We start from the raw sequence: 288358 nt of genomic DNA, 5'->3' as shown, positions 1-288358 counted from the left end.
TTAAGCCTCGGCCTGTGGCTCTGGCATCCCTTGGGCACCGATTTGTGACCTGGCCGCTCTTCTTGTGATCCATTTCTCTGCTAATAGCCTAAGAAAGCAGTGGAAGATGACCCAAGGGCTTGGGCCTCTGCTCCCATGTGGGAGATCTGGAAGAAGCTCCTGGTTCCTGGCTTCTGATCAGCCCAGCTCCAGCCATTCTGGCCATCTGGGGAGTGAATCAGTGCATGGAAGACCTTTCTGTCTCCCCTTCTCTGTCTGTAACTCTACGTTTCAAATAAATAAATCTTTTTAAAAATTCATTTTTCCATAATAAACTAACCTTATCTTCCTGTAACTTTAAATAATTTATTTTTTCATTTATTTATTTATTTTTAATATAAAGAGAACAGATTTACTGTAGTTCATAAATACACATTTTTTTTTTTGACAGGCAGAGTGGACAGTGAGAGAGAGAGACAGAGAGAAAGGTCTTCCTTTTGCCGTTGGTTCACCCTCCAATGGCCGCCGCAGCCAGCACACTGCGGCCAGCGCACCACGCTGATCTGAAGGCAGGAGCCAGGTGCTGCTCCTGGTCTCCCATGGGGTGCAGGGCCAAGCACTTGGGCCATCCTCCACTGCACTCCCGGGCTATAGCAGAGAGCTGGCCTGGAAGAGGGGCAACCGGGACAGAATCCAGCGCCCCAACCGGGACTAGATCCCGCTATGCCAGCACCACAGGCGGAGGATTAACCTAGTGAGCTGTGGCGCCAGCCATACATTTCTAAGAGTATAATGATACTTCCTTTCTCCCTCCCTCTTTCACTATCTCCCTCCCTTCTGCCATCATTTCTTCCTTGCTTCCTTTCTTCTTGAATTTTTGAGATAGCGTATTTTTACTTTACATTATAATCAGTCTTAATTAAGATTTCAACAGATAAACAGTAAATGCACTGGGGCAGGCTCTGGTATAGTGGGTAAAACCACTGCCTTCAGCACTGGCATCCCATATGGATACTGATTCAAGACCTGGTTGCTTCACTTCGGAGCCAACTCCCTGATAACACACCTGGGAAACAAGCAGAGAATGGCCCACGTACATGAGTCCCTGCACCAATGTGGGAGACCTGGAAGAAGCTCCTGGCTCCTGGATTTTGGATTGGCCCAACTCTGGCCATTGCAACCATTTAGGGAGTGAGTCAGAGGATGGAAGAAATGGAAGATCTTTCTCTTTCTCTCTCTCTCTCTCTCTGTGTGTGTGTGTGTGTAATGCTATCTTGCAAATAAATAAATAATTCTTTAAAAAACAAGTAAAAATACAATAGTTCATGCAGGAATGTAGGCAAGGACTGTAAACAATAATCAAATGAAAGATGTCAATTTTTTTAAATTCTTGACCCTAACATTATCTTAAAACAGAAACAGCTATATGTGTGTAATTTTTTCTATGTATCCTTGTTTTAGCAGCTTTTTTATATTTTAAAACTTTTTACTTATTTTTTAAATTTTAAGTTCTTTATTAAGAGCTAAGATATAAACACACACACACACATTTTAGCCAAAGCTTACAGAGTTAGAATTATCAACATTCTGGTCTTCTACCTCTGCATCCTGTCCCACTGGAAGATCTTTAGGAGCAGTACATGAATGGAACAGCAATGCTCTCTTCTATAACACTTCCTGAACTACCTTCCTGAGGCTGTTTTACAGTAAACTTATTGGTTTTTATTGTTTTTTAAATAATTAGAAATAGTACACTCTAAAAAAATAAGGTTATGATGGTTATGACGTTTACAACATAAGTAGACTATAGGAATTTTTTAGCTCCATCATAATTATGCAATCACTGTCATATGTATGTACACATATGAAAATAAATACATATTTATACATTGATCAAAGCATTTTAATTGGTTGTACATAACTCATGCTGTGAAAATAAGTTGGCTTAGGGGAATTGAGGCTAAGATTCATTCAAGGAGAATGGTCCCAGATAACACTCAGCAAGAACATGGTAGTTGAGCTTTAAGGCGTACTGTCAGTTTTCAACCACAGAGTCACAGTGTTGGTACCCAATGGGGACCACCAAGACAGCCTCACTATGGACTGGGATAAGAAAGGGTAGCTGAGAAGTGCTGGACCATTGCCACCTGTCTAAGAGCCTTAAATCATGTTCAATTATGACAATGTCAGACAGGCATAGGCAAGAGCAGGCTTGGATGGACAATGCTTAATGCTTGTTTTCACTCTTCAGGTTTTTGGAATAAATTAAACTTTGTGCTTTGAATGAGATCGTTAGGTTTTGGTAGCATGGAGGTAGGAAGAAACGGAGAGCTGCAAGAGAGAAACATTAACTTTCTGCTGGTAACGTAGGTGTATGGCAGGTATTAACTGAAGAAAGAGAAAAAGGATGAAATGAAGTGTGAGGATAAATATATGCCAGTCTTTTAATACTAATTATATTTTGCCAACCTCATTGGAGATCTTCATAAATTCTTACACAGAACTGAGAAAACAAAATCATATCATGATGCCAATATATTCATTATTTTTTCATTAATGTAACAAGGATTTACTAAATGTTTACTGGATACTAAGTGCCTAGAACAAGTCAAGGATTGAGAACGAAGCATGAACAAAATTTTCCATATTAATGCTCCATGGAAGCTGTCACTCTGGAAAGAGCCTGGCAATAATACAATAAGGAAGTAAAATGCACAACATGTCAAATTATGAAATGAGATATGAGGGAAAATGCACCAGGAAATTAGGGTTAGGACTACTTACTGGGAATAAATTTTAAACAGGGAGGTTGGACGAGGTCTCGGAAAAGGTGATACTTGAAAAAATATCAGAAATTTGTGGGAAACAAGCCATGCAAATGTTGAGATATTAAATCAGCAGGAGACCATTAGCTTGAGGCTGTTTCCATGCTTTGAGTCCCTATAAAACAAAATGAAATCTAACTTTCTAATAAACAGTTGGGTTTCAGTCAATTGCAAACTGCAGAGATTCAGCCCGTAACTGGCTGCCAACTTATCAGACCATGTCCAAACAAAGCCGATGCCAGCCAGGTGTTCTCTTTGCTTCTATGTTTAAAGCTCGGTGCTCATGCTTTCTGCTCATATTGTTGAGTGGAGCTCTCAGAACTTTTGGTTCTCAGTGCTGTCCAACTTATAAATTAATTTTTGCTCAAATAAGATCTACTAAATTAAATTTGTCTAAATGTTGTCTTTTAACAGGGGAAGATACTAGAAACAGCAGGTGCAGAGGCTCCCAGGTGAGAGTCGGCCTCAGTGTTCAAAGAGTGGCTAGGGGGGCCAGTGCCGTGGCTCACTTGGTAATCCTCCCCCTGCGACACCGGCATTCCATATGGGCACCGGGTTCTAGTCCTGGTTGCCCCTCTTCCAGTCCAGCTCTCTGCTGTGGCCCTGGAGGGCAGTGGAAGATGGCTCAAGTGCTTGGGCCCCTGCATTCACATGGGAGACCAGGAAGAAGCACCTGCCTCCTGACTTCAGATCAGCACAGCACCAGCCATGGCTGCCATTTGGGGAGTGAACCAACGGAAGGAAGACCTTTCTCTCTGTCTTTCTCTCTCTCTCTCTCACTGTCTACTCTATCTGTTCAAAAAAAAAAAAAAAAGAATGGCTAGGAACAGCATTATCATAACAGTGAGAAGGGGGAGGGAAGGTAGGAGGTGAGAGAAAGGAGGTAAAGCAGAGGAGAGACCTGTGGATCCTTGTCAGCCATTGTAAAATTGCTGGCCCTGAGTCACATGGGAGGCACTGAAGGGTTTGAAACAGTGACTGGCATAATTTGTCTCCTATGTTGACAATTGAATGTACAGAAGCATGAACAGACAGAGGAAGTCAATTAGGAGACCACTGCAAATACACTGAGGGTGGAGAGGATGCAGACATGTTTGTAAGGTAGCCAGGTGAGTTCCTCACGACTTGGATGTGGAACAAAGAAAATAATTAAGAATGCTTCAAGTGTTCTTAACCTATGCCTCTTCCATTGATGCAAACGGAAAAGGGTGTGTTTGGAGCAGATTTGTGAAAGAAGAGCATACTAAGATGTGTCTTTGATGTTGCATAGGCTGCTATAATGTTCAATTATGACAATAATGACATAATGACAATTATGACAATAATATGCTATAAAGACAACACTGAAATTCAAGGGAGAGGTCCAAACTGAAGATGAGGGTGAAGGATTATCAGCAGGGTATAGATGATACCTAAAGAAATAAGACCAGTTGGGATCATCAAAACAGAAGCAGACAATAACATGGCCAAGTACTAAGCCTGCAAGCATTTCAACCTTAAGAGATTGAAATGGAAGAGTAGGAACCCGGGAATGAGAAAAATAAGGCGTGCATGTCCTCCTGGAAGTGAAATTAAATGAAATACATTTCTAAGAGGAAGTAGCCGTCATTGGATTAGCATTGTAGGGGTCAAGTTCGTGTTTGAAACAATACCCAATACTGAGAAGTCTGATACCCCAGGATGGATATAAATCCTCCCTGGGTAGGAGGGAACTGTGAAAAATTTGAGCTAAAAAATAAAATCATTAAAAAATAAGATCTTTTTTTGGTGCTCTAAAATCTGTGATCCACAAACTAGTAGCACGGGTATCCCTTGGGATAGAAATTCAAAATCTTGGACCCTGCCCTAGACCTACTGCATAAGAATTGTCTTTATAACAATAATCCTGGATGATATATAAACATTTAAAGTTGGAGACTCGCTACTTAAAAACACCTGGACCTGGGTTTCTAAAATGCACAATACACACAAGATGCTGATGGCACCTTGACTTTATTCTAACCTTCCTGAAGTAGGCCTCTACCATGACCATGAAGGACATGAGGGAGCGGGAAGCCCGGGTTGGGTGTTGGAGTCAGGAAGAACTAAGTTTCAAATATCATACTTGGTAGTGAGTATTATTAGATTTTAGAAAAGATGACAAAATTCTCTGTTTTACCTAGAAGGAGGGAGGGAGCAAGAGAGGAAAGGGTGTGTGTGGGGAGAGAGAGAGAGTGTGAGAGAGAGACTACTTATTCGTTCACATCCTAACAAACAGCCAGCAAATGCCAACAACTCAGGCTGGGCCAAGACCAACCAGGAACTCAATCCAGATATCCTATGTGGGACAGAAATTAATTGTTTGATTCAACACTGCTGATCTCATTAGCGGGAAGATGGAGGCAGGGGCAGGAGCCACAGATTGTACCCAGGTACTCCAAGGAGAGACTCGAGTGTCTTAAAAGGTGTTTTAACCATGAGGCTGAATGCTTACCCTGTTTTTCTCTGTTCAATTATGTTCATGATCTCGCCGAATCTGTGTATCACCATGTCTATTTCAACTCACAATGTTCACTACAGCTTCCCTACTTCTAAGGAACGCTAGATTACAATGTATCCCTCTCCATCAGGTATGGAGGCCTAGACTGACTTGCTTTGAACTCCTGAATTCCTGACCGACATATCTGCACTGAAGTGCACTGATCAGCCTTGACCTTCCGTTTGTGGCTCCCAGTCCCCATTCTGCGATATCTGCACCCTGGTTTGTTCTTAGAATACAGAGATGCACTATGTCCTCGTAAGGCTCCTGTCGTGAAATACATTTGAGACACAGAAGAGGTTTTGCCTCCTCTTAGAAGAACAAAACACACTGAAAGGCCCTACAAATTTAATGAAATACAGAATCCTCATTCTTCTGTATGCAGTGTCTCCTGCTAATTAGGATTTTCAAATCTGTGGAACAAAATATTCTGTGGACACACCCTGGGAAATAATAAATTGCAATACATTTACTGTTTACAAAAGTCTTGCCTAAACCTTATTATTGCTGATATGACCTAATAAAACAAGAAAGAACAGCCAATAAATCAAAAGATGGGCTGTGTACCTGCACTTTACAACTTAGGATATTAACCCCTGCAGTTTAAGTGCAGATCCATTCTTTTATTAGAGCAACTGGAACTTCAAAAGTTTCTTTCTGAATCAATTACTTTACTGTGAATATAAAATACACGTGGTACAAACACCAAAGTAGAACTTCTAAACTGGAACTAATTTAAGCCACTTTTAAAAATTTAAACAAAGATTTAGCTTGGAGTATAGTGATATGTGCAACTAGACTCCTATTTTTGTATAAAAATTGCATGTATATGTTTGCATTTTTGACGATTTGGGGGGAATATAGTGAGAATTTAATATTTTAATTTTTATTTTACACACAATAATTGTATGCCCCTCTGGAATATTATGTGATATCTTGATGTATGTATGCATTGCACAATGTTCAAATTAGGTTAAGTGTGTCTATCTCCTCAAACATTTATCATTTCTTTATGTTGAGAACGTTAAAATGCTCTCTTCCAGCTTTTTGAATAATACATCACATTATTGTTATCTGTAGTCACCCTACTGTAACAGAACACCAGAATTTATTTCTTCTATCTTAATGCATCTTTGTACCTGTTGACCAACCTCTCCCCATCTTCCCCAACTCCTGCTCACCAGTCTCTGGCAATTACTATTCTACTTGAGATTCCTGAGATAAACATTTTTCAGATTCCATATATGAGTGAGATCATGTGAGGCATTAATTTTATGGATGTGAATATATATTTGCATGAAACAGAATGTACAGAGTACTGTATAAGAAGATACTACAAAACATTTTTGAAAAATGGAATAAACTTGAACATTTTTTCATGGAAGATAAGCTTATTTTTAAATCCATGCCTAGCTTTTTCATAATACACACTTTTCATGAGCTGTTTGAAGACCCCTCATAGTGTCCTGAGAGCCCTTCCTGTAGGTTATATTAGGGAACGAGTTTAGAGACAACAAAATAACTGCAGAGACATTGATTGAAAATAACTGGGGTTCTCAGCATGGAAAGAGGAGAGAAAGATAATGATAAAAGAGCATATATAAAAACCCTGTAGTCATAAATTTGATTTTGGAAATGTCAGCAGGATGTCATGGTGCATTTAGTTATTAAAAAATACAGATTCCCTAGCCTTGTCCACAAAAACAAACAACCACCTAGAGAAACAATGGCCAACTAAGTGGTATTGAGAACTCCTGGTGCCCAGACTGTGTGCTATAACTACTACTTCCTGTTGAAAAGAACAGGGGCTCTGAAGAAATGGCAGATTGCAAAATTGCACAAGATGGGACCAGAACAATCTTGTTATTCAAACAGAAGGGTGTCATTATTTCAAAAAACCAGGAGCCAATTTAAAGAGGCTTCCACTGACAAAAATGAGGCAATTTGAGAATCAATAAGAGCAGTGACTGCAGTTGTTGTTGAAACACATCAGATATGTTTGGATCTGTGCATTCACATTGATGCTAAAATCATAAATATTGGAGTATGCTGCTGAAAACTGGTAAATAAAGAGAAAGAACCAGGTCACATCCAGTCATTCCTGTAGACTGCAGCAACAGACATTTCAGAGTAATGCTTCTTTATTACAAAATTTAACTACTGCATAAAGGAATTCCAAAACTAGAATATCACCATTTACAATTCCAAAACATCTAGTGAATCTAGGTATTGTTCACCATTGCCTACTAAAATCACACACACACACACACACACACACAAACGGAAACAACTGGATATTATGTACTTCACAATGAAAGCATGTAACACCACACATCAAGTTGTCCTGCCAAAAAAATAAATAAAATATAAATCAGGCCTCTAGACCCATCTATCAATTTTCAGGGAAAACAAGACATAGGAACATACCAGTCGACACTTTGGAAATGGTCTCTATAAAATCCAAACTGTGGAAGTTATACATGACAAATTGTCAAAGAGAATACAAATTGTGTAAGAGAATAAAGACAAGAGAAAATTGATTAAAGAGACTGAAAAGATACACGTGGCAAATGCAATATGTACAGTCAGCCCTCAGTATCCACAGGAGATTTGGTTCCAGTACATGCTGAAGTTCCTTATACAAAATGGTACAATGTTACATGCAAGCTACACTTAGCCTCCTGTATGCTTTAAACATTTTCCATATTATTTATAAGGGGACTTCAAAAAGTTCATGGAAATTGCACTGAAAGATAAAAATGAAAAATAGAACTTTGTTTCTCCAGAGAGACTTCTTCAAGTTCAGTATACTTTTTAAAGCAATGCTACTAGTCATTTAGTTCATTCCTAAAGAACTGAGGGCCCTGGGAAAATAACCATGCTAATACAGTCTTTTATACTTTATTAACTGAAGAAAAAATGTTAAAATATTTTAAGATTAGGAAACAAAAAGAAGCCATAATGAGCCCAATTAGGACTGTAAATTGGATGTCCAATGATTTTCCTCCAAAACGCTCATCAGGGGGAAGGCATTGGGCTTAGTAATTAAGACATAGCTTGTGATGTCCCCATTCCACACTGAAGTGCCTGACTTCAAGACCCGGCTCCCCTCCTGGCTCTAGTTTCCTGATAATGTGCACTCTCATATGCTGAAAGTGATGGCTCAAGTATTTGCATCCTTGCCTTGTGGGAGATCCAGATTTTATTCTCAGCTCCTGGCTTCACTCTCATCCTGCTTTAGCTATTGTAGGCATTTGGAAAGTGACTCAGCAATGGTAGAAAGCACTCTCTCTCTCTACAGCTCTCTCTCTCTCTCTCTCTCTATCTATCTATCTTAGATGAATAAAATAAATAATAATATTTAAAATTCTTTTCTCTCAATGTTCTTTGTTTGATGAGGGGAATCAGCAAGATAATTCTTTTCATGGAGAAGGATGCTCTGGTGCTTTCTTGGGCACTTTTCTGCAAAAACTTTGGCAACCATGTTCAAGACACTCTCATGATAAACAGACATTACCACTCTTTATCCTCTAGAAATTCAGCAAGCAAAATGCATTGAGTATCTCCCACAGAAGTTACATGACCTCTGCTCTTGCCCAGACCATTTTTGCTGTGACTGGACAACTTCACCTTTTGGTAGCCATCACTTTGGTTACTTTTGTCTTTAGGATTACACTGGTAACGTCATATTTCATTGCTTGTTACAATTCTTTGAAGAAATGCTTCAGGATTTGTATCCTAATTCTTTAAAATTCCCATTGAAAGCTCTGCTTTGTCCAAATCTGATCTGGCATCCATCAAGCAGAAAGTTTGCTCCATTTTAATGTCTCAATCATAATTGTGTGAGCTGAAGTAAGTGAGCTGTTTATCATGTTGGCCATTCTATTGCAGTTGTTACTTATTTTCAGTTATGGCATGGTCACAATTTTTCCTCACAAATTTATGTGGATAGTCTGCCAGTGCTGTCTTCATCTTCAATGTAATGTGATCCTTTCTTAAATTGAGTTGTCCGTTGAACAGTGCTGGTTTCTTTGGAGCATTGTCTTCATCACCTTTTCCTAAAGCATCAGTGATTTCACCATTCCTCTACCCAAGCCTTACCATAAATTTGATGTTCTTTTTTTCTTGCTTCAATTGTAGCAGACTTTCCATGCTCTGTTAGGGATTCTTTCCAAACTGATATCTTATTGTCCTTAGTGCCTCAAACTAGATTTTGTTCAGATATGTTATGACAAGTTAGTGCAAGTTTATTTTGATGCAAACCTTTTTAAAATTCATGCATGGTTTTTACATAATTTGCATTTTTCCATGAACTCTTTGAAGACCTCTTGTACCTAAAGGGATATAAAAACTATATAGATAATTACTGAATTGTTTAGGAAAGAATCGCAAGAGAAAGTCTGCACGTGTTCAGTACAGACACAACCACCACAGGCTTAATTGGAGAGAACAAGAATGAGACATGAGGTGAACAATGCTTAGACCGTAGTACTGGAGCAAGTCTGAGAATCTATGAAATGGCAGAAGTCACTGCAAGGATTGCCTTGTCTGCACATCTATTCCATGGATTCAGTGCAGTACTGGGCATGCAGCAACTATACTTTTTCTTTCTAGAACTTTAAATTTCTTATTTTTTCCCAAATATGTTCAGTGTGAGATGTGGAACTGCTAAATACAGAGGACTGCTTCTTTTTCCCTTTGGATCTCTATTCGCAAAGCTGAAACTATTACCAATCAGATCATTTAAAATTTAAACAGTAATTGGGAGGATATCAGTATTTTATTTATAATTTTTAGATGTGAAGACAGAATTTTGGTTGTTTTTTAAGCCCTATCTTTCAAGGATGCAAACTGAAATATCCATGAATTGAATGATGTAGTGTCAAAGATATGGTTCAGAATAACGAGGAGGTAAAGTGGTTGTGAGTACAGATGAAGCCAGACTGACTATGAGTTAATAATTATTGAATCTGCATGAAAAATGCATGAGGGTTCATGAAACTGTTCTGTCTCTTGAGTATGTTTGCATTTTCTATTGTAAAAAGCTTAAAAATGTATGACGCACATGCATCAGCTATCTACCATTTCTCATTTAGAACAATAAAATGCAGTTTAAATAGTTGACTGTTTCATTTTTTTAAAGAATATAAATAAGTGCACTCATTAGAAAAATATCAGTGAAGCAATATTTAGATATGATATGGCTAAAATTCTTGAAGTTCATGAATACATCATAAGAATAATTGTTCTGCTAATGACATAATAATCAGGGAATAACTTTAGGGAAAATTTGAAAACATTTTGCTTAAAAATATTACTAATTTCAAATATGTTAAAAATTCATTACTTAAAAAATGTTTAAGATAAATTATATTTCCACTTATACTATAAATCAGTTTATCAGCCAACACATAAATAATTCTTTATATTTATAATTTAGTCATTTTTACATGCTCCAAGTGTCCCAAACTGGGCAATATGCACGTCCCATCTTCCATGTAGTTTTCTCATGTTTCATGTTTCTTGAACTTTGTAAGGTAAGAAGGACTAGTTAAATAATTCAAATTGTGGATTGTGTGGCTATATCATAGAGCCTATAACGTTAATTATCTCAGAGCATGAATAAAGACCTATTTTTTCATTACAGCTATTACCCCATTGACTCTGGTACATTAGTGTGGATCTAAAATGCATCCATCTGAGATGGTTTTTACCTCCAAGCCAGCCACTCCCCTGAAGAGCCTCCCACTAGAAATTACAAGACATTATAATGTTGAAGGAGCAGATCCTTCTTATCCTATTATTTTTACTTTAAAAAGTATTTGTTTTTGCATTCATTTGAAATGGGAGAGAGAGAGAGAAAGAGAGAGAGAGAAAGAGAGAGAGAGAAGGAGAGAGAGCTCTTCCATCTACTGGTTTACTTCCCAAATGACTACAGTAGCCAGGTCTGGGCCAAGCTGAACTCAGGAGCCAGGAACTCCATCTGGGTCTTTCATATGGGTGGCAGGGTCCCAAGTAGCTAGTCATCTTCCCAAGTGCATTAACAAGAAGTTGGTTTGTAAATGGATCATCAGGGACTGAAATGGCGCTCTGATATGGAATGCCAGCATCAAAGAAACAGTGTAACCTGTTGCACCACAGTGTGGACCCTTGTCCTATGAGTTCTTGCATATTTACACCCCTTTGTCTGTGTCAGTGATCACTTCTTTATGGTGAACATAAATTTTACCTTATCATCAGGCTGGCATCTTTTCCTGTATTCACCAGTAAGTTATATTGGTTATAAAAAAACATAAAATAAATTTTGTAAAAGCAAACAAATAAAGCACACCATTTATGCCTATGTAGACATTTTCTGCCATGTCTGCTGCTACATCCTCCACAATGACTGGCATGTCAATGACAAGAACTCAAGAAATACCTTCTCTTTGATGACTGCACTCAGCCTGGCATAACTGGATGAGGAACGTGAGTCCTGACCTTCCATCAGCTTCTGTGGATATACTCCTCAGACTGCTGGATGGATGTTATCAACTTTTCCCCAGTTAATGTAAAGCCTACTTTGATGTCATATTTGTAGAAGAATATACCCTAGTCCATGTCTTCACCAGCATTTATTGTTTATTGATTTCTATTTGAAAGTCATTCTAACTGGGGTGAGGTGAAACCTCATTGTGATTTTGATTTGCATTTCCCTGATGACTAGTGATACTGAACATTTATTCATGTGTCAGTTGGCCATTTGGATATTCTCTTTTGAAAAATGTCTAAGCCCTTTGTTCATTTCTTAACTGTGTTGTTAATTTTTTTTTTTTTTGTAGTGGAGTTTCTTAACCTCTTTATATATTCTGGTTATTAATCCTTAATCAGTTGAACGGTTTGCAAATAATTTCTCCCATTCTATTAGTTGCCCCTTCACTTTCCTGAGTGTTTCTTTTGCAGTACAGAAGCTTCTCAGTTTGATATTATCCCATTGGTTAATTTTGGCTTTGGTTGATTGGGCCTTTGGTGTCTTTTCCAAGAACTTTGCCTGTGCCAATATCTTACAGAGTTTCCCCAATGTTCTTTAATAATTTGATGGTATCGAGTCATAGATTTAGGTCTTTTTTTTAACTTTTATTTAATGAATATGAATTTCCAAAGTATTGAATATGGATTACAATGGCTTCCCCCCCATAACGTTCCTCCAACCCGCAACCCTCCCCTTATCCACTCCCTCTCCCCTTCCATTCACATCAAGATTCATTTTCAATTCTCTTTCTATACAGAAGATCAGTTTAGCACACATTAAGTAAAGATTTCAACAGTTTGCTCCCACACAGAAACATAAAGTGAAAAATACTGTTTGAGTACTAGTTATAGCATTAAATCTCAATGTACAGCACACTAAGGACAGAGATCCTACATGAGGAGTAAGTGCTCAGTGACTCCTGTTGTTGACTTAACAAATTGACACTCTTGTTTATGGCCTCAGTAATCACCCTAGGCTCTTGTCATGAGCTGCCAAGGCTATGGAAGTCCCCTGAGTTCACTGACTCTGATCATGTTTAGACAAGGCCATGGTCAAAGTGGAAGTTCTCTCCTTCCTTCAGAGAAAGGTACCTCCTTCTTTGATGACCCATTCTTTCCACTGGGATCTCACTCATGGAGAGCTTTCATTTAGTTTTTTTTTTTTTTTCCCCCAGAGTGTCTTGGCTTTCCATGCCTGAAACACTCTCATGGGCATTCCAGCCAGATCCGCATGCCTTAAGGGCTGATTCTGAGGCCAGAGTGCTGTTAGGACATTTGCCATTCTATGGGTCTGCTGTGTATCTCACTTCCCATGTTGGATCATTCTCTCCCTTTTTGATTCTATCAGCTAGTATTTGCAGACACTATTCTTGTTTATGGGATCCCTTTGGTTCTTAGCCCTATCATTATGATCAATTGTGAACAGAAATTGATCACTGGGACTAGTGAGATGGCATTGGTACATGCCACCTCGATGGGATTGAATTGGAATCCCCTGGTATGTTTCTAACTCTACCGTTTGAGGTAAGTCAGCTTGAGCATGTCCCGAATTGCACATCTCTTCCCTCTCTTATTCCCACTCTTATATTGGTTGAATACTGTAATCAATACACAATTCTTCTTAAGTGCTGAAACTTAACTGAAAAGATTTAGGTCTTTAATCCATTCCATTTTGAGTGGACTTTTGCATAAGGTGTAAGGTAGGGGTCTTGCTTCATACTTCTACATGTGGAAATTCAGTTTTACCACCACCATTTGTTGAACAGACTGTCCTAGCTCCAGGGATTGATTTAGCTCCTAGGCCAAAATAAGGTGATTATAGATTCTAGGATTGTTCCATTGGTCTATTCATCTATTTTTGTACCAGTACCAGGCTGTTTTGATTATAACTGCCCTGTAGTATGTTTTGAAATCTGGTACTGTGATGCCTCTGGCTTTATTTTTGTTGTATAAGATTGATTTAGCTATTTGTGGTCTCCTGTGTTTCCATACGAATTTCTGCATCATTTTTTCTTGATTTGAGAATGACTGGTATTTTGATTAGTATTGCATTAAATCTGTGAATTTCTTTTGGAAATGTTGACATTTTGATGATATTTATCCTTCCAATCCATAAACATGGTAGATTTTTCCTTTTTTTGTGTTTTCTTCTATTTGTTCTTTAACATTTTGTAATTATCATCATAAAGATCTTTGACATCATTGGTTAAATTTATTCCAAGGTATTTGATTTTTTGAAGCTATTGTGAATGGGATTGATCTTAGAAGATCTTTCTCAGCCATGGCATTGCCTGTGTACACAAAGGCTGTTGTTTCTTGTGAATTGATTTTATATCCTGCTATTTTATCAAACTCTACTATGAGTTCCAAGTCTATTGGTGGAGCCTTTTGGATCTCCTATATATAAAATCATATCGTCTTCAAATAGGGGCAGCTTCACATCATCCTTTCCAATTTGTATTCCTTGATTTTTTCTTGCCTAATGACTCTGGATAAAACTTTCAGGACTATATTGAATAGCAATGGTGAGACTGGGCATCCTTGTCTGGTTATGAATCTCAGTGGGAATGCTTCCAACTTATCCCCATTCATTAGGACACTGACCATGGGTTTGTCATAGATGCCTTTGATTGTTTGAGGAATGTTCCTTGAATGCCCAGTTTGTTTAGCATTTTCATCATGCAAGAGTCTTGTATTTTATCAAATGCTTCCTCTGAATCTCTTAAGATAATTTCATGGTTCTTGTTCTTCAGTTTGTTAATGTGATATATCACATTGATAGATTTGCAAATGTTGAACCATTCCTGCATATGAGGAATAAATCCCACTTGGTCCAGGTGAATGATCTTTCTGATGTGTTGTTGAATTTTATTGGCTAGAATTTTGTTGAGGATTTCGTGTCTATGTTCATCAGGAAATTGGTCTGTAGTTCTCTTTCTTGTTGCATCTTTTTCAGATTTAGCAGGTAAAGTGATCTGGAAAACAGTGAAATAAGTAAAATAAGGCCAGTCCTAAAGGGACAAATACTGTATGTTCTCCCTTATCTGCAATAACTAATAGAGCACATAAAATGTGATCTGTAGAAGTGAAATTGGCACTTTGAGAAGCAACAACTTGAACAGACCTTGTCTTGACTGTTGAGGAATATTTTTTAATAAATACTATTTGTTGAACTCTTAACATAGAGTTAAACATATGTGTATAATGTCAATTAAAAATAGATGTCAGTAAAAAATAAGAGTGGGAATAGTGAGGGAGGAGGAAGAAAGGTTGGAGTATGATTGGGAGGGTGGGTATGGTAGGAAGAATAATCATGTTCCTAAAGCAGTAAATATGAAGTATACAAAGTTTGTAACTGTAAAGCTGTATAGTTCTGCATACATTCCTATGAAACTACTTTGAAGGGTACAGTTGCCATGGGACCCCAAATCCCCTTAAGCGGGGTGGTAAAAATATCATCTTCAGTATTAAAGTGATCATGTGGATAGGATTAAGTGTCTGATAATAATAAATAGAATTCAAAAGGAGTGAATGCTCTGACATAGGAAGCAGTCTACACAGTAGTCTCGTAGAATGATAATTGCTTTAAATATCACTTTGACCTCAGAAACAGCCCTTAAGGCATTCTGGTTGGCTGAAAAGCACAGGAGAACATTTAAGGCATGGAAAGCCAAAATACTGTTGAAAAAAGATGTCTTAAAATTAAGGCTCTCGGTGCTTGAAACCCCAGTGGGAAGAAGTGGTTATCAAAGAAGGAGGGAGTTTTCCCTGAAGGGAGGAAAGAGCTTGTACTTTGCTTATGGCCTTGTCTAAACACTGATGGAGATTGTGGATTCAAAAGGCTCCCATAGCCTAGGCAGCTCATGTCAAGAACTTCAGGTGATCAGTGTTATCATACATAGGAGTGCTAATTGTCAAATTATCAAGAGTCACTGTGTACTAACTTCCCATGCAGGATCTCCATCCTCAAAGAGTTGTATTATAATTATGTCTAAGTGCTCACAAAAAATTTATCTTTCTAGGGTGCTTCTTTAAATTTAATTATGTTTCTAAAAAAATAAAGAAGTGAAATTGACTTCAAGATTCAATGAATTGAGCAGCCTTATCTCAACTTTTGAGGAACAGTTTTTGTTTGTATGTTTGTTTTTGTGCAAATTTTTGATTACCTAGTATATAGTTGGTCTTCTGTGTATAAAGTTAATCAAAATGGATCTTAGTGGAGAATGGGACTGGGAATGGGAGAGGGAGAAGGAGGAAGGGTGAGAGTGTTGGTGGGAGGGTGGGTGTGGTGGTAAGAATCTCTATATTCCTAAGGTTGTACTTATGAAATGCATGAAGTTTGTATTCCTTAGATAAAAGGTTTCTTTGGGGGGAAAATATCATCTTAATAAACAATGGTCAAGAAAAAAAAAATAGAAGATTGCTTCAGTTCTTCGGGATTTTTTGTTTCTCCACATAAAGTTTAGGAGTTTAGTATTGTTTTTTCTAGATCTGAGAACAACATCTTTGGAAGTTTAATTGAGATCATATCCAATCTGTAAATTTCTTTGGGTAAGTATGGGTATTTTGATTTTAATTCTTTCAATGATGTAAATGGAAAATTTTCACTTTTCTGTCTTCCAGTCCCTTAATTTTTGTAACTTTCATTGTGGAGACCTTTCACCTATGTGGTTAAATTTATCCCAAGGTATTTAAATTTTTGTAGCTATTTTGAATGGCACTGAACTTATAATTTTTTCTCAGCCATGGCAGTTTTAGTGTATACAAAGGACATGATTTTTGTATGTTGATTTTACATCTACAACTTTGCCTAGCTTGCTTATGAATTCTGATAGGCTCTTAGTGGAGTTTTTTGGTTTCCTATATATGTATATCATATATATATATATCATATATATGTGTATATAAATATAGGATATATTCTATATATCCTATATATACATAGGATATCTTATGTATATAGAATATATATATATATATATATAGGATCATGTCATAAGCAAACAAGGATACATGTATTTCCTCCTTTCCAATTTGTATGCCTTTGATTTCTTTTTCTAGCCTAATGCTTCTGGCTAGAATTTCAAGAACTGTGTTGAATAGTAATGATGAGAGTGGGCATCTTTGTTTGGTTTTGAATCTTAGAGGAATTGCTTCCAGCTTTTCGTCATTCAATATGTTGCTGGCTGTGGGTATTTCCTATATTACCTTGATTGTGTTGAGTTATGTTCCTTTTATGCACAATTAATTCAAAGTTTTTATCACAAAACTCACAAAACTTTTGTATTTTATCAGCTGCTTTTTCTGCATCTACTGAGATAATCGTTTGATTTTCATTCTTCAATTTCTTAGTGTGATGTTGCACATTTATTGATTTGCTTATGTTGAATCATCCCTGCATCTTTGGGATAAACCCCACTTGGTCCAGGTGGATTATCTTTTTTATATGTTGCTGGATTTCATTAGCTGGCATTATTATGGATATTGGTCTATAGTTCTCTTTCTATGTTGTGTCTTTTTCTGGTTTTGTAATTAAGATGATACTGGTCTCATAGAAGGAGCTTGGGAGGATTCTCTCCCTTTCACTGTTTTGAATAGTTTATAGAGAATTGGGATTAGTTCTTCTTTAAAAGTTTGGTAAAATTCAGCAATGAAGCCATCCAGTCCTGGACTTTTCTTTGTTGGGAGGTTCTTTATTCATGATTCAATCTCTGTTTTGGTTATTGGTCTATTCAGGTTTTCTATGTCTTCATGACTCAATTTTGGTAAACAGGCTGTGTCTAGAAATTTATCAGTTCCTTCAAGATTTCCAATTTTTTGGAATATGTTTGTAAATTCTAACATGCCTTTTCATCTCAGATATAATTAACCTGGATCTTCTCTTTTAGTTTTGTTTTTTTGTTTATTTTGTTGGTTTTTGGTTAGTTGGGCCAATGGTTTATCTAACATTTATTTAAAAAAAAAACAGCTCTTGATTTTACTGATCTTTTGTATGGATTTTTATTTCAATTGTGGTTATTTCTTTTCCAAATTTTATTATTTCTTTCCTCCTACTAATTTGGGATTTGGTTTGTGCATGTTTTCCTAGGTACTTGAGATGCATTGTTAGATCATTTATTCGATACCCTTCTAATTTATCACTGTTTATTGCTGAATATTTCAGTGAGATTCTGTTTGATAATATCATTGTATCTTGTACTTATATTTTGAAGCCACTAACAATGAGGTTTATTTCCCATTTTCTAATCCAGAGGGAGGGGTATGTTTGGGTATATATATGTATGTAACAATTATTGCATAATTTAACAGAAATATATCAATATTATGTTGCAAATATAGTTACAAAGATATATTGTAAAACAGGACTTGTAAGTCATGCTATGAATCCAGAAGATACTGAAAGTATATCATACCTATTAATCATCCCTATTTCCACTCATTTGTATTTCTAGACAATGGAAGGTTTGCATTCTTTGTTGATACCCCATATTTATGATATACGGATCATAACTATGTTCTCAATACTCATTTGTAGCTGAGAAAAAGACACCTTTCTTACTTTTAAAGAAGCTTATAATTTAACATATAAAGTCAAGTTGAACAAGATTGATCTGCACGTAAATGCAAAAAGACAAAGAGAAGAAATGATGAAAAATGAACACTTACAGCGTCAATCTGCTCTGTTTATGCTGTTGGGCCTCTTTGATCAAATGTCTTCATTGAAGAACTTCTGTTTTCCCATTTCTCTGTTTAACGTGGCTATTTTTTAAAGAAAATGTTAATAGAAAGTAATAATCATTACTAGGATCAGTTTAAAAATGACGGCTGATTACTTCTGAGTGCCGCGCATAGGGAATGACGCAGTGCATGTGCTACCCACAGCCAGTTTTCTTCAGTACTGTCTTCAAAGAGTAATCTGTGCAGTCACCACCAGGCAGTCAGAGTACTTGTAGTATGAAATGAGATGCATATGCCATAGCCAGCTTAAACTTAATTTACACTTTTGGAGAATGGCAAATATGTACATCTAGTGTTAGTGTTAATGTTAAAGTTAACATCATGGTGAGTGACTAACCTGTGGTGAGCATCCTTGTCTCAAGCCTCGGTCACACTACAGTTGCAGTATTCCACCCCATAGCATTGCCTCCAGGAGCCAGGGGTTGACCTTAGGGTAGAAATTTCCACCCCTACACCAGCCAGCTGGCAGAGGCTGCTCCTGTCCACTGCCTGCCTCTACATCCAGGATGTGGTTCTGCTCCCCTAGAGGCTGACGTTGTTCAGAAAGAATTCCCTGGCTGATATCACATATGATGATCACCAACTCCAGTACTTCTTTCTGCCCTTTTCCCAAAAGTACACAGCCTTGGTTTAAACCTTGTTGCAAACTATGCCCTGCTATAGAATTTCTATATCCATATTACATAGCAATGCTTTGAACATGAATCTACTGCCACTTGAAAAAGTGGAAGTTGGTAAGTTTCACTGTTACCATTGATCCTAAAAAAGGACATCATGTTAGATTTGCCTAAAGTATAGTAAGTATAAACTGAAACACAGAATCCCAAATGTGCATTTGATAAATTGCTGCCCTCTGTCATCAATAGACAGACACTGTGTTTTATGTGTCAGGTATTTTCTATAATTTATGTGTACATTGAAAGCAAGCTTGAAAGTAGGCATCATTATATTCATATTTCATTGGGAAAAAATGAAGATCAGCAATTGTTAAGAAACATGACAAGAGTGGCAAAGCCTATTCCATTCTGACCCTACCACTGTGCTTGCCTGTGCTTGGACTGCATTAGCTCTCCAGGTTAAGCAGCATCCATCCAGTTAGAGTTCATCCCTACCTTATACCAAGAGCCAAGTCATCTAGGTAACAAAAATCTGACAGCCTAGAGCCTTTTTATACATGAATTGATTTGATCTAAAATTGTGTTGAAATTTTTGTATCTATATCCATGAGGCACAAGGGTCTGCAGTTTTTTATTGTAGTACCTCTGCATGACTTTGATGTTAAAGTAACGCTAGCCCCATAAAATGAATTATAGTGAGTTTCCTTTTCTTCTATGTGCTAGAAGTGGCTGTGTAAAATTGGTACTATTTTCCCTTGTTTTGTAGACATTTCCGTTGAGATCCTCTGGGCCTGGAGATTTCTTTGAGCAAAGATCTTAAACTAAAATTCCATTTTTTTTAAAATGGATATAAAATTATTATGGTTATCTATTACTTATTTTCCTGACAGTCTTTCTGAGGTAAGATTTGTGTAATATAGCATTCATTGTATGTGCAAAATCCAATGAATTATAGAAAATTCACAGTTTTCCAACAGTCAATGCGATCCCATATTAGAAAATTTCTGGGGCTGGCATTGTGTCTCAGCGGGTTAAAGCTGAATGTATTTTCCATCTTTTCCATCTTTGTTGATTTGTCTTTTCTGGATATTTTACGTGACTTAAATAATAAAATAACTGGTCTGTGTGCCTAACTCCTTTAACAGAAAATCTACTGGAAGGTTTGTCCATGTTTCAGCATGCATCAGCATTCATTCCCTTTTATTCCCAAATATCATTCCCTTGCACAAATACACTGTATTTCATTTTTTCACTAACAAACTAAGGTACATTTGACCTATTTTAATTTAGAAATATCATGACTAATTCTGCCATGAACATTCATATAGAAATGTTTGTTTGCATAGAGGTTTTATTTTTTTGATAGATTCCTAGCATGAAACTTATCTTGACCTTAAAAATTTAAACTGTTTTCCATAGTGAATGTTCCATTTTACATTGCCACCAGCAAAGTGTGTAAGACCCAGTTTTTAAATATCTTGGTGAAATGTGTTATTTTCCATCTTTTGGTCATAGCCTCTGTAGTGGGTTGAAATAATATCTCATTGTGGTGTCAGTTTGCATTTCTCTAACAACTAATGATGTTTAACATCTCTTTATGCATATGCACTTGTTTATTCTCTCTGAAAAATGACTACTTAAATACTGAAAAATGACTACTTAAATACAGTAGACATATAATCTGGCAAATGTTTTGTGCCAGTCTGTGTTTGACTTTTAATTTTTTTGATGGTTGACTTTTAATGTAAACAATTTTTTAAAAATTAGAGAATTAACTTTATCATTTTCTCTGTTTTGGATTGTGCATTCCGGAAAAGATGCAGAAATTTTTGCTACACATAATATTATGAAGATACTCCTATGTTTTCTTCTAAAAGTTTTATTCTTTAGTTTCTTGTATTGAAGTCTATGATCTGTTTTGAACTGATCATAATGTATAGGAAAAAGTTAGGATCTAACTTTGTATCTTTATGCATGACTATCTACCTATGCTGATGACAATATTTGAGGTTTGCTCTTTCCCCATCAACTTACCTGTGATCATTGTCAGGAATTAATTATCTCAAAATGTGGAATTTTGGTTTTGGACTCTCAGGTTTGTTCCATCATTATACATCTACTCTTTTGTGTGCAGATCATAATCCTGAAAGACACGATCCTGAGTGCCATATCCTGAATGCTAAAACCCCAAAAGATGAAAACATTCAAATTCTAAAATCCCTAAATATCAAAACCTCAAAATCACAATCCTGAAGATTAAAACCCTGAATGATGACACCCTAAACACTGAAATCCCCAAATCACAACTCCTATTGAGATTAAAAAAAGAGCTATATGAAGAAAGGGTAGAAAGCCAAGTTCTAGGGAAGAGATTAGTGTGGTTTTTTTTCTGTAACAAGATAGACTTCACACGTAGTATCACACTTGTCTTAAAAAAAAAAAAAAGAAAAACAGTCTTTCCATTGGGCACAGTTCTACATTGGTGCAACAGTGAAAAAAGCACTTGGGACAATCATATCCTATGTCAGATTGTCTGGATTTGAGACTCCCCTCCACTTTCGATTCCAAATTCTTGTAATGCGTGCCCTGGGAGGCAACAGATGAGGGTTCAAGTTCTTGGATGCCTCCACCCACATGGGAGACCCAGATTGAGTTCCAGGCTCTTGGTTTCGACCTGGCCCAGGCCTGGTTCCTGCAAGCATTTGCAAAGTGAACCAGTAGACAGGAGATTGCTGTCTCTTACTATCTCTCGCTGTGTCTTTCTTTCAAATAAAATGAAAATAGGTAAATGTGAATTCAATTAAAATCCTTCATCAGAGAATAAAAAGTTTTTAGTGACTTTCTAAACCAAAGACACATAGTTATGTACAGTTCTTCCAGTGATACAAAGCATGTTAACTGGTGAAATATTTTTGGTTCAGGATTTAACTGTAGAAGAAAATAGACTTTTTACTTTTACCACTGAATATAATATAGAAAAACCAGTGCATGCTCCACTTTAGTCAATGGGTGCCCCTTCAAAACTATACCCATTGTCTTTTTGTAATCGAATATGACATTTCATGCCTTTGATAGATACAAAAATTCTAGAATTTACCAATGTATTTATGTGTTAATGTCTGGACATTATTCATTCATTTTTAAAGATTCATTTTATTTATTTTACAGGCAGAACAACAAAGAGAGAGAGGGAGAGACAAAAAGAAAGAGATCCTCTATCCACTGATCCACTCCCCATGTGGCCATAACTGCAGGAGCTGGGCCAGACAGAAGTCAGGAGACTAAAATTCCATTGGGGTCTCACATGTGGGTAGGAGATATTTAGCCATCTTATGCCACTTTCCCAGGAATGTCAGGAAGGAGATAGGTAGGAAGCAGAGTAGCCAGGACTTCAACTGGTGCAATATGGGGTGCATGGGTCAAAATCAGTGGCTTACCATACTGTGCCACAATGCCAGACCAAAAAGTTAGTAACTTTAAAAATACTTATCTGAAGATTTGGTAGATTTTGCAAAAGAAAATGGGTTTCAACTGAATCCACAAATCATAATGACAGTCTTGAAATTAAGTGACGTCAAGGCTTCCAAAAGTGAATTTCAAGGTGTTAACAATAAAGTTTTGTTTTTCCATTTAGCCCAATGCTTTTGGTGGAAAATTCAGATGAATGATTATCCAGGTGATAAGGCAACAATGAAAATGCAGTTTAATAAAACATCATTTGACTACATTGTAAGTCCTTTCAGCTGTTGAATTCCCAGGAGATTCTAGTGGGTTAAAGTTTCATTCGCCTGAAGAAGCCTGAAAAGCTACTGCCCAATTCAAAAATAATACTGCGCAAGGTGGGATACGAAGACACTTATATGATCATGTTGCTGTGTGATTACCAGTATTGTTTCTGACAAATGTGTGGTCTGTATAGGAGTGTGTGTACAATGGGTTTCTACATACTCAAGAAAACATGGAAACATGGTTCAGAAGATGAGGAAATTAAATAGAGAATGCTCATGTCACTATATATTGAATCATAGAAGATTTTCAAAAACAGAAGATCCAAAAACATGAATGTGAATACATCCCTCAAGAAAAGTCATGTTTTAAAAGAAAAAAAAAAGGCAGCCATTCTTTCCAGTGCAAAACTTCAGAAACAGTTAGGAATCCTGATAGTTAGCCAGTTTTTATACACTACATCCATGCACCTGCCATAACTGACACCTGTAATACATTTTCCCTATATCAGATTCTCCTTTTAGTTTAGCTTTTGTTTTTATTTGTTCATTTTTGTTCTTTTCTACTTTCTTTCTTTCACTGTTTTAAAGTTTTTATTTCTCAATACTTTAAATTGCCAGTGTTATTTACAACTTGATATGATGTTTGTTTCATCTTTACAATATTTCTATTAATGGAAGAATAAATTGTGAAAGGATATTTAGAGAATTCTAACTCATTTTAAACAGTTTTTGTAAACTTGATTCTGCAAAAGTCCATTGCAAAAACCTGGCCTTTCTGCATAAGCTTGGTGAGTACACATAAAACACTGAAATTTACTAAATAAATGAGGAAATATCCTTTTTGTACATCTGCATTTGTTAGGGATAAAATTTCTTGAGCTCTCAGTTGTTTGGGTAACTGCTTATGCAGTAGTCACTCATTGTAGTTTTTGTTAGATCTTATCAAGAGAGCTTTTCGGAGCTATAACTGTAGATGACTATCAACCTGAATGATATGTGTTTATATATTTCACCTTTAACCCTTTTCAATGAATATAATCTCTCTGTTCATAGCTGATATATTAGAGTACTTCAAAAAGTTTGTGGAAAATGATGTGAAAAGTCATGTTTATTTGGTGCAAAAAAACTTCAAAATCTATGTACAGTTCTTCAGTTCTTCATAAAATGTGTTTTCCATGAACTTTTTGTAGACTATTTTTTTGTTTTTGTTTTTGTTTTTGTTTGACAGGTAGAGTTACAGACAGTGAGAGAGAGAGAGAGACAGAGAGAAAGGTCTTCCTGGTCTCCCATATGGGTGTAGGGGCCCAAGCACCTGGGCCATCCTCCACTGCCCTGCTGGGCCACAGCAGAGAGCTGGACTGGAAGAGGAGCAACCAGGACTAGAACCTGGTGCCCATATACGATGTCGGCGCTGCAGGTGGAGGATTAGTCTACTGAGCCACAGCGCCAACCCTGTAGACTCTTTGAATACATGGACTTTTAAAATTTTATTTAAGGTACACATGTTTCATGTATTACATATATAAAATTTAGGAATACAGTGATACTTCTAACCATACCCTCTCTACCTTCTTCCTCCTCCCTCTCCTATTCCCACTCTTAATTTTTACAAAGATATATTTTCAGTTTACTTAGTGATCATAAGGTTAACCCTACACTAATCAAAGAGTTCAACAAATAGTATGAAGAAAAAAAAACACTGTTTCTTAATAGAAGAGACAAGAGCTATAAATAATCATCAAATCTCAAATGTCCATTTCACTCAATATATTATGTATTAGGTACTCTATTAGTTACCCCAGATCAGGGAATGCATATGAAGCTGTCATTCCTGATGAACTGACCCCTTAACCATTACATAATGCCCTTCTTTATCTCTTATCAGTTCGTGTGTTAAAGTCTATATTGTCTGATGCTAAGATGGCTACACCTACCATTTTCTGCTTTCCATTAGCACGCAATATCTTTTCCATCCTTTCGCTTTCCATATATATGTATCTTTGTTGGCGAGATGTGTTTCTAGCAGGCATCAAATAGATGGGTTTTGTTTTTTAATCCATTCAGCTAGCCTGTATCTTTTAATTAGAGAGTTGAGACCATTTACATTGAAGGTGACGATTAATAAAGTAGACTTGACCCTAACATTTTTCTGTAAATATTCCTATTGTTTGCTTTGGATTTCCTTTATGCTTTTACTGGGAGATTTTCTGACTTTACATTCCTTCATAGTGATGGTTGTGTTTCTGTGTGTAGCACACCCTTATACATCTTTGGTAAGGCTGGATGAATAGTGGCAAAATCTTTTAATTTCTGTTTGTTATAGAAGGTTTTTGTTTTACTTTTATTCATAAATATGAGTTTTGCAGCTTATAATATTCTAAGTTGACAGTTATTTTCTCTTAAGACTTAGATTATGTCTCTCCATTCACAGCTAGCTTGTAGAGTCTTTGATGAGAAGTCAGCTATGAGTCTAATAGGAGAACCTCTGAAAGTAATCTGGCATTTCTCTCGTGTACATTTTAGAATCTTTTCTTTATTTTTTACTGTTGAAAGTTTGACTATAATGTGTTGTGATGAAGATGTTTTCAGGTCATGTTTATTAGGAGTTCTATGTTCTTTTGTACTTGAATGTCCTTTTTCTTTCACCACATTGGGGAAATTTTTTTAATTATTTCACTAAATAGGCCTTCTAGTCCATTCTCTGTTTCCACACCTTCAAGAACTCCTAAGACTCTATCCTACCAGCCTATCTGTTCCTGAGAGAGTCAGACGTTCAGTGAGTCAGCTGTCCGTGGGTATTCCACCTCAGCAGCTTGCACTTCAGAGCATGTGGTACATTGGGAGGCTGGGGTGCCTCTGAGTCTTAGGAGGGCGCCCAGTCTCCTGTCAATCCTCCCAACAAGGCTCAACATCAGTGGGGACTGCAGATTCTTCCCTCTGCTAGAATCTCTGGATCAACATGTACAGAAAAGTCACTGGCTGAGTGTTGCCCCTCCCTGCCCTTGCCACCAGTACTGTTGAGAAAGTGGCATCCTGTCTGATCCAGTTGTACATGCACACAACGTCTTCTGCAGCTGCAGCCTATGCTGCGGCAAATGGTGCCCAACCTCTGTCAGCTGGGCACTGGGTACTTTTGTGGGGAGGATGCGGTGAAAGCAACCCTGCTGCTTCTATTGGCTCCGTAGATACCTTCTAGCCCCTAGGGCTCCAGGCTGGACTCACCACAGGTTGCTATAATCTGACCTCATCTCCATCTCCAAGCTGGCACCCTCTCTGGCTCTTTGCTGCTAGAGTCATGTGTTGTGTCCACGTTCATGCTGCATGTTGGCACCTCCCACTCAGGTCCACAGCATTCTCCTTCCTTCTGTAGAATTTCCACTGTGATTTTCTCTCTAATTCTGCCCCTGGCAGAGCACTTTATACACTTTTTTTTTTTTACTGTTTATCCCTAGCCTACATGGTCCATCGTTCCCTATTCCTCCATCTTGGAATCATCTCTCCCGTGTCTTCTGAATGCATGGCTTTCAAACACTTTCACTCAAATAAAATTTTTTCTCTAATTTTGTTTTCCCATGAAATGTTTGACACACTTTCATATTTGTGTATGAGTTAGTATAACTGAGCATTTATACTTGTAAAAATATGTACCTCATTGTCGTCAATTTTAGTGCATAAAATGGTCTATGATGTGTTCTGTCAGGTTTTAATGACTTTCAAATAAATCTCATTTAAAAATGTAAATAAATATATTGTAAAGAATTTTTAAAGGCACCACGCCTCAATAGGCTAATCCTCCACCTGCGGCGCCAGCACACTGGGTTCTAGTCCCGGTCGGGGCACCGGATTCTGTCCTGGTCACTCCTCTTCCTGTCCAGCTCTCTGCTGTGGCCCGGGAAGGCAGTGGAGGATGACCCAAGTGCTTGGGCCCTGCACCCGCATGGGAGACCAGGAGGAAACACCTGGCTCCTGGCTTCAGATCAGTGCGGTGCGCCGGCTGCAGCAGCCATTGAGGGGGTGAACCAACGGAAAAGGAAGACCTTTCTCTCTGTCTCTCTCTCTCTCACTGTCTAACTCTGCCTGTCAAAAAAAAAGAATTTAAGTTTTTTTTTTTTTTTGAGGATTCCAGTTTCAAGATTTTGAATTTTGGGATTTTGGTGTTCAGAGAATTTCATCATTCGGAATTTCTACATTTGGGATTGTGGTGTTTGGGATTGTGTCTTTTGAAATAATGGCTCAAACCATGTTTGACCATTTGAATTACTATAGTAATTAATACTACTTGTATTACTATAATGAAATAACGGAGGCAACTAATATAAATAAAACAAGGTTTATTAAGCTCATAGTTTTGTAGATATGATATCTAAATAGCATGATGGAAGCTTTGTCTCTGGCAAAGGCCCAAAGTAGACAGTGCAGTGCACAACAAGCCAGGAAAACACAGAGAGAGAGTGGGCCCAGATTCAGGCTTTTCTAACAATCCTCTCATAAGAAATATCCCCCAAGGGTGCACTCCTAGTGAGGACTTCCTACTATGTCCCACATCCTAATTACCTTCATTGGACTAAATTTCTATCCTCTTATTACTGTTAATTTATGACATTGGGCTTAAAATCTTTCATGAATTTAATGGCCAGATCATAGTCAAACTATTGTAAATGCCAAGCTTCCTTTATATTCATTAATTTTGCATTTCAATTTGACCTACTTTTGAGTTCATTGAGTCTTTTCTCAATTATTTTGAATCTAATAGTGAATCTTCTGAAAATATTCTTCATTGTGTTATACTTTTAGTTTTTATTCCTTGCATTTTCATTGGATTCTTTCTGACAGTTCCTACCTCTTTGCTAAAATTATGATCTGATTTTGTATCTTTTTTATATCAATAAAGTGGTATTTAAATCCCCATATGGTAGTTCCAATCCATGTGTCACATGTAAGTGTTGTACTTATAGTTTCTGTCTCTCTTCAAATTGACTTTGATCTTGCCTTTTTGTATGTTTTGTAATTATCTTCTTTTGATTCTCATGTTCTATATTGGACAGTAATACTGGGTATGTATATTTTATGCTTGGAAATGAGCATGCTTTTCCTTCTGCCAGGTCTTAGTGTGCAATTTCTTGTTAGCCTCTTGAGGAACCTAAATGAGTTCGAAGTTTTCTGTTGCTAAGACTACCATCAGCACACCAGCACAGCAACAAATTCTTCTATCGTTACTTTATGCTTGATTCCTTTCTTGGCTTTGGGCCATCCCTTTAGGCTTCTCCGCAGAGAGACGGTCTCCAACAAAACTCCAAGATGTTTTTACTGCTATTTTGGTCTCACTGTTTGTTAGCCTGAGAGCAAGTGGCAGAAGAAGGCAGCTTCCTCCGACATCCTTGTGAATCTGGCCCAAGAAGTATGGTTTCTGAGGCCAGTGTTGTGGCATAGTGGGTAAAGCTGCTGCTTGCCATGTCAACATCCCATGTGGGCACTGGTTCCTGTCCTGGATCCTCCCTGCTATGGCCTGGGAAAGCAGGGGAGGACAATCCAAGTGCTTGGGTCCCTGCTGTGCTCGTGGGAGACCTTGAAGAAGCTTCTGGCTCCTGCTTCAGCCTGGCCCCAGTGCTGGCTGTTGCGACTATCTGAGGAGTAAGCCAACAGACAGAGGATCTCTTGCTGTCTCTCTCTCTCTCTCTCTCTCTCTCTCTCTCTCTCTCTGTGATTCTTTCAAAAAATAAATCTTTAAAAAAAAAAGAAAAAGAAAAAAGTATGGTCTTCCTCAATGTTCCTTCCTCACCTCCAGATGTAATCCTGTCTTAGCACATCTTCCTACCTTTTCCTTTTTTTTTTTTTTTTTTTTTGACAGGCAGAGTGGATAGTGAGAGAGAGACAGAGAAAAAGGTCTTCCTTTGCCGTTGGTTCACCCTCCAATGGCCGCCACGGCTGGCGCGCTGTGGCCGGTGCACCGCGCTGATCCAATGGCAGGAGCCAGGTGCTTCTCCTGGTCTCCCATGGGGTGCAGGGCCCAAGCACTTGGGCCATCCTCCACTGCCTTCCAGGGCCCCACAGCAGAGAGCTGGCCTGGAAGAGGGGCAACCAGGAAAGAATCCAGCGTCCCGACCGGGACTAGAACCTGGTGTGCCGGCACCGCTAGGTGGAGGATTAGTCTACTGAGCCGCGGCGCTGGCCCCCTACCTTTTCCTAAGAGAACACCTTCTTTTCCTCTGCCCTGGGGCTGTAGCTTTGGTGCCCTTCCTATGCAGATTACAGTTTTTGCTCCTTAGGGGAGATGATTTTTGGTGGAGTCTGTTCTCCCTCCACCCGCAGTGAGATCCCACGCGGGCCCTCAGGTGGCTAATTACATCCTCAGGATCTCAGGTGGCTAATTACATCCTCAGCCAGTACCACCTTGGAGTGTTCTCAAGATTCCCCCTTATCCCTGCGTGTGCATTTTGTTGGAGGAAACGCCTCCAAGAAGTAAGAGCTCTCATAGTGTGCATCACACAGAAGTGTCACAAATTCTCAATATCCCTCACGTGGCCTTCAGCAATTTGTTATAGTACTGACTTGACCAGATTCTGTGGTGTTCAGTGGTATCTGTCCCAGATAAGTAAATACTGGATGTCTGCTTCTTGACTGGAAACTGCTCCTTTCATTTTCATGTTGTTGTTTATTCTACGTCTTTTTCATTCTAATGGGCTTAAAAACAGTTTAAGAACATTTCCAGGGGTCGGCGCTGTGGCACAGTGGACTAAGCCTCCACCTGTGGCGCCTGCATCCCCTACAGGTGCCTTAAAGTCCTGGCTGCTCCACTTTGATTCAGCTCTCTGCCATGTCCTGGGAAAGCAGTAGAAGTTGGTTCAAGTCCCTGGGCCCCTGCACCCACGTGGGAGACTCAGAAGAAGCTCCTGGATCCTGACTTTGGATAGCTCAGCTCCCACCATTGCGGCCATTTGGGGAGTGAACCAGCGGATGGAAGTCCTCTCTCTCTTCCTTTTCCTCTCTGTAACTCTGCCTTTCAAATAAATAAATAAATAAATAAAATCTTTAAAAAAAACATTTCCACATTTCCTCTTGTTACATGGGTTGGAATAATACTCTTTCAGCTCTCTACATCTTTACATTGAAACCAAAAGTGTCTCTTCCCTCTTAAACTTCAGATCTTCAGTTGATATAGTACTGGATATGACATATTAAGTGGAAAATTCTTTATAGTATCTGTCCCTAGAAGATAAAATATTTATTTGGTAAGTGACTTCTTCATTTACTTCATTCATCTTATGCCAAACATTACATTTTAAAAGAAGTATACATTTAATTAATGAAAATATAGACTACTTAGAATAAAAAAGAAATATTGCTGCTTAGTGAGCAAGACAGCATTGTTATATTTTCCAAATATATTTTATGACTACTTAGAAGCAGTGATTGTACCATCTCATGTGATTTAATAAATATAAACATTCAAGTAGTCTTCCCCCTCCCAGTTCTGGAGTGGATGTTGAGTTAACAGAAAAGCATGCTACTGTGACTATTCCAGAATTATGTTTTTAATTATGAAGGAGAAAACTGCAAAGGACTATTAAGTCCAGCCTCTATGTTCATCAAATTTAATCAAAACTTTCTAACTCTACTGGGTATTATTGCAAAATTAGACTGAAATTCTCCTGAGAAATATTTTTCTTGCAAGATTGCAAATATCAGTTTTGCTTTTTGCTTCATTTACTCTTCAGGCCAATCCAGAAATAGCAGATAATTCAGAAATTCTTTATTTTGTGAGGTTTTATAAGTCAATTTTCCCAGTCATATTTCTGTGGCTCATAATGAATAGTTATGAGCAGTCTTTGATAGATGTAATCACATGCATGCACACGTGTGCGTGTATGTGTGTGCACACACACACATGCACACACACTCATACACACATGGTTAGATGGGCATGGCCAGGTAAGCCAAGTGGGGACTAGGGTCCTAAAGTCCAAAACCCTGCATCAATGAGATTGGTTTGATGTTAGTTCTAATCTTCTTTCGAAACACAAATCTTGTGTCTTTTTCTAAACGTTTTGGCCAAAGTCCCTACCCCAAGTTAGACAAAGAGCATCAGGTGTCCCTTTCAGCTACTGTGGCACTAGGGCAGGTCTCCACATTAAACAAAAACGCTTGCCATGGTGATTGCTATGTTAGGCGAGGGGTGGAAAGACAAGTGTACAATGGAAAATTTACTACTTTCATGCCATATTTCTCTGGGCTTCATCTATATCTTGGGTTAAGTTCTTCAGGGGTAAGAAATAGTTGTAACTTACCCTCATTGTGAAAGCAAATCCCTTGTTAGAGGAGTTCTCCCCTGACTCTCAATGTCTTGCTGGTAGGGTTCTAGATTTCCGTATGTGACTATTATTTTCTTCAGTTAATCAGACTCTTGAGGTGCTAGCAGGCATTAAAGACTAAACATAGGAGGGTTTAGTCTGTTTCTTGGAAGATGAACTTTTACCCCAACATCTTCATCACTTCTGTGTTGTGACTGCCCTTTATGAAATAGCCTAGTGTCACTTGTAATTGCTATTTTCAGCAATAACTGTTAGCCTGCCTGTATCCTCAATTCATTCTACACTCAGCAGCCAGAGTGATTTATTTCCTTAGTAAAGAGTAGTCTGGCCATGAGGTACTTGCAGGCAGATCTCTCCAATCTTTCTTCTGCCCCTTCCTAGTTGTGTGATCTTGAGCAAATGATTCAATTCCATTTGGCTTGGTTCATTCTATAAATTGGGGCTAAGAGTTCCTGTCCCATACACTGCTTATGAAAATTAAACACAAAATGTTTAGAATACAGTTAGGCTTGTTTCAAATTCACAAGAAATAGTAGCTGCTGATGCTATGAAGGCCATTATTACTATTGATGCTATTCCACTAAAAATCCCTCAATAACATCCCCTTGTGTTTAAAATTGAATCAAACTCCTACCAAGCACTCTGAGGCCCTGCAGGTCCTCTTTTGCCTCCCCTCTAATCATACATCTCACTTGCATGCTGGACACAGAACTGCAGACCCGCTGTGCTAGTCAGTAGATAACTGTCCTTCTGCCCCACACTGTCTCTGTGGTGCTGACCTGGGCCTGCAGATTCCCCAGTGCTGCACTTCACCTCAGCCATAGCACGTGGCACTCCAGAAGCAACCTCACGGCACCTGGCAGTGTCCCTAGCAGCAACATCACCAGCAGGGCTGTCCTCAGAGGGCCTCAGCTCTGTCTCCTTCCCTCCTCTTGGCTCTCTCCAACCTTCTTTCTGTCATCCGGGCCACTTACTGCATTCCACAACCCCTATGTAACCTATTCCTCAGGTAATTGTCTCTGACCTGTTTTCCAGATGGCACCTTTGCTTACACCATCTCCTGACCTAGAGCATCTTCTCCACTCACCCACCCCCCTCACTCCTCTACCCCTTAACTGACTGGTGCTATGTCTTCCTTCAAGTCTCCACTTAAACTGCCGCCTTGGCCTCACTACCAGAGAGACTCTCACCTCGCTTTGTAAATGCATCATTCAACTCCTTTCATTCTGTGTATTTCTCCCAATCTGTAATTAATATTTGGATTTTGTTATGAGCTGAGCAAGCATGTTTACCTTCCACCTCAGTATGCCCATTTCTAATGCAATGCCTGGAACACTGTAGGTAATTACTAGATATGTCTCCATTGAGGGAATGCATTTCTGCTACCTGGTGACTCTTGGAGCAAGACCCTTATTCCTAAGACTTGACTTTTCATGGTCTGTGCTGACAAGCACAGAACAAAGTGTACTGCTTTGTTTTGAAGAAGTTACTTCCTCTGGGTGATTGAAATACAACTTTTTTTGGTCACCACATATTAAGAATAGACCTTTCAGAATTACATAGCATCATTAAAATGATCCTTTTAGGGAATAAAGAGAGATTATTTTCTTCCTTCTGCTCATTCTAAAATGGGATTAATATCAGTAAAGCAGTTAACCTCCTAGATTGTATCAATCAGTTTTGACAAGCATAGCCACTGGGGTTCAGAAGAAACTGCATTACACCGAATCTTGTTTCTTGTCTTGGTCCTGCAGTAATGTGGGTGTCTCTGTGAGCAGCCAGGAGTCAGAGAGGGATGGTTTAATCAGTTACCTTCTGTTCAGTTGAATGCACTACAGCGCTTTTGAGCATTTTCTGTTTTGCAATCCAGAGTATTTCCTTTTGTAATATTCCCCTTCATTATGAAGTCCTGCTTCATAGGTCACAATTCTTTTTCATGTTGCAATGATATTTATTTCTTGTTAGGCTATTTATGTATCCTATTTGGTAGGCAACCTGCTCTGAGAGACAAATAGATAAGAAATATTTCAGAACTAAAGAGAAGTGTAGAAGAGACCACATTAAGAACAGATTTTCATAGGAATATTCTCACAAATGCAGGAATTGCTGTGACCAGCCCAAGGCACACTCATGGTCGTGCTGTTATCCACTAAGACAGAGAAAGTCAGCCTCTTTTTCCTTCTGAGGCTGGCGTCTTCATCTGCTTTTATTGGTGGATTTTTCTTCTAAAACCTTTTCACAGCTGCTTTCTTGTTCTCTGCGTTTTCTTCCTAAGATACCTCAACAAATCTCTTTTGTACGATGGCTCATATGGCCTTCAAATGTAAACATCTGCCAGACATGTATCTCAGATTCTATGTGGGGTGTCTTCCTTCCAAGCTACCCCCGGCGCTGGTCCTCGCAGTGCTTCTGAAGAGGCGGCACATTCATGGCCCGAGCCGAGATGCGAATCCTGCCACTGCCACACATCCCTGACCCCACAGGCTGCCATTCCCACTCAGCACCTGCTGCTTCTACTCTGCTTTATGTGAGAAGGGTCATCAAACATTTCCATGGAAAGAATGAGATTCTGTTGTTTGCCACAACATGGAGCAGCCTGGAGGACATCCTGTTCTGTGAGATAAGCCAGGCACAGTAAGACAGATACTTCATGTCTCCCATGTGGAAGCTGAAAGAGGCATCTCACTGAAGTGGAGAATAGAACATTGGTTACCAGAGATGGAAAGTGAGTGGGGGAGGGGAGAGAGAGGGACTGTTTTATAGGACACAAAATTACAGTGAGAAAAGAGGCACAGTGCTGTGTGGCACAGTAGGGAAACCATGGGTAACAGTAATTTACCTTATGTGTCAAAAGAGCTAGAAAAGAAGATTTTGAATGTTCCCAATACACATAAATGATAACTATTTGAGGTAATTAGGCTAATTTTAACATTACACGGCACACATATGTGGAAATGTCGCACAGGACAATACAAACACACAATGATTAGATACAGATTTTTTAAAAAGTTAGGAAAACATTTCCAGATTTCTGCTTTCTGGACCCTTACCTGGTCACTTTGAGATAAGGATGGCAGGGCATAGAAGACCCCCAGGACTGCATGCACCATGATGAGTGACAATACCTGGAGAGGGTGGCTGCTCTGTCACTCAGCCTGAGAAACTGAGCCCGGGCTCTCCTAAATGGATCGCATTCACCAGAACCAAATATTTGCTGTTTTGATCAACTAGATTTAGAATTTTTTTATTACATCAATACACAATAGCTCATCCTTGATGATTCTGTTATTTCAATGATATGTACCTCTTGTAAAAAATATGCCTAAACACAGAGCAGCTTCCTACATATTTTAAACCACAAATATGGTTATTTATCCAGGAGTTGCTCAAAAATTATATACTTTAAATTGAAATAGAATCAATAAAGCAATGTGTAAAAGTAAAGAAAAATGTATGCATTTATAGGCAGGTAGAAAATTTTCCTTTATTAGTGTTTGAAACGAAATACACAGTATGGATATACTGGTGTTTTTTGGGCAATGTTCAAGATATAGCTATGTAAATACTAGATTGAATACATTTTCACACACAAAAATACATTTGCTGATTTTACATAAAGAAAAGCTTTATTTTCCTGACACAGCTATTTCTCAGAACCATATAAAGTGTTTGCTTTACTGTATTTTAAATAATGGTTTGTTCTTTTAAAAAAAGGGAGTTATCACTTATTAAAAGCTCTTACTAGTTCAGCATTAAATTAGTGGAGGCAAATTTTGAAAATGATAGTATCTATGAAGTGAAAATAATTTTCAACCCAAGACACAGAGATTCTGTTTGGGGTGAGTTGATGTATCTCTCGTCCTGAAGGCATGGAAGTTCAACCTCATCATCTAGTTGAACAAGGAATGACTGAAATCCTAGGTGAGGTATGGCCCATACACAAGTTGGACTGAAGTACACAGACTTGATGTCTTATTGCAATGAGCACCCCCTTGATGAGAATTCTTCAAGACAGGCACATGGAGCCAGTGCTGTGGTATAGTGGGTAAAGCCACCACCTGGAATGCTGGCCATCCCTTATAGGTGCTGGTTCGAGTTCTGGCTGCTCCACTTGCAATATTTCTCTCTGCTATGGCCTGGGAAAGCAGTGGAAGATGGCCAAAGTCTTTGGGCCCCTGAACCCACATGGGAGACCAGGAAGAAGCTCAGGGCTCCTGGTTTCAGACTGGCGCAGCTCTGGCAGTTGTGGCCAATTGGGGAGTGAACCACCAGATGAAAGACCTCTCTCTCAATATCTCTCTCTCTCTCTCTCTCTCTCTCTCTCTCTCTGCCTCTCCTCTCTGTGTTTAACTCTGCTTTTTGAATGAATGGATAAATAATTAAATAAATAAAAATAAACAGGCCCTGTGGAAATTTCTGTACAGCAAGAGAGGGTGCCTATCAAGTTGTTGATTCTCTTGAATTATGTTTTGTGCACACCTTCCATTCTGTGCAATCCCAATGTCAAGGCAGTGAAAATGTACATCATGAATCACACTGAGACACAGAGTGAGAATCAGGAATAAAGTATAAGATCAAGGGTCTGCAAGTGAATAGAAAGTAGGCTTCTCCAGTTAGCTCTTGTAGCTCCTTTTGTCTCCTGATAACCTTCCAGTGGAAGCCCAAGCAGCTCACAAGAAAATGATTATTTTATTGTGCAACTGAGTGACAATTTGAAAACGAGGGCTCATATTTATAATATCACCCTATACCTTCCTAAGTGTAAAATAAGAGAGGAACTATAAACAACTCTAAATGAAGCAAAGGATCATAAAAAGCTGAGCTCTTCTGATATCACATTACTCCAGGTTTTCTTTTGATTAAGAAACTGCAAGTAGCCTTTTTCCAGAAATAACATTCCATAGGAAAGGAGGAGTATCCCTGGAGTAATGTAGGCATCACCCTGTAATCACAGTTGTTGTTATCACCTCTGGAGATCGATGGCTATGTTTTATTCGATTGTTCATATTCTCCCTTGATCTACTTATCTCAAGACTCATAGCACATGCTTGTGCAGAGGCACCTCTGTGCCTTATCAGATGAAGTCTCTGTCAACTATTTTGACAAATTCTGGGACTACTGGAGTCTAAATGTGCTGATTTCTGCTCAGATATTACAACTTTGCATCTAGATTAAATGAATATGTTTTAGGGTTTGTTTTGTGTTTTAACTCGTCCAGTGGGAAGAAAGCATTGCAAAGTAAAATCTTTTTTTTCAATTTTTTTATTTAGTAAATATAAATTTCCAAAGTACAGTTTATGGGTTACATTGGCTCCCCCCCGCCCATAATTTCCTTCCCACTCGCACCCCTCCCATCTCCCGCTCCCTCTCCCATTACATTCACATCAAGATTCATTTTCAATTATCTTTATATACAGAAGATCGATTTAGTATATATTAAGTAAAGATTTCATCAGTTTGCACCCACACAGAAACACAAAGTGTAAAAATACTGTTTCAGTACTAGTTATAGCATTACGTGAAATTGGACAAGATCGAAGTCGGCAAACTCAAATGGCTTCCATAGCCTTGGCAACGCATGACTAGAGCCTAGGGAGATTACTGACGCCATAAACAAGCGTGTCAAATTGTTAAGTCAACAACAGGAGTCACTGTGTACTTACTTTTCATGTGGGATCTGTCCTTAATGTGTTGTCCAATGTGAAGCAAACTAAAATCTTAATAGGACATATTGCAATTTTTAATGGACACTACATTGAAAAGTGTGTTTATAACATTTATTCACCTTGATTCAAAGTTCATCTTTTTATACCTAGAGCAGTAAAGGAAATGTGTCACCCAATTCCTAAACTAATGATCCTTATTATAATGAGAGGAAAATATAGATTAGGACATATTTTCCAGATTCAATTATTATATATAGCAAATTGATAGAACTCATTGCTTAAAGCATGTGTGGTAATTTTGCAGATTTATATGGGTTTATACATTATAACTTAAGTAGGTTTGTTTAAGGTGAAGCCTTAAATTGGCCATGAATACATTTAGACCTTAGACAACATAGAACTTGTTCAAGCAACAAGAAAGACAAGATGCATATGAATTCTTTTTCATCTGCTTAACTAAGGGAAAAATCTTGAACATTATTATGTTATTCACCAGATGTTCTATTTTATACTTTCCAAATTACTTAATTTTATCCTTCCACCAACCATTTTCTCTATCTAATGGGACTGTCTCTTTGCTTTTCAGTGAGAGGACTCATGAAAAGGAAGGGCAGAGCTTAGTTTAGGATCACGGTCATGGACATGTATCTCTCAGGTTAGGGCTCCATTGCACCCTTCCTCTGTGCCTCTGTGCTGAGGCACAGTTGATGTTTCCCACATCTCTTCATCGGATTTCTTATCATTTTTCTCAATAATGGGTAAATTCAGTTTTATTTTCTTTCACAAAGAGCTCTTGGAAGACAGCAAGTAGGGAATGCTCACCCTTGAAGCCTTATGTTCCAGCACTGGGTGTAGAGCTGAGCACTTGCATATATTTCCTAATTGGTGGGATCTTCTAGACTAAAAGACAGTATCAATGTTTACAGGCTTGTAAACTGTGTACATTGATAAATCTGACAAGGAAATAGGGAATTAACATTGGACTTCCAACTATCTAGTTTGACAAGTAATTATTTTTTTAAAAAATTCCACTTTCCATCATAATAATAATTAGTCACATGGGCAGAGAATAATTTTAGAATTTTAGGAAGCACTTTGTATTTTCTTTGTAGTCTCCTTGGTTTTCTATTGGTTTTTGAACAAAGTGAATATGTTTTCAGTTTTTGTTGTTGACAGACAACATAACATGACTTAAAACAACACAAATTTACTACCTTATAGCTATGGAAACAGGCATGGTATCCCTGGGTTAAAATCAAGGATCAGTTAAGGTCAAGGCAAGTAATCCTTTTCTTTTTTCTAACCTCCCTCACTCCTTGGCTCTGGGCTCTTTCCCTTGTCTACAAAGCCACCAACATCGTGTTGTTCTGACTCCTTTTGTTGTCACACCTCTCTGACCAGGCAGAAAAAGTTCTCTGTAACTGGGCTGGGGCTCCTCTGATCACCTCCCCATCTCAAGACCCCAAACATAATCACATATACAATGTCCCTTTTGCCCTACAGGGAGCTTGGTTACAAGCTCCTGGGATTAGAACTTGGACAACTGCCTCAGAGAGCATTCTTCTACTGACTGCAACTTTCATAACTAAGATTTCTACTGGCTGAAATGCCTGGATTACATTATCCATGAGCGGAAAATGATCGATGGATGAGGTCTGAAGAGTAAGGGAAGGAGAAGCCGAGTAACAGACAATCTTGATTACTGATTTCTTCTGAAAACATTGTCCAGTGCTCTGATATCCTGATAAATGGTCTGGTTTGTTTGTGGAGCTGGACCATTACACAGGATTAGAATTCACACCAACCTCTCATGAAGTCTATTTTTGTAGCACAGGTCCACCAGTGACACTATATTTGTGGCAAAAACAGAAGGAGTTGAAGACAAAAGTGTGTTTCCTTGGAGTGTCTGTGCACCATGTCATCCAGAACAGTGTTGCGTGTAGGGGAACACATTTGCATAGGTTTGCAGTTCGTACCATGATTACCAGATGCGTCATCCCTAACCACACCAGCATTAACGTCCCTGTGGCTGGAGAGGCCCTGAATCATAGTTTCAAGCTTTGTATTAGTTCTTCATTGATTTAAAATTCCTTTCTTCCTTTCTGATACATGTTCTTCCCTTCAACTGTTATGCTACAACGAGTACAGTATTTTCTGATCTTCCTTAATTATAAAATAGTGTTTGCAAGATTTAGAAACTTTTCAAGAGTAGCTGTCATACAGAAAACGTGTCATTCATGCATACTTTCCACTGAAATGCAATTGTGTGCATTTTGAGATTTATGCTTCTATAGAAATCATCACATTTTATATTACATTGCACAATGGCATTTTTTAAAAAAAATCTTATTCCATTTGTGTTATGAAAAGGTACTGAATGTCCTGTATAAGGTCATGGGTTTTTTTTTTATTTCAAATTGCAGCTTTGCAAAGATTTAGTTGCATATTTGTAACCACTGGTGACATAGTGCCAAGTGCTGAAACAATTATTCAGTGAATTCTTTGCATGACACTTCAGGGAAACAGTGAAATTGCTGAAGCTGGGTTCTATTTTAAGATCTTTGGCTGATGACTGCTAGGACTTTCTAAAGGAGCACTGCACCATTAGAAAAAGAGTCAAAAGGAGGAAAAGCAAAGCAAATGTGATTAGAAATAAAGAAAAATTAATATAGAATATAATATACACTGTACTCAAATATTAAATGTATGGTTGAAATTATTCTAATTTTAGAATAAATGTTCCATTTTTATTTAATAAGTTAATATTTGACTCTTAAAAATTTATCTGTTGTAATGTAAGAAAAACACAAGTCCATTATTCTTTATTCTTTGTAAAACCTATTGAAATCTTACTCCGTTTTATCAGAACTTAAAAACAAAACAAGACATTTTAGCCACTTTTAACAAATGAAAGCACTTAAGGGAATAAATTTAAATGTCCGTCAAGGTTTTCACAGTTAGTAGTACTAACAAGAATTATAGTCTTCTCTTTTATTTATGATCTTTATACTGTAGGATGTGCTACCATTAACAGAAACATTCTCTTTGTTAGCCAATAAACTATGTTTATAATAATGACTTAACTTCCCATAATAAAAATTAGTGGCAAATACAAACTCAGTATTCACCTGTCTAAATAGTGTCTTGCTTGTGTATCTATGTAAGAAGTATCTAAAGGAACATTAGAGCACACCAGATTTGGGCAAGATTTTTTTAAAAAGACAAGCATATCTTCTGTGTTGGGTCCAGTAACTTCTAATATGTTGAGAAGAAAGTCTTTAGCAAAATCACATGATTAATGTCTCCAAAAGGGAAACTAACCCAGGGAAAATCAGCTCAAAATGATTTAACAACATAATTTTATTGAGGTATAAATGGCACATAGGAAATATCACATAGGTTTTACATTTGTTCAAGTGGTATATAGGAATTAAAATTCTTTGTTTCTTTGTAAACATTTGATATTATCTGACATTGATTCAAGTTATCCTAGTTAGAGTGAAACCATACCCCTTTGTGGCATTGATTTGTGCTTGCCTGATAACTAGTGATGAAGAGCATCTTTGTATATGTTTATTGGCCATTTTCATGTCTTCTTTGGAGAAATGTCCATCAAATTTTTGCCTATTTTTTTAAATTGGAATCCCTTTTTATTGTTGGAGTGTAAGAATTCTATTTAGACCAGTACCTTATAAGATACAATTTAAAAATACTTTCTTCCATGTTAAGAATTCTATCTTCACTTTCTGGTATCCTTTGATGCACAAAGGTTTTCAATTCTGAAGCAATCCTCTTTGTTTTCCTTTCATTCTTGTGATTTTGGTGCTATAACTAAGAACCTATTCCCAAATCTAAGGTCACAAAGATTTACCCCTATGTTTTCATTTGAGTATTTTGCCACTTTAGGTCTTATATTTTGGCCATGGATCCATTTGAGTTAATGTTTGAATGTGTGTGAGATAAGTGTCCAACTTAAAGTTGAATGTGATTTTGCAAGTGATTATCCAGTTTTCCCCACATCATTTGTTAGAAGCTTATTCATTCCCCATTAGATGGTCTTGGCACCCTTGTTGAAAATCAGGTGACCATAGATAGATAGGTAGCTTCAAATGCTGTAATCAAGGAAAGCAAAGTACAACAGAATCAAAGCACTAGGAAATCTTTAAAGGTTTGATTTGCAATTTATTTCACATCTGAAACAAAGTTTCTGCTGGATTCATATCAAGCAGGCAGTCATTCAGTATGTATTATACCTTATCTATGCCATTCCCATGACAGGCACTTGAACAATGCTGATAAACTGCTCAGTTATATGGAATATTTAACTGTGGAAGTTTGCTGAAATTAGTATTGACTGATAGGCACTGAATCTGCCTGCAAACTTTTCTCTAAGGATGATATTGAGCCATAACTAAAGTGGCCATTGAGGATTGTTTGACAGGTTCATACTCCATCACAACAAGCCATTTCAGGTATATTTGATATCAGATTGTAGTGAATCCAGCTGGGAGGAAAAGGGGTACCCCTGATTAACTTTGAACTAAATGAGATAGGAGTCTATGTCCCCCTTACACAAATGTAATTGGGGTTGACAGTCCTGGAATAATGTAGCCATCACATGTGCAGAGTCCTTCTAGCTCACTGCTCCACCATCCCTAGGGAAAGCTATCATCTATAATGCTGCAAAATGGTGACTCACACTCCAGAAATCGCATCTGTATTCCAGACAAAGAGTGAGGAAGTGAGCAGAGAGTGTTCATTGCATGTCTTTAGGGGATTTCCACAGTTTGGTTGGATTGATTATGAATTCAATGGAAACTTTGTTCCAGATTTGAAATAAAATGGAAAGAAAGAACATTTTAATAAAAAGCTTTGTAAATAAAATTTTCCCAAGTGCTATGTTTTTAGTTTTGTTTTGTTCGATTTATTTAAGCCACTTTCTCATACATCTCAATCACTGAAATTTAATCGCATAGCTACATACTGTTTTGAAGCTGTAGATTTGAAATTTAACAGCAGAGTAAATAAAAGATGAACAAACAGAATTTGATTTACCTCAATTGTGTCATTCTCTATGACCACTTCAAGGTTTTGTGCTTGAAACTAACAAATTTTACTTATAATCAATTTTAAGCCATTTGTGAAATAACTTATGGAATGCAAATAATTCAAAATCTATTATTTTATATTATTACTTTCATTTATTCTTTTTAAAAATTTTTTTCATCTTTTTAAAATTTTTTATTTGACAGGTAGAGTTATAGACAGTGAGAGAGAGAGACAGAAAGAAAGGTCTTCCTTCCGTTGGTTCATTCCCCAAATGGCCGCTACAGCCAACACTGCGCTGATCTGAAGCCAGGAGCCAGGTGCTTCTTCCTTTTCTCCCATGTGGGTACAGAGGCCCAAGCACTTGGGCCATCCTCCACTGTACTCCCGGGCCACAGCAGAGAGCTGGACTAGAAGAGGAGCAGCCGGGATTAGAACCCGGTGCCCATATGGGATGCCATCGCCACAGGCAGAGGATTAACCAAGTGAGCCATGGTGCCCGCCCCAAACTTTTATTTATTCTTAAACTCTAATGTGATTTTTAAAAGATTTATTTATTTATTTGCAAGTCATAGTTACACAGAGAGAGGAGAGGCAGAGAGAGAGAGAGAAAGGTCTTACATCCACTGGTTCACTCTCCAATTGGCCGCAACAGCTGGAGCTGCACAGATCCGAAGCCAGGAGCCAGAAGCTTCTTCCATGTCTCCCACTCGGGTACAGGAGCCCAATGACTTGGGCCATCTTTTACTACTTTCCCAGGCCATAGCATAGAGCTGGATTGGAAGTGGAGCAGCCGCGTCTCGGACCGGTGCCCATATGGGATGTCAGCACTTCAGGCGTTAACCCACTGCGCCACAGTGCCGGCCCCCTCTAATTTTTTTTCTTTTTTTTTTTTTTTTTTTTTTTTTATGATTGTCATACTGAATGAGATGTTCTTTTGTCCAAAAATACATTAATGTGATTCAGGTATATTTTAATGATATATTTTTATTTATCAATATCATATGTATCAGGTTCAATAATAGAACATCTTTACCATCTGCATTTCCTTTCTGATCATTATTATTAGGTATCTCATTTTGTGATTGCCGTAGACTAAATAGTGTGTCACACATTGAAACCCTCACCCCAGTGGTGATGGTAATAGGAAGTAGGACCCTTGGAACATGATTAGATGATGAGAGTGAAGCTTTTTTATATGAAATCAGTGTCTTTATGAAAGGTGCTCCAGTGAGCTCTCTTGCCCCTTCCCCCGTGTAAAGACGCAATGAGAAGGTAATGTCTGTGAGTCTGAGAGCGAGCTCTCATCAAACACAGGATCTTCTAGGCTCCAATCTGTGGGAAGTATTTTTTTGTTTTTTAGAAGCCCCCTAGTCTATGGTATTTCCGTTATAGTACTGCAAACTACCTAAGACCATGGTTACTACTAAAAATAACTTTTCAATCAAAACTTGGTTAGAAAATGAGTGTTAATGAGAAAATAAAATTTATTTTTCCAGGTATGCCACTGGGCAACCAGCATGCTCTGTTATCATTGAGGCCAAACAAGCTAATTCTGAAAATGATAGAAAAGAAGTCATCTAAAAATGGAAGCTTAGGAGAAATTTCACAATTCCTTCCCCCAGATAATTCATTAGAAAGGGACTAGTGATGCTTCAAAAATGGCAGGAGACAGCTACAGGGTAGGGCTCATTCACGTGCACCACACTCTGGATATGTGGACACTGGGTGGAGCCTGGTGAGGACAGTGGACAGAACAATGAGTGCCATTTTTATTTTGCATTAGAAAATCTCAATTGTGACATCTTCCCTAAAGAATAATGAGATGAGGAGTGTGACTTACATGAAGAAGGGTTTCTGTGGTCTCCCTATTCACCCACAAACCTTGCTTGGCCATTTGTGGAAACGTAAGGGAGTTTCTTTCAAATGTTATTAGAAATGAATATAGAAATTTTCAAAAGCCTGATCTCTCTGAGTTTCTCCATTCCCACAGGGCAAGTTAATTAGAATCTAACGAACAATTCATTGCATTCTCCACATGATAAAGGTAGAATAGTTCAAGTGGTCTTTTTACAGAGATCAACATGGTCATGTCAGAAGAATTAGAAGAACAAAGTTTGTTCATGCCAAAAATCAAAACAAAACAGAATTGCATTAACCTATATTCATTTAAAATTTCTACATTAGAAAGATTCTACGTTAGAAAGATTTTTGTTTCAGAAGCTGGCTTTAAAGTTGGAAAATACCTATATAGCTATGTTTTGTATTCCTTACCAATTAGTCTTTTTTCTTTTCTTTAATGACTTAACCCTGGAATTTGGGGGCCATCTTGTACAATTCCAGACAATTGTGAAAAAAGATCACTAGAAAAGAGACTTTAACACTGGATCTTTTTCACATAGGCGTAGCCCTCACCACCCTTAAAGTTTCTTGATATCCCACCTTGTTGATTCCTCCTGATGTCACCAGGGCTGTTATTTTCTCCAGAGTAATGTGATTAATCTGTTATTATATGATGTCAATAATTAGGATATTCATAGAACATCCGGACAGAGAGACAAGTCCAGCACATAAATAGTACAGTAGAGTTCTATGATAATCGAAGTTAATCAGGATCAACAACAATCAGAGAGGGGCAAATCTGAGCATAAAAATAAAAAATTATCCACATTTTCTTAGGAATGCAAATTGGTACCACATTTCTTAGTTTTTTCCAAATCCATAAAAATTACAGTCACCTACAATCTAGCATTCCCACATCTAGAAATCTATCCAAAATACACACTAGTAAAATCATGAAAAGTCTTCTGAATACAGCACCATTATTTAAGACTGAGAACGAAATGTACACAAAAAGGAGTACCATAGTTTATTGTAGGATTAAAATGAACCTTCTTTATCCTCCTGTTAAAAAAGATATCTGGGCCGGCACCGCAGCTCACTAGGCTAATCCTCCACCTTGCGGCACTGGCACACCGGGTTCTAGCCCCTGTCGGGGCGCCGGATTCTGTCCCGGTTGCCCCTCTTCCAGGCCAGCTCTCTGCTGTGGCCAGGGAGTGCAGTGGAGGATGGCCCAAGTCCTTGGGCCCTGCAGCCCATGGGAAACCAGGATAAATACCTGGCTCTTGCCATTGGATCAGCGCAGTGCGCTGGCCATAGGGCGCCGGCCGCGGCAGCCATTGGAGGGTGAACCAACAGCAAAGGAAGACCTTTCTCTCTCTCTCACTGTCCACTCTGCCTGTCAAAAAAAAAAAAAAAAAAGAAAGAAAGAAAGAAAGAAAAAGAAAAAAAGATATCTGCATCTTACTCTCTGTAGGTGTTACTTCAAATTAACAAAAGTCTTTGAAGATTAGTTAAATCAAGGATATTGTAATTGGCCCTTATAAATGCAACCTTGTCAGAGGTCAAGTAATATTTGATACACAGAGAAGAAGGCCATGTGCAGGTGGAAGAAAAAGGAATTGAAGATGCTGGCCTTGAAGACTGGGGTGCCTATAAATTGAAAGCAACATGAAATAAATTAATAAAATTTACTATTTTATAACACAATATAAAAGAACTTCAAAATACCATCATCTGATTGTATTTTATATGGGAATATTTTCAAAGACAAAAGAAGAAGAAAAGGAGAGTAACCATCATTGGTGCACAGTGGGTTAAGCAGCGATGCTAGCATGCCATAATCAGAGTGCTGGTTCCAGTTCTGACTACTCTGCTTCTAATGCAGCTACTTATAATGTACCTATGAAGAAGCGAAGATGGGCCAATTGCTTGGACCCCTACTACCCGTGTGGGAGACAATGGTGAGTTCCTGGCTCCTGGCTTCAACCTGATGCAGGCATGGCCGTTGTGGACATTTGGGGATTGAACCAGCAGATGGTTTCTCTCTCTCTCTCTCTCTCTCTCTCTCTCTCTCTCTCACTTTTCTATCTCTCCAATTCTGTTACTGTGTCTTTAAAATAAGTACAGAAATTTTTAAAAAAATAAGAAAAAACAGTTTAAAGTATTTCCAGTATTGATATTACTGATGATGTTTTTCAGATAATTATTTTTTATAACTTTTATTTAATGAATATAAATTTCCAAAGTACAGCTTATGGATTACAATGGCTTCCCCCCCATAACGTCCCTCCCACCCGCAACCCTCCCCTTTCCCACTCCCTCTCCCCTTCCATTCACATCAAGATTCATTTTCGATTCTCTTTATATACAGAAGATCAGTTCAGCATACATTAAGTAAGGATTTCAACAGTTTGCTCCCACACAGAAACATAAAGTGAAAAATACTGCTTGAGTACTAGTTATAGCATTAAATCACAATGTACAGCACACTAAGGACAGAGATCCTACATGAGGAGTAAGTGCTCAGTGCCTCCTGTTGTTGACTTAACAAATTGACACTCTTGTTTATGGCCTCAGTAATCACCCTAGGCTCTTGTCATGAGCTGCCAAGGCTATGGAAGCCTTTTGAGTTCACCGACTCTGATCATATTTAGACAAGGCCATGGTCAAAGTGGAAGTGAGTACATATTGTGAAATAAAGTAAATGGCTAAATATATTGGAGTCATTGAGAATATGGTTTTCAGCTTGAGAGAAAGGTGAAAGTATATAAGATCTGTTAAATTAAATAGATGATAGACTGAATTTGAACTGTAAGAAAATACAACATGTACTAATTTTGTATGTATGCATATATGTATGTGTGTGTATATGTATTGCAAATGGATTTTGTAGCTCTGTCTAAAATAAAGTTTAAAAGCAATGACCAATTCACTGCCAATAACATATTATAGCATCCAAAGTATGCCTCAAACTAACATTTCCCATTAAAATATACCAGTGCACCAGGTAGAAATGCTAGATTCCAGTCTGGGACAGGAATTGTGTAAGGTGAGTCTGGAACATCAAAGATTATTAATGAACAAGTGCTAGAGGTTCTCCATAGCCAAAATTTGGACAATCTGAGAATCAATAAAAGTAATCCTGGAAATGGAATGAAACACAATCACTATTTATGATTATGATTATATGAATGCTTACTGATATCTTAATTATAGTAAACAACAACATCAACACAAAAATCATAGCTAAATAGCCAATCTTGGAGATGTTCTGGAACTAGTTAATTATATTTCTAGCTGGTAAGTAAAAAGAGGAAATCGATCATCTATTCTGTTTTCCCTATGCAAACTATATCTCAAGGAAAGTAAATACAGTCGTGCTTTTGTTAATGACATAGGTATCATCAGAGAAAGGTGTTATTATGGAATTTCCACATTATGTAAACCTCATGGACTGTACCTGAACAAACCTAGATCATGTAGATCTATCCCTAGATGTGATCTCTTGATGCAATCAAAAGAGGCAGTAAACAGGAAATAGTGAAGGCTACTCCTGGTGTAACATGACATATTGTTTTATAGAAACTTTCTTGTTATAAGAAGAAGGATTATATTCTAAGACAATGATAAAGGACAAATACATACACATATACTATGCAACAACGATAGTATAGTAAATATACAATCCAAAAACATAGTCATTACTGAGTATTATCAAGTATTATGTACTGTACATAATTATATGTGCTATACTTCTATAAGACTGGTGGTGCAGTACATTTATTTATAAAGTTTAACTGCAAACATGTGAGTAATGCATTGTGCTACAACATGACACCTGTTATGTTATCGTTAGGCAAAAGGAATTTTTCACCTTCATTATAATCTTATAGGACCACTGTCAAATATGCCATCTGTAATTGACTGTGGAATCATTGACCAAAGTGTATTATGTGACCCAGGATTGAACTGATGAGAAAGAAGTTTCACACTATAGAAATAGTCCAACTAATGCATAAAGAAGAAATGAATAATTAGAACATTGCTGTTTTGCAGCCCCTAGAGCATTGATGGGCCTATTCATTAGTCACCAGTGGCTGCTGCCATCACAAGGAGAGACCACCAGGCACCCCATCATGTAAGGAAATACCATCACTTGTGACGTAGTCTTGATTTAAAAAAAAGGCAAATGTGAATGTGATCAAGCCTCCCTATTTACAGGGAACACAGAGAACAGAGAAATACATTAAATGACCGAAATCACCAAAATCCAGACTACTGAAAATTTTACAAGACAAAGGAATTGTTTTCTTTGATGAGTAATTGCCAAGAAAAAAATAGAAAAATAGAATCTCACTAATTAAAAGAGACTTAAAAAGACACATCAAACCATGACAAAAGATGCCTCTTTTTCCAATCTGTATTCAGTAAAGTGTAAGAAAAATGAGCCAATCAGGGACACTTGAATGCTGGATTGATGATAATAAGGAACTATTGTTTTGTCATTTTTATGAATGACTGTGGAAAGTAAATAAAATTGTTAAATTTTAAAAATTGTACAATAGATTAGACAGATAAAAATTTGTGATGTTTGGGACTTTCATCAAAATAATCCGAGTGAGTGGCTGCCGCTGCAGCTTAGCAAATTAAGCCACTACCTGCAGTGCCAGCATCTGATGAGTGAAGGTTTGAGTTTCGGCTTCTTCACTTCTGATTCAGCTCTCTGCTAATGTGCCTGGGAAACCAGTGGAAGATGGTCCAAGTGCTTTGACCCCTGAACCCATGTGGGAGACCCAGAAGAGTCTCCTGGCTCCTGATTTCAGCTTGACCCTGCCCTGGCTATTGCCAGCCATTTGGGGAGTGAACCAGCAAGTGGTAGACCTCTCTCTCTCTCTCTCTCTCTCTCTCTCTCTCTCTCTCTCATTCTCTGTCTTTTCCTCTCTCTCTCTCTGTAACTTGACCTTTTAAATAAATAAAATAAATCTTAATAAAAGAAACCTGAGAGGGGGAAGAAGGTGATAGAAAAACTTGGCCGTGAGTTTTGATAATTGTTAAAGCTGAATAACAAGTATTTCTAGGTGTGTAGGATGCACTGTAGCATTCACTCTCTATTTTTTTTTTTTTTTAGAGAGGGAAACAGACAGACAGACAGAGCTCCCATCTGCTACTTCACCACCTACCCTAAATGCCAACAGTGGCTGGGAATATCTAACTAGTTGTTATACTGCATTGTTTAGGAAATAATGATGACAAAATCTTCTGTACAAGTTGAGTACAGAGTACAGCTTTTTAAAAATGCTTTCCATCTGTAGTTGTTTGAATCCATGGATTGAGAAACCATGGCTATGAAGGGTCAACTGTACTTGCCTTAAACAAAGTCAAAACTTACTATAATATTTTCAGGTGAAATAAAAAGAAATTTGCTTCAAAATACACTAGGCTTTCCACAGAAAGAGTAATCTGGAATGGATAAAATGGCAAAACTAAATGAAAGAGATAACACAACTAAATGAGTGAAAATGGTTGTTGGAACCACAGGATGGATTCCTAGGGGGGTAGATCAGAATTCTAAATTCTCTAGTTTTTTACATATTTGAAACTTTCCATTAAATTTTTCGAAAAGAATATAAACTCCTTCTGCTTCCTTCCTCATTGTTAAATATATCAGTTACCAACTGGTTACAAGAACAGAATCAATGTTCAATTTTTTGTTTTTGGAAAAGAGATACAAGTCAAATTCTAATTTAGTTCTTTTCCTTTTCTTCATCTTTATGGAATTAGAGTAACATTTTAGTTTCAGTCATCAGAAGTTTTCAGAATTACAAGAACCAAAGAATATTCATTTCATTTGGCAAAGAGAAACAAAACTTGCTTATTATAAGGGTATGTTTAAAAGCCACTTAGGAACAAACTGATATAAGGAAGCCAGTAAGTCTAAATGTTGGAGAGATTAATGAAAACATCCTTCAGGCCTTTCATGTCTAAAAAAAGAAAATGAAAAAGAAAAAGAAATCCCTCACTCGTGCTTCCATCATAGAGATGGAAAACCCTCACGATGATTCACTCTATGTTCAGATTGCTTCTTCGCAGAAAACTTCTTAACTGAAATCTCATTGTGTGCCTGCTGACACATGAATCACCAAATGTTCTCAGCTGTCTTTGGTGCAGGCTCAGTCCAGACCCTGCTCTGGCCAGGAGCCACACTTCCTAGAACTTGAAAAGGCTGCGTTAACTAAACAGGGACAAAGCTCTTGCATAGGATGACACTGAGGGGCTGAAGGGGTACCTCAGGTGCAGGTGGCCTCACCCCCAGGGAAAAGCAAAGAAAGCAGCGGGTGTCTCTCATCCTGGGAGGACGTGCAGAATGCGGGATGCCTGACACCATGAGCCACCAGTGGTGTAGGTGAAGCACTTCACTGTTAGTCTGTGAGCATCTTTATTATTTTAAAACTTACATAAAAATGAACATTTTTTGGAGTGTGCAGTGCTATGAGTTTTAGCAGGCATATAGATTGACACAGCCAGCACTACAATGAAGATACAAAATAGCTCTCTCTCCAGAAAACCTTCTCACACACCACTCTCCTCAAACACTCCCGGTACCTCTCACCTTGGAGCACTGATGCCTTTGAATCTTTTAAAATGTTCATACTCAGGTTCTTCTCTGGATAAACCTTTATTTTTCTGAACAACTCTTGCTATGTTTATGTACCAGGTAGGGAAAGAGCTATTCCTCATTTTCAGGCGTGATTTTTATGACTGTTAAACTATCCTACCCAATACATTGAAGAAATCATTGTCAATGGAGCCCCCACATTCCACCCATAATGAAACCAGGTATATTTCTATACACTAAGGGCCAGAGAGACAGTAGGGTTGAGATAAGGGCCCTAACAGCCATGCGAATTTATAACTGCTCAGAGATAGCCAGGCAGCAAAGACTCCAACAGCAGTAGCAGACCAATGAACTTGGAAATTACAGGGAAATACACATAACATCAGCCCTGGAAAGTGGTCACCCACTGAAGGCCAGTGAAATTACATAAGTAGATGCCACAAAATCTAGTTTTATAATTAGCATCAAGTTTAAGGGAGATTTCGGTTTGTCAGACATAGGCTATAATTATATGCTTGTGAAATCAGAAAATCTTGGGTAAAATAGAAAGAGGAGATGAATGCGTGTTTACTACATGTCAGGATTTTCTCCCTTCCTCAACTCCTTTTCCCTTCACAGTAAATCTTCAAGGAAAGCAAGATTAGCTTCACTTGCTTCTCAGAGGTGATACATTTGAGACAATGCAAGCTTTATAAGCAGGCCCAAGAATCACACTGAGATTTGAGCCCAGGTCTCCCATTGAGAGAGGGTACAGGGAGACCAGTGAGGCTTTGCTGGGAGAATTTGCCTTTAAATGATTGCACCTCTCTCATTCGATGTTTCCACATTTTTGGAGTAAGGGGAAAGTGAATTTCACAAGCAAGTTTCTCCAAATCCCTTCTTTCTATGGTCGTATATTGTTGGATAATCAATACTGAGCCTTCCAAAAACAGATCCTACTCCAGTTCAATGAAGATGACAGAAGGGATGGGATTGCGATGCAGAAGCAATTGGCGCATGAACCTACAAAATATCACACAAAACCAATCACAACCACATTACTCCATGGCAACTGAAATAGTTCTAATCTGCTCTGGAGAAATCTGAGCCTCTGCAGTAATTCATCTGCTCTACTCTGTTCTCCCTTTTTCATCAGTTCTGTAGAGCATCCACCTGCACAGGAGCTGTATGACTGAGCCTCCTGGCAAACAACTGATTCAACTTACCAGAATTGGATTTCTAATTATAAGAGGGGGGGCAGTTGACCAAGTAACAGATACATGTATGGGTTTCATAGAGTCAATTTCTTTTTGCCTCATGTCAGTGTTAGCTGTGAACCTCATCACCCACAAAAAGCAGCGATTTAAATACCCTTTAACCAATGTCCATCAGCAATTTCTTCTGAATTCAGTCTGGCTGGATGAGTCCTTTGTCATTGACAAAGATGCCAGCCATGGACCCTCCAGGAAATTTTTCTTATATTTTATTTATTTATTTATTTATTTTTATTTGACAGGTAGAGTCATAGACAGTGAGAGAGAAAGACAGAGAGAAAGGTCTCCCTTCCGTTGGTTCACTCCCCAAATGGCCGCTACGGCCGGCACTGCGCCAATCCGAAGCCAGGAGCCAGGTGCTTCTTCCCAGTCTCCCTTGCAGGCACAGGGGCCCAAGCACTTGGGCCATCCTCCACTGCCTTCCCAGGCCACAGCAGAGAGCTGGACTGGAAGAGGAGCAACTGGGACTAGAACCTGGCGCCCATATGGTATGCTGGCACCACAGGAGGAGGATTAACCAAGTGAGCCACAGTGCCAGCCCCTTCATTTTAGAATATGGAACTGACATTCAGGAATTTCACTTAACTTTTGCATTGCCATCAGTCTGATGAGTGAAGCATTTTCCTCTCTGGAGGCTTACTGTTATTTGTGATAAGCATGGCCTTTGTTCTATTTCGGCTCCTTAGTACCTAAGAGAGCAGGTGTTGAATAAAGGGCTTGAGTTTTGCTTGCTAGAGGATGGTTTACTGAGTAAGAGAAAGTGAAGGGGCAATAGAAACAAAGAAAAATGTAAACAAGCACCACAGACAATAAAAATCTGTCAGGAGTTGGCAAAGGGCAGAATCCACAAGGAAGAGAAAGGGTCAGTAAAAAATATAATCCTTCGTTTAGGGTAATTGTAAAATCATAAACCAAAAATAAATACATGAGAAACTTTCTTTGAATAGCCAGTTGTTTTTGACAATGCATCAGTAGAAGCATTTCTGCAAAGCCTATAGATATTCTCCCAAACATTGCTAGTCTCTGATTGTCTTTGCTGGGACCCAGGTCAAGGATACTTGGCTCCAAGAAGCAACCCAGAGAAGCAATGCTAAATGACACCAAACTGAAACAGGCTCCTGGCCCATATAAAACTGGCTTGCCCATTGCTGAGTGACCTATAATGCTTCCTTGGCTCACACAGCTGCCAAGTCCATGGGTCCAAGAATGAACTTCTAGAAGCTTCATTCAAACCTGCTGCCACCTTGCCTGTCACAAGATTTTTACACTCTTCTCAAGTATGAAGGGTGTCTTTCCAGGGAATTGTAACAGGGATCTTGCTGAGGGGAGGATTTGCCAGAGAAGATGTGGATAGGGTCCCCAAGCCGGAACTCTCCCCACCCTATCCCCACCAGGAGCTGCGGAAGGAGGAGAAGGCACTCCTCTGACATAGGAACTCGTGATTTGAGGCAGACAGCTCCCTGAGTCTCCTGAGGGTCACCTTTGAACACATGTTCTGAGGGAGACTTGCCTTGTGTTCCAATGACTGTGGAATTTTCCTGAATTTGTTTTCCCAGAGCTGCCCACTTACCCCAGAGTTATTTTGAGCTGCTGAGTCCTGAGTCCGCCTTTCTCTGTTGGGGGATCGATGTGTAATTGCTCTATTGAGAGTTCTCTGCCTTCCTTGCACATCAGCTTTCCTCCTGCAGCCTCCTGGCCTGCATCATCTCCCTTGCATCTCATACCATGATTATAAGAAAGTACTGGGCCTTCCTTAAGGTCCAAATCAGATTCTATGCCCTGCCTTTTGTTGTAGCCATGCCATCTAGGGAGAGTAGAATGAGTCAGGCAGCTCTTGTAGCTTAGACTCTTGTAAACAACATACCACATTCTCCCCCTCAGGCTGGCTCCTCTTCACAGGTTCCTCATATGACATGGCTGCCTCCTGTGCCTTGGTGTCCTGCTTGACCTGTATTTAACGGTTGCAATCAGTTCATCCAAAATATAACGTGTGCCTCCTGTGTGCCAGTGGGAAAAATGTGGTCCTTACCCTCCAAGAAGTTCCATATTTGATGGAGTAAGGGGGTAAAACAGGTGGAACAATAATGCATGACCGCTTAAAATGTATGCAGAAAACAGGAGCACTTTTGAGTCAGATGATTTTTTTCAAGAGACATAGAATGGTAGCAAATTGGACAAGCATCTGTAGAGTTTCCCAGAGGGGACAGTGTGTAGAAATGCATATAGGTATGGCACATTTGGGGAAATATATGATCATAGAAGTAGGAAAGCAAAGATAATAGAGAAGACAAGGAGTGTCTACTGGCAGGAGAAAGAAACATTGCTAGGGTCATGGGCAGCATTCAGTTGAAGGGAGACTTCTAATAAGAAGGCTCTTGGCAGGATTCCAAGCAATTGAGTGGCATAGTCAAGTGTCTTAGTCCATTCAGGTTGCTGTATCAGAGAACATTAGACTGAAGACTTAAAACACCAGAAACATCTCTCACAGTTCTAAAGGCTGAAGATCCAATATCAAGGCACCAGCAGATTCAGGGTCTGGAGAGGGTCTGCTTCCTGGTTTGTAGACCGCAGTTTCTTGCTATCTCCTCCTATGGTAGAAGGTGCTAGTTAGCTCTCTGGGGCCTCTTTCATAAAGGCGCTCATCTGCTGTTCATGAGGATCTGTCCTCAGTACCCAGCCGCCTTCCAAAGACTCTCCCTGCCTAAGTCAGATCTCTGGAGGTTGGGATCTCGATACACAAATACCAGGGGAATATGGACATTCTGTCTATATCATCAAGTCTGCTGCTGCTAAAGTCTGTCCAGAAGTTTTGATCTTCCCTCTCTTCAACTCTGTATTAGTGCTGTCTAAAACAGAATCATCTTTTTTAAAATTGTTTTTATAGGCTAATATCTACTCTAAGTGACAAAATTAGTGCTATGTGTTACATGGCACCAATGATCACGAGGTAGACATCAGATGGCAGTGCCACCAAATAACACTAGTATAAGTATGGACTTATTTATATTCTGTTCATATAATAGTTTTTGGAGAGCTAAGGATTGCTTATTTGACTCCCATGCAGTTTTTTACAGAAAGCTTTTATTTAATAAATATAAATTTCATAGGTAGAACTTTTGTATTATAGCGGTTCTTCTCCCCATGCCTGCCCTCCCACCCTGAAATTGTCCCACTTCCTACTCTCTCTCCCATCCCATTCTTCATTAATGTTAATTTTTAATTATCTTCATATACAGAAGATCAACTCCATACTAAGTAAAGATTTCAACAGTTTGCACCCACACAGATGCACAAAGTATAAACACTGTTTGAAGACTAGTTTTACCATTAATTCTCATAGTACAACACATTAAGGACAGAGGTTCTACAAGGGGAACAAGTGCACAGTGACTCCTATTGTTAACAATTGATACTCTTATTTATGACATCAGTGATCATCTGAAGCTCTTGTTATGAGCTGCCAAGGCTATGGAAGCCTCTTGAGTCCACAAACTCCGACATCATTTAGACAGGGCCATAATCAAAGTGGAAGTTCTCTGTTTTGACTCCATTCTCTTTTGCACAGAAATGGGAACAGTAAATGAGAAATGAATCCTTCCAACACATTTGTCAGGTAGGTATCGGTATATATGAAAGTTCCTTTAAAAACTCTTGATGGAAGTCAACAGTCTGAGCCTCTATTTTTTTTTATTTAATCATCAGCTTCTGTAGATAGCAGCAGTTGGAGTTGATGTGCCTGATGTTTCTTATGTTTACTGTGGCAGGTGTTGGTGTTCGACTATGCCTGCTAGAAATAACAGAGAAAATGTTGAAAGCAGGTGGTATCCAAATGGCTATGTCCAAGGACCACAGCAGGGTTTTCAAAGCAAGGTTCAGAAACCCTTCTGGATGAACTAGCATGCAGCTCTGGCTGATTCCCTATTCACTAACTGCAACTGCACAATATATTTTGAAATTATAGTCACTACAACTTGAAATGACAGAATTACCTTTCAATATTCCCTAAGTTACTGGAGCAGGGTAGTTGTCTACAGAAAATGTCCCCCTGACTTGTCACTTCTAAAATTCATATTCATTTTTGATAGATACATAGTCACGCATTCATTCATTGAATGAACACTTATTAAATCTCTCACCAGGCCTTGACATACAAGATGAATAAGACATGGTGTTTGTGGGCAAGCGATTATGGAAGGAGGGGGTGAATGCACACAATGGGACATTTGCGCAGATACATACACAAAACGCTATTGGAGCACAGGGAAGTGGTGTGTGCAAGGGGGTAGGGGTTAATGAACTCATTCTGTGGCATCAGGAGACTCTTTTGTGGAAATATGATATCTGATTAGTGTGTTCCTGGTAAATAGGATATTGTCAGGGAAGAGCAAAGTGTGGTAAGAACGGGGAGATGACATCTGGCTAGAGCACATAGATTGCACAAAAGTCTAGATTGAAAGCAAGCAGTTGGCGGGTGGAGCATAAGGTAAGTGGAGAGAAGAAGGCCATAAAGTGAACAGGGAAGGAACAATGCTCTGAAAGAACAAACTGAAACGAAGGAGAAGAAATTTTCTCCTGAGAGCAGTGCAGATCTCTTAAACAATTTCAAAGAAATATCACTCTGTGTATATAGAAAAAAAAAAAAAACTCCATTTCTCCTGTACTCTTACTCAACAAAATCAAAATTGGAGACTTCTTTGGCTGCACAAAGGATAGAGATTTCTCCCCCACTTTCAAGAAAGCAATCAATTCTCTCTCTCTTTTTTAAGATTTATTTTATTTATTTGAAAAGCAGAGTGACAGAGAGAGAGGGAGAGACACAGAGTCTTCTATCTGTTGGTTCACTCCCCAAATGGCTGCAATGGCTAGGGCTGGGCCAAGCCAAACCAAGAGCCAGGAGCTTCTTACAGGTCTCCCATGTGGGTACAGGGGCCCACGCATTTGGACCATCCTTCTGCTGCTTTCCCAAGAGAATTAGCAGGGAGCTGGATCAGAAGAGGAGCAGCCGGGTCTTGAACCAGCACTCACATTGGATGCGAGCATTGCAGACAGAGGCTTAACCTACAACACCTTACTGGCTCCATCAACAAACCTCTTTATAAATGTAAAATGCCTATACCCATGGCCACATCTTGACAATTTCTTGAAATGGTAACACATACTACCAAGGCATTATTACAACCTGTTGCACTATCTAGAGGAACAAGGAGCCTGTGGGCTTTCAATCATCTTCTCCCTTCATCTTTTGTCCAGTATTGTTCCTTACTCACCATTGTTTTGCAGTACATACATGCATCAGGCACAGGTCTTTGAGAATGGGACATAAAATTACCAGTTATAGGCCGGCGCCACGGCTCACTAGGCTAATCCTCTGCCTTGCGGCGGGTTCTAGTCCCGGTCAGGGCGCCGGATTCTGTCCCGGTTGCCCCTCTTCCAGGCCAGCTCTCTGCTGTGGCCAGGGAGTGCAGTGAAGGATGGCCAAGTGCTTGGGCCCTGCACCCCATGGGAGACCAGGAGAAGTACCTGGCTCCTGCCTTCGGATCAGCATGGTGCGCTGGCCGCAGTGCGCCGGCTGCGGCGGCCATTGGAGGGTGAACCAACAGCAAAAGGAAGACCTTTCTCTCTGTCTCTCTCTCTCACTGTCCACTCTGCCTTTAAAAAAAAAAATACCAGTTATACATCACATGAATTCACAAACCAGTATCATACAGAGAGAAGCAAGTTATGGCACATGCCAGTGAAGCATCACACCTTACACAAGGACAAAGGAATCCAAGCACTGGTCCCACTTGACACTCTCCTGCAATGTTACACCAGAGAGTGACATCAGTTCTTGCATAAATGCAAAAATAAATTTTCTCCGGCATTGGTAAATTGATTGAGTCCTTTATAAAGTTGTTTTCTTTTGTATGGATGCAACTAAAAATACACATCTTTAAATACTAAAATTGTTGTCAGCAAAATGTGAATACTCATTCTGTTATGTTCACATCACTGAGATGAGCTGAGAGAATAGCAAGGGATCAGTGACTAAGAAAGCAATGATTTAGACATACAATAAATAACAAATTTTTTGTTGTGTGTGTGAGTACTGGGAGCCTCAAAATGTTTTGTTACCAATGCAAAGTATAAAATTAGCTTCTGTGATGCCCCCGATCCACTTACTTTGCACTCTCCAGGTTCCAATCTGCTCTGGGTCTCGGTTTCAAAGACACTGTTTCATAATGCACCCTGCTTTTGCTGACAGCTCCCTCTCTAAAGAGCCCAAAGATGCTGGGTAAATACATCTTTACAAGAGGTTATGAGGAAGGAGGGCCCAGCTCTGTGGCATAGCAGGTAAAGCCACTACCTGCAGTGCCAGCATCCCACATGGACACAGGTTCGAGTCCCAGCTGCTCCACTTCCAATCCAGCTCCCTGCCATGGCCCAGGAAAGCAGAGGAAGACAGCAGCCATCTCGGGAGTGAACCATCAGCTACAAGACCTCTCTCTTTCTCTCTCTCTCTACCTCTGCCTCTCTGTAACTCTGCCTTTCAAATAAATAAACAAATATTTTAAAAAAAAGAGGTAATGGGGTCTTCAAAAAGTTCAAGAAAAAAAGTATATTATTAAAAACTGCACAAGGATTTCAATATTTTTTCATCTCAGTAAACCTATATTTTTATTCCATTTTTCCAGGAATTTTTTAAAGGACCCTGATTAATGTACTTCGCACCAGAAATGCAGAGAATAATGAGATAGAAGTATTAGCTCTTTATCTAACCCTTATGATAGCTTTCTCAATCATGTGTCCCTCGAATCAGCTGCTACAGAATTACCTGCAGAAGCTGACTGGGAACATGGCTTTAGATTTGTAGCCACTTGGACTCTGATGTAATTCGTCCCTGAGATACCTATACACAAATATCTCCACAGTGACCACCTCAGCTCTCCCACTGACCACAGACGGTTCTGAGAAAGAGTGGACCTGTAGAGGAATGGTTTACTCAGTACCAATTCTGACCTCCAAATTCTTTTCCCGGAAAGGGCAAAGTGAACTGGGGAGAAGGCAGCTCCAAGCTTTCTTCTTATGGAAATGAGAGATGGAAAATGGAGCTTTATCCCAATGTGTTTTTCGTTCACTAATTATAGTGGAAAATTTGTACTTTTATTGAAGAATGTATGTGCATGGTAACTCATGCAATGGAACAGAGGAAATAATGATGGAAGTCACCATTTTACCTCCCTATCTCCACATGCCAACAGCTCTCGTCTCTGCCTTTGTCTCTTTCTTTATTTCATTATGAGAACAATGTGATGACTTCTTCTAGTTACCATGTGATTATTGACTAATACCCATTTATTTCAGAAAATAAAAAATAAAGGTTTAGCTTAAATATGCTAGTCCAATCTTCCCCTCCTTCTCTTCCAGTGCTGGATATATATGTTATCTTTAGAAACTCGTGTATTTTCTTCTACTTGTAAGTTCCTCTGAGTCTGCTCACATCTTCCTGTACATATAGCTTCACTTTACATTGGAAAGTTTATTTACATTTCACTAAATAAACACAACAAACAAGGCAAAACAAAAATTTCTGCTTTGACATTGTATTGACCAGAGTGAAAAACAGAATTTCCACATTCTAATTATATAAATATTGCTCAACATAGAAACGCACTGCAAGATGAGCTGATAGATTATGAGGTGCTTCAAAAATTCATGGAAATGGAATTGAAAGATTCATTTAGTTTGATGCCAAAAATTGAAGTATATTCATATTTTCTATGCTATGCAAATTCCATAAACTCTGAAATGCCTTGGCTCCTAGAAAAATATTCTGAGATTCAAAATTAAATAGATTATTTTCTCATACACTCCATTATTTTCTAAATGCATAGCCCGTATTTTTGTGTATCTGTAAGAGCCAAAACAAGGCTTGATAGTTTTAAGTCTGACGTTGAGACATATGCTAGCTTCATAAAAAAAGAACAGGTGCATTGATATGGGCAGCCAGGAAACCCAGGGGCCAAAGTCACTTTGTGTGAAAGGAGGTGGTACTACCCTACTTGTCAGGGAAAAATCCAAATCGCACATGAGGTGCTCAGAGCAAAGTCTAACTTGTGTGAACCCTGTTAGTGTTGAATATTTTTTAAGGAAAGAATTCCTCAATTTTATTTAATGCTTATTATTTCTATTATCCAATTTTACTTAACAATTCAAAAGATTAATAAAAATTTTCTGCAAGAAAGGCACAGAAATAAAATTTGAATCAGTATAGACTGATTTTTCAGCTTCAAATAAACTTTTTTGCCTTCCATGGGCATACAACTGGCCACTGCTGCTGTAGAAACTGCCAGTACTCAGGTAAACACGAAAATTTCTTACATAAATTTTATTATTTGGGAATTACTCTCATGGGAACATAAGGACTGAGAAAGCTCTCTCTTCTCTTTCCCTTCCTTCCTTCCTTTTTCCCTCCCTCCCTTCCTTTTCTTTCTTTCAATACTTATGAGTGCTTTTATTTTTTAATAATTTGGGGTAGAATAGGTTTTATTTTTGTTTTCCTTTTATTTTGGCTTGATATTCCAAAGTTGTTGACCAAATACTTTTAGAAATTTCAGGAATAAATCTCATTTCTGTTGAACTGTAATCCTCAGGTCTGATATCATTTACACACAAAAATGCCAAATATCTATTAGAAAATGCAAATGGTAAATATGCTTGTGTTCTCTGAAGTTAAGCTTCATGATATAGAAGTAAGAAAAAGCTGATTGCATTTGTTTTTTAAAAAAATCACCCTTCTCAAAGCTGCCAAACAGTAATGCTCTAGTTGATGTTTTGGTAATGTGATTGCTGACTGGAGTCTGCCCTGAATGACTGCAATGCTGACAAAATTGGATGATATTGGTTTCGCTTGCCAATTTCAACATTGGCAAATGCAAGTGATTCTGAAGCACTGATTTCAAACAAAGAAAATATAAGGGCAACAATTGGGCAAATATTAAACACCTATTGTTTTAAAGCAGTTTATTAGGTGGGTTTCAATCTATGCTATCTTCTTGTGTGGGAAAATAACAAATTGATGCCGATGAGGATAATTATTTTTTGCTCTAGGCTCCTATCTCAATAGCATCTGCATTCCCATAAGGAAGGAAATAAATGAGGGTCTTTCAAAAGCTTCCTGGAAACATGGAATTAAAACATAGTCTTCATTTGATACAAAAGTATTGAAATCCACACATAAGTTTTTTCATAATATGAAAACAGCTTAAACTACATTATCAAATAAGAATTCTCCTTCCTACAGAGGGGAAATCTCGCTGATCTTTCTGTCACCGTATAGCAAGACTTCCCCTTCGCTTTGCAGTAATGCAACCTCGCTGCCTCTGAGCCCTCACAAGCAGTATTCTTACAGCCCAGGTTGGTACCAAGAGTCTGAAGCGATTCATGGAGGGAAGTGACAAAGGGACCTGGGAGTATGTGGTTCAGAGGAGGCTTCACAGGAGGAATTAACCGACTCCTGGGGAGAGGAAGGCACCTTAGAAACAGAGGGGCTAGTCCCCTGAACTGAAGATATGAAACAGACAGAGGAAAGTAATCATTTTCCCAGAATGAAGACGAAAAACAAAAAGGAGAGAAGGAAGCATTTGAAAAGAAACTGTATTTGCCATAAGAATAGAAAATAATGAACTCCAAACAAGAAACTTCAAATGTGCCCCATGACAACTTACTGCTGGTATGAGAACATCCAACAGAAATAATCACAAACAAGAGTCCAGAATCCATACAACTCGACTAAAGAAGTAGGGACAAAGCCAGAATTTAAAACTTTTAGGGAGACAAACAAATGTAAAATGAAGATCAAAAACAAGGGAGAGGGAGTGGATAAGGGGAGGGTTGCGGGTTGGAGGGACGTTATGGGGGGGGAAGCCATTGTAATCAATATTCTGTACTTTGGAAATTTGTATTCATTAAATAAAAGTGAAAAAAAAAAGAAACAGAAGAAACCTAGAACAACACACTTAAAAATAAATTAAGCATATTTTAAAAATTAAATATAATTATGGAAATTATCTCTATTCAAAATTTGTGATAGAAATGAGTAAATCATAAAAAGACCTAAAATAAGACTGATTCCAATGAGTAAAATGAAAATACAAAAATAAACTTATCATTATCATGACAGTTAAGAGTAAATAGAGAGGGAACAAAGAAAAACAGCAATGAAAAGACAATGAGGAGACGGGGATAGAAAAACTAACTGAGGTGGAGAGGTAAAGTGATAAATTAGGTAGAAAATGATAGCTATAGAAGATTGACAACTCTGATCCAACATGTAACTAATTGGAGTCCTTGAAAGAAAAATGGAACAATGGAATAGCACCAGTACTTAAAAGTAGAATTCGAGCTGGCGCCGTGGCTCAATAGGCTAATCCTCCACCTTGCGGCACCAGCACACTGGGTTCTAGTCCTGGTCGGGGCGCCGGATTCTGTCCCGGTTGCCCCTCTTCCAGGCCAGCTCTCTGCTGTGGCCAGGGAGTGCAGTGGAGGATGGCCCAAGTGCTTGGGCCCTGCACCCCATGGAAGACCAGGAGAAGCACCTGGCTCCTGCCATTGGATCAGCACGGTGCGCCAACCGTGGCAGCCATTGGAGGGTGAACCAACGGCAAAAGGAAGAAAGGAAGACCTTTTTCTTTGTCTCTCTCTCTCACTGTCTACTCTGCCTGTCAAAAAAAAAAAAAAAAGTAGAATTCAACACATTTTAATAGATGTACAAAATAATATTAAAAAGACTCACTGTGTTTAGAAAAATTGTCTGTAAACAGTAAACTCAAAGAAAAATAATACAAAAAAAGAAAAGCAGAAAGAGAAATAGTTAGTTTAATAAAAAATTAATTGGATATAAATGGTAAGTAGGAGACAAAGACAAGAATAGAAGTCTGAGTAATAAAATTAATGATGAGGCATTAAAAAGAACATTAATATAAATGTTAATCTCTCACACAAAAATGTAAGTCATTCTATATGAAAAAAGGAATAGAAGAAAATAGAAAAAGGAAAGAGAAGGACAATATAATAAAATATAGACTATAAATGTAATAATTCATATAATACACATGAAGAATGAGATAAAATATGTCCATATTAAAATATCATTTAATTAGTATGTGTAAATAGATCAACACACCTACTTAATTGGATAAAATGAGTCTCATTATTTTAAGATGGAAAACAAATGTCTATGCTTTATGTAAAATTATACTTACAACATATAAATGTTAATGTCTAAATATAAAAGTATGGACAAAGTGTAAAACAGACAGAAAGCAGGTCTTAAAATCTACATATTAAACAAGGCTTGTGCCAAAAAGTATGCAGCTGCACAAAAAAAAATCCTTTAAAATGCACAATAAGTGTTTAAAATACTTTTAAAATGTTTTAAAAATACTTTTATGCAAATAATATAACAACTTGTGGCACTAGAAACTGAAATATTTAAGTAGGAAAAGAAACACATTAATAATTTGAGGGTTTTTTCCACATCACTGTTACTAATTAAATGGATAAAAACATGTGAATGTAAATATATTTTGAGTAGAAGAAACAACTTCATGATTTTATCACAGATCTTATGGATATAAACTTTGAACTCAAAATAATAGCGTATAAATCTTCATTTCCAATGAACATTGACATTCATAAAAATGGACCATTAACTTTGAAGAAAACTTTAATGTTTCATAAAATAGAAATCATGTAAATATTTTTATCATAGTAAAATGATAGTAGAAATAAATATTACAATCCCTACCTGGATAGTTTTAAAAATTCTTTTTTTAAAGATTTATTTATTTATTTGAAAGTCAGAGTTACACAGAGAGAGGAGAGGCAAAGAGAGGGACAAAGAGAGAGGTCTTCCATCTGCTGGTTCACTCCCCAATTGGCCAAAATGGCCGGAGCTGTGCAATCCAAAGCCAGGAGCCAGGAGCTTCCTCCAGATCTCCCAAGCGGGTGCAGGGGCTCAAGTACTTGGGCCATCTTGTACTGCCTTCCCAGGCCACATCAGAAAGCTGGATTGGAAGTGGAACAGCCAGGTCTCGAACCGGCGCCCATATGGGATGCTGGCACTTCAGGCCAGGGCGCTAACCCGCTGCGCCACAGCACCAGTCCCAACTCAATTCTTAATATAAAAGCAAAGTTGGTAGGGCATGCATTTGGCCTAGCAATTACGACACCTGCACCCTTACTGAAATGCATGAGTTTGATTCCTGGCTCTAGCTCCTGATTCCAACATCCTGACAAAATAGACCCTGAGAAGCAATGGTGAGAGATCAGATAATTGGGTTTCTGTTACCTACCTGGGAGACCTGGATTGAGTTCCCAGCTCTCAGCTGTAGTCTGTACCCAGGTATTTCAGGCATTTAAAAAGTTAACCAGTGAGTGGGAGTTCTCTCTCTCTGTTCTCTTTCTCTATAAATAAAATAAATAAATAAATAAATATTTTAGATATCTGTTTATCTTCATGTATTTATGTATTTATTTTAATCTGCTTGAAAGAGCAACAGAAAGAAAGGAAGAGAAAGTGATCCTCCATCAGCTGATTCACTCCCAAACCCCCACAAGAACCAGAGCTGGGCCAAGCCAAAGCCAGGAGCCAGGAATTCCATCTAGATCTACCATGTGTGCAGAAGGGGCCAAATCACCTGAGTCATCATCTGCTGGCTCCCAGGATGGATCAGCAGGAACCTGGATAGGAAGTGGATTAGCTATGACTGAAACCAGTACTTCAAAAATAATATGCAGGCATATAAAGTTGTGGATTAAGCCCCTGTCCTGCAACACTCACCCCAAAATAAGTAAATATTTTTAATTTTTAGCAAAATACAAACATGAGGCTCTGTATGATACATTTAAAGCAGTATTAAAAGGCTGGCATTGTGGGTAGCAGGTTAAGCCTCCATCTGTGATGCCAGCATCTCACATGCGTTGCTGTTCAGGACCCAGCTACTCCACTTCTGATCCTACTCTCTGCTAATGCACCAGGGAAAGCAGCAAAGGAATGACCCTAGTTCTGGTCCCCTCCACTCACGTGGGAGCTCCAGGCTCCTGGCTTAGGCCTGGCCCAGTCCCAGCCATTGGGGCCATTTGTAGAGTGAACCTACAGATGGAAAGTCTCTGTCTGGCTTTCTCTCTCTCTCTCTCTCTCTCCCCCTTTTCCCCATAGCATTGCCTTACAAATAAAAAATAAAGAAATAAATAAAAAGGCAGTGTTAAGTGAGAAAATAGACTCAAATTCCAATTAGAATAGGAATATAAAATGAATTAAACCTCTAACTAAAAATTAGAAAAAAGGGTAAGCTAAAAGAAGCAAATCATGAATTACATAACAGAAAAATAGAATTTTGAATCCATTTTATAGACTCTTAAAAGTTACCAAAGTTTTTGTCCCTATAAAACCTAATCAAGACAAAAAGGGAACAAGTAAAATACAACTAGAAGGAATTTGTCAATTAAAATTCAGAAACCAAGTAACTGAAATCACTTTATTGGAAGGTCTTAGGAATTGCAATTCAGCAGACAGAGTCGAGTAACTCTGAATCAGTGTCCCAAGGAAGGCTAGAAAGTTAAGCAGTGCAAAGTACAAATTTCCTTAGGGTCCTTCTACCAAAATTAGAGAAACAGCAGGCGCTGTTTGATATGGACTATGTGGCAAATAGAAGATAAACAAATGAATTCATAGACTCAGTAAAAATGTAAACTGTGAACCCAAAAAACTCTTGCTATACATCTTGAGGATCCAGGCACAGAGTATCCCCTGTCTGCAGTTAAAGGGTGATCAAAGTTCATATTCCTAAGAGCAGGATTCATTAGAATTTCTCAGCAAATTCATAAATAATAAAAAATCAATTTTTACTTAATGATTTTAGTTGTTACTTTACACTTTCGCTTTTTTGCATACATATTGAAATTATTTTCAAATTATTCAAAATGTAACTTTCATAAATGAATTTACCAAAGGTAGGTATTTTTGCTTTGTAGTCTAAATACTGGTAAGTCAAAAGCTTTTGCTTAGGAATTTATGAATTTTCAATATAGTTTATAATTTATTAATGTTCATGTAAATAGTGGTAGAAAGCTAGCAAGTTAATCTCCATGGATGAAATTAAGTAAAAATTTCACAGCAGTACATGTTGTCTTTGCCCAAGAAACAAAAGGAAAATGCACCAAGTTCAAATGATTTACAAGGAAATTCTTTCAAACCCTTAACAATTACAGCATCCTACGGTACTTTAATTGTTTCAAATCATAAAAAAAGGGAAAAATCACATGAATTTGTAACATACATTCCAAACATGAAAAAATATTTTATCAAGAAGAAAAACATGGTCAAATCTCATAATACAAAAACAAAATTCTGGGGCCCGCACTGTGGCACAGCAGGTTAAGTCACGATTTTCAGTGCTGGCATCCTACATGGTCGCTGGATCCAGTCCCAGCTGCTTCCCTTTCTGATCCAGCTCCCTGCTAATGCACCTGAGAAAGCAGAGGAGGATGGCCCAAGTCCCTGGGCTCCTGCACCCACTTGGGAGACCCAGATGAAGCTCTTGGCTCCTGGCTTCAGCCTGGCTTTGGCCTGGCTGTTGCGGCCACTTAGGGAGTGAACCAGTGGTTGGAAGATCTCTCTTTCTCTCTTTTTCTCTCTCTTTCTCCTTCGCTCTGAAACTCTACCTTTTGAATACATAAATAAATCATTTAAAATTGTATATAAAATATTAGCAAGAAAAAAATCTCACATCACATTCAGAAAAGCACAAATCATGAAGAAGGAATTCTAGGAAGATAAGTAATTCAAGAATTTAAAGATAGGCCACTATTGGAAAATGGACTAATACATGATGTGGGGAAATAGATATATCATATATATATATATTAAAAATGGCATTATATATAAATATATATAGCCTTTGTATACATCTCCTGGCATTCAACTCCTAAATTTCTTGGAATCTTCAAAGTGGTAAGTGTTATTTTGTGTGCTATTGAGAAGATTGGCAGCTGGTAGCCCTTAGGCAGGATTAGAGGGTTGGGATCTTCAGTCTAATATTCAGGAATAAAATGGGGGCTGAAAATTAAGTTGATCTCCAGAGCCCATGATTTATTCAGTCATATCTACGTAATGAAGTCTGTAAACACACACACACACACACACACACAAAGGATAGGGCTCAAAAACTTAGAGATAGTTGAAATGTGGAAGTAATTACAAAACAGGCACCCAGCGAGGACATGGAAAACCCTTCTTCCCTCCCTGACACGTGGGTCTATCCATCGCTTCATCTGGACTCTTCACTGGCTTCTCTTCGTTGGCATTCTTTGTAACATTCTTCCTAATAAACCAGTAATTGTGTTTCCTGGAGTTCTGTGAATCAATCCAGCAAATTAATTGAACGGAAAGGGGGCTGTGAGAAGCTGACATTTAGCAAGTTAGAAGCACAGGTAAAACAATTTGGGGCTGGCAGTTGACATCTGGTAGGGGAAGCAATCTTGGGGATTGAGCCATCAACCTGTGAGACCTGACACTACCTCTGAGTAGAGAGTGTCAGACTAAATTGGATTAGAGAACATCCAGATGATGTCCGAAGCTTCAGCACTGCTCACTTAGTGGGTGGAGAAAACCTCTCCTTACCTGGCATCAGAAGTGTGTTTTTGAGAGTTTAGTAGTGGGAGAAACTGACCTTGAATTTGCTTTTTCTTCTGTATTATTACAGTAGATAAATAGAACTAAGAAGAAAAAATAATCAGATGCTTCCATAATCATTAAAATTTTATTCTAAAATGTTTGATGCCCATTCTAATTTTTTTAAAAATGCTTAATATTTACTCTGTTAATAGGTCATAGACAATTGCACTGACAATCTTTGAAATTAGACATCCCTAGTTATTTTTATAAGCTTGACAACAGATGTTCCAAAATAGTGCAAAATAATTCAGAGGTTGTCCTGAAAGACATAGTATAACACATGGAAAAATGTCATATGTATTTGAGTTCATTTGATGCATCCCCTACACTCTTGTGAAGTGTCCCTTGAGTCAATATAAAATTTCATGTATTCCCAACAAAAATAATATTTCTTCTGGTTCAAACTAATTGATTTTAAGTTCTAAATGTTATAGTGAACAATCAAAATTTGTCAGGACAACCCTAAAAATGAATGATGAAAGAGATTAATTCTATCAGATATTAATTACTATATAAAGTACTGGGGCAGGTATTTGGCTCTGCAGTTAAGATACTGCTTGGTATGCCTACATCCCTATCAGAGTGCCAGGAATTTTGTCCTGGCTCTGCTGTGCTTAGGATTCCAGCTTCCTGTTAATAGGAACCCCTGAAGGCAGCAGGTGGTGGCTCAAGTAGTTGCATCTCTGCTACTCACCTGAGAGTCCTGATTGGGTTCCCAGCTCCTGCCTAGCTCTGCTTCTGATGGCATTTGGGGAATGAATCAGCATATGGGAGATTTCTCTCTCTCTCTCTCTCCCCCCCCCTCTTTCTCTCTCCATCTTTCAAAATATATAAATAAAATTTAAAGTACTCTGATAAAATGTTAAAAAGGCATGAAAAGATAGACACATCAATGAAACAGAATTGGAAGTCCAGAAATGATATAGATACATTGGGAAATTCGGGATGAATAAATATGAGTATTATTTTAAGCATTGTTGTGTAGCAAATTGTTATAAATTTAGCAGTTTAAAACAATACCCAGACTTACAGATTCTGGACTTACAGAAGTCTGAGCATTACTTAACTGGATTTTATTTTTCGTAGCATCTCTCTGGGATGTGATATAGGTGTCACCTGGGCTGTGGTCTCCTCAAAAGGTTGACTGGGGGAAAACCTCATATCTAAGGCTGTTGACAAAATTCATTTTCTTGTGTCTTCAGGTCTGAGGTTTTCTGTTCCTTGCTGAAGGCTGCCCACAGTTCCTGGTTGTCACCTTGGTTCCTTTTCACACATAGCTACATATTTCCTGGAAGCTTGCTTCTTCAAAGCCAGCAGTGGAGAGAGATTGGCTGAAGTACGTATCACAGTTAGAAGTACTGAGCTTTGTGCACTGTAACTTAGTCACAAGAGTGATTTCCTACCACTTTTGCCATTCACCATAATGTAATCGTGACAAGGACATCCAGTTATGACTCTTGACATGTTCTGTTGCCTAGAAGAAACTCCAGGGGAAGGATCACAAAAAAGATGTGAATGTCAGAAGAAGAGGATCACCATAGGATCCACCAACCACATGTGGCATTTCAAGTCATAAGGAAGAATGAGTAATTAATAAAAAATATTGTTAAAACTGGACAGCCATATGGAAAACAAAATCTGTGCATCTAATGTTATGCGCCAAAATACAATCCACATAGACTAGAAATTCAAATATAAAAACAGAACCATTGTAGTATTAGAAGAAAATGTGGATGCATGTCTTCATAATTTAACAAAAGAAAAGTGTTTTAAATAATTCAAATTGAGAACTTCACTATGTTTTAAAATGTGGCCCAAAAAATGGATACAGGAAAAATCAAGAGACAATCTCAGAGAAAATATTTACAATTCATCTTTTAGAAAAAATAGATCAATTTTCTCAAAGCATAAAGAATTCTTACAAAGAACAAAAATTATATAACATAGAAACAGGAACAAAGCACAGAAATATGCAAAAATACTTGCAGTAATTTACTTTTATTCATAATAAGAAAATGTGCATTCAAACTATACTGAGATACCAATTCTTCATCTACCAGGTTGGACTGAGCATTCAGTAACAATATCAACAAATACAAAGCTACATATTTCCACTATAACATTAACATGAAAACAACACAAAATTCCAATAACAGGGTTGAATAAACTATGGAAACAAACTGGCTAAATAAATGATGAAATAAAATTCCTAAAAGGTCTCCAACACAGATTCGAAGTGATCCTCAGAATATATTAAAATAGAAAATGCAAGGACAAAATAATGTATGTAATATGCTTCCTTTTGTATTCCAACAAAGACTTTTTGCATATCACTTTTGCAGAGCTTCTCATTCTATATTGTTTTTGCTTACATAGATTGAAATTCCCTGAGGCAGAATTATTGTCAATATTATTTGTTTTGCTTTGGTTTCACCCCGGGGTGTCCAGAGCATATTAGAGGGTTGAAATGGACATAAACAGACTATTTCCTCTCTGCCTTTTTCTCCTCTTTCAGGGATTTGACACAGGTTCTTTGGAGTCTTTCTCCGATTAGCTCTGTGTGCTGCACACCTCATGCTTTGTGCTCCAAGTATCTGAACTGAGTTACTTCTGGGTCCCTGACTCCTTGCCAATGGTTGGAGAACCTCCTCCCACCTTCCCTGGGTTGCTTGGTAACACCATTCAGTGATTAGCTTTATTGCTCCCATGTGAATTACATATCACTGTTCCAATTAATACTTCAAACAAACATTTGAGGAACACTATAGGAATAACCAATCCTTTCTACTTGTCTCTTTGGGAGAATTTTTCTTCTTGCCTTTGAATATTTGCAATGATGGCCTGTAATTTTATTACATTTTCTACATGTGTTCTGTTGCTGTGCCCAGAAAAACACAGCTTTAACTTGTCTCCAAATTTCAAGGTTCCATTTTGTCTTCTTGCTAAATGATTAGATGTAATTCAAAATCAATGCAGCAGAAACCTGATAACCCACCTGGGCCAAGACACTGTTTTATTTTTGGTCTGCACCTTTATGGAAACTGTTTTAAAGTGAAAACGTATTCAATCTACCAATCTGTTTCTACCAAGTTAATTTTCATAACTTTGTACACTAAATAGGTCTATGAGTGTATTCAATTTTCCTTTACTACACTTTTTCTCAAGTATCTATTTCTGTAATCCATGACAGTCTATTTATTTTTCAAATTGTCTAGGTAACAAAATGTTTTAAGCATGTTCAAGATTGCAGTTATCCTGTTCCACAAGGTCAACTGCAGAAAAGAAAACAATAAGAACAAACAGACAATTGTGAGGCGAGTCTGTGAGACAATTAGAAAACGTATTTACCTAATATTAAAAATAAGGAATTGCTGGGGTCAGCACTGTGGCTCAGCAGATTAAGCTGCTGCCTGAAGCGCTGGCATCCCATATGGGCACCAGTTCAAGTCTCAACTGCTCCACTTCCCATCCAGCTCCCATCTAATGCATCTGAGAAAACAATGGAACATGGCCTGATTCCCTGGGCCCCTGCCAACCACATGGGAGACCTGGAAGTAACTCCCAGCTCCTGACTTTAGTCTGGTCCAAGGCCAGTTGATGTGGCCATTTGGGGAGATACCCAGCAGATGGGAGATATCTCTCTTTTGTCTCTGCTCTCTCTGTAACTCTGACTTTCAAACAAATAAATAAATCTTTTTAAAAATGAATTGCTGAGATAAATCAGAAATCTATAAGAAATACAAAAAAAGAGAGGTAGCAGTGGAAACATGGCTCTCCTAGTGTACCTTTTCATGATTAGGAAATCAATAGTTTATTTTCAAATGGTTCAGAGAAAATAGTGAGACAGATAGATATAGATGAGAGATGATTGATAAAAAGATGATAGAGGTATAGAGTATAGATATAGGTGAAGGCTTAACAAATAAATAGTATGGATAATATGGATATAAAAAGGTACAATGGTGAAATTCATAAAATAAGGTGATACTTTGTACAGGAAGAAGACAAAATATCAGATGAAAATGAATCCTCTTAAACCTCAAGTTGAGTGCATAATTTCATAAAGCATAAATACTTATTGAGAGAAACTTCACAAAAACTTCGTTTGTATTGTGGGAAAAAGGAATCTCAAAAAAAAATATCAGAAAGAATGACAACCGTGGTAGAACATTTTCTATGCCATGAATTGACTAGTTTCAAGAAAGAAAGCTAAATTCCTATCAATCTGAAGGAAGGCTTCAAAAGAGAGGCCACACGAGGCCTGAGATTTGAAAAATCTATAGGAATTACAAGGGTGGACCAGTGGGTAGGAAGGTTGCTGTGGAGTTATAAAAGTCATGATGCATTGGGAGATAAAATCACAAATATAAAGGGCTAAAACTCATGATAGGTGGCTTAAAGGTGTACATTTTTTGAAGAGTTATTTATTTAGTAGAAAGTCAGAGATACAGTGTGGGTTAAGGGGAGACAGAGAGAAATTTTCCATCTGTTGATTCGCTCCCCAAATGGCTGCAATGGCTGGAGCTGGGCCAGTCCAAAGCCAGGAGCCAGGAAATTCTTCTGGGTCTCCTTCATGGGTACATGGGCCCAAGGACTTGAGCCATCTTCTGCCGCTCTCTCAAGAACATTAGCAGGGAGCTGAATCAGAAGTGGAACAGCAAGGACTCAAATCAGTGCCCATATGGAATGCCAGTGCTGCAGGTGGCAGTTTTACCTGCTATGCCACAGTACTGGCTCCCTTTTTTCTTTTAATAATGAAAAAATGATAAGGTTTAAATGATAATGACATGACCAAATGTATGTTCTGGAGAGAGATCGTTGGACAGAGGCAAAACCCAGGTTGGACTGAGGTACTCAAGGAGGTAGCTAATAAGAAGGAGGTGAGGTCAACAGCACCTGCTTGCAGCCAGATCTTCACAGCAGCCCTGCCTGCACTGCCCAGCTTCCCCATCTTTCATGCAGCAGACAATCATAGCTTCTGTGTTTCTTCTGTTTAGAATCAGCCTTGGCAGAAAATATGGCTGCTGGTGGCATCCTTGCAACTACCTTTAGTTCATTATAATGTTATTATTTTTTAAACAAATAGGAATATGCTCTTTATTTATTTATTTATTTATTTTTTGACAGGCAGAGTGGACAGTGAGAGAGAGAGACAGAGAGAAATGTCTTCCTTTGCCGTTGGTTCACCCTCCAATGGCGCACCGCGCTGATCCGAAGACAGGAGCCAGGTGCTTCTCCTGGTCTCCCATGGGGTGCAGGGCCCAAGGACTTGGGCCATCCTCCACTGCCTTCCCTGGCCACAGCAGAGAGCTGGCCTGGAAGAGGGGCAACCAGGACAGAATCCGGTGCCCCAACCGGGACTAGAACCCGGTGTGCCAGCGCCGCAAGGTGGAGGATTAGCCTAGTGCGCCACAGCACCGGCCCATTATAATGTTATTATAAGAATATTATCATGGCTGACACTCCCACTCCCATCCTACACCTAATACCATGACACTTACCAGACTTCCAAAACAGGTAAGGAAATGGGCAGCACTCAGGAAAGTCCCATCCCAAACTCCAGCCCCATTTGAAGATTCAAGTGCTGTACCTCCAGATTACATAAAGGCAAAACCCCAAACCTTGTCGACTGCAGCTCTCTCTTGAGCATGCCCTTATTTCTCCTTGAATGTGTATTTTCACTTTGTACATGAATAAATCTTACTTCTCTGTTGATTGTTACCTACATCCCATCCTTGAATTCTTGTATTGCTTTGGAGGTGGGGGGAAACCTGGACTCAGCCACCCTACAACAGGAAGTTGGGGTAAGAGGCACCTGACCCAGGGATGGCCATGGCCTCAAAGTCTGCTCCTTGAAGGCAATGAGGGACTTGTCTTGGCAGCCACTAAATTCTCAGTGCCTGGCACTCTGCCCAGCATGGGTTTTCAAAGCTTTTGATTTAAGTTACTGGAGTAATAGGAATGCTCTTTTTGCAAAGAAGGAGATAGAGGGGAAGGTGCCCTGGACATAGAAAATACAGACAGAAGATTTATTTAGGGCTAAGGATCTAGAAGTAGGGCCCAGAGAAAGAATTAGTGACCCTTGGTAAGGTTGGTGAGAATCTGGAATCATCACTGTGTTTTGTGTACATGTTTTTAACTGTAACTTTCATTGATTGGTTGATTTGAAATGCAGAGAGCTCCCATCTTTTGGTTCACCCACTAAATGCTTACAATGATCAGAGCTGGTCTGAGGTGAAGCCAAAAGCTGGAGTTCAACCTAGTCTCCCACGTGGGTGGCAGAAACTCAGTCACTTGAGCTGTTATTGCTACCTTCCAGGGTGTACAGTAGCAGGAAGCTGGAGCCAAAAGCTGGGGCTGGATATCAAATCCAGATACTCTGAGGTAGGACGTGGGCATCTTAACCAATGTCTCAACTGCTAGGCCAAATGCCCACTCCTTCCCCCTTTTTATTCACAGTGATCTAAATGTATTGTAAAGTAAACTAAGTATCTACATCGATACTGTATTTACTGTATTTTCTAAAGATTTATTTATTTTATTTGAAAAGCAGTTATATATACATACATCAGAGAGAGAAAGAGAGAAATTTTCCATTCTCTGGCTCATCACCGCTCTCCTTGCCAAATGGTAGCAATGGTGGGAGCTTGACATGAGCTGCCTAGGCTATGGAAGCCTTTTGAATCCACAATCCCCGTTAGTATTTAGACAAAGTCATAAGCAAAGTAGAAATTCTCTCCTGCCTTCAGAGAAAAGTATATCCTTCTTTGATGGCCACTTCTTTCCACTAGGATCTCATCCACAGAGATCTTTATGCAGGACATTTTTTGCCACAATGTTTTGGCTTTCCATGTCTGGGATGCTTTCTTGGGCTTTTCAGTCAGATCAAGAGCTTCGGGTGATCACTGATGTCATACATAAGAGTGTTAATTGTTAAATTAACAAGAGGAGACACTGTGCACTAACTTCTCATGCAGGACCTCTGTCCTCAATGAGTTGTATTCTGAGAGTTAACTATAAAACTTTTTATCAAAGATTTATTTTGTCTTAGTGTATTAAGTGGAAGATATGAACATCCCTTGTCTCGACAGTTGAGGAAACCTGTGTGTGTGCAAACTGTTGAAATCTTTACTTAGTATAGAATTGGTCTTCTGTGTGTAAAGTTAATTGAAAATGAATCTTAGTGGATAATGGGTCTGGGAAGGGGAGGGGGGAGGAAAAGGGGTGGGAGTGTGGGTTGGAAGGCGGATATGGTGGGAAGAATCACTATATTCCTGAAGTTGTACTTATGAAATGCATGATTTCTTTGGGGGAAAAAAGAGGCATAGCTCATACTCAGTTCTGCCCCCCTATTAACTGTTAATTTTGTGCTGAATCTAAGTGCTGTATTTCAGAAGATAAAAGAATTAATACATCAGTGGTTCTCAACTCAGGTGGCTCCTTTGAATTATGTGAGGCACGTCACTAATGACAATGATGCCCAACACCTACCCTGAGGCCAATAGCAGAAGGATGTCTTGGGTGGAACCCTGGAATCCCTCTCCTGAGAAATTAGAATGTGCAACTATAAGAAGTGCCACCGTACAATAGTAATAAAACTGATATTCAAAAACAAAGAGATTTCTTTATTTAACTTTAGCAAATGTGATTATTTCATTAATTTTCCCAGCAGAATTTAGAACTTTAATTTGGAGGCATTTGGGGTAATTTTCAATTAATTTATTCTTTAAAAAGTTATGTTGCCTTCAAAATTAAATGAAATCTACTGCTTGAGGTTGATTCCTAAGAGCCATGTTGAGTAATGATTGAATTGGAATAAATGACATGAATCCTTGTTCAGTTCATGATTAAAGGAAGCTCTCCTGTCTCTAATAGCTAATTAGATATAACAGGACTAGGTGCTAATTTAACTTGCGTATTCTCTAAGTACTTTTTATTGAACCTCAGAGTCTGAAAAAAAGGTACCTGGAGAGCAAATATTTTAGATGCCCTTTTAAGTCTAAAGTATTTAGCTTCTCTATGATCTCTTTAATTTGAAAGGGAAATGAGTTATGTATTTTTCATCCATTCCATTCATATTTGAATTGCTTAGGATACAGTTGACACATAAATGTGTAATAAAAGCAATAATATTTAAATGCTCATTTCAAAGGCTACTCTTAATTTTAAAAGATCTAGTGCTATTTGGATACCATGTCTCATACCTTATTCTTAGAAGGAATATTTCTGTTTTACCTATGCACACATATAAAAAAATATCCATTTTACTTTACATGTGCACATACAAATATGCAATTATTGGATGTGTTTATCTTCAACAACATCAGTGATTCATATTACAATTTTGTTTACATTCCAAGTTTGGAGAATTAGAAGGCCTTGGGGTATATTCCTAGGACAATTTTCGTAGAAAAAAGGTAAGATTGAAAATCTCTTTTATGAAATACTTGGAACCAGAAGCATTTCATATTTTGTATGTTCTTCAGCTTTTGGAGTATTTGCATGTACACACTGAGATGTCCTAGGGATATGACCCAATTCTAAACATGGAATTATATTTCATATGGACCTTATGCAAATAGCCTGAAGATGATTTTATACCGTATTTTTACTATGCTTGCATTTTGGCCTATGACCCTATCACTTGAGGTCAGGTGTGGAATTTTCCACCTGTGGCATCATGTTGATACTCAAAAAGTTCTGTATTTTGGAGCATTTTTCATTTGGGATTTTCAGATTAAGGATGTTCAAACTGTATTAAACTTCCTAAAACAACTGCATGATCTAGTTTTCATTCAACACTTTCCCCATATGATCTACCCTTAGCTCAGACCTACTTTCTAATATTTTTAACTTCTGCATTGGTTTCTATCTGTTTTTATTTTAGAGATCTGAAGATATATGAAGCTAGGGCAACAGAATCAGTGAGTATCAGCCATGGGACTATATCAATATCACCAATTTGAAACTTTGGTGTAAATTTAAAACTGTGATGTACACCAATACATAAGGCTATGGAAGCCAAGCTCCAACCATACCACAGATAAGGGAACAAGGTGACACAAGTCTTTTGTGTAAAGGTTTCTACCCTACAAAGTAAACCACAGCCCAGAGGGTGAGGGGAAGCCTGAGGACATCTTCCTCTTGTCTCTGCTGTCAGTCATGCTTCTCATGCTTCCTCTGTCCAGGTGTAAAAATACTGCAAGAGCCTCAAAGAGCAGGAGTTTTTTGTTTTTGTTTTTGTTTTTTTTTTGTTTTTGACAGGCAGAGTGGACAGTGAGAGAGAGAGACAGAGAGAAAGGTCTTCCTTTGCCATTGGTTCACCCTCCAATGGCCACCGCGGCCGGCGCGCTGCGGCCGGTGCACGCGCTGATCCGATGGCAGGAGCCAGGTACTTCTCCTGGTCTCCCATGGGGTGCAGGGCCCAAGCACTTGGGCCATCCTCCACTGCACTCCCTGGCCACAGCAGAGAGCTGGCCTGGAAGAGGGGCAACCGGGACAGAATCCGGCGCCCCGTCCGGGACTAGAACCTGGAGTGCCGGCGCCACAAGGCGGAGGATTAGCCTAGTGAGCCGTGGCACCGGCTACAGCAGGATCTTAAATATCAGCCTCATGAGGATCACTTTCAGGAAAAGTATGCCATGCCCAGTTAGGGAGACCCTCAAGGAACTAGGAGCACTTCCCCCACAGGCCATAACTCTGTGTACATAGGGTACAAAATCTGAAAGGGGAAAGTGGGAAGAGCTGAATAAGGGGTACATAACAACAGGGGTACATAAGATCTGAAGGCTGGGGATGGCATGTGGCATAGCAGGTGCAGCCTCCGCCTGTGATCTTGCCATCCAAAATGGGCGGCAGTTTGAGGTTCTGGCTGCTCCACAAAGGCCCAAGTAAGAAGATGCCTGCACCCGCGTGGGAGATCCAGAAGAAACTCCTGGCTGCTGGCTTTGGATCTGCCCAGCTTCAGTCATTTGGGCAGTGAACCCAAGGATGTAAGCATGCTCTCTCTCCCTCTCCCTCTCCCTCTCTATTTCTGTAACTCTGCCTTTCAAATAAATAATTTTTAAAAAATAAGATCTAAGGGCTTCTGTGATGAGTTCCGTTCCTGTACACAGATGTCAATTCCAGTCAATTGTACACTGACTGCATTTAGGATCCAACTGATGAAAGATTAGTTTCTCCTTGAATCTGTAACATATATTTTATTCACATGATTCACATATACATTTCATCCTTATATGTTCTCTAATTCCTCTACAATGATATCATTAGACCTAAGCACTCCAAGTGATACAATATCAAAAAATTTACGTAAGCTCTATAGTATAGACATGACCAGAAAGTGAGTAAAATAGAACATGATTGAAGAATATTTCTAGCCTATCAAAGAGTCATTTAGATTTTTCTTTTCATTTTAGTATACTAGCTCTCCTGCATGCAATTGAGACTTTGTCTTTTCCCAGCTATTACTGCTGAATTTTAATTCCACCATAGTGGATTCAATAGGGTCTCCTCAAATTTTTATTCTGGTATCTCAAAATTTGGAATAGGATCTTTGCAGATGTACTTAGCCAAAGATCTCAAAGTGTGATCCTGGGTGTAGGGTTGACCCTGAATCATTTGTAAGAGGAAAGAGACAGACTTGAGGGACACACAGAGAAGATAATATAAAGATGAAAGATGGTGGCAGGATGTGTCCACCAGCTTAGGAACAACAAGAATTGCCAACAACAACCAGAATCCAGGAGAGAGGTGTGCTATAGTTTTCTTCTGAGAATCTCCAGAAGGAATCAACCCTGTCCAATTCTTGATTTTGGACTGTTGACTTGAAAAGTAGAGAACTATATTTCTGTCACTTCAAATCACTTGGTTTAGGATAATTTATACGACAACCCTAAGAAATGAATACACTTACCTTTAGAAGTCAGTACCATAGGCACACAGGGTACTCATTTGTGGGGTACTGACTACTTGCTACTGGTTTCTAGTGTCCTTATCCCTGCCCTTTGACTGTAAATGCTCCTCTTTGAGATTCCCAGATGCCATGCTTAAGGTCCTGGGAAGACATAGACATTTCCACATTTGGATATAAACTGTTAATTCTTGTCTAGGACCTCTTTTCACAATAGTTTTCCTTCTGCTTTTCTGCCATGATCAGTTCATGTTGAACCCACGGGTGCTGGAACCAGCCCCAGTATTCTCAGATTTAATCAAAACCTGTCTGGATGGTCCCATCATCCCCCAGGACAACTGTGTCTGAACTTATTTATCCACTCATGTGACTTCTTACACAATCCTCCCTATTAGATACTAATTCTCTTTGTATCCTAGATCTACTTTGCTCTGTGCTTCACGGTAGAGCTTTTTTCTCAGGTCTCCAAATTTGTCTCCTGACACGTGAAATCCAGGATTTCCACATTATGGCTTTTTTTTTTTTTTTGAGTTAGACAGTGAGAGAGAGAGACAGAGAGAAAGGTCTTCCTTCCATTGGTCCACCCCCCCAAATGGCCGCTATGGCTGGCGTGCTGCACCGATCTGAAGCCAGGAGCCAGGTGCTTCCTCCTGGTCTCCCATGTGGGTGCAGGTGCCCAAACACTTGGGCCATTCTCCACTGCCTTCCTGGGCCACAGCAGAGAGCTGGACTGGAAGAGGAGCAACCAGGACAAGAACCCGGCGCCCATATGGGATGCCAGCGCTGCAGGTGGAGGATTAACCAAGTGAGCCACGGCGCCAGCCTCCACATTATGGCTTCTGAGAAGTGTGCTTGAAACTAAAAACTGACCAATTTTTTGTTATTGTAGGTGGTGTCTGTCTTCTCACAGAAGTAATCAGTGCTATTGGTTCAAAGGGTGGGAAGTTGCATGGTAATCTACTTTACTGTAAATTAAAAACACACAAATCATTCATTGTTCAAGATATTACCCACATACACTTCCATTAGTTCATTGATTCCATCTGCAAGTATCTGTTGTGATAGAAACCCAGTAACAATGGTTGTAGTGCTAGGCACATTACACAAACATCAACCATGGGCACAATGCAGTGGCCAGGGAGTATGGACATAGCTAGAAAATACCAATGCCAGCAATAAACTTCATTTGCTAGATTTTATGATTTCTGTTATTTGAAGGTCCCTTTAAATTCTTGCAGGACATGGGTTTATTACTTCTTGAAATCTGTCTTCCTACAAATGAAATGGTGAGCTATGCTCTGCTCAGCACAAGGCCTGTTTCATGTCTTGGCCTCTAGGGGGAGCCCAAGGCTCTTCACCCAAAGAATTGGAAATGAATGATGTGGTGTTTAGGAAGAGGGATCTTGCTTGGCCTCCTTATCAGAATTTGCATCCTTCAAAAAAAGATAAAGTGCCCAGGTTTGCTCTTCTCCCTCCAGGCTCTGCAGCCCAAAGTAGCTCATTCTCTTTAGACTTTTTCTGCCTCCTGCAGCAGTCTCAGAGGTTACACCCTGTTGTTGATGGCAGCGAAGCATGTTTTGTCTCTTTCTGTCTTGCCAGTCTTCTCCTTTGATCTTGGTTTTTCTCCAAGCTGGGAAGTGTCCACTCATAGGGCTGCAAATAAAGGGTGTCCAGTTACATTTGAATTTAAGATAAGCAATAATAACTTACTTAGCATTTATGAGTCCAAATATTTCATGGACCATACCATCTCTGAGTGCCAATGAGCAGGCCTAATCCCTCCCACTGATCTTTCCAAGGACCCTGGAATACTGCCTTGGTCTTAAAGCCAGAGTTTGTCTAGATATGTCTTCTTGTCATGGCCAAGTCAAAACTGCCATGTTCCTGCACCCCAGTTTTATGCTGGTGAAACTCCCTGTTTACAGACTGAGTTCTGCCAGTCCTCTTTGAGGTCATGTTGCAGTTGCCAAACCAATTTATTCATCCAATCTCATCCTATCACACTGGTCCAGAAAGAGGGAGTGGAGTAGTGGTCCCAATGTTAACACACAGGAGACCCAAGAGTCATTTCCATCTTATGGAAACCTACTTCAAAGGGGTTGAGAAATTTTTTAACACATGAAATATATCAATTTTAATATAAAAATTAAAAATTCAGTTATTTTTCACATTCTTAAATTCTGAATAAAACAAAGTCCCATCCAATTGCTTTCAGCAGTGACATTCTGCTGATGGCATTCAGAGTTCTATCTTTGAATGCCACGGTAATCACTTGCTTCCCTTCAAGGCTGTCGTGTTTGGCACGAAATTTAAGAATTTAAAATACCAGATCAGCAGGCTCACACCCAACAGACATGGCACATCAAAATGTGCAGCTAATGATTACTTATCAGGACTATGTCAATGTAAAAAGTGAAGAAAAAGTGACTGATAGTAAAACCAAGAAAAAGCCAAATAAAAATAAATACTTCCAACAAAATGGTAGTGATATTTAGATGCACTCACTTACAATGCAGCCAGGCTAGATAAATTCGGCTCCCTTTGGCTTATTCAGAGAAGATTCTCAAACAAGATCAATACTCTTGAGTTGTCCCTTGTGTCTGAGGATGCACAACACCGGGGCAAGCTCAGGAAGAAGGACCTCTGCTCCCTAGACTGTGTTGATCCCCAATCCATAAATGCATAGAGCACAGAGTAGATGTTCAATTAATGTTTCTTAAATTAATCTATTTATTTAAATTTAAAAGATGAGGATGACACATACCTAGGAAATATCCCCTGTGGGGATTAGAAAATTAATTCTAATAAACAGCTAAAGCTGGTATATCTCTGTACATTGGCCTTATGCATGCTGAATAAAATATAAAATGCCATAAGTATAGACTTGGCCAGAAGTCCATTCTAAAAAATTGCTGGTATTTTCAATATTTTGTACAATCACTATGAGATAGGAAATCAGGGTATATCAGCATTCTGATGGTGATCCTTTTCTTTTTCATAGCTAATTGCACAAATACAAAGTCAGTCTCTGACTTAGCAAAGTATCCCTTGCAGGTCTATTTCTGATACTGCACACACAGTCATTTCAGGTATAGCCAGTGATTAAATACAATCTTGGAAGTAATTTAGTATAGCAATGCTGCACAGAAGCGGCAGGTGAAAAAATAAAGTGAGGAAAAGCAAAATAACTTATCTAGAAAAAGAAACTCAAGTTATTTCGTAAGTTTCTGAGCTTTTTGAAATTTTAGCTAGTATCTAAGAGATGCATGTACAACTCATTGTATACCATTACTGAAGACATTGTTTAAATGTGCTTGCAGTAGCAGAAAGGTAAGCCGAATGTTCTGTTTCACCAGAAAAGAATGGAGCAGCCCAGAAAACATTCCCTTAGCTATGTGTAAAACCACGGTGCATCTTACATCTCAGTTATACAGTTGCCTAAGGTTCTAGTTGCTGCACAAGAAAAATTTTAACAGGACCAGAACCAGCTGGAACAACAACTAAAATATCTGAAATAATGATTATGATGGAGACATAATAATGATGATGGAGATATCATTAGAAGGGAGAAATTGAATCTTTTTTAGACTGGTTATAAATATTGAGTGATAATTGAAACTCATAAAAGCAAAAATTAGACCTCAGCCATGCTCTTGGCATTTCATATACACATTTAAGAGAAATAAATCGTATCCATGGCAAACCAGGAAAAAAATCATCCTTTTACTTAAGAAATGGTAAAAATGATTCTAAATAAAGTTTTCAGATAAATGCTTCTTTTATGTTTTGAGGTTTACTGAGAAAAACAATATTTGAAAGCGTGTTTTGAGTGAAACAACATTTCTGCAACATGCTGTATCTGATGAGCAACAGGCTCACCCAGTGTCAAGATATTGGTTTCTTATACATTCTCCAGAGAAAGCACGAAAACTACTTGTAAAAACAGGCATCTCTAGGTTTGGAAGGATATACACAAAACAAGACTGGAACATCTTACAGCGTCAGAAAGTAAAGAAGTACTTTAAAAAATGATGAGTTTGTCAAAGGGACGAAGAGTCTAACAGGAAGAGCTCCCAAAGGTCACAGCTAGAACAATTTGTTCATCAAAATAAATTGACAACATACTGGTTTATAATCTGGAGCATAAAATAAATATCCAAGAGTCTACACTAGTACCAAAACATGACTGAATTTATGAAATAATAGGAGAGAACTGGCAAATTTCCATGCAGAAGAATTTCAAGTAGTTTTTCCTGCTATTTTCCCATTAAGGAGGTGGAGCACAGCTCTCCAACTTTTGCAAAAAGTGACTTCCAAAATGACTTCCTTCCAAATAGTATAGTGTGGTAAGAGGGTAAAAGAGTCATGTTGCAGTGGAGAAACCTAACAAATGACTTCAGCCAGGTGATAGAGGTCAACATCTGCAGTGATAAGACATACTGGTTGGATATAGCCTTGCAAAAATATGATGAGAATGGTACCTTTTCTCAGTGATCTTCTTCCCCAAAATGCATAGACTCAAAGGTACCTTGGGGAAAATATCAAACAAACCCAAACTGGGAAAAATGTTACAGACCATTTGTCTAATACTTCTGAAAGCTATCAAGACCATCAAACACAAGGAAGTCTGAGCATCTGTCACAGTCATGAGAAGCACAATAACTCAATGCAGCACAAAATCCTGAATGGGATTCTGGAACAGAAAAAGAGCATTCGGGGGAAAATAAAGAAATCCCATGAAAGTATAGAATTAGTCAATGAAATAATGATTTATAGCGCCAGAGTTAGACGTTGGCTTCCAGGGTGGACTATTCCAGTTCTTTTTCACATGAGAGAAAATATGATAATAAATGTGTGAGAGGGACCCATAATTAACAGATCATGTGGGATCTCTGTGTCCTGAAATTTCTTTTGGAGGTCAAAATTAGACAGAGTAATAGTTTGCTATAATAATAGCTAAACAGAACAGTGAACCATTATGTTGGTCTCACAGGAATAAGTCAACAAGAGATACTTTTATTTACTTATTTTGTACCTAGTAATTGCATTTTGTGTGAAAGTGAAACAGAGACACAAACCTAGGGAAATACTTGTTTATAAACATGTCCTTATTTTAAAATATGCGTCTAACTTCATGGGTAATTTGTGTCTAACTTCATGGGTAAATTTAAAACCTGAAGGCTGTGCCCTTTTCTTCATGGCTATCAGGAGTCTGGTCTTGTGAAAGTGCCTGTAGATGTGGTTCCTGGGCCACATCCATCCATGTCTCTAAACAAAAGAGGATACTTTTTGGAAGGATAAAATATAAACTTCTTGCTTTTTTCTAAGAAACAGTACCTAGTCCCATGCATCTAATTTCCTTATTCACTTATTATAGTCAGTCCACAGCTTACGCTGAGAATCTACTCTGTGCCTTTTGCTGTTTTCTCGGTGGGGACACCAAGATACATTGTTTGCAGGGTTGGGGAAGGAATGGATAATTCTGGGAAGAAGGAGGAGTGAGAAAGGCCAGGATCAATAACAAAAGTAAAATTTGAAGAGTCACAGATTTGTGGAACTTACACAAAATACTCTTAAATGACCAATGGGTTAATGAAGAAATCTCAAGAAATATTTTTAAAAAATACTTTGAGCTGGCATTGTGGTAAAGCTGGAAAAGCTCCCACTTGCCATACCATCATCACATATTGGAGCCAGTTTGTGTCACAGTTGCTCCACTTTTGCTAAAAGCCTGAGGAAAGCAATGGAAGATGACCCAAGTACCTGAGCCCCTGCAACCTACATGGGGCATTCAAATGAAGCTACTGGCTCCTGGCTTCATACTGGTTCAGTCATGGTAATTGTAGCCACTTGGGGAGTGAACCAGCAGATAGAAGATCTCCCTGCGTGTCTCTTTTCTTCTACGTGTATCTCTGATTTAAAAAATAATAATAATAAATAGAGAAAAATGAAACAAAACTCACCTGCAACACACCAAAGACTAAGGGGAAGCAGTGGAAGCTACGATAAGGGGAAATTTTATAGCTATAAACACATTAAAAAATGAAGTTGAATCAACAACCTGATTTGTTACAACTTAATAAACTAGAAAAAGAACCAACTAAACCCAAAGCTAACAGAAGAAAGACAATAATACAAATTAGAGAAGAAACAAAAAAGAATATAAAACAGCAGAGAAAAAAAAAATGGTTCTTTGGAAAGATTAACCAAATTGAGCCTTTAGCTAGGTGGACTAAGAGAAAAATAGAAAACTCTAATTACTAAAATTAGAAATGAAAGTGGGGATATTACCACCAATTCAACAGAAATAAAAAAGGATTTAAAGAGAATATCATGAACATTATACATAATAACACAGATGAAATGTACAAATTCAATGACAAATAAAACCTGCAATGACTACATTATGATGACAGAGAAAATCTGAATAAAATTATAACTACTTAGGATGTTGAATTTGTAATCAAACTTCTCTTGATGAAGAATAGTCTTGGACTTGATGTCTTCATTGGTTAATTCTAGCAAACAATTGAATAAGAGCTAAGATAAATCCTTCTTAAAATTTTATGCAAAAATTCAAAAGGAGAGGCCAGTGCTGTGGCTTAGTAGGCTAAGCCTCTGCCTCTGGAATCCCATATGGGTGCCAGTTAGTATCCAGACTGCTCCTCTTCCAATCCAGTTCTCTGCTATGGCCTGGAAAAGCAGTAGAATATGGCCCAAGTACAGGGAAGACCCAGAAGAAACTCCTGGCTCCTGGCTTCAGATTGGCTCAACTCTGGTCATTGCAGCCATTTGGGTAGTGAACCAGGAGATGGAAGACTTCTCTCTCTCCCTCTGTTTATCTGTAATTCTATCTCTCAAGTAAACTTCTAAAATCTTTAGAAAAAATACAAGGGGAAGAAATATTTCCAGATGTTTTTAGTCCAGCATTACCCTACCGAAGCCAAACAAAGGTATTACAAGAAATGAGATTGTAAACTCTTATGAAAACTGATTCAAAATATTCACAATTCAATGCTAACAAACAAAATTCAACTGCATATTTAAAAGGATCAATAATCACTACCAAATGTTAAAATGCAAGGAGAGTTCAACATACAAAAATTGATCAATACAGTATATCACACTAAGAGAATGCAGTAGGAAAAAAAAAGTGATCCCAATTAATGCATAAAAAAGGTATTTACCAAAATTCAACACCCTTTCATGTTGAGAATCACCACTTAAAAAACTAGAGAACTTAAACACAACAAAAGTTGTATATAAAAAACCATAGAGAGGATGATTCTTAGTGGTGAGATACTTAAAACAGTTTCTTAATGATCAAAAACAAAGCAAATATACCAACTCTCACTACTTCTATTCAGAACAGTACTAGTTCTAGCTAGAGGAATTAGACAAGAAAAATAAAAGACATTCAAGTTAGAAAGAAAAAAGTAAAAGTATCTCTGTCCAAAGATGATATAATCTTATAGAGAGTCTTCAGAAGGTTCATGGAAAATGCACATTATGAAAAACTAAGTCAGGGCTGCATAATCTTTCTCACCAAAGTAAACAGGAGCTAACATGTTACAATATGTCTGAATAACATCTCCCCTGAGGCACTAATGGAAATTATATCAGTTTGAGAAGAGCTCTTATCAGAGAAACATGAACTCCACTCAAATGAAAGCAAGAATGAACATCAAATCCATGTTGAAAGTTGACTGGTTTCTGTGTGGGAGCAAACTGTTGAAATCTTTACTTAATGTATGCTAAACTGATCTTCTGTATATAAAGAGAATCAAAAATGAATCTTGATGTGAATGGAAGGGGAGAGGGAGTGGGAAAGGGGAGGGTTGCGGGTTGGAGGGACGTTATGGGGGGGAAGCCATTGTAATCCATATTCTGTACTTTGGAAATTTATATTCATTAAATAAAAGTTGAAAAAAAAAAGAAAGTTGACTGGAAGAATGTGGGGAGCAACCCGGACTAGACTGAGTTACTGGAATTAAGACTTATTCTATGCATCTGCTCTCCCACAATATGGCGCTGGGAGAGGAGAAAACAGCTTCTACGCAGCTGCCTCCAGTTCAACCAATAAACTGTAGGACCTGCTCCTGATTGGAGAGCAGCGTACTCGGCGTGTGGGCAGCCGAGTTAGGATTGGCGGAGGAGGACTATAAAGGAGGAGAGAGACGGCATGCACCAGGAACATCTATGGGGAACATCTAAGGGGAACACCTGTGCAGCCCCCGAGAGAGCCGGCCGGCGGTGTGCCGCTCCCCTGCGGAAGTGGGGAATGCGGCCAGGGGGAACTGCCCTTCCACGGAGGTGGAAGGGATAGTAGCCAACCCGGGAAGAACCAGCAGCAAACCCGGGGAGGGCCGAGCAGACGAAAAGAACAGCGCAGGGTCCTGTGTCGTTCCTCCACGAAGAGGGGGAGCGACAGAAGAATGATTAAATTACCAATGTTTTAGAAAGTTTTGACAGAGACAATGCTAGAAAGAAATCAACACTTTACATATGGGCATTTTCTAAAGATGGCGTGAGATAATGCCAGTAGCAGCAAACCATTCACATTAATTTGGGAGAAAAAAAGTTAATGCTGTTCATGCCCTAATTAAAGAGAGCTAACAGTTAACAGCAGAAACAATGTCCAAAAGCATAGACATCTCAATTGGTTCAGTTTACACAATTCTGATTGAAAAATTAAAGCTGAATAAACTTTCTACTTGATGGGTACCAAAACCACTGCACTCACATCAGCTACAGACAAGAATGGAGCATTAAAAGAAAAATTTTAGATTGCTTCTCTGTTTCAAAGGTACAGAGTCAGAAGGAAAGAAAGAGATGAGATTGAAGAGAATGCAGAAAGATAGGGAGAGAGAAAGAGGGAGAGTTTGGTTACATCCTATGGTTTACTCCCCAGTGCCCATAATAAACAGAGCTGGGCCAGATTGCAGCTCGGAACCCGGAACTCAGCACAAGTCTCCCACAGGGATGACAGGGACTCAAGCAGCTAAGACACCACCCTCTGCTGCCCAAGGTAGAATCCAGCAGGCAGACGGAATAGGAAGCAGAGGTGATTCTTGAACCCAGGCATTCTGATATAACAAGAGAACATAAGAAGACACCGGCATCGCAAGTAGCATCTTAATGGCCTACCAAACTCCAGCCTCTCACTTAAACTAGTAAGATCAAGATCCTGGAGCATTTCTTTGAAGAAGTGTAACAGGAGATGAAACAAGGATTTTCCAGCATGATCCTAAGGACAAATCACAATCAAAGCCATGGCTACTAAGAGGTGGAAGTGGTCCAGTCAAAAGCAAAAGTGGAGCAGTCTAGAGCAAAGGTCATGGCAACAGTTGTTTGGGATGCTCAAGTCACTTTGTTTGTTGTTGACTTTCTGCCTGGCCAAAGAATGGTAGCATCTGCTTATTATGAGTGTTTGAGCGTTTTAGCCAAAGTTTTTGCAGAAAAATGCCTAGAGAAAATGTAGCCATAGAATACTTCTCCACCATAAGATGGTTCCTGATCATTCTGCTATCAAACAAAGACAATTTTTTCACAAGAAAAAATTAAGGATTTGCCTTCTAGTCCTGATTTGTCTCCCTGTGATTTTCTTTCCCTAATATTAAAAAAATTTTTTTTATATATTTCTTCAGTAAACAATACTTTTTGAAAATACTGACTGATGGCTGGCGCCGCGGCTCACTAGGGTAATCCTCCACCTGCGGTGCTGGCACCACAGGTTCTAGTCCCGGTTGAGATGCCGGATTCTGTCCCAGTTGCTCCTTTTCCAGTCCAGCTCTCTCCTGTGGCCCAGGAGTGTAGTGGAGGATGGTCCAGGTGCTTGGGCCCTGCACCCGCACGGGAGACCAGGAGGAAGCACCTAGCTCCTGGCTTTGGATCTGCGCGGTGCGCCGGCCGCAATGCACCGGCCGTGGTGGCCACTTGGGGGGTGAACCAACGGAAAAAGGAAGATCTTTCTCTCTGCCTCTGTCTCTCTCATTGTCTAATTCTGCTTGTCAAAAAAAAAAAAAAAAAAAGAAAAAGAAAGAAAGAAAGAAAGAAAGAAAGAAAGAAAGAAAGAAAGAAAGAAAGAAAGAGAAAATACTGACTGCGTAGACTTGGTTAAATTCCCAGGTCCTTCAGTTCTTTAGGGGTAGATGAAATGTTTGATGCCATCAATTTACAAAAGAGTCTTGAACTTGATGGTACTTATGTTAAGAAATAAGGTTTATCTTTATCTTTTTAATTTTAAAATCATTCCTCACAAATATCTTGAAATTCCCTCATTTGTAGTATCCTCATAAAGAATAACTGTTAGAACTAATAAACTCAGCAATGTAGCAAGAGAAAAAAAATCAACATACAAAAATTAATTCCAGCAGCATCAAAAGTATAAATTACTTAGCATTAACTTGGCCAAGGAAGCCAGACTTGTTTAGTGAAAACCACATTGCTGACAGAAATTAAAGACATAAATGAATGGAAATTTGTCTCTGAAAGGATGGGAAGACTTAACATTGTTATATTGCCAGCACTGTGGAAAATGATCCACAAATTTCATATAGTTCCTATGAAAATTCTGAATCTGTTTCCTACAGAAATAGAAAAGCATCCTAGCATTCATGTGTACTGTCAAGATACCCTTAATAGCAAAAACAACCTTTGGAAAGAAGAACAAACTATAGGATTCGTACTTCTCAACTCCAAAACTTCCTACAAAACTACAATGCTCAAAATGGAGTGGTACTAGCATACGGAGAGACATGCAGATATACAAAATAAAATATGTGGTCCGCAAAGGAACGCTGGCATACATGCTTTAGTGATTTTTGACAAAAGTGCTAGGACTATTAAATGTGCAAATGACAGTCTTTCCGTATTTACACGGCTGAGGTGGGTGGGAGATGGTGGTGATCTGAACTGGATCATTGTCAGTAAAAATGCAGAGCAGTGGAGTTTTGAAAGCTCCTCAGGAAGCATAAAGGGCAAATGTGGTGATTAAGTGACCAGTGGGGGAAAGGAGGGAGAGTGGAGGGACGTGTCCCTAGATTTCATGCAGATACAACGTCCTTCCTTAGGGCAGAGAAAGGTCATTAATACGTTTCTATTTATGGCTACATGAATTGAGTTTAAGCATCCACCAAGAGAAAATAATGATCAATTAATTATGTAGGTCTGGAGAGAAAAAAAAGGTGGGCTTGTGAATCATTCATAGGCAGAAGTGTGTGACAGAGAAGTGCAGGAAAGATAGATCACCTGAAAGGATATAAATCAGAAAACACTTGAAGGCAAAACCTGTTTCACCCTTGTATTTAGGAGGTGAGTATTGGGAACAGGAACTCAAGATAGTGATGTATAGGCAATGGTTCAACACCAGCTCCATGGAAAAAGAGAATGCAAGATCCCAGTTCGTAGCATTTGCTAATTCTTGTGTAAATACCCCCACTACAGCCAATTTAAATTGACTACTGTGACATCCACTAAATAGTAAAATTACCAAAAAGGTAACAACTGTATCCTTAGAGCTCATGAGAGATTGAAGCTGCCTCAGTATACCCTGGCCTCAAGGAGATGAGTAAGGGAGAAGAACCAACAACAACAACAACAAAAAACAGCTGTCAGGGGAGGTGTGAGAGGAAAAGATCTTAGCAAGAGGGAGTGGGCGGAAATTCTAAAACACTGCAGAGAAGGATACACAGGGAAATACTGAAAAAGGAGCCTCTGGATTTCGCCGCTTAGGATGTCGTTTCCTCGCCACAGCCCCTTCTGTAGAATTCCAGGGGGCTGGAGTCGGACTATAAGCAATTGAGCCCTGATGGAGGAAGCAAGAAACTCCAGGAAGAGTGCACAGACAGCCTGTCTTGTTTACAAAGAACCTGATTTAAAGAAAAGCTAAGGAGGAATTAGAGGAACACAGCCTGAGAGCCCACACTGAAAGAAACCTGTCTTCTGCTTTGAGAATGTTGGCAGTTTTTGGACACTTTCCACCTCCGGTGCTATGAGGCACACGTTTTAAGTAAAGGGGAAAACTGAAACAGACAACCTCTAGCTCAGGACTCATGTCTTTTGCTGACACATGGGGATCTAAGAGAAGTCCCCCACCTCCTCTGCAAGGAGAGAGACATTCATGGAGCAGCCTTCTGCAGTGTGGCAGTTACTCTCACAGACATAATTGTGTGGATGGCTCTGCTTCACCCCACCCCAGGGACAGAAAGACTAGGAGAGAGGGGTGCGAGAGGGATTTCTTCTGATGTCACACAAATAGCAAAAGGCAGGACTGAAGCTTCTGGTTACTATATTTTACTCTATTCCTAAGGTCTCTTTTATTCACTGTTATCAATATAATAAAAATTTAAAGAGACAAATAGGAGGATAGTGTTTTTAGAGGAAAATATTTTTAAATTTTATAAAGCAAAGTCACTCTACTTTTATATATTTTTAATAATGAAATGGCTGATAGTTGCATAGTGCCTGTCAGTAGATACTAATTTGATTATCACTCTGGTTTTCAAGTTGAATACCTAATGTTAAAATAAGCAACAGGTCAATAAGGTACCTGTTGCTTGGGTGTGAGTATCTGTGCCCCCAGTCCCAAGTGGAAAAGTCATACATTACAACTTAATGCCCAAGGTGATGGCATTTGGAGCTGGAGACCTTAAGAAGTGGTTGGGCCAAGAGGACTCTGCCCCTACAAATGGAATTGGAGCCCTGGTAAAATAGTCTCTGTTGTGCCTCTCATCAAGTGAGCACACAGTGAGAAGTTGCCTTTGTGAACCAGGAAGTGGATCCCCTTCAGACTTCCAGTTTTGAACTGGGACAAATAAATTCTCGTTGTTTATAAGTGACCCAATTTTGAGGATTTTGTTACTGTAGCTGGAACAGACTAAGATTTTCAAGGTAGCACTGTAGGTAAGAGTGGATGCTATTACACAAGGAGCAATCAAAAAGTTTGGAAAATGCATATTTTGAAAAAAAAAAACTATGCATGGTGATCAAAAAAATTTACAACAAAACAAAGTTCTTTAAAATTTCATTTCCCACAAGGCTTTTTCTTTGGGGTAAACTAACTCGCTGGTTTTCCCAGCAGTGCCCTTTCTACCCCTGACATCCGTACTTTATGGAAGAGAACATGCACATACAGCCACATAAAATCAGCAGATGGTCTTTGATTTTAGCAGCAGGAAGGTGGTTCTCTTCAGTTTTAATTTTTCTTCCACTCAGATTTATTTTCAAATCTGGGACTCATTTAATTTGACTGCTGCTACGTTCATTTCAAATTACAGCCATTCGCAGGGTCCCACTTATTTTCAATTAAATGGGAGACCCTATTCCAGACAGCATTGTGGGCAAGTGGCCGTGTGGTAGGTTTTCCTCAGCAAATACAGAAAAACCATAGCAACCAACAGCATGCAACAGAACACGATGTTGCAGAGCAGCTAGCCCAGTCCATCTGTGGAAAGGCCCTGCCAGGGGAGAGGTGGGAGGGAAAGGCCAGAGCCCTTTCAGGCACTGTCAGGTTGGACAGTGTATTAGTTACCTGTGGCTGCATAGACAGTCGCCACCACTTAGCAGTAATTTTGTAGATCAGAAGTTCCAGGAAGCTTGTTTGTGTTTTCTGCTCTGGTTCACACAAATCTGAGTCAGGTTGTCTGCTGGGCTGGACTTGGACCTGGGGAAATAGGTCCAAACAGGGGAAATAGGCTTCTAAGCTCATTCAATTTAGTTCCTTGCAGGTGTAGGACTAAGGCGCCCATCTCTGTGGGCTGCCAGTTTTGCCTTTCATTTCATCTGTACCAATAATGCACATTGAATCTTTCATGTATTTGGAATCTATTCCTCTTTTGCTACAAGCTGGATAAATTTTTCTGTTTTTATTTATTTATATTATTTATTTGATAAGCAGAGAAAGAGAGTTCCCATCCACTATTTCACCCCCCCCCCCCACAGACGTCTGCCACAGCTATGGCTGAGCCAGGACAACGTCAGGAGCTAAGAATGTGGGCATCCCACATGGGTGGCAGGGTCCTAAATACTTGGGTCATCACCTGCTGCCTCCCAGGATGTACATTAGCAGGAGGCTGGAATCAGAACCAGAGCTGGGACTGGAATCCAGGCATGCTGATGTGGAATGCAGGAATCCCAAGTGGTGCCTGAACCGCTGCCCTGAATGCCTGCCTCAGTTTTCTACTTTAATGGTTTGAGGCCAGGAAACATTGCAGCCTGTGTTCAGGTAGTACTGTACGCTGAGGCTTCTGGACAAGAAGAGACACGACAGACCCTTCATGAAGCAAACTGAGACTCAAATCATGCTAAGGATAAAGTGACAAGGTAAGTGTTAAGTAAGAATGAGTGATGCTTCTTGTACTATCTGCCCTTTAAAGGATTCACAACCCCTGCTCCTCCACACTGAGCTTCTAATTAATAATGCGGGGCAGGGCATTCTCATTCCTTTCACGAGTAGACTTTGTAATATTGTTGTAGTGTGAAAATGCATTGTCCTTCCATTATTAGTCTACTCAGGCTGCCATAATTAGTGCCACAGACTCAGGGGCATAAACAAGACATTCATCCTGTCACAGTTGGTGGGGGCTGGACATCCAAGGTCAAGGTGTTAGAGGAATTGGGTTGGTTTCTTGTGTGGCCTTCAAGAGAGAATCAGTTGCTGACCTCTCCCAGCTTCTCAAATTTTGTTGGCAATCTTTGACGTTCCTTGGCTTATAGATGCATCATCCTGAACTCTGCCTTCACATTCACCCGGAGTTCTCTATGTGCACATGTTATCTCCAAACCTCCTCTTTTAATAAATACAGTGTAGTGGATTAGGGTCCGCCTTAATCCAGGGTGACCTCATCTTGACTTAAGGAATTACATTTGCAATGATCTTAGTTCCAAATATTCTGAGTACTGGGGACTGGGACTTCAACATATTAGTTCTTGAAGCATGCAATTCAAACCACATCAGTCTCCTTGGCTCTGTCCTGGAGCCCTCATTCCCAGTGGGTAAGGACCAGATAACTTGTAATTTACTTCTATGAATAAAGTGAGTCAAGTCTAAATAGATTTTAAACTCTTGCTTCTTAAAGTCTGGTCCTCAAATGAGCAGCTTTGGATCACCTGGGAAATTCTTGAAACCACCGTGTCAGGCCACACCTGCCCTGAGTCAGAATCTATATCTAACAACATCCATTGGATGTTCTGCACATTAAAATTTGAAAGGCAGTGTTCACTACATCTTGTCGAAATGGTTAGACAATTCTTTAGGGAAAAACCATAATATAAGTCTCAAACTTATTCTTCGTTCCAATTTTAGTATACGTGCTGCTGAAGCGAGCACTCAAGCTAATTCTTTAAAGAAATTAAAAAATACATTGTTAAAGGAGTGGTACAAAGACCTTAACGCAATGTGCTTTGATAAAGAAGCTCAGAAATAAACTAAAACTGATGCTAGAAGAGACTTCTGCATATTCATTTAACTGCAATAGATCAGGAGCCAATTATTCAGTCAACAAAACCTCATACACTATGTGCTCCTGGCCCAGATACTGCCTGGAATTATTAATCTTGTTAAGCCTCAGCCTTCTCATCTGTAAAGTAACTAAAGTAATTAGGCTGAACTCAGAGGTTTTAAGGATTTGGCAATAAGGTCGGAGTTGAGCTTAGTATGGTGCTTGTTATGAGCAGGGTGTCACATACACACTAGCTTGATATTGTTCCTGCAGGTTGCCACCACTCGAGTTCCTCTGGTTAGATATGGAGAGTGGTGGGGGAGACTAAAGACAAGTGTGCAGAAGTAGACACCAGACAGGGCACAGGTGCAAATTAAAAAGCATGGAGACCTCAGTGAGGAAGAAAAGCGACTGAAAGGCTGTGACGTGAGGAAGAAGTGCTGGTGTCCAGCTGGTAGCAGAGCATCTGTGATGTCAGAAAGACAGAGGTGACAGAGGAGGTCTCCATTTCTCTGTGGGATTTTTCCAGTGGAGCTCTCCTCTTCCTGGTCAGCAGGAGAGGCTGGGCAGGTTCCAGATAAGGGCAGCCATGCCTTGCTTCTCCAGTCAGGAGCCTGACACCAAGCTTTCAGCAAGACTGCAATCTTCACCCACAAGCAACGTGGCCCCACCCCTTCTCTCCAGTTATCATCAAACCTTGCTGGGGAAGATGTGGTGTGGAAGGTTGTGTAAGCACCTAGTAGGAGTGCCTGTTCTTCCTCTCTTTCAATTTTGACGACTGACCTCTGTTGTTAAATTTTGAGTCAATTGTAGTTCTGGGTAAGTGTGTTTTCTTGGCATACAAAAGGATGGTGGGTAGAATACTGGTTGTGGCCAGCTGACACCTGCAACAACAAGTAGACTGGGAAGGGAAACTGTTCAGAGACCCAAGGGGGTTGTCAAAGGTCCCTTCTCATTAGGGCACTGATACCACTCAGGAAGGTGCCACCTTCAGGATCTAATCTCTTTCCAAAGGCTTCACCTGCTGATACCATCACTTGGGGAGTTAGTATTAATGCATTAATGGGGGAGGGGAATAAGTGGGCACAAATACTCTGACCATAACAGTATGAGTGCAGGTTTTGTTTCTGTCTCTAAAGCTCACAAGGAGATTGTTTGACCCCACAGCAGGTGAGAGGGCAGCTTTGAATAAGACCCTGTGTGTCTACAAGAAGGATTGCAGAAGTCAAGCTGTGAGCCTGGAAACCTGGACTGGGGTGCAATTTTAGAAAGCATTTAAGGGTGGATGAGGAGTCTGGGCTATAATTTACATGCAGCACGGGGCTCTCAAGATTGGGGCTGTGTTTTAGGGAGATGCATTTTGCTGTTAACATGCAAAAAGATTTGGCTGGAAATCAGAAACCAGGGAGGAAGCTATTGCAAAAGGAGATGTGTAATAAAGGCATCAAACGCAAGATAAGGGCCAGGGGGAAACTCCAGATTCTAAAAATACTTTCGGCTTGAAACTGCAGGTGTTACAGCCTGAGCCACACGGGGTGCAAAAGGCAGCAGGCTTGTGATTAGTCTGCACACGTTCTCCATCCCCTGGGACCAGGGTGGCTGCAGGCTGATTAGTGCTTCCTGGAGGACAAAAGCAGCTGGTTTCTTCCTTTTGAATTCCAGTAATGACATCCCATTTTAACATAATGAAAGGATTTACTGTGATGGGAGTGAGGCTGATGAGATGCAAGGCAAAGGTGACCAAAGGACCCTGTCACTTGTCCCGTGGCTGGTTAGGGTCAACACAGCATTGCAGAGTGCTGCCACTGTATCTGAATTGCAGGCTACAGTTCCAAAGCTGAATGATTGAAGCTCAGCATAGACCCTCTTACCTTTGATCCTTGGAATCTTAACTATTTCTGTCTATCTTTATGAAGCACACACACACACAAGCCCACATGCAGGGTGGTGACACAAGGTATGACGTCTGTTAATATAATATTCTTGAAATCACACAATTTTAGAAATGGGTAACAGAATAAGGACAGGATGGAGGGGGCAGTGATAGGAAGGAGGTGGAGGTGGCTGCATAAGGGCAACAGATCCTTGTGGTGATGAAAATGTTCTGGGTCTTCACTGTGGTAGTGGATACGTGAACAGACAAGTGTGATAAATTGTATAGAAATAAATACACTTGTATGTTACACACAAATGAGTGTGAGTAAAATTGATGACGTCTGGTTAAGAGTGGTAGATTATATGCAGTTCAAAAAAAATATTGTGATAGTAATAATGTATTTTTCTATTGCAAGTATTATACTGGGCGGGGATGGGGGGAGATATCTGGACAAATCTTCAGTTTTAAAATTGTATAGAAGTATTGGGAGGAAGGCCTCTGGCTAGACTTGGTCCAGGTTCTTATCTCCACACATGGAAAAATTCAAGGAAGATACATGGGCACAGGCAAGAAGGAAAGCAAAATCTACTTAAAGGCAAAGGGAAAGTACACACTCAGAAGGGAGGGCAGGCAACCTCATAAGGTAGGCCTTTAACAAAGTTCAGGGTCTGCTTTTACAGGTAGGATAAAGGAGCGGTGCCTGGGGTGACATTTACTTGAATATTCAAATGGAGTGGAGATAAGCATGGTGGCTCACTTGGCTAATCCACAGTCTGCAGCACCGGTACCCCAGGTTCTAGTCCTGGTCGGGGCGCCGGATTCTGTCCCGGTTGCTCCTCTTCCAGTCCAGCTCTCTGCTGTGGCCTGGCAAGGCAGTGGAGGATGGCCCAAAGTGCTTGGGCCCTGCACCCACATGGGAGACCAGGAGGAAGCACCTGGCTCCTGCCTTCGGATTGGCGCAGCGCGCAGGCCGTAGCAGCCATTTGAAGGATGAACCAACAGAAAAGGAAGACCTTTCTCTCTCTCTCTCTCTCTCTCTCTCTCTGTCAACTCTGCCTGTCCAAAAAAAAAAAAAAAAAAAGGATGGAGTGGAGATTGAGTACCACCCACTTCTGTGCCCTTTTGTTTGAAAATTTCAGAAATATGGTGTCTGGAGCACACTGGGCTGCAGCACACAGGTTGAAATCTAGAAAGTGGTGTGAGTATGCAAGTGTGCAGCCACATTGGATATTTATAGCTAGCGCCAACCTGGCAGTTCTGTGTGCATTGAAGGGGCTGCAGTTTCAGGTGGTCCGTGGTGGGCTTTGGCACAGATGCCAGCAGTCCTCAATTCTTCACTACTTCCCTGCCTCTATCAGGAGGCTGTCTGCTACTGACTGTCAAAAAAAGATGCAAGAATGAGCATCAGGAATGAGCATCACAGGCAGGATAAATGAATAGAGCAATGGCCCTGAGCTAAGAGAAGACCACGGTAGCCTTGCAAGGACTTTGTCTTTAATTCCAAAAGAGATAGAAAGCACTTGGAAGGTGTGGCAGAGATATTAGTGCTGACCAAATACTCATGTAGGTACCCTCATTTACCAGATCCCCTGAATGAGCAGGTGCAGAACATGGGTTATGGCTGGTAAGAGCAGAAATGATGTGTGTCATGGGGAGAACAAAGCGCAGCAGAGCACACATGCGTTTCTCACGCTCTCACATCCACAGCCATTGCTACACAGAAACCACTTGTTTCTGAAGACATGGCTGCAAGAGCAAAGCAGCCTGCCTCTCTGTCTCTCTGTTGGAAGGGAGGTCTGTTGGAACATCACTGGACCACAGAGCTCCAGGTTGCATGTGAGTAACAAAGTCTGTTTTTTGTATTAAGCAACTGAGATTTCAGGGTTTACTTGTTGATGCAAGAGACGTAACTTACCCTTATTACCATGGAAGGTTTTGATCAAAGGAGTGAACTTATTTGTTTTATATTTGAACAGGATCTCTCTGGCTCCTGTGTTGAAAATGGGCTGACTTGAGGAAGGAGGAAATCCCATGAGAAAACTGTCATAGCAACCTAGATAATGAGATGATAACAGCTTATACCACAGTGTGAATATTGGAGGTAGTAGTTTCTGAGTACATTTTGAAGGAAGATTTATCAAGATTTTTAAAAAATATTTATTTGTTTGAAGGGCAGAGAGTTACAGAGAGGCAGAGGCTAAGAGAGAGAGAGAGAGAGAGATCTTCCATCTGCCAGTTCACTCTCCCAGTGGTTGCAATAGCCAGGGCTGGGCTGATCTGAAGCCAGGAACCTGGAGCTTCTTTTGGGTCCCCCATTTGAGTACAGGGGCCTAAGAACTTGGGCCATCTTTCACTGCTGACCCAGGCCATAGAAGAGAGCTGGATCAGAAAAGGAGCTGGGACTCGAACCAGCACCCATATGGGATGCTGGTATAGCAGTCCGCGGCTTTATCTGCTAAGCTACAGCACTGGCCCCATCAATTTTTTTTATAGATTATATGTGAAGTATGAGCAGAAAAGAGGGGCCAAAGATGACTGCAAGATTCTTATGTTGAGAAATTAAAAGAATGGGTTCTGAACTCAATAGAAGATTATGGAAAGTGCTAGTTAGGGAAATGGAAGCGATGGTTGGGAGAGCACAAATTCAGATTGGGAGCTCTTAAGTTTGAAATGCTGATGGGACATCCAGGTTGGCAGGAGAGATCTAGGGTAAAGTTGGATGCAGGGAGGTAGGAGGCTGCGCCTTCCCAGACAAGTCCCTGGCAGAGCCCTGTAGTCAGGAGAACGACATTGCTATTCTCCCCTCCCTTAGTGCCTCGCAGCCAAGCTGACACAACTCAGATGAGAATTATGGTATAAAAATATTTGCCCCCTCCTTCAGAAAACTTTGGAAGGAGGAGATTTTGTTCCTATTCAACTCTGTTGTTCTTGATCATTCAGAGCCCACAACCTTCAGCTGGTGACTACAAAAACTTTCCCCTCGGCACCCAAATTGCTGTTGTCCAGAATGTTCTACTGGAAATCAGCTACTTTTGTGGGCTGGGAACTGCAGCTACCAAAAACTAAATGGAAATGAGGAAATCAGAGTGTGTCACCAAGATGTGCTTTGTCTCACAAATTTTTTTTTTTTTTTTTTGACAGGCAGAGTTAGACAGTGAGAGAGAGGGAGACAGAGAGAAAGGTCTTCCTTCAGTTGGTTCACCCCCCAAATGGCCGCTACGGCCCATGTACTGCGCCGATCCGAAGCCAGGAGTCAGGTTCTTCCTCCTGGTCTCCCAAGAAGGTGCAGGGCCCAAGGTCTTGGGCCATCCTCCACTGCCTTCCTGGGCCACAGCAGAGAGCTGGACTGGAAGAGGAGCAACCGGGACAGAATCTGGCGCCCCAAGCAGGACTAGAACCCGGGTGCCGGTGCCGCAGGCAGAGGGTTAGCCTAGTGAGCCGCGGCACCAGCCTACTCACAAATATTTTTATATAAGGAAAGAATGTTCATTCTTTGAGCATGTACTTCACTTTGCTCTGTGCTAATAGAGTAAGCCCTGGGATTTTGTGGCAATTAGCATTTTGTTCTTTCCTAGGAGACAAGAGAAACCGGGCATACTGAATTTCTCTTTGCTGTATAGAAGAGGAAAGAAATTAGATCCAATTAAATTATTTTGTGTTTCAAATTTTCCTTTTCCATGGAATATTAGTGGCTATGGGATGGGAGAGATTATTTCGAATTCCTCTTACTATGGATATGTGGAAATAGAATTCAGAAGAGTCATAAATGTACATATTAGCTTGGGGTCTCTCTGGAAAGAGGATCTCTTTCCTTTCCACACCCCTTCTCTCTCTTTTCTTCTGTATGAATTTACCTCTCCTCTCAAAGAAAAGAAGTCTTCAATCAAGTTGAGTCATCAGGATGATTCTGTGACATGTCTGACTGTTTAAAATTTCACAAGTGTGCTGCTCCTGTCTTCTTTCAACAAAACTGGTCTTGGGTTTTCACTCACCTGAGCATTTGTTCTCTATATGCTTTCTTATCCTATATCTGGTACTTCTTGATTTTTTTGTGTGTTTCTGCCTATATTAATATTATAATAAAGTGAAGGATGAGCAGCCATATAGTTTTCCTTTTCTTTAGTTTCCTCACAAGCACTTATGAGTATCCCATCTTTCCAAATCAGGGCAACACCTCCTGATAAGAATTTGAGTTTAGTCTTTGAACTGAAAGAGTGCTGGTTGGATATGGGATCTCTTTCTTGAGCTTTAATCTAGTTTTCATTTGAGCTTTGAGGGCAGGCCTATTAAAGTGAAGTAACTTTATTTCATATTTCCTATTGTCTTTGTTCAGGAATGAGTGTACCTTGGGAACTGGAGTGAGTGTATGTTGGAACTAGGCTTCAAGTATTGTTTGATCTCCTTGGTTTAATGAGGTAGAAGCTTGACTCTTAAGAAATATTACAGCATCTCCTAATAGAGACAACAGTAGTGTGTGTGTGTGTGTGTGTGTGTGTGTGTGTTTCACCCACTGGCTCTTGGGAAAGCTATTTCTTCTCTAAGCTCAATTTTGTTATCTGTAAAATAAAAATGATTGTGTGGTGCATATTTTATAAAGCTGTTTGTATTAATTTGTTTGCTAAAAGTGTAAAGCAACTAAAACAATTCAGTTATCTGATATTATTTTCTATATTTAGTAGTGAAAACTTGAATATGATGACATAAATCAGAGAAAGGGAAACCTTGTGTAGGTAACCTTTAATATCTTATATAACTTGGCCGGCGCCGCGGCTCACTAGGCTAATCCTCCGCCTTGCGGCGCCGGCACACTGGGTTCTAGTCCCGGTCGGGGCGCCGGATTCTGTCCCGGTTGCCCCTCTTCCAGGCCAGCTCTCTGCTGTGGCCAGGGAGTGCAGTGGAGGATGGCCCAGGTGCTTGGGCCCTGCACCCCATGGGAGACCAGGAAAAGCACCTGGCTCCTGGCTCCTGCCATCGGATCAGCACGGTGCGCCGGCCGCAGCGCGCCAGCCGCGGCGGCCATTGGAGGGTGAACCAACGGCAAAAGGAGGACCTTTCTCTCTGTCTCTCTCTCTCACTGTCCACTCTGCCTGTCAAAAAAAAAAAATCTTATATAACTTAATAAATTTAATAAATTGATACCTTTTTAGGGTTGAGATGCGTTCATTTACCACATTTTACAGTGGCATAAATGTGGCGAGTCAAAGCACTACCTGTAGGTTCTCATGACAAGATAGTAATAAAACCAGTGTCAGTCATTGGGATCAGACAAACTTGTGGCCTCAGATGGAATAATGTGCTCAAGGACTGAAAGGCAAGAACTCTCTGGTAAGGAAGCATAAGTGCCCAGGTAATGGTTAAAGTGGAGTCTTGAGATTATGAACAGTGGCCATGATGAAAAAAGATGCAGGCTTAAGCATTGCCTGAACAAAATGCTGGGCAAAGATCAAAAGGAAGAACCACTAAATCATCTGAATATCATACCAATAATGTGAGAGCAAAGCAAACCAACAAATTGGGCATGAGAGAGAGAGAGAAACAGAGAGAGAGACAGGGAGAGAGAAAGTGACTGCTGAGTTTTGAATTTCTAGTAGAGATTCTTGGCTCTCAATTCATCTCAGGCAACATCTGATCTAAGGAACTATGTGGGTACTTAACAGCTAACTGACAGGTTAGAACTCAGAAGGAGTTCTTGATCAATAAGTGTCAGAATAAAGGGTGCACTCAGTCCCACTCTGGCTCTGAAAACAGCTCCAGTCAGCAACCAGAAGTCAGTCAGAGACTGCTCTGTCAGCTGAGAGCTGGATGGTCAAGAGATGAAAGCTTTAGCTGTCTCTCTACTTCTGTTGTTACTTTCCCATTGTTCCCATACCCTACGCATGGCCAGAACTGCATACCTCAGTCGTTAGTCATTAGAAATACTCTCCCTTAGTCACTTGATCCCTGTCAATACTAGCCTGAGATTCCTCCCATGCAGCTTCCTTGCCATGAACTTCCTTTTGTCCAGGCAACCAGCCAGTGGGCCAACTCTATTTGCAGCTCTTATTTTTACTGATTTATATCAGTTGAATCTAAAAGCCCAGGCATCTACCCTGCTGCTCATCTTCTCAAAAATGCTTATTTTTAATGTATAATTTTTTGCCTAGTATTGAAACACCTCCACCCACCATGTTTTTGGGCTTCGAAAATCTTGCTCAAGGTCACCATATATCTCATATACATCTTCCCCTGTACTATACCATATTCAAACCAATATTATCAGAGTGCACTGATGTGACTACAACTCAATAACATTTTGATTATTTCATTAGAGGCATGCTATGGGCTTTCAAACCACACTGTAAGAGTGTAATTGGATAATTGTTGCTTCCAGTGTACAGCCCTTAGTTCTGCTGTTTCCTGCTGCTGTGCCTCCTTGCTTATGCCTACTTTCTCGCTTATTCTGAGGTTATTGCCACTTACTCAACAGGGAAGAAGGGAAATATTTATATTTAAACTATAATATACTTCCTAGGCTAGAAACTAATTGCAGGCTTTAGGGACAGCCAGCATTTTCTTGGGGAGCCTTTAAATAGACAGGGTACCTATAAGCTGAAAGAATGTTTTGTGAAAATGGAAGAAGGAAATTGAAAAGAGAGAGTTCCAATGGCTGTTAGACGTCCTATAGAATGGGGAGGGGGGAAGCTTACCAGTTGCTTTTCCTACCTAAACATAATTCTACTGTATTGATTGTGTTGTCGAGTTTACTGATATATGATAATGATCTAAATTTTTAAAAAGCACATCATATCAGATCATATTTTACAGAAAGGAAAATACATCAGTGACAGACATTTGGTACAGTCATTAGGACCCATTTGGGACTCCCGTATCCTTTAACAGTGCCTAAATCAACTCCAGCTCCTCCACTTTTGATCCAGTTTCCTGCTAAAGCACTCTGCGAGGCAGCAGGCAATGGCTCAGATATCTGGGAGACACTTGGGTTGAGTTCTGGTCTCCTGGGTTCAGCCTGCACAAACTGGCTGTTGGGGGCATTTGACGGGGAACCAGCAGATGGAAGGTCTCTCGCTATGATATGATCTAGATCTGGTCTCTTAAACTTCCAGAGAGTTACCATCTCAATGTGTGCTGGGCAGAAATCTGCTCAATGTGAAAAGTTTAAGTTCTTCCATGGATTTCCAGAGCTGCTTAAAATGACTCCATTTATGGGACACATGTAAATAAATTTCCATATGAAATATTACATTTCCTAAAGAATTTTTTAAATGTTTTAAATAGAGACAGAAACTGAGTCTGTGCTGCCAACAACTAGGGAACTCAACCTCTCAGTGATCTACAGTCAGGGATTTGAGAGGAGAGGATTCTCCTTTAGGGCATTTGGGAAGGTTCACAGTTTGACTTTACTGAAGCCTAAAGTAAGTGGCATTGTTCCTCTGATTTGTCTTCTTGCTTATGCTCTTCTTCATCTTTGGCCTTTCTGAGCCATGTTTATGTTGGGAGCCTAGGGATTTCTTCTTACAGCTACAAATCTTGGAAAACCGTATTTATAGAACAATTTTCCAGTATTGATTTGAAGACTTGCCAGATCCTACATAAGGAGTAAGTGCACAGTAACTCCTGTTGTTGACTTAACAAATTGACACTCTTGTTTATGGCATCAGTAATCCCCCTAGGCTCTTGTCATGAGTAGCCAAGGCTATGGAGGCCTTTTGAGTTCACTGACTCTGATCTTATTTAGACAAGATCGTAGTCAAAGTGGAGGTTCTCTCCTCCCTTCAGAGAAAGGTACCCGTGTATCCCGCTTCCCATGTTGGATTGTTCTTTCCCTTTTTGATTCTATCAGATAGTATTTGCAGACACTAGGCTTGTTTATGTGATCCCTTTGACTCTTAGTCCTATCAGTGTGATCAATTGTGAACTGAAATTGATCACCTGGACTAGTGAGATGGCATTGGTACATGCCACCTTGATGGGATTGGATTGGATTCCCCTGGCACGTTTCTAACACTACCATTTGGGGAAAGTCAATTTGGGACTGAGGGGATCCAAAGAACCTCACTAAGAGATTATTGGAACTCATAGAAGAGTTTGGCAAAGTAGCAGGATATAAAATCAATGCACAAAAATCATTAGCCTCTGTATACACAGACAATGCCACAGCTGAGAAAGAACTTCTAAGATCAATCCCATTCACAACAGCTACAAAAAAAATCAAATACCTTGAAATAAACTTAATCAAAGATGTTAAAGATCTCTACGATGAGAATTACAAAACCTTAAAGAAAGAAATAGAAGAGGATACCAAAAAATGGAAAAATCTTCCATGTTCATTGATTGGAAGAATCAATATCATCAAAATGTCCATTCTCCCAAAAGCAATTTATAGATTCAATGCGATACCAATCAGAATACCAAAGACCTTCTTCTCAGATCTGAAAAAAATGATGCTGAAATTCATATGGAGACCATGACTAGCTAAAGCAATCTTGTACAACAGAGCTGGAGGGATCACAATGCCAGATTTCAAGACATACTACAGGGCAGTTAAAATCAAAACAGACTGGTACTGGTACAGAAACAGATGGGTAGACCAATAGAACAGAACAGAAACACCAGAAATCAATCCAAACATCTATAACCAACTTTTATTTGATTAAGGAGCTAAAACCAATTCCTCGAGCAAGGACAGTCTATTCAACAAATGGTGCTGGGAAAACTGGATTTCCACATTCAGAAGCATGAAGCAAGACCCCTACCTTACACCTTACAAAAAAATCTGCTCAATATGGATTAAAGATTTAAGCCTATGACCCAACACCATCAAATTATTAGAGAACATTGGAGAAACCCTGCAAGATATACGCACCGGCAAAGACTTCTTGGAAAAGACCCCAGAGGCACACGCAGTCAAAGCCAAAATTAGCAATTGGGATTGCATCAAATTGAGAAGTTTCTGTACTGCAAAATAAACAGTCAGGAAAATGAAGAAGCAACCAACATTATGGGAGAACATATTTACAAATTATGTAACTGATAAAGGATTAATGATCAGAATCTACAAAGAGATTTAAAAACTCCACAACAACAAAACAAACAACCCACTTACGAGATGGGCCAAGGACTTAAATAGATATTTTTCAAAAGAGGAAATCCAAGCAACCAAAAGGCACATGAAAAAATGTTCAGGATCACTAGCCATCAGAGAAATGCAAATCAAATACAAATCAATGAGGTTTCATCTCACCCCAGTTGGAATTGGCTTACATACAGAAATCAACTAACAACAGATGCTGGTGAGGATGTAGGGGAAAAAGGCACACTAATCTACTGTTGGTGGGAATGCAAACTGGTAAAGCCACTGTGTAAGTCAGTTTGGAGACTCCTCAGAAACCTGAAGATAGCTCTACTGCATGACATAGCCATCCCACTCCTCAGAATTTACCCAAGGGAAATTAAATTGGCAAACAAAAAAGCTATCTGCACCTTAATGTTTATTACAGCTCAATTCACAATAGCTAAGACACAGGATCAACCTGAATGCCCATCAACAGAAGACTGGATAAAGAAATTATGGGATATCCACTCTATAGAATACTTCATAGCAGTAAAAAAAAATGAAATCCAGTCATTTGCAACAAAATGGAGGAATCTGAGAAACATCATGCTGAGTGAAATAAGCCATTCCCAAAGGGACCAATATCATATGAGCACCTAAAAGGAAACCTGTAGAAGTGAAACTGAAACTATGAGAAACAATGACTTGATCATCCCTTGTCCTGACTATCGAGGAACGGCTTACTATTTTATTCTTTTTAGTATTTTCTTGTTCTATTTATTACCATTGGTTGAACTCTTTAATTAACACACAATTATTCTTAGGTGTTTAAATTTAACAGAAAATTGATCCCTGTTAAAAATAAGAGTGGGAATCTGAGAGAGAGGAGATGTACAGTTTGGCACTCACTCACTTGGACTTACCCCTAATGGTAGAGCTAGAAACATGCCAGGGGACTCCAAATCCCATTAAGGTGCCATGTACCAATGCCAACTTACTAGTTAAGGTAATCAGTTTAAGTTCATAGTTGATCATAAAGATAGGATTAATTATCAAAGTGATCACATAAATAAGACCAGTGTCTGCTGATAATAATTGATAGAATTAAAAAGAAGCAAATGATCCAACTTGGGAAGCAGGATACACAGCAGACTCATAGAATGAAAAATGCCCTTAACAGCTCTCTGGCCTCAGAATCAGCCCCTTACGGCATTCAGATCTTGCTAAAAAGCTCATGAGAGTTTCTCAGGCATGGAAAGCCAAGACACTGTGGCAAAAAAAAAAATGACCTAAATGAAAGATCTCTGTGAGTGAGATCCCAGTGGAAAGAAGAGGCCATCAAAGAAGGAGGTACCTTTCTCTGAAGGGAGGAGAGAACTTCCATTTTCATTATGGCCTTGTCTAAATAAGATCGGAGTTGGCGAACTCAAAAGGCTTCCATAGCCTTGGCAGCTCATGACAAGAGCTTGGGGTGATTACTGATGTCATAAATAAGAGTGTCAATTGTTGAATCAACAACAGGAATCACTGTGCACTTGCTCCCCTGTAGGACCTCTGTCCTTAATATGTTGTACTATGAGAATTAATGGGAAAACTAATCTTCAAACAGTACTTTATACTTTGTGTATCTGTGTGGGTTCAAACTGTTGAAATCTTTCATCAGTATGGAGTTTATCTTCTGTATATAAAAATAATTAAAAATGAATCTTTAGAATGGGAAGGGAGAGGGAGTAAGAGATAGGATGGTTTGTGGGTGCAAGGGTGGTTATGGGGGGAAGAACTGCTATAATCCAAAAATTGTACTTTTGAATTTTTTATTTATTAAATGAAAGTTTTCAAAAAAAGAAATGCAATAGAGAAGACAAAATAAAATAGTCACCTTGAATGTAAATGGTCTCAACTCTCCTGTTAAAAGACACAGACTGGCTGAACGGATTAAAGAACAAAACCCATCTATTTGCTGCCTACAAGAAACACATTTTACCAACAAAGATGCATGCAGACTGAAAATAAAAGGATGGAAAAAGATATCCAATGCCAACAGAAAGCAAAAAAGAGCTGGTGTAGCCATCCTTATATCAGACAAAGTAGACGTTAACACAAAAGCTGTTAAAAGAGACAAATAAGGGCACTATGTAATGATTAAGGGATCAACAGGAAGATGTAACTATTATAAACATATATACACCTAATTACAGGGCACGTGGTTAAAAATATTAAGGGATCTAAAGGGAGACATAGACTCAAATGCAATAGTAATGTGGGATTTGAACACACCACTTTAATTAATGGACAGATCAACAAGAGAGAAAATCATCAAGGAAACAGCAGGGTTAATCTACACTATTGGCCAAATAGACCTAATAGATATCTACAGAGCTATTCATCTTACAGTTGCAGAATGCACATTCTTCCCATATGAATTTCAGTATGTATCTGTAAATTAAAAAAAAATCATAATCATACCATGCATCTTCTCAGACCACAGTTCAACAAAGCTGGAAATCAGCAACTCAGGAATCTCTAGAACATATGAAAACACATGGAGACTGAACAACATGCTCCTGAATGAACAGTGAGTCATAGAAGAAATTAAAAGAGAAATAAAAAAATTTCTGGAAACAAATGAAGATGACAATATAACATATCAAAACTAATGGGATACAGAAGAAGCAGTGTTAATAGGAAAGCTTATAGCAATTGGTACCTACATCAAAAAATTGGAAAGGCACCATATAAATGAGCTATCAATGCATCTCAAGGGGCTAGAAGAACAAACGCAAACCAAACCCAAAACTAGTAGGAGAAAAGAAATAATTAAAATTAGAAAATAAATCAACAAAATTAAAACAAAAATAACGATACAAAAGATCAGCAAAATGAAGAGCTGTTTTTTAAAAATAAATAAACAAAATTGACACACCATTGGCCAACTAACCAAAAAAAAGAGAAGACCCAAACCAATAAAATTAGAGATGAAAAAGGAAAATGTCACAGACACCTCAGAACTAAAAATAATCATCAGAAATTACTACAAATAACTCTGTGAAAACAGACTGGGAAACCTAGAAGAAATGGATAGATTCCTGGACACATACAAGCTGCCTAAATTGAGCCACAAAGACATAGACAACCTAAACAGACCCATTACCAAGGCAGAGATTGAATCAGTAATAAAGACCCTCCCAACAAAGGAAAGCCCAGGACTGGATGGCTTCAACACTGAATTCTACTAGACATTTGAAGAAGAACTAACCCAAATTTAAACCCAAGCATTTACAACCAACATATATTCGACCAAGGAGCTAAAACCAATCCCTGGAGCAAGGAAAGTGTCTTCATCAAGTGGTTCTGAGAAAAATAGATTTCCACATGCAGAAGTATGAAGAAAGATTCCTACTTTACACCTTACACAAAAGCCATTCTAAATGGATTAAAGACCTAAATCTACAACCTGATACCATGAAATTATTAGAGAACATTGAGGAAACTCTGCAAGATATTGGTGCAGGCAAAGAGTTCTTGGAAAAGATCCCAGAGGCACAGGCAATCAAAGTCAAAATTAACAAATGGGATTACATCAAATAGAGAGGCTTCTGTACTGCAAAAGAAACATTCATGAAAGTGAAGAAGTACCCAACAGAATGGGAGAAATTATTTGCAAAGTATACAACTGATAAAGGATTAAATACCAAAATGTATAAAGAGTTCGAGAAACTCCACAACAACAAAACTACCCAGTTAAGAGATGGGCAAAGAACTTAGATGGACAATTTTCAAAAGAGGAAATACAAATGGCTAACAGATACATGAAAAAATAGTTGGATCACTAGCCATCAGAGAAATGCAACTCAAAACCACAATGAGGTTTCATTTCACCCCAGTTAGAATGGTTTTCATACAGACATCAACAAACAACAAATGCTGGTAAGAATGTAGGAGGAAAAACACACTAATCCACTGTTGGTGGGAAAGTAAACTGGTAAAGCCACTATGGAAGACAGTTTTGAGATTCTTCAGAAATCTGAATATAGTCCTACCATATGACCCAGCCATCCCTCTCCTGGAAGTTTAACCAAGGAAAATGAAATCAGCAAATAAGGGATTTATCTTCACCCCCATGTTTATTTCAGCTCAGTTCACAATAGCTAAGATATGGAATCAACCTAAATGCCTGTCAACTGGAGACTGGGTAAAGAAATTATATATATATATATATATATATATATATATATGTAGTTTTTGGAATACTACCAAGCAGTTAAATAAAGAAAGAAGGAAAAGAAATCCAGTCATTTGCAACAAAATGGATGAATCTGGAAAATATACTTAGTGAAATAAGCCAGTTCCAAAGGGACAAATACCATATGTTCTCCCTGATCTGTGAAAACTAATAGAGCACCTACAAGGAAATCTCTAGAAGTGAAATTGACACTTTGAGAAACAATGACTTGAACAGCCTTTGCCTTGACTGTCAAGGAATAGGTTTTTTTATACTATGTGTTGAACTCTTTATTTAACATAGAGTTAATCATATGTGTAGAAAATCGATTGAAAATAGATCTCGGCCACTTTTCCTACAGTGGCCTGAAGGAGCGGCAAAGTGATTATGAGGGAATTTATCATTTCTGGGAGCTGCACTCACGATGTCTTCCAAGAGAGAAGGGGACGATTGGAGTCAGCTCAATGTGCTCAAAAAAAAAAAAAAAAAAAAAAAAAAAAAAAAAAGGAGAGTGGGAGACCTGTTGGCCAGTTACATCCCGGAAGATGAGGCGATGATGTTACAGGATGGATGCTTTGCATGTGCCATCTGCCCTCACTGACCTGTCCTGGACACCCTGGCCATGCTGAAGGCCCACCGTGCAGGCAAGAAACATCTGTCCAACCTGCAGCTTTTCTATGGAAAGAAACAGCCAGGAAAGGACATGGAGCAAAATTCAAAAGAGCAGAATGAATCGAGGGAAGAGACCAAAGTTGAAGCTCCTCTGCTAACCTAGATTCGCCTTATCACCCAGAGTGCTCTGCACAGAGCTCCCCACCATAACAGTTGCTGCTGCTGCAAGTACAGACCAGAAGTTCCTGGTTCCTCTGTCTTTCGTTCTTCTTTGCCATCAGCTGCAGAGCTGGAACTCCAAAGTGGGAAAATCAGTAGGGAACCTGAGAGTGCGGCTGACCCACAGGCCAAGGAGTCAGCAATTGTCTCAGCCCCTGCACCCATGAGCCCCTCAAGAAGATGGGCCCTGGATCACTACCTCACTCTTCAAAGCTCTGGATGGATCCCAGATGAAGAGGTCGATGGGTAAAAGATGAAAATGTTGAGTTTGACTCTGATGAAGAAGAACCACTTGACCTGCCCCTGGACTGATACTCTCTTTCCTCATTCATTTCATAAATAAACTAGAGGGCACTGTGAGCCTAAAAGAAAAAAAGAAAAAAGAAAATAGATCTCAGTAAAAAATAAGAGTGGGAATAAGAGAGGGAGGAGGAAGTTTGCAACTGTAAAGCTGTATAGTTCTGCACACATTCCTACAGTTTTACTTCTTCAAAATCTTGCCATGGCATCCCAAATCCCATTAAGCTGGGCAGTAAAAATGGTATCTTAAGTGTTAAAGTGACCATATTAAGTGTTAAAGCGATCATATAGATAGGAATAATTCTTAAAGGAATCATATAAATAAGATCAAATCCTGGTAATAATAACAGATAGAATTTAAAAAGAGAGAGTGTTACAACATGAGAAGCAGTCCATACAGCATACTCATAGAATGACAATCACTTTAAATAGCACTCTGACCTCAAAATCAACCCTTAATGCTTTCTAGTCTGGCTGAAAAGCCCATGAGAGCCTTTCAGGCATGGATAATTAAGACATTGTGACAAAAAAAGTCCTCCATGAAGGATCTCTGTGGGTGAGATCCTGGTGGAAAAGAGTGGCCATCAAAGAAGGATGTACTTTTTTCTGAAGGAAGGAGAGAACTTCTACATTGCTTATTGCTTGTATAAATACTGACAGAGATTATAGATTCAAAAGGCTTCCATAGCCTGGGCAGCTCATGTCAAGAGCCTCAGGCGATCATTGACACCATACATCAGAGTGTTAATTGTTAAATTAACAACAGAAGTCACTATGCACTTACTTCCCATGCAGAACTTCTGTCCTCAATGAGTTCTAATGAATATTAACTGTAAAACTTGTTCTCAAATGGTTGTGTGTGTGTGTGTGTGTGTGTGTAAACTGTTGAAATCTTTACTTAGTACAGAGTTGGTTTCCTGTGTATAAAGTTAATTGAAAATGAATCTTGATGGAGATTGGGACTGGGAAGGGGAAAGGGAGGAGGAGGTGGGGTGGGAGTGAGGGCAGGTGTGGTGGGAAGAATCACTATATTCCTAAAGTTGTACATATAAGATTTGTACTCATTAAATAAAAAGTTTCTTTTGAAAAAAAAAAAAAAATGAGCAGCCACATGAGGAAAGGAGACACTAGCTACAGGAGAGTGTTTATGTAACATTAGGATATTGCAACTTTCACTTCAAAGGGAATAAAGATTTCTATTACTCCAAATTCTCACCTTGGAATTGGTTGAACACATTTGCAGCTGCATGTGTGGCAGTTATATTTACCCCAATTGTGAAACACATAACAGTTCAGCAAATGGTACATTTCTAGCAGCAGTGCTGAAGTCTAGTGTTTCTGTACACCTGGAACTGCAGTCATCATGCGCTTATGGTCCCTTATTACTATAGCATCCTAATACTCGAGAAATCCTCCTGGGCTGGTGCTGTGGCATACTGGGTCAAACAACCACCTGAGGTGCCAGCATCCCATGTGGGCACTGGCTCAAGCCCCAGCTGCCCCATTTCTGATGCAGCTCTCTGCTATGGCCTTGGAAACCCGTAAAAAATGGTCAAAGTTCTTGGGGCCTTGCAACTGCTTGGGAAACCCAGAAAAAGCTCCTAGCTTCCAATTGGCTCAGCTCTGGCCGTTTAGGCCATTTGTGGAGTGAACCAGCAGATGGAAGACCTCTCTTTCTCTCTGTCTCTCTCTGTCTCTGTCTCTGTCTCTCTCTCTCTCTTTATCTCTATCTCCATCTCCCTCCCTCCCTCCCTCCCTCCCTCCCTCCCTCCCTCCCTTTCTCTGCCTCTCTGTAACTCTGCCTTTCAAATAAAAAATAAATACATCTTTAAAAAAGAAGAAAAAAAGAAATCCTCCTGGGGATACGCATTTCTTAACAAAATAAATGCCACATTTCTCGGTGGTAAGGAATATTGTGGTATCTGCATTCAAGGGCACAACTGTCATAGTGAACACTGTCTCCAGAACATTGTCTTTTGATGACAGGAGAAAACTCTCAGTCCATTCTGCTTCTTTGTACTTGTGCAATTCCATCTGGATGTCCTTCTAACAAGGAAACAATCTTGGATCTTCCAGGGCAATGAATGTCTCTCACTCACATTGTCTGCTCTTCTCTCTACACAGGACATATGGTAAGGGCATAACAAATGTTTATTGAGCCAAATCTGGGGATGAAGGGGAAATGTCCTTTCCCTTGACAGACTTTGTTTTTGAAGCTTTTAGGAATTATTGTATAATTTTTAAAGATTCCTCATTCAACAGCATTTGTTAGGATTGACCTTCAATCTGTCTGACCACAAGGAGGGGTTCGGAGAGCAATGTGGGCAAAAGAAGGTCAATTGTGATAGGCAGTGGAGCGACCCAGCCTACCCAAGCCATAAAAAAGTCAAAGGAACCATTGAGAATTCTGAATGTACCCTGCAAAGCGTGAACAGCATACCATTATTCATAGTATAAAAACATTACTATCCTTAACATTTTACAGTGGAGTTTGATTTTAACTTCTGTTTTCTCATTGAAAATAGTAAAAACATCTACAAAAACCTACTAATCAAGTGTAGCTAGGGAAGCGTCATTCTTCTAGAATGAGACATATCTTCTCACGATGCTCTGTTTCCACAGAAGGACCTCACTATTTGTATCTTCCAAAATGTTCTCCAAACTGAGTGCACCCAGTTGATTGATATTTGAAGTGAGTTTTCCACCTACAAGAATTTGTGTTGTAAACATTTCATGGCTCTTTTTGGACATTCTCTGTTGAAGAGGCTGAGTCCTAAGGTCTATTTTATGAATTTGATATAACATGAATCTCAAGATGTCAACAGCTTGGCTGTAGTTGTCACTCTAGTCAAAAGGTCAGCACCACTGAAAGAGTTGAGTGCCTATGGGACATCACATCATCAGGAACCACATTTACTTATCAGTACAAATGAGAATGCTTGCAACGCATCTAATGAAAAATCCATCCACTGCTCTCCTTCAGCCACACTCAATTCCTGCTGCCAAAGGCACTTCTTTCTAAACCTCCCCTGTGCCACAAAGGACTCGGGAGCACAAATAAAGAAAAGGAAATTCTCCAGAAAAGCAGCACTGCTTCACAACTATGGAGAAAGGAGATTATTAAGAAAAGACTCAACAGCATGTTCAAATTGCCAGGCATATCCAGTTTGTGTGTGCTATGCAGAGATGCGTGAAAAGACAGGGGTCATATTGCGGAAGATGCTGAATGGTTGAGGGAGAAGAGGTGTTTGAGAATTGTATACACTCTTTGATATTGTCTATTTTTCTCTCTCTTTTGCCTCTCTCTCTTGTTCTCATACTCTCCTTCCTACATATAGACTACTAGCAAATATGAACATCTTAATTTAAAAGTTTCATCCTGTGGTCATATTTTGAGGAACTTTGGCAAGGAGTGAAATCCTGACATGGTAAATTTATAGAAAACACATAAGGTACTGGTTTTTACAATTCTGTATCACCATTTTAAAGCTTAGGCTAATGTGACTTGAGCACCTTGCTGTGTGATGTTGTTAGGGATTCTATTTCTGAATATATTTCCAATGTCAGGGAATTATATGACATCATTTTTGATTTCCTCTAAAAGTGGTAAATGTTTATATAATTTAGATGGCAATGACTGACTCAGTTTGTCTCACATGGTAAAGCATTTACACCTCATATAGATCTCAACAGTAAATATGATAATTACTTATAATCCAATCATCCTTTATTAGATTCTTTGTTATTTTACTCCTCAAAGACATTGGAAACCATTCCTTGTCTGAGGAAATATTTTATTTTAATTATGCAAATAATGACATAAATTGTTCTCTAACTTGTAGAATTACCAACTAACTCTTGAAGAGCAATGAGAATAGGATGAAAGTCCTAATGGTCCAGCCAGAGATGAGCCCAGGAGCCTACATATGGTCTGTGATATGAAAAAAGAGACCTGAACTGCTCTAATTGTCTGCTGGGTTCTGCCACATAACATTAGCTTGAGTTCTCTTGAATCCTTTGGTCAGAATCATCACTAGTCTTTATTTTTCTAAGTTTTTCAAGAAGAAATACACAAAAATCAAGTGTGAAAAAATTGTTTATTAGAAGGCAATGATATATTTAAAACATGTTCTAGAACAATTTCGTCTAAGCATTGGAATAATGACTCTGCATGTTTCAGCTCAAAATGGAGGGAATAGAATTTACCTTACAGCAGATTACTGACTAATGATACCAACCTGCAATGCTAGTATCTATGGGCAATGCTGAAATAATCAAAGCTGGTTTTAAATATGGTAAGAAAACTCAGCAGTGAACAAAATCTAACCTAAAATACTGATAATCTATTTGTGGATTGTAATTATTCCACCTTGGAATATTGATGCATTTTAGTGAAGATATATATTAATGTGTTTGTGTTTATATGGTATTATTTCAAATGCTGTCATATTATTTTCTTAAGCCAACATATTCTTATTTCCAAGAATATCTGGCTATAAAAATTTGGTATATAAGACTGTGGTCTTGCACACAGTGTTAATATTGCATATTGCAAGATTTAGTGATTTGTAAGGTTACATTCAGCTGCCATCTACCTGCTAGGAAAACTACTCAAAGTTGTGAATAAATCCATAAAACTGAAAAAGCAGTAGTGAGCAGCATTCAGAAATGAGCACTGCCTGGCTGTGTATTTATATTTTCAAAAGTTAGATGGAAACCATTTTAAAATGCAGTCAGGAAAATTCTCTTTTTCCTGTTGGAGGAAATTCATTGAATATGTATGGAATATATCTTCCTGTGTAATGTCCTATGCAAGTTACTGTAAGAAAATAAACTATTGAGTACACAAACACCTGAAAAAATTAGGACTTTACATGAAATTTTTTCTTAAATCATAAAACTCGTTCTTCTACATGTTTCTAAATCCATTCACTTTTCCTTGCCTCAGTTTCCAGTCATCAATGGACAAGTTAGTAAAGCTTATTAAGCTTTAGGACACTTTTATAACTAACTCCTGTTAGGATTAAACTTATCTTTTCATTCTGTTTCCTGAAGCTTTTGTTATAGTTATGTAAAAACTTCAAAAACTTCTTTAGAAGTTTAGATTAGGAATTTATCTTGGACTTGAAACTTATCACTGCAATGTTTATCTGAATTTCTTTGATCTAACATCAGACTGAATTTGTAAAGAGAAGCAACAGCCTTCTCTTTACAAATATTGCTTCTAGTAGGATCAAAAGTTCAGTGGAAATCGAGTTTTCTCAAAGGATTTAGAAAGGATTTCTTCTAGGCTAGGTTAGAGAGCTATGTGATATCAAAAGGAAGGGAAACATGTTATTTGAGCCATTCAGAAACTCTAAGGAGAAACTTTTCAGCTCAAAATCTACGTCAAAGTTCTAGAAAAAAAATCAAATAATTAATTTTTTAAAAACATGGATGTGCTTGCTTTATTTAACTTAATAATTAAAAGGAAGCCTTCATCATTTCAAAACTGCATAATGCCTACTAAAGATATTAATTAATATGAAAATTAAAACAAATATTAATGAAACTAAAAAATGTAATGTTGTACTCTACCACTCAGAGGCCTGCTGTCTACCCCAGTGGACTTCTTCCAGATCTTCTAATCTGCACATACACATGCATCACAATTTTACCCAAATGAGCTATATGATCAACAACGTTTTAAAGCAAACAGTGTACATTTTTGCATAAAATTTTTTTCCTCAGTTTTCTGAAAAGTGAAAGTTGTTTCATCCAAGTTAGATCCAAATCCAAGGCTATGCGTTGAGTTTGGTAGTGATGGCCCTTAAGTCTCCTTTCATTTGGCACAGTCCACCTCTTACCCCTCTTTCTTTGTTCATAACATGAACTTACTGAAAAAATCCATAAACTGATTGTCCTGAAGGAAAATATTCAACTTGTCAATTTGTCTCCTTGTATCATTTTGTCTTTCTCATTTAATCTTCTAGTGTCATATGAATACTATCATTATAAGTTGATTTCTCATATAATAAAGTTCTTACTTTATCTATCTATATGAAATACATGAAACTTGTATAACTTAAATAAAATTTTTAGAAAATAAAATAAATAGAGTCATTTGGTCACCTGACCTATAGATCCTACCAAAAAATTAAAAAAACAATTTTCAAAATAATAATATAAATTTTAATTACTTTTTCTGGTATTCTCTTTTCTGAGTTTCATGAACCTGTGTATTTCATTGATTGAATGCATTCTCTTCTGAAATAGGATGCCTGGGTCTGTTTAAATTGTTCTCATCAGTCTTTGAATATTTGTCTTTTGGCAGTTTGTACCTTCCAGTGTCCCTTGTGCCACCATTCTTCCAGGGAGTCAGTAATTTACTCATAAATAACTGGATGAGGTTAGAGTCTTGGGAGCACTGATGAGATGGCAATTTTGGTGTTAAATCAACAGAAAGTTAAAAATAATTTCTGTCAATTTCTATTGACTAAACAGACTTCAGGTGTAAAAGAGCTAACCTACTACTGGAAATGTAAAGCCCATCCCTCAGAATAATCCTTCCATATCTGCACACGAAAAATTCAGGACAAGTATTAATTAAATGAATTGTAGGAGGTTTTTCTCAAAATTATGAAAGTCTATTTAAATAGATTGTAAATATGCATCCAGATCTGATTTAAGCTCAGATCTGGACTTCCTCTCACTGAAATACTGAATCTAGACTCCCACAGCTAAATGTTCAAGCCCATCTGTCACTAGCAACATTCCTATAATATTTGAATTGATTTAATGGAAGCAACTGGGTGATGATACAGCCAGCTGGATGTGGTGCATACTAGACAAAGTAAATTCTTTGTAAGAAGTAACTGTCCACCACAAGTGACTTATCTGAACAATTCCTTCAATTCTATAAGTTTATCAATGCTGTCAGCAGATCCCAATGGCCGGAGCTGCACCAATCCGAAGCCAGGAGCCTCTTCCGGGTCTCTCACGTGGGTGCAGAGGCCCAAGGACTTGGGCCATCTTCTATTGCTATCCCAGGCCATAGCAGAGAGCTGGATCAGAAGAGGAGCAGCCAGGACTAGAATTGGCGCCCATATGGGATGCCGGTGCTTTAGGTCAGGGCGTTAACCCGGTGCACCACAGCACCGGCCCCTCCAATCTTTCTATGGATGTGAGTAAGGCGTTCTGTATCTGTCACTGATCTGACATGATTTGCCTACTTGCTGAAACCTTAGTCTGTCTGCTGGTTAGGTCGCCGTTACTTGTCTGTTACTGCCTCTCCTGGATCACAGGTTCAATTGGAGTATTATGCTTGATCTATGCCTTTCCTCCTTCATCTTGAGCTGATCTTAAGTTCAGATCTGATATTCCAAATACCTGACCCAAAAACAACATACTATTACTCATTTTTTTGTTTAAATATCCTATTTTTTCATGATCCCAAGGTTTCGGTTTTTTTTTTTTTTTTTTTTTTTTTTTTTACAGGCAGAGTGGGCAGTGAGAGAGAGAGACAGAGAGAAAGGTCTTCCTTTGCCGTTGGTTCACCCTCCAATGGCCGCTGCGGTCGGCAGGCTGCGGCTGGCGCACCGCGCTAATGTGACGGCAGGAGCCAGGTACTTATCCTGGTCTCCCATGGGGTGCAGGGCCCAAGGACTTGGGCCATCCTCCACTGCACTCCCTGGCCACAGCAGAGAGCTGGCCTGGAAGAGGGGCAACCGGGACAGAATACGGCGCCCCGACTGGGACTAGAATCCGGTGTACTGGCGCCGCAAGGTGGAGGATTAGCCTAGTGAGCCGTGGCGCCGGCCCCCAAGGTCTTTCTTGACTACTGGTTCTAAACATCCACAATCTGATGCCCACTTCTAATGCCCAAACCCACAATTTGGTAACTTCAGTGATCTTTACACATGAGAATAATTCTTACCTGGCTTCAAGAAGATCTCACTGTATGTTATGTTTTTATTTATTTATTTTTTTAATTTGACAGGTAGAGTTATAGACAGTGAGAGAGAGAGAGACAAAGAGAAAGGTCTCCCTTCCATTGGTTCACCCCCCAAATGGCCGCTACAACGGGAGCTATGCCGATCCGAAACCAGGAGCCAATTGCGTCCTCCTGGTCTCCCATGCGGGTGCAGGGGCCCAAGCACTTGGGCCATCCTCCACTGCCCTCCCAGGCCACAGCAGAGAGCTGAACTGGAAGAGGAGCAACCGGGACTAGAACCCGGCGTCCATATGGGATGCGGGCCCTGCAGGTGGAGGATTAACCAAGTGAGCCACAGCGCCAGTGCCTGTATTTTATGTTTATCCCAATAATGATAAAATGTATATTGTATATATCTACTTTGTCCTTTGAAAGTAGGTCTCCTTATTGACTATTGTGAGAATTTTAAAGAAGCAATGGGTTAGGTTGTCTTTGTTAAAAGCTAAATGGGCTACATAGGTATAACATTTGGTCTATTAACATTATAACTCATCTTTCTGGACTCTTAGCACACATTAGAATTACTCAAAGAGCTCTTGATTTTATGTTGGTGTTGTTTTCTTAAACATCATGGCCTTGGCTCCACCCAGAGAGAATTTTATTCAATTGATCTAGTATTTGAACTGGACAATTCTATATTTTAAATTTTCTCTGGGTATTCTAACATGTATCACAATTAAGAACCAAAAACATAAAAATAGGCACAAATGGGATCAAACCATCAAAGCAAAACACACAAAAATACATTGGACCACTGAGAGTGGACCTAATGAATTCTGAGTTAATGGACCATTCTTGGTAGGATTTTTGCATCATAGTATTCTAAGGGGAAGACCCTCTTAGAAAAATGAAAGAGGCAGCCAAATGATGCTAATATAGGAATATATAATATGTTCTAGAAATGAAATGTAGATTGATATGACAAGAAGTCCCTCTGACACACAGACATATGCATTTGGAAAGAAATCTTTGTTTTGGCGTAACAAGCTCCCTCAGATAGTTTATGGAATCATCACTGAAATGATAAATAACATGGAGTGCATCTAGAATAGACATTGCTCATTATGGTGGAAAGTAAAATAAAAACAATCAGTCTTGCTGCCAATAAAATCAAGAAGATACCAGAGAAGGCCTGGATTGGTGTATTGATAAGCACTCAGGAATCAGTAGCAATGGATAGGGATGAACCATTGAAGGATGAGTAACAGAACACTAGCCTGTATATGAAATTGTTTCTATATGAATATTGTGCTCAAATTGGATGGCACATCTAGTTCCAGCTTTCTAGAAAATTCAACATTAAAATGGGATTGCTCCCATATAGTTGTACTTGTAAGTACACATAGATACACTATACCTTCTCAATATCATCCCGCCTCCATAGTTCATTCCAGCCCTCCCTTAACTTCTAACTGTAAAATAATTGAGATAATTTCTCTCTGAATATTTTAAAGAAACCTAAGAATATAATGAGAGGAATTATTGTATTCATTGTTGTCATATACAATCAAGAAATTATTTGGAGTTAGAAATTTACAGTTAGAAATTTACAGTTAGAAATTATTTAGAGTGAAATTTAGAGTAAATTCCTTCTCTCCCTTTTTCTTTGTATCATCATATCATCATTGTGATCATCATTATTCCTAAATGATTTTGAATAAACAAGGAAGAAGATAATAATTGTTGCCTTCTGGAAGTTCTTCATGAAGAAACATGCACCTTTTTAGAGGCTCCAAGGAGTTGCTTCTCACTCTCTTATCAAGAATGAAGATTCTAGGAGACACAAGGGTCCACTGTGCTCTCTGGGGGTGACCATGTAAAGATAGATGAGGATAGTGGCGCAGGTAGCTTGCTGAATCCACAGAGAATGAGATATGGGGAACAGTGCCGGAATACAGCTACATAACTTACCTTCTTTACTTTTCGGCTGTCTTCCAGAGAGACACAAAAGCTTAGGGAAGACTCCTTGTCCAAAGGGACAGAATTCATCCATTCCATTGATGCAAACATTGATAAAACATGTAGTTTAAAAAGAAAAAATGTGAACATCTTAGATAATGTAATTGTTTCTCAGAAAAGACAAGTAAACATAAATCTATCCACTAAAAAATAAGCACTCCACATAATCTGTCACTATTAGCTTAGCTAATGATACAAAAATTAATTTTATTTATTGAGTTTTCACTTTTATTGTGTTAAACATGTGACTTGTATATTACAATAAAACCCAAACCATTCATAAAAATATGAGGTGGAATGGGTTTATGTTGAAACTAGACTATTCTTCTGTTGCATTATACACAAGGTCTTTGCCAAATTGCCAACTAACTGTCCAGATGCCCAGTTATTAATACATGGATGAGCTAATATAGCTCTGCAGATGATGGTAAAGGGAAGGATTCACCTTGTATTAGCTTTGACTCATCACAATAAATTTAAAATGCTACCAGAAATAGTTGTCCTCTTTTTGTAAATGACCTACATACCATAATTTAAAACATTTGCATGTCCAACTGCCTTTGTGGAGGGCATACATTTGCCTAAATGATTTATCTGTTGAAGGAAGAATGCCCTACAAGGACAGAGAAGCAATGTTGAACCCTGGTGACATCATAAAGAGAGAGCCACACTCAGCAGTGATATTTTACCTCTATCTACACCAAGACACATTAACAATGAAATCAAATCTTGAGGTAATTGTTGTCAACAGGAATATTCTTTAATTCTGTTCCAACCAATATTTCTCATTCTTAAATCTTTACATTACATGAACTGCCTTTGCCGTGCTTTCCTATATATTGAAATATGTTTTATATCTATCTCAGTCATTCATTCAACAACGTTGATTCATAAATAAATATGTGATATCTGTTTTAATGTGAAACAGCCCAGAGTGAGAGTCTTGACACAATTGCCTTATTAAGGTGTAAATCTGAACACATATTCCAACCTTTTAAAGACTAGGTTTCCATTTTTGCAATGTGGTGATAACAATTGGTTATGTCACATGGATATGGTACACAAGTGAGACAACAATGCAAACACCTGTTGTGGTATTAGAATTTTGTGATATACAGGAAATGTGCTACATAATGGGGCCACACTGAAGAATAAGTACACTACTAAATCTCAAAGAACCCAAAGTCCTATCGGGAAGTTACATATGAGGCAACACATAAAGCATAGCCCATATACTTAATAACCTCCCCATGCAGAAAATCCTATGAGCTACAGTGGAAGAATTTTCCATTTCAGCTTTAATAAAACCATTTTCAAATATTCATTTTATTATTATCTCTGTTTGGAAGATCCTCTGTAGGAAAGTACTTACAATTCAATTCCCCTGATTCTTTTTTCTTATGATAATGTTGCTTACATTTTCCTGTATTGAAGTTTTTGTTAACCACACTATAGGAAATCCTCTCAAGACACTGATACTGCAATAGACAGAATGGAGTGTATGAGGGAACTTCAAAAATGTTGTGGAAATATGAATACATCTCAACATGTTTTGCCAAAATAAGCTTATCTTTTAATTCAATTTTTCATTAATTTTTAGAACTTTATTTTTAAGTGTCAAATAATAATTGTACATATTTATGGAGTATAATGTGATGTTTTGATCTCTATACAGTATACATTACAGAAACACTTAATCAAGCTAATTAACATTTCCATCATTTCATAGCATTTTTGAAAACACATTTGTTAAACTCAAAAGGAACATTAATTTAATTACTCAAGTATAAACCAAATATTGATAGAATTTCTTAAGTGCAAATAAACATTAATTTCTTAAGAGCAAATTAAATAGTGGTTATAATCTATATTAAAATTTGTCACCAGTAAAATCTTTCAAAGATTATGAAGATTTTTAATCATTTATGATTTTAAGAACCCAAGATGTCAATGTTTAGGTATTAGAAAAACACATTTTAATTTCTCTTCCTAGGAATTCCTTCAAAACAGTAAAATTCTAATATTTCCTGCAGTATATTAGCATATCAAATATGTTTAATAATTGTTCTTTAGTCTATTTTAAAATTTTTCAACTAATGCTTGCTCCAACTTTTGAAGCACCTTTATACAGTGACAAATTCAGCTGAAAGTTAAAATTTTATGAGATCATAACAAATGAATGTCATAGGCCAGTAAGCACTACTGCAGAAAATACCTGCTTCTGACTTCAAATTTTAAGCTAAATTCCTATGGGCCGTGGCTCAACAAGCTAATCCTCCGCCAAGCGGCGCCGGCACACCAGGTTCTAGTCCCGGTCAGGGCACTGGATTCTGTCCCGGTTGCCCCTCTTCCAGGCCGGCTCTCTGCTATGGCCCGGGAGTGCAGTGGAGGATGGCCCAAGTCCTTGTGCCCTGCACCCCATGGGAGAACAGGAGAAGCACCTGGTTCCTGCCTTTGGATCAGCGTGGTGCACCGGCCACGGTGGCCATTGGGTGGTGAACCAACAGCAAAGGAAGACCTTTCTCTCTGTCTCTCTCTCTCTCTCTCTCTCTCTCTCTCTCACTGTCCACTCTGCATGTCCAAAAAGTAAATAAATAAATAAAAAATTCCCATGGTCTTAGTATGTGTGTTTACAAGTTATTATGAAACTCCATTGTAAAAGAAACATATGGTCAAGATAGGCCAGGCAATGTCATGTTGTAGTAACAAACAACTCAAAACCTAAATGGCTTACAATAACACATGCTTGTTGTCCATAGGTGATTTCTGCCAGTATCATGAATGTCATTTGAGTACTCAGGCTAATAAAGCTTCCATTGCTACCTCAACTGAAATTTCAAAGCAAACCATCATAAGGGAAGAGAACATGGAAAATGATCACCAGTTCTTGAGCACACCGACTCAGAAGTGACACACTTCTTTAGCTCACACTTTATTAATCAAAGCAAGCCACAAGGCTTTCCTTTTTATTTTAATTCTTTGTTTATAGGTGGACAAATCTCGTGTATTTCTTGTACACAGATTTGAAAGCATAATCATTCTTTCCATCTTATTCTCCCTCCCACCCACACTCCCACCCCCTCCTCTTCTCTTTCTTATTTTTCTTTTAATTTTTACAATGACATATTTTCAGTTTATTTTATAATCAAAGTTTAACCTGCCACCAAATAAAGAATTCAACAAATAGTAAGTAAAAAAAATCACTGTTCTTCAAGAATATAGATAAGGATGATAAAAATTGGTCAAATCTCAAAATGTCAATTTTGCTCATATATATCACATTTCTGTATTCTGTATATTAATTACCACAAATCAGGTAAAACATATGATGTTTGTCTTCTTGGGACTGGCTTGTTTCACTAAGTATAATGGGTTCCAGTTGTATCCATTTTGTTGCAAAAGTCAGGATTTCTTTCTTTTTTTACAGCTAAGTAATACTAAATTGTATATATGTACATACATATATATATATACACACACACACTATATTTTATTTATCCATTCTCATTTCAATGGACATCTGGGTTTATTCCCTATCTTAGCTATTATGAATAGAGCTGTAACAAACACAGGGGTACAGACAAGTCTTTCCTATGATGATTTCATTTCATTTGGGTAAATTCCCTGGAGTGGCATGGCTGGGTCACATGGAAGATATATTTTCAGATTTCTGAGGAATCTCCATACTGTCTTCCATAATGGCTGTACTAATTTACATTCCAACCAACAATGTGTTAGGGTACCTGTTCCCACATATCTTTGCTAGCATTTGTTATTTTTTATTTTTGGATGATAGTCATTCTAACTGGGGGGAGGTGAAACCTCATTGTGGTTTTTATTTGCATTTCCCTAATGGCATTTTCCTGGGTATTCTTTCTTGTGTCTGTTGCCCACTTGAGTTGCATCTTTTGAAAAATTTCTGTTCATGTTCTTTGCCCATTTCTTGCGTGGATTGTTTGTTTTGTTGTTGTTGAATTTCTGAAGTTCTTAATAGATTCTGTATGTTATCTTTTGTCAGACGCATAGTTCAGTGAAATAATAGCAGAAAACTTCACTAATTTGGAGAAAGAAAGGGACAGCCACATACAGGAAGCACATAAAACTTCCAATAGACATGGTCTTCTGACTATTCTAATGTCAAAGAGGTCAAAGTAGGTTTGGAAAGAGGCAAGAATCCTTCATGAACAACACTTATTAATGGCTACCATAGTCTACCTTCTATTTGCTCTCATTCCCACATAGAAATAATTGACACTCATCCCTTCTCCACAAGACACCCAAACTCCTATTTTGTAAATTATCAGGGTATTAAATGTAGTGTCCTTATCAGTTAGGAATACAGTTGCTTTCCTGTCCCCTTTGAATAATTAACAAGGATAAAACAAAAACAGTCGTCCTGCAGCAAATAATACCTTTGGAGAAAGAAAGATTCAGTTATGTGCAATAATTTCTAGAGCTATAAATCCATTACATTCATTGTTCATGACATTTATTAGGTATAAATTTCTAAGTTAGGACAGGTGAGGAGTTTTTAAAATGCTATTTACTAAATTTAATTATTTGAAGAGCAAAGACACAGAGAGACAGAGAGAGATATCTCCCCTATGCGCTGGTTCAATCAGCAAGTGCCAGGGTTGGTATAAGCCAAATCCAGAAGCTGGGAACCCAATCCAGGTCTGAGACAAGGGTGACAGAAACCTGAGCCATTACCTGCTGCCTTCCAGGTAGGATTCTAGCAGGAAGCTAGAATCAGGAATGAAACCTGGACTCAAACCCAGGTACTCTGATAAAGGATTCTAGGATCTAAAACTCTAATTTCCAAATTGTATCAAAATCCAAAATTTTTAAGCACCTACATGAGAAGTCATTATAGAAACATACTTAAACAACTGACCAAAACAAAGCAAAATACCGTTGGTTGAAACAGTAAAATATCTTAATAGATGATAGGAGAAAGAAACAAGACAACTGACTAAATTATTAAAGGCCTGAAACACACAACCACTCTTTAATCTTGGTCAGAGTCTTTCACACTTTGAAAAAGAACTCCCATTGCTGTAGAAATGGACTTTGATCCATCACAAAACTTTACTATAAGGAAAAAAGACCAACAGCATCACCCAAAAGCATGCTAGCAATGCTGTCCCAGGCCTGAGTCAAAATCTACATTTTAAAAGATGCCCAGATGTCTTGCATGCATATTGAAGTTTGAGGAATGCTACATCTGAAAATTCTAAAGTTCTCTATATCCTGCATCATTGAAGAGAGCCCACCTCAACAAAATTCTACAGTCTTTGCACAAATGAATGGACATGAAGAAATTCAAGATAATTTTTCCTGGTCAGTTTTGAAGTCATAGGATCTGTAAGAAGATAGGCAGTTTGTCAACTGGTGCCCCTAACTCCAGAAGCATATAAGTTAATGAATGATCTATTGGCCTTCCAAAAACTTTCCAAATGCAAACTTGTCCTGCAAGGCCTGCACTGTCTGGATGGTGGGGCGCTGAAAGCATTCTTCAGCAATAAGCACTGGAGACAAGTTTCAGTGAACATGTCCATAAATTAACAATCAACAGCAAGATTTTAAAGGGCAGAAAGAGGGGGTATAGCTAGTTCAGGCAACACTAATTCTATAGGATAAAGCTGATATTGGTGCTACTATGTTCTCCAATCAGCTTGAAGATCACATAACCTACGTAGACTTCCAGGTCATCCTTATGGGGCCATTTACCTGCTGGACAACTACAAGGCCCATCATCAGGAAACGGAGGTGGAGGAAATGTACCTGGGGCTCCTGCCGCCTGCCAGCATTCAGGTCATGTGTGGCTCTCAGTGTGCCTGAGTCCTCAACCAGGGTCTTTTCCAGGAGGCATGGTGTGCCATGCCCTCTTAACCTCCTGAATGGGCTAGGCAGGCATAGGGTCACTCAGATCCAAAGAAGACAAACACCTTTCAAAACAGCAAGTTTACAAGACTTTGGAAGGACCTGTGTGTTTAGCACCTACAGGCATGTGTCAGATGCTCCAAATTGGGGCAGCACATATGTTATATGTGCCATGGAGGAGACATAATACTCTGCTTCTCTGAAAACCAGGGAGAAAAAACCTGAGCCAAGGAGGGAAGCGAGATCCCCTTCTTGGTGTAGGGACTCCAAGATAGGAAATGCTTCAATCTCTTCTGGCAACCTGTGAGGCTAAGCAGAAGGAGGGCAGCAAGTGTGCCCTCCTTGCTCTGTCAACACAGCCACAAGAAATGTCACTTTTCTACTTTGAACCCTCCCTGGGAAGACAAACCCAAACCCCTACCATGCACTACACAGTGCTGTACGGCTGGCCCTGGCAGGCTCCATTACATTCATGTTCCTTCTCTCTTTCCTGTGCTCCTGACATGTGAAGTGCCAAGCATGTACAGGATTCTGGCTTTAAAAACAATGCTTATTTATTTATTTTCATCTACTTGAAAGAGAAAGAGAGAGAGAAAGAAGGGGCATTTCCATTCACTGGTTCACTCCCTAAATGAACACAGTAGCCAGATACTCAATCCCAAACTGACGTGGGTAACAGGATGCCGAACACTTGAGCCATGATTTGCTGCCCCCACGGGTGTGTTAGCCAGAAGCTTGATCAGAAGTGGAGTAGCCTGGACGTGAACCGGAACTGCAGTATGGGTTGTAGGCGTCCCAAACAACAACTTAGCCAGCTGTAACACAAAGCATATCTGAGGACTCAGGCTTTTAGCACTTATTGTCTCCCCTTTTTGAAATGCTCTTCCTCCAAGAACCTCACAGAATAAGTCCCTCCTTGCCACAGTGATGCTTTTCTGGAAACAGCCCCATCCTAAAACTGATGCAGACACCTAACCTAGAACAGCACCCAGCCCCTCTCAAATTCGTTCATTCTCTTTCCCCTTGATTCCTTCATAGGACTTCTTACCAACGTATTTGCAATTACTTTTTATTAATTTATGGTTGACTTCTGCCACCAGGGCACAAACTCCACAAGAACAGAGACTGCCTGTCCTCTGTGGCTGTGGTGTAGTGTCCCAAGACCAGTCCTGTGAGGAATACTCAGTGAGTGGCTGTGAAGTTTCTGAATCAGTGTCTGAACCAACATGCCTGTAAAGTTTCTCTATTCCTCCCCAAGACCTATCCTCAGCCCCCTACAACCTGTCCAGCTCCTTCCCCAAGATGTGGCACCTCAGATTTATAAATGAGTCCATCTTCTACTCTTCATGTAAGCAGTAAGTGGCTGGCAAGGAGCCTGTTAAGTGGATCCTCAATTCTGAAACAGAAAATGCTTATTGTTTCCCTAAAATGTGTGATTCTATATGTTATTTCCTGAGGCTTCTCTAACAAATGCAGTAGTTAAAGACATCAGAAATTCATTTTCTCACAGCCCTAGAAGTCAGAAATCCAAAATCAGTTGTACTGAGCCAAAAGCAAACCGTCACACCACAGTTCCTCCAGAGGCTCTAGGGGAGAACCCTTCCTTGCCTCTTGAGGATTCTAGAGGCTGCTGGCATGCTTGGTTTTTTTGTCCATGTCGCTTCCATCTTTGAGGTCAAGATACTCAAATCTCTCTGTCTGCTCCACCTTGACTTCCACCTTCTTGATGTGTGTGAATGAGTGACTGAGTGTGTGTGACATCTTCCTTTGCCGTCCCTTTTAAAAAAAAACACTGTGATTGCTTTTAGGAGCAACCCAGATAATCCAAGATCATCTCCCTATCACAAGATCCTTAATTTATCACATCTGCAAAGAATCCCCGTCTCTCCCCCATAACTAAAGTAACACAGGCTAAAGGGATTAAGACATGGATATCTTTTAGAATTCTTTCCAGGATTTCTAGTATATTTTGTGATTTCTATTAAGAAATAATTTATAAATAATTTTATCATAACTTCAAAGAGAAAAGGAAATTAGGAATCCAATAATTAATTTTTAATTTTAATATGTAAAGTTGAATAATTTGTCTTTTTGAAATATACTTTTCACCCAAACAATATGTGTTTCTTGGAACTACTTTAGGTTCAGTAGCATTCAATATGGAAAGATTAGTTATAATCACAACTAATGAAAGAAACTATTGGCCTCAAAAAATGTCAATAGCCATTAAATGACATTGTTGTAAAAATGAAATTTAATTATTTTATGGAGAAAATGTGTTTGATATTCTGGTTTTATAATATGTTTTTACATAATACAAAAATATGTGCAGTTTTGATGGTAAGAAGACTTCCTTCTATCATTGATATGTGATTGGTACACAGAAGGCATATTGCAATATGCAAGTATAATAGTTGAATCCTAGTATAAATATATTTTACTCATTCTGAATCTTATCTGTTTAACTTTAAAAAGAGTACCATTTTCATTTATTCATGGAATATGGATACAAGAGAGACAGTTATTCTCCATTGAGTATTTTTATATTGGTGGAGAGCAGGATCCTCTCATTATTAACAGATTTAGTTCTCTGGCAAAATCATATAAGAGGAAGTTGAGATTGCCACAAATAATACTGAAGACTCACACATAGTTCCAGAAAAATCTTCAACTGCCCCAGATTTTAAATGGTTTAAAATCTTTTCAAAACCTCTCTTTAAAAATTACAGTAATTTGAAACATCACAATGTGTTATTTTGGCTTAAAAGGTATTTATATTGAATGTTGTGAAGGGGAAAAATGGTATGATGGTGTATTTGGTTGAGATTACTCTAACTCTCTTTTATTCTTGTAGTGCTAAGGTACTGTTGCTTTCTTCATTTCTTAGCTTCCAAAAATCTCACATTACACAGTTCCTCCAATTCTAGGATGAATGCTTTTGTTTTTATGTTTTAGCATTTATGAAGTTGAGAATCTCCTTTGCTATAGAAGAAGGAATAAGATGAAATACCTGGACCAAATCATTTTCGTGTACAGTTGAGAACAGCCACTGGGGTAAGGCTTAGTTTTTATTAATTATTTTCAAATTTAAGTTATAGCGACTAGACGTGTCATAAGGAGTTGACCTGGAAAGTTATTTTATAACTCAAGATGCTAATCAGATGCTAATCAGAGAGCCAGATAACATTGTAACTCCCAATGGAAACCAAAAATTGGGTGTGCAAATTGCTGCCTGCCATGTGTCAGCAGGACCACTCTTATGCACTGCAGAGGCTCTTGGAAGAATTCATAGATATTTGCAGGTAGTGGACACTGCTATCTAAACTACACACTTTTTTCATAAAGCACATTACAACCTTCTTGAGCTTAACAACTCTAAGAAGTACTATGCTTCCTAACTATTTTAAACAAAATGCATAATGAGCCACAAACGAGACACTTGCTTAAAATATGAGAACCAGTAGGAGAAGGCAGAACATTGACACATTTGACTTCTGGGAATTTGTATGTTGGGTGATTCAAATATTTCACTGCTCTGGGCACACCCACAAGCTACTGTGCAAGTGCCATACACATACTTTTGAGGTTAAAAAAATTAGAAAACAGGAAAAATTTCAATTACAGAGCCTGCAAATAATGAGATGTAGTCATGTACTAATTGCCTTTCTGTTTACACATTATTCCTCATCCAAAGTTTAAATTGAAATGGCTTTTCCATTAATTTTTTTTTTATTTTTTGACAGGCAGAGTGGACAGTGAGAGAGAGAGAGAGAAAGGTCTTCCTTTGCCATTGGTTCACCCTCCAATGGCTGCCATGGCCAGCGTGCTGCGGCCGGCGCACCGCGCTGATCTGATGACAGGAGCCAGGTACTTCTCCTGGTCTCCCATAGGGTGCAGGGCCCAAGTACTTGGGCCATCCTCCACTGCACTCCCGGGCCACAGCAGAGAGCTGGCCTGGAAGAGGGGCAACCGGGACAGAATCCGGCGCCCCGACCGGGACTAGAACCTGGTGTGCTGATGCCGCAAGGCAGAGGATTAGCCTAGTGAGTCGCGGCGCTGGCCTGCATTAATTTTTAATACAATGCCCGAATTTAGAACATTTATGAAATCCCAGCAAATTCTAGTGATTTTGTTTCACCAGGTACGTGTTGATGTAGATAGATAGATATAGGTAGATAGATAGAAAGAATTTACTTAGAAAGTATGGCTGTGCATTTCTCTAAATACAGATTCATTCTTTCTTGCTTATAGGGCAAATGTTTGTTTAAAGCACACTCATTTCACTGTATTTGCATAAACAAGAAAAGATACACATAGGGTGGACCATGAACCAACTAAATAGGTATCAAATTTTTAGGAATTCCTGTGGACAGAAAGAACTGATCAGCATCAGTGATCACTCCTCATAACCTGGTAAAAAGAGTAGTATATGAGGTGTTGGATTCACCAAAGTCACAAGAGGAGCAGGGTCCCTGCAGGTGGAGTGCATCATCTCCTGACGCAGACTCTCTGAGTTACTAATACAGTTTGTGCTACATAGCTATAGGTTCTACATTCATGGATTTAATTAATCAAGGATCAAAAATACTGATAGTAAAAAACAATTGCATCTATACCAAACATGTATAGACATTTTTCTTTGTCATTATGCCCTAAACAATACAGTGCAACAACAATTTACATAGCATTTCATTGTATCACTTATTATAAGTGATCTAGAGATAATTTTTTTCACTTTTTTTTAACTTTTATTTAATGAATATAAATTTCCAAAGTACAGCTTATGAATTACAATGGCTTCCCCTGCATAACGTCCCTCCCACCCGCAACCCTCCTCTTTCTCACTCCCTCTCCCCTTCCATTCACATCAAGATTCATTTTCGATTCTCTTTATATACAGAAGATCAGTTTAGCATACATTAAGTAAAGATCTAGAGATAATTTAAAGCATATGGTGAACTGCAAATGCTACACCATTTTATAAAGAGATTTGGACATCCATGGATTCTGATATCCTTAGGAGTTCCTGGAATCAATTCCTTGTGGATACAGAGGGACAGTTCTGGTTTACACTTTGAAATAAACTTTTGTAGATTAAAAAAATGGGTATTTTGGTGTGGTTCCCCCTAGTAATTAGAATGGGATACAACATTGCATAAAAAGGAATTGGTAAATTGATGTGAGGCTCCCAAAACCTGCATGGAGATGGTTTCAGAACAGGGTTAGCCAATGGAAAAGGAAAGGAAAGCAAGAGCAAGAGAAGTATGTCTCTCAATTCACTGAGTCTTTCCCAGACCCTGGCTGGGATTTCTCACTATGATGACTGAATTGTCAAAGGGGAAGATGTGAGCTACCTGTGGTACATCTGGAAACACATCTCTTGGTAACAGTGATATTAGAAGAATAATTGTGTGCCTCTTACTAGAAGATTTCATGACCCCAGGGGAGACAGTTTTCAAATTTTCAGCTTCCCCTGGGAAGCCCACTCTGAAGAGAAAAAGAGGACAAGACCCAAAGTGAGCATTCTTGGTTCATTTACCTGCAGTGAAGAGTCAGATAAACCTTCCTCCACTGTCAGTACAAAGTGATTAAGGGATAGAGGGGAGGACAGGGCCCATCGGTTCTGCCCACTTTCAAATCAGTGAAAGTAGTAGGTGATGCAAAATACGTGGTGCCCAAAATCTTTAATAACAATTTCAATTTCTATGTATTGTGAATGGTCATTACTATGGTTTCAATACATTCCCCAAATTCCTTGTGTGTGAACCTTCATCCCGAAGGTCATATGTTGATGGTGGGACTTTTGCGAGGCTTGACTTTCATGAATGAATTAATCCCTTCATGGATTAATGGGTGAATGTAGGAGTGGCTGGAGTGGCTTTGTTATAAAAATGAGCTCTCTCTCTGACATGCTTACTCTGTCTCCCCATGTGATGCCCTCTGTTAGCTATAAAGCAGCAAGAAAGCCTTCACCAGGTGTCAGCGCCATGCTCTTAGGTTTGTCAGTCTCCAGAAACAGAAGTTAAATAAATCTGTCTTCTTTATAAATTACCTGGCCTGTGGAATTCAGTTATAACAACAAAAAACAAAGACAGTCATGGAAGAAAGAAAAAACATACACGTTCAAGATCAAAATTCAGGAGCAATAAATGAAATAATAGTTTGGAGAGAGCTGGCCAAGCTTGTCTTGCAAGTTACTAAAATAAGAATCACAGAACTGAGCTTTCAGGGATAAAATTTCCACTCTCTCACTTGTCCTCCCTTTAATGAAATGTAATTTTCAATTACCTCCACAAAGTAGCAGAACTTCATGTTGAAAGGCTAATTTCCACATGTAAGTCGTGGAGATGGTGGCAGGAGGACCATGAATTTCATAATTGCAGCTTATAAGATAATTAAGAGCTTAATATTATTAAAGTTAATTATAAAACTATATTAATTAATTTTAATAGCCTAACAATCCTTCTGGAATTGATGTCTGAGAAGGATACAGTCCCTAAAGAGACCTACAGCCAACAGAATCATCCAGGCTCAGTCAAGCACATGCTTTGAGCTTCAATTCAGAAAACACAGGAAGGACACAGGGAAGGACACACAGATGACATGGATGCTGGAGCCTCTAGGGGCAGAAATAAGGTGAATGAGTAACAGCTGCTCCCAAATTGACTGATAGCCAGAAAATCTTTCCAAGGACTGCAAGTTAAGAATTATTACCACTTTATAAATGTTACCAGGCTTATCTTATATAAGCAGTATATTTTAGTAATCATAATCGTTAATAAATGTAATATTTGATGATGCATTTACTATCCCACTGACTTTAATAATGAACTGTCTCCTGCTCCACTTCTAATATAATTTCAAGATCTATTGCATGGAGAATCAGTTTAATGCTGAAGCACAATGCTCCTCCTCTCCATCCTGGGCCACAAAACTGGATTTTCCCTGGCTATTCACAGCATTCTCATTGTGATATAGCCAGTAGTCTGACTTCCTCCCCAAAATTCCTAAATGATGGTTTTCCTTGACTTCATTTTTATTCCAGATTAGGGAAGGTCTTCAATTTTTCATCTTTCAACTAAAAAGAGACGTCTACTACTAAGAATAATGGGATCTTGAAAAATCACCATGGAGAGGAAAAGGATTCATTTCAATGATTTGGACCTGTCATACACCACACAAAAACACCTGAGGGACATGACAGCAGATTTCATAATCCAATGACGGAGGCCTGAGTGAAAGTAGTCCGAGAAGTGAGCACCTAGGAAATATTTGGAGTATGGGTTTTGGGGAAAGAAGATCTTTTTTGCTACCATGGTGCCTTGAGTTGGTGTCTGCTGTACCCAAGACAACTTTGTGATTTGACGATTCACTAGAAGGACTCAGTAGAGTAATGCATCATTTCTATGAAAAGACACAGATGAGACTCAGAAAAGGGGAAAAAACACATGGGGCAAGGTCCTGCAGAAAACCAGTAGAAGCTTCTAGGTGTCCCCGGTAGAACTGCATGTTTGATTTTTCTGGCCACCATGTCAGACCTAGGAAGTTCACCTGAGCCTTGGGTCTAGGTTTTTGAAATGCACAGCAGGAAAGAAGAGGGAGATGATAAAGGGAAGGGGGATAAGAGAAGAGAGAAGATGAAGAGGAGAGAGGGTGAGAGGGAAAGAAGGAGAAAAAGAGACTGATTTTTCTATCTGCTTGTCTACTCCCCAAATACCCACAACAACTGGAGCTGAGCCAGGCTGAAATCAAAAGACAGGAATTCCATCCAGATCTCCCATGTGGTTGACAGGAACACAAGCACTTGACCCATCATTTGCTGCTTCCAAGAGTGTACATTAGCATGAAGCTAGGTCAGAAGTGGAGGCAAGACTCAACCCCAGGCATATCAAGATGGTATGCAGACACCACAAGTGGAGACTTAACCTGCACCGCAGTGTCTTTGTTGAGGCTTTTTAATGGAGGGGGAGGGGGAGGGAGGGAGGAAGGTCTTCCATCTGCAGGATGGCTCTCCAAGTGATTGTAATGACCAGTGTGGAACCATGACCAAGCCAGAAGCCAGGAGTTTCATGTTGGTCTCTCATGTGGGTTTCAGGAAGCCAAGCACTTAAGGCATCCTCCACTTCTTTTCTCAGGCCATTGGCAGGGAGCTGATTCAGAAACATAGCAGCTGTGACACAAACTGGTGCCCATATGGGATGTAGGTGTCGCAGGTAGAGGCCACAGTTCCAGCCCTTGTCCAGGGTTTTTACTGCAAGTCCATCATATAAGCAGGCAGTGACCCAGTAGACACATGTCTGACCCTTGATATTCAGCCTCAGTACCTCAGAGATCAAATTGATAAAGCATGGTCACAAATCTCAAGTAAACAGGTTATCACCATAAGTCTTATTGTCAGCATTAAGTATCTCATTCTACTGAAATAGCAAAGCCCAAAGCTTCAGAGGCTTCAGAGGTAATTTTCCAGGATCCCCTCAAGGGTTAGTACCTTCTCTGGAATGTGAAAATTTTGACCACTCAAGCCTATTGAGTTAACTCTTCACTGCACAATCAGTTAATTTGCTTCCCTTGGACTTGGATTCCTTCTCAGGAACACCAGGCTTGAAAAAAAAAAAAAAGCAAAGCAAAACAACTTCCTCAAATAGTTATCATGAAGATAAAACATACCCATATCTAGTATGTTTAGAACAATGCATAGCCAATAGAAAGAGCTCATATTATTATTTTTCAAATATCAAACTTTAAAAAATCATACCAAGAAATGATGAGTTATCTGGGCTGTCTTTTTGTCTCACAAATCCCAGACTTAGAGCTGAATAAGTTGGCAAGCCAGAAATGTCAATAGGAGAAAAAAAATTGTTTTCTCAAGCCAAAGGAACAGGAAAGGGGTAGGTTAGTAATGCAGAAGGCTCTAAGACAATGACTGCTCTACTTCAGCCAAACACTTCAGAAAGAACTATGGCTCCACAGCTACCCTCATGAGCAGAGGCTGCATGGAGAGCCTAAAATGCCACACTCACAGGCTATGTCAAGGTGTCCAAATGCAACTGTACCTGGGATGGTGCCACGGAGGCTAAGTAAGGAGATGGTTCTTTCCTCTGTGATGGGTAGTAATAAACCCCTCCCCCCAGTACCAGTGGAGACCATGCAAGGAGTGTAGACTTCCAGACCATCATGGTGATATGAGCCACTTCTCTTAGGCTAGTTGGATGTTATCTGAGGAAGCTTGGTGAACAGTCAGGCCTTTCCTGTCGCTGCCATGTGTAAGGAGCTCACTGCTCTGCTAAATCTTGAAGTATGGGTAGCCATAGTAAGACATTCCTGTGCATTCAAGCTAGGATGGTAGCTGTGGAATCCTACTGGGGGAGCTATAACTTCCATCCTTGTTCATTGGTAATATGGAGGCACAGCTTCCCAGTATTAGTCCATTTCCTGTTTCAATAACAAATGCTGTAAGCAATACAGAGGTTTATTTTGCTCATAATTTTTGGGGCTGGGGAGCTCACTTCCTGGCAAGGTCCTCCAGGCTGCTTCATAACATAATGAAGAAAAGGAAAGGGAACAGGCCATGTGCAAAAGGGGCCAAGCCAAGAGACACCCTTGCTTTTAACATCTTGCTTTTGTGACACCTAACTGGAGGTCCTCAAGAACTACATTAATCCCTTCTAAGGATGGTGCTCACCTTCCACTAAACTTCATCTCTTAAATAGTTCTACCATATCTCAACATTGTCATCCTGAGGGCCATGTTTCTAGCACAAAGAACTTTGAGGGGCTACTGAAATCATATCCCAGCCATAGCATTTCTTCAACTACCTGTGAAGGCTGAGTAGGAAGCAGGTACCAAAAAAATATTGACAGAAGTAATGACGGAAAATATCTCAAATTTTGTAAAAGTCATAAATCTACAGATATATTAGTCTATACAAATCACAAGTAGAAAAACTCATCACAGTCAAACTTCAGAAAAACTAAAGATGAAGAAATATTGAAAGAAGTGAGAGAAAAACAATGCCTTAATTATCAGGGAAAAGCAAATTGAGTAACAACTGATTCATCATAAGAAATTATGAGAGTGGCACAACAGTTTTATGTGCTGGAAGAAAAAGACATTGTCAACATATAATTCTATATTCAGTAAGAGGAGAGTCCTAAAATAATCCTCATTCTAAACAGCATAAGAGATTTTAGTGCTTATTTCTCCCTATCTTAATCAAAGTTCCCATTTCATGCTCCAAGATTAATATTTTACTGTAATTAATGGTTCTGGAAAGATCCAGATTCTCTTAATAAACCCAAATATTAGCTAAAGGTATACATTTAGTCATGTCCTATAATGAAACAGCTTGGCATTGGTACCTTTCCCAATGGAGAATTACTTTCAATCGTGTTATTGTATAAAACTGTGCTACATTTAATATGCATGTTGAATTTTGTGAAAATTCATTAAGGAACTATTTTTATATAACCTTTCACTTCTTAAATTCTTAAATATATGCTTTGAAAATACATTGGATTGAGCCGGCGCCGTGGCTCAATAGGCTAATCCTCCACCTTGCGGCGCCGGCACACCGGGTTCTAGTCCCGGTTGGGGTGCCGGATTCTGTCCCGGTTGCCCCTCTTCCAGGCCAGCTCTCTGCTATGGCCAGGGAGTGCAGTGGAGGATGGCCCAGGTGCTTGGGCCCTGCACCCCATGGGAGACCAGGAAAAGCACCTGGCTCCTGGCTCCTGCCAGGATCAGCGCGGTGCGCCGGCTGCAGCGGCGGCCATTGGAGGGTGAACCAGCGGCAAAGGAAGACCTTTCTCTCTCTGTCTCTCTCTCTCACTGTCCACTCTGCCTGTCAAAAAAAAAAAAAAAAAAAGAAAATACATTGGATTAATCAAATTTAACCATTCTACATTGTTGAGCTCATTCTCCAATGCAGGGGTTCCTATCTACAGGTGACTATTTGAATTTATTTTTTACGTATTTACTTGATAATAATCAAGTAAATATTATCAAGTAAATAAGTATTATCAAGTATTATCAAGTAAATAAGTAAATTATTATCAAGTAAATAAGTAAAAAATAAATTCAAGGGCAGACAGAGGTTCCATCTGCTGGTCCACCCTCAAATTTGCACGACACCAAGGAATAGGCTAGACTGAATCTGGGAGCTGTAATATAAAATCAGGTCTCCTACAGAACAGCAGGAACTTAACCACTTGAGCCAATACCTAATAATACCCAGGGTCTGCATTTTCAGGAAAATGGAATCAGGAGCTGAAGCTGAGCTTGGGCTCAAATTCAGATGAGAATATGGGCATCTTAACCAATGTCTTAACCATTAGGCCAAATTCCTGCTCCTAAGTTTAAATTATGTGAAATTAAAATTCAGTTCCTCAGCTTCTCTAGTCACTTTCAAGTACTCAGCAGAGCTACTGGCTAACACTTTGGACTGTACAGACACAGATAATTTCCATCACCCCAGAGAATTTTATTGACAATGCTGATTTAGAGTTATTTGGCCATTTTTTCTTCTTGGGACATATTTCTTTTATTATTGCTTTATATGAATTATGAATTTTGGACTCTATATCTGATAACATCGGATCACAGCTTTTTTAAAAAAAATTTTAAAAATGTTATTCAAGGTATACAAATTTCATGTATTTCATATATACAGGTTAAGAAACATAGTGATACTTTCCACCCTTCCTTCCATCCCACTCATGCTCCCACCCTCCTTCCTCCTTCTTCTCTTATTCTCTATCTTAATTTTTATAATGATCTACTTTCAGTTTACTTTATACTCACTATGCTAACCCTATGATAAGTAAAGAGTTCAATAAATAGAAGAAAAAAGCACTATTCCTCAAAAACAGAGGCACAGGCTGTAAATAATCATCTAATCTCAATATGTCAATTTCACTCCTATACATTACATTTTTGGTACTCTATTAGTTGTTGATTGATATCTCATATATTAATATTATACAAATTCACTTTTGCTTCAATGTTTTCCACCTTTTCTCACTGTCTCTTTCTGCCAGAAAACTCCATCTATCCACTCCAAATTCTATATTAAGTCCCCAGTGGGTACTTAGCATTACACTTTAAGGAAGAAGTCAAAATAAAATCTTGGAAAATTTATTATATAAAGCACATAAGTTTGTTTAAAGTATACTTTCTTTGCCAGGGCTTCAGCAGAAGTCAGCTTTTGAAGAGGCCTGCCAGCTCTGCCACCCAAGAGTTGGGTCACTTGAAACAGAACTGCGCTGAAGTCAAAGAACTCCCAGGTCAGAGCCGCAGATCTTGTTGGCTCTAAGCTGAAAAGCCCTTAACTGGGCCCAGCTTCCAAAACCAACCACTGCTATTGAGGGGATGGTCAAGTAGGGTCAACAACATTGCAGGCAGAACCATAAATGTCCTTTAGAGATGCCATCTACCAGCTCTCCTCCTAGGTCAGTTATATAATGGAAGTCAATAGGGCACCTTCCTTAAGGAGATTCACACCTCCATTATGTCTCTTCCTGAAGCCCTGTGAAAAGATAGGTCAGAACTTCATATATATCAGACCAGACCTTAAAGCCCACCTGATTATTATCAAGGTCAAAAGTGCCTGCCTGCCCACTCCTTGAAAGCTTCCAGTTTTACCATTAAGAATGGCAAAGGAGTGGTGATTCCATCCTCTTGAGCTCTAAGTTTACTGTAACCAAGTTACCTGTCCCACCCTTCTGATAGCTCTTTGTTTTATCATGAGCAAGCCAGATAAGAAAAAGATTACAAATAAGATCTTTTTTATTTTTTTCTTTTCTTTTTTTTTATTTAGTAAATATAAATTTCCAAAGTACAGTTTATATATTACATTGGCTTCCCCCCCATAATTTTGCTCCCACTCGCACCCCTCCCATCTCCCACTCCCTCTCCCATTCCATTCACATCAAGATTCATTTTCAATTATCTTTATATACACAAGATGGATCAGTATGTATTAAGTAAAGATTTCATCAGTTTGCACCCACACAGAAACACAAAGTGTGAAAATACTGCTTCAGATATAGCATTACTTCACGTTGGACAACACATTAAGGACAGATCCCACATGAGAAGTAAGTACACAGTGACTCCTGTTGTTTACTTAACAATTTGACACGTTTGTTTATGGCGTCAGTAATCTCCCTAGGCTCTAGTCATGAGTTGCCAAACTATGGAAGCCTTTTGGGTTCGCCGACTTCGATCTTATTCCGACAGGGTCATAGTCGAAGTGGAAGTTCTCTCCTCCCTTCAGAGAAAGGTACCTCCTTCTTTGATGGCCCTGTTCTTTCCACTGGGATCTCACTCGCAGAGATCTTTCATTTAGTTTTTTTTTTTTTTCCCAGAGTGTCTTGGCTTTCCATGCCTGAAATACTCTCATGGGCTCTTCAGCCATATCCGAATGCCTTAAGGGCTGATTCTGAGGCCAGAGTGCTATTTAGGACATCTGCCATTCTATGAGTCTGCTGTGTATTCTGCTTCCCATGTTGGATCATTCTCTCCCTTTTATATTCTATCAGTTAGTATTAGCAGACACTAGTCTTGTTTGTATGATCCCTTTGACTCTGAGACCTATCAGTGTGATCAATTGTGAACTGAAGTTGATCACTTGGACTAATGAGATGGCATTGGTACATGCCACCTTGATGGGATTGTATTGGAATCCCCTGGCACGTTTCTAACTCCACCATATGGGGCAAGTTCAATTGAGCATGTCCCAAAATGTACATCTCTTCCCTCTCTTATTCCCACTCTTATATTTAACAGGGATCACTTTTCAGTTAAAATTTAAACACCTAAGAATAATTGTGTATTAATTACAGAGTTCAACCAATAGTACTAGAACAAAAAAAATACTAAAATGGATAAAGTATTACATTGTACATCAACAGTCAGGACAAGAGCTGATCAAGTCACTGTTTCTCATAGTGTCCATTTCACTTCAACAGGTTTCCCCTTTGGTACTCAGTTAGTTGTCACTGATCAGGGAGAACATATAGTATTTGTCCCTTTGGGACTGGCTTAATTCACTCAGCATAATGTTTTCCAGATTCCTCTATCTTGTTGCAAATGACCGGATTTCATTGTTTTTGACTGCTGCATAGTATTCTATAGAGTACATGTCCCATAATTTCTTTATCCAGTCTACTGTTGATGGGCATTCGGGTTGGTTCCAGGTCTTAGCTATTGTGAATTGAGCTGCAATAAACATTAATGTGCAGACAGCTTAAATCTATGACCCAACACCATCAAATTATTAGAGAGCATTGGAGAAACCCTGCAAGATATAGGTATCGGCAAAGACTTCTTGGAAAAGACCCCAGAAGCACAGGCAGTCAAAGCCAAAATTAACATTTGGGATTGCATCAAATTGAGAAGTTTCTGTACTTCAAAAGATACAGTCAGGAAAGTGAAGAGGCAACCGACAGAATGGGAAAAATATTTGCAAACTATGCAACTGATAAAGGGTTGATAACCAGAATCTACAAAGAAATCAAGAAACTCCACAACATCAAAACATAACCAGAATCTACAAAGAAATCAAGAAACTCCACAACATCAAAACAAACAACCCACTTAAGAGACAGGCCAAGGACCTCAATAGACATTTTTCAAAAGAGGAAATCCAAATGGCCAACAGACACATGAGAAAATGTTCAGGATCACTAGCAATCAGGGAAATGCAAATCAAAACCACAATGAGGTTTCACCTCACCCCAGTTAGAATGGCTCACATTCAGAAACCTACCAACAACAGATGCTGGCGAGGATGTGGGGGAAAAGGGACACTAACCCACTGTTGGTGGGAATGCAAACTGGTAAAGCCACTATGGAAGTCAGGCTGGAGATTCCTCAGAAACCTGAATATAACCCTACCATACAACCCAGCCATACCATTCCTTGGAATTTACCCAAAGGAAATTAAATTGGCAAATCAGATCTTTTGATGGGCTTTGTCCCTGCCTTGTAACTGAATGTAAAGCTGAAGTTTTTTTCTTCCCTAATATTGTGCTTAAAACTTCAGTACCACCAGCCACTTTGGGTTTTTTCCTCTCTAGGAGCCTCCTCCATGCTGCTCTGATTGGAGGTCTTTGACTAATAAATCTTGCTTTTATATCTCAAAAAAAGGTTTCTTTCTTTAACATACACATGTTAATAACATAATACACACTTCAAGGTCCCTTAAGTTATCTGTGCATTTTTATTAAAGTACAATAGGATTTTGCTGCAGGGTTTGCATGTTTCTCTTCTTACTGTCTAAAATGCCTTCAAATGCACTCATGGAATTGTTAAGAACTGCTTACTATATTTAGCACAAATTTAGTTGAAAAATTAAATATAATTCCCAACCAAGTATACTTGGAATGCAATTATCAAGATTAATTTCAATAGTTAATTGAAACTGTTTCTGGTATGTCAAGGCATATTTTACTCAAGTGAAAACATATAATATCCATGAATCCTGTAATGATGGTGATGCCAAGCTACTGACAGCAAATGTAGACCCAAAGTTAAGAAATAACCCCAAATGTAGGAAACCCTTAGGCAGAGTATCAGTGTGCAGTTCATCAATGAGGGAACAATCTATAAACTGGTGAATCTGTAAAATCAAATCCAAGAAAGCACTCTATCTACTCCAATCAATGGAGCTGATAGAGTAAATGAATAGCTTCTATCCTTTGGAAATAGAGGAGCCACATTTGCCTGCCTTTCCCATTCTGCCCCGGTATTCTGTTGCTCCTTCAGTACAGTCGGTTTCCATGACTTCTTTAATTACTGGTCAGATTAATTGCTGGAGAACATGTTCAAATGCAGATTCCTGAGAGTGGTATCCTCATAGATTCTAATTCATTATGTCTGGTTGAAGCCAAGAATCCACAATTTGAAAAAATCCCCATGCCGTTGATGTTCTGAGTAACACCCGTTGAAAAACATGAACCAAAGTTTCCTTTGTTCACAGACTCTCTAAACTTAGAGCCATTTTTCCCCAGTGGATATGAACATCACTTAGAAGATTAGGTAGCTCATATTAGAATCATACGTCTCTACTTAGTCTTCATATTGTTGGGCAAATTAGTTTTTAATGCTGAAATTCCCCCATCCATATTGTAATTTTCTTTACCACATGTCTTCATTGATCACCATCAATCTCTAACACATGCCTACTTTGTATTAGATTCCTAAGTGTAACAAAACTTCTTTCAGAAGCTGTGTAGTATCACAAGGGGTTTGAAGCCTAGTGACCACTGGCAACACAAGTATTTTCCCCCTTTTTATAGCATTAGAATTATTACTATTTCTTCTCTCTCTTTCTCTTTCTCTCCTCCCTTTAGTGTCTTCACTCCCCCATTCCCTTCCGTTCCTTCTACACCTCTAGTTCTAATTTCAATATCTGTTTTTTAAGTCTATAATTTCTCCTAGATTTGATAAAACATCACATAAACTACATAAGCAATCAAATATGATTCAAATCAGAAGGGTTATTCCTGGAGTTTTCAAGGGTCCATATTCTACCTTGGCGACTAAGGGGTTAGCATACTTGTGTTTGTGGATTCAGTTATTGTCTTCAGAGGAGAATCCAATGAGATAAGATATGCCTCTTAGTGCAAATCTGTCAATAATAAGTGAGAAATAGTAAAGTGTGTAGCTTTAAATAAGCCTCTTATTTTTCAAATATCTTGTTAATCACTGAAATTATGGAAATAGAACTAGATCATATGAATAATATAACTTTGAATAATAATATTGAACTAGAGTATTTTTATAAAGATTTATTTATTTATTTGAAAGTCAAAGTTACAGCTGGTTCAGAAGTGAATCTGCTGGGACACAAACCAGTACCCATATAGGATGCCAGTGCTGCAGTGGCAGCTTAACCTGCTGAGCCACATTGCTGGTCACCAGAGTCTTTATTAACACAAACTTTGAAAAAGTTGTGAGAGTTGATTTTTCCTCTCTTCTGCTTCTAGCATTGACTTACTGCCAAGTATCGTTAAAAAAAAAAAAAAAAAAAAAAAAAAAGAACCTATCCTAAGCACTTCAACTGTAGCTCAAAAACATTGGATCCACATCACTGTATAGAATACTTTCTGATTTACTTTTAAGCACCATAAGCTGACTTTTAATTCAACTTTCATAAAATAAAATTTGTCCATTTTATATTTATTAAAAATTGTTTTCACTGCATGTTTGCTTTAGTCCAACAGTTTTTACCCATTTGCATATGGAATGATGTACCAGGATACTGTGGAATTCAGCTAATTAAAAGGTCTACACATCTCATGTAGTTGACTCACTAGAGGAAATGAAAGAGAGATGTGACATAAATAGCAACACATTTTTTATACTCTTTTGGTCTCTTTTCATTGATATTGGCACATAACTGCAAAGTTCTAGTATGTCAGCACTGCATGACATAGGGATTCTTCCTGTGCGTATTCACATATGTGTCTAGATCACATAAATAAACTATGAAATTAGTATCAATTTTTCAAATTGAATTCCAACTGAGAGAGTATTTGAGGTTAATCCATTCTTATTCTTTTATTCCATTTCCTAAAGCAGGATGAAATCACTGGAAAGCAGCTAACTATACCTGAAGTACAATGGGTACATGACTCAATTTTTTTTGTATGGCAAATTACTGGCTTAATAAAAGGAAAACTCAGACTGTGTCTCGATCTAAAGTACTATTGATCAATTTAACATCAGCAACCAAAATTTGATATTTTTGTCATAAAATGTGCTTACATTTACTTGTTTCTTTTTAAAAATTTAGGTGGTAGTATTGATATATACAAATTGCACATATTTAATGTATACATTTTGATGAGTTTGAACACATGCATACATCCTTGATAGTATCACCACACTCAAATTACCAAACATATCCATAACCCCTGAAAGTATTTTTCTGTTCTTGTGCATGTGTGAGTGTGTGTATGTGTGCATTTGTGGTAAGAACACTTAACATGAGATCTGTCCTCTAATGCTGTACATCACATCTCTAGAACTTCTTCATCTTGCATAAATAAAATTTTATACCTATTATGCAAGCCAGTCACTGGATAAATATCTCTTCTTTGGTTTTTTTGAGAATTTCAAAACACCAAAGAGTTTTATTTGTATTCACTTATAATTATTTTTAGCTAGAGGATGCCATACTCCAACTATGACATTTATATATTATTAGAAAAGAACCCATCCACATGTTTGCTCCACCAATCAAGAGCATTTGATAGACAGATTTTGAAGTAAATGAGAAAAATATGGATAGATAAGAAGTTAAAGTAAAGGAAGTAATTATGGAACAAAAATATATATATATCATGAAATTAATGTAGTATACAAAATGTAGTATACACATTTGTGATGAAATATAATGGGAACTTTAAGGAAAGGATGTAATTATTTGACCAAGATCTTGTGCTAAGGTTTTTCCTGATCAATGCAATAAGAAAACTATTAAACACTAATCAAGGAAATATATTTTGATGGATAATTATATTACAGTTCTACTGAAATTTATTCTTTTAATTTATTATGATTTATATATAATATATAATATATAACCTAATATATATAATATATAACACCTAACATATATATAATATATATCATATATCTGATTTTTATATATGATATATATTTATATATATTGAAATTTATATATAGGATCTTATTGAGATATATTTGACAATCAAAATTGTGTTAGGTATACAATTTAGGAATTTGATATACATGTACACTGTAAAATCATCACCACAATCATACTAATTAACATATCCATAATGTCACATAATTACCACTTTCTTTATTTTTTCCTTTTTAGTAAGGATGCTTAAGACCTACACTCTTAGGAAATTTCAAGTATACCACAGTCACAGTCACATTGCTGTCACAGTCACATGGCATCCAGAAATTAATCATCTCACATCACCAAAACTTTGTATCCCTTGACCAACTTTCCCATTCCCTGGATGACAAATGGTTCTTTTTTATCCAAATATTTTGTAGTCTAGCCAAAGATGATTGAAGTAGAAGTATTCTCTCTATGGCTCATGGTCTAGTCCAAAGATACCACTGAAGACTTAAAATGCCACAAAGGAGAAACAGCATAGAACCCAAAATGTAGCATGGAGTTCAGATATTCTGATATTCAATTTCTCCTGCCAGGACCTTTGGTATTTACTGGCTTTTGTTCAACTTGAATTTAATTCCCATACCCACTCTCCTAGACTCAAGTAAAATTGATCTTCAGTAATGAGTTCAAATAGGATCCTTTCTTGGACACATTCCTTCATCCTCTTTCTTTTATCAGCTTCACATCACCCCCCCACACACACACCCCATACTTCTTCTGGACAAAATCAGTCAATACTTTGAGCTCTCCAAATGCTGAGATCAGGCATCTGTATGGCAGCTGTCCTATTTTATAACAGTGTGGCAATGTTTGTCCACCTGAATGGGTCACGGTTTCTTTGAATCCAGAGATCAGTTACTCAGTATCCTTGCAGAGCATCGGGTCCTTGGCAGGTACTCATCAACATGTCCTGGATCACATAGACTCAAGCAGGAGAGAGTGGACCCTAGCCTGCTGTACTTCCTCTGTGTGCTCCCAGCTAGACCCACCTTCTTGTCTTTTCAAAGCCAAATGACTTTACAACAAGGAATAATAATAGATAGCCCTCTTGTGGATGAGTATGAGATTAACCAATTCTTGTTTTTGTGAAAATTAGATAAGGCTTATTGATCACACATGACCCAAGGACCAGCACCCATCCCCAGGCCTGTTCTACCTAGAAGGTTCAGCACTGATATCTAACAGGATCATCGGGTAGGGGCAGAGAGGGGGATGGAGGAAGAGGAACATCTGTGAGACCTGCATATTTAAGCTTGAAGGATTCGTTAGCTTCTAGAAAAACAGAATGATTGGGCCACAAGAACAAATGTATGTGCTTTGGTCAGAGACCTGCATAGCTGTGATGCAAGAAAGCTACAGCTTTGCTGCTGGGTCAGTGGTGAATCCAAGCAATGCATGAAGTTCCTTGTGTTCTTAAACCCAACCACAGCCAGAACTGTTGTGAAAGCATTATAAATCACCCAAGACTATAATCAAAGTAAATATCAAATGTCAGTAGAGAACCCAATCCACTGGGCCAAACTGTCCCTAAAACATTACATAATTGAGTTATGATGCCTCAACCTGGGCTCATCACTTCCTCTTTCAGATAATTTATAATATAATCCAAGAAACAGATTTTTCCCTTAGCTTTAGGCTTCTATTCCCCCATTGGAATATCTTGTCTTTTTAAGCCGGGGGAAAATAACAGTGATTAGAAATAATTAAATTTTAACTTCTGCAGTCAGGGCATGGCTCAGTGTGAAAAGGGAAATCACTTCGCATTTGGGGCAGTAAACGAATGTGTAGTCTGTCACGCTAGTCACCGTCTCCTAGGAAACCGAGCGTACACCATCCCCATGGAAACCACCTCCAGTGGCCTCTCTGCTCCAAATGATTAGCAAGGACCCTCAACGGGGGTTTGTCAGGAGCGGGGAGGCGGAGGAGAAAAGGCTACAAATACATGGCCGAGCCTCACAAACGATGACAAAAGTCGTGCACTCGAGGATGGGTTTGGAGTGTAGCAATTCCCGGGACCCACTCGGACATCTCAGGATGTGTAATGGAGGGGTGGGGCTGGAGCGGGCAATCTCAGGCGCGGTGTCTTTAAAACTCTCCCAGCTCCTGGGAATGGATGGAAGTAATCAGCACCAAGGAGAGCGCAGGCAGCCACAACTCCAGGAGGGCGACCTCTGGCCGCCAAAGCCTGGCTTGCGGAAGTTCAGGGTCTTAACAGTCCCTTCTCTGAGCACTTCCCAAGGTCGGGGAGTGACCACCCTCTGGCCATAATGTGGAGTTGCTTAGTAGAACTTAGTAGAAAGGAGCTCATGATGTTTTTTCACCTAGGTTCTCTTGGCTACCATAAGCAGAAATTATTAAATAACGATTCTGATAATCATACTTACAGAAACAACCTCTTCATGAGCCCCCTACTCTTTGAGAGCCAGGCACAGAATCAGGTGCAGACAAGTTGGCTCAGGAAGCTGGGAAAGCTGGCAAGGGGGCTTCATCCACCCCAGCCCCAGCAGTGGACTTTGGTGTAGGATTGCACAATTGGCTGGGTGGAGAGAACAGGAAATGTCAAGGAAATCTTTTGAAGATGTCTCCTAGTGGGAATAGGGAGACATGCAGTAGCCATGGTGACTGTTGGGCCACTGCTGGGACTTCGTTTGGTAAAGGCCAGAAGATGAAAAAGAAAAGGAAGAAATGGCTTAAAACAGAAATGTCAGAGTGATGGCCATTGTGTAGCAGGCAGACACATAAAATCCTCTTCAGTTTGGAACCATTTATACTTATATTTTATACATAATACTTGCAAATATTTTTTCTGATAACCTGTTTTTAATCATGTGAAATTTTCAATGCTGATGATATTTAAACATCTTATTGATATCATTTATAGATTATTTATTAAATGAAGACTTGATCTCTCTTGAACTTCTAGGAGCATTTTCCCAGAAGTGCAGAATGATGCCTCTGAGCACACTAATGTCATTCTCTCTTCCATGGCCCTTTTCAGATCTTCAGAGTTATCTCTGTCTTAGCCACACTATTTCTGTGGTATTTAGTGTGCACCCTTGTCACTAACCCAGCCACTTTCCTACTGGTTTAAGAACTCATTATATGAGAGGATTCTGGGTGCTGTTTATCTTTTTGTACTCTTTTTGTTGATATATGCATTCCAATAAAGACATTTATCAAGCATAAGACTACCAGGTTTAGAATGGAAATGGTGGCTCCTTGGAAGAGAGCTGGTATAGTGGATGAACAAGTATCTAGCAGAATGGCTGGTGACTTGGCTTCGTGGAGACATCCATGGTCTGCAAGAGACACTGCTTGCAGGGAGCCTGCTGCAGCCACATTCAGAGAAAGTCACCCTAGAGAGCAGGAGGTATAGAGCTCTGCAAAGAGACAAGGAAAACACCCTAAGTTATCCAGTCTACCAGAAAAGAGAGGGCAAAATCCTAAGAACATGCTAGAACCTGGAACAGGCCACATGGCAGAGGTTATTAAGTGGAAAGGAGGGAAGGGCCCAAATGATAAGAGCTAGTGTAGGGCTTTTTTTTTTTTTTTTGACAGGCCAAGTGGACAGAGCAGAGAGACAGAGAGAAAGGTCTTCCTTTACCATTGGTTCAACTTCCAGTGGCCGCTGCGGCCAGTGCACCATGTTGATCCGAAGCCAGGAGCCAGGTGCTTCTCCTGGTCTCCCATGAGGGTGCAGGGCCCGAGGACTTGGGCCATCCTCCACTGCACTCCTGGGCCACAGCAAAGAGCTGGCCTGGGACTAGAACCCGGTGTGCCGGCACTGCAGGCAGAGGATTAGCCTATAGAGCCATGGCACCGGCCGGTGTAGGGCTTTGACTTCATTCTAGGTAAGATGAAAAGACCAGTCATTAAGAGCATTTAGCAAGAGATCATCCTTGTGGCACTGAAGTTTTCAAAAGGAGTACTCCAACTTTTTTTGAAGATACTGGGGGAGCTGAGGATGCAAACCCCCCAGAAATGGTTGCTGCAGTCTGCAAGAGACCTTCACTTCAGTGCAGCAGCAATAACTCACAGGAGAAATGAGGAAAGGATTAGAACTCTGGATGAAATGGCATCACCATTCAGCTTTGGGATATTGGCTTTGGGGAAGCAAATACATCTGAAATTGGGAAATAATATCACAGAGCAGTGCTGACATTCCACTGCAAACTGGTGCGCTGCAAGTAAGTGTGCCCTAAGTCTGGATCCCCTCTCGTCAAGGAGGCTAGGCAGGGTCTGGAGCTGCTGGCTCTCCCAGCGTGTGCCGTCTAGCCACTAGTAACCTCCTCCATTTGTCACAGTGTACTCAACAAACAGCATCATATTCTGTAAGAATCATCATGTAGAAATTGTCAAGAAGCTCAGCAGAGAGCTGTTTCCCAGAAAACAAGACCTTAGAAGTGCGTCCCCAGGAGGTGATCTTAGGATGGGGTTAGAGACTTCCATGAGCCAGTAAACTGAGGAATATTTGGAGGAGTTGTGGGCTGCAACTGTGTCCACCTTGTGGAGACGCACACATCAGCACTTGAGGACTCGGGAGATGCCCTCTCCTAACTGCCTTTAACTGAGGATTTCTTGGACATGTTTGGCCTTGGAGACAATTCTTTTTTCAACATAATACCTATTAATATTTCATAGTGTACACATTAGGAAATGTCACTCTAGAGTCTGCTAGAGAAATTTAGATGTGTAGAGGGCTTTGGAAAGCGATCAGAGAAAACTGGAGTCATTGGGAAAGAAATGAAGCAACCAGAAGAAACGCTTGTGTAAAACGTGCATAAACCGATTCATCAAAATGCATACATTTTCAAAGCACTGATGCCCTTTCTTTTCATGATTATGGATGGTAGGGTCAGAACTGTCTTGAATAGCTTACAAAGAGCACATGCAATGTCAGAGAAAATAACAATCTTGCCCAAGTTGAGACTCTAGTGAGATAAAACTGAGCCTTGAAACTTGATCCACAAAAGCTATGATGCATAACATAAAACAGCTACAAAGATAACATTGTCTACATCACGAAATTCATGAGATCTTCTTTGTCGTATAAGTAGGTAGCATTTTCTGAAGTAAATAACATCTCAGTCCAGAAGATAATCTCTCAGAAAAGACAGTGACGTGTTACTGTAAAAACTGGCATCAAACTGAGATTTCAAAATAAAACATAGAACATTCAGATTACCTATCCCTTTATGCAATAAGAGTGCTAAATATTATCACTTGATTTAAATTTATCATAAAATTGAGTGAAAGGTTCACATCTCTTGTGAAAGGAATTTATAGAAACCACTTCTTTAATTATTTCAGATCCTCTGTGCCAGTGTTCACCTGCTGTATAAATGTTCCCATTTATATTAGTGTTCTTGCTGCATCTCTTACATGACTATTGCCATAGTAACTAATGTACTTTAATGAGAGCAGAGCATAGAGATTAAAATGAAGTAATAAAAGTAAAAGGATAAAGCATTACTAGCTGGAACAAATAGAAAACTAAAAGTACTCTTATGTGAAGTGCTATTGATTTGATTAATATATGTTGACAAAGACATGCTGAACACATGTTTTAACTGACCATAAATAATGGCAATAGCAAATCATCCCCTCATAGTAAAATGTTACTTGAGATTTTGCTTCAGGCTCTAACTTTCTCAATTAATAGCAATGTCTATTAATTTTTTAGAAGCAGCTAGAAGTTAGGAACATTTCTTCCATTCAGTACTTATTTATTTTCTATAAACTGACTTAAAATAAAGTGAACACAATTGTAGCATTGCCAAATAATCAGATTTTTCTGTCTGGCAGTGGTCAAGTTTGAAGATAATTTTTAAATAATGCAGACAAAGGATGTAAAATTAATTTCAGCACAGTAAATATCAGAAAGGTGTGGAAGTAGTCAAAAATAAGCTCCCTGAAAGGAACTAAAATAAGTAAGAATAAAACAGGAGAGGAAGATGTGAGAAGAGACAGCAATAGAAAGAGCTCTTGAAATGTTTTTCATGGTATTGACTTTTCCAGCTCAGATGTCACCCTACTTAGGAACAAGCACATCACTAGATGAGCCCCAAGAGGCACAGAAGGTGGCAAATGCAGCTAACAGGTGCCTCTTTGCTTCATAGATATGATGTATGATAGATCAGGCAGAAATACGCATTTTCCTTAATATTAACACTGATTTCAAAGGCTTGCTAAAGACAAGATGTCAGTGTGTTTCTATTTCTACTTTCAAATTACAGAGTTGATGACAAAAATCTGTTTTGAGATGATGAAGAAAGAAAAAATTTCTCTTACTTTATTTGCTCTGCTTCTGCCATTATCACAAGTTTCTGCCTACCTAACAGTAATAGCTCACTTTTACTGAACATTTTAAAAATGTCAGGACCACTACCAAAGCTTCATAAATGTTGTCTTTTTTACATCTCCACATTGACCATAAGAAATAGGAACTGTACATCCAGGTTTCCAAGAGAAGCCAAAGGACTCAGCCTGTCTAGGTTCTAACCATGGTGCAAAGCATAGGTGAAAATGCTAGTGAATGTAAATCTGATTGCCTTCACCCTGAAAATGGTATTGAATCACTCTGAACCTAAGCATTCACATCTACAAACAGGAAAAAATAACACCCACCTGGATGACTAAATTACAAAAAGGATTAAATGAAGTATTGTTTGTAAAAGTGCTTGATCCACTGGCGCCGCAGCTCACTAGGCTAATCCTCCGCCTTGCAGCGCCGGCACACCAGGTTCTAGTCCCGGTTGGGGCGCCGGATTCTGTCCCGGTTGCCCCTCTTCCAGGCCAACTCTCTGCTGTGGCCCAGGAGTGCAGTGGAGGATGGCCCAAGTACTTGGGCCCTGCACCCCATGGGAGACCAGGAGAAGTACCTGGCTCCTGCCATCGGATCAGCGCAGTGTGCCGGCAACAGCGCGCTGGCCGCGGCGGCCATTGGAGGGTGAACCAACGGCAAAGGAAGACCTTTCTCTCTGTCTCTCTCTCTCACTGTCCACTCTGCCTGTCAAAAAAAAAAAAAAAGTGCTTGATCCATAAGAGATCAACAAATGCTCCTCTTCTTCTAAGGAAAGTCTCCACTGCCCCAGCAACTGTCTGTGGCTGCTGAACCCAGCCCTGGTTCCAAATAATGTACTCTGAACACCCACTCTAAAGATACAGCCAGTGTGCCTATGACACTTCTGTAAATCATTCATCCTCATGGCAAGAGCTTCCCAACCAATGCCCCGTGCTCCTCTCTCTGGTTCATGGAGCCCAACACCAGGCGTGGACTCTTCTTAATTGGTTCAACAATGCAGATGCTTCTCTGTCATGGGTTCTTTTTAAATTTATTTATTTTAACTAAAATGTAGACATAAAAGAAGGAGGGAAAGAGGAAGAGGGAGGGAGGGAAGGCAAGAGAGAAAGAGAGAGACTGACTGACCTTCTGTCTACTGGTTCACTCTCCAAATGCCCACAGCAACAGCCAGGGCCAGGGGACCACACCAAGCCAAAGCTGGGAGCCGGGAATTCTATTTGGCTCTCCCTTGTGGGTGGTAGGAATCCAAGTAGTTGAGCTGTCATCCATTATCTTCACAGGCATTAGCAGGATGCTAGACCAGAAACAGAGTAGTTGGGTCTCAACCCAGCTCTCTAATAGGATGCAGGGACCTCAAGCAATGGCTTAACTTGCTATAACACAACACCCTCACCTGGGTTCTCTCTTAAACTTAAGTGATGTAATGGCCTCTCAAAATGCAGGCAACTTTCACTACCCATGTTCAGCTGGTTAAAAATGCAGACCTTGGAGTAAAAATCCAGACCAATTGAACCAAATCCCTGGATGTAGGACCAAAAAATGAATTTCAATAAAGTTTCTCAATGAATTATAGATTCATGAAAGTATAGAAAAAACTGCACTGACCTTAAAACCAAGAGGCTAGAATTCAATTCTAGTGGCAGACGTTAAAGAAAATAGCAGGGGCTAGCGCCGTGGCTCACTTGGTTAATCCTCTGCCTGTGGCACTGGCATCCCATATGGGTGCTGGGTTCTAGTCCCGGTTGCACCTCTTCCAGTCCAGATCTATGCTGTGGCCCAGCAAGGCAGTGGAGGATGGCCCAAGTGCTTGGGCCCTGCACCCACATGGGAGACCAGGAAGAAGCATCTGGCTCCTGGCTTCAGATTGGCACGGCGCCAGCCGTAGCGGCCATTTGGGGAGTGAACCAATGGAAGGAAGACCTTTTTCTCTGTCTCTCTCTCTCTCTCACTGTCTATAACTCTACCTGTCAAATAAATTTAAAAGAAGAAGTTAATATCAATTTCTGGGGTTATATTGTATGATACGCAGATATTTTACTGTGATAATAAGTCTCATAATTATAACAATGCAAATGATATGAACAAATATCTATAATGATGCCTTTTTTTTATAAGTGGTAATTTGAAAGTAGAAAGTAGGCTGAATGTGCAAATCACCAGATAAGAGGGGAAGTCAAGAAATACAATCAAAAATGTTATAAGACATAGAGGGAGGGTGGGAGAAGGAGAAGTGGGGAGGGGTGGTGGAAATTTCTGTACGGAGTCACTGTGCACTTACTCCTCATGTAGGATCTCTGTCCTTAATGTGCTGTGCATTGAGATTTAATGCTATAACGAGTACTCAAACAATATATTTCACTTTGTGTTTCTATGGGGGTGCAAACTGTTGAAATCTTTACTTAATGCATACTAAACTGATCTTCTGTAAAAAAAAAAAAAAAAAAAGAAATTATCAACTCCCAACTTGACTCTCACTGGGATTAAACATGACAATAGGTCTGATCTGATTTCATCATCATTTAAAAAAAATCATCTATTATTTTTCACTTTATGTTTCTGTGTGGGAGCAAACTGTTGAAATCCTTACTTAATGTATACTAAGCTGATCTTCTGTATATTAAGATAATCGAAAATGAATCTTGATGTGAATGGAAGGGGAGAGGGAGTGGGAAAGAGGAGGGTTGTGGGTGGGAGGGACGGTATGTGGGGGAAGCCATTGTAATCCATAAGTCGTACTTTGGAAATTTATATTCATTAAATAAAAGTTAAAAAAAAAAGAAAAAAAATTCTACTTTGTAAAAAGTTTAATAAAAAGTGCCACATGACCCTGGATATATAGCAGATCATCTCACTAGACAGAAAATCTGCATAGAACTGTCAGACTTGAACATGAAGAGGAAGAGACTGTAGATTCACCAATAAACAGAATTTCCCTCTCCCTGACATGGACTCCCTTAACATCTCTGAATTAGTTGTTAGTTCTGATGTTTTATTATAAAAATGTTAAAATATACAAAAGCGTTGGAACTTTTGCCACTCTTTTTAGGAGGTGTAGTTACAAGCATAGATCCAAACTCAGGGGAGAAATAGACCATTCATCCCAGTAAGAGGATGATCAGTCATACAGTAGTAAGAGCACAGAGCATGGGTCCAGCGCCGTGGCTCACTTGGTTAATCCTCTGCCTGTGGCACCAGCATCCCATATGGGTGCCGGGTTCTAGTTCCGGTTGCTCCTCTTCCAGTCCAGCTCTCTGCTGTGGCCGGGGAGGGCGGTGGAGGATGGCCCAAGTGCTTGAGCCCCTGAACTCGCATGGGAGACCGGGAAGAAGCACCTGGCTCCTGGCTTCGGATCGGTGCAGCACTGGCCATAGCGGCCATTTGGGGAGTGAACCAACGGAAGGAAGACCTTTCTCTGTCTCTCTCTCTCACTGTCTATAACTCTGCCTTCAAATAAATTTAAAAAAAAAGAGAGAGAGAGCACGGAACATATGGGATCTTGGTCACACAGGCAGACACACACACATGCACACACACAAATTATGATCAGCATTCTCTTTGTTGCTTAATTGGTCCCAAATCTTGTCAGCGGGGGTGTTCCAATTTGGTGCCCATATCCTCTTACCTCACTCTATAAATTTTTGTGTGCTTCCTTACTTTCCTGATCAAAATTATATCTCAGGCTCATTTTGTTCCTTTTTTGTCCTGACCTGGACTCAGCATTTCTCGGGAAAATCTGATTCTTCTCATGAGAGGACTCCAGATATTGTCTGTGTTCGTTGCTCCAGGGGTGTCATTGCATCTAAATGCTTTCTGTGGACACAACTATGACCTCATACTGGTACAAAAGCAAATTTAATATCACAAAGTTTATTTTTTTTACTTTGTCTTTCAAATTTATAATAAAATCTTGATTCCTAATAATTTTAATATATTTGTTTATTTGCTTGATCCTAATTATAGTATCAGGTTATTACTAACAATGAACTACTGAGTATGATTTAAATTTTATTTTTAGTTTTCATTGTCTCTAGAATATATCCTGCTAAATATATTCAGTCAGGGAATTACACTTAAGGGTTACTTACCATGAGGTTTTCGCTACATCTTTAGACTATAAATTTGATATAAAGCTTAGATTTATTGTTTCTGTTCATGTTCAATATTAGAATTCATTCTCTCTGATTTAATTTTTGGAGATTTCATCTATGTACAAACATATTTGCATATACACACATCTATATACATACATATTTATTTCAAAAATCAAAATTATCTCATGTTAGCCTTCCAATGCTATCCCTTCATTTCATTGTCTGCCATACTCTGGTTGTTTCAATTTGTTTTTCATTATCTTCTTATAATCTCTAATTTTGTGTGGATGCAATAGTGAGTTTACACAATGCCCTGTCTTACATTTTTCACAGCCTGGAATAAATGTCTATCCTGGGAATCTGAGTTGTTGCCACTGCCTGGTCCACAAGAAACATTTCCTTCAAGGAATGGTGAAGGGCTGGAGTAACTACATTTTCAAAAAGTGCCTCTCTTCAGGGAGGCAGGCCCGACTTCCGTAAAAGCAGCGTCACTCAGGGGAAACCGAAACTTACAACAGGACAGTTAGCGTTCACCGTATAAGGAAATCCCCTGGGCCCGAACCAATCAGAAACAGCCGCGTTCGATCAGGAAGTACCAGAGGTGACCCCAGCCAATCCACTGTTACCCCGCACCCCGCGATGACGTAACCCTGCTTTAAAAGAGGCTCCCGAGCACGGCTGGGGCCTTCCTCTGCCCTCTGCTGCGCGGTTGGTTATACGGGGTCCCTGCCCCGGCTTATACTTCCGAAATAAACCTTGCATTTGCATTTGGTGTGTTTGAGTCTCTGGCGGCATTTGGGGATCCAACGATCTGGGCACAACAATGCAACCTCTCAAAATGTGCCGGTGACCCAGCGTTTCTTAGAAGTTAAGTCCCATATTCCAGACCCTCCACATTCTAGCAACTCAATTGGCTGTCTCATCTCTGCTCTGTAGCTGCTATGAAGGGCTTGTGCTCGATGACTGAACACACACAAGAGCTATCACATCTGTGTCTCTGCTGATACGGACTCTTCTGAGATTTTTCCATGTTCTCCCCTAAGGCTTCCATAATCTCCTCAGTCTTCAAATCCTATTGCAAACAAACTTCTCCTCTAGGCTTTTTCTCATACCCTCAGTAGGGTTTTGTTCTCCCTGCCTTTATATACTCATCACTTTTCCGTTCCTTCCTTCCCTCTTCCCTGGGGAGACTCTTCAAACTCTGACTCAATATTAGTCTTTCTCTTTCACTGGATTGAAATGCTAAAGTGGGCAGGTTACTCATAGTATCAGTTAGAGGGAAGGAGACTCCGACAAATCCCACTGTTTCCTGGAGTAGATGGTCAAATGAGCCTCTTACTAAAGACAAAATACCATTGTCTTAAAATAACCTAAAAGCAAGGAAACTCCTCTTCTGAGTATCAAGAGATGAAAGGTAGATGAATGACAAAACATTCCTCCCAGATTCTTTGTAACAGGTTGATCCATGAGACGGTTTGGGAGAGGACACATTCCTCTCTGTCGAGGCAGAGAAATCTCTAGTCTCACCTCTGAAATAGATTGCACCGTTTTATAATTAAGTAACTTTGATGGAATGCTTAGTCCATTTTCTGTTGCTCTAACTGAATATCTCATACGGGGTAAGATAAAGGATACAGGTTTACTCATGTCATGGTTTGGAGGCTAAAAGGTTCAAGGTCAAGGGCCAGCATTTGGTGGGGTTTCTGACTAGCAGGGACTCCAAGCAAAGCCCTGGGGCAGCAAAGGGCATCACATGATGAGAGAGGCACACACAAGAAACAGAACCAAACTGGAGAAAGCCAATTCTCAAGATAAACTATTACCCATTATTCCATCTGTGAGTGGATGTTCATTCAAAAGGGCTGAATCCTCATGAGTTAACAACTTTTTTAAAAAGATTTTATAAGGCCAGCATTGTGGCATAGCAGGTTAGGCCATCACCTGCAACACAAGAATCCCATATGGTGCCTGTTCCAGTCTTAGCTGCTCCACTTCCAATCCAGCTCCCTGTTAATGGCCTGGGAAGGCCACAGAAGTTGGCCCAATTGCTTGGGCTCCTGCACCCATGTGTGAGACCGGATGAATCTCCAGGCTCCTGGCTTTGGCCTGGCCCAGCCATGGCTATTGTAGCCATTTGGTAAGTGAACCACAGATGGAAGATCTATCTCTCTGACTCTCCCGCTCTGTGTAACTCTGCCTTTCAAATAAATAAATAACTTTTTGCATGAAATATTAAGCTGCCTCACTAAAAATAATCTATATTAGTAGAGAAAGAAACAAGAAAAACCCTGCTACATTTGTGCTTGTTGGAACGAGACCAGTTGGAATTAGTGAAAAGTCTAAATCCCTATTTGCTAAATGCAAGAATATCTACCAGCAACTTATACTGAAAGCTCACCTGGTTCCATCAAAAAGATCAGCTTGTCTATTCTTTGTCACAGCTCCAGACCAGAGTAGGTTATGATTATCTTTATTTTATAGGTTAAAAACAAAACAGAAATTGGTCCAAAATTACACTCAAGTAAGCTAAAGATATTGGATTCCAACCCAGGTGTCTCGTTCTTTAATGTTCCTTAAGTACAGACTTGTAATTAGCACAGAGTTAGAAGGCAAGGGAAATTCCTTGGAGGAGGTTACTCTAATGAGTAGGTGAGAGTGATTTGTAATTAGCACATCAGCAATCTCCAAGTAAATTGGTACTTCCTCTACAGAGGGGGCTTAAAACCCAAGTTCTGTTAGGTAGGGCTCCATGCCCAGCCTTGCAAAAAGGAGCACACAAGGTTAACTCAACTCCTAACAATCTGAGTTACCCTCTGCTCTATTGAGGAGGTGAGGATTAATTAGATTTGACTACAGGAACTTCATCAAACCAGAAGAGTAAGAAGCATTAATCACCACCTTTTTTCCTATACTATCAATTTGATTAATTTGGGGCTGGTTTCCCAATGAGTGGTAATGCTTTGTGACATCATTCTCCCAGCCTCCCCTGAACTCTGTGGGAAGCAGAGAGCCTCTCTTGAGACATCTATTTATACCAGAACTCTACTTCATCCTGATGTTGAATAGTTCACTGGGAAGACTTCAGATCACTGCATCGAAACCCACTGTTGTGACTCAAAAGTCTACTTAACCTTTCTCTGTCTACCTCAGGTTTCTTACATGTAAAACAGATTTAATAAGAGTACTTGCTTCTTGAGATTGATGGTAAGGTGAAAGAAGTTAAGAGTTGCATGAGTATGACTCCGTCAAAGCTACCTGTCATTACTGTTGTTGGTAATCTCACACAGGTTGACCAAAGGATGTTTGGAATTTGGGAATTGATATAGACTGAATGTTTTTCCTCAAAATTCATGTATGAGAACCTAATCTCCAAAGGGATGGTATCTGAAGAAGAGAGTTTTGGAAGATGATTAGGTCATGAGGATGGAGCCTTCGTGGTGAGATTGGTGGCCTTACAAGAAGAGAGAGAAGCTTGCTTCTTTCTGCTCAACCCCAAGAGAGGACACAGAGAGAAGACAACCATTTACTACTAGGTAAGCAGGGCCTCACCTGACACTTGTTATATCCATGCATTATCTTGGATTTTCCAGCCTACAGAACCATCAGAAATAAACTTCTGCTCTTTAAGCCACCTAGTCCATATTTTTAGAGCAGTATGAGCTAAGAGTTAGAGGAAGGAAAGAGGAAGGAAGGGAGGAAGGGAGAAAGGGAGGGAGGGAGGGATGGAAGGGAGAGAAGAAAGAACAAGGTATCTAAAATTTAGAACTTTCTGGGAAAATTCTAATTTCACTCTGAAAACTGTACCCTTTAGAATCCAAATGGCTCACTCTACTGCAGCTCCTTAAGAACCTTCCCTATCCCAAGACATCATCAGGCCATTCGAGCTTCCCCAGGCTGCACTAAGGAGTAGCTCTCCACAAGGAGGTCAGGCTGGCAGCCACTGGAGAATCCTGAAAACAGGCTCGCACTGACCTCCAGCATGTCTACAGGACCGCTAGCCCTGTCCCTGGCTCATTAGCAAGCCTCATGCTGGCACCAGGGCTGTGCAATCTGGGTAACAGTAACATTAAGAAAAACAGCCAACATCCTGGGGACCATGCCAGTGATCAGGGCGCTGTAATTGCTATAATTAAAAGCAAATCCAACGCTGCAGCAAAAGTAGGTCAGTCATCGGCTTGGTGCAGTCTTGATGAGTGTGGAAAGAGAAAGGGAAGAAGGTAAACAAGTTTCTATGGCACTTGAACAAGAAATTGGCTGAGATTCTGGATAGTTGTGTCTCAGGAGACTGCTGGGTGTTAAAAGTTAACCTCATCAGCACAGGGGTGGCTCATGCAATATTCGGCGACTGGAATTCCATAGCAGAGGGGGCATTTTGTTCTAGCGCTTACTCAGTATTGTCTTTGTTTCAGTAACAAACACATTGATCCAAAGACAGGCTCAATTTTTCTCTTTATAGGAAACAATTACCTTAATATTCAGAGCAGGGAGAACGGGTTACCCTTGTTCTGTCACTGTTACACCTGCAGAAGTCTTGTATCCTTGAGAAGCTTAGATGCCTCTTTATTTCTCCAGCACTAGTAGGCGTAGGACAGATGCTCAGTGAAGTCTTCACTGTGCAAGGCAAGTTTTTATTTATGACAAATCAATCATAGAAACCAGATAGCAGGAGCTACCAGTGGGAACTGGGGACATCAACTCATCTTTAGAGTCCCTTTTTGCAGTTTCTCTTTAGAGGACAGTGCTGTGCAATGGTTAAATGTGGAGTTTTATAAGTAGGTGGATGGAATTAGGAGTACTAACTCTACCCTCTCTACCTAATGGAACTTAGAGAGTTCTTTATTTCCTGAAGTCTTCATTTTCTGCCCTATAAAACATACAAAACAATAATAAATTAAATGAAATAATATACATAATGTTCTTGGCACACTGTTGGCATCCAAAAATTAGTAATAACTTCAGTGGGTTACTCACATTTCCTAGGGATGTGGCATGTCTCTAGTTCTAATTGTTTTCTATCTGTTCAAGCCTAACTAAGCCTAGGGTTTCAGGAGATGGAAAATCCCAAGGTGTCTGAGACAAAAACAACAGCCACCCCGATTCTTTACCTGCACCACTGTCGGGAGGTGCAGAATAAAAGAAAGGCAGTAAACAATACACCTGTCACTCAAATGCACCCACACACCTCTCTCAGAACTCAGCATTCAATGCCTCAGTCAGTCCTGTTCTTCTGCCTGTGAAAATGTTTTAGTTTCAAATTAGTGAAGTGTTCCACATAAAAAAAAAATGAGTTCCTACTGGGGGAATAAGTTATGTTTTAGTGGACATCAAATATCCCTTTCGGGAGAGTGTATGCTGTTTCTTTGCTTTGATTTGCTGCTGCATCTGGTCATTTATGAAGAAGAGGAATTCTGTTCCGGGTTAACTGCAGACAGTGAGAAGGAAATAATAGTGGGTGTTGGTGACAAGAGGGAAGAAAAGGAAGAAAGAAAACAACCAAAAGTATTTTGAAATGTCCTACTAGGAGATACATTTACAAAGATACTTCAAAGTAAGAGTCTTCCCTGCTCCCTGAACCATGCTTCATGTGCTGGCCAGAGCTGAGTTTGGAGACCCCTGGAGGAGGCCATGGATCCCCCAAGCCAGACAGGCAGACACTGTGCAGGAAGGAGGGGCAGGTTCAGTTTGCGGATGGACTCTATTTTAAGATACTTTTTTTTTGGTTTTTCTCTTGAATATCGGCCTCTGCCGATCAAGATTTCCTTTTATGAAAAATACTGTTGGGTTTTCAGGTTTTACTCTAAGGTTTATCTACTAACATCAATCTACAATGTGAGAAAAGAATCTCCAGTGTGTATCTACTCAGACAATCTTTCTTGCTGTAGGCACCAAATCCTCAGGGCCAAATCTATTTTCCCATATTTTATTTCAGGATTGCCTTGGGCTGGGTTCCCCAGAAGTGTACCCTCATAATAGAATTCAGGTGCAAGTGATTTATTGAGGAAGCGCTCCTCTGGGAAGTCCGTAAGGAAGTGGGGACAGCAGAATAGAGAAGGGGAGGGAAAGAAGCAAGGGTGAACTTCCCCCCACCCTGGGTACCTGGAGCATTCTGGGGTGTGACTTACACCTCAGACTTGGTCTCCACATGAGGTGAGAAAGCCAAACAGTCATGTCCCTGCCCCAGTGAGTTCCTGGCCAAGGCTGCCCTGGAAGAAGGTAAATTCCCATATGCCTCCAGCTCTCTGCACAGGGAGGTGAAGAGTCGGAAGCAAACCTCTGGCCTATTTTTGGAGAAGTGGGAGAACGAAGACTCTGGGAAAGAGGTATGCCAAAGCTAGAATTCCCAGATTTCGTAAGGGCAACTACAGGACAAGTATTGCACTACATCAGACACACTTATTTTCAAACTGTGGTTGTTGCTGACGTGAGATTCAAATTTGACTGCTTCCTGTACTGTGTCTGACAGAGCCTGGGGGACTTGGGCCATGCAACTGTGTTCTGCCCGTGTATGTTCAACATCGTATGATGCTGCTAGAATTTGTGCTATGAGAGGATTCTTGCTGGCCCACAGACTTCAAAACATGTGATCCCTCTCTTGCTCCAAAATGTGTAATGAAAGGTAGTGGAACACTTTTCAAGGCAGCCTGTTTATGAGCAATTCTGATGGCTAAGAAACTTTTTGCCAGGTTCCTACTTTAAATTAGGAAGAACAAATCTAATCTGTGCTACAATATATCCTCTTGGGGTAACTGTAGCTGCTGCTGTTTTGTTCTGGCTGGAAACTCTGAATTCCCTCCATCGTTGTTTCATTTCGCTGCCTCTGGAAGGTTCCAAGCAGCATCCAAGTGTGAGCATTTCAAAGGCTCATGTGAACAGGGACCTTGTCTGTCTTGGCTGCAGTTGTAGCTCACCCTGGAGGAGTGAGCAGGTGCCAAGTGAATGTTTTCTGTAGAGTGAAAGTCGAATTCCCATTTGCTAACATCTCTCTCAGCAGTCATTGTCCTTACATAAAATTTGTATTGAATTACATGGAAATGAATAATGGAGGAAAAGGAAACATAATTATTTTGTATTTAGTTGAGTGGAATCTTTTTATAGATGTGCCTGTTCAGTTTCCTGTCTCTGTCCTTGGAATCTGTCTATGAGGTCTTCTCCTCAAAAGCATGGCCTATGTGTCCATAGAGCCCCAAAGTTTCCTTCGGATCTTCCATATAAATGTGGACTTTCCCAGTGCTAAATCGCACCCCTTTAAAACCTAAAATATGGGGCCAGTGTTTCAGAATCAAACAGAAAAGCAGTTGTTCATGCCAATTATTTTGCCACAGGACACTGTACCAGTTCATGTACATCAAAGTGACTTTAGAGCACCCAGATGAAAAAGGAAAAATTTTATCAGACTGTTTTTATTTAATTTTTCATTTTGATATCATAGAACTTCCCAAAGAGTTGCAAAAATAGCACAGAGAGGTTTTGTGTCTTCTTCACCCAATTTGCCCCAATTCTTACATTTTACATAACAATAATATAAATCCAAAAAGAGGGGCAGGAGCCTCTGGCACTTACTGCTGGCTGGAGGTGGGGGAGCCTGGCTCTCCACTAGGGAGCTGATGCTAGGGCAAGGCTGGGGCTGCAGATGCTCTGTGGTGTTCAGCTGGAGTGTTTGCTGAGTTATCATCCCAAACTTCTCTGTCTTCTCAGGCTGCCTTTCCTTGTCCTTTTCCTGGAAGGACAGGGTCTTACTGGTCTGTGCATATTAGTGATTCTGGGTTACTGGCTCCAGCAAGCATAGGAGGCAAAGTAAAACCAAAGAGACTGCACAGCATGACATTCCTCAATCCTAAAATCCCTGGTAGCTCTGCTTTTATTCTTCACATCTTCAAGTTTGGTGTTAGTTGTGTTTGCAGTGTCCAGGAGCAGAAGCTTAGCTGCTGTTAGCAGATGGGGTGAACTGCATCTACTCCATTCTGTGCTAGACACACATGCATCCAGCCTGGCTTTTTCTGCACCCAGATGTTTAATTTCTCTAAGAAGAAAAAGCTTTGCTTTTTCACACACACTCTGTTGAACTGAGTATAATACCAAACCAAACTATAAAAACAGCAACTTGCTTTTAATAAAATTTTGTCTTTAAAGACTCATTTACTTATTCGAAAAGCAGAATCCTGGGGGGATTGGGCAGAGAGAGATAGAGATTTTCTATTCACTGTTCACTCCCTGAATGCCCACAACAGGAAAAGCAGGACAAGGCTGAAGCCAAAGAACTCCATCTAGGTCTCCCACATGAGTGGCAAGAACCCATGTACTTGGATCATCACCCATGCTTTTCCAGCCACATTAGTAGGAAGATAAATAGGATGCAGAGGAGCTGAGATTTGAACCAAATTGACCCTCCAATATGGGATGCAGGTCCTAAGTCCTAAGTGGAGGCATAACCCTGTGTCACAATGCTGTCTCTGAAAAGAGCACTTTAAAAATAACAAGGCATTAGCAAAATGTGGTAAATAACAACTCTGTTATAAAGAAATAAATAGTGATGAGGCTGTCCTTGGTGAAACACAGGATCCACAGCATAGGACCTGTCATTCTACCCCTTCTCCAGCATCTGTGATGTTTGCACTTTATCTGAATATCAAAAGCATTCCTCTCAATGGAACTGGGAGCATAAGCATAGGAAAACCCAATGAAACCAGAGGCTTCCAGCCAGACTTACTTGTGTTGTCATGGTGATAGCAAGATGAAGCTGGAGAGTATTCGTGAATGACTTGAATCTTAAAACACACACACACACACACACACACACACACACAAGGGTCCCTGGTCGCATTTTCCTCCTGCCCTCAGCCATCTTGAGCCATGGCATAGATACCCAAAACCAGGACAACCATCCCACAGGAATTTATTTAAGAAACAACTTTTGCCAAATAGTGATGGCTCCTATATATCACTGTGAAACAAATCTCTTCAATCTAAAGAGAAAGTAAAACATAAATGATTCTTCAATGCAATGATTGATTCAGATGAGGATCAATAAATGTTAGAATTATTCAAGCAATAGTTATTGAGAAATCAAATATTTGCAAGGTAGCAAAGAGTCCTTCAAGGATTATTTGCTGATTGCAAAATGACATAGAATCTTCCTAATGAAGAATCTGCCGGTTTCCACCTGGGACAAGCAGATGTGAGATGTTTCCCAGTGAGATAACATGTGAAACTCACAGCATCACCCATGAAGCATTCCTGCCAAAAACTGACTCTAAGGTCATCTTAACCTAGCTTTATTTTTGTTTTTTTTTTCTTTTTTAATTGACATGTAATAATTGTACACATATGCAGGATATAGAACAATATTTCAATATACATTTACAAATGTATACCAATCTTTCAGGAAAATTAACATTTCTATCCCCTTATCATTTTTTATGTGTTTGGAATCCTTGGGCTCTTCTCTTCTAGTTGGTCACAAAATACTTAATAGCTTATTGGAAACTATATTCACCCTACTGTACTGTAGAGCCCTAAAAAAGATTCTTCCTAATTGTGTTTCGATACTACTTATCCAACCTCCCACTATCTTCCTCCTCCCTGTGCTTCCCAGCCTCTAGTAATAACATGCTACTTTTGTATTGGCTGCTTCAGCTCCTACAAATGAGTTAGAACACCTGGCATTTGTCTTTCTTTGCCTGGTTTATTTCACTTAAATAATATGCATGTTGCTGTGACTGGCAGGATTTTATTCCTTTTTATGACTGAATAATATTCCATTGCATATATATATATATACATATATATATATATATATAATGTTTTCTTTATCCATTCATCCATGAATGAACATGCTGACTATTGTGAGTAGTGCTGCAAAGAATATGGGAGTACAGGTGTCTCTATGATATATTGATTTCAAGGCAGGTATTTCTTTGACATACTGATAGAATTTGGATATATACCCAGAAGTATGACAGCTGGATCATATAGATCTACTTTTAGCTTTTTAAGGAATCTCCATACTGTTCCCCAAAATGGCTGTACAACTTTCCATGATTACTAGCAGTGTGTAAGAATATTTTTCCTCTGCATCCTCACCAGCATATGTTAATTTTTACTTTTTGATAATAGTTATTCTGATTAGGTTGGGATGATGAGATGATACTTCATTGTGGTTTTGATTTGCATTTCACTGGGGGCTAATGATGATGAGCATTTTTCCATGTAAATATTGCCCTTTTGTATTTCTTCTTTGAAGAAATCGCTATTCAGATATTTAGCTCATTATTAAATTGGATTACTGTTTTGTAATTGTTGAGCTTTTCTAGTTCTTTATATTTGTCAAATAATAGTGTGCAAACATTTTCTCCCACTATGTAGGTTGTCTTTTCACTCTGTTGATGCTTCCTCTGTTGTGTAGAAGCTTCATAATTTGATATAATCCTACTTATCTATTTTTGCTGTGTTTTCTGTGCTTTAGGGGTCTTATTAAGGAAAATCACTGTCTATACTAATATCTTACAGTGTTTCCCTTAGGTTTTATTCTAGTAGTTTCGTAGTTTTAGGTCTTACATTTAGTTCTTTGATTCATTTTGAGTTGATTATTATATAGGATGAGAGACAGTGGTCAACTCTAATTTTTCTGTATATGAATGTCCAGTTTTTCCAGCATAGCTTATTGAAGATGTTTTCTTTTCTCCAATGTATGTTTTTGTAAACTTTGTCAAGAATGTTTGCTAAAGATCTGTGGATTTGTTTCTGGGACCTGTGTTTGGTTCCACTGGTATATTTGTTGGGACTTATGCAACCACCATGTTGTCTTCGTTGTTATAGCCCTGTATTCTGTCTTGAGATCAGGTATTGCAATGCTTCTAGCTTTGTTCTTTTTGCTTAAGATCAGTTTGACTATTTTGGATTTATTGTGCTCCCATATGAATTTTAGAGTTGCTTTTTCTAGTTATATGAAGAATTTCATTGAAATTTTGCTGGGAATTACATTGAATCTGTTAAGTCACTTTAGGTAGAATGGACATTTAATATTAATTCTTCAAATTCATAAACATGGGATGTATTTCCTTTTTTGTAACCTTTCATGCATCTTATAACCAAAGTAATTTCATAGGAGAAATAACCTGAAAATATCGGAAAGTGTATTATTGCTATTTACAGATGATATGGTTAGGTACTTACAAAATCAAAGATAAAATGAGTAAAAAAAATAAAATAAAATACTTTATTAAATATATTGGTCTCTAATCATTGTCTGATTAGAAGAAACTTTAGGTGACAAAGATATTCTAGAGCGAGAAGACACTTGTAGAAAAGGACCCTTTAATTCTGTGTGTGAACCCATTCAAAATCTTTTCTCACCCCTCAGCTATGATGTGTAGAACAGACTCAAGACAGTGTAGCAAAGTCCTTGGAACCAAACTATGATTCAAATATCAACTAAGTCCTAAATTACCCTCTCAGTGACACATGTCCAGAAGAAACCAAAAGCAGCAGAATGAAAGGTTAGAAACTACCTGAGATTGTAACCAACACTCACAGAAAGTAAGAAAAACCTTATGCTGTGACCATATCTGGATTGATTCACTGAAAAATGGGAATACTGGCATTTTTCATGGAATTGGAACAGGACCAAGAGTCTACACAACATAGTCTTTAAGCAGTGTATGTAACTAAGTCTATGAGATGATCCGATTGAAAAAAAAAATGCAAAACAGTTTTCAGCAGGAAGATACAAACTAAAAAAGAAGCAAAGGAATACTTAAGAACTTACTAACAATATTTGTGGGGTTGGCACTGCGGTGTAGAGGGAAAAACTGCCAGCTGCAGTATCAGCCTCCCATGTGGGCCCTGGTTCGAGTCCTGGCAGCTTCACTTCTGATCCAGCTCTCTTCTATGGCCTGGGGAAAGCAGTAGAAGATAGAGCCAAGTCCGTGGGCCCTACCCTGCACCGTGTGAGAGACTGGGAAGAAGCTCTTGGCTCCTGGCTTTGGATTGGCCCATCTCTGACTGTTGCAGCCATCTAGGGCGTGAACCAGAAGATGGAAAATATCTCTCTCTCTCTCTCTCTCTCTCTCTCTCTCCTTCTCTCTCTCTCTCTCTGCCTCTGCCTCTGCCTCTCTGTAACTCTGGCATTCAAATAAATAAATAAATAAATATTAAAAAAAAACAAGATTTTGTAATGAAGATTCACTGCAGGAGCTCAATAGCAGGATAGAAATAATTGAGGAAAGAATTAAACTTGAAGGCAAATCATGATTCAATCTGATGGCAAGAAAAAAAGGATGAAAAATAGTACCACTGGGGCTGGCATTGTGGTGTAGCAGGTAAAACTGCTGCCCATAGTGCCAGCATCCCATATTGATAACAGTTCAAGTCCTGGCTGCTCCACTTCCAATCTAGCTCTCTGATGGGCCTGGGAAAGCAGTGGAAGATGGTCCAAGTCTTTGTGTCCCTGCACCCATGTGGGACACCTGGAAGAAGCTCCCAGCTCCTGGCTTCAGGTCAGCACAGTTTCCCTTGTAGCCATATGGGGAATGAACCAGCAGATGGAAGATTCTCTCTCTCTCTCTCTCTCTCTCTGTCTGTCTCTCTGACTTTGCCTCTCTGTAACTCTTCTCTCAAATACATAAAGAAATCTTTTTAAAAAATTATCTTTGAAGTGTATCTAAATAGATCTTTGGAAAATATTAAGTGACACATTGGCCTAGCTGTCACATCACTATAGTTGAAGAAACAGAGAAGTAGAAATTGGTGAAAGAAAAATTTACTTCTATTTTTAATATCCAGCCATTTCTCCCAAACCAGAAAAATTCATGTTTACAGATTCAGGACACTGAATGAAGCTCAAACTGAACATGCTCAAAGAAAACTATTCTCAGGCACATAATAATCAAGCTTCCCCAAAGGAATGATGCAGTGGAAAAATCATATAAACAGATAAAGAAAAAGAAAACATGTAGAAGCTGAACAACAGTTCAAATATTTTTCTCATCAGAAAACCCGTAGGACAGGAGACAATGGAACTTGATCTCTAAGGTACTGAAAGAAAAGGACATTTAACACAGAAGAAAACTTCCCAAATTTAGAGAAAGATACAACTCTACAAAAATAAAAGGTTAGAGGTCACCAGTCACATTCAATACAACCAAGTCTAACACAAGACACATTTAATCAAGCTTTCCAAAATTAAGGACAAAGAATGAGGAGTCGGCATTGTGACATAGCAGATTAAGACACTGCCTGCAATGTTGGCATCTCATATGGGCACCAGTTTGAGTCCCAGCTAATCCACCTCCTACCCAATTCTCTGCTAATGGCCTGGAAAAAGCAGTGGAAGATGAACCAAATGCTTGGGCCCCTGCACCCACCTGGCAGACCTGGAAGAAGCTCCTTGCTCCTGGCTTCAACATGGCCAACCCCGGTGACGGCAACCAGCTGGGGAGTGAACCAGTGGATGGAAGACCTCACTCTGTGTCACCCTCTCTCTTTTACTCTAATGTTCAAATAAATAAATAAATCTTTAAAAAAAAAAAAAAAGGCAAAGAATGAATTCTCTACCCTGCAAGAGAAGAGGAACAAACAACATACAAAGCAGTACCAATGTGCCTGACTGCAGACTTAGCAGGAAGTTTGTAAGCCAAAAGGAAATGGGATTAGTATTGGAGGAAAAATACTGCCAGCAAAGAACACTGTACCCAAGAAAGACAAACTTTAGATACGTGGGAGTGAAAAGACATCCCTAAACAAACAAAGGCTGAGGGAATTTATTAGCATAAGATCTGTTTTATAAGAAATGCTAAAGAGAGTTTTTCTAACTGAAAGAATGGGACACAAACAACTAAGAAGCAAGTATCAGAAAGTAGAAAACCCACTGGTTAGAGTAACTACACAGAAAAATTGAGAATCCTGTAATAGTAAACATGGTACATAAACCATGCACATTTAAAAGCAAAAGCAATTATAGGTTAATAATAAATACATTATCGCGTTAAGAGGTAGGCATTATAGAAAGATGTAAAATAGATAAAATATGAAAAATGTGGAAGGAATGGAGTGCAAGTAGAGATCATTATTTGTATTGCTTTTTTTTTACTCTTCTTATCTTTATAATCAGCATCAGATTGCCATCCTTTTAAAATAGCTCATTATAACAAAATTATGTTTTTGTGAGCTTCATGAAAACCAAAAAGAAAAAAATTACAAATGACAGTTGAGAAGCAGGAGAGACAAAGAAAGGAGCTACAGTGAAATAAGAAAAAAATGTGTCAAATATCAGTAGTAAGACCTTACCTATCAATAGTTACCTTAAATAGAAATGGATTCAATTCTCCAATTAAAAGACATGGAGTGACCAAATCAATACAAAACTAGCACTCAATTTTATGTGGCTTACAAGAAACTCACTTCAATTATAAGGACATACATAGACAGAAAAGTAAAGGATGGGGGGGCCAGCACTGTGGCACATTGGGTCAACGCCCTGGCCTGAAGGGCCGGCATCCCATATGGGCACCGATTCTAGTCCCGGCTGCTCCTCTTCCAATGCAGCTCTCTGCTGTGGCCTGGGAAAGCAGTGGAAGATGTCCCAAGTGCTTCGGTCCTGAACCTGTGTGGGAGACCCAGATGAAGCTCATGGTTCCTGGCTTCCGGCTTTGGCCTTGCTCAGCCCTGGCCATTATGACCATTTGAGGAGTGAACCTACAGATGGAAGATCTCTCTTTCTCTCCTCTCTCTCTCTCTCTCTCTCTCTCTCTCTCTGTCTTCTTTCTCTCTGACTCTGACTTTCAAATTGATAAATCTAAAAAAAAACTTTCACTCATACTTATTACTTCACATTTTATACTAAAATTGTAGACCATAGACCTGAAAGTAAAACCTAAACTTAAACCTATGAAGCTTCCAAAGGAAAGAATGGGGGAAAACATCTTTGTCATGTTGGGTTATACCAAGATTTCCAAAAACAAAATCCATTAAAATTCATTCTTAGATTAGAGATCATCTGATTTTTAAAATTTCTGCTCCACTGATACTGTTCACACAATGCAAATACAAACCACAGACTGGGAGATAATATTTGCAAAACATATATAACAAAGCAGTTGCATTCAGAATGTAGAAAGCACTTCCAGAACTCAAGAAGGAAACCAACAGCATAATGACAAATGAGCAAAATATTTGTACAACCACTTCAAAGAAGCTATATGAATGGCTTACAAGTGCATTGAAAATATTCTCAACAGCATTAGTCTTTAAGGAAATGTAAATTAAACCACAATACTACTATGTTTAAATACTATTAAAGAAATTAAAATAATGTCAATAAACAACAAACTTGCAATGTTGAGTACTGGCAAAGCCATAAAGCAAGTAGAACTCTTACACATTGTTACTGGGGATGCAAAATAATACATAAATTTTAGGAACTTGTTTGATGATTTCTTATAAGATTAAATATATCCTCATCATAATGATATCACAATACCTCTCTTCAGTATTTACCAAAAGAAGCAAAACCTTGTATTTGAAAAACAATTTCTTGAAAAATTTGTATGCCTTTATTCATAACTGCTAAAAGCTGAAAGCAACTTAAAGGACCTAGTGAATGGTAAGTCAGCTTCAGGAGTCTGGTCCATCTGAGCAATGCAACACTACCCAGGAAGAAAGAAAACAGTACTGATACTACAGCATAGACAAATCCCAAATGCATTATTCTGTTAGCCAGACTCAAAAAGCTACATGCTTTATATGACACTCTAGCAAAGGCAATATTATAAGGGTAAAAAGTCAGTAATTGCCAGGGGGACTGCAGAAGGTGTTGACTAGAATGGAGTGGTAGAATGAGGGAGTTGGAAGGTGGAGGAACATTGAAACTGAGCTTCATTTTGATTATTGTAGTGGCTACATCACTGTATGTGAAAACAGTCAAAAAACTAAATGCTTAAAAAGTAAAGTGGAACAGTATTTTCACGTTAGATTGGAAAAAAATTTTAAAACTTAAGTGTTGATCAGAGATAAAGAAGAAGACACTTGGGTAGCTTTGAATAGAAGAGGATTATGTGCAGTATTTGTGTAGAATAATTTTTGCAAAAGGTATTAAAATTTATCAAAAGCAGGGGCAGGTGTTTGGTGTATCACTTAAGATGCTGCTTATGATGCCCACATCTCCAATCAGAGTGACTTTTCATGAGTCCCAGTTTGCTACTGACTCTAGTTTCCTGTTCATCTGCACCCTAGAAGGCACAAGGAAGTCAGCTCAAGTAGTTTGGTCATGCATGTGGGGAATCTGCATTGAGTTCCCAGCTCTCAGCTTTTATCTTGTCTTATCCTGTCTGTTGTAGGTATTTGGAGATCAGAGATCTGTTCCTACATTTAAATTTTAATTAATTAATTTCTTAAAATCCTTTTTAAAAATTAATTTAAATTAATTTTTCACAATAATTCTATTTCTGAAAATTAGTTTGTCCTTGTGCAGCCATGCAAAGATGTACAGGAATGTCTCTCTTTTTTAAAAGATTTATTTATTTACTTGAGAGGCAGAGTTACAGACAGAGGAAGGGAGAGACAGAGAGAGGTCTTCCATCCGCTGGTTCACTCCCCAAATGGCTGCAATGGCCAGAGCTGGGCCAATCTGAAGCCAGGAGCCAGGAGCTTCTTCCGGGTCTCCCACGTGCGTGCAGAGTCCCAAACACTTGAGCCATCTTCTGCTGCTTTTTCTGGCCGACATCAGGGAGCTGGATTGAAAGCGGAGCAGCCGGGACACAAACCAATGCCCATATAGGATGCCGGTGCCACAGATATTTAACCTACTAAGCTACAGCACCAGCCCTAGGAATATCTCTTTAATATGTAGATATAAGAATGCTTTATGCGCATTAAAATCTAAAAGGAATTCATAAGAGATTGTTAACTTTTAACTATAGTTACAGATGAAGGTAGGAGTGGGATAGAAAGACATTTACTTTTTAATTTGTGCTCTTCCCTAATGAATGATTCTTTCAAAATTTTACCATGTGCTTGTGTTTCTTCTATAATTAAAAACTTAAACAACTGAAGTGGATGCAAATTAATATGCAGTGGAATAGGCAGGATGAGTTGTCAGCATTTGGCTAATTGAAGGATTCCAAATTCTAAGTTAAGACACACTTCTGCAGAATGGTAGTCCAGTGATTTGCATTGTACCATCTGTTTTCGGCTCCCCATCAACTGGAGTGTGGTGCCTAAAATAGTGTCTCTGCTTAATAAGTGTAATTTCATCACCTCAAGCTATGTTCTTTCTGTCATTGTGTCAGCATAACATACTTCCCTCTGCCGTGGTCTGAAGCTTCCGTTCTACACAATGGGTATTATAATGTCATACTTTGTTATCCACCCCTATGTAGTTGTTTATAACTTTGAGAAGAAAAATAAAACTGCCATGTATTTTCTGCTCTGCATTTGTTTGGGTACAGTGCCTACTGAAGTGTGCTCAAGCACAATAACAAACATTGCTTAGTTCCTCCATTCTCTGAGTCCCTCCCACGTCACCCAAATTGAGGGTCTCATGGACTGTTGCTGCCCAGATTAATGCAATAGATTTAAAATGGTCTCCAAAAGTCTAGTACTCCAAAATACCTCAATATGATTTGCATGCAGTACACAGAGGGACTTTTCTAAAGCATTTTTACAGCCATGCTTACTCTTGCCTAAACTCCATTAGTGCTTCCACATTCCTGTGAGTTCTTGCCTCCTTAAATGATTTGACCCTGTCTTCTCTGGCTTCAGCACTCATCAGCACAGTCCCATAATTTATCCATTACTAAAACGAAATGCCTGAGGCTGATACTTATAAAGAAAAGAGATTTGAGGCCAGCATTTGGCACAACAGTTAAGGCCCTTCCTGGGAGGCCCACATTTCATATCAGAGTGCCTGGTTTGAGTCCCAGCTATTCTACTTCCAACTTGCTTTCTGCTAATGTCCACTCTAGAATACAGCAGATGATGGCTCAAATTCTTGGGTTCTTGCAACCAATGTGGGAGTATCAGACTGAGTTCCATTCTCCTGACTTAAAAGTGTTTACCTACTTTCAATTACTGAGATAATTAAAAAGCAAATGTAAAAAACTTGGACTGTGAACCAAAGTTTTGTTTTGTCTAAAGGTAATTTCATAAGTATGTTTTGATCAAATACACAATTCATTGTTTTTCAGTTGGCATTGTACTGACTATCATGGGATTTACCCACTTACCAGGTATTCCTCCTTGCATTTATGTTCTGTGATTGGTAATTTTTAAGAAATGGAATTGAGATAATTGAGATGTCTCAGATGAAAATATGAAATGATTAATGTTGATAACATCTTAACCAGCCACTAAATGGTGTGGGACAAGCTTGGAGATGTTTGCAGCTTACCTACTTCATCAAAGCCTTGAGACCAGAGGACAAGTGTGACCCAGGATCTCTACATGCATATAGTAATGACAGTATCCCACTTTAAATGAATAAAGGGAGGGCAGTCCAAAAGATCATAGGATTGAGGAGGTGGTGAGGCTAACATTGTCCCCCTCTGTTGTCTGGCCAGTGGATCAGTGAGGTAGTCAGCTCCCTGTGTGACACAGAGACTGGGCCATGGAGATGAGCACTTCTGTGTATTGTCTCAATCTTCCCTTGTTTGACAAGAGTGTGTTGAAGCTGAGGGAAGTTAAGAACTTGCTCAAGGACTGTGCTAATAAATACAAGATCCATCCTCAAACTCAGCCTAGGTGGCTCCAAGTCAGTGTTATATGTTCCTCCCCTAGTGGTCAGATGGTCATATGTGAGCCCAGAGGGACATTACAGGTGGATGCTGGAAGACCACGGAAGTATGAATGAACCCTATGCCATTCATTGTCTTAAACCAGGATGTCATCTCACATATTGCCATAGCATTCTGCTGGAGAAGGGCTGTGTGCATGGTGTGGAATTCCTGTCCCTGTTGACCACACCCTCACCAATGCCAACTGTGGGTGACCTGTAAGTACAGGTGGCCTCCTGCCATGACACCCATCCCAAGCTAGCTCAGTATCCACTCTACTCTGTCCCAAGGTCTGCCGCAACTCTCCCACTCACTTTCCTGAAAGGTATATTCCACATGCTGCTGAGAGAGACAGAGAAGCCCTCATTTGTTCTGTCTTCACTTGTCACTGATGAAAAACACAAGACCTCACCCAGGGCCACATGCTTAGCACACTGTCCATAAGCTTGAATATACATTACCTCCACTCAACAATTCCTATCTGTGCTGCTAGATAGTCCCTGAGTTTATCTCATATAACAGAGGCTTGTTCTACAAAGCTGAGAGGTAACCAGAAAGCTGATATCAGGAGCCACTTACTGAACATTGTGAAAATCATGCATCATTTTTTTTTAACTTTTATTTAATGAATACAAATTTCCAAAGTACAGCTTATGGATTACAATGGCTTCCACCCCATAACGTCCCTCCCACCCGCAACCCTCCCCTTTCCCACTCCCTCTCCCCTTCCATTCACATGAGGATTCATTTTCGATTCTCTTTATATACAGAAGATCAGTTTAGCATACATTAAGTAAAGATTTCAACAGTTTGCTCCCACACAGAAACATAAAGTGAAAAATAATAGATGATTTTTTAAATGATGATGAAATCAGATCAGACCTATTGTCATGTTTAATCCCAGTGAGAGTCAAGTTGGGAATTGATAATTTCTTCTTCTTTTTTTTTTTTACAGAAGATCAGTTTAGTATACATTAAGTAAAGATTTCAACAGTTTGCACCCCCATAGAAACACAAAGTGAAATATACTGTTTGAGTACTCGTTATAGCATTAAGTCTCAATGCACAGCACATTAAGGACAGAGATCCTACATGAGGAGTAAGTGCACCGTGACTCCTGTTGTTGACTTTACAAATTGACACTCCTGTTTATGGCATCAGTAATCTCCCTATGCACCAGTCATGAGTTTCCAAGGCTATGGAAGCCCCGTGAGTTCTCCGACTCTTATCTTGTTTAGACAAGGTCATAGTCAAAGTGGAGGTTCTCTCCTCCCTTCAGAGAAAGGTACCTCCTTCTTTGAAGACCTGTTCTTTCCACTGGGATCTCACTCACAGAGATCTTTCATTTAGGTTTTGTTGTTTTTTGTTTTGTTTTGTTTTGTTTTGTTTTTGTTTTTGTTTTGCCAGAGTGTCTTGGCTTTCCATGCCTGAAATACTCTCATGGGCTTTTCAGCCAGATCCGAATGCCTTTAGGGCTGATTCTGAGGCCAGAGTGCTGTTTAGGACATCTGCCATTCTATGAGTCTGCTGTGTATCTCGCTTCCCATGTTGGATCACTCTCCCCTTTATTTATTCTATTGGTTAGTATTAACAGGTACTAGACTTGTTTATGTGCTCCCTTTGACTCTTAGTCCTTTCATTATGATCAATTGTGAACTGAAATTGATCACTTGGACTAGTGAGATGGCATTGGTACATGCCACCTTGATGGGATTTAATTGGAGTCCCCTGGTATGTTTCTAACCCTACCATTTGGGGCAAGTCAGCCTGAGCATGTCCCAAATTGTACATCTCTTCCCTCTCTTATCCCCACTCTTATGTTTAACAGGGATCACATTTCAGTTAAATTTCAACACTTAAGAATAACTGTGTATTAATTACAGAAATCATGCATCTTATTTATGAGGTATTTCCATTCTTCTTAAAATAAAGAGAAGCCATTATTAAGAAGCTTCTGCTATTGGATATTCTCCCTAAGCAGTCATTAAAGTTTTGTCTTTAAAACAGTTGTGTTGCAGAATCTATGTGCTGTGGTTTGGACACAACAACCTCAGAGATTCCAAGCCTCCATGTGACTCAGCTCACTTTCGTTTATGGTCAGTGCTACAGTTACTAGCAATTGTTGGCTCCTGTCATTCTACCAGTGCTTGTTAATAACAGTCCCCTACATTTCCAAGATCCTTCCTGACTAAAAGGGAAAAAAACCTGTTTTACAGTTACAGGTTTTCATTTAATAGTCTCAAAATCCCTTTAAGGTAAATACAAAGGTGCACATTTCAACAACAGAGCAGGGGAGTGGAAGGCGGAGAACATGGCCGAGTGCACGGTCAATTAACAGACTCAGAGTTGCTCACTTTTCCTATAGCTGGGAACAGGTACATCACAGCAGGTTCATGGGTGTCACACTTGCTGCTGAAGGCCACAGCTACATGTCACTGAGCTAAGAAGCTCTGCATGCTGTGTATTCAGGACTTATAGAGCACTGTCTAGGAATACATGGGGAAAATACAACAAACTCTTGGAAGCTTCCTTCAAGGTTATGGAAACCCACATTCTAGTTCACACTCCAGAGAGTCAGCCTCAATTTGAATACACATTTTGTGTGTACATAAACATTGGTGTTTATATATATATATATATATATATATAGAATGAAAGAAAGCAAATTTTAAAGCCCATTATTAATAAAGTTAAAACATGCATAACCACAAAGCTCATTAGACAGTTTTGCTGGCCTCTGTAGTCTGCTTCACCCAAAAGGTGAATCCATATTTTTTTACTATTTACTGCATTTGTTCTAATCATTTCCTGCCATAATTATAATTATATGTCTGCCAAAGAGGTCACAAATACTGTGTACATGTCCCTGGAGGAAAAGTAGCACTTACTGGTTGAGAGTCTCATGGTGCTGCAGTTTTTCTGGGGTCTTTACTCATGCATGCATCCAATTAATAGTATGACTTATCCTCAAGTCAAAGTGGAGTTGAATTTCCTTGAATCACTTTCTTCATTTCTTATTCTTATTGGCAAGACTGATGCCATCTTTGCCTTTCTCTGAAGGGAGGAAGGAACCTCCACTGTGATACAGCCTTGACTAAACAAGTTCAGAGTTGGTGAACTCAAGGGGCTTCCATAGCCTAGACAGCTCATAGCAAGAATCTCAGGTGATTGCTGACATCATAAATAAGAGTGCCAATTGTTAAATCAATAATGGGAGTCACTGGGTACATGCTCCCCACGTAGGATCTCTGTCCTTAATGTGTTTAACTATGAAACTTAAAAACAACACTACAAGTCAAACAATACCCTATACCTGGTTCGGTTGTGTGAATGCAGCCTGTTGAAATCCTTGCTTAGTATATACTAAGTTGATCTTCAGTAGATTAAGGTAATTGAAAATGAAACTCGATGAAGGGCGGGATGGGAGAGGGAGTGGGAGAGGGGAGGGCCACGGGAGTGAGGGAGGTTGGGGGGGAAGCCACAACAATACAAAAGTTGCACTTTGTAAATTCACATTTATTAAATAAAAAAATAACTATATAACAAACAAAAAATGAAAAAAAGAACTTAATACTTTACCCTTTTAGTATTTTTTATGCTCTACTTAAAACTATTGGTTGAACTCTGTAATTAATACACAATTACTCTTAGGTGTTTAATTAATGCTATAACTAGTACTCAAATAGTATTTTACACTTTGTGTTTCTGTGTGGGTGCAAACTGTTGAAATCTTTACTTAATATATACTAAATTGATCTTCTGTATATAAAGATAATTGAAAATTAATCTTGATGTGAATGGAAGGAGAGAGGGAGTGGGATAGGGGAGTGTTGTGGGTGGGAGGGAAGTTATGGGGGGGAGGGGAAGCTATTGTAATCCATAAGCTGTACTTTGGAAATTTATGTTCATTAAATAAAAAAAAAAAGACTGATGCCATCTTATGCTAGGCGTCATTTGCGAGATAAGTTTAAGCCTAGGTGCCATCTTGCAAGATAAGCTTTGGTTTCTCAGATATAGGTCTGGGTTTCCTGGAATTGGGTCTGGTTTACCAGAAGTCAGGTGATGTCTAGATAACCCAACCACAAGCATTAACTCCACCTGCTACCTTACTGGAATCTGGTGCTCCTACATCCTTCTCTCTGCAAGGCTATAATAAGACCTGTTATCTAACCATGGGCCGCTGCTCTCTTGTGCATGGAGAGACAGCCTGTCAGCTCTCAACAATTAAGTTTTTCTTCTTACTCTAGTGTTTTGGTGTGTTCCGTGCAGGCCTTTCATTGGTATCATGATTCGGACCCAGGTTCTGTTGACCCTGCTCTCTCTTCAGGGATGTGAGCTGCTTCGGGATCATGGATTTCAGTCAACGACCCTTGGACCTCCTTCCTTTCCACCGAATACGCCATGATCTCTCCATACACCAGGCCCTTCAAAATATTGAGGTAGGGTGGAGGGAGTGGAGGACTCTCCCAGTGTGACTTCTCTCCTCTGGGTTATGGTTCTGTCGTACTTTGCCTCAAAGCCCTGGTACCAGGAGCCACAACTCCCACAGACTTTAAGCCCTTGGTACCAATTGGTGCAGGTGATGACCCCGGCCTCTGCTCCCTTACTCTTGTTGTCAGACTGACGAGATCTCAGGAATGTGTGCTGTCCATCAGCCCAGCTTCTCGAGGTCGCTATGAGAGCTTCTTCATCCCACGTTCCATCTGACTCTCCTCTCGGTTGTCTCCTGAGTAATCTTGTTCCTCTCCAATTGGCCCCAGATCTTAAGTGCCATTATCTCATCTTTCTCTGAAATCAGTCATGGCCCATGTACAATCTTGACAACCAGTCCAAATGGCTGCTTAATGGCACACTTGACCCCGACATTGTTTGGGATCTCTACCACTTTTGTGAGCATTAGGGAAACTGGAAGGAGATTCTCTATGTCCAGGCCTTCTCCTATCTCCATTCTAAATCTTCACCTTGCATCTTGTGTTCTTCAGCTCAAGTTCTCTTAGCTTCCAAGGTTCTCACCAAAGATCCAGAACCCTCTTCTACTTTTATCTGCAGATTAGCTTCCTCCTTACTGTCCCCACCACAGGCAATGGCACAGGCTTCTCCCATTCAGGGCTCTCAAAACACGTCATCCACTCCTACTCCTCCTGCCCCCTATTTACTCCCATTTGAAAATCAACCCCAAATTTGCCCCGTTCTGTTCCTCTGAGCCAATATACTATCCCTGCCTTGCTACCTTTTGTCTCAGACCCCCAGCTCCCCATCTGCTAATCCTAGCCCCTGAGTCATTCACTCGAGAATGGCAGCCAGGGAACCCACCTCCTTGTTACCCCTATGAGAGGCAGGTGATAGCAGAGGGCATACTCAGGATCCATGTTCCTTTTTCACTCAGTGATCTGTCACAAAGTGTATAAAAACTAGGTTCTTTCACCTCTAACCCCACTTCGTACATCAAACAATTCCGATACCTATCCCAGTCCTATGATCTGACCTTTCTTGGCATTTTTATAATCCTTTCTAACACCTTCTCCCAGAGCAGCGAAGGTGCATTTGAGAACAGGCCCATCTCCAGGCCGATAAGACCCATCAAACGGACCCGGCCTATCCCAGCAGAGGCAGTCCTGGAACAAGACCCCAATTGGGATTATAAGTTTCCTAGTGGTGTCACTGCCAGAAATCATTTTATTACTTGTTTGCTGGCAGGGCTCAAAAAGTCTACCAAAAGGCTCTAAATTATGATAAATTTGGATAGATTATTCAAGACAAAAAGGAAAATCCTTCTGCCTTTTTACAGCATCTCACACAGACTCTCCTCCAATATACTAACCTAGAACCACAGTCTCCTGACAGTTGTAGCCTTCTTAGGAATCATTTATTTGCCTAGAGCTTCCCAGACAGCAAGGCAAAACTATAATGCCTTGAAAGAGGCCCATTAACCCCCTAGGTGGAGGTTCTAGAGGTGGCCTTTAAGGTATATAATGGAAGGGATGAGAGAACCCAAAGGCTAAATTTCAAATGCTGGCCAAGATCTTTCAACAACCTGCTGCCTCCAGTAGCCCCGCTGACCACAGTGGTTCTCCAGGTCCAAGCTTTAAATGTGGCCAAATGGGCCACTGGGTCAGAATGTGCCCCAACCCTGGAACCCACCAGGTCCTTGTCCTAAACATCACCTAAAGGGCTATTGGGCTGTGGACTGTCTTCTTGTCCATAGGGTCAGTAGGTCATCCACTCCATCCATGCCCTAGGCTGACCTTCTAGGACTGGCAACCAAGGATTGAAGGAGAACAGATTCCCACCACCCAACTATGATGATCACTCCATGAGAAACCAGGGTAACTGTGACAGCAGCAGGTAGGCCAGTTTCTTTTCTCATGGACACAGGAGCAAACTTCTCAGTCCTTAACCATTATTGGGGGCCCACCTCTACTGCCTCAGCTTCCATAGTTGGGGTGGAAGGAAAACCTTATAGGCCTCTACAGACCCCCGGTCTGCTCTGCATGGTGGATAAGATGCCCTTCTCTCACGCTTTCCTTGTTATACCAATGTCCTACTCCCCTTCTGGGACGGGATCTATTCTGTCAGTTTGGTACCCAAATAACCTTTACCCTCTGACCGTCAGCCCCATCCTCCAACTTGCCTTTGCCTCCCTTCCTGTTGCTGTTCTCTCAAAATGATCCCAGCCCAACTGCACTGCCTACTTCAGGCCCCCTGTCCACTGTCAACCATGGGTATGGGACACCAGCCACTCTATGCTAACTGCTCATCATCCTCCTGTACAAATCAAAGTTTGAGACTCCTCGACATTTCCCTCTCAACCTTAATACCCCCTACCTCTTTCTAGCCATCAGGGACTAAAGCCTATTATTACTAAACTCCTCCTCCAAAGATTACTCCACAGAACCAACTCCTCTTATGACACTCCCATTCTGGCAGAAAAAAAAAAAAAACCTAAGGGGTTTCCTTCTGCTTAGTACAAGATCTTCACAATAGTACCCATACACTCAGTAGTACACAACACATGCAACTTCCCTGCCACCACTTCTCACTTTTCAGTCCTGGATCTTAAAGATGCATTCTTCACCATCCACTTACATCCCAATTCTCAGTATCTGTTTCTTTCACTTGGACTGATCCTGACTTGCAGGTCTTGACTCAATTAACTTGGACTATTATCCTCCAGGGGCTCAAGGATAGTGTGGGGAGCAACTCGGACTAGACTGTTACTGGAATTAAGACTTATTCTATGCATCTGCTCTCCCACAATATGGCGCTGAGAAGGGAGTAACAACTTCTACGCAGCTGCCTCTCGCCAACTTGAGTGATGACCTGCAGGAGCTGCTGCTCCTGATTGGAGGAGAGCAGCATACTTGGCATGTGGGTAGCAGAGTTGGGATTGGTGGAAGAGGACTATAAAGGAGGAGAGAGACAACATGCACCAGGAACATCTATCTGAAGGAACACCTGTGCAGCCCCCGAGAGAGCCGGCCGGTGGTGTGCCGCTCCCCTGCGGAAGTGGGGAAAGTGGCAGAGGGAACCGCCCTTCCACAGAGGTGGAAGGGTCGGTAGCCAACCCGGGAAGAACCAGCAGCAAACCCGGGGAGGGCCGAGCAGACAAAAGAACAGCGCAGGGTTCAGTGTCGCTCCTCCACGAAGAGGGGGAGCGACAGATAGCCCCTGACTATTTGATCAAGCCTCGCCCAATTATCTAGGAGCCCTGGATCTATCCCCCTCCTTTCTTCTTCAATACATTGATGACCTCCTCCTCTGCAGCCCCTCAGAAATAGATAGCCAATGACAGACTGCTACTCTCCTCAACTTCCTAGAAGCCAAAGGTTACCAGGTCTCTTTCAAAAGAGCACAGCTTTCCTTGTCTGAGGTATCTTATCTGGGTGTACACCTCACCCCCACTCACAAGGCCATAACCATGACAGAAAACATTTGCTATACTGGTAAACCACCCTCAAGATCAATAATCCCAACACTCTTCCACTCAGATCATTCTATTCTATCTCCACCATTTGTTTTTTTTTTTGTTGTTGTTGTTTTTTTGTTTTTTTTTTTTTGAAGAATAAAAGTTTATTTGGATCATGATTCTGAAGGGTGGGAAGATCAAGATTGGATGAACAATCCAGTGAGTTAGTGATGAGTCTTTCTTGTCCACCATTTGTTTCATCCCAACATTTCTTCTTTTTTATTGTTTGTCAAACAATCTCTTCCTCTTTCACCAGAAGATACCAAATATCTTCAAAAACTCACTTCTTCTTGTTCTATAGGTCAAAAAAACAAACCCTAACTCTAACCTCCATCCTGCACTGTTCCTCTCCCATCAAGCCAGGGACACCTGCAGCTTCTGACTGGCAAGTTGACTTCCCCCATATTCCTAGAGTATGGCGCTTTCAGTATCTCTTGGTCTTGGCAGATACCTTCTCTGGGTGGGTCAAGACCTTCCCTACTACCAACAAACATCACTAACAGTATCCAACATCCTACTTCAGGAGATTATTCCCCACTTTGGGGTTCCCGCCTCTCTTTCCAGACAATAGTCCCAAATTTACATCCCAAGTAACCCAGCTACTTACCAAGGCACTTAACATCCCATGGTATTTCTACATCTCTTATCACCTCCAATCCCCAGGAAAAGTAGAAAGAACAAATCATATGCTAAAAAAATGCTCTGTCTAAGCTCTTCCTTGAGGTCCACTTGGACTGGATAAAACTACTCCCAATGGCCCTACTCAGTATGAGGGCCCTTCAAAAAAAAAAAAAAAAACTCTCAATATTTCGCCTTTTGAACTTATGTATGGACATCTCTTGATTCCTCCAACTATACACGCCCAGTCCCCACTCCTGCTGCCTCATCTGATCCTGACCCTCATCAGGCACCTCTGAGCAAATCTACAGAAATACACAGACACTTACTGCCCAGCTCCACACCGAGATAATCCAGATAACTCCTCTTCTATAAATGTGGGAGACAGTGTCTTCCTGTCTTCTTTACATCCCTCTTTATCCTCTGATCCCAACAAACCACAAGCTAAATGGACTGGACCTTATCATGTCATCCTAACTACCCACACAGTAGCAAAATGGCAGGGAGTCCTCCATTGGGTCCACTTCACTCACCATAAGTTCTCTTCCCTCCACCACATTACACCATTACTCCAACAGGGCCACTCACAGCCAGGTTTATTTGGACCTGAGCTTCACTGCCAGCATTGTCCGGAAACCGAGGCCCTTCTGTCATGGATGAACCAGCCCCCGAGAAATATGAACACAGAACCATCAATCATTTCCAATACTGGATAAATATTGATCTTCTTTTATATTGCTACCAACTCTTCTTGTAACATTTGTGGAGGGAATATTAAATACACTCCTTACCCATCCCTTCCAGGATCCTTTTGGATATTGAAGACTTACACCTCCAAGGAACCCTCTCACTTCACTCCCCTTGAGATCTACCCCTTTCCATACCTCCTTTTACTGTCTCACTCCTTCTTCCATGCACCATGATAAAACTCAAAGTATCCTTATCCCTCCTGCTCATAATATCCTTATCCTGCCTGCCCTAAACCAGCGCCTGCCCCTGGGACACGCCACACATGGCAATTCCAGATTCATTCTACTTCCACTCCTTCTAAACTACTTAACTCTACCTTCTGTCCTATTACAGGCTGTGTGGGTCCTCACACTCTGTACTTTGATTTCACTCAGGCCTGCTCCCACAACTGCTTTGAATGGACCAGGTACACTATATCCCAACTGGAGGTACACTGATTCTATCTCTGCCTGACCAAGGACAACAAGGGGTCAGGTGAGGATGTATACTGGAAAGGCTGTCCATCATAGTCCTGTAAATATTACTATACCGACTATGGTTATGGGCTCCCTGGAAAACAACCTTCATGCCACAGGATGAGGATGCCACAGGATGAGGATGCCATACAAGCCTTCATACTCCCAACACATCCAACCCCTCTTAACCTTTAGCAAAACTAACCCTTACCTTTAGGACTGGCAAAATGGGGTTGAAGGATCAATCAATATATATACTGATTCCAATATGGGAGACACACATGGAACTATAAAAGTCATCAGGAACTATAAAAATCACTCAGCTCCAGACATCCCCTATAGATGTGGAAGTTGATATAGTAAAGGAATCTTTTAAACACCTATTCCTGCTAATTAATCCTATTAAACTACCTCTAACACAGCTACACTTCATTAATCTATCACTTACTCTACTTCATCAGCTGGCCAGTTCTACCTTGCCTTTTGCCTTCTACCAACAAGATTGTTCTGTGTGCACCCCCTTTGGGAACCTTCCATTGCAGCCACTTTATTTGCCAATATCTCTGCTCTGACAAACACTTATACTCCCTAACCTCAGAGAGTTGTCGGTCACCTTCCTTTACATTCAGGAGGACAAAATGCAATGTACTGGGTTACAAATGTGGCCACAGAACATAATGAACTTCTACAACACAGCATTCCTTGTGTTACAAACACGATCATCAATTCCACTACTTCCTTGTCTAGCCCACTTGAGGCCTCATCCCTTTGTAATCATACTCTATACCCTTACATCAATGACTCTACTCCCAGCCCATGTGTATTGGTGGTCATCTCCCCTCACTTAACCTTGCATGATTATTCAGAATTTTTTCCACAAACACTTCTACCTGCAAGAAACAAGTGGCCTTTCTCCTTGTTTTAGTTGGGATCAGCTTCACAGCCTCCCTCTCCTCAGCAGTGATTTCAGGAGAAGCTTTGGGCCGCAACATAATCTTGACCAACTGACTCCAAGAACAACTCCAACAGTTAGAAGAGGAGGTCACTAGGTTCACTGAGACCTCAGCTGACACCATCTGAGGTCTCCAAAGCCAAATCACCTCACTAGCAGGTGTGGTACTACAGAACAGATAGGCTTTAGACCCTATAAAAGCTGAAAAAGGGGAAACTTGTATCTTTCTGGGAAAATAGTGTTGTTATTATCTTAACCAACTGGAGTAGGCAGAACAAAATGTTAAAACTCTTCAACAAATCTCCACATCTATCAAACAGTCCTCACTAGGATCCAGGGACCCCTTCATTTCCTCTCTTCTATGGAGTCCTCTCATTACTTGGCTGATGCCTCTCTTAGGGCCACTTGCCTCTATACTCACCTTGGCTTTCATATTGCCTTGTCTGTTCAGATGGTTACAGGAAGTAATAATGGAATGAACCAAAGTCTTCACTGACCAGGTGGTCAACAAGACACTGTTACAGGGATCTACCCAGTTCTCTACTCAGGAGATCATGACATGAGATTCCTCCCCATTACAGCAGGAATTAGATTACCATCCCTCCACCTTTCCTGGACTTCTTTGTGGGGGTGGGGGTGCTGGTATGGTCCCATACCACACTTGCTTTATAAAAAAAAAAAAAAAAAAAGAGAGAGAGGAATATAGGCAAGACTGACTCCATCTTGTCTTAGGTACCATCTTGAAGGATAAGCTTCAGCCTAGGTGCCATCTTGCAAAATAAGATTTGGTTTCTCAGATATAGGTCTGGGTTTCCTGGAATTGGGTCTGGTTTACCAGAAGTCAGGTGATGTCTAGATAACCCAACCACAAGCATTAACTCCACCTGCTACCTTACTGGAATCTGGTGCTCCTACATCCTTCTCTCTGCAAGGCTATAATAAGACCTGTTATCTAACCATGGGCTGCTGCTCTCTTGTGCATGGAGAGACAGCCTGTCAGCTCTCGACAATAAAACATTTTTTTTTACTTTAGTGTTTTGGTGTGTTCTGTGGCAGCCTTTCAGTTCTACTCCTGAGAAGTTAAATACGCAGTCCACAATATAACCTTAAAAGGTGATGTATAATCTTTTTTCTCTTTTGCTTCCCATCCCCTAAAATATAGTGTTGCATGAATGTACCAGCAGAGTCCACTGTGAGGTCCTCAGAGGACAAACCACATGTGAACGAACAGGGATCCCCTCCTGCAAGAAACACCAGCCTGAACAAAAGTAATGAGGAAGGGAGGGCGGAGATGGGTCAGAGGACCAGGGAAGAGTGGTTGATAAGACGTGCTGAGCTGCACGTAGGAACATCTCTTTGACAGCCCCTGAAAGAAACTAGTGTGAATGGACTCCATCAGGACTGGGAGTGGACAGTGCTGATTTTGTATCCTCCCACTGGGCTGGTAGAGAGAAGCATCCCCACTCTATGCCAAAGTGCTCTACCTTACTACAATGGTTTGTCTCTGGTTTATCTCCCAAAAAGTGCATGTGCTAGAAACTGGGTCCCCAAAGTAATGGTGTTGAGAGATGGTGAAACTCTCAGGAAGTGTGTCTGGAAGGAAATAATTTGTTCTGCACCCCCTCTCCCCACCCCAAGCAGAGATGAATGCCCATCTCTCAGGAGTGAGTTGAGTCTCACAGGACTGCATTATTTACCTTGAGAGCAGGTTGCTGTTACATAACCCTACCCAGAGTGTTTGTTCTCTTCCACACAGATGCTCACCATCCACCACATCTCAACACAGTCTGAGGCTCTCACCAGTTATGACCATCCACACTTGGAAATTTCTGCCTTCCAAAGTGTGAGCCAAAATAAATTCTTCTCTATAAACTTCCTAGCCTTGGGTATTTTTGTTAAAGCAACAAAAAATGGACAAAGACATTTATCTAAGAAGTAAATTTGGTAAGCAAAGCCTCCTGCTTTTGTGTCAAAATATTCACAAGTGCCCAAGATGGGATGAGGGAAGCAAGACTGAGACATGACTTGGGAGGGGTGGGGAATTGCTTGGAGATTGTATCTGTCAGCAAGCTTGGTAGAAGTCCAAGAGAGATAGTGTTACCTCCTTCCCACAAAGTAGCTCAAGAGCCTTTAGGCAGCAGTTTGTCTAGAGTGACTTCAATCCACACTGGCCTGGCAACAGCAGGAAAATAGAATGTGAGTAGGGAGGCAAACGCTAGGCAGGAAGTGGGCTTCCCCTGCAGCTCCAGGCAGTCACCAAGCCAGATAAACTTAAGAACAGTCTGGGGACTGGTGCTACACTCAGCCCCAGAATTTCAAATAAGATTTGAATTCACATTAAAATTCAGACCATGTCTCATACAAAGCTAGGGCTTATTTTTTGTTTTTTTTCATTATATTTTTCCCATTTCCCCAGGAGGCTGTTAATGTCTGGAGAAGAGAAGCAAGGCTGCCATGGACCTGATGTGCCCCTAGCTGGCCCCATGTCCCACCTTCTTGGGCCTGAGGCTACCAGTCAGTTATGTACTATCTCTGGGCTTATCCTGAGGTCTTTCTTCAGGGAGAGAGCTTTTTCTCTGCAATCATGTCCATAAAAAGAAGCAGAATGAGGCTGTAAAGTGTAAATGAACACTATTTCTGTAAATTTATTGCAAAAACAGCCCACTTCACTCCTTTATTTTATTTCTCTAGATTCTGTAAACTATTTAAAATGTTGGCCTCTGACTTATTCTGTTTTCTGTTGCTAACAGCACAATACCACAGACAAGGTAAATTATAAAGAAGAGAGATTTATTTTAGCTGATGGTTCTGGTCCAAGGTTGAAGAGCTGCATCTGGTGATGGGCTCCTTGCTGGAGGGGCCCCCAGAGGGTTCAAGGTATCATCACACACTGAAAGGCAGGGAGTGTGGGGAAGACCTAGCCAAACTGCTTTTTACAGCAGACTCACTCTCATGGTAACCAATTAATCCATTAATTAGTTAATCATAGGAACACATTAATCCATTTATGAGGGCAGAGCCCTAATTATCTCTTAAGTGTCCTACCTCTTTATAACTCCTAATAGGAATTAAATTTCAAGTTGAGTTTCAGAGGAGACAAACCATAATCAAACCATAGCAGCCTCTAAGTCATTTTGCACAGGTAAAAGCTAGAGGATGTAAGAATAATTACACAGAAAATAAACTGTTAGATACTACTGAGTGAAGGAGGGGGTAGATTCAAATACATGTTATCATGTATTTGAAATATTGTACTTGACCTGCTGGGCTTTGTCAACTCTACCACCATTCTAGATTTACCTAAGCTTAAAAAAATCAAGATACTCCAACTATTAACAAAGTCATTTCGAAGATCAAGATGATCCATACAAACACTAAAAACCCATAAGTACGCCACTTTTAATATCTTACAAGGGAGACTTTATGGTAAAAACATTATATAAAAATGTGACACTGCGTAAAAATAAAAGATTCAACTCATCAGGAATAAGTCATTTCCAGATTTAAAGGTGCCTTATAATATAGTCCAGGAAAAGATAGTTTAATAAAAGTGGAGCCACTATAGTTTTAGGGAAATGTTAAGGAAAAAAACTGCAGAGGAAACTCTTTCGTAACTAGGGGGGCACGGTGGACCTATGTGGCGGGCAAGGGTGTTCACGGCTCAGGAGCCCAGCTGCAGAGACTATGCACCATTGCTGGAAAGGGAGATGAGGTGGACCTCGGTAGCCCAAGACATTGGCAAGGAATTGGCTGGAAGAGCCTAGAGGGAATGAGGCTTGAAGCCCTGCTAGGGAAAGTTCACCAGGCTAACTAGAGAAGAGAAAAATAAATAAATAAATAAATAAATAAATAAAAGGGACCAGCACAGACACGAGTCTCTCTCTACACTCACCTTACAAAGGCGAGTAAGATAAAGAGCAGGTGTCATTTTGAACATACGTAAAAGCAGCGCCCACCATCACCCAAGCAGAAAAACCTGACTCTGATAGGAAGAAATAACAGGAGGTTAGAACCTAGTGAATGTGTGGAGCTAATGAACTGAGACTGTGAAAAACTGAAGGTGTAGGAGACTTCAATATTCCACACTCAAAAACAGACAGATCAACCGGACAGAAGATCAATAAGGAAACAGCAGATTTAATCGATACTGTAGCCCAAATGGATCTAACAGATATATACAGAACTTTCAATCCTACAGCTAAAGATTTTACATTCTTCTCAGCAGTGCATGGAACCTTCTCTAGGATTGACCACATACTAGGCCATAAAGCAAGTCTCAGCAAATTCAAAAGAATTAGAATCATACCATGCAGCTTCTCAGACCATAAAGGAATGAAGTTGGAAATTAGCAACTCAGGAATCCCTAGAGAGTATGCAAACACATGGAGACTGAACAACATGCTCCTGAATGAACAGTGTGTCATAGAAGAAATCAAATGAGAAATCAAAAACTTTATGGAAGTAGATAAAGATAACAGCACAATATATCCAAACTTATGGGATACAGCAAAAGCAGTGTTAAGAGGAAAGTTTATATCAATAGGTGCCTACATCAAGAAATTGGAAAGGAACCAAATACATGAACTTTCAGTGCATCTCAATGATCTACAAAAACTGCAGCAAACCAGACCCAAATCTAGTAGAAGAAGAGAAATAATTAAAATCAGAGAAGAAATCAACAGGATTGAATCCAAAAAAAATTGCAAAAAATCAGCCAAAAGAGGAGATGGTTTTTTGAAAAAATAAACAAAATTGACACACCATTGGCCCAACTAACTGAAAAAAGAAGAGAAAAGACCCAAATCAATAAAATCAGAGATGAAAAAGGAAACATAACAACAGACACCACAGAAATAAAAAGAATCATCAGAAATTACTACAAGGACTTGTATGCCAGCAAACAGGGAAATCTCTCAGAAATGGATAGATTCCTGGACACATGCAACCTGCCTAAATTGAACCAGGAAGACATAGAAAACCTAAACAGACCCATAACTGAGAAAGAAATTGAAACAGTAATAAAGGCCCTCCCAACAAAGAAAAGCCCAGGACCAGATGGATTCACTGCTGAATTCTACCAGACATTTAAAGAACTAACACCAATTCTTCTCAAACTACTAAGAACAATCCAAAAAGAGGGAATGCTCCCAAATTCTTTCTATGAAGCCAGCATAACTTTAATTCCTAAGCTGGAAAAAGATGCGGCATTGAAAGAAAATTACAGACCAATATCCCTGATGAACATAGACGAAAAATCCTCAATAAAGTTCTGGCCAATAGAATGCAACAACACATCAGAAAGATCATCCACCCAGACCAAGTGGGATTTATCCCTGGGATGCAGGGATAGTTCAACATTTGCAAATAAATCAATGTGATACACCACATTAACAAACTGCAGAAGAAAAACTATATGGTTATCTCAATAGATGCAGAGAAAGCATTTGATAAAATACAACACCCTTTCATGATGAAAACTCCAAGCAAATTGGGTATAGAAGGAACATTCCTCAACACAATCAAAGCAATTTATGAAAAACTCACGGCCAACATCCTATTGAATGGGGAAAAGTTGGAAGCATTTCCACTGAGATCTGGTACCAGACAGGGATGCCCACTCTCACCACTGCTATTCAATATAGTTCTGGAAGTTTTAGCCAGAGCCATTAGGCAAGTAAAAGAAATTAAAGGGATACAAATTGGGAAGGAAGAACTCAAACTATCCCTCTTTGCAGGCGATATGATTCTTTATTTAGGGGACCCAAAGAACTCTACTAAGAGACTATTGGAACTCATAGAAGATTTTGGCAAAGTAGCAGGATATAAAATCAATGCACAAAAATCAACAGCCTTTGTATACACAGGCAATGCGATGGCTGAGAAAGAAGTTTTAAGATCAATCCCATTCACAATAGCTACAAAAAGTTAAGAATAAACTTAACCAAGGATGTTAAAGATCTCTACAATGAGAATTACAAAATCTTAAAGAAAGAAATAGAAGAGGATAAAAAAATGGAAAAATCTTCCATGCTCATGGATTGGAAGAATCAATATCATCAAAATGTCCATTCTCCCAATAGCAATTTATAGATTCAATGTGATACCAATCAAAATACCAAAGGCATTCTTCTTAGAACTGGAAAAAATGAAGCTGAAATTCATATGGAGACACAGGAGACCTCGAATAGCTAATACAGTAATGCTGTATTCAAATAGGAGGTTTAGTTCAGAAATTATTAAGATTGTTCAGAGAATGGCAGATGTCCTAAATAGCACTCTGGCCTCAGAATCAGCCCTTAAGGCATGCGGATCCGGCTGAAAAGCCCATGAGACTATTTCAGGCATGGAAAGCCAAGACACTCTGGGGAAAAAAAAATGACCTAAATGAAAGATCTCTGCGAGTGAGATCCCAGTGGAAAGAACAGGTCATCAAAGAAGGAGGTACCTTTCTCTGAAGGGAGGAGAGAACTTCCACTTTGGCTACGACCTTGTCTAAATACGATCAGAGTCAGTGAACTCAAAAGGCTTCCATAGCCTTGGGAACTCATGACAAGAGCCTAGGGTGATTACTGATGCCATAAACAAGAGTGTCAATTTGTTAAGTCAACAACAGGAGTCACTGTGCACTTACTCCTCATGTAGGATCTCTGTCCTTAATGTGCTGTACATTGTGATTTAATGTTATAACTAGTACTCAAGCAGTATTTTTCACTTTGTGTTTTTATGTGGGTGCAAACTGTTTAAATCTTTACTTAATATATGCTAAACTGATCTTCTGTATAGAAAGAGAATTGAAAATGAATCTTGATGTGAATGGAAGGGGAGAGGGTGTGGGAAAGGGGAGGGTTGCGGGTGGGAGGGAAGTTGGAGGGGGGGAGCCATTGTAATCCATAAGCTGTACTTTGGAAATTTATATTCATTAAATAAAAGTTAAAAAAATAAAAAATAAAAAGTATGATGATACTTTAAAACAAAAAGATTGTTCAAAAGCAACACAGGTTGGGAGAAGGTATTGGCAAAACATACAATATTCAAAAGGACCTGTTTCTGGTATATAAAGAGTAAAGAGCTCTGGCAAGTCATTAAAAAAAGCACAACTCAATAGAAAAATTACAAAAAAAAAAAATTAAAAACCTGGCATGGACAGTTTAAAGGGTTTAAAGGGCATACCATCACAGGGTCCAACTCTCATGACCTTATCTAACCCTAATCACCTTGCAAAGAACCTGTCTCCAAATACCATCATACTTGAGTTTAGGACTTCAACTTAAGAATCTTAGGGAGACACAGCCGGCGCCGCGGCTCACTAGGCTAATCCTCCGCCTAGCGGCGCCGGCACACCGGGTTCTAGTCCCGGTCGGGGCGCCGGATTCTGTCCCGGTTGCCCCTCTTCCAGGCCAGCCCTCTGCTGTGGCCAGGGAGTGCAGTGGAGGATGGCCCAGGTGCTTGGGCCCTGCACCCCACGGGAGACCAGGAAAAGCACTTGGCTCCTGGCTCCTGCCATCGGATCAGCGCGGTGCGCCGGCCGCAGCGCGCCGGCCTCGGCAGCCATTGGAGGGTGAACCAACGGCAAAAAAGGAAGACCTTTCTCTCTGTCTCTCTCTCTCTCACTATCCACTCTGCCTGTCAAAAAAAAAAAAAAAAAAAAAAAAAAAGAATCTTAGGGAGACACAAACATTCAGTTCACAAGATCAAGATCAAGAGCTGATGAATAGGTTAATGGATACTCACTTTCGTTTGTCACTAGGAATATTATAATATTATATAATTATTTATTTTATATAATTATATAATTATATAATTTTTATATAATTTTATATAATTTTTTATAAAATTATATAAATTATAAAATTTATATAAATTTTATAATTTATATAAATTATTTTATATAATTTTATATAATTATATAATTATTTATTATAATATTATAATTATATATATTATATATATATTATATATATAATATAATTAATATATTATAATATATATTATAATATATAATATATAATATATATTATATATAATATATATATAATATATATAATATAATATAATATTATAATATATTATAATATATAATATTATAATATTATAATAAAGCCACCATGTGGTACTAGCAGAAGCCCACCAGAATGGCTAAATTTTGTTTATAAGACTTATAGCAGTAGGTGTTGGTTAGCACATGGGATGACTGAAGTCTCATAGACTGCTGATGAGAGGGTGTCTCATACAACTACTTAAAAAAAGCTCTTTCATTTGTTAGTTGCCTTGTTTGGAAGTGTGTTTGACCAGTAAGACCAAGTGTCACTATACCTGCCAACAGGCAAAGTGCCTACACACAGAAATTCAACAGGCAGGATCATTTACAGCAGCATTACCATGGCACTCCAAACAGTAAACAGCCTACAAATCCTTCAACATGGGATTGGACCTAGAAAATATATGAAAAGTGAAGAAAATGTAGGTGCACACAGCATGGATGAATATCACAAATATAATATTATGAATTTTAAAAGCAAGGCAAAATAATACAGATTGTATGATTCCTTTTCTATAAAGTTGAAAAAAAAAAAACCTTTACTTTCGGAATTCAGGATAGAGGTCACTCTGGGGAGAAGTTGAGGGCTGAGGCCTCCCAGGGGATTTGAGGGGTAATTCTGATACTGACAACGTTCTACTTCCTAACTTCAGTGGCTTCTTTGGTAATAGTTTATCAATCCTTTTATGCTTTCACACTGTAAGTTTTCCTCATTATCCCATTTAAAAAGTTGAGATAGGGGAGGGGATGATGTGTGATTCAGCATCTGCCATCTGCTTAAATTGTGTTGGGAACTCTCTATGCCCCTCCTTTTAGTGTAATTATTCCTAATTTTGCAAATGAGAGAAACAAGCTTCAGAGTGATTTGCTCTATTATGTACCATTTAGGAAGAGTAAAAGTAGAGCTACAAGTGATTCCATTTCCAGTGCATACTACTGCATCTCAGCAATCAGTCTAACTCTAGTCTTACTCCAGGTCCCTGAACTTTGCTACTTTTAAAGTGACTATTTAGATAAAAGTATGCATCATAATATTATGTAGGCATTTATACATTTAGATCTACATATATGTGCATAATCATATATTTCTGAAAAAGAAGGTGTGGTTATTTGAAAAGGCCACCTACTTTTAAATATCAGATTGGTGATATTGAGAAGACTAGTACGTAAATTGTTTTTCATTTTTCCTCTAGTTCATGAGATCATTGGGAGATATGGAATAATATTTCTCTGTCCTTGTTGGTTAGCTGAATTGCAGGAACTTTCTTAGGCTCCCTATAGTTTAATGTTTTCATTTCTTTGTTTTAAAGATTTATTTTATTTATTTGAAAAACAGTTACAGAGAGAGGTCGAGATGGAGAGAGAGGTCTTCTATCTGCTAGTTCACTCCCCAGATGGCTTAACGGCTAGAGCTGCACAGATCTGAAACCAGGAGCCTGGAGCTTCTTCTGGGTCTCCCACATAGGTGTAGGGGTCCAAGGACTTGAGTCATCTTCTACTGCTTTCCCAGGCCATAGCAGAGAGCTGGATCAGAAGAGGAGCAGCCAGCACTAGAACCGGCGCCCATATGGGATGCCAGTGCTTCAGGCCACAGCTTTAACCCACTGTGCCACAGCGCTGGGCCCATAATGTCTTCATTTCAAAATCAGAAATCAGACCACCCCCTCCTACCTTGTAGCACTGTTCTAAGAACATTGGGTTTTAGGTATAATAAGATTTTATTAAAAGTATTAAGCCATGAAAAGTGGGAATAAACACTAGAAGCCAGAGCATGGCAAGGTGCAAGGATTCACACTCTGCCTGTGCTCATGCAGGTGCAATCATCTGCAAGAGGAAGTTTGTAGCAGTTTGAGAGACAAATGATTCTGAGAAAGGAAAGGGAAACAAAACTGCCTTTTCCATTCCATCTCCCAAATGAGAAAATGTATTTCTGTGTATTCATCTAAAAGCACGTAAATCAACAGTTTGAAAATGCCATGGATTCTTACAGAAGAGAATAGGGATAATCTTCTAAAAGTATCTGTTTCTCTCCAAGCTCAGTTACTAAGAGGAGTGGAAATGCAGAATATTAGAGCTGAAAATGAGTCCATACTTTCAACAGTGTCTATGAAGTTTAAACCACATGTCAAGCATCTTGTAAGCACTTTAGGATCCTATGGTGCATTTAATTCTCTTAGAAACAGAAAAGGTGTTCGTTCCTTCACTCCAGAGAAGAGAAAACTGGGATTCACAGATGAAGTAATGTGTCCAACAGCAGAAATCAGGTGAATGATACTCTCAGGACTGGCAATAGGATATTCTGATTCCTGTTTCAGACTTACATTAATCTTGTAGGTCTAAAATAAAAATTTTTAAATTCTTCATAATATGCAGAAATAGATCAAGAGCATCACTTGCCATTCTTTTGGTTAAAATCAAGTGTAGAGCCAAAGGAGACGAACTATTTTTTACAAGATCACTGAGGCACATTCACTCATACTAACTAATTAAAAACCCTTTTCTGGTTTCAGGTATGCAAAGTTCTGTGCTAGATATTCAGAGTGCAGATTCAAAGAACAGAAGAAGTTGAGGAAGCGGCCTGGAGTGTTTATATTTCTCCTTTTGAGTCCTTCCAGGGTCACCATTACTGGTGGTGTCTAACTTACATAAATCTGAGAAATGTTGTTGACTTGCCCTCCAGAATCCTTGCCCATGGGAAAGACATGATCTAAAATCTGGGTCTATTTAGTTCATCTGATGATGGGAGAGTATATGAGGCTTAAGTAAATCAATAAAATTAATTATTAGCTAGAGTCTTATCCATGTTAATCAAATGGTAAACCTCTCATGCAGTTCCTTTGGTGTTGTGTAAAGGAGTGAGCCTACCTTGTTGCTGCTCCTCTGAGATGTTCCACATGGATTTAACTCGAGAGAGTCACATCCTTCCCATGGCTAGGCCAAGTTTCCACTTGAAAATAATTCTATGAGTTAAGATCTTCCTTAGTGCCAAAAAAGGACCCTAAAAATAGTTTCACACATTTGTTATAGACTTCCTTTTCAAGAAAAATGTTCAGCTCATTCTAAGAGAGTCTCTAAAATCACAAAACATTTGATAACATTTTTCTTGATTAATCTTTAGAAAAGCTTAGATGTAATTAAGAAATATAGTTAATACTTTAGGAGAAATAAATAACAATATTCGTCTCTGAGCAATAAATTATATTTTCCCTGTAGTATTTCTGCAGATTTCCTCAGTGGAATTACCTTGTCTTCATTCTCTTGCTTCAAAATTAGCAGCTGACAGTGGATGCACCCTTAATTCTTTAAATAACACTGGAGGTTATGGCTCCATGTTAGGCCATGTGAGTTCTGTTTTTCTCACTGGCTTTTTTTTTTTTTTTTGACAGACAGAGTGGACAGTGAGAGAGAAAGACAAAGAGAAAGGTCTTCCTTTGCCATTGGTTCACCCTCCAATGGCTGCCGCGGCCGGCAAGCTGCGGCCAGCGCACCGCGCTGATCCGATGGCAGGATCCAGGTACTTATCCTGGCCTCCCATGGGGTGCAGGGCCCAAGCACTTGGGCCATCCTCCACTGCACTCCCTGGCCATAGCAGAGAACTGGCCTGAAAGAGGGGCAACCAGGACAGAATCCGGCACCCCGACCAGGACTAGAACCTGGTGTGCCGGTGCCGCAAGGCAGAGGATTAGCCTAGTGAGCTGTGGCGCCGGCCTTTCTCACTGGCTTTTGCTGAGTGTCAGTTGTTTAAAATGATTTGCAGGATGCATGGATTTTGAGTTGTAATAATGGGCACTGCAGGAGTCTCCTATGTGGTCTTGACATTACTAATCATATTCAAGACTAAATGTCTATAGTAGATTTCAATTAAAAATGAGATATTTTTGATAAACCATGAGACTATAACCTTAACTGTCCTGTTGTTTTCTAACTATGTAATCCCATAGTGGTAATACCATAGGTGGTATCTTAAGGGCCAGACACAAGTGTAGTTAACAAAATGAGACAAATAATAGCTGAAGAGGTCCCTAAGAGACTTGTGAAAGGGCTGCCCTTCAAGGGAGAGAGCAAATGGATTCTTTGTAGATATCTAAAATGGGATCTCACTAGCTTTCACTAGTTGATCTTTATAGTGAGTTCTCATAACTTTATGTAATGTCAGCATCCACTATGATTTTATGTTGGGCTTTCTCAGACATCCTCGATGCAACTTCCAATTGTCTGCCTTCTTTCAGTTCCTCAATGAGATCAATCTGGAGTTTACGTCACTGATGACCACCTGTTTATGGGTCAGCTCCTCTTGGGCCACACCCTGTACAGACAATGCAGAAAGGCCTCAGTGGTCACCTGTCAGTCACATTGTGATTCCTAGAAACTGTGCCTCCTTGCTTGAGATTGACTGCTTAAACCTCCCCTCAGGAAATCTGGATAAGACTCTGGACCCCAGTGTAGGTGTTGGCCCATGGATCTCTCCCTGACCTCCATGTGTGAGTGGCCCCTGAGTGGGCCAAGATTCCCCACCCAAAACTTTTGAGAGATAAAAAAATTATATTTGTTTATTTCTCTCCTAATAATTGAAAAGATGCTCTCCATAGTAAAAAAATTTTAAATTAAAAAAAAAAAAACTCCACTTTAAACAGTATTGTGGGACTTCACTAGCTTTTGTGTACATGGGGCATCTGCTCCTCTAATGTACTAATGTACTAATGTATGCTGGAAACCTTCACCAGCTGTACACTTTTCCAGCCAAGATCATTCCCCAGCCACATTTTATCTCTCACCACAGGACACTTTCTTTATTTTTAAAAATTTATTTATTTATTTGAAAGGCAAAGTTACAGAGAGGAAGAGGCAGAGTCTTCCATCGACTAGTTCACTCCCCAAATGACCATAACAGCCAAAGCTGAGCCAGACCAAAGCCAGGAGCAAGTAGCTTCATCCAGTTCTCTCACAAGGGTGCAGGGGCCCAAGTGGGTTCAGGGACCCAAGTACTTGGGCCTGTTCCACTACTTTCCCAGACCCATCAGCGGGGAGTTGGATCACAAGTGGAGCAGCCGGGACTCAAACCGGTGCACATGTGGGATGCCACAGTGGAACCCACTACACCACATCGCCTGCTCCAGGGCATGGTTTAACTTGCTGTTCACTACAGACTCCGTTCCAAGGGGTCTCTTCTTCAAGAACTGGAGCCAAAGAGGACATAATCTTGTCATTTCAACTTCTCTTCTGAAAGCAAACACATTTTTTAAAAAAATAGATTTTGTCTGTATGTATTAATTTGAGAGAAAGAATGTGTGTGTACTCCTATCTACTGGTTCACTCCCCAAATATCTGTGGTGATCAGCTCTGAGCCAGCTCAAAGCCAGGAACCATGAAATCAACCCAGGTCTCCCGCATGGGTGACAGGAATCCAATCACTTGAGCCATCACCTGCTGCCTTCCATAGTGCACAATGAGAGGAGACTGGAATTAGGAGTAGCACCAGGACTTGAACTGGATGCTGAGATTGGGATGTGGGCATCATTACTGGTGTCTTGACCACTAAGCCAAATGCCTGCTCCAGCAAGCACATTTTTACTTCAACCATGCAAGGCTAATCTTGAAAATAAATCAAAGAGAAGAAAATAAAATGCAAAATAAACCTTGGAAAGTTGGCAAGCATACCACAACCTATAAAATCAGTTCCAATTCAGTCTCCAAACTACAGACTTGACTCTCTTCTTTGACAGTAATTGGATTTCCTTTCTCCTTGTATGCCCTTTGATTCCGCTTTCCTGAAACTTTCCAACTGTGGTTTGTAAATTAAATTTAGCACAATTCTGTTTATATCAATACCATATATTTATCAATATAATATATCAGATTCAACTGCAAAAAACTTTAATGCCCTCCAAATGTAAACTTAGAACAATGGTCACATTTCCTTTCAAAATTTGGATACAAACTGAGGTCTAGCTGTTTAAGTTGGAAGAGCTCGGTAATGGTTATATCAGAGCAAGAAGTTCTAGAGTTCCATTGCACAGCAGGGTAAAGATAGATAATGCTAATGTACTATTTAGTTCTCTAGTTTAAAAAAAAAAACTAGAACAAAAATATTTTTGGATTTCAACTATACAGAAATGTTAAATGCTTGAAAGGATAACTATATTTACCCTGATTGGACATTACACATTGCAAGCTGTAACAAACATCATATAAGATCCCCCAAATATGTATAATTTTTTAGATAAATAAATAAGAGAATTCACATGCTATGATTTGAGATGATTTTCATAGAGGCTGTGCCCACACTATCGTATCTGTCACTTTCATTTCTTGGTTTTTATATATGTTTTGAGCATGAAACATATAATTCTCCCTGATGATTGATGCTTTTTGTGTTTAGAGAGAAGTGGGTATGAGTAATACATAAAAATGCTCAGGAGAGTCCAACCCTCTTCCCGAAGTGTTTTTCTCCTAAACCCAAAAGTTTACAAGAGTTTTTCATTATGTCACAAATTCTGGCTCATTTGTTGATACCAAAGCCCTTTGATTAGTCTCATACACTAGTTAATTAACTAGCTACTATCAAAAGGGTTCCAAATAACAGAATGATGACAGCTTCAGTTATACCTCTGATCTCAAGTCCCAGATTCAGCAAATTTAAATAAGTCCCAGAAATACAATGTTTTATATATAATCAGAATGCAACCCAAAGTTAGACTGCTATCCATTGAAACCTATTCAAAGAAGTCTAGATTGAGTTTCTGAAATTTGGTGTCATTATTATTATTATTATTCAAGAGCAATAGATGAGCCACAGAGCCACCACTGTTTCCAGTAGAGCAATATTCTGTGGCCCACATGCAAGCATAGACCCTAAAGAGATCCAGGTCCTTCTAGTTAAGGATTTGAAGTTGCTTTGGTATTGGAAAGTTGCCTGGGCCATGTCCCAAGGTGTTGCAGCCTCAGTCACCACATATGGCATAACCCAGGGTTGCTTGGACATCCAGAGAAGCGTATGCGTTTTTATAGTCTGTGATCTGCACCTGTTCACAGCGGAGACACAACTGGTGGCACTGGCACTGCATAATCAGAACTAGCCATGTTTGAGTAAGTTTATTTGCCTTCATAGTACACGACAAGCCCAGGAGTCAGATTGTCAGCTATAGCCACTGTTTGATGCAAACACTGTGCTTGACCTGGGAAACAAAGAAAACATTAGCCATGACCATGACTTGGGCTCTAAGGTGTTCCCTCCCAGCACGCCAGCTCCTTGCTCTTCCTGCACCAGCTCAACATTGGCTAGTCCCATACATTCCTCTAATTTACCTTTTTTCCAATCACACCTTACTTGGCCAGTCTTACAGGAAAGGTGAAGGCAAAATCCCCATATTTCAAAACAGTTCAATATCATTTCATTTAACCCCATACTTGAAGCAGCAACAAGTATCTCTTTCTGGGGCAGCTGGGTCCAATGACCACTAAGTAAGGTATATGGGCTCATCAGGGGTGAGGGAAGTAGAGTCACAAACCTTCCTGAATCCACTTTCTAGGAAGCGATTCAGGTGCTCATCCACATCAGATTGGTGTGGATGTGAGGAAGCCTGGAGTGTCCAAAAATAGTTTCACCATTGGTCCACTTCTGGGTGCATTTTTAACAAAAGGTACACCATTGTCAGACTGTAAAAGTTCCAAAAAGCTAGAAACATGACATGGCTTAGTATAAAGAATCACTGTGGCATAGCTGGAGTTGGCTGATTAGTTAAGAGTGCTGTTTATCAACGTTGCCCAGTCTCAGCTCTATTGCCGCTCTGGAGCAAATAATTATTTGTTGAAGGGTGCTGCCTGCACATTCACCATCTCTGGCCTCCCCCAGGTCAATTTCAGGTGTATCTCTTCCCAACATGTGACAACTGAAATGGCAAAATGGTTCCAGACAGTGGCAAATGTACCCAGGGGTGGGAATCGTCCCCACTGACCATGCACCCTGGTTTGGCACAATCACCAGTACTGAAAACACAAATAGAAAAGATGCAGGAGGATTTGAAGTAATAAGTGGATCTTTGGATACACTTCAGCAGAGCTAAACACAGGACATTTATAAAGATAAGGGATTAAACATGAACCAGACATGAGAAGCACAAGAAGAGTGGGGGTGGCCACTGAGAAATGAGGTAGGTATAGCTAGATCACAAAGGAAAAGAAACGGTTTTGTGCAATGCCTTAGAGATGCTGTACATTTTTTCAGGAGATTCCAGAAAACATGTAGCGGCCAAGAAAAAAGTCATCGCCTCAGAGTGTAATCCCAGGGTTTGAATTCTGCTTTATGACATCCAGGCAACTGAAAATTTGGACAACTGATTTAGCTCTGCTGAACATCAATTTTGTTTTATGAAATGCCCAGATAGTGATAGTAGTGGCTAGGCAGACAGAATAAGGTCTGGTGCCCTACTGCACAGTAAGGTGATTATAGTTCACAATAATGTATATCTCAAAATTTCTAGAAGAGAGAATTTTGAGTGTTCTCACTACAAAGAAATGATAAACATTTGAGATGATGGACATGCTGATTATCCATATTTCATTGTCCTGCAATGTATGCATGTATGGAAACACTGAACTGCAGCATGCAAATATGGACAATTATTATGTGTCAATTAAAAATAAAATAAATCAAAGAACAATAGCAGGTCCCAGTGTATTTATGTGGGCTGTTTGGTAACTATCCTGAGTATTTCAGCTCTGCTGGAGAAAAATGTGAGGGAGGCGAGTGTGATAAAAGGTAAGGTGTAAAAAGAAAGGACTGGCACTTTCCATGGTTTTTATTTTGCTGTCATGATTGGGCCACTGAAGAAGTTGACGCATAGAAGAGTTGTGGAGCCATTTGCATTTTAGAGAGATCTGACTGACAGCAGTGCATAGAGCTTTCCAGGGCAGAATTAGAGATGATATTGAAGTTAGAAACCTTCACCAGACCAGGGAGGACGTGACGGACGTCTTAACAGAGCAGTGAGGACAGTGGAAAGGGGTACCCTGGTTTTATAGAGGAAGAAATTGTCAGAATTTGTTGGAATGCCTGGTATGATATTACGACAAAGCAAAGGCCGTAAGAGATGGAGGAGGAAGAGGAAGTAGGAGAAAAGAATCAGAAAGATAAAACATGAGAGCTATCCATTATATTTGGAAGAGATTGGTTAGTGAACTTCGACAAAGCAATTTCATGAGTCTGAAATGATCACAACTTCTCCCAAATAACACATTTATGACCAACTGTATTTCACCTCCACCTCCACTTAATCTTAAAATTGTAATCAATATCCAGGTAAATTCAAACCCTGCACACCTGTACAAATATGTCCTGGATATCAGTCCTCTCAGTTTCTACTAAATAAATTGTCAAAAATGCAAATTAAATGATTAATTTTTCTTTACCTCAAATATTTAGCTCCCTCTATGGATCAATTAAATCACATGCCATCCATTAAACTGTTTTATTCTAGCTTTCTCATGACTATGATTTAGACAAGGTTGTCCCCCAAAGATTCATGGCTGGAAGCTTGGTCCCAGTGTAATGATACTGATGTAGTAGAACCATTAAGAGGTGAGTCCAGCCTTGTGCAAGGCAGTTAGGTAAAAGGGGCTACACTGTCATGAATAATTTAATGCTAGTTTCTCAGCATTGATTGGGTCTTTCAAGAGTGAATTCTGTCCATAATGAATTGGGATTTTTCATATATAAAGATTTATTTTATTTATTTGAAAGAGAGAGAGAGAGAGAGAGAGAGAGAGGTCTTCCATTCACTGGTTCACTCCTCAAATGGCCACAACAGCTCGAGCTAAGCCAATCCAAAGCCAGGATCCAGGAGCTTCTTCTGGGTGTACCATGTGGGTGCAGGGGCCCAAGAACTTGGGCCATCCTCTGCAGAATTCTCAGGCACATTAACAGGGAGCTGGATCAGAAGTGGAGTAGCCCAGACTCAGAATCAACCCTTAAGGCATTCAGATCTGGCTAAAAGGCCCATGAGAGTTTTGCAGGCATGGAAAGCCAAAACACTGTGGCAAAAATGACCTGAATGAGAGATCTCGGCGAATGAGATCCCAATGGAAAGAATGGGCCATTGGAGACAGAGGTACCTTTCTCTGAAGGGAGGAAGGAACCTCCACTTTGATATGGCCTTGTCTAAATAAGATCAGAGTTTGTGAACTCAAGAGGCTTCCATAGCCTTGGCAGCTCATGACAAAAGCCTCGGGTGATCACTGACATCAAAAATAATAGTGTCAATTGTTAAATCAACAACAGGAGTCACTATGTACCTGCTCCCCATGTAGGATCTCTGTCCTTAATGTGTTGTACTGAGAATTAACGGTAAAACTGCTACTCAAACAGTACTCTGTATCTTGTGTGTCTGTGTGGGTGCAGTCTGTTGAAATCCTTACTTAGTATATACTAAGTTGATCTTCTGTATATAAAGGTAATTGAAAATGAATCTTGATGAAGAATGGAATGGGAGAAGGAATGGGAGATGGGACAGTTGCAGGTGGGAGGGAGGTTATGGGGAGGGGGAAGCCACTATAATCCAAAAGTACTTTGTAAGTTTATATTTATTAAATAAAAAAAGAAGTGGAGTAGCTAGGACTTGAACTGGTGCTTATAAGGATTTTCTTTTTAAAAAAAAGATTTATTTATTTATTTGAAAGGCAGTTACAAAGAGGCAGAGGCAGAGAGAGAGAGAAAGTCTTCCATTCGCTGATTCACTCCTCAAATGGCCACAGCTCTTAATCCGAAGCCAGGAGCCAGAAGCTTCTTCTGGGTCTCCCATGTGGGTGCAGGCGCCCAAGAACTTGTGCCATCTTCTACCGCTTTCCCAGGCCATAGCAGAGACCTAGTCAGAAGTGGAGCAGCCGGGACTTGAACTGGTGCTCATATGGGATGCCACTGCAGTACTGCAGGTGGTGGCCTTATTTACTATGCCACAGTGTCAGCCCCCATAAGGGGTTGTTTTAAAGGAAAATCGTTCCATGTGCTTGGCCACTTCATGTGGCTGCTTCCCTTTCTAATTCTTTGCATGTTGTGACGCAGACTGTGAGCCCTCACCAGTGTGATGGCGTCGTGCTACTGGCACCCTCCAGGCAGCTTAACTTTACAATCATTAAGTAAACTAAAAGTAGATTTTTGTAAAAATTAAGAGTGGAAATGGGAGACGGAGAAAGAAGAAGGGTTAGAGCGTGGGCAGGAGGGAGGGTAAGGTGAGAAGTGTCACTATGTTCCTAAATCTGTATATATGAAATACATGAAACTAGTTAAATAAAATTTAAAAAAAGCAATCAACCTCAAGTGTTCATTATAGCAACAAAATCTGTATTCACAACCCACTATTTTATATTCATGGTAAAGAACAGATTTTTTTAAATGGGAACATTTTCTTGCTTGATAATTCATCAATCCTTATAATACGAACAATGTGATGAAATTATAATTACAGAGGTTAAAAAGTCATTGAAAATATTTTCAGCTTAGGTGTTTGATTATGTTTAATGTTGACGCAACAAAAATAGGCATCTTAAAAGATGTTTTGCTGCAATCAGATGTTAAAAATGGAATTAAGCCAATATAAGATAGAAATTAAAAAAAAAACTCTATGGCTGCTTCTCTGTTAGAGTTGTGGGGATAATCATTAGTTTAATAACCTCTTCTTATGCCTAAAGCAATGAAATTACTAATTTTGAACAAAATTTAAATAGTCTTTAAAACTACTCTCAAATTTCTTTCACTGGACTTGAAACGGTAGTTCCATAAAATTTATTCAATCAGCATATTCAGAAGTAATTTGTTCCTTTTTACTTTCTTGTTGAAATGTTGTTAAAATTGTGCTTGCTGGCAGTTTGTATGTTTACTATTAAATGTAATTTTTGTCATGTTTAATGGAAAAAGATTACTACTTGAATAGTGAAGAAAAGTATAAATTATTATATTAAAAGAAATAAATGACAAACATTAATGTAATGTTTGGAAAAAGTGTCATCTTTTTAAGTCTAACAAAAATTAGTATCATGTATTAATAATGTGCAATTTACTAATTACATGCTGTTAGCAACAACTAATTTCTGTTCTGCAGATGCAAAACAGTGATATGTTTATGTTATGTTACTTAGTGCGTCAATTTATTCATAAAAAGAAATTGAGGACTATAAAATGAATTTTTCATCTACTGTTTTGAAAGACAAATACTGTAGTGTAAGTGAAGAGTGTTTAACAGAGGTGATCTTGGAGTAGTCACCTCTGTTCCTGTTGTGCCGTGTAGTCACGGGCCCTTGGCAGTCACGGTTGTCTGGCACATTCTTCCTATCTGCCTGTCCTCATATTCCACCCAGCCTCACTCCCTTTTCTGAATGTACACATACCCCATAAAGCAGGGAAAAACCCATGCCATACAGGCAAATATCATTCCTAGGGCCCCCGATATCTTTTGTATGTCTCTTCATAATGATGGTCCTCCTTCTTTACCTGTATGTCACCATTATCTGATATTATGTTAAATACTTCTTTATGCTTTTTTAAATAACCTTATGCATTCCTGTGCACATCATCCAGTTGTGCCTGCTTTTGGAACTGAATGTGAAATACAAAAATGGAGGTGCTATTTTATACCTTGATTTCTACCCTGGATACTGAAATTCATCCTTGTTTTCTTACTTAGTTTTTTTTTTTATTAATTTCCATTGGTGTTTAATATTCTATCACATGTCTATGCCCCCAATCCATTTATCTATTTTTTACCCTAGGGATCCTTACATTGTTCATGAATCGGGGTTATTTCATACACACTTTTATGAAGCCACTTGTATATACATACAGTGTACACACATAGAAGTTTCTTGGAGATACACACCCAATACAGAGGAGTAACTGTGACATACATTATTGTACGTTATACACTATTAGGTATTCATTGTAGTATGTAATAAGAGATAGTTTGCATTTTTTCTTTGTGGAAACTAAATGCCCCAATGGCATTGATTTGTTGATACCTCCTTTGTCAAATATCAAGTGTCAAAATATTCATGGATCAGTTCTGCATTCTCTATCCTGTGTCTGTGGTTTACTAGCCTACCCCTTAGCAATAAGCTACTATGTTCGTTATAGCTTTGTAATCACTGCTGATAACAGGAATAAACTTGTCCTCTCTTCCTGTCTGCCTTTGACTATTCTAAGACTTTTGCATTTTGATATAAAATTTCAAACCAATTTGCCAAGTTTTTTGCAGCACCTACTGAGACTTTGATTGATATGTGCACTGGCAATTTTACCACACTGAGTCTTCCAATCAATTAACATGGTGTTTGTCTTCAGGTGGTAGAATCTCGAATGTATTAAAACAAGGTTGTTATAACTGGTGTTTTCCCATGTAGAGGTCACGCATTTTTTTAGATTTATTACTAGATAGTGGGCAGTTTTTAATGCTATATGAAACAATATATTTTAAAATTTTGCTTTCTGATAATGTTTTCTCTTTAATCAGAATTACAATTGATTTTTATATTAACTTTGTATTGAGCAGCCTTGTTAATTCTCATTAATCCTAATTTCTCATCAGTGGATCATAGCTCTTTACATGTCTGTTATTTAATATGGCTACGATCAGCTATGGGGAGGAAAATGTTTCCAAAGCTCCTAATCCAACTGCACAGAACCTGATGACAGAGTCCGACATCTGTTTTATTCATTCTACATATTTTTTTTTTTTTTATTTTTGACAGGCAGAGTGGACAGTGAGAGAGACAGGGAGAGAAAGGTCTTCCTTTGCCGTTGGTTCACCCTCCAATGGCCACCGCTGCAGCCGGCGCACCGCGCTGATCCGATGGCAGGAGCCAGGATCCAGGTGCTTTTCCTGGTCTCCCATGGGGTGCAGGGCCCAAGCACCTGGGCCATCCTCCACTGCACTCCCTGGCCATAGCAGAGAGCTGGCCTGGAAGAGGGGCAACGGGACAGAATCCGGCGCCCCAACCGGGACTAGAACCCGGTGTGCCGGCGCCGCAAGGTGGAGGATTAGCCTATTGAGCCACGGCGCCGGCTCATTCTACATATATTAGGACTTACTAGAACCCTATGCCCTGGGCACACTGAGGACCAGCAGGGGAGTGGTGCAAGGATCTCAGTGAGCAGGACCAAAGGCAGGGATGACACTGGTGAGACTTTAACAAAACCTGGGTGAGAAAAGGGCTATGTGAGAAACCCGTTTCTTAACATGCCATGCCTTTTTAGGACCATGATACTACTATCCTGAAATATCCTCCCCCCACCCTTTTCTTTTTACCGTTTCTTTAAAACTAATTTAAATGTATCTCCCACAGTAAAAATAACTGCACACTCCAGTTACTTGCTCTGTCTTCCAAACACTCTCACTAACTTCATTCTTATCCATGAATAGCACACATTACAGGCACAATGGTGGACCTGTCTAGAATTCTGTTTCAAACCCTAGACTATTAGCTTCCAAAGGGCAGAGCTATGATGGCCATACAAATGTTGTGTTATACAGGAATCAGATTCACAGTAATGTTAACATGCTGAATAGAAGCTGCATTTACTGTATTCACTGGTTTACACCATTTTTCACTGACATTAAATCTTTAAGATGTATGTGTGTATATGCGTGTGTGTGTGTTTGGGTGGAGGATAGAGGATTAGAACTCCTTATTTTCATTTAGATTACATGAACCTCAACATTACCAAAGACTTAGAAGTAAATGCATGTCTGTTTCTCTCTCTCCCTCTCTCCTCTTTCTTTCTCTTTTCTCTATCTATGTATCTCTCTTTCTCAGAAGTGGAAACACTTTTATAAAGTATTATAATTAGAGGGACTAACATTGTGGTACAGCAGGTCAAGCCTCCACCTGTGATGCTGGCATCCCATGTGAACCCCAGTTCAAGTCCTTGCTGCTCCACTTCCGTTCCAGTTCCCTGTTAATGCACCTGGGAAAACAATGGAAGGTGACCCAAGTGCTTAGGCCCCTGTTACCCTAATGGAGTTCCTGGCTCCAGGCTTTGGCCTGCCCTCGCCCCAGATGCTTCAGCAATTTCGGAGGTGAACCAAGCAGATGGAAGATTTCTCTCTCCATCTCCCTCTCCCTCTCTTCCTCTCCCCCCATCCCTCTCTTCCTCCCTCTCTCCTTTCTCCTTCTCTCTTTATCTATCTATCTATCTATCTATCTATCTATCTATCTCTGTAAATCTGCCTGTCAAGTAAATAAGTAAATCTTAAAAAATAATAAAATTTGAGATAATTGGCTGGCGCCGCAGCTCACTAGGCTAATCCTCCGCCTTGCGGCGCCGGCACACCAGGTTCTAGTCCCGGTCGGGGCGCCGGATTCTGTCCCGGTTGCCCCTCTTCCAGGCCAGCTCTCTGCTGTGGCCAGGGAGTACAGTGGAGGATGGCCCAAGTGCTTGGGCCCTGCACCCCATGGGAGACCAGGAGAAGCACCTGGCTCCTGCCATCGGATCAGCATGGTGCGCAGGCCGCAGCACGCTGGCCGCGGCGGCCATTGGAGGGTGAACCAATGGCAAAGGAAGACCTTTCTCTCTGTCTCTCTCTCTCACTGTCCACTCTGCTTGTCAAAAAAAATTTAAAAAAAATTGAGATAATAAACTCACAAAAAATGCCTTAGTTGAAGAAAGAGCCATAGTCTGTTTGTAGTAAATCTTGAATACAATGTGTATATAAAAATAAAATGATTGTTGAAGACCAAAGTTATTGAAACTTCACACTTAGAGAAGGAGAGATGCTATGTTCTTGGTAAGTTCTCAAAAGATTATTTCAAAGCACCAAGTCACATTTTTTTTCATTGTTAGTAGGATAGAATATAGCTTAGGGAGAGGTATAAAGGAGAAAAGAACAGGGCTTAAGATTTCACAACATCATATTGGTGAAGTTTCTTATTTCTCTGAAATAACTTCCTTGTCTATAAAAACAAGAGATGGGGTTAAACCACTTGATCCTAAAATCTCTCCCACCTCTATTATGCTGAAAATCTAGGAGAAAAACCATGCGAGTATTTAAGAGAAATGGAAGGGAGGGAGAGAGGGTTGGATTTTCTAGATGGCAATTGGAACTAAATAGTGAAGTTCTAAATTTCCTTACCCAAAGTCATGTCTTCTGACCATCCACATGCATAAGGATGCCAAGTTGCAAGGCAAAATCTCCTCTACCACAGGAATACCTGAAATGATGATTTGAGGTTATTTATAGTGAGATTTTGGATTTGACTACAAAGCCCTGAGTCACACAATTAGAATTGCTTGGATAGTGTGAATTGAGCTAAACCACAAGGCAATTAAAAATAACCCTGAGTAAGATCCTTCTCCTTGGAAAGACTCCAGAGCAAAAAGTCCATTCAACATTTGTTGGGTTTTGTGGTTTGCAAAAATTATCTAGTTCTAATTTTGGAACCATATAAAGAATTTCTATCCAGAATTATAAGAAAAATGATCTTGACCATAAATATAAAATTTTCTCTAATCATCTTGCAAATGGATTAATAAAAACCCTTCACTGAATTCACTATTCAATGAAAACAGTTAATTCATGTGGGTGATACTGTACCTAGTGGGGAGACCACACTCCCTGCCCATGCCGGAGGTTGAGAAGACAGGGCACACCATGCCTCCCAGGAAGGACCTCCACAACCTGTCTGCTGGCAGGAGGCAGAAGCCCCAAGCACCTTACCCCACCCCACTCCTTGCTAAAGAACCCTGTAATTGCTGATCAGGTAAACAACTCCCTGATGCACACCAGGCCCATTAGGCCCACCTGGGGAGCCATCCTGTCTATGTGACCTTCAAGCTGATTGGATAGGCATATTGGTGCCAATGCCGGTTCTGTCCCATAGTTAGTGTTCCCCAGAGTTAGTTAAACCCTCTTTTCACCTGCTCTTTAAAATGTATGCGCATGTGCATGTTCACCAGAAGCCTGTTCCCGGTGTCTTTGTGAAGGTGAAGGGCACCCGCTGCCTTGCTCTCCTGGACAGTGTGGCTTAGCAGGACTAAGCTGCAAATTCAGTAACTTTGAAAATTCAGTTCTCAAGTACCACCAGGACATCACCCAGGCCGCCAGCACCAGGAAGGTCAGGACCTTGGAACATGTCTTTTACTACCCACGGGTAACCATTACAACAGCTGCAATGCAAAAATACCCCAATCCAATCAACCCGAGTGTGTGAGAGCAGATGTGCTGGACTAACAGAGACGCCTCTGGCACGTGGCATAGCCACAGACCTCTCAGCATGGAGGGGGATTGCCTTCAGTTGTGAAATCTCTTATTAGTGCAGCAAGAACCAAACGCACATGCAAGAACACCTGTAGTTGATCCTGTGGAGAGAACAATGGAACTCAAATGTACTAATATTTCATTTACAAATATGGCAGTAGATGAGAGGCTTGTATACAAACCATACCCTCAAGACCCAGAAAAAAACCATTTTCAACTCAAGAAGCCACACTCACTGTGAAAGGAGTCAGCCTCAGCAGTGACCTTGAAGGACTGATGACAAGTATGATATCTTCAAATGCTAATAGAGGCCAAAAAAGCAATGGAGTGGCCAATATACAAATTAAATGCTAAGACTGAAGAACTGTTCAAGGTCACTAGCAATCAGGGAAATGCAAATCAAAACCACAATGAGGTTTCACCTCACCCCGGTTAGAATGGCTCACATACAGAAATCTACCAACAACAGATGCTGGCGAGGATGTGGGGAAAAAGGGACACTAACCCACTGTTGGTGGGAATGCAAACTGGTCAAGCCACTATGGAAATCAGTCTGGAGATTCCTCAGAAACCTGAAGATAACCCTACCGTTCGACCCAGCCATCCCACTCCTTGGAATTTACCCAAAGGAGTTTAAATTGATAAACAAAAAAGCGGTCTGCACCCTAATGTTTATTGCAGCACAATTCACAATAGCCAAGACCTGGAACCAACCTAAATGCCCATCAACGGTAGACTGGATAAAGAAATTATGGGATATGTATTCTTTAGAGTACTATACCACAGTAAGAAACAACGAAATCCAGTCATTTGCAACAAAATGGAGGAATCTGGAACACATCATGCTGAGTGAAGTAAGCCAGTCCCAAAGGGACAAATACCATATGTTCTCCCTGATCGGTGACAACTGACTGAACACCAAAAAGGAAACCTCCTGAAGTGAAATGGACACTATGAGAAATGGTGACTTGATCAGCATAGCCCTGACTGCTAATGGACAACTTAATACATTATCCCTCATAGTATTTTTTTTGTCTGTTCTACTTAATATGACTGGTTTAATTCTGTAATTATCACACAGTTATTCTTAAGTGTTGAAAATTAACTGAAATGTGATCCCTGTTAAACATAAGAGTGGGAATAAGAGAGGGAAGAGATGTATAATTTGGGGCATGCTCGGGCTGACTTGCCCCAATTGGTAGAGTTGGAAACATACCAGGGGATTCCAATTCAATCCCATCAAGGTGGCATGTGCCAATGCCATCTCACTACTCCAAGTGATCAATTTCAGTTCACAATTGATCATAATGAAAGGACTAAGAGTCAAAGGGAGCACATAAACAAGTCTAGCATCTGCTAACACCAACCGATAGAATAAATAAAGGGGAGAGTGATCCAACATGGGAAGTGAGATACTCAGCAGACTCATAGAATGGCAGATGTCCTAAATAGCACTCTGGCCTCAGAATCAGCCCTAAAGGCACTCGGATCTTGCTGAAAAGCCCATGAGAGTATTTCAGGCATGGAAAGCCAAGACACTCTGGCAAAAAGATCTCTGCGAGTGAGATCCCAGTGGAAAGAACAGGTCTTCAAAGAGGGAGGTGCCTTTCTCTGAAGGGAGGAGAGAACCTCCACTTTGACTATGACCGTGTCTAAACAAGATAAGAGTCGGAGAACTCAAGGGGCTTCCATAGCCTTGGAAACTCATAACTGGTGCATAGGGAGATTACTGATGCCATAAACAGGAGTGTCAATTGGTAAAGTCAACAACAGGAGTCACTGTGCACTTACTCCTCATGTAGGATCTCTGTCCTTAACGTGCTGTACACTGAGGCTTAATGCTATAACGAGTACTCAAACAGTATATTTCACTTTGTGTTTCTATGGGGGTGCAAACGACTGAAATCTTTACTTAATGTACACTAAACTGATCTTCTGTAAAAAAAAAAAAAAAGAAAAGAAAGAAAGAAAGAAATTATCAATTCCCAACTTGACTCTCACTGGGATTAAACATGACAATAGGTCTGATCTGATTTCATCATCATTTAAAAAAAAATCATCTATTATTTTTCACTTTATGTTTCTGTGTGGGAGCAAACTGTTGAAATACTTACTTAAGGTATACTAAGCTGATCTTCTGTATATTAAGATAATCAAAAATGAATCTTGATGTGAATGGAAGGGGAGAGGGAGTGGGAAAGGGGAGGGTTGTGGGTGGGCGGGACGGTATGGGGGGGGAAGCCATTGTAACACGTGAGTTGTACTTTGGAAATTTATATTCATTAAATAAAAGATAAAAAAAAAAAAAAGACTGAAGAACTGGCAGCATTGGCAAGAGGAAACACTAGGACACCAATGACCACAGCAGTGTTTGTAGAGAAATAACGACAGCCTGTATTCTCCATCAGGACCCCAGCTCTCCAGGCCAATATATCTATTTCTCATTTAAAAAGTACAACTATATTTTATGTAGTTTTTTTTAATAAGCTAGGGTAAGACTATATCAAAAGGATCATCTGAAATTAGTGGAGTCTGAAATGAGTATCTTGATTCTGCTAAGGTGGAATTGGAAGGTTTTCACACATTGAAGCTCTACCTGGCTTTGGACCAACCCCACAATAAAACAAAGCCACTTCATCCATACACACTATTGTGCTACTGCTGTAAAATTCAATAGCTTGCATGAGGGAACTCACTGTTAAAGGAGGAATTGTACAGTTTTAAATGACATTAATTTATACAAAATAACTGGTTCTGCTGAAAACCCCAGTGTTTTGATTTGGTACTTAAATGATATTTTTTGAGTGAACATTTAGTACTACAAGAACATATGACACCAACAAAAAATATGATTTTGTTACATTAAAGAATACTGTATTAATTTGCTGAGGTTTTGTAACTTAGTAAAGGTATTCCCTTCCTCTGGAAAAAACAATTATGTGTGTGTGTAGAACTAAATGACGATTTGGTCTGGAATATGGTTCAAATGCTTTTGTCCAGTTCATTTTGCAGATCAGCAGACCAGGTTTCAGAAAGCCTTAGTAACTTGCAGCAAAGGAAAAGCGCATGTGTGCGATCCTCAAGCAAGTGGGAAACACCATATACCACATTCCATATTCTTCTCTGAGACTTTCTTCTTTGGAAAGTAGTGTGCACTGTTGCCCAAACCTTCTGTCTAATATTATTTTCAAAGCTCCTCCTAGCATTCATGTTTTAATTATCAATCAGGCTATGCCTTCCTAGGATGCAGGGAACCTATAGACCAGCCCTGGGCTTAGGTTCTCATCCACACTGAGTCTAGGAGGGGCTCTCATGTTTCCTTACAGAAAGGGAAGCTGCAGGATTCCTTGTTGGTATAACTTACTTCAAATCTCATGTTGTTATCTTACTAAACCTTGCTGTTCCCCGTCATCCAGAGTCTCAGTTAGTATCAGCTCCAAGGTAGAGCAATCACTGGTTTGTAAAGACCTTGAAGAACTGCTCTGCCTTCCATCTGTCCTGTAGGTGATCACCATCTTCATTTGCCACCTTGAAGAATGAGTTCAAATTTGTTTTCCTTCTCCAGACTTGTATCTCTTTATTGCCTCCAGGAGCGTGGATTCTGCTTGACTATGCATGGTGGCAAGTATAGTGATGGGAGCAATGGGCTTGAATTAGAAAATTAAAAACTCTCAAGAAAATGCATGTCAACATATTATGTACAGATGTGAGAAAATACAGGAATAAATGCACAAAAAAATGAAATTAGAAAAAGTCCAACCTGGCAGACTCTTGGTTGCACCCTTATACAGGGCAGTATTTAGCACCTCATAGACTGTTCTGTTTTTGTTAATTTTTGTGACACCATATTTTTAACTTTATAAGGACCTGCTTTATGCTACTCTAAATAAAGAGTTCAACAATAAATTGGAAGATCATTGTTTAGTAACGTATATTACTGAAAGGGTTGTAAACAATAATAGAATACCAACATGTCTTCACTCATATATATTAAGGGTTTTTCTTAGAATACAGTGAACTATTCTACCCACTTATTAGGGAGTCTAGTATTGTAGCTTCACCCAAACTTTCTTTTTTGTTTTCTTGAAGAAACCAGTTCTTATCCCTGACTACACTTCAGAGATGCTGGGGAGCTTTATTATTGACCCTGGAAGTCTGACTTAATTGGTTGGAGATAGATAGATGAACCAGGCATCAGCACTCATTCAAATGCTTCCGCTCCTCAGGCTTATTCTAATGTGCAGTCAAGGATCATCAGTATCTCCACGAGAAAACCATCTCATGAAGATGATGGAGAGTAGTCATTCTCTCATAGGAGGAAAAAAAGAGCCAGTATTGGCAGAACCATTATTTGTTATATTTTATGAAAAGTATTCTGTTTGGAAACAAAACCTACAAGTAGAAAAAATGAAACTGACCTATGTAACAGAACTAGCAGCAATTGTATTATTCAAATATATGTATTTCACCTGTTTAGATAGTGTTGCTTCAAACATGGTGGTTTTTCATATGTCTCCTCACTCTCTCTGTTCCCAACCAATTGCCTTCAAAGATTGCAGATTGATTTTCTATCTCTGGCCTGGAAGGATCTGGATTCACAGAGATCCAGCCTCACTTCTTTTGCCTTCTTCCTGGATGATCTTGAATAAACTGCTAACTATGAAAAGCCTCAACTTCCCATTCTATAACAAAGGACACTAATCATTGTCCTAATGAATGTTTGAGAGTGGTGTGAGAATTAAATTGTTTTGGGGGTAAGTACATTATGCACTGTAAATTGCCTTACACAGGAAAAAATGGTATCAGTTACTGGTTTTGCTTGGTTCGGTAACCTTTATATGGGAGTTACTTTCTGCAACTTTGTCTATTCATGTGCAAATGTCATTTCTACTTTGTAGCATTGCGCTTGACTTTTCCACCATCCCCTTGGATCAGCTCTGGTTCTGGATTGTCAGCATATTCCCTCTTTAGAACAACAATGCTCCTGCTTTTCTCCTAGTATTGGAATAAATGTATCTGAGGTTGCAAAGACATAGTGACTTCTCTCATAGTCTGTTTCTACGTAACCAACTCTCTCATAATTTAGTGGCGCATGTAAACAACTGTTTTCTTCAGTCATGCAATTCTGTCATTCAGGAAACTGGTCATGGATGAGCTGGGTGATTCTTCTGCTCTATGTAATAGAGGCCAAGCCAAGTGATCCTCTGCTAGTAGTGAGGGTGGTGTAGTAAGTCTGTGATGGCTCCAGGTACAAATCTGAAATATGGGCTGGGAGGGAATAGCTGGGGGCCAACTGCCTGTGTTTTCCAACTACATGGCTTCTCTTTGAAGCTAGCTTGGGCTTCCTCAGACCAAAGTGGTTTAAGATATTTAGATAATTTTAATGTCAGCACAGAGCTCCAGGAGCAAGCGATACAAAAAAAGTAAGACAGAGTTACAAGCTTTTAAAAAACCCATCAACAAAATCAAATAGTATCACTTCCACTGCAATCTATTACTTCAAGTGGCTAAATTCACACCAGAATCAAGAGAAAAGGAATTAGACTCTGATTCTTAATGGTAAAGATCTATAATCATTTTTGATGAACCACACATACCTTCCCCAGAAATTGACCAGGTTTCTTTTTATCCTATTTTCTCTTTATTGACCTGAAATCATTCACTCTGTGGTGCTACCCTGCACCTGCCAGCCCTTGGGTGTTTAGACAGGTCAGGTGCCCAGTTCTGGGCTGGGTGAATTCTCCACTCTGTGTGTCAATAATATAATGTGTCTGTCCTGAGTTGGAACGTTCTCAGGATTCAAACATCTCTTGAAGGGGAGTAGAACCACTGTTTAAAGGTCAACTGTTCTCCTATAGTGAAATATAAGATAAAGAAACTCCGAACTGCACATAACTCAAGAGGACTTTTGAATCATCTTTTTTTTTTTTTTTTTGAATATTTGGGGGAACAAATAGGATACTTGCTGACCAGAAAAATAGATGCCAATAGCAACAGAAGTTTTCACCAAATATTTCATTGGTACCCTTAGAGTGCATTGTGAGTCCCCTTGAGGTTGTCAATGATGGACTTTATTTTGCAGGTTAAGTGTAGATGAGTGGCTGTGAACATCCCATGTGTTGCCTACCCATATGTTGGCACTGCAGAAGCACACAATTAATCAAAGCCCTCAGGACTGCCTAGACACAGTATGGAGGGCAGCTGCCTTAGGGAATTGTCCAGCCTACAGTAGAATTTGTATGGCTAAGAAATTTCAGATTTTAGAATTGGTTGTCACCATAGCTAAACCTGTCCTGACCTCTTCAATCCACAAATCTACTTTCACTGTGTTAGAAGTTACCCTTAGAATTGAACATGCACAGTTTCACAAGATAGAGTGGTCCCTTTGTACCCTCCGGGGTTTGTTCTAAGCTGTGCCTTGGATACCAAAATCTGTGAGGCTCAAATCTCTCACATGAAATGATGCAGTATGTGCATATAACCAATTCACAATCTCCTATGTACTTTGTTACATCTCTGGATTACTGATTGTACCCAATGAAATCCAAATAGTTATTACACCATATTGTTTATGAAACAAGGACAAGAAAAATATTTAGTACAGAGACAAAACTTTTTTGCAAATATTTTCTATCCTACAGATGTGGCAGCTACGATTGTGGGGAGCAAGTGCATGAAGTCACCAATTATCTCTGCCTTTCTCCCAAACAATGAAAGTAATTTTTAATTCTTGACTCTGATTGCAACTTACCCTTGCGGCCTTACATGTTACTGCTGCCCAGTATTCTAGTGTCATCGTTATAACCTCAATGTTACCCATTTTTATCATTCCTAATATTGCTTAATCCAAATATTTTTTCTTCAATTTTATGGACAGATCTAGCATTTTTTGTTCACCCTTCCTCATTGTATTAAAACTCCTTTGATTTAGGTTTCATTTCCTCCACTGAGATAAATAGTTTAAGAAACTGGAGATTATTATGCTAAGTGAAATAAGTCAGACATAGAAAAACAAATACTACATTTTTTTTCATATGTGGAAGATAATATATAGAGTATAAAAATGTGTAGACATCATTTTATTTGGTATATAGATAGCTATAAATATTGCCTTCATACCATCTACATAATGACACTTTTTTCTTTACTTTATGATTGTCATGAAAACCCATGTTGTGTGATTTTAACATCCCTGATTTTAAGGAAAAAAAAATAGGGTCTGGCTCTGTGGTTTAGTGAGTTAAGTCACTGCCTATTGCACGGGCATCGCATATGGGTGCTAGTTCTAGTCCTGGCCACTCCACTTCCAATTCAGCTCCCTGCCAATGTGTCTGGAAAAGCAGTGAAAGATGATCCAAGTCCCTGGACCCCTGTTAACCATGTAGGATACCCAAAGGAAGCTCCTGGCTCCTGGCTCCTGGCTTTGGCCTGACCCAGCCATGGTCATTGTAGCCATTTGGGAATGAAAGATCTCTGTCTTTATATCTCCTTCTCTCTCTAACTCTGCCATTCAAATATATAAATAAATCTTTAAAATAAAAAAAGGAAAAAATGATATGGATGCATATATATAATATATACATATAAAATATGGCAAAAAAAGTCCATAATAAAATTATTTCAAAAGAAAAGTAGATAAACTTTCTAATGTTTTGTTTTCATGAAATATTTTTATTTCAATTTCATCTTTGAAAAATTTTAAATAATTACAGAATCCTAAATTGTCAGCAACTTTCCATCAGTATTTTCAGTATATTATTTCACTGAATTCTATTTTCTATACCACGAATCAGCAGACTTTTTCATAAACAGCAGCGTAGTAAATATTCCCAGCTTTGCAGACCATATGGTTTCTACGGTACAAGTAATCAAATGTGCTGTTATAGCATGAAAGCATCCATAAAAACTACATAAATGAGTGGGTGTGCCTGTGTGCCATAAAACATTATCAGTATAAACAGGCCTCTGGACCACGGGGAGTAGTTGGCCAAAGTCTCTCTGCCTCTCTGTTCTATAGTTAAAGTGGGGAAATCTGCTCTGTTTCTTCTATTTCATAGTGATCTGCTTTAATTTCTGTTCTTCATATTTGATAATTACCATCTTAGAGCTTCTGATTCTAATGCATACCCTGAGAGGCAGCAGGTGATGACCCATGTGTTGGGTCCCTGGCACTGGCATGACAGACCTACATTGAGTTCCAGACTCCTGGTTTCAGCCTGGCCTAGCCCCAGTCACAGTGGACATTTGGCAAATGGAAGTGCGTGCTCTCTCTCTCCCTCTCTGTATCTCTATGTCTCTATCTCTCTTTTCCTTTAAAGTCAATAAAAATAAATCAATAACATTTTTAAAATATGCCTTTATATTTTGTGGCATTTTGTTCTTTTATATGTTTTTAAGATTTCACTTGAGGGCCAGTGCCATGGCTCACTAGGCTAATCCTCCGCCTGTGGTGCCGGCACCCCAGGTTCTAGTCCCAGTTGGGGCGCTGGATTCTGTCCCGGTTGCTCCTCTTCAAGTCCAGATCTCTGCTGTGGCCCGGGAGTGAAGTGGAGGATGGCCCAAGTGCTTGGGCCCTGCACCCTCATGGGAGACCAGGAGAAGCACCTGGCTCCTGGCTTCTGATCGGCGCAACATGCTGGCGGTAGGGGTCACTTGGGGGGTGAACCAACAGAAAAATGAAGACCTCTCTCTCTGTCTCTCTCTCTCTCACTAACTCTGCCTGTCAAAAAAGAAATAAAAAAAGAAAGATTTCATTTGTATGCCTTAACTAATTTTAAGAATATTTTATACTACTTATTTGTTGGTTTTATCATCATTTTTTGACGATTCAATCTTATAATTTATTGCTTCAATTGACTTTCATTTTTGGTGAATTATTTTATCCTGTGTTTTGTGATTGTAGACTATGAATTTATCATCATCAGAACTTCATCTGTGGGAACTAGGTAGAAATTTATCTCTCCAAGAGGCTTGCATTTGCCTCTTCTGGTTACTCCCAGAGAATTGTGAGCTGCAATTATTTTTATGTTAATTTCTCAGGTTGGGAATTATACTACTACTCCTATAATATGTATTTGAATCTCAAATCCATGTCAGTTGTAAACAAAACATTGTGAATTCCAAAACAGAATTTCTCCCCACTCAGAGTTCAGACCACGACAGGGTTTCACTGAGAGCATGGCTTTAACCCATTTCTGACTTGATGTGTGCATCTCATCTTTGTGTACACACTTCTTTAAGGTCCAAAAACACACGCTAACTCCTTACCTAGTATCAGCCCAAGCCCTTGAGTTACAAACAACTGCAGGGCAGCTTCAGGGGTACTCACACTCCTTTTTTTACACGTCCTTTTTTCTCTGTCCCTAGCAAATATCCCTCACATTTTTGCATTTTTTTCCTCGGAGAGAATTATATAACTTAAATGGGGTTTGTGAAGTGTACCCAGCACCTTACATGGTGTAGGAAGGAAGGCTTTCCAAGTGACATGCTCCACATCATTGTCAAGAGGAACTTGTGCTTCTCTAATGTTTACAAGTTCAGACTTGCTTTGGAGGCCATCTAAAAGCATGGTGTAAATATGCTGTTTTGGAGATAGCAGGCTTGGAATCAAATCCAACTTTTAACACATATTCATCCTGTTAACCTCACAAAGCCCCAGTTACCTCATTTTTGAATCGAAAGAATAATTCCTGTCTTTGTCAGTCAGTTAAGCTGCAGAGGAGAAAGTTATTTTCAAGATCTGAAGCAGTAAGGAATCCCATACAGAGAACTAGGTACTTATGAAACTGTTGGCAGAGTCCAGGTGGCTGGCTCTGATCTTTGCCTCTGGGATGGATGCCCAGAACCGGGTACCAGTCCCTGGGGAGAGCTGCAGCCTTCGAGAACTGGTGTTAGCTGAAATGCAGGATCAGGAACCTCCTGCACTCTGAACGCAGCTGTGTTGTACATGCTGGTCCACACAACCAAAACACAAATCTCCGAGGACACCCCAGCCCTACCCGTCAACACCCATAAGTGACTGCATGTTAGAAAACTGCTGGTGACAAAACCACTCTCCGTATGACCACGCTTGCCAGCAGTTCCACCAGAAGGCAGCAGCCGCACCATCTCTGCCCTCTCTATCCGCATCAACACATCTTATTGGAATAATAAATCACATTCAGAACTCTCTGCAGCATAATGCGGGCAAGGTAGGTACCAGCTTGCCAGCTTCTGCAGAACAGGATGTTGAAGAGAGCCAATTCATCACATCTCCCACAGATCTCATGCGGCTGGCTTAGGAATAAATGAGACAGTGTGCTCCAAGCACCTGGCACTGAGCCTGGCAGGTAGTAAAATGCCATTTCAGTTTCTAGCACCCGGAGGCCTTCAAGACCATTGCCCCGTGAGGCAGATTTTGTGCTATCTCAGGGATTCCTCGTGCTGGAGCCCAGGGAGCTCTCTTATGCCTATGAATGTTAAGTTCAACAAAATGCAATTTATTTTATGAAAGCAGACTTGAGGTGGCAGGTTAGGGATGAAACTCTTGATTCAACACACAACTGTCGTGGTCATCATGCCAACCCTCGGAGCTGCCATTGTGTCTGAAATACAGAAAGTACAGGGTTTGTGGTGCAGCGGCCCACCACACAGCAGTGCAGAGAGTGGCATCACACAGCTGTTATGACCAGGACACAGACACAGCAGCCACTGAGGCTGTCCAGGGACAGGGCCAGCCAGGACACCCTGGGGCCACTTCTCCTTCCTCACTTCATTGTGCATGATGTGGAGTGGTATAGAAAGGGGGAAAATGGCACAAACACTTCAGTTGAAGACATTTGATACAAAAAATGGTCTAAAATAATGTAAAATTTAAAAATATAATAAAATGAAACTGCCCCCAGATAAACGTCCCCTGACACAGAGAGGGATTATCATGAAGAATTATGCACCATAGTGTTTAAGTCAAGTGAATTCTGAGTAGACACAAGGGGCAAAAAGCATAGAGCCTTCTGCAAACCACATGACTCCGGGTGGCCCGCCTGTCTCCTCTGTGACCCACACCAGTGGCTCTCCACATCAGAGCTGTCACAGTGAGCCCTCACATTCAACATTTCCATGTTTGTCTTCCTTAAGTCCCATAGTGACCTTTGAGAGGAACAGGCGACTCACTAACAAGTTCATTTGTTCCTAGAAAGAGTTGCAAGTCTGGAAATTTTAAGGTGGAGTTTATCTCATGAGGGTATAACAGCATTTGTCATAGGGATAATCCCAGAAATCAATTTCATCCCTATGTAAATATTTATTGTTAATTTTTAAATTAAAAACATTAAAGAGATGGAAAATTAACTAACTTGATTTGATCATATATTGAAGACATGTGCTGAATTATCATCTCTAAATATACACAATTAAAATAATAATAAATAAAATGAAAATATAAAGAGCGAATATGCTTTATAAAAGTGCATAAAGACGATTGCCAGTATTCAAGATGTGAGACACAACCATTTTTGGGGATCAGGAGTTCCAGCTTGCACTATACCAACGGAGTTTTTTGTAACAGACCTGGTGAAATTTTACTACCAATGAACCTCCTATATCCAGCATCTATTCAATCCCAAGTTTTCTCTTTGTCAACTGAATGTTCTCACTCACCTTCAAAACCAGAAAACAAGTGGCAAATGGCAAACTGGAGACATTTCGGTTCAACTTGAACACACCTGCATCTTTGCTACACTTCCTGTCAGTGTGTCTACTGGCACTGGCATTAGGACAGTGGCCTGTGAGTTACCATTATAAAAGTTCCAACATCGGCAAGTGCTCAAGAAGTCAAGGGACAATGCTGTGGTTGGAGCAGGATTTGGTTCCCTGACTCGTGACAGTATTTAAACCCTAAGTTTTATGTGAAGAGTTAATGGATTAATGTTAATGGGTGATGGATTAAGAGTAGAAGCTTGATACAATTATGGTGACCAGAAAAGTGGAACTCAGGGGAGGTCCTGAGGTCATTGGAACCATCCCTGGGAAGGCAGCTCTCAGGGGAGGACTGGTTATGTGAGCTGATTTCAGCCTAGTTGTTTTCTCTCTCTCTCCTTCCTGGCTCCCAGTGTAATCCTCCCCCCACTCACATTCCACCATTCATCACCCTCATCAGATACCATACCAGTGGGGCCTATTAAACTTGTACTATGAACTTTCAAAACTGTGAGCCGAAGTAAACCTTCCTTCCTAAGTAGCTGCTTTTGGGTATTTTAGTTAAAGTAACAAAAAGTTGACTAGTACAGTAAACATGACAATCTCCATTGAACTGGTGGTGTGCTAAGCCAAAGGGGATAAATGATTGGCTAGAGTCTTGAGTGTATTTTTCTGTACTTCATTTCAGTTCTTTCTAACTAAAAATCTATCTTATTTTGGCCACACTGTGTAAACATTCTAGTGTTTAGAATATATTTGTTGAACAAATAAAAAGACATGCATAGACATTTATCCAAAGAAAATATACAAATGGTCAATAATTACATGAAAATGTGCCTACCAGCACTAACCTTTAGGGAAATGCAAATGAAATCACACCTCACACCCATTAGTACTCCTATTATGAAAACAAAAGTAAACAGTAATAACACAAAATCCATAAAATAATCTATAAAACTGACAAGTATATGGAGCAATTAGAACCCTAGTGTACAGTTGCTTAGAATGTAAAATCATGCAGCCACTGTAGAAAACATTATAGCAAGTTTCAAAAAACTAAACATAGAATTACCACATGATCCAAATATTCCACTTCTGGGTATATGCCCTACAGTGATAAAAGTCTGGACTTGAACAGATATTTATAGCTATGGTCAAAGCAACATATTTACAATAGCCAAAGGGTGGAAACTATCCCAATATCTGTGGATGAATGAATCGATAAGCAACATGTTGTGTTTCCATGCAGTGGACTATTATTTAGCCTTAAGAGGAAAGAGATTCTGACAAATGCAACAGGCATGGACCTTGAGGACTTTATGCTAAGTTAAATAACCAGTCAAAAAGGTTAAACATTTTATGATTGGATTTAGATGAGATACCAAGATAAGTCAAATTCATAGAGAAAGTTCAATAGTAGTTTTAGGAGCTGGACAAAAGGATAAATAGGGAGTTACTGTTTAAAGGGGGACAGAATTTCAGTCTTAAAAGATGACAAAAGTTCTGGAGATGGAGAATGGTGACCATTTGCACAAAAATGTGGATTTACTTGATGCTGTTGACTATATACTCTAAAATTATCAAAATGGTAAATTTTAAGTTATGCTATTTGTGTTACAATTTTAAACATTCTTTAAAGTATGAGCCATTAAACTTAGAGGCTCCTATACTGCATTACTTTTCTTGTGTTCTCTTAAAAGTCCCTGGACACGGATGTTATCAGCCTCATGTGGGAGATGAGGAGATGGGTTTCCCATTGGAAAACAACAATATAACAATAATAGCAATACACCTGATGATTACTAGTCATGGAGCGGTAGTTAATGTCAATGCAGTAGCACCATTTACTCTATGGACTCATGGATTTAGAAATAGACACTTCATAAAGTCATAATGCCAAAAGTAGGGGGGGTGAATGCCACATTTGTATGTGGGAATCTTTTGGCTATCAGGAAGCCTCTCTGGTAAGTTTTGTCTTCTGTTAGTAGAATTAGTGGGGGCAAAATGTGAAATTGGTGAAGGAGTAAGCAATTTGCCATCCTTTGGAAGTCTTTAATTGTAGGCCAAATCCTGAGTAATGATATCCTGCAGCTCTTACCCAGTCCTTGGATATTTTTAACCATGAATTTATTTTTATCGCTTTTATTTTAGCCATTTCAATGGAAGGAAGTCATCTTTTGCATCCTCTTGTGATTTTTGTGATTTTTGGAGAAAACAGCTCAAATATATTTCACACCTATAATTTTATTGCTGGGGAAGGGCCCCAGGCCTTGGCAGGCAGGTCAGTGAAATTCTTGCATGAGGAGCTGGTGACCTCCTGGAATCCTAATTGCACAGGACTGCGGAAGTGCAAACTTTCCTGCACACACATTTCTTCCACACGGAGGTCTGAATTCCTGCCTTGTCTTGGTTTCATGGATGGTTCCCAGGGTGGTCGATATTCCCCAACATGCTCATCAGATTCTTCCAAGTCCTTCTCTGCCTTATTTCCATTGTATCATACTGTCCATCCCATAATTCATTCTTAATTACCAAAAGTATATTGGCCTTATCTTTTCCCAAATGTCATTTCTTTCCATCCAAATTGCCATGTTTTCCTCCTCTGTCCCCTTCTGATTGTAGATTGATTCATGTGTTTCCAGGTTTGCTCACACACTTATCAACCTGTGGGGTTGATGGAGGTGAGCTTAATCTTTCTATTGATAAAAGTTCATTTATGATTACTTTTTCCTTTATTTGATTTATAATTTCAAACTAATAATAGCTATAGAACATCTATCAGCTTCTATCATTATGATGAGAATTAGAATTCAAAGATGGAATACCACCGTTGGCTTCTGACTCCAGGGAGCTCATAGCTGCCCTTTCATCCAGTGCCACCTCATCCAGTAAAAGTAAGGGCATTTCTTCTGTTGTGTGAAGGATCCCCTGCTCCCGCAGAGAAGTGCATCACAAACAGCTGGACAATTGCTTAAATAGAAGGGCATGAAAGACATAATGACCTTCTGGGAAACTCAAAAACTTTGTTTCCCTCATACTCAGCCCATCATTTCCTACACATTCAAGAACTACTTCCCTTCATGGTCACCCTGAAAACTAGAATGGAAAGCTGTCTCACCTTTAATAACTGTGGGCAGCCCAGAAGACTATAGCCTCACTCTTCTGGCTTCCCACGTAACCTAGTCCACTAAAAACCCATCTGGAACTCTGCTTTCAAATCCCATACTTTCTTCACCTTTCCACTTAGCAAGCTTCAATTCCACCATTCCACCATTCACTTCAATTCCACCATTCACTTCAATTCTACCATTCACATATTTGGTAACACTCTGCCCACTAGCCTCAGTGCTTTTGCTTTGGTCTTTCTGCCATGCAAGCAGTTACACTGTGCAAACCCCCATCTTTCATTTTCTATATTCTGATGCTTTGACATCTAGGGGCTCCCTGTCCCTGGAGGATCTGCCCCACCCCAGGGCTGCTCAGTTTTTAGAGAGAGGAAACAATTTTCCCAGACTGCCTTTTGCAGATATAACCATTCAATACAGAGCCCACATCCTCACCACCTCTTCTTTCTGGCTTTCACACTCTAGGACATTCTCCTCTGCCTTCATAACTCCGGAGCTGGGCACCAAGTATCTAGTGCTGCCTCTGTACGTCAGAGCCTGCCGAAAGCATTCAAAATGGCCAGTCCTAAGATGCTTACTCAACTTCAACTGCCACCTCCCAGGGAAACCTCAGTAAACATTCTTGCCCACAGTTTGCTCTCCCTTCTGCCTTCTGATGGACTCTGGTGTCTCCTGTCTTTGTTCCTCCCACAGAGTGATGGTTCCTCCTCCTCCTCCTGCTGAGAACTGTAGCAAACTGCCATTACAATAGCTATCCTCTCTTCATTATTACCTGCACCATACATAAATAATAAATCCTATGTGTGAAAACACAAACCCCCACCCAGCAAACCACACATCTCTCTTCTCAGAACTTGCAGAGGAACAACCCAGCAATTCTGAAGAAAACCACATCATGGGGCTAATTGTTTCCATTGGTAACCCACCTGACAGAACACACACACTCACGCACGGACAAGCGCGTCTTCAGTGCTGCCTGAAAACTCTGCTCATTTCTGTTGTTGCCACTTAGACAAGGACTGTGTCAAACCTCTGCCTCTCCCCACCCTTTCTAGCCACCCACCCACCTAGCCTCACCACACAGCAGTGCAGCCCCTACTTGATAGAGGACATAGAAACTACTGGGGGTGAAATCCCTCACATCCCTAAGCATTCAAACCCACTCATGTTTGCACCTGCTGCTCCTCCTTGCAAGGACAGGAGGGCCTCCCTGCTCCTGCACAGCTCATCATCCTCCGCAAAGGGCTGGCCTTGGTTTCCTTCACCTTCTCAGTGAAATCACCACGGAGATTATCCTTTCCCTTATGAGCACTCCTCTCCCCCTCCACACTGTCTCCCCTGCCTCCTACAGCATAGATGAGCTTGAGCCTGGACTCCACACATTCATCACCCAGTGGTAACAGCTGTCAACACATGGCCAGGCTGAGGTATTTGAAGTAAATCCCAAATATTCTAAGATAGTACTCATACATATTTGTGTTCTGTGTATATCTCTAAGAGATGAGATTTCTGGAGAATATAACCAAAACATCTCATCACACTTAAAAGATTTAAAAATTCCTTAGAACCGGGGCCGGTGCTGTGGCTTAGTGAGTAAAGCCGCCGCCTGCAGCGCCGACATCCCATGTGGTTCGGGTTCAAGTCCCAGCTGCTCTACTTCTGATCTAGCTCTCTGTTAATGGCCTGGGTAAGCAATAGAGGATGGCCCAAGTCCCTGGGTCCCTGCACCCACACGGGAGACCTGGAAGAAGCTCCTGGCTCATGGGTTTGAATCAGCACAGCTCCAGCTATTGCTGCCATCTGGGGAGTGAACCAGTAGATGAAGACCTCTCTCTCTCTCTGCCTCTACCTCTCTGTAACTCTGCCTTTCAAATAAATAAAATAAATCTTTAAAGAAAAAAATTCCTTAGTACCATCCACTTTCTAATCAGTATCCAAAATGTCCCAGTTGTCTAATCATTTCTCCCCCAATGTCGGTATTAGGAATTAGACTCTAATATTTGTTTTATACAAGGCTTTTAAATGTTTGTGAAAATGGAATTAAAATAAATTTTATTTGGGGCAAAAGGCTTCAAAATCTATGCATATCGGCCTGCGCCGAGACTCACTAGGCTAATCCTCCGCCTACGGCACCGGCACCCCAGATTCTAGTCCCAGTTTGGGTGCCGGATTCTGTCCCGGTTGCTCCTCTTCCAGTCCAGTTCTCTGCTGTGGCCCAGGAAGGCAGGGGAGGATGGCCCAAGTGCTTGGGTCCTGCACCCCATGGGAGACCAGGAGGAAGCACCTGGCTCCTGGCTTCGGCTTGGGCGGCAGTGCACCGGCAGTAGCAGCCATTTGGGTGGGGGGTGAACCAACAGAAAGAAGACCTTTCTCTCTGTCTCTACTCTCTCTCACTGACTAACTCTGCTTGTCAAAAAAAAAAAAAAAAACTATGCATATCTGGGATCTTCAAAAAGTTCATAGAAAACATGTATCATGGAAAAATTAAGTATGAATTTTAATACTGTTTTGAGCCAAAATAAATTTATCTTTTACTTCTGTTTTTACCTGAACTTTTTGCAGTGCCTTCCCATGAGTGGGCTGGGCTGAATAATGGCACCCTAAATAGACCACATCTGAATCTTCAGGTGCTGTGTGTATAACTTTATGTGGCAAAGGGAAGCCTGCAAAGCTGAATAAAATAATACTCTTGAGATGGGGTGAAATTATCCCAGACTACCTGGGTGAGCCCAAAGCAAACAGATTCTTCCAAGAGAGGCGCAGAAGTGTCAGAGTCAGAGCAGGGGATGTAACAACGGAAAACAGATGTTGGACAAACTGGGGAGGCCTAGAGATGAGGAATGCAGGCTACCCCCACAGGCCAGAAAGGCAAAGAATGGCATTCCTCCCTAGAGATCCCAGAAAGAATGCAAACTTGCACACTCATTTAAGACTTCCAACCTTTAAAACCCTAAGGGAATACATTTGTGTTGCTTTAAGTAAGCACATTCTGTCACTAAGCTTGTGACAATTTGTTATAAGATTCAGGGGAAACTAATACAACCCCTTGTTAGTCTATTTTCATCTGATGCTTTTGCTTTCTTTTTGTCATCTGTCTGTTAAAGAAGCGCGGTCATTGTCCTGTAAAATTCCCCATGTTTTGGATTTGGCTGACTGCCTCCTCACGGCTGTAATCTGTTAGGTCTAGAGGCCTGGTTAGAAGGGAGATTACTGACGCCATAAACAAGAGTGTCAAATTGTTAAGTCAACAACAGGAGTCACTGTGTACTTACTTCTATGTGGGATCTGTCCTTAGTGTGTTGTCCAACGTGAAGTAATGCTATAACTAATACTGAAACAGTATTTTACACTTTGTGTTTCTGTGTGGGTGCAAACTGATGAAATCTTTACTTAATATATACTGAATTGATCTTCTGTATGTAAAGAGAATTGAAAATGTATCTTGATGTGAATGGAATGGGAGAGGGAGCAGGAGATGGGAGGGGTGTGAGTGGGAGAGAAATTATGGGGGGGAAGCCATTGTAATCCATTAACTGTACTTTGAAAATTTATATTTACTAAATAAAAAGAAAAAGAAAAAAGAAAAAAAAGAACCAAGTTCAATTTTTTGGAGCAAATACTTCATAGATGAGACTGAAAATCCCTATTGCATCAGCTCCAGACGCACATTACATCAGATTGCTTCGCTGTGGCGAGTAACGATTGACCAGCTGATGGAAGTGTCACTTTGATCAACCTCTTATCAGGCTCCTTCAGCCTTCAGCTGATGTTGCTGAGGACATAGATGATCATTGCCCAGATCAATTACTTCATTAAGAAAGCTAAAATGCTTGTATCCTAATCGTATCATTCCTTCTGCGTTATAAGATTCACACCACATCAAGAATCTGTCTTAATCACATATTTACTCTCCTTGAGTCATTGTTTGAACAAGGAAAGCAGAGTAAATATGTGTTTTTTTTAATATCAAAACAAATCAATCTTCTGCATCCACAAAAGGTGATCGATAAATTAACTTGTATTATAATCCCAGGGAGCCTAACGTGTCTGATGCATTTCAGTCCATTGCAAGTATTACTCTCTTTTATAGCTAATGTTATATCTGATTCAAAACGTATTCATATTTGTAACACGAAAGTCATCAGAAACACTGATACGCAACTGGGAGAGGATTTGCGGGTTGATGGAGCAGGAGGCTGGTTGGGAGGGCCTGAAGAGGGTAACAATATTTGGCAACTGAGTTTCTGCCCACTGCTCTCCCTCACAAGATTTCCTATGATGTCCAGAGCCAGTAATCTATAAAATCATTTTAAAACTCTATAAGACAATAGCAATTACAACAGCTGAAGAGCTAACTGCTGCGCCCAGAGAGAGTGGTTTCTGACTTAGGATAGTCGAGACTTGTCACGGACAAGATGACTTTTCAAATAAATGAGGGAAAGCTAGGTGAGGCCTCAAATAGTAATTAATCCACTAAATAATTTTAAAAACAGAATTCTTAGCTCACTCCTTGCAACACATAAGCTCCAGATAAAAAACAAGTTTTAATTTTTTCAAAGGAAATTATGAATAAAATATTACAACATAATGTATATGAGCACCTTAATGATATTTTTATCCGCAATCAAGTTTATAAAATGATGTTATCAAAGCCAGAAGCAAGAAAGAAGAATATTGATGGGGTTTACTGATATAGCAGAAAAAATCAATGCTTTGCTCATGAACAAGATGAAGACAAGTGACCAACAAAATTTAAATATCTACAATATTATATGGTTTTTTAACTTGACAAAATGATGGTAAAGTTCATTAAACAACAGGAGATTAAAAATTGAAAAAAACATGATGTAGAACTTGTATCAGGGCACATTAAACTTCACTGAAAAGGTGCAATGACAACAGTATTATTTCAGCACAGAACTAGGCTGGCATTAGGTGACCCTGTAAAAACATGCAGATGCTGATCCTATTGTATATAGAGAGCTATAAATAATAATCACAGTAGGGACAGGAAGTGTTACTTAATAAATGGTGCTCAGCCAATTGATTAATTATAAGAAGAAAAATAAAGCTAGATTTCATTATTACAAGAAACACTAAAATATACTCTAGGTGGCTCTCAGAGTAATGCTTTGATAATGACTTTCAGTAACTCTAAATGTATAAGAAAATGCAGTTAAACAACTAGAGGGAATATGAGACTTTTCTGAAAACTGTGGGCTACAGCCTGGTGACAAAAGAGTTGATACAAATTTTTTTTTATTTTTTTAATTTTTTTGACAGGCAGAGTGGACAGTGAGAGAGAGAGACAGAGAGAAAGGTCTTCTTTCTGTTGGTTCATCCCCCACCCAAATGGCTGCTACGGCCGGTGCACTGCGCCCAAGCCGAAGCCAGGAGCCAGGTGCTTCCTCCTGGTCTCCCATGGGGTGCAGGACCCAAGCACTTGGGCCATCCTCCCCTGCCTTCCTGGGCCACAGCAGAGAGCTGGACTGGAAGAGGAGCAACCGGGACAGAATCCGGCACCCAAACTGGGACTAGAACCTGGGGTGCCGGTGCCGCAGGCGGAGGATTAGCCTAGTGAGCCGCGGCGCCAGCCAAGTTGATGCAAATATTAAAACATGAGAATTCACACATGTGACTGCTGGGAGCGTGGTTGATCACAGGACTAGAGGAGAGTTTGTGGCAAGGTAGAAGCTATGTGTAGATGTCAATCTACCACTACCCTTCTAAGTCACCCTCCCTTGAAAAGAACAAGCATGCAGACAGCAAGATGTACATGCAAGGATGTTTATTGCAATGTGGTTTTGAATAAGGAAAAAAAATCAGAACCAAACCATGCTTCACTCATAAATAGTATACATAATTTACCTATGGTATAGTTATACAATATTGATAAGTAAGATCTACATTTACCAAGTCGGAGAAATCCTCCCAAAATATTAAGTGACTAAAATAAGATTAAGTAAAGAAGAGTAATTCTTCTATAAATATCTAAAACATAAAGCAATGTGTATGGATTTATATATATATTTATAATGAATGAATTTGCACTGAGTAAAAACACCAAAAATAGAAAATAAAAGGAAAAAAAGCATGAATGGACATGAAAGAGTATAGAGCATAAAAATAATGCCAAAACTATTGAAACATCATAGATCTAAACTTTTTAAAAATCTGTTTGTATGTGAGTGAGAGGCATTAGCATAGAGTATACATTATCTGCATGATACTAGAGGTATTTTTGTTTCCATTATTTATGATTTTAATGATTTCTTCTTGCTTCTTTTTACTTCCTGAGATTTCTATTTTTAAAGATTTTTTAAAAATTAATTTGAAGGCAGAGTTACAGAGAGACGAGCAACAGAGACAGAAGGTTTCCATCTGTTGGTTCACTCCCCAGATGGCCACAATAGCTGGGGCTGGGGCTGGGGCTACGGCTGTGCCAGGGCAAAGCCAGGAACCACAAGCTTCATCTGGATTTCCCATGTGGCCCAAGCATCTGGGCCATCTTCTGCTGCCATTTCACATCATCTGGGCCATCTTCTGCTGCCTTTCACATGCAGGGAGCTGCATCAGCAGCTAGGACTCAACCCAACTCCCATATGAGATGCCAGCATTACAGGCAGCAGCTTCACCCACTACAAAACAACGCTGGCCCTCCTGAGACTTGTATATACTTTTTTTTTTTTTACAGGCAGAGTTAGACAGTGAGAGAGAGAGACAGAGAGAAAGGTCTTCCTTCCATCAATTCACCCCCAAAATGGCCGCCACGGCCAGCATGCTGCGCCAATCCAAAGCCAGGAGCCAGGTGCCTCCTTCTGGTCTCCCATGCAGGTGCAGGGCCCAAGCACTTGGGCTATCCTCCCCTGCCTTCCTGGGCCACAGCAGAGAGCTGGACTGGAAGAGGAGCAACCGGGACAGAATCCAGCGCCCCAAGCGAGACTAGAACCCAGAGTGCCGGCGCCACAGGCGGAGGATTAGCCTAGTGAGCCGCGGTGCCAGCTTCTTGTATGTACTTTTATTAAAAAAAATTAATGAGTTAATTGACTTCCTTTTACAAGAGTGTAAAAGTTGTAAAAAAAAATAGTAAAGGAAGTTTCATTTGACAAGAAAAAAGAATAGGGCCTTGCACTGTGGCATAGTGGGTAAAGCTGCCACCTGCAGTGCCAACATCCCTTATGGGCACTGGTTTGAGTCCAGGCTGCTCCACTTCTGATCCAGCTCTCTGCTATGGTCTAAGAAAGCAGTAAAGGATGGCTCAAGTCCTTGGGACCCTGTGCCCACGTGGGAGACCCATAAGAAGCTCCTGGATTCTGGCTTCAGATCGGCTCAGCTCCAGCCTTTGCTGACATTTAAGGAGTGAACCAGCGAATGGAAGATCTCTCTCTCTCTCTCTCTCCACTGCTTCTCTGTAACTCTGCCTTTCAATTAAATAAATAAATCTTTAAAAAAGAAGAAGATTGCAGTCTGAGACACACATGTCCAGGCTAGAGTGGTCTCTGGTGTGTCGAGGAACAAAGGGAACATAGAGGAAGAGAGAAAAGCTACATTAGGTGTTATGAAGGAAAACCGATTGGCATTTGTAGTGTTATGTGAGAGCCGTTGAGCTCTGGTTTGCAAACAGCTACTAAGTAAAACTAGTCTTAAATTCAAATGAGGAGTAGACTGTGTCTCTGGATAGGATTTGCAAGACAGTGTGGCAGGCAAGTGTTCCTGTGTCAGCAGTGGCTGTCTGTATGCGGGGAGCTGTCCTTGGGATGGTTCCTATCATCAGGCAAATTGTGCATCAGAGCCTTCCCTTTAAGGTCCTCTCTGCTTCATTTCTCAGGGTTTGACATGAGTGACTCCATTTTGAATCTGACAACTCTCCAATAGTATGGTGAACTGAAAATCCTTCCTGCTAGAAACAATTAAAAATTGTTAGAAAAGTTTTTTTTTTTTAAATTTTAACAGCCAACAAGATAATAAAGAAGACTCAAAGGCCTGAAAAGACATGAAACTGGGAACCACAGGAGCGAGTGGCTTTAGCCACTATTTCTCTTGGACACTTGCCACCTCCCAGGAGTAGGAATTAAGCACTGGCCAGGAATCCAACAACCGACCCTGAGGCACTGGGCCTGGAGACCGCACACCACAGACTGCCCAATGTGGGCTGCTGCCCTGAATTTGACCTTCTCATGGTGTCCCAGAAATCTCAAGTTGAAAATTTAACCTCAAAATACTCTGAGATTGATAGTAGGTCCCAACCAGATCAACCTCATAGACATAATGAAAAGCAAAAGAAGCAAGTCACAGAAGGATAAATACCATGTACTTCCATTGCAATGATTTGAAAAGAGAACTAAAAAATTTACTATATATTGCTTTATAGTCATGTGGCAAAATTTTGAAGAAAAGCACTATCACTTCAAAGTACAAAACTCCCAATTCTACATAGTGGTAGACTTAAACACTCTCTTTCAGAAGGGAATAGAGTAAGTAGTTTAAATACATAAAGATGGGGCCAGCGCTGTGGTGCAGTGGGTTAGAAGCCCTGGCCTGAAGCGCCGGCATCCCATATGGGCGCCAGTTCTAGTCCTGGCTGCTCCTCTTCTGATCCAGCTCTCTGCTGTAGCCTGGGAAAGCAGTAGAAGATGACCCAGGTCTTTTGGCCCTTGCACCCACGTGGGAGACCAGGAAGAATCACCTGGCTCCTGGCTTCGGATCGGCGCAGCTCCAGCCATCTGGGGAGTGAACCAGTGGATGGAAGACCTATCTGTGTGTCTCTACCTCTCTCTGTAACTCTGTCTTTCAAATAAATAAAATAAATCTTAAAAAAATACATAAGCCTCTCTTATCTTTATGTATTTTTTTGTTCTACTTAATACTTTTGGTTGAATACTGTAATCAATACAAAATTCTTCTCAAGTGCTGAAACTTAACTGAAAAGTGATCGCTGTTAAATATAAGAGTGGGAATAAGAGAGGGAAGAGATGTGCAATTCGGGACATGCTCAAGTTGACTTACCTCAAACGGTAGAGTTAGAAACATACCAGGGGATTCCAAATCAATCCCATCAAGGTGGCATGTACCAATGCCATCTCACTAGTCCCAGTGATCAATTTCTGTTCACAATTGATCATAATGATAGGACTAAGAACCAAAGGGATCACATAAACAAGAATAGTGTCTGCAAATACTAGCTGATAGAATAAAAAAGGGAGAGAACGATCCAACATGGGAAGTGAGATACAAAGCAGACCCATAGAATGGCAGATGTCCTAAACAGCACTCTGGCCTCAGAATCAGCCCTTAAGGCATGCGGGTCTGGCTGAAAAGCCCATGAGAGTATTTCAGGCATGGAAAGCCAAGACACTCTGGGGAAAAAAAAAAAAAAAAAAAAAAAAAAAAAAAAAAAAAAAAAACCTAAATGAAAGATCTCCGCGAGTGAGATCCCAGTGGAAAGAACAGGTCATCAAAGAAGGAGGTACCTTTCTCTGAAGGGAGGAGAGAACTTCCACTTTGACCATGGCCTTGTCTAAATATGATCAGAGTCAGTGAACTCAAAAGGCTTCCATAGCCTTGGCAACTCATGACAAGAGCCTAGGGTGATTACTGACGCCATAGAGTGTCAATTTGTTAAGTCAACAACAGGAGTCACTGTGCACTTACTCCTCATGTAGGATCTTTGTCCTTAGTGTGCTGTACATTGAGATTTAATGCTATAACTAGTACTCAAACAGTATTTTTCACTTTATGTTTCTGTGTGGGAGCAAACTGTTGAAATCTTTACTTAATGTATGCTAAACTGATCTTCTGTATATAAAGAGAATCGAAAATGAATCTTGATGTGAATGGCAGGGGAGAGGGAGTGGGAAAGGGGAGGGTTGCGGGTGGGAGGGACGTTATGGGGGGGAAGCCATTGTAATCCATAAGCTGTACTTTGGAAATTTATATTCATTAAATAAAAGTTAAAAAATAAATAAAAAAAGTACATAAAGATAAGAGAGGCTTTGAATTCAAAATCATCAGTGTTGCATTCATTCATAAGAGAATATGCATGCTTCTTAAAACTTTTATTGTCAAGATAAATTAATCATATCCTGAGACAAGAAGACAATCGCCAGAAATTTCTAGAGGTTAATATCATTCAAAACACATGTATCTTCACAAAGCAATGCAACTAGAAAATAATTTTAAGAAGCAAACTTCATATAACTTTTAATGAAAAACTAAAAGTAGAAACTGCCAACCACCAGCAACCGAATAATAAATGAGGATACTGTGTCTCCAATCCCGTGAGATGAAGGGGGTGAAAGAGACATTTAGAACAGCTATTCTTAAGTGTATTGATTAGGTACAAAGATAGATTAAAATAAATTAAATTAAGCTATCCACTGAACAATTCAAGAGAAAGAACACAATAAATTCAAAGACATTAGAAGAAAACAATTAGTAAAGAGGAAAACAATTTAATTGAATAAAATAAACCCACACACAAAACTTCCAGATAATCAGTAGCACTAAATAAAACAAATTTGGGGCAAATACAATAAAAAATTTGTATAAGGGAAAGCAAGGCAGAAATAAGTAATAAAGGAAATAAATGGCACATAGGAGTGCCAATATTGTGACAAGTATACATTACTAAAGTTTTATGTATGACTTTAGTTCAATAAAAATAAGAGCAAACTTAAGAATTATGGCATTTCTTGGCCATTCCTCGCAATCCTATTCCTGCAAAAGGCTGTCTGTATACCTAACCAATAAATGTGAATTAAATATGTCTCCTTTGTGATAACCCACACTGAAGAGTACATATTTTATTGTATTTACTTTTTTAAAAAATTTTATTTTATTTACTGGAGGGTTCAAGTAAGAGAGGGAAAAACAAAGCCCCTATGAGCTGGTTCACTTTCCAAATGCCCATAATGGCTGGGCCTGGGCTGAGGTTGAAGTTGGATGCCAGGAACTCAATCCAAGTCTCCCACGTGGAACATGGGTGGCAGAGATCCAATTGCCTGAGCCACTGCCTGCTGCCTCCCAGGGTGCGCACTAGCAGGAAGCTGGAGTCAGGAACTGGAGCTGGGTACACTCCAATGTGGAATGTGGCCATCTTAACTGTCAGGTCAAACATTGGTCCCCAAAAGAAGGCATTTTAAAGGAAGAATGTTAGGGAAAATTAAAGGTATTGGAAGGAGGTTAAGGGAAAATATATAAACTAATGTGCTTGCACCGAGGAGAAAAATTAGCATGGATCAAATTCAATTTTCCTACATACATGCTATTTGAATAAAGAAGGGAGTTCATCGGTGGTACTAGGATGATGTGCTGTGATTTTGAAACTTAAATCTTCTGGTGCCCCAGGAAGGAGGCATGGGAGCTCTAGATGCATCCTTGACGCCACTGACAGCAGCACCCTTGGGCACCATAAATCATTCCCAGCAGTCAGCAGGGTGATTTCTTACCACAACGCCTCTTCACCCCAGAGAACACTCAAGCACTCCCGTACGTTTCTGTGTACAATTTTCCAATCCAAGGGAAAACCAAAATCCATGAAATAACCATTTCCATCCTAAAGTGTGAAGAGGATTCCAGAAGCCCAACGTCTCCACAGCCCTGCCTGGAAGGTGTCTTCTGCACCACCTCTTGGACCATGCCATGCGCTTCGGGGCACTTCCCAGTCAACTGTGCTTGTTTTCTTAAAAACCAGCAGAGCAACGTTGAAAGTTTCTCTCAAGGACCACTGCAAGGAGAGACTGTCCTGTGATGGCCACCTCTCAGGGGTGCGCAGGCTGCACTGGAGCCTCCTGGATCTTCAATGCAAACTGAATTCTGAAAGATTCTAAACTGTCTCCCTCTCGCATGTTTAATACCCTCTGTGGCTTCCATCTGTACTGCAGGACTGTATTCTCTGTTCAGACTCAGTGACCTCCCAAACGCAGGCCTGAAATATGAACCCAAAAGAGGGCTTTATGGAGGCCACCGGGCTCATGGCACCCACGGCCAGGAGAGAGCCTTTCCCGACTGTAATATCCATGGTTGGGACACTGCCACCTTAGGCTTACTACTGAACAATAAATGATTGTAAATCCCCTAGGATCCGGAGTGGAGAGAAAGACAGTAAACAGCTTTATGTCATCTTAGTGTATATTTTAGAGCTGTTTTGCCAGGAAGAGCTTTTTGTTGAACGCAATCATTATTTGGGGGATATTCATGTACTGCGACTCTCCCCAGGAGCGGCTGAGGGGCCCCAGACTTTCTGCCATCCACCACCTGAGTATTCTGCCACAGCAACCTCAGGTGTGCCCGCTCCCAGAACAGGTAGCAGAATTCCCTGGAGTCTTTCACTCTCAGGCCTCCACCCTCATCCCAGGCAATGCAATCTCTCAGCATTCATCAGCCTAGTCTGGTGGTCATGCATTGTGGGGTACAACAATCCTAATTTTAGGATGCAAGACTAGAGAGTCACCTTCATGTCACTACTTCCCAGGTAACTCAGACACTAACATTTTGTTGATAGAGAACAATGTCAACCTTCTCATCGTCATGCTTGAATTCTTTAGAGTTTATTCCAAGTTGTAAGCATATTTCTTTTTACCTTAGAACTCAAGTCCATTTTTTTCATAATATAATGTTCCGTAAAATGTATCTTAGTATAAAACATGTGTCAAATCTTATGGGCTGCTTGAGAAGCTCACATCTCACACTGAAGTGCCTGGATTGGAGTCCCATCTCTGCCCCTGATTCCAGCTTCCTGATAATGCATGCCCTGAGAGGCAACAGGTGATGGCTGAAATTCTTAGGACCCCACCACCCACGAGAGAGACCCAGATTGAGTTTCTGACTCCTGGCTTTAGTTTGACCCAGTCCCAGCTGCTACAGCCAACTGGGTAATGAACCAGCAGATAGAAGGTTGAGCCTACTCTCTTTTTCCCTTTTCCCTGCTCGCCACCCCCATCTCTATGCCTTTCAAATAAATAAAGATAAACTAATAAAGAAATAATCTTTTTAAATCCCATGACTCATTACAGAGATGAGCTCCCCACTCTGCTTCTGCTTATCTCTAATCCTTCCTCACAGCTAATTCCTTCTGCCTCCCTCTCTAGTCCTTCCACAGGACTAATTTTAACCTGGTAAGTACAGCTCTAAAGCTAAGGTCATTACGCTTTATAAAAAAGTATGAATGCACACAGAGATGCAAATAGCATATATTCACATCACAAATGAGGACTTGTGTTATCTAATTTATTTTGACTAGAGGATACATATACGTAGTACAAATTTCAAAATATCCCAAGGAGTACACACAGGCATAAGGGTTGAACAATGTCTATCAGAAATTTAGGTGTATGCAGAACTCAGAATGTGATCTTATTTTGAAAAAAGTTTTTTGCAGATCTAATTAGTTTAGCTTTTCAAGATAAAGTCATCCTGGACTTGGAGGTGATCCTAAATCCAGTGACTGAGGTCTTTTTAAGAAAAGGAGAGGTCACAGAGGCAACATAACCACGGAAAGACAGCAACAGAGCGGAGTGATGCCGCCACAACCTGGAGATGCCTGGGGCTATCACCCTCTGTACTTTGTAGAAATAATGTCAGATATTTCTGTGTATTAATTTTGTACTTTACTAGCTAATGAATCTCCATTGGCAATATTTCTTTCTATTGATTTTCTTAGATTTTCCAAATATATGAGTGTATCATTTGCAAAGAATAACCATTTATACCCTCTTTTACATTTATATTTTCCTCTAGCTAGTAGTTGTGGAGCAATATTTAACAGTACTGATGCTTCCCATCTTTGTCTTTTACTTAAATGTAATGGAAGAGATTCTTGTGTTCTCTCATTAGACATGACATGGGCCTTTAATTTCAGATTACACACACAGAGATTTTTAAATGTCAAGGAAGCATCTATTTTTATTTTATTAAGAGTGTGATATAAATAAATGTCAATTTTTAAAAGGTACCTTTTTAACATCTACAAAAAAGCGATATATGATACAAAGGTAGGTACTAGACAGATATAGAGATAGGTAGAGGATAGATATGAGAGGAAATTTGTTTTTTGTCTTTGAACAAAATTTTGGCCACGTTTCTTTGTATAAACTTAAAAATATTACTCTAATATCTTTTTTAAAGATTTATTTATTAATTTGAAAGGCAGAGAGAGAGAGAGAGAAGTCTTTCATCCACTGGTTCACTCCCCAGATGGCCACAATTGGCTGAACTGAAGCCAGGAGCCAGGAGCTTCTTCCAGGTCTCCCATGTGGGTACAGAGGCCCAAGGACTTGGGCCATCTTCTCCTGTTTTCCTATGCCATGTCAGAGAGTTGGATTGGAAGTGGAGCAGCCAGGACTGGAACCAGCGCCCATATGGGATGCTGGCACTGCAGGTGGCGGCTTTACCAGCTAAGCCACAACACCAACCCCTCTAATATCTTTTAATATTGAATGGTTATATGAAGAAGTCTAAGGCATGAAGCCAGCAGTCTTGTTTTTCTTTCTCATTAAATGTGACTTAATCATCTACATACATGTAAAACAATTTTCTATTTTTGACATTCAATATTTTTATTAAGGTTTGTTTAGTATGCAATATTCTGTATCAGTTTTTCCTGTACAGTCAACTTAGAGATTCAAATGTGCTTTTCTTTATGTAGTTTTATTTTAAATATATCTGTAAATATTTCCAAAGGCTTGCCCTTATGTATATCTCCTTTGTTTCAGCAATTAACATTTACAGTACTAGTTCTCCACCAAACCATAATTACTTGTTTTGATATTAGCGACTAGGGTGTTAAGAGATCACCAATGATCTGATTTTTCTATGATTTCTACTTCACTGATACTGATTTCCAGCATGCTGACCCCCGTAAGTGTGCTGGGAGTCATCTTTGACTGCAGCTGGATCCAGCCACTAGGTCACTCAGGGTACGTTGAGATGTGATTAATCACAAACATGTTAGAAATTTCCTCTCTTGTGGGCTGGCAGTGATTTAGTGAAGCATTTTTTAATATATGCAATATGGGGGCTGGTGCTGTGGTTTAGTAGGTTAACCACCAAACTGCTGCATCAGCATCTCAAATGGGTACCATTTCAAACCCAGCTGCTCCACTTCCAATCCAGCTCCCTGCTGACGGCCTGGGAAAGCAGTAGAAGATGAACCAAGTGCTTGGACCACTGCATGCGTGTGGGAGAACCTGAAGAAGTTCCTGGCTCCTGGCTTCAGATCAGCCCAGATCAGGCCATCGTGGCCATTTGGGGACTGGACCAGAGGATGGAGGACCTCTCTGTCTCTTCTCTCTGTCTGTAACTCTGCCTCTCAAATAAATGTGAAGCTTTAAAATAATAAAAAATAAAAATAAATTAAAAATATATATGGTATGTATATAGTCTGTAAACTGCTTTTCTTCCCAACTGGCCCTTGAACAAATAAAAATCGCCTAACTAGTATACTCCATCACCTTATACGTGTAGCTAAGATTTCTATCACACTTTCTTTCCTTGAGGCCAGCCCCATCTTCTCCATGCAACATCATGTCTCCTACAAACCAAATATTCCCTGTTCATGATAACAGATAACTTGACACAGTAACTAGATTCTCAAGCAGTCTTGGCAAGGAGCCTGAAAAGAGGGAAGCGTGCCTCATGCCATCCTTACAGAAACCCTGTGAAGCACAGGTGATACCCCCATTTCATGAACAAGGGTGGAGAAAGTTAGCCACTACCCCCACTTCCCAGGCATGGTCACGAAGAGGCTGTGGTGCTCACCTGGTTTGTCCTGACCTGAACACTGGGGCTTTGAGCTCCACCCTTTGCTCAGGTCTTGATTGCTCCGGTCTTGTTTTGTGATTAAGGATGCATTTCCAAGATAGCTGGAGAAGCAGCTTGTGGCTGTGACTCAGACTAGAGTGAATCTTCACTGAGGCCACAAATGAGTACTTTACAAAAACTATTCTAGGAAAGTAATTTCCAGCATAATAGGAACTGTTCAAACTTGCCAGCAAAGTAAATACATGGAAAGTAGCACAAGCTGCCTTGGTGGGCTGACAGCCTGACAAAGACAAGAGCCACTGACCTTCCCCGGTGCCAGTGGGAGGGTAACGGTGAGCGTCTTCAGCTCCTGCCAGTGTAAATAACATGTTAGTAATCCTGTGAAGAAGCAATCTGGATGTGTGCATTAAAGAACCTTTAAAAGGCGGCTGAAATCTTACTTGGTAATTGTAATTGTAGGATTTCATCTGAAACAGGGTCAGATATTTATGAAGCCTGTGTTTCATTCCAGCACGACTTAAGATAAAGAAGTTGGAAATAAACTAAATGTCCAAAAGAAAAGAAAAAAAAAAAAAACAAGCATAGGAAAAAACAATGTCACTGAACAGAAAAAAACTAGAAAGGAGGAATTGTGACAAATTGGTTGAAGGGGCTACTTCTGGATGGGAATGTAAGTAGGTGTATATGGCTATAATTCATATCTCAAAATGCTCTACCATATGTCATTTGATCACTGGAGTGATAATGAAAAAATTCTGAGATTCCTGTATTTAGTTACAAAGGGCATGGAGTGGAAGGAAAGAGCGATCTGAGATTAATCAGTAACACGTTACAGGCAGAAAAGAACAGAAAACCATTTTGCATTCATGAATTATGATGAAAACTTAAATGCTCTGGGGATCCCTCAGTGACTTCACATCCTGCTTGCAGCCCCACTCAATTCAGAGACAAGAGCTGCTCGGGGTCATCACCCCTCTCTATAGTCGCTAATGTGGGTTCCTCACTGAATCAGGACAGGGCTCACTTCTTGGGGAGCAGAAATCCAAACCTCGACCAGAAGTAATGGTCACAGAAAGTAGCTTGTCTTCCAGGAAAAAAAAAAAGGCAGCTCATGGGGAGAATTGTTTCCAAATTAATTCCCTGAGCAAGGAAAGAAGAAGCATGTTTTATTTTAGGGGGAAATGGGTATTCAAGAAGGGGAGTTCTTGTCATCATATGTAAAGACCGGCACAAGCTCATGCCGGCACAGGACAGAAGCGCTGGCATGCGTCTCACGCAGAAGGCAGAGAGCTTAGCATTAAATGAAGGGAGAGGTGACCTTTGGATATCTTTTGAATCATCAGCACAGGTTTTGCCCTCGCAGATTCGGGTGGCTGGTGATTGTGTCTCTCACTGGAATGTGACTGAAAAGCACACACACACACCAAACAGCTTTGGAGAACATCAGATGCTTTGAAGGCTTCAGGTGCTTGAAGCAGAAAGGAGTTACAAAGACCGGTGAGCAGCTAGAAGAATTAGCTAGTGACAGCTTCAGTATAAATAACTGGTGTTTTCCTTCCCCCACTGTTTCATTATAAAGGACTCTGATTTTAGATCCAGCAGACATCTGCTCAGATGTTACCTTGCTTTGCTGCTGATGGCTGAGAATTTGTCCCAGGATCAGTTTTTTTTGTTTTGTTTTGGTTTTTTTTTTCTGCCTAAGCTCTTTCATGGCTCAATAAATCCTTTTAGTCCAGAGATGTCTTGGTCTCAAGTATTTTGATTTAACAAGGTGTAGCAGGCTTTGTCCTGGCCTGCTGGAAGCTATAACAGAATAAGAAACTCCACATAGAATTATATACCTGCAGTAAGCTAAAGATGTCCTCTTGGTGTAGTAGAGAAGCAATTGAGTGTTGAGGGTGTGAAAGATCAGACAAGAACTCAAGAACCTACACAGATTGTAAATAAGCATATGAAAAGGTACTCAACATCATTTGTCATTAGGGAAATACAAGATGACAATAAAACGCTACTTCAAATATATTAGAATGGCTTAAGTCCAAAACACTAAGTCAACTGCTGGCAAGCATACAGAGCAAGAGGAATTCTCATTCTTTGCTGGTGGTAATACAAAAAGGTACAGCCACTTTGGAACAGAGTTGGAAGTTTCTTACAAAGCTAAATGAAGTCTTGTCATGTGATTTAGACATGGTGCTACCAGTTATTTACCTACTTGATGTGAAAACAAATGTCCATACAAAAACTTGCACATAAATGTTTACAGCAGCTTTATTCACAGTGATCCAAAACTGGATGCAACCAAGATTTCCTTCACCAGGTAAATCGATAAAGACACTAAGGGTATAGTACAAGAATGCTGTTCAGTGATAGAAAGGAATGAACTAACAAGCACAATAACAAGTAAATTTTCAAGTGAAAGACTCAAGTCTGAAAAGGCCACATACTGTGTGATGCCATTTGTATGACAGTCTGGGAAACATTAAACTATAGAGACAATAAACAGACAACAGGCAGTTATTAGAGGCCTGGCGAGGGAAGATAATGAAGAATAGAGAATTTTTTTAGGGGAGTGAAAGTAACGGTGGATACATGAAGCTGTGCATTTGTCAAAATGCATAAAATATTACTTCACAAAGGGGGAACTTTAAAGATTATAAATTTTAAAAATTCATTGAGGAGGTAAGAGATCACAAGATGAAACTGCAGTCTATGACAAGGCAATCTAGCTGTATTACAAATATATGACATAACTTCACTGAGGAGAGTTGCAGGGAAATTCACTGACCTAAGTAATTTTAGAAATGAGCAGAGGCCGGCGCCACGGCTCAATAGGCTAATCCTCCGCCTTGCGGCGCCGGCACACCGGGTTCTAGTCCCAGTCGGGGGCTGGATTCTGTCCTGGTTGCCCCTCTTCCAGGCCAGCTCTCTGCTGTGGCCAGGGAGTGCAGTGGAGGATGGCCCAAGTGCTTGGGCCCTGCACCCCATGGGAGACCAGGAGAAGCACCTGGCTTCTGCCTTTGGATCAGCGCGGTGCGCCGGCTGCAGTGCACTGGCCACAGCAGCCATTGGAGGGTGAACCAACAGCAAAGGAAGACCTTTCTCTCTCTGTCTCTCTCTCTCACTGTCCACTCTGCCTGTCAAAAAAAAAAAAAGAAAGAAAAAATAAATAAGAAATGAGCAGAGTGAGCAGAGATTCTAATACTAAAGGCAAAAAAGATCTGTATATTAGTACTATATTCTATGTGGTAATGTCGTTTTCTACCAAGATTGGAGTTAGCACATCTAAAATGACTATGCACTCATAGAATTGAAAGACTGAATAGATGGGGGATAGTGGGTACCAGATTTCTTACTGTTAAAGTGAGAGGAGACATATGAGCAAAGGTAGAAGGCTATAAAGATACATAGGAAATGGATTAAAGTTGGTTACGTCAGTGTAAACCCACATGTAGATTCTTATAGATGAATACACACAGAACTATTTATAGATCTGTTAGTATCTATAAACACAGACATATATAACCTGTGTATTCACATACATTTTCTTGCCCTTTTAGTTAAGAGGGCCTAAAAGATGTGATGCCCCAGGAACCATGAGCATACCCAGAACCCAGATCTTGGTTTCTCGTACCATTCTCCAATAAAGGGAAGCGGGGTTCCTTAGAGAAACTACTGCAGATTGACGCCCCCAAGCAGCTCTTGAGTCATTTCTCCTTCAAAATCCTGAAACTCACAAATCATCTGATGCCTTTCAAAGTTGCTTTTCAGATACATTCCAGGAACAGATGCAATCGCCAACCATTCTGAACTAGTCCAAATCTTGCTGCAAGAGTGATGCCTTTGCAGATGGGTCAAGATTTGCCCAAAGTCACCCTTCACATTTAATACTAAGACCTCCAGCCCAGGAGAAGCTTGACCTCATTCTCAAAGCATGTGTTGTATGTGAGACGGTGTTTCCAAACTACAGCTGTGCTAGCTTATGCCCACCTCTACATGGGATGGCAAAACTTACCCTTTTGAATAGTCTTGCCTCACACAAAATAAGAGGTACCTGTTTTTCCTTCCTCAGAGATCCACAGCTTTGTAAACAATTCCCTGTGGTCTCCTTATTGGAGATAAATGAAAATTATTCTGTGTAACAATGACTTCTGGTGAACATTTTGATTTCTGTTCACCAAGGAAGCCAGTGCATTTTGGACAGGTAAACAAGTGGATTATTTTGGGGTTGGGACAGGGAATTCACAAGAGGAGCCTGATCATCTTATTGTACAAAATGTAAGGATATACTAAAACACCCATGCACACAATAAATGGTTGAATAAATGTGGAACAGCAGATAATTTTTTGCACGAGAATTTCAAATAATTTCTGTGGATACTCCATACTCAACAAAGTGGAGTGTCACTTTTCCCTTTTTAAATATGGACTGTCCACAGTGACTTCCAGAGTACAGCATGGAAAGGTGGGAGAAGAATAGCCTTGAAGTGGAGAAACCTGACAAATGACCACCAACTATGCAACCAAGATCAACACCAACAGTGATGAGTCAAGTTGGCAGCAAGTATCCTTGATAATATGTATAGGAAGCACAGAGTACCTCTGTGATCTTTCTCCTAGAAATCCTTAAATCCAGCCCAATCATGAAGAAAACATCAGCCAAATAACAGCTGAGCAGAGTTCTAGAAAATGCTTCACCTGTACTCCTCAAAACTGTCAAAAGTATCAAAACAAAGAAAATCCTGGAGATTGTCACAGTCAAGAGGAGCACAGGAGATAAAATAATGATGAATTGTAACATGGTATTCTGGATGAAACCCAGGGGAGAAAAAACCAAGGCAATCTGAATGATGAATAGACAGAATGAAAATATTGTACCTATAGTGGTTCATTAATTGTGGCAGTTATATAATACTAATAAAACATGTTAATAATAGGAAGCATAGAGGAACACCACGTACAATCTTAACAATTTTTCTATTACATCTTATACTCTAAAATTAAGTTATTAACTGAAAAGATGATCAACATTATCATTGAATTCAATTGACTACAGATTTGTATGCATAATGTTTAATCTTTAAAAGGCTACGGAAATAGCAGAAACTGATTTAAGGCACAAAACCCATGTAGGAAGTTTGAATCACAAGAAATTTAACATTGGTCTTAGACCATCCAAGATTATATTAACATTGTTCATGGGAAACTCATTGTTAAAGACTCTGAATCATGTCAAGGTTTCATTTTGAAATTGAAGCTGTTTCTTATTATCTCAGATATAGTAACAAAGGCCCATCATATCATGTAAATTACTTTTCAGTGTTCGCAAAGGGAAACACAGTTTGATAATTTTGTTTTCCCTTTTAAGACAATCATACTGTTTACCTGAACTAAACATTTCTAGATTATGTACATAAAACCTGAATGACTACTTTTTAGATCAGTTAATGTGTGAAGTTTCTCATGAGAGAGGACAAGAAGAAAAACAGAAAGATGAAAACAAGCAATCTTCAGACAAACAGTTATCTTCTTTCTGTAGGGAGAGGGGAAAATATTCATATGTATGAGAAGCAGATTTTCACATTTTCACACTCAAGAATCACGCAGCGGACTTTGACACCATGGAGGTCCTTGAGAATTGTGTCAAGCCATCCGACTGCTCACAATTGACAGTCCCCAAAGATGAACATGAAGAAGATGCCTCCCATGTTAGACAAAACAATCTCTTTCAGACAAATTAAACAGTTCCTTCATGAAGTTTTATTGTTCTTGTTTTGGTTCTAACTTTTTGTATGTTGAAGTCCCTACAAGAGTGGCATGTGGCACAGGAGGTTAAGCCACTACTTGCAGTGCTGGCATCCCAGATGAGCACTGGTTCGAGTCCCGGCTGTCCACTTCTAATCCAGCTCCCTACTAATGTGCCTTGGAAGGCAGCAGATGATGACTTAAGTGCTTGTGCTCCTGATGCCCCCATGGGAGACCTAGATGGAGTTCCAAGCTCCTGGCTTAGGCCAGGCTCAGACCCAGCCATTGCAGCACTGTGGAGAATGGATGGATCTTCCAGAGGATGAAGATGTCTCTCTCTCTCTGTTTCTCCCTCTCTTTCTGTAACTCTGCCTTTCAAATAAATAGGATCAATCTTTAAAAAAATAAAATAAAGTCCCTGCATCAAGGTGATGTGTAAGGCAATTTTTTTTAATTTTTTTTTTTTTTGACAGGCAGAGTTAGACAGTGAGAGAGAGACAGAGAGAAAGGTCTTCCTTCCCTTGGTTCGCCCCCCTAAATGGCCGCTACAGCCGGCGCGCTGCACTGCGCTGATCCAAAGCCAGGAGCCAGGTGCTTCCTCCTGGTCTCCCATGCGGGTTCAGGGCCCAAGGACTTGGGCCATCCTCCACTGCACTCCCGGGCCACAGCAGAGAGCTGGACTAGAAGAGGAGCAACGGGGACAGAATCAGGCGCCCCAACCGGGACTAGAACCTGGAGTGCCGGTGCCGCAGGCAGAAGATTAGCCTAGTGAGCCGCAGTTTCGGCCTGTAAGGCAATTTTTTTTTTTTTTTTTTTGACAGGCAGAGTGGACAGTGAGAGAGGCAGAGAGAAAGGTCTTCCTTTGCTGTTGGTTCATCCTCCAATGGCCGCCATGGCCAGCGCGCTGCGGCCGGCACACTGCGCTGATCCGATGGCAGGAGCCAGGTACTTATCCTGGTCTCCCATGCGGGTGCAGGGCCCAAGCACTTGGGCCATCCTCCACTGCACTCCCTGGCCACAGCAGAGAGCTGGCCTGGAAAAGGGGCAACCGGGACAGAATCTGGAGCCCCGACCGGGACTAGAACCCGATGTGCCGGTGCCACGAGGCAGAGGATTAGCCTAGTGAGCCATGGCGTCGGCCTGTAAGGCAATTTTTAATTTATGATCATATCTGCAATTTCTGGCTTCAGACTGTGAACATAAAAAAGTAGAAAAGTCTTTGGAAATGTCAATAGTAGCTAATCTTGAATGCTGTTTAAAACTGGATGCTTGTGTTGTGGCATAGTGGGTTAAGTGGTCACCCACAACACCAGCATCCTATTTTGGCAAGTTTTTGTGTCCAGTTGCTCCAACTTCTAATCCAGCTCCCTGATAATGGACTGAGAAAGCAGCAGAGGATGGCCCAAGTGTTTGTGGCTCCTGTACCCATGTTGGAGACCGGAGGAAGATCCTAGTTCCTGGCCTCAGCCTGGCTTAACCCCAGTTGCCATGGCCATATGAGGAGTGAACTAGTGAATGGAAGATCTCTTTCTGTCTGTCTCTCCCTCTCTTTCTGTAGCTCAGCTTTTCAAATAAATAAATAAATCTTGTTCTAAAAAATGTTGCTTAGAGATATAGTTTTTCACATGTTTTTCATTAGCTAAAACTAAAGAAAATTTTAGGGATTTAAAAGCCTCTTCATACCAATGAAAAAAGCAGACTACCAAACAGTTGGAATTTTGTTCTAAAACTTTTATTCTAAAGCACTGCTCACCTGAACAATGTTTCCCATATTAGCTTTCTAAAGTAGTAACTGTAGTTTTGAAACGTCTTAGTGAAAGACGTACACAGGAGTTAGAGTTGTAGTGATGAATCATCAAGAAATAAGGAGCTCAGCTTGTAGGAGTTGCCCTTAATACCCAAGGGGTCCCTGCAAACTGCAGCTGTGTCTATAACAACGGCTCTCCTGTGCTTCTGTGCCTCAGGAGCTTGGCAGAGACCAATTATTACCTTGCAGGAGCTGGACAAAACCTCCTGGCTCTGAGCAGACAAAACCAAATAAAAGCAGTTCTCAGGGACACAAAAACAAGACTGCGGAAGAAGTTTCATAAGGTTTTGAAGTGGTGAGCCACCGCCAAGTTCTCTCACTGGATCCTGGTCTGGAAAGAAACCTCTGTTTCTCAAACCCTGGGTTGGCTTGATGATGGACCTCTCTGGTCTAGTCAAATCCATTCCCTTCCCATGGATATTTCCCCAATAGAAAAATGACATTCAAGACACAAGATAAGTAGACAGGGCATAAGACAGGTGAATGTTAGGTTCTAGAAAAGAATTTTGCCAAAGAACAATGCAAATCTGATCTTGGTAGGTAGCTAGGTGGACATTAACCGATATGTGTAAGAGGAACTGAAGAAAATGTGATTTTTTTTAAATGGGGACTTTTGTGCAATGGAATGAGGAAACAAGACTTAAAAACAGACTAGCAATTACATACCTAAAATATTGCTCTTGTTCAATAATGTTGTTCGATGGGTTCCAGCCCTCTCCCTGGGGCAGCTGTGTGGAATCTCCCCACAGGAAATGGCTATGTCCATAACACTGCACTGATGAATTCCTGAAAAGACTGTTGGGAATTCCAAAACCAGAAAGCCCATCACCCAACGATTTTCCAGAAGAGGGAGGAGGGGAAGAGAAATGGGGGGCAGGGGGGACTGCCTAATCATATCCATAAAAACTCCGGTCTGAATACAGACTGGAAAGACCTGGTCTTTCAGGTATAGTCTCTGCATTCCTAGTTTGAATGCAGACTGGGCATTCAGGTCTTTTCCTGGGACACCACCTGATTATCTGATAACTAAAAATTCACAGGACCCTTATACCCAGTAAAACAAAATAAATCCAATGCTGAAAGGCTTCAAAGAAACGCCAGAATCAAATTGAGCATGAACTTACCTCCCAGCCAGGGAAAGTGGAACCTGGAGCAGATGGAGGTACAGAGGTCCCAGATGGGTACACTGTCACCAAGCCCAGGGCTCCATCCACGGAAAACTCTATTCTTGTCAGTATCCGTTAGTCAAAGACCATCAGGAGCACAGCTGTAGTTGAACAAATTGAGTTTATTACTAGTTGCTGTCAGGGAGAGCACACCCAGTAGGGAACCATAGCATCTCAGCAAGAGAGGGTTAGAAAGAAACGAGCGTACCATTTGAGCTCTGATTGGGTGAATTGAGGAAAGAGCAAAGGAAGAGTTTTCTCTCTTTTGTATGTGGTTCAAAAGTGGAGATAATTCAGTAACTGGGTATCTCAATGAATTATTATCTATGGAGTGGGAAGACCAGACTAGAGTGAAGATAAAGGCTGTAATTGATCAACAAGTCTCAGGCACTCATTTTTCCCAAAAGAGAAGGATGTTTGCTACTTTGTAGGTGGCACAAGGACCTTCTTTTTGTTTGTGATTAGACAAAACTATGAAATGGCCTTGTTTCCTCCAGCTTCATCATGGCCTTAGAGTAAGTTTGTCTGAGATGGGTGTTTTTGAGGTTGTTTATGTCCACAAGGAGAACAACATGGCCTAGCTGTGAGTGCCAGGCAGCTTTCCATGTATCAGGGGCTATTTGTTTTGTTTTATTTTCCTTTCTTAAAACCAGAGATGTGCAGGGAAATAGATGCAAACAATTAGAATTAACTGAGCATTATGTAAGATGAGAACTGAATTACAACGACGTATAGTGGAGGCAAGATGGGGGGAAATATTCCACTTGGGATGTGGAGGGGACAACATGAAGAAGAGCTTGGTTTAGGAAGGATTTCATGCATTTATTACCTCTATAGTGAAGACTTGAAGCTGGGTCTTGACAGATAAGTGCGCGTTCCTTAGGTAGAGAGGGTGAAGGGCATGCAGAAAGCAAGGGAAGGCGCCGGCGCCGCGGCTCACTAGGCTAATCCTCCGCCTTGCGGCGCCGGCACACCGGGTTCTAGTCCCAGTTGGGGTGCTGGATTCTGTCCCGGTTGCCCCTCTTCCAGGCCAGCTCTCTGCTGTGGCCCGAGAGTGCAGTGGAGGATGGCCCAGGTGCTTGGGCCCTGCACCCCATGGGAGACCAGGATAGGTACCTGGCTCCTGCCATCAGATCAGCGTGGTGCGCCAGCCGCAGCACGCCGGCCATGGTGGCCATTGGAGGGTGAACCAATGGCAAAAGGAAGGCCTTTCTCTGGTCTCTCTCTCTCACTGTCCACTCTGCCTGTCCAAAAAAAAAAAAAAAAGGCAAGGGAAGGATGACATTTAAGGCGAGACAAACTAGCATCTAAAAGAAAGAGGTATTTCTCTCCACGGGACACGTCAAGAGAAGCTACAAAGAATTTGAAATATGGAGAAATGAGGCTGTGGGAGTGAGTATGAGTCAGACATTAATAACCTTTTGGAATTGCTAGGACTTTTAACATGCTCTGATATGATTAATAACCATCAAGACGTCTTAAATGGTGGACTAACATAATCATATCAGGCAGAAAGCAAACCCAAGGTGCACAGAGACCAGCAAAGGAACTTTTCAGCAGTTCAGAAGTGACCCAGGTGAAGGCCTGCAGTAGGGTGTGGTTAATGGGAGAGAAAAGAGAAAGCGGATGGAGACTTTCAGCTCTTTCCTTACCAGCCAGACCTGGAGACCATGAAGTGAGCAAGGCTTAGTTTGCAGGAGCCTCACTTGCTCTGGCCCCCTCAGAACACCTAGGGATGGCTCCTGGGATATCTTCTTATCATCATATTTCTCTGAAAACGTATGAAAAGGTATCTTTAGCTGCCATTAGTTAAATGTCTCTTTCACCTAGGAATTCTAAAAAGCAAAATGTCTATATGCTGGAAGCAACTGTAGTTTTTGCTGTTACTGTCTGTTGATGTAAGAGAAAATCAGATTTTAATTAAATATTGTGTTTTCTATTTAGTCTCCCTTGTTAATATAATTGGCAGAACTGATGCTCACAGTTAGGGGAAGAGGAATTAAGAAGAAATAAATGAAATTTCCATTGTTGTGAGTCATAACCAGTGAATTATTGACAATTTCATCTGGTTAACCTAATAAAATGACAAATTACTTTTAAAATAGAAAGTTTTTTTGGCTTATGGAACAAAGAAACCAAATACATTCTCTGGACCAATGCCATCTTGTTTTGTTTTGTGTTGTTTTATTATTTTTTTTTACAGCAAGAGTAAGAGTAGTCACCTCTCTTCCCAACTGGACACATTTTTTGAAACACGAGTTAAGAAACCTGGGCTTGCCCAAAAATTACTAATATAATCTTACCATTATTGAAGAGGAAATAAATACATCAAAAATTACTGTGGATTCCTATTGTGGTACAGGTTAAGCCACTGCTTCCTGAATCCATATCAGAGAACTAATTTCAGCCCTGTCTACCCCATGCTTCCCATCTTACTTCCTGCAAATGCACCCGGGAGAGAGTAGATGATGGCTCAAGTTCTTGGGTCTCTGCCACTCACATAGGAGACCTGGATGGAGTTTCTGGCTTCTGACTTCAACCTGGCCCAGCCCTGGCTATTGCAAGCATTTGGGGAGTGAACAAGAAGATGGAAGATCTCAATCCTTCCGTCTCTGTCACTCTACCTTTCAAATAAAATAAGTAAACCTTTGAAAAACTGCATATGTACTAGGCTTCATGCTTACATGGACAGGGCAAGAAAATAGTTCAGACTTGGTTCTTACCCTAAAGAGCTTACATTCAATTTCATTTTGGAATGTCTACATGGAAAGATGGTGAAAACCACAAAGCATACAGTTATCAAATAAATAATAAAGAAAAGAAGTATCGGCAGATTCCAGTGAAAGAGCCAAAGAGAAAGAGCACACATCTAAATGAGACGAAACCTAGGAAATCTCTCCATGCAACTTAACCAAATATTGGTTGTATACACAGCAGCAACTCACGGTACCTTTCTGGGGATGACACCTTCACAGAGACGTGGGCAGCCCGAGTGAGTAATGGTTAGCACTGGCCACTTCTTCAACCAAAGCCAAACCACAGGCGCAGAAGTGGTGGTCCACAAGATCTGTCAGTGGAGGGGCCATCACAACTCCACCGAGACAGAAAGGGCTGGACAGGGGCTCTCTGAAAGGACAGCCAATTTCCAGGAACAACTGGGCAGCAAGGCAGGGGAAAGCCAGCCACCCCTGTTCATTTGTCAGCAAGGCCAAAGGCCTTGTTCCAGTGTGGGAGATGGCATAGCATGGAGAAGCCCCAATTTCCCAGGACCCCACTGCTCCCTTTTGTAGAGCACTGCCTCCCAGGTAATCCTTCCCAAGACTCAGCCAGCACGGGGTTCCTGGCCACGGGCAGCACTGAATGGAAATTTCTGGCTTCAAGTTATACCTTCCACCTGCTGATACATACTTGTCAGGCTGCCCTGCTCCACAGGGGCTGCAACTGCTTCCATTGTCTGAGTTTGCAGCTTCATTTCCTTCTTAACAGTAGATATTTTAGTCCTGATTTAAACTGCGTTGCCATGGTACCAGCAAGGCTGAACTCCCTCCACCCCCATTGATTGAACAATCAGAACTCCTCTCCTGTTAATTCATGCCTTTGGCCTCTTTCCCTACAGGTTTTTGCTGGATGCTCAGGTTCGGCTGCAGAGTAGACACAGTCACCTTTGCCTATCACCGACTTCAAACATGTTCTTCCACTCCATAGTTGGCTGTTGACATTATTTATAGTGCCCTCATGGCACAAATGTCTGAAATTCTTAAGAAATCTTTGGTTAGCTCACACAGACATTTGAAATTCTCAGAGATCAAGAATCTGTTAGCCTCTCCAACCTTTGATTTTTGCTTAGGATGATTCTGTCCCTTGATAATGTTACCGTGCATAATATTTGTAAAGTGTCTAAAATATTTATAGCAGTGTTTCTTCCTGTGGAGTGCATGATAAGCAGTTCCTGAGCTGGTTTTACAAAAATGTTTGAAACGCAAATACTTGGTCACTAGGATGTTTAGTAAATTTCAAATCTCCCTGATCAAGTTTCACAAGCTTCCAAAGGCTACCTTCCCCCCCACATACTTGCCCCACTTCACATTTGCACACTGATTTTTCTCCAAGGACTAGCTGCGAACCAGTGACGTTGAGATCTTTTTCAAACGCTTTTGAGGCCTGCTTTTACCACGTTCTCACTTTTATACTGCAGCACTGTCATATTTAATGTGCAGTTTCTTAACCACAGAAAACACCAAACTTTTTTTTTTAATATGGGTTGTACATATTTACGTCCAAGCCAGTGGTTTGTTCTTTTTCTTTTCTTCCTTCCTCCCCCCCCCCCCTTTTTTTTTCATACAAAAGTACTTTTCGCCCTCAAGGTTTGGCTGCTTTGTTTTCTTGTTAGGCCGACCCTAAACAAGACCCCAAAGCCAGCAGCCTCAAAGGCCTTTTGCGGCAGACACCTCTTCTGGGCTATTCTGTCCCTCTGGCTTTGGTTCATGAAATTAGCATTCGTATAAATGAGAAACTTCCGTTAAAATGGTCTCTGACCTAAAATATGATTGGGAAAAAAAATGTCCTGGGAGAAAGCTGCTCAGACACGCGTCACTGAGAACCGGGCATCACGCCCATTATTTGCTGGTTCCTTGTTCCCTCTGTTTAGGGCCACTGAAACCGTTCTTTTCCCTCCTGTTCTGGAAATGCAAGTCGGGCTGGTGGGAGGGCCGAGAGCTGGAGCCCGCACCGCAGCGCCGCAGACGGCACCTGCGGAAAACGGCCGCCGCTGCGCCGAAACACCGCAGCTTCCCGAGGCAGAACACAGCGACGCCGGTACTGCGCAAGCGCCCAAGACTCGCGCAGGCGCAGAGGGCGGCCTTGACATGGGCGGAGCTGAGGCCGACCGCGGAAGCAGATACGAATGATTCAATTTAAGCGACGTAAGCCCGTGCTTGTCGTCTCCCACATGGTCTAGCGGTTAGGATTCCTGGTTTTCACCCAGGCGGCCCGGGTTCGACTCCCGGTGTGGGAAGGCTGGTTATTTTGGATGAACATTTCATTTATCCTGTTATATTTAGAAGCTGCTTAGCAAGAACACTATGGCAAGAGCTTCCTTTGGAGCTAAGTCAACCTGGAATACCCGGCTAGTGATTCACAACCTCAAAAACCAACTTGTGTGTTCACGGTGTGATTTGTGCCCGCTGTATAATTTCTTTAAAATTTACAGTAGATAATATTTAGTGATCAAACTCAGACAAAGAACAGAATGCAGAGCTGAGATGAGATCTGGTCTGTCCTTTCCTTTTTTTTTTTTTTTTTTTTTTTTAAGGGAAAAGGTTTATTGGTGAAGAAACCCGACAGAGACCTGAGGGAAGGGGCGAAGAAGGAAAAGAGGGAGGAGGAGATAGTAAGAGAGAGTGAGAGAGAAGAGAGAGCGAGCGAGCGAGCGAGCGAGCCACGAGTCCAGGAACAGGTCCTCTGGTCTATCCTTTCTTCAGGGGCCCTTTGTACTGGATGACAGGCACTGTCTCCACTGCAGTGACTCAAGCCAGGATTCTCACCGCCAAGCCTAGAGTGTTTCAGCTGTATATGTCAAGTAATACTCTAGTACCCCACGCATTTATGTCATTCCCAGGACACCACTGTCAAAAGCTCTTCTGTTCCAGCCGCGTTCCACTCAATGAGTCCACCTTATCCGTGGAAACTTGCCTACTTGCACTCTGCCACGCTGAGATTCTGTGGCATCCCCTGAACGGGAAACACTTATTTTGGGGGTCTTTTTGTTTGTTTGTTTCGTTTTTGTTTTTAAGCAATCCTTGTTTACTGAAGATTGCTACCTAAGAGTTGCAAAGCAGCTGGTTCCTCCTCACTAGTGCGTTTCTCAATACCTCAGTGGAAGAAGTATTTTCTGGGCCTCTCTGGGGAATGTAATGAATGGCCAGTTTGTGGGTCACATTTGATAAATTCCACTCCAATGTGACTATTTGCCTAAAAGTGTTAGTCTGCCCTGTATCGAGAATGTATAGCATTACAATCTCAATAAAGGTGAGCCACACCAAGTCCAGGTTTCAGTCAACAAAACAACCTGGGGCTAGAACCACTCCCAGATACTCAAACTAATTTATGATTTCATTTCATTTAGGTAAATTCCCAGGGGAGGGATGACTGTGTCATATGGTAGATCTATTTTCAGATTTCTAAAGAATGTCCGGACTGTCTTTCTACTAGTTTACATTCCCACCAACATTAAGAAAATATGGTATATATACACTATGGTATACTACTCAGCCATAAAAAGAATGAAATAGTGTCTTTTGTAACAAATTGGCTGCAATTAGAATGATCATGCTTCGTGAAATAAGTCAGTCTCCAAAACACAAATATCACGTTTACTCTGATATGTAGAAGTTAATATAGAATACAAAAAAATGTGTAGGAACAAAACACACATTTTGCAATTTGATTATTGTTCTTTGCCCTTGTTTATACTCCTGTGGAACCAGAGTCTTTCTACTTTTACTTGTTGATTATGATTCATGGTACATTAAGCCTGTGATTATAGAGTGTACTGAAATTACAATTTTTACAAAAATTAAAGAAAAGAAAGGAAGGAAGGAGGGAGTTTGAGCAGGGGAAAGAGGGTGGGTATGGTTACCTTCTTAGAATTGTACCTAAGAAATACATGAAATCTGTTCTTTTTTAATAAAAATTTTAAAATTTTAAAAATTAAAAAAATTTAAACACACACACAAATTAACATTTGAAATCCATGTTGACAAATCTGCTCAATTCAGTGTTATCCTCTGCCTTTATGGCTTTGCAATCTTAGAACCCATTCCCACACATGGTCCTTAACTTCCTTTTAATGTAAATTGGCATAATAGTGTCATTATTTCAATGTATAGATTATCTCATGCTGGCTCAGACTTTACACCCAACTTCCACAATTATTCTCCTTTGGGGTCTGAAAGCATGTTGTGAGGGTATGCCTGGTGCAGAATTGGCATCTCTTTGCAAGGTGACAGGTTAGGATGCGTAATGAGGCCCTTTAAAGGCAAAGTGTGGTCTCTGAACAAGCAGCATTGGCATCACACAGGTGCTTGATAGAACTACAGATTCTCAAGACACTTCAGAGCACTACTGTGTCAAATTTGTGCACTTTAACAAGATCCTTAGGAAATTCTTACACACATAACATCTGAAAATCACTGATCAAGGTTTTGAATGAAGGAAAACTCTTCCTAACACATAGGAAGAGGAGGATACTTCCCCTCGCAATAAGAAGCTCAAGAAAACTTGGGGTTTCATAATTCTCAGACTCATTGAGCTAACTTAAGTATTTCCATTACACTACTTGGGGGTCCCATTCTTTCTCAGCCAGTGACCTTTCACTTAAATAATATAGCTAAGCTGTGAGTCTGACTTATTTGTAATTATGAAACTTAGAACATAAAATTATGTAGTTTTTTCAACTGTAACTCTTATTTCTTGCATCTACAGTATATAACTAATTGAGAGCCATTGTATAAGATCTCTAGTCTTCTGATTATATATTGAGTTGAGAGGTTAAAGCCTTGAGTAATTCATTCTCTCTATATAAATTCTCTAGTGCAGCCAGAAGTGGTCAAACTACCATCACAATGGTTTAACGTAGAGGTCTCTGGGTAATGAAACTTTAACTCAATAGTCTTATCTTTGTTCCAGGTAATATTTTCTCCAAACTACCAATATCTAATTTTCCACAAGTAACGAGGTCATTATTGCATTTATGCCTAAGGAACCATATTGCTTCCAGAGGGTACTGTTACAAAAACTTTGCCAATGGGGGCCAGTGCTGTGGCATAGTAGACTAAGCCTCTGCCTGTGGCTCCGGCATCCCATATGGGTGCTGGGTCATGTCCCAGATACTCCTTTTCTGATTCAGCTCTCTGTGTATGGCCTAGGAAAGCAGTGGAAGATGGCCCAAGTGCTTAGGCCCCTAAACCTGCATGGAAGACCCAGAAGAAGCTCCTGGCTCCTGCCTTCAGATCAGCCCAAGTTCCAACCATTGGGGCCAATGGGGAGTGAACAAGTGGATGGAAGACCTTTCTCTCTGTCTCTCCCTCTATCTGTCTGTAATTCTACAATAAATAAATAAAATATTTTTAAAAGTTTGTCAATGAATATCTTGCAAGAAAAACTGAATATACTGTAGATATTTCTGATAATGAATAGGTTAGAGGAGCATCTCATTGCTCGTGTGGTCAGAGCCTGCAGATCATACTCCCAGGCTATTAATTTTGTTTTCACTCAGCCACGTGTTCTGACCACTAAAGAAGCATCTGACTCATTTACACACATTGCCTCAGCTTCTGGAACCACTGCAGTTCCTGGACAGCTCCTGCTACCACTTTTGGAAAATGCCGAAGACACTGGAAACTGAAGGCAACCACTAGTATTAAAAGAGAAGAAGAAAAAAAAATTTCCCCTTCCTCCTCTTGTCCAACCTCCTCCTGTCAGTATTTCCAATTGACAAAACCTAATTAGATGTCAGCTGCCCAGATGAACTGGAATCCTGTAATTAAAGCCCTCTGAAATACAGAGCAGAAAAATAATCCCAATATTTATCATACATACGGTTACTGCTTGTTTATCTGCTAGTCTTCCCTGGAACCGTACATTACTGGTTTTTAACGTACACAATGCATCACTCACAGAGCTTACTTGCATACAAATGACCACACTGCTTTGCTGATTCATCTGGAAAGGCTGAGTAATGTGGTTTCACTGTTCGACACCACACCTGCTGCAGTCACTCAGTTGGCCCCACTCAGCTACTATAGCCTGGGCTGAGGCTGACATCTCTCCATATGGAATCTTATTCTCCAAAACTTGTCCACATGCCATGCACTTCTCAAGTGTGGTGGCCTCAGGGCAGTCTCCTCCTGGCATTGTGGCTGACTTCCAATAGGAAAAAAGCAGAAACTGCCACTCCTTCTGAAAGCTAGGCTCGGAACAGGTCTAGTGTCACTCATGCTATATTCTATTTGTCAACACAGTCCCACATCATCCTAGTTTCAAGGAGGTGGATAAGTAGATGTCACCTTTCAATGGAGGAGAGGCAAATCCTTGCACAAATAGAAGAAACAGTGGCCATTCTTGTGACCACAAGTATGAAAGTGGTTTTTTTTTTTTTTTTTTTTTTTTAACATGTCTCTTCCAAGCCTAACTCCTGCATGGAAGGAATACAATCTTCAACCTAAAATAGTTGTGATTTTTTGACTTCACAAAGGAGCAAAAGTTATTCACATTCAGTAGTAACCATACCTAAAATGTTGAATTTTGATATTTTCCTGGGCTAGTGATGTTCACTACAACGCTCTCTGGTTATGCTGGGCAGTGTCAGTGAGCGGGAGCTCCAGTCAGCCCCATGGTCACAAGAGGAACAACCAGCACATTCCAATGTGCTGTGTTGCTGATCTAGGATGCTCAGTAGGTTAGACATATTCAGTGCATGGCTGGCCTACAGGGATTTCAACTTATGATGGGCTCAGTAGGACATAACCCCTTTGTAAGTGAAGCAGCATTTATATACAGTGAGTATTTACGGAAGGAAGGAAGGAAGGAAGGAAGGCAGGCCTGGATATGACTCTCTGTAGAAGAAATATTCTTCTTTTAGCAGGCAGTGAAACTCACAGAATTCATCCGCTTTTCCTTTTTGCTTTGGCACAATAACTGTTTTACCCACAGTTCCCCCATATTTTCTCCTATTTCCTCTTTCTGGACCTAATCACCCTTTTATACTTTGTGAATGTGCTTTGCGAAGTGATGACTTTCTGTGTAGTCAAGCGGATTGTTGCGCACAGAGTGAGTTCACATCACAGCTAAGGAACCCTGGAGTTATGAAATCCTTGATTTTATTATACTGTATACCAAACAAGGAAGACTTCTGCTCCAGAGGAAGACATTATCTCCGTCTTATAAAGCTATTTACTTCAACTTTCTTGACAAGATAGACAAAAGTAGAAAGTTTTCAGTGCCTCTCAGACTTACAAATATGTAATGTTTCCAAAAAAGCATTTTCACAAAATACTTATTAATTAAAAAAGAATTAAAAAGTAACTTTTTGTGGAAAATAAAAACTGGAAACTTAATGAAGTTTTGCACCAACTTGATAGGATTCAATGAGAAGGACACAGAATTCAAGGATATAAAGTTCATGAATTGCCTTAAGGTCATCAAAATTATCAAAATCCAGGAGACAAAGGAAGACCAACGGAGACTAAATAGACATGGCAGCTAAATGCAACACATGGTTCCAAACCTCATCCTTTTGCTAAAAAAGGACATTTATTAAAAATTTGTTTTAAGACTTGAGGATTAATTAATGTTAATTTCATTATTTTACTGGTTGAGTTGCCTTAAATCGAGGTCAGATGGAAGAATGTATTTGTTGACGGGAATTTGGAGCAGAATGCACCAGGTGGACAACCAACTCAAAAATGGTTCAAGGGAAAAAAATTATCTGTACCATATTTGAGACTTTAATTTTTTTTTAAGAAATTAGGCATTGGAGTTAACCATTTCTGTATACAAAAACATACATATAGCTATATTGCTGTGAAAAAAAATGTTAAATTGTGTTAGTGTTGGTTATTTCTGGTGTGAGATAATCTGCTTATTCTTATGCCTCTACTGTTCACATTTTCCCAATTTTCCTGATGGGCATGTGTCAGTATCAGTGTCAAAATATGAGCTCTCCATAGTAAAGGCAGACGCTGGCTCCCCATTAGCATCAGTGTTGTGTCCTGTGCATGGCATCTGGGATCTACCTGCTCACAGTCTCTCAAGCCTCATGCAGCCCCGCTCCTCTGCACAACCTGCATTCCAGCCACGCTTCATTCCTAGCACACTCAACAAGTATCTTGTGATGCTTAGTTCTTCTTTTTTAAAAGAATTATTTATTTTTATTTGAAAGACAGAGTGACAGAGAGTGCAAGAGAGATCCTCCATCTGCTGGTTTACTGCCCCAAATGTCTACAATAGATGGGACTGGGCCACACCAAATCTAGGAGTCAGGAACTCCATCTTGGTCTCCCACATGAGTGGCAAGAACCCAAGTACTCGGGCCATGATCTACTACTTCCCAGGTGCATTAGCAGTAAGCGGGATCAGAAGTAGAGAAACCAGGATTCAAGGCAGCACTCTGATGTGGGATGTGGGTGTCCCAAGTAGCATCTTAACCCAGGGCACCGGAACACTCACTCATTGTTCCATTTTGTCCTAAAAACAATCTTCTCTCTTCTTCCTAGCCCTTGCTTCCTTAAACTCCCATTTGCTTCATTCCACCCTTGAAAATGTTTCTAAATGCCCCAACCCTGAGAATCTCTGTCTTCTCAGAGTCTATGCATATATCTCTTTTGAAGTGTTTTCTGGTCTTAATTATTGCTTTGATTGTTCATGTTACCCTCCAGATGACAAGACTTCAGATACTTTCAGATTCATTGATGTTTTAAATTTTTTCTTGCTATTTATTTTAAAGGCCTAGATTGAGCAGTTGAAAGAAAGAGAGAGAGAGAGATCCCATCTGCTGGTTCACTTCCCAAATGGTGGGATCTCAGTCCAAGTCTCCCACATGGGTGACAGTATCCTAATTACTTGAGTCACCACCATTGGCTCCCAGGATCCACACTGATAGGAAGCTGGAATCAGGATCTAGAGCTGAGGGACCGGCACAGTGGCTCACTTGGTTAATCCTCCACCTGCAGCTCCGGCATCCCATATGGGCACTGGGTTCTAGTCCCGGTTGCTCTTCTTCCAGTCCAGCTCTCTGCTGTGGCCCGGGAAAGCAGTGGAGGATGGCCCAAGTGCTTGTGCCCCTGCACCCGCAAAGGAGACCAGGAGGAAGCACCTGGCTCCTGGCCTCAGATCAGCGCAGTGTGCCGGCCGTTGCAGCCATTTGAGGGGTAAACCAATGGAAGGAAAACCTCTCTCACTGTCTAACTCTGTCTAATAATAATTTAAAAAAAGGATCTGCAGCTGAGAATGGAACCTAGGTACTTTGCCAATAAGTGATGCAGGCATCGTAACTGCTAGGCCAAATGCCCACCTTGTGTTGTCTTTGTTTTAACCATACCTGCCCAGTCATTGCAACAAGATCATTCCTTAGAAGTACTGCTGAATAACGGGTGAATTAATTAGCATAATTATAATTTAGTGAAATTCTGCCAAAATCACCTAGACATGCAAGTTTGGTTTCATTCATTTATTTTTTCATTTGGAAAAAAAAAAAAAAAAGAAAACAAAAACCACTGAGCACTCAAGATGAGTAATTAATTGTCAGTCTCCATGGAACATGGCAAGTGTGTAAAGACACAGTAACAAGGGGCTACTGAGTCACATATGAGAGCACAGAACCCATCCTGGAGGCAAGGCTTGAAACAAACAGAGCACGTGCTGAAGACTTGAAAATGCTACCAGCTCAGCACATATAGACTGAACAGTGTGAGAGAAAAGCCCATCACCTATGTAATTTGGAAATTTTTTCCTCTACTCTCCCTTTAAACTATATTTGTGTCTGTGCCTTAATGGAGTTGGCCTGACCTGAGGCTCTAAAAATAAATGTAAATGCCCCAGGAATTCCTCTGACCTGGGCCAAGGCAGCCACTCCTAGTGAAGACAGGTGAATGTAGGGCATGAAGGGGGAGGCAGTGGTGAAAACCCAGGTTTTCATTTCAACTCCCACGGCCTGTGGATGGAAAGCAGCTGTATCTCTTCTCCACACGTATCAAAACTATTTCCCTTCGCCTGTGTATTTTAATATCTGCAAATGCCTGAGCGGGCACTTAGCCTCCTGGTGTGGGTGTTCAGCCTCACAATACAGAAGATTCTCTCTGCTGAAAGGAAGGGGTTACCAGAAGAGGAGATATATATAGGGTGTGTGTGTGTGTGTGTGTGTGTGTGTGTGTGTGTGTCTTATACAGACATTAAGGCACTCATCCCAAAGCATCAACAATAGAAAGGATGTATTAATGTTTTTAAGCCAGTGATGGTTTTGATGTTACACAACTGCTTTCCTTTGTGGTGACTGCTGTATTTTTAGCATCGCTTTGATCACCGCTGCTGTAGACAGCTGTTGCCATGATCCACAAGAGCGTATGGTGCATACATTCCTCACGTGGTTTTGAATAACTGCCATCAGTCATCTTCTCTCACAGTGGAGCTCTGCCTTCCAGTTGTTCTTGGCGTTCTAGTATTAGTTATCCCAGGGCTGGCAAAACAAAGCTGCAAGCCAGGTTCCTCATTTACACATTAATCTATTATTCAATAATAATGTCCCTCACAGAGCTGCATTAATTAAAAGCAAGCACCACTGAAAACTGTCACTTTAAGTGTCATTTGTCACAACAACCTGATGTTCTTTTCTTTCTGTCATTTTTAGAACTTTGGTTGCCATGGTAACCCATAGCAGCTTTTATATATAGCCTCACTTACATTCAGTTGGTTTATTTTATTTCATTTTTTTGGTGCCATCAGGAAGACAAGCTGTTTTTTTCCCTCCTTTTAACAAAGCTCATAATGTGCTGGAATAATCAGGCATAATGATAGGTTGATCCACAAAGGAATATTACCCATGTTAAATGAAAAATTATTATCTTGCATCTGTATATTAAGATGCTCTGTTTAAAAAATAACATCTCTGAGATCCAAGTACAGGTTTAATCTCCTAGGTACTGGCTCATTAGAAGTCTGTAGCCCTAGGATGTAATTAGTATTTCATAAAATAGACAAACAAAGCCACTGCAGGTTCCAGGGAAATTCTAGCATGCATAACAAGCAGGACTTTGGGCCCTTACCACTTGGGGTACAGGGTTGACAGACTCTACCCAGATCTCTCCTGAGGTTCTTGATGCTTCCTATCCACTTTCCTAAAACCAACTCCCATGTAATGTGAAACAAAGACTGCAGACAGGAAAAATCAGCCTTCTGCAGAAGACCTAACATTCTAGTAGATTCCCAACTATATGCCAAACAAGGAAGGACTAGGGTGGAAGCACCAGAGTCAAGTACTACGTCTGAATGCACTGGGGAAACACGATACTCTATGTCCACAGCAGTTCCCAATTCTCCCCCAATCCCCTTTACCTACTAATCCAACCTGTCTCATTATATCCAACATGGATTGATTTTTTTTTCTCTCATCCAAGCCCTACTTGCCTGAAACAATCCAAGGCTTATTTCCTTGGTGAGTCTGCCTAACACTTTAGCTCTTGGTAAATTCTTCAATTCTTTAATCTCCATTCCTCTTATTCTCCTCCTAATCCACATTATCTTTATGGCTACCACACCACTCAGAAATTAAACATACACCCATACTTTATTTATTTCAGAGCACAGTCATTGGGCATTTACTATGTCCTCTACTGTGGAGAACTGAGCAAATGGAGTTCAAATTTAAGAGCTTTCAGTCTAGTGAAGGGAAACCAAGCCAAAACTAGATCATTTCTATGTAACTCGGTAAATAGAAATTTTCACAGCTCAGGCAGAAGTACAAGCTGTATCCAAAAATATATAGAATTTCCTGGAAAAATAATACCTGAAATGAATCTCTAAAGATGATCAACATTAAGCCAAAGAAAGAAAGAGGGCACAGGCATTCCAGGTAAGGGACAAAGATATATAGGCATCCAAGGTTGTACACCAAATGTTGCACAAGACAATACAACAGATTTTGCTGGAAATCAGGGAGAGAGGCAGAAGGGTTAGGGACAGGAAACATGTGCAAGTACCAAAAACCTTTGCTTGTCTTGAGACAGGACTTGGACCTTATTTTGAATATAACAAAGAGTTAACAAAAGGTTTGAGGGGGCTCGCACTGTGGTGTAGTCTCACTACATGAGACACAAACATCCCAAAAGGGTGCTAGATCATCACCCAGCTCCTCTACTTCCAATTCAGCTCTCTGCCAAAGGCCTAAAAAATGAGTGGAAGTTGCTTGGGCCACTGCCACATTCACGAAAGACTCAGAAGAAGCTCCTGGCTCCTGGCTTCAGCTTGGCCAAATGCTGCCCATTGCAGCCATTTGGTGAGTGAAACAGTGGATGGAAGCTCTCTCTCTCTCTTCTCTTCACTTGCTCCCTCTCTGTAACTCTGATTTTTAAAATAAATAAATCTCTCAAAAAGGTTTTAGGATTGAGGGGCTGGCATTGTGGTGAGTGGGCTAAGTTGCCATTTACAATGTCAGAATCCCATATTGCATAGCAGTTCAAATCTCCCACTGCTTTGCTACTGTTTCAGTTCCCTGCTAATGTGTCTGGAAAAGCAGCAAATAATGGCCCGAGTGCTTGGGCTCCTACCACCCACATGGGAGACCTGGATGGCTTCATCCTGGCCCAGCCCTGGATCTTGCAGTCATTTGGGGGAGTGAACCAGTAGAAGATCTCTCTCTATCTATCTATCTCTAACTTTCAAATAAATATATATATTTTAAAGAAGGTTTTAGGATTGGGAATGACATTTGAATTTTCTTTTAGATTAGAATGTTTTCTATTCCTGATCCATCAATGTTTCCTGGTATAATGTTATATTAAGATTATTTCTACAAAGGGATGGCAAATGCATGATATGATAGATATACCAACCACTCTGATATGATTATCTCACATACAAATACAACACTGTGTACCTTATAGTTACATACACTTATTATGCATCTTTGAAAAAGAAAAAGTTGGCGTGCCACACAGACAACAGCGGGGAGACTTGGGACGTCCAGGGCTCCGAGTCCACACATCGGCGCTGGAAGGGGAGCGGACCTGCGTGGAGAGCATGGGAGCCCACAGTTCGGGACACCAGCGGCAGACTCAACACACCAGCGCTGGAACGCGAGGTGAGCCGAACCTCAATAGCCCGAGACACCGGCAGGCAAGTGGAGAGAGGAGACTAGAGGGAACGACCCCCCGGGGGGGGGGGGACTTCACCAGGCTAACTGGAAGAGAGAGAGAGAGAAAAAAAAAAAAAAGGTGACTGGTACAGACACGGGTTTCTCTCTCTCCGCTCACCTCTCAAGGGCGAGCAAGACAAAGAGCAGGTGCCATCTTGGACATACGTCATAAGCAGAGCGACCTCAGGTCTGCACCGGCCCTGAGCCTAGCAGAAAAACCTGACTCTGGGCAGGGTGAATTAACAGGAGATTAGGACCTAGTAAATTTGTGGTGCTACTGAACTGAGACTGTGAAAAAAGAGACGGTGGGGGAGAGAACTCACGGAATTCACCTGAGTACTCTCCAGAGATGCTACAATTCCGTAACTTTGGCAACCCAGTGGGAGACTGAAGGAGAATTTGAGCCCACTCTGAGGGCCGAACAGATTCCCTGTGTGGTCCTTGGGAAAGAGCTTCTGATCTCTGGCTCCTGTGGGTATATCTTTTGCCTGCTAACTACCTCAAACTTCATTCAGCTGTGCAGAATAACTTCCCTTTTGAATCAAAAAAAAAAAAAAGAAAGAGAGAGAGAGAGAGAGGTTTACCACGCCTAACCTGGGAGTGTCACCTTTGGCACACCAAACAGAGCTCTCAGGCCACACCCATCTCAAGCCCTAAGGCTCCATCAAAAACAGATAGTCCACTTAATCTAGAGTCATAGTATAACAAGAAAAAGCACCACAGTGAAGAAACCAAATATCTCCAATATGCCAAATAACAAACGAAAAAACCAAGGTAATAAAAACAAGGAAGTCACCATGAAGCCCTCAAATGAAAAAGACACCCCAATTCAAGATTATGAGGATGATGACATAGAAGAAATGCAAGAAGCAGATCTCAAAAAATTGATAAGAACATTAAGAAGTTCTCAAAAACAAATTCTTGAACTACAGAAATCCTTAATGGACAAGATAGAAAATCTCTCTCGTGAAAATGAAATATTAAGGAGGAATCAAAATGAAACGAAACAACTAGTACAACAGGAAACTGGGATAGTGACTGAAGTGAAGAATTCAATAGATCAAATGAAAAACACAATAGAGAGCCTTACAAACAGAATGGGAGAAGCAGAAGAGAGAATATCGGACTTAGAAGACAGAGAACAGGAAAGGATACAGTCAGACCAAAGAAAAGAAGAGGAAATTAGAAATCTAAAACATATTGTCGGGAATCTTCAGGATACTATTAAAAAACCCAACATTCGGGTTCTAGGAGTTCCTGAAGGCATGGAGAGGGAGAAAGGATTAGAAGGCCTTTTTAGTGAGATATTAGCAGAAAATTTCCCAGGTTTGGAGAAGGACAGAGAAATCCTAGTACAGGAAGCTCACAGAACCCCTAATAAACACGACCAAAAGAGATCCTCACCACGACACGTTGTAATTAAACTCTCCACAGTGAAACATAAAGAAAAGATCCTAAAATGTGCAAGAGAGAAACGTCAGATTACTCTCAGAGGATCTCCAATCAGACTCACAGCTGACTTCTCATCAGAAACTCTACAAGCTAGGAGGGAATGGCGAGATATAGCCCAGGTACCAAGAGAGAAAAACTGCCAGCCCAGAATATTATATCCTGCAAAGCTATCATTTGTGAATGAAGGTGAAATAAAGACTTTTCATAGCAAACAGAAATTGAAAGAATTTGTTGCCACTCGTCCAGCCCTGCAAAAGATGCTTAAAGATGTGTTACACACAGAAACAAAGAAACACGGTCATCAATATGAAAGAAGGTAAAGGAAGGAAACCAAGAAAGGAAAGCTCACAGCAAAAGATCACAGGGAACTCAAAGCATATATTAGAACTTATCTTTGGCAAATGGCAGGGCAAAGTTACCACTTATCATTAGTCACATTGAACGTGAATGGCCTGAACTGTCCAGTTAAAAGACACCAATTGGCTGATTGGGTTAAGGAACAAAACCCATCTATTTGCTGCTTACAAGAAACACATCTTTCCAACAAAGATCCATACAGACTGAAAGTGAAAGGCTGGAAAAAGATATACCATGCCAACAGAAATGAAAAAAGAGCAGGCGAAGCCATCTTAATTTCAGACAACATAAACTTTACCACAAAAACCGTTAAGAGAGACAAAGAGGGACACTACATAATGATTAAGGGATCAATTCAACAGGAAGATATAACAATTATCAATGTATATGCACCCAACTACAGGGCACCGGTTTATCTAAAAGATTTGTTAACAGACTTAAAGGGAGACTTAGACCCCAATACAATAGTACTGGGGGACTTCAATACTCCACTCTCAGAAATAGACAGATCAATAGGACAGAAGATCAACAAGGATACAGTAGATTTAAACGACACTATAGCCCAAATGGATCTAACAGATATCTACAGAACTTTCAATCCTACAGCTAAAGAATTTACATTCTTCTCAGCAGTACATGGAACCTTCTCTAGGATTGACCACATACTAGGCCATAAAGCAAGTCTCAGCAAATTCAAAAGAATTAGAATCATACCATGCAGCTTCTCAGACCATAAAGGAATGAAGTTGGAAATTAGCAACTCAGGAATCCCTAGAGCATACGCAAACACATGGAGACTGAACAACATGCTCCTGAGTGAACAATGGGTCATAGAAGAAATCAAAAGAGAAATCAAAAACTTTCTGGAAGTAAATGAGGATAACAGCACAATATACCAAAACTTATGGGACACAGCAAAAGCAGTGTTAAGAGGAAAGTTTATATCAATAGGTGCCTACGTCAAGAAATTGGAAAGGAACCAAATAGATGAGCTTTCTATTCACCTCAAGGATCTAGAAAACCTACAGCAAACCAGACCCAAATCTAGTAGGAGAAGAGAAATAATTAAAATCAGAGAAGAAATCAACAGGATTGAATCAAGAAAAACATTACAAAAAATCAGCCAAACGAGGAGCTGGTTTTTTGAAAAAATAAACAAAATTGACACCCCATTGGCCCAACTAACTAAAAAAAGAAGAGAAAAGACCCAAATCAATAAAATCAGAGATGAAAAAGGAAATGTAACAACAGACACCACAGAAATAAAAAGAATCATCAGAAATTACTACAAGGACTTGTATGCCAGCAAACAGGGAAACCTATCAGAAATGGATAGATTCCTGGACACATGCAACCTACCTAAATTGAACCAGGAAGACATCGAAAACCTAAACAGACCCATAACTGAGACAGAAATTGAAACAGTAATAAAGGCCCTCCCAACAAAGAAAAGCCCAGGACCAGATGGATTCACTGCTGAATTCTACCAGACATTTAAAGAAGAAGTAACTCCAATTCTTCTCAAACTATTCAGAACAATCGAAGAAGAGGGAATCCTCCCAAATTCTTTCTATGAAGCCAGCATCACCTTAATTCCTAAGCCGGAAAAAGATGCAGCACTGAAAGAGAATTACAGACCAATATCCCTGATGAACATAGATGCAAAAATCCTCAATAAAATTCTCGCCAATAGAATGCAACAACACATCCGAAAGATCATCCACCCAGACCAAGTGGGATTTATCCCTGGGATGCAGGGATAGTTCAACATTCGCAAATAAATCAATGTGATACACCACATTAACAGACTGCAGAAGAAAAACCATATGATTATCTCAATAGATGCCGAGAAAGCATTTGATAAAATACAACACCCGTTCATGATGAAAACTCTAAGCAAACTGGGTTTGGAAGGAACATTCCTCAATACAATCAAAGCAATCTATGAAAAACCCACAGCCAACATCCTATTGAATGGGGAAAAGTTGGAAGCATTTCCACTGAGATCTGGGACCAGACAGGGATGTCCACTCTCACCACTGCTATTCAATATAGTTCTGGAGGTTCTAGCCAGAGCTATTAGGCAAGAAAAAGAAATTAAAGGGATACAAATTGGGAAGGAAGAACTCAAACTATCCCTCTTTGCAGATGACATGATTCTTTATTTAGGGGACCCAAAGAACTCTACTAAGAGACTATTGGAACTCATAGAAGAGTTTGGCAAAGTAGCAGGGTATAAAATCAATGCACAAAAATCAACAGCCTTTGTATACACAGACAATGCCATGGCTGAGGAAGAACTTCTAAGATCAATCCCATTCACAATAGCTACAAAAACAATCAAATACCTTGGAATAAACTTAACCAAGGACGTTAAAGATCTCTACGATGAAAATTACAAAACCTTAAAGAAAGAAATAGAAGAGGATACCAAGAAATGGAAAAATCTTCCATGCTCATGGATTGGAAGAATCAATATCATCAAAATGTCCATTATCCCAAAAGCAATTTATAGATTCAATGCAATACCAATCAAGATACCGAAGACCTTCTTCTCAGATCTGGAACAAATGGTGCTGAAATTTATATGGAGGCACAAGAGACCTCGAATAGCTAAAGCAATCTTGTACAACAAAAACAAAGCCGGAGGCATCACAATACCAGATTTCAGGACATACTACAGGGCAGTTGTAATCAAAACAGCATGGTACTGGTACAGAAACAGATGGATAGACCAATGGAACAGAATTGAAACACCAGAAATCAATCCAAACATCTACAGCCAACTTATATTTGATCAAGGATCTAAAACTAATTCCTGGAGTAAGGACAGTCTATTCAATAAATGGTGCTGGGAAAATTGGATTTCCACGTGCAGAAGCATGAAGCAAGACCCCTACCTTACACCTTACACAAAAATCCACTCAACACGGATTAAAGACCTAAATCTACGACCCGACACCATCAAGTTACTAGAGAACATTGGAGAAACCCTTCAAGATATTGGCACAGGCAAAGAGTTTCTGGAAAAGACCCGGGAGGCACAGGCAGTCAAAGCCAAAATTAACTATTGGGATTGCATCAAATTGAGAAGTTTCTGTACTGCAAAAGAAACAGTCAGGAGAGTGAAGAGACAACCGATAGAATGGGAAAAAATATTTGCAAACTATGCAACAGATAAAGGGTTAATAACCAGAATCTACAAAGAGATCAAGAAACTCCACAAAAACAAAACCAACAACCCACTTAAGAGATGGGCCAAGGACCTCAATAGACATTTTTCAAAAGAGGAAATCCAAATGGCCAACAGGCACATGAAAAAATGTTCAAGGTCATTAGCAATCAGGGAAATGCAAATCAAAACCACAATGAGGTTTCACCTCACCCCGGTTAGAATGGCTCACATGCAGAAATCTACCAACAACAGATGCTGGCGAGGATGTGGGGAAAAAGGGACACTAACCCACTGTTGGTGGGAATGCAAACTGGTCAAGCAACTATGGAAGTCAGTCTGGAGATTCCTCAGAAACCTGAAGATAACCCTACCGTTCGACCCAGCCATCCCACTCCTTGGAATTTACCCAAAGGAATTTAAATTGGCAAACAAAAAAGCGGTCTGCAGCCTAATGTTTATTGCAGCTCAATTCACAATAGCCAAGACCTGGAACCGACCTAAATGCCCATCAACGGTAGACTGGATAAAGAAATTATGGGATATGTACTCTTTAGAATACTATACCGCAGTAAGAAACAACAAAATCCAGTCATTTGCAACAAAATGGAGGAATCTGGAACACATCATGCTGAGTGAAATAAGCCAGTCCCAAAGGGACAAATACCATATGTTCTCCCTGATCGGTGACAATTGACTGAACACCAAAAAGGAAACCTGTTGAAGTGAAAGGGACACTATGGGAAACGGTGACTTGATCAGCATAGCCCTGACTGTTAATGAACAACTTAATACATTATCCCTCTTAGTAGTTTTCTTGTCTGTTCTACTTAATATGACTGGTTTAATTTTGTAATTAATACACAGTTATTCTTAAGTGTTAAAAATTAACTGAAATGTGATCCCTGTTAAACATAAGAGTGGGAATAAGAGAGGGAAGAGATGTATAATTTGGGACATGCTCAAGCTGACTTGCCCCAAATGGCAGAGTTAGAAACATACCAGGGGATTCCAATTCAATCCCATCAAGGTGGCATGTACCAATACCATCTCACTATTCCAAGTGATCTATTTCAGTTCACAATTCATCATAATGAAAGGACTAAGAGTCAAAGGGAGCACATAAACAAGTCTAGTACCTGCTAACACTAACCGATGGAATAAATAAAGGGGAGAGTGATCCAACATGGGAAGTGAGATACTCAGCAGACTCATAGAATGGCAGATGTCCTAAATAGCACTCTGGCCTCAGAATCAGCCCTAAAGGCATTCGGATCTGGCTGAAAAGCCCATGAGAGTATTTCAGGCATGGAAAGCCAAGACACTCTGGCAAAAGATCTCTGCGAGTGAGATCCCAGTGGAAAGAACAGGTCTTCAAAGAAGGAGGTACCTTTCTCTGAAGGGAGAAGAGAACCTCCACTTTGACTATGACCTTGTCTAAACAAGATAAGAATCGGAGAACTCAGAGGGCTTCCATAGCCTTGGAAACTCATGACTGGAGCATAGGGAGACTACTGATGCCATAGACAGGAGTGTCAATTGGTAAAGTCAACAACAGGAGTCACTGTGCACTTACTCCTCATGTAGGATCTCTGTCCTTAAGGTGCTGTGTATTGAGATTTAATGCTATAACGAGTACTCAAACAATATATTTCACTTTGTGTTTCTATGGGGGTGCAAACAATTGAAATCTTTACTTAATGTATACTAAACTGATCCTCTGTAAAAAAAAAAAAATTATCAATTCCCAACTTGACTCTCACTGGGATTAAACATGACAATAGGTCTGATCTGATTTCATCATCATTTAAAAAAATCATCTATTATTTTTCACTTTATGTTTCTGTGTGGGAGCAAACTGTTGAAATCCTTACTTAATGTATACTAAGCTGATCTTCTGTATATTAAGATAATCGAAAATGAATCTTGATGTGAATGGAAGGGGAGAGGGAGTGGGAAAGGGGAGGGTAGTGGGTGGGAGGGACGGTATGTGGGGGAAGCCATTGTAATCCATAAATCGTACTTTGGAAATTTATATTCATTAAATAAAAGTTAAAAAAATCCTACAAATAAAAGACATCTAGCAATTAAAAAAAAAGAAAAAGAAAAAGTTTATTTCTTATATTAGGTAATGTTTGAGAAGAGAATTCTTTTTAAACTTCTCTAAACATTCATCAGAGGTTTCATTTAGCATTGTTATAATAATTTTGTTTATATTTCCTTCATTTTCCACATTCATTAGCAAACTATAATAGCACAGTAAAATAAAACTAAAAAATATTCTATAAGAATCTCTGACATTTGATTTATTCTTGTAACTTTAAAAAAATGCAAGACACAATTTTTTCTTAATGGGAATACAGATTCTTCTATGTAGCAAAAAAAAGCCTACTTCAGTCATTTTATCTGCCAAAGCTCCAAATTTGTAAAGTCAAAAGAAAGCTTTTCTGGTATAGATTTTACTTGCAGATTACACAAATCTTCAGTACTCTTTTTAAGATTTAAAGGATGAAAAATTAAAGTTTACACTAGTACATCTGTCAACAGACCAATACCAAAGAATGAATGAATGAAATTTACTTGTTCCTGATTCTGTTGTTCACACCCATGTCCATTTTTAAAGAATATACAATGGAATATAAGGATACAATTGAAGCTAAGTTTGCATAGAGAGCTTTTGAGATATGGAAATCATCCCATTGTGTATATGTCTAAATCTGCTTCAAGCTGTAGAGACAGATTTATAATTGATAAATTTTTCCTTCCTGACTTACTTTCCCAAGACAGCACGATGAAATCAGTAACAGCAGTATAGACTTTCTCGCTACTTTTATCCAATTTTAATGAGGAAGATTGAGTCAGAAGCAGACATAAAGCAAAAGCCTGCACCCTGAACAAATTAACTTGTAAATGTATAAATTTGTTGTCACACAAGTTAATCTTCCAGATGTAGCTCAGGACTTTGTGAGTTGCAGTAATGAAAGAGAAGGGAATCCATTTCCCCCAACATTGAAAAAACAGTCTCCTATACTGCTAAACATATTGTCTTTACTTGCTAGATGTCACTGAATTATGTTTGAATGAGTTAGACATCTTAGAAAAGTAGCATTGATAGCTAATACAAGATCTCTGGGCATAAATACATCAAGTCAATCCTCCATTTAGTAATTCTAATAAGACTGTCATCTTATTTCATTCTTGTAACTGGAGTTCCAGTATAGAGTTCCACGTTTCTTTTCCAGATATAGACATCCACAAGCACAATGCAAAGCTCACTCCATGAATATGTTAATTACAGAGCTTCTTGTGGTTTACAATGTATAAATACAGTAAGAGGAAGGAAGTTGGGTAAAGTACCATTGATTGTATTTCTACTACATCTGAGAGATGCATGCTTTCTCAGTGCCTTATCCATCCCTCTGTAACGTCAAGGTGGTATTGGTAAACCTACCATTCTGAATTTGACCTGGATTGGAGTGGTAGCCTCCACACTCACACATCCACACCCTAACTTCCCATGGGAGGCCTGCTAAGCCTCCTGGAGAGGAGGACTTCCACCAGGCAAGGGAGTACTAAGAGGCCTCAGCCACATGGCCCATGTCAGTAGACATAACAAGTCCCAGGACAAACTAAATGATGCTTTTTCTGCTCACAGATTAACTATCAAGATTCCTCTAGGCAAGCTCTTAGCCAATTTTCCAATGTTAAGAATGGCATTTGTGTCCCAATAGCCTGAAAACCAGAACACTCCCCTTGCTCAGAAGATGTGTGCTGTATTTGAGGGCTCCCTGTGGCATATTCTCTTCCAAGAGGCCTGAATATTCCTTGAATACCCAGCGAGGAGGCAAATTTCAATACAGTTCCCATCACCCCAGAGTTTTCATAGCAAGTGTTATGCTCGTGCCTTTTGTCCTGTTTTATGACTTCACTTAAAATTCAGCCTCGTTTCTATTCAGATCTTATTCAAGACCAAATCATAATCTGTAGTTTGACATTTATTTCACATGCTATTTTAGATCCTCTTGCTTGAAATGAGGATTTGTTTTGTTTTCCTTTGATGCCTCTTTTCTTCGTGCTGTCCAGATCCTTCCTGAAATGAAGCTATTTGCATTGCTATGTCCCAATTTAACAAGGGAGAAATGAGCTTGATGCCACAAACAGCAAATTGTGAAGATGAATCTCTTTTTGAATATAGATTTAGAAAGAGTAGGAGTTAGGAACTCTTAAACAAAAAAATTAAGTACAGCAAACATTGACACAAACTCTAATAGTAAAGTGACAGTAAATAGAGAATGTAAAGGAGACAAATATTAGGATATCTCAGAAACTTCACAGAAAATGCACGTTATGGGAAAAAAAAAACCTCGATTTTTAAATTTTTTTCACCAAAACAAAGTTTTTAAAGTATTCTCCCAGAGGTAATAGATGATGGGAAACTATTTCAGAATATTTCTTGTAAGGCTTTACAAGAGAACCTTTCAGATTATTGAAGCCAGTGTGGGATATGAAGGCAAGGGCAGGTTTTGAGAACATGTTCATAGTATGATGGCATTCTCTGAGGACTGAGGGTGGCCATCTGGTTTCCATGAAGAGTGGGAGTCAGAGTGTCTGCTAGCGGGTTCCCACAGTGTACAGAGCTCCCACGGCTCCACCCAGCAGATGTCTCCTGAAATCCTCCATTGGGATCAATATCTGGCTGATTAATTTCCAAAAGTCACATAAATCAAGAGGGTATTAAAACACTGAAATACATTTTGAAAAATTGTTAAGCCTAAATATACAAATAGTATTTATTTGCAAATTTGGTACTATAGATAAAAAAAAAAGTCTTAACTTTGAGTACAGTTGTAATTCTTTGGTTTTCTTGCATTAACCACATACACAATATTTCAAGTTTGATGTCAGCCTGGGATCTGTTAAGTGAAATAAAAGTAATTTAAATGTAGAATATTACAAGATTTCTATAAGTTCTCTCTGCCTTTGATACTTGCCCACTCAATTAGTGGTAGCATCCAGTTGTTTTTAGAAATATTTAACTATTTTTTTTACACAAACAACTCTATTTGCATGTTTGTTTCTTCCAGGGTTTTGGAATATTTCCCCATATTTTACAAGGGCAATAACATGTAAAAGGAACATTTATACATCTGAGATTGGGCAAGACTCAGTGGTCAGATGCAGCCCGGAGGCCTTGAGCATTCCCTGGGTGTGAAGTCCACTTGCTTTGGGAGGTGATGAAGAGGCTCTGTTAGCTCAGATACCTACTATACTAACAAAGCCAAGCTAGAGTGTTGCATCTACTCATCAGCTAAAATAGAATATTAAAATAGAATATTAGAATAGAATATTACAGTCACACATAAATTTTATTGAAAATGAGAGGCAAGGCAACTGATTGGGACTGACACTCCTTAGCAGAGTGTGGCCCCCAACAGCAAGTTACACAGCTTTTTATAGTATTCTGACCACTAGGGCTCATAATTTCAATCCCCTGGTATGCAGTGAACAATTAAAAAAACTCAGAATATGGTTGTAAGATAACAGTTAACAATAACAAACCCAGGAACAATAGCAAATCCAAGATATGGTTATAAGATAACAGTGCAGGGTGCATTTCTGTCAACTTAGTTCCTTGGACTTTGGGCCTACATAGTTTCACAATACACCCTTAGCCCTTAGCAAGCAAAGCTAATGTGTACAGAAGCAAGAGATCTGCAAATAGCTTTTAGCCACATTCACTCCATTTTGATTTTGACTAATAGTATCTACCCTCATTAGCTATGTGTTCTGGTAAAGAACTCAGAAGCACCCAGAAGGCAAGAGAAATGAAGAAGAATGGGAAAGGAAGAGGGAGGAGGAAGAAAGGTGGGGGTATGGGTGGGAGAATCACCATGTTCCCAAATTTGTATATATTAAATATATATATTTATTATCTATATTAAATGCCTGAAGCTGTATTTCTTAAATAAATAAACAAGCAGAAAAGACCAACAGATTATGGAGACAATGGAGAACATAAAGAGAATCAAACAGAAGTTCTAGTAATAGAATTTGGGGGCATGTTTGTAAAATTTTAGAGATTACTGAGGTTGAAACAAGAAAAATGGCATTTTATATGTTGAATTAGCACAAAGAGTCAATAGAGCAAATGCATATTTGCCTCCATCTGAACTCTAATTTTTCATGCTTTTTCTCATAAAAAATGCTGCTTGGTAAATGCATGCTACTGACCACATACTCACTAAGTAACATAAGCAGGTCAAGGGTGACAAAGATCACAGGTGAGAGTCATGTCCCACACCCAAAGGCTCTGAGAAGACACAACTCACTCACAGGCACTTAGGAAGATCAATCACTTGAAGCAATGTGCATGAAACATTCTGTTCTGCTCCCTCATCACGCACCATCCTCTTGCTGGAGTTCATGTGCCAAGGCCTGTAGCTCACATACCATATGCTTCTTGAAGAGGAAGGTCATGTCTTGAATTTGGTATCACCAAGTATAGCTTTTACTTACCTTTTCCACAGTGGATACTCAATAACTAAGCAAATCAAATCTAGAGAATTTCCGATGCTATGTCCATGCCTCTTATATCATAACATTTGCCCCTCACATTTTCATGCTTCTGATGCTTTTCAGTTGTTGTTTGTCAATGGTGTGTGTGAAATAAGGAGCTATTTTCAATCAGAGGCAGTTTAACAACTTATATTTATGTTATTTGCTCAAAGATGACCTAAGAAACTTAGAAACACAAAGTTGGATCTGAAGGGTTCTTGGACATCACTAAATCTCTGTCGATTAATGACCCTTATCCTGTGCATTCTAAGCATCAATTCAAATGACATTGAAATTATAAACAAAATTCTTACACCAGAAAAATCTAATTATTGAGGATGTAAATATTGAAACATTTAAATATTGAGATTCATGGTTTTTTTGTCTCATGTGAAGTAAATGTGTATAAAGTATTCTACTTTCAGTTTGGCTTGGACAAACTGTACACAATATAATGATGCCTGCAACTGAAAGCTGAGTGCAGGGTATTTGGTGGAGATCAAGATTTGTGTGTTATCATTTATCATTCCTTAAGTTAGTTTGCAAATTTGAGAAAATCAAGTCACACGTTTCATTTTCTCAATTTTATTTTATATTAGCCCTCATTTTAAAAAATGATGTATAGGGTATAGCCATTCACTTAATTAGGTTTTCTTATATAGTAGAAAATTTGTTAGGCATTTGAGATGGTAAAGAAAATATCACAATTTAAAAATCACCTTAATGAAAATTTCTGGGTATATGATCACTAGAGTGTATTATAAATAATATATCATTTTCTTCATTATAAATAATATCTTCTTGATAATTCAAATAAATCTGTCTCTTCTCTCACTCCATAATGGATAATGGATAAAAGTTCATATATCAGGGGCCAATGCTGTGGCTCAGAAGATTAAACCACCGTCTGCAGCACCAGCATCCCATATGGGTGCTGGTTAGGCTCCCAACTGCTTTACTTCTGATCCAGCTCTGTGCTAATGGCTTGGGGAAAACAGTGGAAGAGAGCCCAAGCCCTTTTGTCTGTCTGTCTGTCTGTATATCTGTCTATCTATCTATCAATCTATTTGAAAGCCAGAGTTACACAGAGAGAGAAGAAGAGACAGAGAGAGAGGTCTTCCATCTGCTGGTTCACTCCCCAACTGACCACAACAGCTGGAGCTGTGCTAATCTCAATCCAGGAGCCATTTAGGTGCAGGGGCCCAAGGGCTTTGGCCATCTTCAACTGCTTTCCCAGGTCATAGCAGAGCTGGGTTGGAAGTAGAGCAGCTGGTACATGAACCAGTGCCCATATGGGTGCCAGCACTGCAGGCTGCAGGCTCCACTGCTACGCCACAGCGCCGGCCCCAGTGGCCCAAGTTCTTGGCCTCTGCTACTCACACGGGAGACCTGGAAGAAGCTCCTGGCTCTGGCTTCAACTTCCCTCAACTCTGGCCATTGTGGCCATTAGGGGAGTTAACAGTGTGTGGAAGATTCTCTCTCTCTCTTTCAAATAAAATAAATAAATTTTAAATATTAAAAAATGTTTTATATCAAATTCTAGACTTCAGAAATCCTATTTATAGTGATATTGGATAACTCAAATTTTCATTTTTCCATAGCCATCATGCAACACTTCCATTTATCCCACCACTATAAACACTGGTACTGATTGCTTAACTCTTAAAGATAGAAATAGAGGAGAAGAGGAGGAGGGGGAAGAGGAGGAAAAAGGAGAAGAAATTATGTGGAAAACTCACAGTATTTGATAATGAGCATACACACCTTCTTTGTTTCTACAGCTGGGGAGGTCAGCTCATAAGGGACACCAATACGGAGGCTGGCCACTGGAGAATTCATTCTGAGAAAAGAAAGACAAACAAATCAAGCTGAAAAGTATATGCAGGATTACCAGGAATGTGAAGATCTGTTTGATGTCAGAGCACAGGGAATCTGTGCTGGAGCATGGGAAGAGATTCGAGAAACCCCAATGGATAGGATGATGACTCAATGGAAGTGTGGAATTCCATGGCAGTCCAAGTGAGAGTGTAGATTTATGTTATTGAAGAAAAATACAATGACACAGAGTAGGCAGACCCCATTACATATAAAACTCTACTGAAAATGGATCAAAGACTTAAACCTAAGACCTGAAACTATAAAACTACTAGAAGAGAGCAGGGGAAGGTGACCATGGCGCAGCAGTTAAGACATCATTTAGGACATCTGCATCCATATCAGAATGTCTGGATTCAAGTCTCAGTTCTGCTTCTGATTCCAGGTTTCCGCTCGTGCATACCTTGGGAGGCAGCAGATGATAGCTCAAGTACTTGGGTTTTTGCCACCCATGTGGGAGAGATATGGTTTGAGTTCCCAGCTCCTGGCTTTAGTCTGGCTGAGGCCCAGCTACTGTGGGCATTTTGGGAGTGAACCAGCAGACTCTCTCTCTCTTTCAGATAAAATGAAAATAAATAAATAAATAACTTAAAAAGGAAAAAGAAAACATTGTGGAAACACTCTCAGTATAGGCAGTAACTTTTTTGGATAAAACTTCGAAGCAGGCTGGCACTGTGGCACACCAGGTTAAAGCCCTGGCCTGCAGTGCCGGCATCCCTTATGGGTGCCAGTTTGAGTCCCGGATGTTCCACTTCCTATCCAGTTCCCTGCTGATGCTCCTGGGAAAGTGGAAGATGGCACAAGTCCTTCGGCCCCTGCACTCATGTGGGAGACACAGAGGAAGCTCCTGGCTCCTAGACCCTGGCTCCTGGCTCCTGGCTTCGGATCCACTCAGCTCAGGACATTGTGGCTATTTGGGGAGTGAACCAGCAGATGGAAGACCTTCTCTGTCTCTACCTCTTTCTGTAACTGTGTCTTTCAAATAAATGAAATAAATCTTAAAAAAAAAAAAACTTCAAAGCATAGGAACAAAAGCAGAAATAAAATCAGATTATATCAAACTAAGAAACTTCTTTTCAGCAAAGAAAAAATAAACACATTAAAGAGACAGCCAGAAGAAAGGAAGAAAATATTTGCAAAATATCCATCCAAAAATAGATTAATATCAAGAGTACATGAGTGTAAAGAATTAAAAACTCAAAGTAAAAACAAATGATTTTGTAAAAAAATGGGTAAATTATCTGAAAAAATGATTGGGAAATGCAAATCAAAACTACAGGGAGGTATCATCTCAACTTAGAATTGCTATAATCAAAACACACAAAACAATAAATGCTGAAAAAGACACAGTATATGGGCACTTTTATACATTGCTGGTGGGGTTGTAAATTAGTACACACTAGGAAAACAGTATGCTGGAGGTTCCTCAAAAAACTGAACATGGAACATTCAGGTGATTCAGCTATTCCACTACTAGGAGTAACCTCAAAAGATATGAAATCAGGAAATCAAAGAGATACCCATCCTCCCATGAAGCAATATTCACAACATGTAAGATATGGGATCAAAGCATTCATTAGTGCATGAGTAGATAAAGAAAATGTGATAAAATGGAATATAACTCAGCAATAACAAAGAAATGCTGCCATGTGCAGCGATGTACATAGACCTGGAAGACCATCTGTTAAGTGAAACGAACTGAGTGCAAAAAGAAAAAAGCATATGTTCTTGCTCATGTGTGGATACTAAAAAAGATGATTTCATAGAAATAGAGGGTAAATCGGGGGTTACCAGAGGTGGGGAAAGACAGAAAGAGGTGAATTGAGAGGTGTAAAAATGCAGTTAGAGGCCGGCGCCGCGGCTCAATAGCCTAACCCTCCGCCTACAGCGCCAGCACACCAGATTCTAGTCCCAGTCGGGGTGCCAGATTCTGTCCCGGTTGCCCCTCTTCCAGGCCAGCTCTCTGCTGTGGCCAGGGAGTACAGTGGAAGATGGCCCAAGTGCTTGGGCCCTGCACCCCATGGGAGACCAGGAGAAGCACCTGGCTCCTGGCTTCAGATCAGCGTGGTGCGCTGGCCGCAGCGCGTCGGCCATGGCAGCCATTGGAGGGTGAACCAACAGCAAAAGGAAGACCTTTCTCTCTGTCTCTCTCCCTCACTGTCCACTCTGCCTGTCAAAAAAAAAAAAAAAATTGCAGTTAGATAAAAGAAATAAGTTCTGACAGGTTACAGCACAGTAGGGTGAGTATAGTAAAGAATAATTTATTGCATATTTCAAATTAGATGTGGGAGGATTTAAAATGTTCCCAGCACAGAGAAATGATGCATCTTTGAGGTGACAGCTATGCTAATTGCCACGATTTGATCATTACACATTGCATATATATATATACACATATATAGTACACTGAACCCCATAAACAGGTACAATGATTGTATGCCAATTAAAAACTAATAATTTTAAAAAGCAGGCAGATCACTGCAGTGCAGGGATATTGAGCGGCCTGGGCAGATCTTTCTAGAAATATGGGGCTTGACACCTTCTTGCTTTATGCGCTGTGCTTGTAGAATGTCTTTCTCAGAGCCTCAGAAATAAGGCAGCTCTCATTAGACCATCTCAGTGTTTTCAACACCATTAGAGGCAAGGACTGATTATACACGACTCTGTGTGTTAAAGACTTCAAAACTCAACTTAGAATACAACAGTTTACCAGAATTAATTCTGCTGCCTACCTGCCTTTTTTCTCTCTCCCTCCTCCTCCCCTCTCTCTTTTTCCTTCTCTCTCTCCCTTTCTCCCTCCCTCCCAGTCTTTCACTTTTTCTCTCTTTCTTTCCTGCCCACTAGCACTGCATAGCCCCAACAGTCTGACCATGGTGACAGCAGCTCTAACTAAAGACAAAGTCTGCAGCTCTCACAAATTGGTACCCACATTAATAGTGCCTTATTTCACCTAGGGAACTTTCTAGACAAATAAAAAGCAAATCTAGACTTATTAAGCAGAGACTTCATTCGAAAGGATTTTGTGAGGCAAAAAAGGACTTATGCAATCAAGGGACCCCTATGATCATCAGATCTGCAAATGCCTCAAGGGTGAGGCAATGAGGGATTTTTTAATAGATAGGGGGTGAACAAAACTAGAGAGAACAAGGTGTGTTAAGGTAAGGTGAAGGTGGTACATTTGGACAGCAGATCACACTGCCAGGATGGTTCTGTGCTGGCTCAAGGTGAGGCTGGCAAGTTCAGGGAGAGGAGAAAACCAAAGTGTGGCTCCTAAGCATTTTTGTTCTAGCTGATCAGCCCAAACAGTTCAGCACATCATTCAAAGAGCAAAGAATGGACATTGGAGAGTGTGTCTGTCTGAGGGGCATCACGCGTCCTCCACATCCTCTCGAGAAAGGTGACCTTTGCAGTAGACCATTCCCCAGACTACTCAGCCTTCGCTGCTTTCTGGGACCACAGAATCAGGCAGCCTCCACCCTGCAAACAGGGCTTGCTCAGCAGCCCAGACCATGCTGCTGCTTAGTTATTTTGGCCAGATGTTGCTATTGTCAAATGCAACCTGCAAACTGTTCATTTTGGAGGTTCCGTGGGTCCTCTGAATGCCTGGATGCACGAGTTATGTACTTCTCCAACCCCTTCCATTGCCTGCAAGTGAGCCATTTACAAAATAAAGGGGGGGTGATTTAGGGGAGAATCAAAATTTTGCGTTATTTAGCATCCAAGCTCTTTGATGTGGGTAGCTTTTGACTGTATTGAGCACAAAGATCTCAAATTCTTTGGGAGGGGTTGAAGTGGCTGGTAACACAGGGAGGCCAGGAAAGAAAGGATCCAGCAAAGAGTGGGAAGGGAGGAGTAGAGAGGTGGTGCCACCTGCTTCCAATGTGTGCTCCTCCAGCCCTCTAAAGCCAGTTCATCTACCTACCGGCTAGTTCATCGATCTGTCTGTGCTTCAGTTTCCTCATCCGCAAAGAGAGCAAACCAAGGTGAATTTTGCAGTGGAGTGACACCCTGACAAGAGAGACTCCATTTTAGAACACCCAAGAGTCCATCTTGAGAAAGCAATCCCGCTGTGAGACTCTGATCTGAAACTAACTATGGTCTAAAACTCAGAGAATAACACTGCGTCCCACCTGCAGAACATAGAAACTCCCCAGCATGATCATTCAAGTGTCAAATAGATAGGTTGCACCTGGATTAATGTTAAGATTATAATTTGTCTATTTTCAGATTGTAATTGATATTAGTTTCACAAAGACCTTAGGTCAGCTTGACCCTAGCAACTACATATCCCCTACCCTCTTTGTGGTTTTTGCCTTTATAAACATTGTTACTTTGAGTTTTGAGAGTTCTTTAGGGCATGAGCATTGTGGCAATAAAGGACCTTCAAATTTTATCAATGTGTTGAGCTCCTCTGTTTGCACTCAGGTACAACAATAGGGTTATTAGGGGATTAAGTGCTACTTTATGCAAAGTCTTTACAACAGAGAGGCACTTCCTTAGTGTTAGGTAAGCCATTCTTTCACAGCACTAGCTACAACAGTAGTACTAACTAGGAACCTTACATTTAGTGCTGCAAACTTCTGCAAAGGAGTATCCAGAACTTAATCATGAAGAACTAACTGTTTGGTCACTTGTCTGCACCTAACAGAGACTGCAAGCTCCATGAGGAACAGGGAGCACGAAGGTCTTATAAATTGCTCCATCTCTAGAACCTAGTGCTGACCCTGGAACATCACAAGCTACAAAAATACATTTGCTGAGTGAATGCTAATGAGTGGATAGATGGATGGAGAGAGGGACAGATGAGTAGACAGATGGAAGGAAGGAGGGGGGGGAAGGAAGGAATAGTTGGAGGAGGGAGGAGAGTTATACAGGTAAATGGATGGGAGGAGGTGTGCACAGGCAAATAAAGAGAGGGAAGAATGCTATAAACCTCTACTTATTAAAAGATGTGCAAGCAATGCTTTAATGGATTTGATTACCTCTTGTAAAATGTGTTTTGTGTAAGGGGGTAAAAAAGGAAGTGTTTATGATTGGGTTAGACCTGTACTCTGTCCTAATTTTCAGATGACATATATCTACTCTTCATTGGAATACCAGGTGTTTCCATTCAGCACAGGATTCAACCCGGCGCCTCCCCTCCATTTCACTGCAGATGTAGCACCTTTGTTTTGCCTGCAGTTCCTCCCATGATAAGCTGTTTGATTGGCTGGCCTTGCATTTAAACTTGGCTTCTTATTGGCTGCTTGTAGTTTCCAGGGAACACTGAACAGTGTAGGATGAGGGGACAGCTTGCCTTTCATATTCCTGTAAATTCTTGCTTAATGGCTTCCAATAACATTGTGCTCTAGTGATTATTCTGTTACTCTTTCCTGAATGAGTTTTCCACAACTGAATAGCAACCATTTGCTTTTTCAATTGACAAATTATGGCAGATAAATGCCACCCATTACTGCATAAACAATTAAGATCCTGAAAGGAACTACATTCTGCTTTTGAATGATTTGAAATATTTCTGACTTGGTTGGAAGACTGCAATCACAGAGCCACCTTTCCTGCCCCTCAGCCATTTGCAAAAGGTTTATAGCCTGGTGTCACTTAGGATCCTACCAAACATACCCAGGAGTAGCTGAGAGGAGTGAGCCTCAGATTCTGAAGACAGCAGTACCAGGCATGACCTAGGGAAGGACTCCACCCCTGCCTCCAAGTGCACTCTTAGCTTCCGCATATGACAAATGGGCACAATAAATCCTGAGCCACTAGGTTGCCCAAAGACCGGAGAGGATATTGCATTTGGGAAGAGCACCTAAAGAGAAGTGGGACTCAAAAAGCATGAGTTTAATCTGAACCTGAGCTACCCATGCTCCTGATTACCATGCAACTGTCCAGAGAACACTCCACCTTGCTGAGGTCAGCATCAGAAAAGGAAAGCATAAAGCAGGCACCCATGAACTAAATCACTGATTTGTCAGCCCCTAGCACAGTGACTATTTTACATAAATGAAGTTCTGGAAAAGACAGCACGTGCCTCGGAGAATCAAAACCAGGATGGAGTTGAAAGGTGAACCTTAAGCTCCTACTTAGCTACTGGTGCTGTACATTGTCAATCAAGTATCCTGCTCTACACAGTTGTAGTATATACCCAAAAATAATTACTAATTAAAAATCTGGAATCCAGTAACAGCAAAACTGCACTGAAATAATTACTTTCATTCAGAAGGCATTGCAGCATCTTGCAGTGCCTCGTTTGCTCATTCATCATAAGCCTCAGGCTTGTCACTATGAAAATCAATTACTTACATACTAAAGGTGCAGTCATCACCATCATCAATAAACATGCATTAGGCGTCTACTGAATCTGTGATGCTACTAATAGGAAGTATTACATTTTAATAGAAGAATGAGATTTTCAAAAGTCTCAATAATATAATGCCAAACCACACAACATTCATTGCCAGTGATGTTGGAACACCCTGTGATACCATATGTGATTCCTTAAATATTTTCATCAGTATTCACCACACTGGTACAATGGATTTTGATAAATTGCTTATTTTCAACCAGTATATGCCAAGCACTATTTAGGTCTGAAATGGGTAGGGCAGAAGTACATTGTGACACAGATTAACAGCTCATTCATCCTGCCATCTCGCACACAAGCTATCTAGAGTGATCCTTCTTGGCACCAAGAGCAAACAATTCAGTCATGAACACGGCTGTGGCCCTTGGCCTCAAAGAGGCCTCAGGATAGTGATGGAGCAGCAGCCAGCCATTGGCGTCTAAATAGCCCTTTCCAAGAGAATGAAGACCTGAGGACCTTCCTTCCTGCTCTGACTGGCCATGACCAAGTTAGGATAGATGATAAGTTTCAACAACCTAAAAGGGGAGTGCTGGTCCAGAGGAACAATGGCAGGCCCAGGAAGGAAGTGTCAGAGCAGTGAAAGTGAGCCGCATGGCTGGCGCTCACAATGCAAGTGGGAAAGTGAGGCTGAGTGAGCCTGAGACCTTGCTTCTATACAGGGTAGGATCAGGGTAGGGACATGACGAAATCCTATCCCTTGGGCAGAATTGTAGAGAACAGAATAGGAGGGAGGCCGGCGCCACGGCTCAATAGGCTAATCCTCTGCCTACGGCGCTGGCACACAGGGTTATAGTCCCAGTCGGGGTGCCGGATTCTGTCCCAGTTGCCCCTCTTCCAGGCCAGCTCTCTGTTGTGGCCTGGGAGGGGCAGTGGAGGATGGCCCAAGTGCTTGTGCCCTGCACCCCATGGGAGACCAGGAGAAACACCTGGCTCTTGGCTTCGGATAAGCATGGTGTGCCGGCCGCAGCGGCCATTGGGGGGTGGACCAACAGCTAAAGAAAGACCTTTCTCTCTGTCTCTCTCTCTCTCACTGTCCACTCTGCCTGTAAAAAAAAAAAAAAGAATAGAGGGAAAGAGTGAATGCCAATGAACTACACAGGCTTTATCAACATCAAGACAGGACAGTCAGCCAAGGTACTAGAGTGCAGGCAGAAGCTAGATGACCACCAATTATGTAAGCAAACCAAAGGAGGACAAAAGGAAACCATGGCGATACATTATTGGGATGCCCCATGACATTCATGCCAACAATGCCAGAGTCATCTCCTTCCAAGCAGCAGTGCAAGGTGGTCTCAGCTGAGCATATCTGAAGATAGAGCAGCACAAATATGGTTAAATAGAGCCAAACCCTGCAACAGTGCCCCCACCCCTCACCAGCTAAGGAGGCAAACCCATGACAAAAGGTCAAGGATGCTGTAGGAGAAGAACCCCAGTTCAGAGTTAGTTTTTCTCAACCACATACCATCTTCACAAAAGAAGAGGACCACCAACTGCCACATATCTTCAAAAGGGAAATACAATTGTCTGTAATGCATCAGTAGTCTCCTAAGGGCAGCATATTACTGAATCCATTCCTCTAGGTCAAAACAAACCCCTAAGGGATGAAGCCTATGGAACAGTATACTGGTTTTGCAGAGGTGCAGAGAGCTAAGCAAACCGTGCCAACATGATGTCATCCTCCAGATGGAATAAATGGACTGTGCTTTGCGCCCAGCTCCTCACAAGGTCCCTCTGAAAATTCTCCTTGAAAAATAGCTATGCTTTCTGAGTCTGGGATTGGCACAAATCCACAGACATCCCACACAGTTCCAATAGGATCCCTGGGTTCCAGTTCTTCCTCAAAATGACAGCCGACGATTCTTCATTGCATTCAGGTTGAAGTGCCTTAGGATTGTGCAAGGAAAGTGACATCACTTGTGGAAACAGTTGTGTGAGCAAATCAGCACCATCTGTGTAAGCCAAAAACCACTGTGCTTTGTCAAGGCTGATTACCAATTTTACCTGACTTGGGCTGTTAAACCGGTACAACTTTAACAACCCCAAAGGAGTTAGTTTTCCTAATGCTCAAAATTGGGATAGTCACCAAACCAACTAAGCACCAAGGAAGCATTTTTTTTTTTTTTTTTTGACAGACAGAGTAGACAGTGAGAGAGAGAGACAGAGAGAAAGGTCTTCCTTTGTCGTTGATTCACCCTCCAATGGCCGCCGCGGCCGGCGCACTGCGGCCTTTGTACCACCCTGATCCGAAGGCAGGAGCCAGGTGCTTCTCCTGGTCTCTCATGCGGGTGCAGGACCCAAGCACTTGGGCCATCCTCCACTGCACTCCCTGGCCACAGCAGAGAGCTGGCCTGGAAGACGGGTAACCGGGACAGAATCCGGCACTCTGACCGGGACTAGAACCCGGTGTGCCGGCGCTGCAGGTGGAGGAAGGAAGCATTTTCATATGGACTCCTCACCCAGGCTAACCTCCACCAAAATGTCCCATTTAGTCACTACCAGAGGGCTTGCTGTCTGTGGAATTGCAAAATGCCCAAAGAACTTAGAGCTCTTCTGACCAATGTCAAGTAGCAACCATTCTTGGGTGTGTCTCGTGCTCATGTTAAACACTGGGTGACTCATCTTTAATTTCAAATCCAAGTTTATCTCAATCAAGGTGGAAACCCTCTAATAGCTTCTTTTCTTTGCCCCAGCTAAATAAGTGAGCTCCTTGTAGATCTTACCATGGTTTTCTGAAACTGCTCTTCAAAATGTGATCAACACAAATCTTCATAAGGTAGGTTACTGAAAAATCTTATAGGGGAAATATATTTATGTGTTACAGTGATTGATCTGGCTTTAAAATACCAAAATGCCATTATAATTTCAGTAATTCACACAGCACTTATCTTGTGACAATAAACTCATTGTCTAATTTCATACCCCTGAGTTGTGATTTACAGTGCCCCATAACTTTATTGGCACTGCCCGGGGCCCCTCCCCACTGCCCAGGAAGCTGGATTTGTAGTTGCTGTGGCTTCTAGGAGCATGGCTACAGCCAATTCGGGACATAAAGAAGATTTAAAATCAATATGTAAACTCAGAGGCACATAGAAACAGAAGGCTCGGGGGCTTAAAGATAGTTTTAAACTACCAAGAGAGATGGAGAGGGTTTAGGAGGAATCAAGAGAGTTGAGGGTGGACGGGAGCCCTGAGAAAAGATTTTTCTGTGGAGTTCCACAGCTCTCTATTGTAAAGCTATGGGAAAACAACATTTTTCTACCTTGCTTGGAAAAACTCAGGTTAATGGTCAAGGCCCTGAGGGTGACCTTGACCATGCACTGCAGCGGTTGTGCTCTGTACCTGTTTGAGAGGAAGTGGAGGATCTCTCACACTTAGGAGCCCACGTGATGATGCCCTAAAGCAGAGTGTGGAAGACAGTCCCAAACATGGCCCTCAAGTCACAGGAAGCTCTGTCCTTCAGGAAGAAGGGGAGAGAGGAGCCATCTCGAATTCATGTAAAAATCCAAAATAGACTGACTACGGTTCTGGTACAGTTTTTGTTTTTGCTTTTGGTATTCAAGGTTCTGTCATGAAAACTTGTGCCCGCCACGTGGGATTCCACGTCAGCAGATGCTGCCTATAGTTTGCTATGAGGAAACTTGCTGCAGTCATTGTTAGGTCTGGAATTTCTGTATCAACATGGCCAGAAACAAAATGGTTAACAGAGAACAGGAGCTGGACAAATATCGCATATTTCTGGGCTTCTTTAACTGTATTCCA

At 40.0% G+C, this 288358-nt stretch overlaps 3 long non-coding RNA genes, 1 other non-coding gene and 2 pseudogenes across 9 annotated transcripts; 4 read left to right on the top strand and 2 right to left on the bottom strand.

The window, feature by feature from the left end:
• Positions 1–77436: 77436 nt before the first annotated feature.
• On the bottom strand, positions 77437–176911 carry LOC127483729 (uncharacterized). The gene is made up of 4 exons (XR_011380679.1): positions 176518–176911; positions 119882–121407; positions 91809–91940; positions 77437–79930 (listed from the first exon to the last, which is right to left on the bottom strand). It is a non-coding gene; the product is annotated as an uncharacterized lncRNA (long non-coding RNA).
• LOC138844793 (sodium channel modifier 1 pseudogene) lies at positions 109227–110086 on the top strand (annotated as a pseudogene).
• On the top strand, positions 176835–186248 carry LOC103351266 (uncharacterized). Of its 2 annotated transcripts, none has more exons than XR_007910346.2 (4): positions 176835–177017; positions 177957–178068; positions 185404–185483; positions 186127–186248. It is a non-coding gene; the product is annotated as an uncharacterized lncRNA (long non-coding RNA). The 2 variants fall into 2 exon arrangements; XR_007910345.2 differs by having other exon boundaries at positions 177899–178068.
• Positions 186249–197236: 10988 nt separating this feature from the next.
• On the bottom strand, positions 197237–253769 carry LOC103351267 (uncharacterized). 5 transcript variants are annotated; one of them, XR_011380678.1, is made up of 6 exons: positions 251874–253769; positions 250576–250694; positions 248882–249024; positions 248424–248552; positions 208524–208602; positions 197237–197628 (listed from the first exon to the last, which is right to left on the bottom strand). It is a non-coding gene; the product is annotated as an uncharacterized lncRNA (long non-coding RNA). The 5 variants fall into 5 exon arrangements; XR_011380677.1 differs by having other exon boundaries at positions 253460–253769; XR_011380676.1 differs by having other exon boundaries at positions 250576–253768.
• On the top strand, positions 209043–210084 carry LOC127483857 (PRELI domain containing protein 3B pseudogene; annotated as a pseudogene).
• Positions 253770–253865: 96 nt separating the features above from the next.
• TRNAE-UUC (transfer RNA glutamic acid (anticodon UUC)) lies at positions 253866–253937 on the top strand. Its single transcript has one exon. It is a non-coding gene; the product is annotated as a tRNA-Glu (tRNA).
• Positions 253938–288358: the final 34421 nt, after the last annotated feature.

This window comes from Oryctolagus cuniculus, chromosome 12 (genome assembly GCF_964237555.1).
Source record: "Oryctolagus cuniculus chromosome 12, mOryCun1.1, whole genome shotgun sequence".
Lineage (NCBI taxonomy): Eukaryota > Metazoa > Chordata > Mammalia > Lagomorpha > Leporidae > Oryctolagus > Oryctolagus cuniculus.
Note: the sequence above shows the minus strand (reverse complement) of the source record. Positions and strands in the feature narration are given on the sequence as shown.